We start from the raw sequence: 288,358 nt of genomic DNA, 5'->3' as shown, positions 1-288,358 counted from the left end.
TTTATATTTCGTTGTTATTTCGTAACCAGCATAGCAACGCATAAGATCCATGTTAATTTTTTCAAATTTTTAAACTCATTTTTTGTGCTTATCTTTGAGCCTATTTAAATTTATAAAGGGATTCTGCACACCTACAGGAAAATAGCTTTCCAACGGTATGCGTAGATTTTCCCTACGATTCACACGAGCTGAGAAAAAAGGTTTTAAAGAAACATGCTTGCCTATTAATATATAGATAGATAGATATAGATAGATGTGACTGTGGACCCAATTTTGTACTAAACACACGCTGTTGTTTGATCTCGAGTAGCCGACCCAGTGTTAGCATCAAGAGGCCAAAAACTAGGAACGTAGCGCCAGCCACGTCCCTTTCACTTTCAGCAATTTTACAACCCTCGCCAACCCTACACATCCAAAGACAGAGAGAGAGAGAGAGAGAGGGAGAGAGACAGTAAAACAGCTGTCGAAGTCGATCGGGTCGACCTAGCCTCGGTCGTCAACTCACTTTCTTTTTCTTCGCCTACAAGCGTTTGAATAGGGGCGCGGGAAAACTACTTGTGTGATGCGGCACGCGTAATACCGGAAAAGGCCTTCGGGTAGTTCTAGAGCGCCGCCAGAATTGGGTCGCTGGAGTCGCGTTTTAGTTGCCACTTTACTATTGAAGACTCTTAAGTGGAAAAAGAGTTTATGACGAAATATACCCCCACCGCAACAAACCTGCAGACTAAGCAAATTTCTATTTGCCTGATTGGATTTACACTAAAATGACTTCTTGAAAATATCACAGTTATTCCATATTTAAATAGAATAAGTTTAACAAGTACTTAGGTTTGCTGCAACAGGGAGGGTAAAAGTGTGTTTTTTTGTGTAAAATAATAACATTTTATAAATAAATAAATGATTTTTTTCTAATTTGATGCAAATATTTTCATAAACAAGAAAACTACTACAGTTTACTTATTCCCTGGTGTGAGTGAGGGTATACATTCAACTCTAGAAAATACGCTGGTCAACGAACGACAAAGAGCCGCCGATGTCTAGAGTTTCCTTGGATGGGTGGCTGACCGACCGGTGGTCATAGGGTGACGACACAAAGGGGGTGGTAGGCGGGTATCCGTGTCGGCCAGTGAGTCAGTGTTACCGGTGTTACTTCAAAGATGAATTAATGCCCTCGGGGAATCCCGAGGTAGGCGCGGCGCCGCCAGCTCGACACTTGTTTCGGTCACTGGTCTTGGTTGATGGTTTCGTTTTCGTTTTACTATCTTTTGATACTTTTACATAAACGATATAGCCATGATATATTACTAATGAAAATTCAATAAGTACATTGCACACTAGGATAGTTCATGTAAACAGTTGTTACTTAAATAGTTTGGAACTCTGGCCACGTCTATATTCTTCATTAGAGTGAACTTAACTGCAGGCTATTCAATAGACTGTGAAAAAAAACTGTGAATGATTTTATGTACTTGGGGTTTGATATTTTTTTTTATTATTATAGCAAAAACTACCAATCTTTGTCATCCGCGTCATAATTCTTGAGCTAACTACTTCTGCAATGATATACCTTACGTCACAAAACTGTATTAACCCTAGATCCAGTACCTCTGCTCCAACTAGTATTATAACATTGCCGTCCAGGAATCTTTGAACATATAGTTGAACATGGATAGTACAGCCGTTTCAACAAGGATTTATTTACTATATGTTCTTAAAACTGAAATTAATTAGAAAACTATTAAAATAAATTAAATTAATTAATTTGATGTGAATTTAGCTTTAGTTAACAACACTCATACAAGTTCATAAACATAAACCAAATATTTTTTTTACTAGAAACGATTTGCAGGGTCGTCCAGATGAACTTGGAAATAGTACCATAGATAAAAGGAGTAGACATACTCTGTCATACATACATGTCTATACTCCTTTTATCCTTATATTAGTTCATTAGAAAATCTGAATATACAGTAGTGCCGTGCGTTTGAAGTACTTACTCAGAACACAGACTTACTTGAGGACAGTTACACAATAAAACGCAAAGATCTACGGAAGTAAAGACTACATTATTTAGTAAAAAAAAGAACAAGGATGCGTCAGTTAGGGCCAGTTAGACAATTGAAGTACACAGAATTGAATCACCATAGTATTGTCCATGCAACAACGTGAGAGGATAAAACATGTACTTCTTCAATTATAATTACATGTTTCTGTGTAAAACCGAAGACGTCTACAGACTTTACTAAGAAAAACTTCTCCCCGGTAACACAGGCAATGGGAATTCCTTCTAGACAAGGTTTTCAATAGGCCTACAACAAAATCATAAAACAAAAGATGTTTCTCAGGCTAAGTAGCACACTGTGCACTTCAGCAAATAAATAGTTTACCGAGATAACTATTGCTTACCAAGACAGCAGTGTCATTTAAGGAGAAATAGTACAAACTAATGTCACCAAAAGTCTAAATTCATTCTTTATTTTATTTTTTTAAGAGAGGGAAAAATAGACAACAAAGCTTTAAATAACCGGTATTATCAATTTGTATTTATCTCTCAATTGAATAAATGTAACGGTAGTTACCTCACCACTGTTCACAATATTTGACCCTCCTATTACATAAATATGTTAGTTAATTTAATATACAAACTCGTGTACATGTTGCTCAGATTCGAGCAATTTCAAAGTATTACAGAATTTATTTCAAAACGAAAAAAAGTAATATTCAATGAGTTTAAAAGAGTCAACTCAAAGATCACCAGTGTGTAACTGCTGGAGATACTCACGATGTATATACAGTAATCAACATTTCCTGTAAATATTTTATCATATTTCATAAATTGGTATTGCATTTTAATGTTTCTACAAATGTTTCCTGACTTATAGCTGCATAAGGTTGTCCATGTTTATCTTATTTATTGATAAACCTATGCATGGCACCACCCTTGTCGCCAGCAGTAAGTTTACAAATTTCAGTAATTTTTTAATAAAGATAAACACTTTTTTGATCATATTAAGGACTTCCTGTTGTCTGTAACAATTTTATTTGTTCAATCGGCGTATTTTTATTTATTTAGTTAAATAAAACATTTATTTCATTGAAGTAAACTAATATAGGCCTATTTATATTCACTGCACTGTGTATAACAAAATATCGATTGAGAAACAAACAATTACACGTAATAAAAACCTCACTAGTCCGCTGCATTGTGATAGCTGAAAATCGTCGGAATGAAAACCGCCGCTACAAGATACAGAAGTTGGTACGCCTGCAGGGCCCTCCACAGCTGCGCGCGCCGCTGGCACTGCCGCTCAACACATCCCCACCTAAAAGACGAGCAAGTGGTAAGTCGGTCGGGAGGATTGACGACAAGTTGGTTTCTCGTGTATAATAATTTAGATTTACAGGCCGGTCAACTGGACTGACGATGAAATAACTTGTCGACGTACTGGTTTTCAGTAATTATCTATTTAATTAAAAAAGACGGTCTAGTGGCAAGACGACCAAGTATCTTGTCGGTCAACTGGTGGCCCCCCGTAAAAACGCTCTTACTCTAGGAGGATTAAACATTAGGGTGGGTCACGCTCGAGTTTCGTTGAAGCCAGCCAGCCGGCCGCGCGCCGTAGCTTGGCGGGAGGGGGTATTGTGTTCAGAAACATAACATAATAATAACATTTAACCGAACCAGCTATACTCAGAGTTTATTTGATATTTCTCAACATAAACCCTCAAAATATGGCTTGATATGATATTAAAAAATCTAAAATTCAATGGACAAGAAAATGTTTTACTTTTTATATTCGTAATTTAATTTGAACGGCTGTGAGTGTAATAAAAGCGAAGCACTTTGAATTTGTTCTTGACTTCGGCTATTTCAAATTACTTGCCTAGCACAAAAATGCCTTAAAACTAGCATAAAATGGGATTAAAATTTTAAGAAAATAATTAGGAATGCTAATTTAATGTTTATTTCACAATTAAAATTGCATTTTTATTTAAAACCCAAACTTAATAAACTTGTTGAAAAGCTGTAAAAATGAAAAAAAGTTAATACGTTTCTTAGTTTTAATACTCCGATTAAATATTGGTAAATATATTATTTTTATTTCGAGAAACTCTTTGGGAACACGAATAAATTGATTATTTGTAAAGATACATTATATTTATTTCAAAATCGTAATTTAAGTAATCACTAGTGGCTTGTAGGGACATAAGTCCCTAAAAAGCTCAATAATATAAAACAAATTATTCTAATATTCAAACAAACTAAGAAATATATTATCTATGTGTCAGAATAGATATCCTTGTACGCCACATCTTTTGTGTAAAAAACAGTTTGTTGTTTGTCTTGTTTGTCTTTGTTGATGTTATTTTCAGTAAATCATTTGAATCACTACATATAGGTATAACTCTGCTAAAGTCAGCAAACATATAATTGTTTGTGAAATAAATACTGGTTTACTAAGGTAGATTTGGTCTTGTGGTTAATGGTAATAAAAAGAAACTTCCCTGATTGGAATTTTGGAAATTGTCTTTGTCAAATATGAAAAGGCAAATAAAGGTGTATTGAGGTAAGCATAGTTCTTGGACAAACCCGCTAGCATTCCTACCCAGTTAATATTTCTAAGTTTATACTACTTTTGTTAAGGTTTAACAACATTAGTGTAAAGTAAAGGCATCCCATTGACCAAACTTAACTTTAGATTTTTTTTCAACAAAAAAACTATAGTGTAAGTTTATGTTGTGGTATTCCTCTTAAAGGTGCGATTGATGTTACATATTCTACCAAATTAGTCCTAATCAGCGGCTGATTCTTAACTCTTTGCGAGCAACAGACAGTATCTGTTTAAAATCTCCAAACAATATTGTTTTTCCTCCCATTGGAACTTTGTCTTGAACTTTTGATTAACAAATATAGATGAAATGTAGAATAAATCTAGAACATATGTTTTGAAATAAAAACAAAGCAGAAGTCTCCATTTAATCTTGAATCGTTATTAAATTTAGTCAATGTAGTGTAGTTAATGTGGTTATTTCATGTTACAGTAAACGTTAAAAATACACAAATTTAAAAAGTTTCACGGTATAATAATTCATTTCCACGTTCTATAACGTAAGTAACTAAATATTCTCAATTATTATAGGTAACGTTATCCTGGTTTTATATAGTACTTTGCATAATTGACTGGCAAATAAGTAATCCAAGTGTTAACATTGCGTACTGGCTTGATGTTAATATCACGATCAGCTGTATTGAAGTAAACGAAAATTAGCTGTAAATGGCTTCTAATGCTATTCTTATGGAGAACATTTTACGTTATATCTCATTTTCTGGTAACTTTATGGGAATTCTGCTATTTTTCCCGAGTCCCTGGGGTCAAGACCTTTAATTTAAGACCCCTCCCACTTTTCTGCGACTTACCAGACGTCCAAAGTTTTCTGGTAAAAATTTTGTCTTACAGAATTATATATAAGGATATGTTCAAAGTCAAAGACAATTAATTCAACTTTGATCTTCAATAGTAAATAATAAATAATACTCTTCATAGGAATGATTCACACCATTCGATAGGAAATCTAATTTACTTTAAGAATGCCATTGCTGAATAACACAAGTGTTTTAGTTTAGCAGCAATTTTAATTCGAAACAGCACACGTCACGTTTTTTCCAATCTCTCCCATGTTATAGCTACGGCTTTTTGCCACTCTAGTGTTCTGCTAAAGCTGGCTTCACCGCAACACGTATATTCATATTCGCGTGCCGTGCTCTCTCCTTAATGTTTAATCCTCCTAGCTCTTACTACACTTGTAATGTAAATAGCAATTACGCCTTTAAAGAGTAAATACAAGAGTATGCTACCCAAGCAACATTAGGATTAAGGAATTTTTCATCTATATGATATGACTAATTTCATAAGAGAGAAATTGTTGCTTTTTAAAATCCAAATCATGGCAATAACTTATTTTATTGATGTGGTCTTACAGTAGTACAATTCAGACTTCAATAATCCAGCTTGATCCCATCCCTCAAAAACATCTTAGTTGAAAGTAAACCTACGAAGCCAGTTCTTTATTGTACTTTACACGTATGAAACTACATGTATTACCGTACTTGATATAGGATTTTCTTGAAAGCGTTCTGAATAAATATAAAAAAGTTTTCAAGAATAAATTGTACATTTGCATGTTTTCAGTGTTCCTATTGTATTGGTTGGGAACAAAACAGATTTGCACATGGAGAGAATGATCAGCAGTGAAGAAGGTAAACGATTAGCAGAATCATGGAAAGCGGCTTTCATTGAGGCTTCAGCTAAGCAAAATGAGGTATGGCAATATCATTTTTCTTTGATCCTTATAAATGACAAGATTTTGGTCTTAAATCAAGTAAAAATAAGTATAACTGATTTCAGACACTGATAAGAGTACTGGCTGAGAGGTTATCAGAAAAATCGGGCAAGCCTTACAGTCTGGTTGTTAATTGGATTAGAGTGAGATTGACTTGCCCGTTTTTAAGAGCGACGAGCATGTGCTTATGAATGTCGAGAAAAACATGGAGATCTGCTCGTGAATTTGAAGATAGAGCAACAATATCATCTCCCGCAATAACGTCTTAATTGTAATAATCTCTTGCGGTCACGGACACTATCATAATCTCATCTCCTGTTAAGCTGCAAAACGTGTAGGGAGGTTGTTCTTTGGTTTGGCAAACTTTCTCCAAAATAGGTTTTGAAAAGTAAATATTAATACCTTGAATGGTTACTCAGTTTTTTTTCTGATTGGAATAAAGTTCACTTGGGAGTTCCTCAAGGTTCAAAGGTAGGGCCATTATAGTTATTAGTTAATGTTTCAAATGTAAATTCAGATTTCATTTTATTTGCAGACGACACAACAGCAACAGTAAAAGGTAAAGACAAAAATGAATAGGCGCTTGGTTTCTCTTCATCTGTCCAAAACATCAGTTTCTGGTTGAGCAAGAATGGTCTTAACTAAAATCATGTTAAGACTTTTATTAGCATTTTCTGCTTCATCAAACCGGCCCTAAAAAATTAAATTTTACAATTCCGAACTCCAACATTGACCTTACTGTCTGTAAATCAGTAGATTTTCTGATGCTTATTAAAATTTAAGATAATTTTAAATGGAATAACCATTGTAACCATTTATATGATAAATTGGATAAAGGTATATTTAATCTCCGAATTCTTCTAATAATTTGTGATGACCAAACAGTGATATTAGTATACCATGGTTATTTCTTAAATATTATGTCATGCATTTTGTTAAAAATGTCTGGTGGGAATTCTTATGTACTGATGGGAAAATATGAGAATTGTACAATATTAATTTGTAAGAGTAATTTTTTTTGGAAGATTCCACCTCTTTTATAATAATAGTGTCGATAACAATTACTTCAGATATAGTTAATTTGATTGTTTTTATTTCAGTCTGTTGCTGATATTTTCCACACCTTGCTTCTAGAGATTGAGAAAGCTAATGGGAACATGCAAGAAAGTTCAAAATGCTCCATTTCTTGAATTGGTGCCAATATCACAACTTTGTACCATTCATTTCGGAAATGCCTCTGAGTTAGTGCAAAAAGCCTGTTTCGGAATAAATTCAATCTAAAACTTCTGTGTAACATTGGTGTTAATTATCATAGGTTAAAATTGTTGTACAGTCATGTAATTATTGTTGATTTGTGTTGAAAATATTGTACTCTTTTAAATGTGAACAATATATAGGCTATTTTTGCTAGTTGTTGAATTAGTCTTTAGAATAGGTTAAGATTTTTTATGTACATTGTGTGTAATTTAAACACTTACATATTTGTAAATATATTAACAGGATGATCTTGTGTATATTTGGGTGCATTATTAATCATTTAATGTTATGCTTTAATCTAAAAAGGTATAAACATCGGGTTATCGTAACTGTTTTCAATATTTTTATTGTATTTCTTAATGAAGGCATGTTTTGAATTTCTTTTGTATTATAATTCTAAAATAAACTTAATAGCACAGATGGAGAGTTGTAATTTAAACCCTAAAGTCTAACATAAAACCCCACAGTCTACATAAAACTGTTGTTAATTTAATTTTTTTTTACTGTAAAAGGTTTTTTGACCAGAGAGTTTTTAACTTTTTGCTACAGTAAAATAGTAGATAAACTAAAATACTGATCCACTTTACCTTTATCGTCACATCGGCAGATCCAGTCAGTTGAAAGTAAGTGGGATAGGACAGTTTAGTGTTTTGAGATAATTTCTTGAGTATAGGATCCTGCTGGGGAAATTGTTTACACACCTGTAAACATGCCTTTTAATGCAATCTGGAGGCATAAAAACCATCAGACAAGATTATTCAGTGTTGCAGATTGGGTGTAATAAATATACAAAGGCTACTTACAGTCTTTGCAATTCTGATTATATGAGCACTTCGGCCGTTTCGGAGATAACTTTATCGTCAGGTGCATAGTCATACACTAAACTGAACTATTTACATTTTTTACCATGTTTCATTTCCATTGCGTCAAAGTTTAATAAAATAATACATGCAACTCAAGACACGGACACAACACAAAAACATTAAGGCACGTGCACAGACTGATCAAACCTTATCACTGCAAAGGTTGGGTGGACGACTGGAACAACTGGTTACTTGTGTACCAACATAGCTGCTCAAATTAAACCTTGCCCTGTTTGATTTGTATGATTTTCTCAAAATTTGGATTGGCTGAATTAGTCTGGGAATTACTAATTAAGTTGGGTTCTTTAGCTGTGTAGATGTAGAAATTTTCAATAAAGTTAAGTTTGTCACCTTAGCTGCCAATATGGAGTATTTCTAAACTAATGATTTCAGAATAGTCGAAGCAATACTGTTGAATATGTTCTGCATAATTTGGTTTCTTTATAACGCTTATGTGTTCTTTATACCTGGCTTTAAACATCTACCAGTCTGTCCGAGATAGTAGGAATTGCATGCTCCACACTTAAGCTTATACACACCTGACTTCTCTAGTATAGGCGATTCCTTTGTCGTGAAGCTGACAGCTCACGTTGGAGGTTGTTGCTAGTTCTGTATGCAACTGAATAGTTGTGCCTACTAAAAGAACGATTTGCTAGACGTTGGTTGAGTTTACATAACTTATGTCACGTATTTGTATCAGTTTTATCTTTGGCGATTTTATTATTAGTTTCCCTCTTAATTCTACTGTGCAGTTTATCAATCATTGTCAGAGCTGTAACCGTTATTCAAGGCAATGTGTTTTATTGTGTTTATTTCATCTCTATAATTTTCTTCACTTAGAGGTATATTAATCAATCAGTAGAGAAAGTCATTGTGGAACTATTTTGACCGGTTGCAAAACTGAACGATTTGGGTCTTTTGAGCGTTCAAGATTCATTTTCTTCACACCACTGACGAAGAGAGTTTAATTCCAGAAAGGTGACAAGTTCCAGTTCCTCCGTACTAGGTCTAGACACAGGGAAGTGTTGTCCCGGAATAGGCATACATTTTCCTCATTTATGCTAGATGGTAGTTCATTAATGAACAAAAGGAAGAGGATCGGTCCTGGACGGACCCCTGTGACACACCCCTCCTCACCACAGCCTCAGAAGAGACCGTAATTGTCCTGAGTAATCAACTGCAGGTATGGTTACTGGCTGACTGCTTTACCTTCAAGATAGGAAAAAACCAGTCGAGAGCTGTTCTTCTAATGCCCATGTTCCCCCATAATTTTTATCGAATTTGGAAAATACATTCATTTCTTACTAAACTATTAACATAAAAAACCACCTTTTTACCATCCCTGTTGCAGCAAACCTAAGTACTCGTTAAACTAATTATATTTAAATAGGGAATAAAATAAATGTAATATTTTAAAGGAGGCATTATAAATCCTATCAGGCTAATGGAAATTCGCTTAGTCTGCAGGTTTGCTGCGTCGGGGGTATATTTCCTCGTTAATGTTTTTGATCCAACTGCGAAATACATTAATTTTGGTGCCTATAACTACAGTACTACTTTTTCTTCTAGTTTTCTTGGAGTGCTTCTTCTATGACTAGGTTGAATAAAATTGGTGATAGCCCATCCCCTTCTCTTAGTCCCGTAGTTGTTTTAAATTCACCGCTATATTCGTTTTCCATTTCCACTTTATTCTTGTATCTGTACAACATAATTTAATTAGTTGGATAACTTATTGAGTATTCCTAACTTTTGTAAAGACATTGTTAACGCCTTTCTTTCTTTCAACTATTTAATATTTCAATATAAAATGTTTATACTCTTCTTAAATAGTTACCAACCACAATGAAAAGATGGAGTGAAATTAAGACACTCTGTGGACAGGCCTTTTATAAGGCTTATGCAGTTCAATGTTTTTTTTTCTTAAGTCGCTAGGCACGAGCCCCAAATTGTTTTTGACATTACTTCAGGCTAGACCTAGGGTTTGCTGGATTTTTTACTTAGATAAATCCTTTGGTGAATTGGCGGGATTTAAACACGGGACCTCAGGGACCGAAGTCCTGCGCTCTACCACTAGACAAGCTCACTCCTCCATGCAGCTAAGTGTTATATTAATACTTTTCAATGAAATAGCGACGATACAAAGTAGGTATTTTAAGCCAAGTATGAATGGAGATGAGTGTAGGGTGAGTGGCACGATCTTGTACTCCTTAGACACAGCTGTTAATTAATAGCCAATACAGCTAATGACAACTAAGGGACCTACAGTTTGTAATGGAATTTGAACCACATTTTTGCCTTGGTATTAACGAATTAGTCTAATTGTCAGGATAGTACTGCAGATAGTCGTAGTACTCACTAGTGCGGACGTTAATCCCAACGATCACATAAGACCAATAGATGGAGCACGCCTATCTAACTAACATTAAAGCAGGTCATTCAAAGCAGGCATTGAAGCCAGGTCTGCCATCTTACTTTAGTTTAGAAGCGCTAGATGTCAATGAAAACTGCACCAAAACTCAATGTTCCGCTTCAAAATAACTCAAAATTTAGCCTACTTGGACTAAAGTTATATGGTTGAAACTTCGTATGAGTGAAGTCAATAAGTCTATGACACTATTGGTTCTAATAAAAAGCTTAAGAGTTAATATTTTCTATTTTAAATCTCCAAATAAAGTCGGTACTTTTAAATGAGTGTTTTTATATGTGAGTGTTACGGTACATTTTAAATATGACATGATGTATTCACCGACAAGTTCGTCGGCTCCTACTTTTGTTATTACTTTTAGTTATTGGTCAGGAAAGTTAAAAAACAGTGGATTTTGTAGCTAGAGTTGAATTTTTTTGATCATATTTTTTTAATTTTCTAGCTTGTGTAGTTTGGTTGTAATTTAAATTGTACTATAGGGGCTACCCACCGCGCTGCGTTACGTCATGTGGGCAGATTCTGCCTGCAACCTCACTTACAATACAGTTTAGATACTCAAGTTTGGAGCTATACAGAAAAGTTACTAAACTTAAACTAATTAGAAAAACACGGATTACATATAAATATTCTCGCTTGGTGAAACTGCAAGGATCGTGTCAGGATGCTTAAAACCAACCCCAGTAGACAGTATATACCCTCTCATTGGGGTAGCTCCACCATATACAGTATAAGGAGAAACGTGGCAGCCGCAGTAGAACGACAGAAGCAAGTGACCGACCACCGTCATCCACTATATGGGCATCAACAGCAGCCCTTTAGACTCCGGTCAAGAAAGAGTTTTCTCAAAACCACTGAGATACATTCAGTAACACCGGAAGTATTAAGGCTTCGGCTATGGAGGCAGGAGGCTCAACAGCCACCAGTACAACTCAGAGAGGAACTCCCTGCAGGCTGTCACCTGCCCTACCCCACATGGAGGACCCTAAATAGATTGCGAAGTGGGGTCTCGAGGTGCAAAGTAAACCTCATGAGGTGGGGGTACTATGAAGGAGAACCAAACTGCACATGTGGGGCCCCTCAGGACCATGAACATCTACTAGTTTGTCCAGATATGGACAGAACATGCTCCTGGCTCGATCTTAAGGAGGCAAATGACGAAGCCATATATGTGGCAGATTATTGGAAAAATAATATCTAACTGAGCTGGTGTTTTTTTTTTCCGGACACGGAAAGTAAAGTAGGTAAGTATATAAATATTCCTCGTTTTATTCTTTGTATTCATCTAAAAATTAATATTTTTTAGCTCTTTCATTAGAATTAATATGACAGTCAGAATATAAAGGAGAGTTGTATAAAGAGTTTCAGAAACTATCTTGTGACTTAGAAAATTCATACATTGTAAACCATACATCAGAACTTTCTTTATCAAATTTTAATGCAATGTAGATACATATAAATATATTTGTAGCTTTTCAGAATTTTCCTTTTACCCAAAAAGTTTTTGTTGTTAATTATGTATTGTAAACTAACTTTTTCTAAGAAATGGTAAACGCTAGAAAAAATCAAAAGCGTATTTTGAAGGTCATTGTGTTAGTAACAGAAATTTTTGTATTACAAAGGCGTTTGTCACAACATTTAATTAGTTGCGCACGCTATTAGGGCTCATCACAGCCGGCAGCCGCCATCTTAGTTAAGATTAGTGAAAAATACTGGCTTCACGTCGCGGCCAACATGCTCCATCTATTGGTCTTATGGGATCTTTGGTTAATCCTCACCAGATAGTATTCCATCCACAGTGCATGCCTATAAATATCCACAATTCATGACCTCCTAGTAGCTGGATTACAGGACGACACCACCGTCCCAGTCATAATATAACATTCATAATAATGACCAGATCACAACAACTCTCTAGCCAATTGAGGAACAAATATGGGGAAAATAAAACACAGAATTGAATGTTAACATTACCCACCTATATTGAAATGCTTAGTACAGAAAGGTCACTTTATATAACAAAACAAGTCTGTGTAAACAATCAGCAAATTATTAACTTATTGATTGCACCTTTATTAGCAAGATTAAGTAATTAATATTCACTTATTTAAAATCAATCAACACCGATACATCGATACAGCTAAATTATGTTATGTAGTATGAAAACAAACAGGAAACTTATTTCGGGTATATTTACTTCAATATTGCTTGTATCTCAATTGAACTACAAAAAATCTAAATTACATAAACTTTGTTAACATAAAATATCTTTTACCTCATAAATATAACAATAAATCCATTTGAGCATAACATAATTAGATCTGTTGAACATGAGCTAACCACAAATACAGTACACAAAGGATAAGTTGACCACATCGATGACGTCAACACACTGGGTAAAAAGAGGAACTGTCTAAAACCTCTGTCACAGTATTACACTCATGAAACAAAAAGAGATACAACATTTACATTATTGGTCCAAGATAAAGTTACAAGGTATTCTGGCCAACAAATTAGCGTATCAAAATACTCGTTGCATACACTGATATGTGAGTTGTGCTGAATGGATCGATTGTCAAAGGTAATGCATATATCTGTCCTCCTCACTCACTTTGTACTATACACTATCGTAGGAAAACTTATTTTACAACTAATGTTGAATCAAAGGCACAGAATATACTAGGTACAAAGAATTAATAAAATATATTATATTAAATTTTACCAAAATTAGTATCACTTTGGATAAAAGAAATTTATAAAATGTTGTAGGCTAATAAATCTGACAATGTGAAAAATATACTACTTTTCGATGTAATGAATCATATTCTAATAGCTTTGGTTTGTTTTAGATATAAAAAATGCTACTAATAATTTAAATTAAGTAGTTTTGATTTGTAATAAAGTTATTTGTTTTCTAAATTTTATTTTAATTGAGCCAACAAATAAAATGGCAATATTTATTTAAAGAGGGCTAATGAAGTACTTAGAACTTAGGCACATTGAAAAAATGTATTGAGAACCAACAGACACAATTTACTAGGTTAAGTATATTACAAACCTTTGTAGTGTTTAAGAAAAATTCTTCCTACCATATATATATATATAAATATAAAAAAACAAACATAAAAAAACGTTCGTCCTTTGGAGGTCAACATGCCTACTACTTTTCACCAAATCCCTCAAGCCCCCTAGTTAACATTATTATAGAATGCTGATCCGTTTGACCATAAACAAGTTGCACACGTTAATCGTCACTGTGGGATTAAATAGCTTCATTTTGACTTGTTTAGGCAATCACAAAATGATTAGGTATATAAAGTAAACATTTTCAACAATACTTCAGTCAATATAAAACAAGATTGTAATGCAAATTCAAATGGTTTTCCTGGTTGAAATGGCAGAATAAGAACCCTCATAATTTCAATTTTGTATAACTCTTGTCAGGCCAGCCAGTTACAAAAATGTAATTTTCCAGGGCCTAGGTGTGCATTATACGATTTAATATTTAAAATTATAGGCTACTTTAAATCAACATTAAAATACTATTTCTCTCTTGCATCTTATAGAAAACCCTTTGAATAGTGTCTCACTAATCTCAAGCACATTGTATAAATACTTTTAATTTACGGCGTGTATTAGGTAATGTGGAAGAAATATGGTCCGTCTGAATTTATCTAAAGATTATGATTGTGCCTGCGTCTAAGAATTTTCGGGTGTATTTATATACTGGGAGTTGACAGATGAGCCGAGGAGAGATTTATATAGATTGTATGTGTATTAAGCAGATGTGTGTTCTGTGATGTCCTAGTGTATGTCTCAATATGAGTAAATCACAGTGTATAGATGTGTCAGTGACAAAACTTGTCATCCCCATATCTACAGGTTATGTTATAAGCCAACAAAAGTCTAACAATGAAGTCGAGTCTTATACCTTGCACCTCACACTTTACCTGAGAGTAAAAAACAAGGCCACACATTTAGGGCAGATATATGCATTTGCAGATACATAAGCACAACTATTAAACAAATACACGTTAACATTTGGGATGTTAATTCCGTGCGGACACAATTCCAAAATACTTCTTAGATAAATACATAATTAACACTTTAGAGGTTAATGAAAACTTACTCAAAAGTGTTTTCCAATGACTGTTTAATTAGGTTTGATTCAAATACTGTTTCCACCACAGACCACAACCATTGTTTTATGTAGTATCAAAACTCCTGTATTGTTAACTAACTTTTTGTACATTTTGAGCAAAATAATTTCTTTTAGCAACTTATCAAATAATTGACATCATAAAAAATATAAAATATATAGAATTAATATGATAATTAATAACTTTGAGTGGAGAGTTAAGTATAAGTAGTTTTACTTTTAACAAAACCTCCATTGAACTATTCTGACAAAAAATTGGTAACATTCACAATTTGTTTATAGTCCACACTTTGTTTTATTTTTCAAATTATTCTTAAAATTGTATTAACTAAAAAAAACATTTCACCACTCACTATGCTGATACTATTAGAAATGTAGAATATATAGGTTTAATTCAATGTCTTAAGTTTATTCAGTTAAATAATTCATGATCCATTAAAATATATTGAAAGATTTGCTTAGCTTAAAAAAAGAGTAAAAAAATACGTGTAGCAGTGTCACAATATTACATACTAACAGTTCATTTTAAAGATAAAGAAAATAGCCCTAGATTCTCAAATAGTATACATGAAGATTACTAACTAATGAACAAATGTTTGCCAAATTAAATATTTAATAACAAGAACCAAAGCAAATTTGTTAAAAATAAAGTTTCTATACCTAAATGTCCTCCCATCATTTGATAAGCCTAGTTGTTCTGATCAAGATTTTGTTCTTTGTCTTTACATAAACTAAACATTTAAGCTTAAACTTGGACATGTTCTTAGTAACTCTAAATCAGAATAGTACTACAGAAATAATTAAAGAAATCCTTTAAGTTTTTTCAGATATAATTTTTGTTAGCGAGTCAATATGGAAAGCAAGAAAGTATACAGAAATAACCGTATCAGGTTTTTTAAACATTGAATAAGAGTACCAAAACATATTAGCCCTAGTTAAAATTAAATTGAACTTTTATAATAAAACAACTATAACAGACTCTAGTTAAACCAAACCATAGTTCAAAAACTTCAAGTATTGTTTAAAAAACTCTTATTAAAAGCTAAGTTGAAATATCTATTTGAATAGAAGAAAAAGTATTATATTAATATATAGAAATATAGTTGGAGGAATCTAAAATTTAAGGAAACCCGTCTAATCTAGAACGTATGACAAGTGATTGATTGCCTTGAAATGGTGTTAAAACAGTGGCAAGAGATCAGTGAGCTAGTCTACGAAACTTAAGGAAGATCATCACAGAGACTTGGTGTTACGCTAGCAGTCCGCACATTTAACATCCCAACTCAAAAATACAAACTCTTATACAAATTTGATTCAAGGATAAGCTCTTATGTAAACCTAAACAGTAAACACACTGGAGACTACATGCGAGAGTGCTGTAGTCTGGCAGGATGACGTGAGCGTACTTCAACAGTATATGGTCCGATGGCACTACACTACACTATCGAGTACATATTATCACCCACAATTAAATATTAAAATTCTACCACAGCCCGATCAAATAGTAATTGGTATTTTCGTACACATCCTTTGTAAATAAATAAGATTGTGCGAGTGCAAAATATGATACAGACGGATTTAGAAATATCATTGCAGTTTGTCGGGAAACGTGTGTCTGTAGTAGCCATTGATATTGTAGCGAAAAGGGGTACACAAACCATGTCTAAAACACGTAAACAGTCACACAAGTATCGATTATACAATAATCCAAAAATACATTCAGGCTTTTCTTAGCATACTGCTTCATTCTCAATATTAAAACAAGTCTATTGAACTGCAATGAATTTTCAAAAAGCTTAGATTACGTTTAGTTAAACAAAAGCACACCTTTAATAATGAAAATATATATCCCTAATACTAAACCAACTAAGAAAGAGATTTAACATAAATAAAAGTTTAACACATAACAAAATTAATGTTAAATTCGAAACACATAACAATAAATTAGGACTATATGGTGAAAAGCTACCGAGTACCCGATGACTAAAAACTTTTAACCTCCATTATGATATGCATAAAATATAAAATATGTACAGTAAAGAAAAGAAATTCTCCGTTACAAATATTCCATAGAAGTATAGTTTTGATTATTAACAGAATATTTTCCACTGTCTACATTGAAACATTTTGTAATTCTTGCATTATTAAATTAAAATGTTAGAAGGTACGGTAATGTAAAGATTGTAGTTGACATTTTGAACTTGCTGTCAAATTCAACTCAATTTAAATTAAATGTACGGTATAAAATTTTAAAATTTCCCTGCCAAAAAAGTGATCAAGGGAAAACAATCTGGGTTAAACAAAAAAAGCTAAATTGTTGTAGATTTTAATTTTTTCAAACCTTTGCAATTTTGTTTTAATTTTAATCCTGCAAACTTGCACTAAGGTTGAAGTAAAACACCGAGAAGAAAATTCAAAGGCCCGACACACACTAGATATAGACACAAAACAATCTCAAACAAAAACCATGATTAAAATAATATACGAGATTCAAACATAAAATCACTAGTATAGGAATTTCTCCATGAAATGTTAAAAATTTAAAGTTTTAAAATGTTCACATCAAAATGTTTCAAACACAGATAATTGTCTTAAGTACAACATTATTTTGTGATAACCATATATACTAATAAACTAGACAATACTAAACTCTCATGACGAGACAGTACAATAATGCATTTGAAATTGCATTCTATACCCAACACAGAGGCACGACACTTTGGCAGTTGAATAAAAAACAAAGAGAAAAGCCTCAAAGCTGGGCTACGGTAACTACATTCTAACAGATAAATAATACAACTCGCATGTTTTAGAATAATTTTAACACCACCAGTCTAAGAGATATCTAAATGTCTCACTATTTGGTATTTAAAAGATGCCAGTGGAAGCATTGCACATGTACTTAATACTACAATAGGACAACAATATAACAATCAAGCTAGTGTTCAACAAACAGTTAACAACCAGCGGACGTTCATTCTCGACATCTCTGGGTAACGAGAGATAGTGAAGGTTCGATGCTCTAGAATAGTCAAACATGGCTAAGAAAAGGAAAACTAATACTGTATACCGATATTCATTAACAGACACTTTCATTATTATTTCATAATTATAGATGAAATCAGATTTTTTTAAAACTTTTTATGTTTTATTTCAGATGGACAATCACACAAATGATAAATAGATATCAGCTGTAGGCTACAAATAGTTACAAGACTGGAAAGGTTTCATTAAAAAAGATGGGAAAATATGACAAGTTTGAATCTTTTATGTATAAAAAACAGTAAGAATAATAACGTTATTTTAGTTGATTAAAACAAAACACAATCAAAATAGTACTATCATTGCCTTGGTCCAGAGGATTCAAATCAGAATGAATGAATATAACATTTGTTATGATAACATAAAAATATGGATATAAAATTTTACAATAATGCGGACACCCACTTTTTTCTAAGAATTGATTTCACTCAGATTGATGGGAGACTGTTGAGCAAATGTCGGAGCGAGATGTCGAGAACTAGGCCCGAGTCTAAACACACAACAAAGAGAGCCTTGTGCTAGAGAGTCAGTACTCGGACTCCACAATTAGAATATTACATCAGGACCATTCTGGACCTCACTAATATCACATGCATATTTAAAATAGGATTGTCTAACAGCTAGCGATACGATATACTGTAAAAATCGATGTTAAAGAAGTAGTACGTGAATCTATCACAATGTTACTATACATCTACTATTGCAATGCGAACATCATAGGCCTACACTGTATATTTCTAGAAGCCACAAAGTACACTAAATCAGTCATTTGGTTTTATTATAAAGGATTAAGTTTTGGTACCATTCCACAACACAGATAAAATAGCTGGCGACCGCACCAAGTCAACATATAACGCAGATTGGGATTCACAACATCAACAACGGAAAGATATTACGATTATGGACGAGTGATTAATCATTAACACTTATACTATTATTATAATTTTTCTAAACTAAATTGTAATTATATTTAGTTTTTTATAATGTTCATAGGTAAGTGATAACATTGTTAACAGTTTTAGTCAGTGTTATAGTCTCAAATAAACTATTTTATTAAAAAAGAGTATTATTAAGTATTAATTATTACCGTATAGTCCCAACTTATCTGAGATTTAAATTTATTTTTAGATTTTTTCTAGCACATACATTTTTATTATTAAAAATCATATCAAGAATAATAATTCACGGATGATATTTATTTTTCCAAATTCCTCTCCTTAAACAGTTTATTTTTAATGCCGAACAAAATCACTCCATGAAAATGTGTACCGGACATTTAAGTTGATTTCATCAGAGTTGACATTAAAAAGCAATATGAAATGAGACAGTTAATTATACTAAACATGTATACAAACATTGAATATTCTCTAAATTGACCTTTGTCTTTGTTAAGTTGTGCAATAAAAGCTCAGTTTTATACAAAACGTAAACTTGATACAAATGTGTTTTGAAGTTTTAATCATTTTATACTGTCAAGATGTTGAATTATTTGTAACAAGTATGTTGTTGAAGAACCTAGAAACAACCATTATGCTTATGGGTACAAATGTAGCAATATTATTGTAATAGACATATACAGATTTGCTCTTTCAAGAACAAAAGTACAAGTAGGGAATGATAGAGGTTTATTTTACTTAATTAACTAAATAAATTGGGTTTAGAGTGTCACTTCAATAATTAAATTACTTATGAAAATACTGAATTATATTTAAAATAGCTTAATGCAATGTTTTTGGTTGGGCGCTTTAGCAACTTTAAGTTGAAATATGTACCTACAATAAAAATGCAAAGCCTGGTTAATTAAATAGGTTACAGTGAAGTAAACTGTCTTTATGCGGATTGTGTTGCTAAATGAGTGATGTTGACTTGGGGCCACAGCAAAAAAGAAAAGGTAGAATGTTGAGCATTACGTTTATACCCAGTGGGGCGAGCAATAATAATACCCCAAGAGGTATTTGATTTGAAAATATTACTAAGAATAAAATAAATACTTCAACCTATAAAATAATCAGTGATTTACAACCAACAGAGATTCTCAATTGCTAAAATTAAATAAAAGCATTTAAAGCGATGAAAACCAAATCTAGTAGTTCTTCCTACTATAACAAAAAACTAAACAATACAACTACTCACATCAGATAGCTTTGTGAAAAATAAAAACTACAGTGGAACTAAAATTAAAAACGAATACTGCACTTTACGAGAATAAATAAATACTTTTATAACAACTATAAAACTATTAATAGAGAGGAAAATGCATCAGTCATAAAAATATAAGTAAGGACTTCTCTAAACTCGTTTTCAAACAACCCTGATAATAGGACCATTGGCCGAAAACCGACCGGTGAATAGAAACATTTAGCGGACAAGTACACATCATTATTGCTTACACTCATCATGAGTTCGATGCCAACAAATGAAAAACTAATCTAATCTATGAACATCGTACTATCTATCAAAGACTATTCTACCCACTGAAAAATTGTCATTTACTCGAGGGCATGATTGCATATTAAAATATGAAAATACAAAAAACAAAACAATACAAGGATATTTTGTGAATAAGATTATAGAAAGGAATTAATTGTTAGTTGGTGAGCAATGTTTACTTGGAGGTTCTAGCGGCTGAATTAGTGGAGATGTCGTCAGGCAGGGTCATATTGAGGGCTGCGTACATGCCTGAGCGAGCCTTGCGTGTCTTGCAAATAAGTTCCTTGATGCTTGCAGCTAGTGCGGCCATGTCTGCAACCGGCAACCAGACACAATTATTACCAGATCTGGCTACGAGGTAATTACAAAGTGTGGCTATAAAATAATGAAATCTTCCAAGAGACAAACTGCATGAGCCTCCAGGCTAAATGTCAAATTACCAAGTCACCTTTTATGCTACCTTCACATTTCGGCCTGTTCGAGGACACAATGTCTCTTAGTTCGACCATAGTCTAGATTTGTGTCCGCTGTGTATTTACCAGTCTTTGGAAAACTGATGATGTCATTTCAGCAACTTGCATGCTAGTTTTTGTTTTTAACCTACATTAAACCCTTAGATATACATTTTTTTATTTTATTTAAATTATGTACCTTTCTCATCTGGAGGAAGAGCTCGTGATGGTGGATACGGGTGATGGTTGCGCCTGTTGCCGCTGTTGAGGATCTCCTCTCTGCGACAAGCCTGCACCCTACGAATAGCGTCCAGCCAGTTCTGCATGTTGATACTTATATTGTTCGGTAATCGGTCTCCTCGTAAGTTCTCCATCTTTGCGACCAGTGTTATCACCCTGGCGTGTTCTCGTAACATGTCAACAATCAGACGATCCACCCTGGTAGGGTTCATCGGTAAGCGAGGCACCGGGATGTTATTTGCAGAGGATACCTTTTTCCCAGGATTGTTACGGGCTAAATCTGCTTCAGTCTTCTTGCGTTCTTTTTCCAACCGTTTGAACTCATCGTAGCAGAGCTCAAGGAATCCATGGAGCTCACTTGCAGGACCACTCCGTCTACAAAAAGATAATATATTTTTAAGAACTTGTATACACCAAATTAGAGATGTAATGCTGTGGGTTGTATCAAAGAAAAATGTTATAGTCCTTAAAAGACAATTAACAAATATTTGGTCTGTTTATAGAATTTCCTCTTATTGAGAGGCAAGATATTAATTAGGGGTGTGGGATGCATCAAAATTCTGATTCAATTCAGTGGTGGTCAAACAACGATTTGATTCATGTGGGAATCAGTATCCATATACGAAAAACGCCTGCAGAAAATCAATGCAATACCTGCAATACAAGAGCGTGTTTCCTTTTTTGAAGGCGTTCTTATTTAATTAACTCTTCGCATGTAAATATTGCTTTAATTGTTTTAATTTTTTAAATAACTTCTTGATCAGCATTGTACGTGTTATTAAATTTATGGAAAGTAAATAAAAGAAACGTCTTATAACACTTAAAATAACTATATTTTAAGTGTTGACGTTTCTTTTATTTACTTTCCGTTTAATTTTTTGTTTTGACATTGCAAATGATTAGAAGTTTTGTTAAGTGTAAGCAGTGTGAGACATGTTTTACTACTGTAAACATAGCCAAAACAAGTCACTCCAAAATCAATCTAAAATCAACACAAGTCTGAAAAATTGTTAGGCCTACTTGATACTTAACTAGTAATACTGGCGTTTTATACTGATAAATTAGGTATTTTTGTAGGTCCAAAGCTATATATATTGTATACCTTGTAGTATGTAGGTCTGATTCTATCCTCTCATTTTATCAATGTAAACCAATTGAATGTTTCAGTATAAATCTTACAAATGTTTTTTTTATTTATCTTTATTTGTAAAATAAATATTATAAAATAGGTAACATGCTTAACAATATATGATTCTGCAAGTAAAAAATATGAAATAGGCAAGTGAAGCAGCTCACTGACATTTGGAGCAATACAGGTTCTTCTTCAGGGTGTCCACAAAAAAATTGTCATTAATTTCCATGACTTTCCATGACTACCCATGACCATTTACCATTGATTTCCATGACTCACGAACTTTACATGCAAATTATAATATAACATACACACACAAATAATACTGCCTGGACATGTTATTTTGCAGAAAATAATGAAATATGTAATAACAGATAACAATGGAGTACAATAGGTACAACAATGAACTAAAACAAACCGAAAACTCATAAAATAATACAACTGTAATAAATTGAATTGTCGAACATTTGTGAAAAATCCTGAAAAATGGTACAACAGTCGGGGTTGCGGCCAACTACAGCATTGAATGGTCCCCTCAAATCCATCCATAATTGGAAATTTCCATGACTTTCCATGACTTCTTGCCTATTTCCCTGACTTTCAATGACCAAATTTTTTTTCCATGACTTTCCATGACTATCCCTGACTTTCCAGAATGTGGACACCCTGTTCTTAAATATAATTGAAATTAAATATCTTTCACAATACATATATGTCATTTATGTATAGATAGGCTTAATACCTCATCAACAAAAATTTGCATTACACAAATGTGGTAAATTTAATTATTGTTATTTCACTTTATTGACAAGTATGGATAGAAAAATGCCGTATTGCTTTCAATTGAGTTGCATCGATTCAAATTGAAAATCTTTTGAATCAAATCGAAAAAATTTTTCTGCTTCGCACACCCACTTACTGCCAAAGTCAACAGATTTTCTAGAACCATGATATTTTTAGGCCTATATAAAAATATCCAAATCTACAAATATTGTAGACCTTAGACCTCAAAACATAATATAAAGTAGTTTAATTAGTCATTTACTTGCGGAAAGCCATTGGAGCGACAGAGTCATAAAGCTGGAAGAGGTCTGGATTGTTTGGTCGAAAATGCATCAGCATGGCAGGGTCTAACATCTGTGCAACTGAGGGGAAACTGAAGCACATCTTGTCCAAGTTGTTGTCTGCTACTAGAGGGTTGTTGTTGTTGAAGCCCATCTCCATAACGTTCATCATTTCTCGTTGGGACATCATTCCATTTGGCGATTGCTACAAAAACAAAATATAATCATAACCAAATAATACAGGCATATGATTGGTTTGGCAAAATATTAAGCTAGGAACACAGGATTCATCCTTAACTAATCTATCACCCTTCTTCTGTTATTTTTCTTCTGTCTGACTTATTTTGAAATTTTTTCTAATTTCAAATTTCAAATTTAAAATATTTTGGTTAGTTAGTCCCAAAATGGTGGTAGTTACAGACCCCGAAATTCTACAAACCAAGCAATGTTTTTATTTGAAAGTCATGAGGGCAATTCAGACAGTAGGGAACATTTTTGGAGCACGCATTAACGAGTACAGACGTGTTTGCCTTTTCAGTAACTATCACGTGAAATGGTCTTTAATACAGGGTTGGGCAGGGAAATATCCCTACTTTAAAGATTGCACTGTGAGTAGTGGGAATGTGCTGGAGTATTAGTCTCAAATTATTCTGTTGCTTAGGGATTTTTTAGAAATATTACTTTCAGTACAGTAGTAGACATGGTTTTTAGAGTGAGCAATGTGCTTTTGCACTCGAGATGTATTTTTTTGAAAAATCTGTCTATTGTTGCTGTGCAGCAGCTAGCATGCGCTGCGAACTTGTTATCGGATGGCCTGCCGCAAAGCTGTTACATTTTTGTGTGGGTGAAGGACCTCCGTGTATGTGGTGGTGTATTGCGAAGGATATTTGGAGCTCAAAGAACCAAATATCCTTGTTCTTTGATTGGATTCTCTTATTGTGTAAAACAAATTGCTAAGAAGTGATAAAATATAAATCTCGCAATAATGCAATTGGGGTGTTTGTAGCAAATATTTTTAGGCTTACAATATTATTAATAAAATAATACTTCAATCACTGATTGTCATGTCATTTTTTCACTATCACACTGTAACTTATGTTCCTTTCTTAACATTAAAAAAACAGAAAATTTCCAAGTAAACTAAAATATTGGTTTTGTAATACTGTTATTCACAAGATTAAGTGACGCTAATCCTGGGATTTAATGGAATAAAAAAACAGATGGGATCCCAGTATTGAGACTTCTCATTACCGGCCAGATTTTAATCTAGCAGACTCGCCATTCAGGTGGCAGAAGATGGTGCCTACCGTAATACAGATGTATAATAGTTTAAACAACATAATGACTCAGTTGGGATTGTGCATACCTGTACAGGAAGGATTTTATTCCTTGGAAAACCTATTGGTGAATATTTTCCTGGTGGCGGAGTAAACAAGTCTATTTTTGGTGACTTCAGCATGCCATCACTCATCATCTCCAAGCCTTTCACATTTTTGTCTGGCATCATTGCTTTGTTGAAAATGTCTGTCATGTTTTTGTTGGTCCTGTTATCTTGCAACATTTTCACAAAATTATTGTCAATTCCTTCGATTCTTGTGAAAGCGTTATCTGGTGGTTTTGAGAAGCCGTTATCCATGATTGGTAGTTTAATAAAATGGTTTTCGTACCCATTTTCAATCAAACCAACAGAAGGGGGTTGCTCATCTACCTGTAACCAAGTCATACCTAAATTACTAGATAGCGAGAAACATAGGAGCAACATGTTTAATTTTTAAGTAAACCTTAAAAGGCTACATGTTCAACTAATTTATTCAAACAAAATATTCAAAAGTTTTAAAAATCAACCTTGTAAGTGATTAGATTTGTAGGGTGAGCACTGAATATGTGAGGTGTTTAGTCAAACAAATAGAAATTTGAAGAATAAGCCAGCATTGCAATCTGCTTCCCTCTATTGTCTTTGTATCAGCTCATGTCTTTGTTTGTATCATTTGTCATGTATTAGAATATATTATACTCTACAAATATAGAACAAATTACACTTAATTCTTATCGATACAATGATAGGCAGTAAATAAATTACTCCAGGAGAAAGATATAAATTAGACTATAGGTGTGCAAGCCAAACCTAGGCTTAAAGCTTGATGTTATCTATCCCATGTGGACAGGCGAATTTTAGGTTAAAAGAGACCAGAAACATATTTAAACTAAAAATAATGACAATAACTTAAGTACAAGTGTGTGTTTTAGATACCTTGTTGAGCACAGGAACTGAGTCATTTAGAAGAGATTCCAGGTTGACACTTTGCTTATTCTGAATATAGTTGTACATTTGTTGCTCATTTGGTAGATCGTTACCAAAGAGAGAGGTCACTGAAACAGTAATGTATAATGATATATACCCTAACTACTGAATTGGCTAATAAAAAAAAAATGCCAGGAACACTTTTTATTCAACGTATAAAATTACCTATCAAACAACTAAGTTCAAACGGATTGATGATTAAAACGCTGGAAAATCATGATTTTGATATATACAGGCGAGGAAAAATTAGGCATACTCTGACAGCTTGGCCTTATTTTGCATGGCCTATTCAACTAAAAAAACAATTTTTCAGCTACACATAAGATCTACCACTTACTTGCACAATAGATATACGAGGCGTGTTTTTAAGTAAGTACTGTTGTTACATTAAGAAAAACAGTGCTAAGATATCTCATAGTTTAGTTTTACATGAAAGCCAGTACACCTTAATCTACTTTCTGTGATGTGTAGCTCAATTTAATGTTGCAAATTTATCAATGTGAATCATATGACGATCTCTATGTAACACATAAATTCTGTCAATACTGAAGCACTTGCATAATGTTGTACCAGTTTTTGGAGACCCTCCTTATAGAAGTATACTGCTTGACTTGAAACCAAAGCATCACAACATTTTGACTTCGCCATCGTCTTGAAGACGCTGACTGCCCAAGCGATCCTTCAAGTGTAGGAACGTAGTCACTGGGTGCCAGATCAGGGCTGTATGGAGGATGATCTAGAGTTTCCCATCAAAAAGATGTGATGAGATCATTGGTCTGATTCGCCACTAGCAGACCGGTAATGTCAAGCAGCAAAACGATGCCATCGCTCAACTTGCCACGTCTTTTGTTCTGGATTGAGCAGCACAGATTGTGGAATGTCTCACAGTAAGCTGCTGCATTGCGTCTCATTAGGAGGCAGAAATTCCACAAGCAATAATCCGTTTCTGTCCAAAAAACTGTGCACATGATTATCCAGGCTGAAATTGTTTGCAAACTGAACATGTATCTGAGTGAATGTGAATGCCGCCATTCCATGGACTGTTGCTTTGATTCTGGTGTGACATAGGCCACCCATATCATCACCGTTGTTGTGGTACTGCTCTACGCAAGTCAATGCACTGCCCAAACATGTGATTCGTGCACATCCCTCAACATTTTCGGTACCCAATGTGTGCACAATTTTCGGTAATTTAAGTGCTCAGTCACAGAACACTTTACGAGAAACATTAGGAATATCATCCTGTAAGGAGGAAATTGTAAAGCATCGGTTTTCTCTCATCTTATAGTCCACTTCCTGCACTAAATTTCAATAACCTATGGACGTCCACTTGCTTGGCCCTTTAAATGCTCTCACCCACTTTCTTACTGTTCCATTACTTATAATGTTTTCTCCGTAAACTGTACAGATCTCACAATGAATATCGATCATAGACATTTTATAACAGCCAGTAAATCACAGTCGGCAGGACTCACACTCAGTACATAACGTAATCAAGGAAGAATCAGACCTACTGCGCATGCAAGTACGTGGACTGCAACGGCAGGGTGAAAAACAGTACCGGTAGGCTACTTACTTAAAAAACACACCCTGTAGGTCACAATTTTTTTTGTATTGAGAAGCTTTTAATGATGTGGTAAATTAACTAATATAATAGTCTGTAATACCTGGGTCCAAATCAGGGGAGTTGGTGGTGAACAGACTTTCACTGTGTACCTTCAGATCTTCTCCCATATGGAAGCCCTGTAGTAAACATTGAGATTAGTGAGAGTGGAAACTATAGTTCGGCAGCTTAGAAAGCGACCTCCTCCAGCATTGGTTTAGCATTAGCGCGCAGGTCGTTTTCTAAGCGGCCGACCTATAGTGTTAATATAACAGTATGACATAACAACAATAGAAATCAGCGACTGCCTTCAAGAAAAGTAACTAGAGGCCTGCTTGTTAGTTGTACCAATTTAGTCAAATACCCTATTGCCTGAATAATACCATAGACAAGGCAACACAAGTAGACTCCTCATCCCATTGTAAATTTTGAAGCTTGTTTTTTGTGTCTAGTTCATGTACGTCCACACTGATCGCTAGTGTAGACAACATTTTGTTTCTATTATTTTAGGGTTATTTTCATGATTTGTGCTTTACTATTTGGTTATATAGCTAGGAGACCAGTTATTGTTTATGATTATATCGTTTTATTAGGTTAAACGAGGTTTTAAATGACTGCAATAACAAGAAACAAATTGTAAACAAAACATAACCTCTATAGTTGGACGTACAGAACTAACAATAAAATTGGCTTCAGCTGTTCCATTAGGGCCCGGTTTCCCCAAAATGGTGTAAACTACGTTTATAATAAACTAGTTTATTTTTAAACTCCGTTTAAAATGTGTGTTCGGTTTCTCCAACATTTTACTGGCTTCGTTTAAGATAAACGGCAATTCAAGCGGTTGGCAATCCTGAATGTGTATTTGTAAGGAATTTTCGGTGGGCTTTGGGCTAGTGTTTCCTACAACCACCACAACGCTACGCTACAACTCAGTAGAGCAGACAGAGACAGCAAAATGCGAATGCAGCTAGAATAACATCACTGTTTAGGGTTATGTTATCAAGTTATTATAAGTTGTTGCTAAATTCAGATTCATTCCATTTATTGAAATGGTAAATTCTGTCCCTTATTTTAGTAGGCTCTCTTGTTCTAGGTACTAAAGTGTCATAATCTTTATCTTCTACTGCTTCTAAAATGTCTATTAACTCTTCCGCTTGAGTTAAGGGGCAAGTACTGCAATCAAAGTAGCCTAACTTGAAATAAAATCAAATGTAAAAAAAGAACTTAATAAAAACAATAAATTACAATATAAATAAAACTTAACTTATACGCTAGCCCTAAACCAAGCATATTTTCGTCCAAAAGAATTTGTAGTTGCTTCAATTACAGTATTATTGTTTTAACCCCTACGTTTTGTTTTGATTTGAGGTTATGTTACTGTTGTAATTTACTAATTTGAACTCAGTTTATTTTATCCCCGGTAGTTAAACCAAGTCGAGAGGTGGTTTAGTTTGAACTTAGATTAGTACCTAGTTTAAATTTGGGGAAACACAAATAAAAGTTAAACTAAGTTTAAATCGCCGTTTAACTTAAAACTAAGTTTAAATGAGTTGGGGAAACCGGGCCTTAGATGACTAATCTACTAAGGGAGTATGTATTATCTATGATAATACGTTTTTATTCCTGCAGTGATTTTAAGCTAGGATTACAGTTTTCAATCATAACAAACAATACATTAAGGGTGTGCTCTACCTCAGCTCGTAAATCTCACTTCAGTTGCTATGTTGCACCATTGGACAGCGCCGCGAGAAGCGCTTGCAGAGGTTTCCAAGAGATTCCTGTTTATGAATTAACCAATAATGATAGCTACGCGGCTTATAGGTCTAAACGGCTTATAGTAGTTTAAAGACCAATCTATAGTTCTGCGTTTTTCAAATAACGTTTTTTAATAAGTTAGGGCTAGTTGAAAAGACCTTTTTCTGGTCCTACATAACAAATTTAGAAGGTGTGTATTAAAAATAATTGAAATAATGAAACGCAGAACTATAGAAAATGTGATCCTCTTTAATATGAGACCTTAACTTTGATTCTACCTTCAATGTAGCAGGTGAAAACAGATATCTTGCAAACCCTTGCATTCGGTGGCGTGTCAGGGGTAAAGCGCGCCCTTAAAACGTGAAGTAGACTAAGAAATTTATGAGAAGTAGTATGTGCTTGAGCTCATAATTTAATATTTAATTTACAACAATGTTAAATCAGAATATAACTTACATTTGCATGGGCAGGAGGGTGATTGTCTCCAATGTTCAGTAAGCTCATACCATAATCAAGCTGAAACAATATTCTTCCATTAGACATAAAGTAATTGATCTCTTGTCAATATTTGATTATCTGGGCAGTATTATTTTTGCATGCAATTTGTCATGTAGTCCTACGCCCTTTTTAAAAATTTGGCGGTACAAACAGTGAGTGTTAGTTAGCCTACACAAAATTAATGCCCCTTACTGGTCCTATGTTTGTGTGGTGCCTTGATTAAAGGTAGCAAGTTGAGAAATCGTGGAACCTCAATTTAACAAATTTAAAGAAATTAAGAAATATATGTACTTACTTTATATAGAGGTATATTCTTAAAAAAAAAGGTTCATTAAAATAAGGTTGAATTTGGCTGAAATTTGTAAAGCTTTGTATGGTAATGTATAAAGCAATATAAAGTTACTAAACCTTAAAGCACTTAATCCGATTTGTTGTAATTCTCCGACCTCTATTTAAAGAACTATCTAGGTAGGGTTCTAGGCCCATACATAGCCCATATGTTGTACTGGTACGATGCTATAGTTTTGTATACAATCCTTATTTATGGAAGATAACAATACAGTAATAGAATAGTATTGAAGCTACAGGCAGCACAAGAGGTTTAGCCATGAAACTAAAATAGTAGTATTAAAAGGTGTGATCAACAACACAAATTATGTATAAAAAAAAATGTGTATATATCGCAAATAGAAGCTACTGTTACATGATATAATATGAACACTGTGATAGATGTGCATCAACTGATACTGCGCATGGGAATTGAGTAACTGAAAACTTCCCTGTCACGACAGCTTAAATATGTAATACAGGGCTCGGGAGGATAGAAATCCGTTATATGGAGGTTTGTTATATAAGGGTTTTGTAATTTAGATATTCGTTTAACAGGGGTAGGTAAATTACTGATGAAACTACTAAATAAATATTCATTATACGAGGGTTGTTTTTTTTTCAACCTCCGATAGGCTATGAACAAAAGACAAGTTCATTTAAAACATTAAATTTATTACCAAAAGTTTGGTCCATTTATGGTTACTTTTTGACATAATCACCAAAGAGATTGAGACATTTGCTATATATGTGCACCAGCTTTTTAATACCCTCTTCAAGAAAAGTGGCCGCCAGTACATTCAAAAAACAAAAAAAATTAAAAAAAACAAAACATGTCAAAAAAATTAAAAAATGTAGAAAAAATAAAAAAAGGACTTTAAAATTTCTAGAAATTCAGTAAACAAAGCAATAATGGTGAATCTGTGATTTATTTAACCATCCTGTCAAACTGTTGAACCAAGTCATCTGAAACGACAGTAATGAGCTGGTTCAACAAGTTGGCAGAATGGTTAAATAAACCACAGATTCACCATTATTGATTTGTTTACTGAATTTCTAGACATTTTAAAGTCCTTTTTTTATTTTTTATTGATTTTTTAATTTTTTTGACATTTTTTTGTTTTTTGAATTTTTTTTAATGTACTGGCGGCCACTTTTCTTGAAGAGGGTATTAAAAAGCTGGTGCACAGATATAGCAAATGTCTCAATCTCTTTGGTGATTATGTCAAAAAGTAACCATAAATGGACCAAACTTTTGGTAATAAATTTAATGTTTTATATGAACTTGTCTTTTGTTCATAGCCTATCGGAGGTTGAAAAAAAAAAACAACCCTTGTACAATATAGAGTTTTATACTTATTTTGTTCACTATAAAGGGTGATCAACTGAGGAGGCCACCATTGGGATATCGGAAACAATAAGAATTAGAGAAAACTTTAAATGGGGAACATTCGTTTATTTTTTTGGCAGATTAAAATATTAATTTAGTTTTTCAACATTCAGCCGCCATTTTCCAATATGGTGGCCAACTTTGAAATTTCTTATGGAACACTCTATATTTTATCTTGTTTTCAGATAGAAAATGTAATTTAGGCCTAAAAACATTTTCATTTTTTCTTAGGCTGTAACTCCTAAACGAGTAGCTTTAGAGAAAAAAATGTCAAGATTAAAAACGTTTTTAGGCCTACATTGCATTTTCTATTTGAATTAGTGATGGGCGGATCCAAGAAAATGTCGGTACCGGATCCGGATCCGGATCTTGAAAAATTCGGGTCCGGATCTTCGGATCTTCGGATCCGGATCCAGATACACACTGTCATAAGGGCGGGTTAAAAAAAAACGTAATTAACAGAATGCCAATTTAAATCATACTGTTTAAAAATAAATCGGTAATGTTTAAAGGTTAATATATCTTATACACTGAGACATGGCCTTGCCATATAAGTTATTTGCATCGAGAGAAACACTGAGTCATGGCCTTGCCATTTAAGTTATTTGCATCTAAAAACATCGAGACATGGCCTAGCCATATAAGTTATTTGCATCTAGAGACAAACATCGAGACATGGCCTAGCCATATAAGTTATTTGCATCTAGAGACAAACATCGAGACATGGCCTAGCCATATAAGTTATTTGCATCTGAGACAAACATCGAGACATGGCCTAGCCATATAAGTTATTTGCATCTAGAGACAAACATCGAGACATGGCCTAGCCATATAAGTTATTTGCATCTGAGACAAACATCGAGACATGGCCTAGCCATATAAGTTATTTGCATCTAGAGACAAACATCGAGACATGGCCTAGCTATATAAGTTATTTGCATCTGAGACAAACATCGAGACATGGCCTAGCCATAAAAGTTATTTGCATCTAGAGACAAACATCGAGACATGGCCTAGCCATATAAGTTATTTGCATCTGAGACAAACATCGAGACATGGCCTAGCCATATAAGTTATTTGCATCTGAGACAAACATCGAGACATGGCCTAGCCATATAAGTTATTTGCATCTAGAGACAAACATCGAGACATGGCCTAGCCATATAAGTTATTTGCATCTAGAGACAAACATCGAGACATGGCCTAGCCATATAAGTTATTTGCATCTGAGACAAACATCGAGACATGGCCTAGCCATATAAGTTATTTGCATCTAGAGACAAACATCGAGACATGGCCTAGCCATATAAGTTATTTGCATCTGAGACAAAAATTGAGACATGGCCTAGCCATATAAGTTATTTGCATCTAGAGACAAACATCGAGACATGGCCTAGCCATATAAGTTATTTGCATCTAGAGACAAACATTGAGACATGGCCTAGCCATATAAGTTGTTTGCATCAAGAGACAAACACTCGGGGGAAAAACGGTCTTGTACATGGATACAGACAGCTTTGTGTTAGTAAACAAATCGGGGTTGTACAGTGATACAGACTGCTTTGTGTTGGTAAAAAAATCGGTGTTGTACAGTGATACAAACTGCTTTGTGTTGGTAAAAAAATCGGGGTTGTACAGAGATACAAACTGCTTTGTGTTAGTAAACAAATCGGGGGAAAATCGGTCTCTTACATGGATACAGATAGCTTTATTTTAGTAAACAAATCGGAGCTGTACAGGGATACAGCAGCTTTATTTTAGTAAACAAATCGGGGTTGTACAGTGATACAGACAGCTTTATTTTAGTAAACAAATCGGGTTTGTACAGTGATACAGACAACTTTATGTTAGTAAAAAAATCGGGGTTGTACAGTGATACAGATAGCTTTATGTTAGTAAACAAATCGGGGTTGTACAGTGATACAGACAGCTTTGTGTTAGTAAAATAATCGGGGTTGTACAGTGATACAGACTGCTTTGTGTTGGTAAAAAAATCGGGGCTGTACAGTGATACAGACAGCTTTGTGTTAGGATAAAAATCGGGAAAATTTTTTAAAAAATCGGATCCATCAAAACCGGATCCAGCCCAAGATCCGGAATTTTTTGGATCCGGTCCGGTGCCGGTTCTAGCTTGGATCCGGCGGATCCGGTAGTCCGATATCCGGGATCCGACCATCACTAATTTGAATACATGTTTAAATATCGGGTGCTCCATAAGAAATTTCAAATTTGGCCACCATATTGGAAAATGGCTTAAAAAACTGAATTCATATTTTTTACTGCCTCAAAAAATAAAGGAATGTTCCCCATTTAAAATTTTCTTTAATTCTTACCTTTTCCGATATCCCAATGGTAGCCTCCTTGAGTTGATCATAGGGGACACATTATCTATTGAGTGATGTGGCGTTTGCAGGCGTATTGCAAAATACATTGCTATATAGAGTAATTTGTTACATGGAGGTTTGAGGTTCTACTGTATTACCAGTTGTAAACAATATTTTTTTTTTTAATGTTGGGTTGGTAAAGTTAAAGAAATAAACTTGCAAACATTAGGCCTACTTGATATTGTAACAATCAATATTGTTCTAAAATGTCAGAGGACTTAATATTTACACGCACCAAAATGACAGAATGTACAGACTGACAGTTACTAAAACTTACATAAGCAGATGACCGAGGCAGGGGAGGTGGGGGTTTGTTGATTGGAGGAGGGACCCAACTGCTCATGTTATGTAGAGGGGAGAAGCCATCTTCCACACTATGATGTCTGGAAAACAAGTTACAGATGAAAAATAATTGACACACTTTACGTTCAGTCAATGAACCAAATTTGGTTAATCTACATTAACATATGTATTTTTACTAACACATTTTAAATACTGAATTCCAGCCTAACCAGTTTAAGAATAGAAATGGATGTAGAATAGTTCAATTGAGCCACCGACATCGCTGATGTAAATTACTGATTTATGTTGAATATATCAACTTTATAAACAAGTCAAACTGATAGGACGACTTATAAATTGTAAGCTAAAGCATATTTTACGTCACATCAACTATCTTAGTACGAAAAACTAAGTGAAAAAATAATAGAACAAAGCACCATGATAGCACACTAACATGGTGAATGGTAAATGAAAAAAATAAAATAAAAACATTAATAGAAAATATATTAACTTTAATTCCAGAAAAATTATAACAAGGCTAAGGGGCTTACGAACATTATAAAATTGTTTACCGAGTGGTTAGTTAACACGATAAAGAACTAGAAAATTAAATTATTAGCAAATTCTGCAAAAGACATGCACTGTTATTATTTTGTAAGCGGTTACTAGATAAAACTCATAAAAATATTCTATTATTTATAAATGATTTAGGCTAAATGAATTCTAATAACTAATTTATTTCCAAACAATAAAAATCCACAAAATAGCACAAAATTATTGATATGTACAATAACCTTTCTACTGGTAAATGTTGTTGGACTTTAAAAACTAATTGAAAGGTTCAGTAAGAAACTTACTTATTTGGTAAACTACAATCGTCTTCCAGAAGTTTGGAAACATAATCGTTCATCACTGAGGCTTGAGCAATAGACTCGGAGCTCTCCCCATTTGACTGCTCGTTCAGCTAAAAGTGAAAACATGTTTTGTTAATGCTACCTATATTTAGGATGATTAGCCTACAACTACAATAGCCTACACAGCATTGATAGGGGAACGTTCTTACAACAATGAAAATTTGGACCAGTGATTTCTGTCTACTTAAATGGATGTTGGCACTTTCATAAAGATAATTCAGTTGGCCTAAATTTGGACATAATTCTATTCAAGTAGGTTTATTCTTTACCCACTAAATTTAACATAGATAGGCCTAACGAACTCAGTTTAGTTCACTCAGTATTAGTTTGACTGCCATCGGAAACCAAGTGTTACTGTAGGCCTCTTACTTAATGTCTTTCCCAAACATTATTATGCTAATTTCTAATTTAGGACATTAAACTGATGCTGGAATATATTTTTTTATTTCACTAGCCTATAATAATTTTGTCTAGATCCTTTTATGTCTTTTATCATACAAAACCAACATAAAAGCAACATACTCCTGCCGCAGCAAACCTGCAGACTAAGAAAATTTCCATTCACCTGATTGGATTTACACTAAAATGTTTACTTAAAAATATCACATTTATTCCCTATTTAAATAGAATTAGTTTAACAAGTACTTAGGTTTGCTGCAACAGGGAGGGTAAAGTTTAGTACAGTAAACCCCCTCTTAACCGACCTCGTATTAACCGATAATCGGATTATCCGCCTTTGATCGTAAAATAATACAGTTTGTTTTAACCGACCTTGATTTGAGAGCAGCTCGGTTTAACCGCCGCTTTCTAGGAATCTCGGCATTTCCGCTCCCACGCTGGGCGATGAGAACTGAACCATACGCTTATCTCCACAGGATATGACTAACAATAAGTTATTTTGTGATGATCACAAAAAATATAGCATAGCCTATTGTCAGTTTGTCATCATCGTTCGTAGCTCGAGCACATCTGATCTGATTTGTTATCTGTGTGGCAAATTTATAACATCATAAAGTGCGTTACGATTTTGAGAACTGATTATCTTATCGCTGGAGTAAACAAACAACGCAACTTGTAGGGAGGGCAGGGAAGGGGTGTTAACAACTCCAAGGTCAAGATAGTTTTTGTGCCTCGAGCCTCCAGTGAGAGGCTATAAATAAACGTCCTGTCTTGTAACAAAATGGTCGCTTGTATCTTTAATGACGACAAAAGGTTCTTTACTGTATTACGATGTATTTGGAAAGCATTAATTAATACATTACAGTAGTAAAGTTATTACAATAGGAATTTTATTGACTCTTGCCTAGTATTATAATATATTCATTGAAAGTAGGCCTATTTGACTTAACCGTGTTTTGTGTTTATTTGTGACATTTCTATCAATATGAAAAAGGAGATAAGAGTAGTTTATTTTATAAATAATGCAAGTATGACTTCAAAATAATGATTATATAATTCCAAATGAATAGCACTTTATTATGTTATGATTTTAGGGATTGCCCGTTTTATCCGACCTTTTGAATCATCCGACCTAGGTCCGGTCCCATTAGGGTCGGTTAAGAGGGGGTCTACTGTAGTAAATAAATGCATCTTCCAAATTTGATCAAAATATGTTCATAAACAAGCAAACTATAACAGTAATTTTAAATTAAAATTTTTTAGAATTTTCTCCGTAACTATTAGGCACATAATAACGCTTCAATATACTAAATTATTAGTTTTCTTAAGCTTTACAAAATGGTTTGAAAGAAATTGCTAAATTTTATGTTTTTTTGGTCAAAAATGGGTAATAGCCTAACCAATTTTTACCCCATAAAACACCCCATAAATCCCGGGTTCCCATAATCCAATCATGCTGGTTCGCAAACTCATTCGAATAAATGTAGGTTTACACGTTTATACCAAATTTTGTCAAAATCAGATCATTTTTGCTTGAGTTATCGTTCCAACGGACACACACACACATATATATATAATATGTGACTTTGACTTTGAATATACTAGGTGTACAATGCAGTTGTCTACTTGCAATATTGAGCGGAGCCAGCATATTAATTCAATGTCAATGATATATTTGGTTCGCATTTTAAATAGCATGCATATTTGCAGTAGGTATCCGAAGTCAATCATAAGTCCCAGGATTAAGTGAATGAATTATCTATTTGCAGGAACCATATTCTATGTTTCATCTGGTTCTCATAAATTAAATGTCTACTTGCAGTATCCAATGCCAATTATATATTTGGTTTGCATAAATGGAATGCCTATTTATAGATTCTAAAGTCAATGGTACGTCTGGTTCTCGTAGACGGATTGTTTACTTGTAGTATCCAAACTCAATGGTAGAGTACATGTAAATGAATAGTCTACTTGCAGTATCCTAAATCAATGGTCCATTTATTTTGTTCACATAAATAATATGCCTAGTTAGTAATTGCAGTATCCGAAGTTAATGGTAGGCTTAGGCCTACTTGCTTCACTTATATGGGATGTCTATGTGCAGTATTCAAAGGCAATGATACGTCGGGTTCACGTCAAGGAATTGTCTAATTGCAGTATCGAAACTATGAGTGTTATATTTGGTTCACATTAATGTAGTAGACTGCAAATAGGAATTGCAGTGCAGATTCAAAGTCTACATTAATAGTCCAGGCAAATTAGATCAAATATAGGGTGTGCTCCCCAAAAAATCGTCTAAAGCTGGAAAGTGTTTTAATACCTTTTGGGGGTCCCGAATAAGACTCCTGTGAGTTTGCGACGGATTCTGACGTCTGCTTAAGTTTTGGGAGTCGAAAAACTATGAAAATTTTGCACTTTTTTCAGTTTTTCGCTTATAACTCCTAAATAACGAATCCTAAGGAAGATGTTGTTCAAAGGTGTCTTTTAGTGCATTGAATTCCGCGTCGATTGATGTTAAATACGTCAAAATCGGCCGAGCCGTTTAGCCGCTGTAGCTTTTCAAAGTTGGGATATTTTCATCAACATGGCTAAAAGGTTGATTATTTGACCAGTTTTCGGCTTAAAACTCCTAAACGACGCATGCTATACAAAAATGCACCTGTAGTTAGTTTGGAAAACACAAAATTCTGCGTATAATGTTTTTTTATTAATCAATAACGGCAATTGATTGTTACTTACTTTGTATGGACGCCATTTCACTGAAAAAAAGTATTAAGGTTAAAGTTGAGAAATTTTGATAAAATTGGTAACAACATAGATCCTGTCCTTAAATGGATTATGAATTATTAGATAGTGGTTTATTCCATGATGGTCATCTAGAGGTTTATCTAATAAGGTGTGACGAGAGTAACACCCCCTATGTAATTTTAAGTCTAATATTGTTGTCTGAGGTTCCGAAAATTCTAGGATTCATCCCAACCACCCATTATATACGATCTATCCCTGTATTCATCTTTCAGTTTTTGGCTTACATCTTCTAACACATGCTATAGAAAAAATGTTCCTGTAGTTAGTTTGAAGAGCATAAACGTCTGCGTAGAATGTTTTCCAATTCATTAAGATCGGCTTCACCATTTAACCGCTATTGATTGTTAACACTAGATCAGATGCTTGTCAAGTTTAAAATCTTACCATTGAAATCTGGCAAACAACCGGCCTAATTACAAAAAAACATAGGAGATATGGCAGTGAATCTATCCACTAGTGTGACGTCATGGATCGTGCAGCATGGCCAATGAACAAGTAAGTGCAAGTAAGTGCTCATGAGAGCAACATCTTACTGTGGAGAGCTTTTTCCGAGATAGGGGAATCAATGATGTGGATCTAGCCCGATGGTTCGCTGGCAGGCCCATCGCAGTGAATGCTACCCATCAAGTTAAGGTATATTGTGGGATCACCTCTTCAACATATTATCAGCAAGTTGACAATATAAACTCCACGGATACGGTGGGATCAAAAAGAAATTCATCAAATAGTTCCAGTGTCATGACCCATTTACTGAAAATTGTTCGCTCATGTCAATCAGCTCAGCAGTTATCCCATACGATAGCATCAACGCGAGATATGTATAAAGCATAATGGAAAGGCGCAGCTTGCAAGAAAATCGTAAATAGGCAAGCCTATAATGACCATAAACTGTGCAGAATAAAAGGAAGTGGTGACATTAATCGCGAGCTGTGATGGCAACAGCAAAGGTTAAAGAAGAATCTGCCCCCTCAGTCAACACGTGATATTCCACATTAAATCCAAGCCTCAATTTGAATCATACTTTGGATTAAAAATAGGTCCGTACCCACTAGCGCAGTTTGATGAAGAAAGCGTGATGTAGAAGAGTCGAAAATCTAACTATTCATGTAGCCTAAAACTACTCATGCTGTATACTTCAATCAATGTGGATCTCACTGTGTTCTGACGGGTTACAACGCTTGGCGAAGTTGCAGAAGCAGGTTGGCCCTATACATGGTTGGGAGCAGATAATATCCAAATCAAGTGAGGGTTGGTCTCTTCTAGAGGACACTTTCAACTAATTTTGACTTTGATTCTAACAAAAGGGGCTGCTCATCCACCAATCCCTTAGAGCAAATTTAAAATTGTACTTCAGAGAGATAGGTATGGAAAATTAACGGCAATGGGTTAACTCCCGTCACTACGGCTAATCCACCGGTTCGACAAGAACTTCTCAACTCCGTCTACCTATCTCGACCATCGTGTACATGTTAAAAAGGTTTACATTTTCTCGCTCCATATGAAATGCAGACATATAATGCATTACTGTACTTGCAAGGGGCACGAATTCGATATCTGACGAAAAATATGGTACCGAATGTCACCATTTGTGGCAAGACCAATAAGAGCAAAGAATGAATCCGTATTCTTAAGATTCCAATGATGAGAAGTAGAAAAGTTATATGGTAAAATCTACGAAAATCCCAATCTTTTTTTAATAGGCTAAATACATAGTAAAACTATGTACATCCGTCCCATTATCATCTTTCGTTTATTAAGCTAAAAAATAACATTTTTGCTATATTTAATAAAATCTTTCTCGTTGTAATGTCTTATTATATATTAGAATCGCTTAACATCATTCGGGAGTGTCCAGAGATGGGATCGTATAAATGGGAGCTTAGGACGAATCCTAGAATTTTTGTAACCCCCTCAACAATATTAGATTTAAAATTGCATAGGGGGTCTTGCTACCCTTCCCTTCACTTATTCTTGGATAAACCTCTGGATGATAACCATGAAATAAACCACTATCTAGTCATTCATAATCATAATTCTACGCCGAATTTTGTGTTTTCCAAACTAACTACAGGCGCATTTTTGTATAGCATGCGTCGTTTAGGAGTTGTAAGCCGAAAACTGGTCAAATGATCAACCTTTTGGCCATGTTGATGAAAATATCCCAACTTTGAAAAGCTACAGCGGCTAGACGGCTGGGCCGATTTTGACGTATTTAACATCAATCGACGCGGCATTTAATGCATTAAAAGACACCTTTGAACAACATTTTCCTTAGGATTCGTTATTTAGGAGTTATAAGTGAAAAACTGAAAAAAGTGCAAAACTTTCATAGTTTTTCGACTCCCAAAACTTAAGCAGATGTCAGAATCCGTCGCAAACTCACAGGAGTCTTATTTGGGACCCCCAAAAGGTATTAAAACACTTTCCAGCTTTAGACGATTTTTTGGGGAGCATATGTCTAATTTGCCTGGGCTATAATGGCATTGATTCCAAATGCATGTAATTTGTCAAAAGGAAAATAAATATTCTTATTCGCTCCGCTCAATAATTTCTATTTACCTACTGCAAATGAATCATGGTAGGCATATGCGATACAGTAGACTCTTGATAATTCGAAATTGGTGGGCCAAGCATATACATTTGAATTATCAAAAGATTTGAATTATCAAGAGTTCGATTTATTGGGAGAAAAATAAACCATTCAAATTACAGAGAGTTCATTTGTTTAATACATACAAAGGTACAGCACGTTACAATAAAACATCATACAGTATTTTAGTACACTTTTAAACAATCACCGGCTTATTTTTCAGTTACTGTAATTGCAAAGAAATCTGTTATTTAGCGCTATATATTTCGCCAAATAGCTGAACTATCAGCTGTCGACAACTACGTTTGTGCTCAAGGAGATGTCGCGCAATCTAGTGATCGGATTGCCAACTTAGAAAAACAAGTCAGCGAACTAACTCAGACCATAGATAAAACATACTAACATACTCCCTTAGTAGATTTCTCATCCTTATGGAACAGCTGAAGACAATTTTATTGTTAGTTCTGTACGGTTTATGTAAGAGGTCGTGTTTTGTTTACAATTTGTTTCCCGTTATTACAGCCATTTAAAACCTCGTTTAACCAAATAATACAATCTAATCATAAACAATAACTTGTTCCCTAGTTATATAACCAAACAGTAAAGCACAAATCAAGAAATTAACCCTAAAATAATAGAAACAAAGTTTCGTCGACACTAGCGCCTTTGTGTCACGTACATGAACTAGACACGAAAAACGTGCTTCAAAATTTACAATGGGATGAGAAGTCTACTTGTGTTGGTTAGTCTATGCTCAGACTACTGCTCTAACTAAACAAACATCAAAACGTCCAACACTAGCCTACCATGGGAACAGGATGTACTGTACTGTATAGTTTCCTGTTATAACAGGAAGAGATCACTTTGAACTATAGAGTGTTTTGCCGACTAAACTTCGAATTACTGCGTGACTTTGATTTACAGAGTGTTTTTTCAACAAAACTTCGAATTACAGCATGACTTCGAATTGTAGAGTGTTAACCGACGAAACTTCGAATTACTGAGTTACTTCAAATTATAGAGTGTTTTTCCGACGAAACTTCGAATTACTGCGTGTTGCAAATTGACCTGCCCTCTATTTGGACTTTGAAATACCGAGTGTATCAAAATGCATGGTAAAAATTTGAAATATTGAGAGATTCTCTAGGGACTGAGCCTTAATTTTGAATTATCGAAAGTTTTGAATTATCAAGTGTTTGAATTACCAAGAGTGGACTGTACTTGTATTATTAAAAGGCAATAACGATTTATTATTATATTATTATTACCTCTTGTATATAGAATTTGCTTTGCTCTATTTTTCTTCAATGTCTTCTTTCTTTATTATTAAAAAAAAGAATCATTTGTACAAAGACTTATTTGCATTGAACATTCATAAAACTCACCAATTCAATTAATTCAATAACTGTTTACCAGAATTATTGTTGTGAGGGGTTATGGTTAGCCACTGGGATCGTGGAAATATTTTAACATATGTTTAAAAGCATTTTTGGCTACCGCACCAGTTACTGGGATTGCGGAACAGAAATATCGTGACGACGCCGTTGATTAAACATCGTTGGTGATGTAGTGGCTATAGTAGACGACTGACGATCGTGAGATCCCAGGTTCGAATCTCCTCGGCGGCCTTAACCTTTTGCTTCTGATTTTGTTAGAATATGATTTTCTCTTAACTTCACTAATTAGTTTTTTTTTTATCTGAGCCATTTATAATTTAATTTTGTGATAAGAATGCATTTTTTATAAATACATTTACTTTTTGTTTGTAATCATTATTCCTAACAGCGAATAATTGAGATAGGCTAATCGATTCGGCGGTGTGATTTTTGTTGGTATAATTATGTTGTAGTTCTTTTTTTAATGACCTCGTTTTATCTTCTCCTTCTCCACGCAACATAGGCTTAGGCCTAATAAGTTGCCTATTCATTGTTGTTAAAAAGAACATAACGATTATACAATTAAATATGAACGGCATGATTTTAATCACTCAATATAGAACTGATTCACTGATTGTTAATCAATTCGTATTATATGCAATAGACTAATATGCTCTTTAGTATTCATCCGATTTTTTCTTTTGTATGTACTGTATGTATAATGATTTGTTGACTAACATATGTCGAGGCTCTTGTTTACTTTTTAGTGTTAACTCGCAAATAATGTCATGGCGACCAATTAACCCATAAGGCCCATGTTAAATTTCTAAAAGTTTGCATTGATGTAGGGAAAAGTCCTATGGTCCGATTTGTACCATTTCAGATTTATACCTTCCCATGGTTGGGTACTATGACTGTGTTAAATTTCGTGCAGATCGCTTCAACCGTTCAGGAGGAGTATTTGTAAAACAAAAGCAGGAGTGTAGTATAAGAGCTTCGCTCGCTCCGCTAAATAAAATTGTTTGGATAAGGGGCTACTAATTATAAATATTAAAGAAATCATACTAACTCAGTACTGGTACCCTGAAATATTTTTTTATTATTTTAAACTCTGAGTAAAAAAAAAATCAGGGTACTGAGTTAGTATGCTTTCTTTAATAAGCCTATATCTATATAAATAAAATTAGAGTTTTGTCTGTACATTGCTCAGAATCATAAAGTTTTAGGTTATTTTTACGTTTTATACATTAAAGAAGCCGAAACAAGTCTCATCTAAATTTCTGTCTGTCTGTCTGTCTTTCTGTAACACTCAAGATGGCATTTTACGCAATCTTCTCCAGGAAAACAAGAGTACCTATCACGATCCAAGTCATTTTAATATATTCACTGGATTGGCGAGAGTGTCTTTAGCCATTAAAATATGGCCTCACTACTTTGTAAATAAAATTACGGACATTCAAAAATGCAGTTTTGTGCGATTTTTGTCAAGTTTTCGTCCAATTTTTATCACATAATCATCTATGAAATAACGAACAGCTGTTCGGACCAAGATTATTTTTGCTAGCTGTCACTGATATGTTTACAAATGTTGTTTACAAATACCACAACCATTTCCGATCACATTTTGAAGGCAAATCCTAACCAAGTGAGATTAAAAACGTTTTTCTTACATAACGGATTTAATTAATCGCAAGTGGAATAATATAGTGTAACCGTAAATGAAATTAAATAACTAGGCGTCATCCAGGTCAGGAACCAGATATTCTTTGTGTATAAAATTGTTCTTGAGGTTAGATAACCAGAAAGAAGACCTTGAATCAGTGTTGTATAGGGCTGGGAAACTTAAATTTATTAATGATCGTCGCCAATAGCTACAAACAAGGTTTCCACTCATTGACGGCGCTTCAATGGTGGTTGTGTAAAGTGTAAAGTAAACAACTGCAGTGGGTGATTAACAGAGGTTTATGGTTTATGGATGATGCTAAACTCGCTTTTCCAATGTGTCACTTTCTGTTCCTACTTACCGTGTGATGCAATCGCTGGACCATACAGCCAATAGGCCCATAGCCCATCTCTTGGGTACTTACGCCTACCCAATTATTCATTACAACCTTTTTGACGACGATCCTTGATACCGGTACTTTTCCCTAGAATACACAGCCTCCCTACTTAAGAAATAAAATCACAAACGTCCAAAAACCCAGCATTGTGTGATTTTTGTCACATTTCTTTCTAATGTTAATAAATATACCAATCATTGTTTAGAGAATACGTAATCTATTAAATAACAAAAAATTGTTTGTATAAGGTTGTTTTTTTTCAAACTGACACCAATAAGTTTAGGCCTACATTAAAAGTTGTTTACGAATAAAGCAATTAATGGGAAATAACTTTGATTGCCGATAACTTTTTATGAGAAAATTCAAAACCAAGAAATCAATAACTTTGGGACTTGATTAACACATTTAATTGGTCGAATGTACTTTAGTTGCTAACTGTAAACGTTGGTTTTTGGTACTGGTTCTCTTCCTTAGAACCATTGGTAGCAGCAAGAATCATTTTTACGTACCAACACATCACTGTAATTTACAAATTAGTTATCGTTGGTATTGCACCTTATTTATACAGTCGTATTCAGTTTAATTGATGTCTTAACTGTATAAGTTTTGCTTTTTCTGTCTGGATTCCAAAATGTTAGTTTATGCTATGAAAATGATAACTCATTTAAGTAAAACATTTGTTTAGCAAACCATCGTGAATTGTTTATGATTTACGTTGTTTATGTATTAATAGTTCGTGGCCTATTTTGGTAATTTGTATTATAAATTACGGTACCAATCTAAATCGTCTATAGTACTTAATTTCATAGAGTAATCAGTCATTTCGACAGCATTTCGCGTCATCTTCGGTCCAAGCAAATATAAATTGTTATGATAAAATTTGATGACATTGACAAATATTTCAAATATTAATTTTATATGTACTTTGTTATGCTTAAAACGTAACAAATTCCCTAATTAAGTTCTGTAACTTATTTTTGTGTGTATGTCTGTTGGTAACGCATTAATGTCCTTATTTCTTAGTGTCACGAAAAGGACAAGTTGAGCACCTTTGATAATGAAAATGTCAACCCGAATAAAGTGTTAAATGGTGAGGTTGAGGTAGTACTTTAAATACTTTTAACCATTGTGGAAAGTAACTTTCAACTATAGGCCTACCTTAGGGCTATGACTCATAGATCTATTTCTCATAGTAGGCCTATAAAGCTTTTTTAGTTTAATCATTGGATTTAACATATGGACTAACATATGGGGTGACATGACATTTAATTGCGAAGCGTTTGTTTTGGCTTGAAACTGTCAGATACTGTATTTGCGAAGATGTATATATAATAGTTTTGCCAGCATATCTGAAAATATGCAAACCAACTGCTGTTCTTAATATAAGAAGGTTTCAACTGACTACTATAAGATCCCCGTGCGTAGAACGGGCACACAGCTAGTATATATATATATTTATATATATATATATATATACAGGGTGTCCTGTAAGTAAACAGCCAAACTCCGGGAAATGGTTCTATGGGTCAAAATAAAGAGAAAATCTGGAATAACATTTTTTCCAAAGTCGCTTTGTTTTACAACCAGATACCCTATCCGCCATTTTTAATTTTTCTCATAAACATTTTTATTTTTGGATTTTTTCAACCGATCTATATAAAACTTGGTGGGTAGGTTAAGGTAGAAGGGACCTGTGTTAGAAAAAAAAAGTTCATATTGATCAAACTAAAAATTTTAAAATGGCGGTGATTTTAATTCTTTAATCTTAAATAACTCAAAAACGGATAATTTTATGAAAAAATGCCAAGAACACTTTTATTTAGCATTTCGAATTCCCTTTCAAAAAAAGATCAAAAAGATCGAATAAGAAATGGCTGAAATATTACGATTTTTTGTTGTAAAATGGGGCAAACCTGACTAGCTCCTGCCTTATTCTACCCCATTTTACAACTAAAAATGTAATATTTCAGCCATTTCTTATTCGATCTTATTGAACATGACATTGTTTGAAAGAGAATTAAAAATGCTAAATAAAAGTTTAGTGTCTTTGGCATTTTTTCATCAAATCAGCTGTTTTTGAGTAGTTAGAAATTTAAGTTTAAAAAATTAAAATGGCCGCCATTTTGAAATTTTAAGTTGAATCAAGATGACTTTTTTTCTCACATGGATCCCCTCTACTTTAACATACATACCAATTTTTATAAATATTGGTTGAAAAAGTACACAAATAAAAATGTTGTATGTAAAAAATACAAAATGGCAGATATCTGGTTAACAAAGTGATTTTGGAAAAAAATGTTGTTCTTGATTTTCTCTTTATTTTGACCCATAGAACCACTTCCCGGAGTTTGGCTGTTTACTTTCAGGACATCCTGTATAAATATATGAATTTGAACGGATGGTGTTTTTTTCCTCTAGGGACCTCAAAACGAAAAGGTAAATCGGTCCAGGTCTTACCATGAGTACTACGGTAATAGCTTATTCCCTAATGAGAAATTAGCTAAATGGAAAAATCTGTGTACTCCTCAATACTATTATGAAAAAAGTCAAACAGTTTTTGTGTGCAAACCTTATTACACTCACTAATATCGTCAACTTCCACCCAAGCCGGACACCAGGCATTTAAGACCCTCCAAACCTTATGGCTAGCCACACATTAGTTAGCCTTCTATAGATTGCACATGACAGGATTTGAGCTTATGCATGTTGAAAGACCTAAACTCTACAGTTGTGAGTGCAACACCTAAGCCAACTGAGCTACCATGTCACCATTGCCCAAACTCGATGAGTGCCACTATTAGCACTTATTGACACAAGCAGTCGCAGGTAACATTTGACGAACTATCTAAGCGCAAGAGGGTTTAGGATATATCGTTGTTTTAAAAAATCTCTAAGGGATATAGAGAGGAAGGTTATTTACAAAAAGTAGCAAAACGGCCATTGGTGACCTGCATGTTCATAGGATACACTAACAACCACTTAGCTAAAAGATTCGCCCAATCCGATGATTTCGAGGTGTATGTCTAAACCAAGGATTATGAGCACCTCACTATGCCCCAGTGGTTGTAGTACAACAAACACAAACACACAGGTCACCAATTATTTGCCACACAGGACGGGAATCGAACCCGAGCAGACAAATGCCACTGGCCAAGTGACACACGCCCTAGCCTTCTCGGCTATCCGTGCTTGAAGACTGAAGAGTCAAAAACCGGTATTTAAGCTGACACCACCGATTGCGAACAGATAGCGCTACAGATGGTTGTTCAATGCGTTACTAGGTAGCAGCACTAGTTAGTCACGGACTATTTAGATGATAGCCTATTTTTCAGTTAAAACACAACAGTGATCATAAATGTGTTCCTGAGACTTTGCTGCAAAACATTATTTTCCTTAAAATGGCTATATAACGATAACCTCGTCCAACTAAATCAAAGTTCAATTCAATATTACATTGTAAACTATATGTCTTTTGATTTTGTGAGATTTTGGTTACAAACAATGCTATCAGAACATAAAATTGTATAGGAAAATCGGAAAATTACAACAAAAACTAAGTTTTATTTAATGTTTACTACAAATACCGGGATTTATCTTTGTTATTTATTTTCTTACTGTCTTATTATTCAAAATTAGCCTAATTAATAAAATAGTGACAACATTATACAGTTAAAATTCAACAACAGGTAATGGAATTGAAAGGCAAACAAAAAAGTCTTACGAAATACAAATTATTGGCCTAGCACTGAAAGGGTTAAGACTAGTCCAATCTAGATAAGAAGAGACTTATTGAAAATCTTAAACTCGATGGATTTTTTGTATGGATTTTAATTGTACTTACCCTGAAAATGTCAAAATTAGGAAACTGATGCGACCAAGGTGAATAGCTGTCCATTGTTTGCTTTCCTTGCTCATGGCCAGCCTAAAACACAATAAATGTAGCTTTTTATAAATTACATCTAATGGCAGAAAATACAAAAATGAACTAAGTTTTGGAAAAGAGCATTACCATACTCAAACTAACAGGTAAAGAAGAGTTTAAGTATCTTGATGTGGACTTGTAAAAGTAGGCCTAGACAGTTCTAGTTTTTTTTTAAAGTGTTTTTAAGTTTTTTTTTTTTAGAAACTGGTTAACAGTCAACTGTAAGTTACAGGTCAATGACATCACATGACTTCAAGGATTGTTTCAGTAGTTAGGCAGTACCGGTAATAACAATATTACAAACAAAAATTCAACACCAAAATTCAACAAAGAGTATGAGGAAGACGTATATTCAAAGCCAATGGGGCAAAGGCTGCAAATTATTTAGTAAAACCACTCAATGGATCAAAGTATGTGTAGTGAATAAAATACAACTAAACTTACCTTAGATGATTTTTAATTGTTTAATATGTTCATTGTCATTTGCTATTAGTAAATACTCAGCTTTGTTTATATTCCATCATAATGCAATTCCTTGTTCATAGTTCAGTTTTAAGATTAATAAAACCCTTTATTCTGTGTGTAATTAATCTGGGGTTTTACTTTCATAACAGTATGCCATCCTGTTACTTATTTAGGACCCAGAACCTAGCTTAAACGTTCTAAAATCACTTTGAAACTATTCTAGAAGGATGTTGTAGTATATTTAATGATTTTATGTATTCAATATTATAGTTGTAAAACAGCGTTTCTTGTAGGAAACCAGATTTGTATAAAATGTAACTGTGTGTTAGTGTGTGTGTACATCACGCCACGTCTGTGACGTCATATCAGGTGATTTTTAATAAATTCCCATTGGCTGCCGCGACCACGCTATACCCGTGCATCTAACCACCAAGTCAGTCCGTCCTAGTCCTGCAACCGTACACCTTTATCCCGGTCCGTGCAGCCCGTGGTATTATCTAATTATGTAGTTCTTATTTCTCACTAGTCCCGTCTCCCGTCAAGTTAAGACGTCGTCACACCGGCGACGTCACACTGGCGACGAGGAAGTTACAGTGATAACGATGGCGTTATTAAGAACCTAACTATTCGTGTGTGCGGTGTAACTGTTCGACCGTATTTTTATAAGTATTAGGGTTAATGTCCGATTACGACAACCCAGTGTTAATTTTATCTCGTGTCTTCTTTGAACAAGATACAATGTCTGGAATCATCGGCGGAATCGGCGACTTTGACGGGAGTGAAGAATCTTGGACCTCGTACGTTGAAAGGTTTGAGTTATTTGTCGAGTGTAACGGGATTAGTGATGCCAAAAAAGTGAGTACTTTATTGACAGTAGTCGGGAAGAAAACATACAATCTGTTACGCGATTTGTGCACGCCCGATAAACCTAACGCAAAATCTTTTAAAGATATAGTAAAGTTAATTCAGGATCATTTACATCCTAAACCATCATTCATCGCGGAACGTTACAAGTTTAGTAAACGCAACCAATTAGAGGGGGAAGGAGTTGCCGAATACGTAGCAAATTTGAAGATGTCCACGCACTGTGAGTTTGGCGCATCGTTGAACGACTTTCTTCGAGATCGTCTAGTTAGTGGAATAAGAAGCGACACTATCAAACAGAAACTGTTATCAGAGTCCAGTTTAACGTTTGATCAAGCTGTGAAAATCGTCTCATCAGCGGAAGCGGCGGAGAAGAATGCAGCGGCGTTGACGGTCGGCAGCAGCGGCGGCAAGGTGTTGCGAGTGGCAGCGGCACAACGACGACGAGATTCAGGGAGCAGCGGCGGCGCCCAGCAGCACAATCAAACGTCAAAGTCAACACCTCGACCTCAACACAAATCAGTGCAGTGTTTTTGTTGTGGTGGCTTCGGTCACATGAGAAATGAGTGCAGATTATTGGGTGTTGTGGTATGTCATTTTTGTGGAAAAAAGAATCATTTAGCTAAAGTGTGCAGATCAAAGCTGTTAGGTAAGTCAAACAAAACTTATACTTTTAGTTTTAAGAATGATAAGAACAATTTGAAAACTGAAAGGACTAATGGACAGTTTAGTAAAAACAACAAAATGCATAACTTTGTTTCTGACAGGAAATCTCAGATAAATTCTAATGATAGTTGTGATGAGTATGTTTACGATATTGCTACACTATTTCAAATTGAGGACGAAATTGAGGTAGCTAATAATAGTAATGTCAACGTTAAAGTAGCTCCACTTAAAATTGATGCTATTGTAGAAGGTAAACAAGTCACGTTTGAAGTTGACACTGGAGCTAGTGTCAGTGTTTGTAGTGAGGATTTTTACAACAAAAATCTGTCATTTTGTAAATTACAGCCTAATGATCTATCCTTAAGTTCGTATACTAACGAACCTATTGTCCCTATTGGTAAAATAAAAGTGAATGTTAGTTACCAGGATTTCAAGGATAACCTAGATCTGTATGTGATTAAAAAAGGCGCACATCCATTAATGGAGCGTAATTGGCTTCAAGCATTAGGGGTAAATATATCGTTCAAAACCAATTTGTTGAGTGACAAAAATTTTAAGTTGTTATCACACAATGAGCAGTTTGACAAAATCGTAGTTGAGTTGCAAAAAGAGTTTCCAAAAGTTTTCAGTGACAAGTTAGGTCAGTACAAGGGAGATCCTGTAGAGCTTAAATTAAAAGAGAATGCTACTCCCAAGTATTTCAAACCTAGACCGATACCTTTTTCGTTGAAAAGTAAAGTAGAGGCAGAGTTAGAAAGATTACAAACTGAGGAAGTTTTAGTACCTGTAAGTAGCTCATCTTGGGGGACGCCTATCGTCCCAGTTTTAAAGAAAAGTGGGGAAATTAGAATCTGTGGGGATTTTAAAGTAACTTTAAATCCATTCCTAGAAGTGGAAAAATATCCTCTACCTAGAATCGAGGAGCTTTTTGCTAATTTACAAGGTGGACAAACCTTTAGTAAAATTGATCTCAGTCAAGCTTACATGCAACTTAAATTAAATGACGAGTCAAAGAAATTATGCACTATCAGTACTCATAAAGGGCTATTTTCCTATCAGAGAATGCCATATGGCATCTCATCAGCTCCTGGCATTTTTCAAAAGGTCATTGAACAGACACTCCAAGGGTTGGAAGGTGTGGCAGTATTCTTGGATGATATTTTGATTACAGCTAAAGATACTAACACTCATTTGAGTAGATTACGGGAAGTTCTCACACGGCTAAATGATAAGGGGTTTACCATCAAAAAGAGTAAATGCAAGTTCTTTTCAGACAAATTAGAGTATTTGGGATTTTGTATCGACAAGGAAGGTCTCCACACCTCCCAAGCCAAGGTTGAAGCAATAGTAAAAGCACCTGTACCTAAGAACGTAACTGAAGTAAAAGCTTTTATTGGTTTAGTAAACTACTACGGAAAATTCATTCCTAACATGTCTACCATTCTGAGTCCTGTATATAATTTGCTTAAGAAAGATGTTCCATTTAATTTCAATGCTGAATGTATGCAATCTTTCAACAAGGTTAAAGAATTATTGACAAATGCCCCTATTCTTGCTCATTATGACTCGAGTTTGCCTGTAATATTAGCAACTGACGCAAGTTCAACAGGGCTAGGTTGTGTGTTAAGTATCAAAACAAGTGAAGGAGTAGAGAAACCTGTTGCGTATTTTTCACGTACTTTGTCACCCACTGAAGTTAAGTATAGTCAGGTAGAAAAAGAAGCTCTGGCCATTGTTTTCGGTGTTAAAAAGTGTAACCAGTACTTGTATGGCAGAAGGTTTACCTTATGTACAGATCATAAACCATTAATAAGTATTTTTGGCCCTAAGAAGGGGTTGCCAGTTTTTGCAGCTAGTAGGCTACAAAGATATGCTTTGTTTTTGTCAGGCTACATTTTTGACATCAAATACGTTAAGTCAGCAAGTCATGGTAACGCAGACGCTCTGTCACGATTACCACTACAAGTTCCACATCCGATGGAAAGTAATGATTTCCAATGGCAAGGCACATATTTAAATTGTATTTTTGAAAGCTCAGTGCCACTAACCTTTGAACACGTTAAAGTCGAAACGCAAAAAGACCCTATTTTACACAAAGTGTGTAGCTATGTCCTGCATGGATGGTCTAGTTTTTTGCCGGAAGAGAGAGGTGATATGTTACCTTATTTCCAAAGGAAGGAAGAATTGACTGTAGAAATGGGCATTTTAATGTGGGGTTACAAAGTCGTGGTTCCTAATTCTATGAGGGATTATGTTTTAAAAGAGTTACATTGTAGTCATATGGGAATCGTAAAAATGAAGTCAGTGGCAAGGTCGTATATTTGGTGGCCAAATATAGACCAAAACATAGAAGCCTTAGCAAACAGCTGTTCTTCCTGCCTTATGGAACGTTCTAACCCAACTAAAAGTTTCTTGCATAATTGGCACTATCCATCTAAGCCTTGGGAAAGAGTACATCTGGACTATTTTGGACCAATAAGAGGCAAAATGTTTCTAATTGTAGTTGATGCTCATACCAAGTGGCTGGAGGCTTTTGAAGTAGGTTCCACCTCAGCCAAACAAGCAATTGTACATTTAAGAGATTTGTTTGCTAGATTTGGTTTGCCAGTAACTTGTCACAGTGACAATGGTCCACCATTCACATCACTTGAGTTTAAACAGTTCCTAAAGTCAAATGGAGTAATACAAACTTTCTCACCTCCCTATCATGCCCAATCAAACGGCCAAGCCGAGAACTCAGTAAGATATGCTAAAACTAAGCTTAAATGTGCACTAAATGACAACACTGATTTTAATGTTGCTCTAAGTCGTATATTGTTTGACTATAGAAACTCCGTGCATGCTGTTACCAATGAAACTCCAGCTATGCTGATGTTTAAACGTCCCCTAAGGACCAGGTTAGATTTGTTAAAACCTAACTTACCAAGTCATGTTGAGTGTAAACAAAACAAACAAAGAGAGTATTTTGGTGGCAGTAAAACCAGAGTTCTGTACCCAAATCAGTCTGTATTAATTAGAGACTACCGCTCAAAAGATAAATGGGTAGAAGGTACTGTACGTAAAAGATTGAGTAATGTTTTGTATGAAGTTAGACTAAGTTCAGGTGTTGTTTGGAAGAGACATATTGATCAATTGGTAGGTTTGCAGGGAAGTAGTAACAATGACAGGAATACGCATTCTGAAACCGTATGTGAGCCGGCAGTGGTACCATCAGCTGATCCCCCCAAAACTCCGTTACAGCAATCCCACTCCCAGTCTAAAAATAGACACAGCATATCCAACCGATCACCTGATCATAGTACTCCAGCTACACGTCATACTTCCTTCCCCTCATCACCTAGCACTCCCATGGTCCGTTCTCCACAACAATCGCCCATTGAACATCCCCAAACACCTGTTACTACAACAGCACGTAGATATCCCAGTAGAATAATAAAACCAGTCGAACGCCTTGATTTGTAAAAATTGTATGTGTGATTTTTGAAGTTTGTTTTTGAAATTAATAGTTTTGTTTTACTTGTTTTAAACTTTTATATTTGCTGAGATGTGTATAAAAATTACACGGGAGGGATGTAGTATATTTAATGATTTTATGTATTCAATATTATAGTTGTAAAACAGCGTTTCTTGTAGGAAACCAGATTTGTATAAAATGTAACTGTGTGTTAGTGTGTGTGTACATCACGCCACGTCTGTGACGTCATATCAGGTGATTTTTAATAAATTCCCATTGGCTGCCGCGACCACGCTATACCCGTGCATCTAACCACCAAGTCAGTCCGTCCTAGTCCTGCAACCGTACACCTTTATCCCGGTCCGTGCAGCCCGTGGTATTATCTAATTATGTAGTTCTTATTTCTCACTAGTCCCGTCTCCCGTCAAGTTAAGACGTCGTCACACCGGCGACGTCACAGATGTCAATTGTACGTATTGTGAGAGGGGTGGACTCATGGTCCTAGCACGTCAACCGAAGCTTATTGGGCATCCCACTTGCCGCTAAGTGGGTAAGCCTATGCCTGTGTCTTTCACTAGGTGCAGGAGCTTTTGTCCAATGTTAGCGTCTGGTTCATCATCTGCCTACTTTAGACCAAACAGAGCCATTCTCCTAGCCCCAAGTCCACCGCAATTCAGAATAATCAGTTTTGCAGTCTCATCGGACTGGTTGCTAAGTCGACACTCCTGATTGCCATTGACAATTCCTAGTGTGTCGAGGTGTTTCCTGAAATGGCCGTGTCCAGTGATAAGAGCAAGATGTACCTGCTTGATCTGCCCTCTCATGAGCATGTTTAGCGGTAGCTTTGCTGATGCCACAGAATGGCATGCTTGCACATACTCTCGTTGCCGCCTGTGCCTAAATGGACTGGAACCCAGCCGAGAGTTACAGAGTTGTGTGTGGAAAGTTTGCAGAGGGGGTTGTCACTTCCAAACTAGCTTTGAGGTGACTTCATTGGATTCAGATTTTAAGAGCATTAAATTAAGGACTTTAAGAGCAGCTTGACAATAAGACAAAATTACTATAGGCTATTCTTGTTTTGGTAGCATCAGTCTAGTCCTAGGTTGGCACAAGCCAAGATAATAAAGATTTCTGCTTGGAAGATGGTACAGTATCGTTTCAGACTGGTAGAAAGTTCTGTACTGGGCGATCGACTGTACTCTGAGGCCAGATTTCCCATCGATTAGGGAGCCGTCTGTGTACCAGACGAAGCTCTCCGTTTCTTGGAGGTGCCCTTCCTGGTGTTTCCACTCATCCCTGGATTTTTCCCTTAGAGATTTTAGTAAGCAACTATATATCGTTCCATCCACACAAAGGGTTAATCGATCATATGTTAAAACTCTTTTGTTTAACTTGTCTTGCAAATACAGCCATGGCGACTAATAAACCCATAAGGCCCATGATGTTAAATTTCTTAAAAAATTAATTCATGTAGAGGAAAGCACCTTGGTTTGATGTGTCCCATTTCAGATTTAAGTTATACCTTCCCATAGTTGGTTACTCAGGGTTGGTACTAAATTTGGAAAACAAAACTCCCTGAATTTTTTTCAGGTTTTCCGGACTGATATAATAGGTACTTTTTCAAGGTATACCGCAAGTTGATATCGACCAATCAAAATCAAGAAATATTTAAAAAAATGTAAATATTTAACTTATTTAATCACTCCGAAACACAAAACTTGTTTTAAACTATGTACCGATAAATAACTATATAAAAATGTGCATTACAGTAGTGCTTATAATGTCGTTCTTTTTGCCATTAGTCATCACCCTGATAAAAACATGTTTCGGTGCAGAATGTACCGTAGCCCCATCTGTAAAAAAGTAGTCTTACGGGAGAAATTCCAGCATTTTTTCAAAATGTCCTGACTTTTCCAGGTTTTCCCTGACCGTACCAACACTGTACTAGAATTGTGTAAAATGTTATGTGGGTCGCTTCAACTGTCCAGCAGGAGTAGCCTAAGTTATAAGACAAAAGCAGGAGTGTAGTACGTTATAAGAGCTTCACTAAAAAATGAGCCTATTAAGTTAATCACCTGGGTTCAAAGAATTGCATTTATCGGACCGCGGCGCTTTTGCGAAAATCGGACATCTGCTTAATGTTTGTTTACTGGCCACCTCTACGCCCAAAAGCCACAAATAAAACACCAATTGAACAACATAGTCTGGGCTTCATGTAGCAAGGGCTTTGACTGCCTTTATTTGTGTTTTTTTCTCGTGGTGGACGAGATTTCTCAAAATGGCGTCGCCTGATGTTTGTTAACAGTGATCAGGTGTTTGTAGATTGCTTCTTGAGACTTATTTGCGTGAAGACACAATATTTCATAACTTGACAGAGATTAGTGTGCAATTGGTGAGTTGAGTGATGATTTCATAAGTTCTCTCGGCCTATTTGTAGATAATTTCTTTATGTCCATACCTTTGGCAGATTATCTGTAGGAAAGGATGACTTACATTACAGGCAATATGAGGAAAAGCAGGAAAGGTATATATCTGATGCTGATGCTCTAAAAAGAAATTTGAAGTAGGCCAAAAAGTTTACAACCGTAAAGACCACAAATTTATGGTTGCGTACACAATGAAAAAGTTTCCCAAAAAAACCCAGTGCTTCTTCTGTCAACTGTATTGCAAAATCAGTATAGTAAGAAATAATGAGGTAATAGAAAAATCAGAGATAATAGATTTGTACAACTCCTCCATGGAGGTATTGACCATTCAGACAAGATGTTAACTTGACGGACTGTTCAGTATTAGAAAAAGGTTGTATAGCCTAACACATTTTTTCAAGAATGATTTTGAACGTGTAGCTTATATATAAGGAAATCCATTCCGTAGTGGAAAAGACATGAATGGGTTTCAGTTCACATTATCTATAATTGACAGTAAGGTACCTATGTCAAAAGAGTGGCTTGACCATAGGCTAAGTATCAGTTAGCCGGAGGAATCAATTTGCGGATGGCAGGAGTAGACATTTAGTGGCAAAATGACCAGTTTGGAATGGAAACCTTACCAGATAAAAAAAGAGAGAAACTGCTGTGTGTAGCCCTATCAGTAGGCTATTGCAGCAGTGGAAAAAGAAAGAAATCCTAAACCATATGCACCAAAGTGCCAGAAAGGTTTAGGTATACACTGCGTGTTTTGGCCAACGTAAATGCTAGACGATGTTAACTTAGACCATTTCACTTTTTTAGGCTAAGTGTATATATATAGTTTTATGTTGTAACTATATTTTAGTTGGGGGTCATTCCATATGAAATCAACCAATAAAAAATTATTTTCAACCTGACCATCTTAGATTTTGATGAAATTTTGCATACTTGTAGTATTTTGAGTCCTGAATCCAAATATGCTTTTTAAAAAAATCTATCTTTTATAGTTTTTATGATATAAATATTTGAAATTGGTAAAAATTGGCGTTTTTTACCGTGCGCGCAAATCTAAAATGTTGTCTAGGATGAGTTCTATTGGTCCTATCAAGTTGTACAATGGCTCATTTTAAAGAGGATTCAAATGCCTTTAATCTGATACCAAACTCAACCTACTTTGGTGAAAATTAATTTTTTTTTTGAAAATTTCAAAATATGTTTTGAAAAAAAATTTAAGATAGCGTTTTTTGAAAAATTTGAAAATTAGATATGTTAAAGAATGTAATCTAGTAAGTACATTATAAAAATTTCAAAATGGGATGATAATGGGATCAGCAGTTATGATAAAAATACTTGACTATGGTTCACTGTTTCCAAGCATTTTGGCGCATACAGCGTGCAAGTAGGCCTAATAACCTAAATGTATCATTAAATAAGAGTCTATTAATTATATGATTAAAATTAAAAATATCTGCCTATATTTGAATTATGTATGTCATATTTTGCTATATATAAACTAAATCTAGCAAGTAAACAACATTATTCAAGTTAACAGAGTTTCCGTCAACCTTTGAACAAACATGGACCAATGGGTTTTGGTTCAGGTTCCTCAGTCTTTTCCAGTTAGTTGTGTTGCAACGATTTACTGTAATCAATCTTTAAGTCTGCCTTTTCACTAGGCTGGAGACACTAGTCAGCCACTAGATCTGTGCAAAATCACATTGTGAAGCACTTTACGTTTACACCATCAGGTCGCAGCGACCCACCTCGGCTGTAGCGACTCGGTCTTGAGACAAGAGGAAAGACTGACAAACATAAGTTAGACCTGTGTACCTGTCAAACAAATTACAACTTCTCAAGACCGGGTCGCTAATGCCAAGGTGGGTCGCTGCGACCTGATAGTGTAAACGTAAAGTGCTTCACAATGTGATTTTGCACAGATCTAGTGGCTGACTAGTGTCTCCAGCCTAGTGAAAAGGCAGACTTAAAGATTAATTACAGTAAATCGTTGCAACACAACTGGAAAATACTGAGGAACCTGAGTCAAAACCCATAGGTCCATGTTTGTCTGTCTTTCCTCTCGTGACAAGAGAGAAAGACAAACAAGCATTGATAATTTTGTCACACAATATACTGTGATCAATCTATTTAAATCCTGTAGTAACCTTATTATTGATACATAGATAATATTCCATGATATCCTAATTACTTATTTTTAGGGAAATGTCTGCTCATAAGTATAAATAATGTATTCTTACTTTAACAATTAAAATTTTTTTAGTGAAAACTGATTTGTGGATTTAAATACCACAAACCACATACCACATTTCTGTATAACTTTTATTTTGATATGTCAAAAATTAAAAAAGTTACGGAGAATTTTCAAAATGTCCGTCCGGTTATTTTTTAACTTTGCAAGGGTATTTTTTTAATATCATAGCAGTCAAATAAAGGAATTGGATTATAGCTGCTAATAATAACTAAAGCTCAAAACATCTGTTTTCATTAGAAAAATTATTTTAAAAAATAACACTTAAAACCCAAGTATTTTTTTTCATGTCCGGGAAATTTTGCTCCAGAACTTAGGGTCGTGACGCCATAAGTAAGATGGGTCAGCAAATTGGGTAATTTTTTCTTTCTTTTTTTTAAAGTTATTACTGCTTATAAAGTAATCAAAGCAGGTATTTTCTTAATCCCAGATAAATGGGCTATTCAATTATGGTTTTAAGTCATAAATCATAAACTTACTGGGTTTGCTGTAGACATGGAAGTTTGGACGACTTTATTTACTAAAATTTAAAAATTCCAGTGAAAAATAAGTATTTTTAATTTTTTGTAGAACCATAGTATGCACTATTAAATATTTTTTTAAGTAGAGTATTTATCTGGGAATAGAAAATTATAATAAACATTATCATTTAAAGATAAAATTAATATGAAAAAAAAAATAAAATATGAAAAGTGGAAAGTTTGTTCAAAGTAGCCCCCATGTTCAAAGGTTGACGGAAACTCTGTTAACTTGAATAATGTTGTTTATTTGCTAGATTTAGTTTATATTATAGCAAAATATGACATACATAGTTCAAATATAGGCAGATATTTTTAATTTTAATCATATAATTAATAGACTCTTATTAAATGATACATTTAGGTTAATACGTACATGCTGTATGCGCCAAAACGCTTGGAAACAGTGAACCATAGTCAAGTATTTTTATCATAACTGCTGATCCCATCATCATCCCATTTTGAAATTTTTATAATGTACTTACTAGATTACATTCTTTAACATATGTAATTTTCAAATTTTTCAAAAAACACTATCTTAAATTTTTTTTTAAAACCATATTTTGAAATTTTCAAAAAAAAATAATTTTTACCAAAGTAGGTTGAGTTTGGTATCAGATTAAAGGCATTTGAATCCTCTTTAAAATGAGCCATTGTACAACTTGATAGGACCAATAGAACTCATCCTAGACAACATTTTAGATTTGCGCGCACGGTAAAAAACGCCAATTTTTACCATTTTCAAATATTTATATCATAAAAACTATAAAAGATAGATTTTTTTAAAAAGCATATTTGGATTCAGGACTCAAAATACTACAAGTATGCAAAATTTCATCAAAATCCAAGATGGTCAGGTTGAGAGCATTGTTGATTTGATATGGAATGACCCTTGGTGTTATCTTTGTTTTTTATTTTGCATTAAGAAAAACTGTAGGCCTAGACTTCTTTCCTTTTCTTGTGCATAATATGGCATTAGCGTTAACTTATATAGCGCATTTGAGTGACGCGAAGACATCAAAACGCTCTGAAGACAATTTATTTCAACACTAAAAAGAAGCTTGTTTTTCAAGGTAGGATTTTCGGTACTTTCCTGTTAAAGGGAACATTCATTATTATCGATCTGATTTCTTTCGATATATCAATATTTTTGTTTTCCTTTATGATCCATACCTTCTGTTTTAATATTTTCAAACACATTTAAATTACAAATTGACACTTTAGGCAAAACATAAATGAAGTAAAACTGTTCTAAACTAACCTAACATAACCAACCAAACTTGCTGGGTTTGCTGTATCATTTCAAAATTTCGTTTGATAACAGAATAGACATGTGAGTAATATGAAACGGAATTTGGAAATTTTACAGCAAGTTTGGTTGGTTAGGTAGGGTTAGTTTAGGACATTTTCATTTCAATATAATATTTTTAAATTGTTTGTTGATACCGAACAATATTTACTTATCGTAGTTGTCAGCTGACATCTCGTTCATTATCGGATCAAAAATAGAATATCGATGTATCGGAAAGAAATCATCGATAATAATGAATGTTCCCTTTAACAGGAAAGTACCGGATTTTCAAATTTTGCATGCTTAAGTTAGGTAGGTACCTACTAAACAAATGTGTGTAATAAAAATAAACATTATTGATAAAATATTTTTTATTCATATGCTAAGTTAGTTAAGGGTGTTTGGTCACAAATTTTCATGTCTGATTTTTTGTTATTGTTTAATTGTACTAAAAATTAGAGATACAAATATCTAAGAAAAAATTTTTATTTTGAATATTAAGCGAGATATGGAGCTTGAAAGTAGTAAATTTTTAATCTTTGGTACCAGTTCACAGGGAGAATGGGTAATGCGATTCTCACCAAAATTTGCATTCAGGTGTGGAAAAATAAGATAATAATCACTAGCTATTTAAAATTAAAAATTTTGTAAACAAATTTTTTTTTTTTTTTTTTAATTTTTTAAAAAATTAAAAAAAAAATTTAAAAAAAATTTAAAAATAGCTGTTTGTTTTTGGGAAAAATGTATCTGTATGTTGGAATGAAAAAAAATGTGATATGTTAACTCGTTTGGGCTGTGAATTCGTACCTTTGATGCCTTGCGCTGTCGGAGCACTACTCATTGAGAGTTTGTACACTAACACCGGGGCTTTAGAATACTTTAACATAACGTAATTATTAACATCCTTTAACATTGAAAGAATACGTTTATCGTTGTAAGGTTAGGATTACGAATCTAAGGATAATTGAGCGGTACTGAAGGTAATGGTAATATGGCGTGGTCTGGACGGGTCCGTACTGAGTGAAGAGTGAGGAGTGAGGACTGAGTGAGAAGAGCAAACAACTGTTTATACTTGATCTAATGCGGAATTAAATCAAATCAATTCGTTTTGAAACCAAATAATCAGTTCTTATTTAGGCATGTGAGGAAGGTAGGTCGGGTTTTATGCGGATTCGTGACTGTATTATTGCATGGCAACGCTGGAGGCGCTGCCTACGGATTGACAGGCAAAGCTCTCTCAAACCGCTTAATGATTTTTACCATGCGGTTGGCATTCTGGGTTATAGTAGTACGTTTTCTGTGATTAAGTGTTTTGAAGTGAGGTTAGATTAGGAAGGTAAAGGTTAGGTTATAATAAACCAACTCATTAATTTATGCAACTTCCAGACTGTTTTTGCATAAATTAATGAGTCGGTTCATTATGACCTAACCTTTAACTTACCTAATCTAACCTCACTTCAACGGACTTAATATAGTCACGAATCCGCATAAAACCCGACCTATCTTCCTCACATGCCTTTATTGACATAAAATGTGATTTAAACATTAGGTTGGATTAGATTAGATTATGTAACATCATTTATTAGTTGCTGATACATTAAATTATGCACTGTGGCACGTTTTCACTTTTAGACACAATGGGATTATGTAGCCTACTATGGGATTATGCACTATGGCACGTTCATTACCAGACGTTGAGGCATTAGTCAATGGTTGAGGATTGGAATGAGGACGATGATCATGTCGGCAGTGGTCTAGCTTCTATTACTGATATTTTACGTGAATAAATTCTATTTTTTTTTTTTAATTTATGTTCATGTGATTAATACCTAGTTTATGTATGGTAGTTGATTTATTGTATTTTATAAACAGCGCCAAAGTCCATTTTTTTTTTTTTTTAATCTAGTTAAGTTATTGCATATTGTAACTCTGATTTTGCTCTCTTGGGGTCGTCTGTGGTTTTGTCTGTTTAGTATAGAATGTAAACAACTGACAGCTGTTTCCACTCCACAAACCTTCCACCCCTTTTAGTGTTAGTCGCCACTAGAACTTGGACTCGTCCATACCACAAATATGTTAATAAATCAACAAAACTGAAGCTTAATATTAATTATATAACTGTACTTAGGAATCTCTCCGACCAAAACTGATTGCATTTTTGGATTCAGCGTTAAAAATACTGTAAGTAGACATATCAAAATTACATCAAATCCCAGTGCAAATAGGGTAAATATGTGTAAGTTTACACGTTTGGACCAAATAATAGCCTATGACTAAAGTTTATAAATAGGTTAGGTAGGCCTTAAGCCTAACCTAGTTTTTAAGTCAACAATGAATTCGAAGTTAGCCTAATAAAATGACAGTAGGAGATTAATTAGGCCTATGGTAAACTTCAAAGAGAATTCGAGGCAGGCACGTTGGTTTAGGTAGCCTACCAGATGTTTCCTTCAATTCCCTTCACTTAGCCTAATTACGCCTTGGGTTGCAAGCTATCTTAGGCTTATACGATACCTATATGACTATTGAAAATTCACAGACCAATGGGAAACTATTGATTTGTTTAGGCCTAGGCCTACCTACAATGCAGCCTCAAGAGATGGGCTTAAAGTGTGCATATAATATTGCCTACTGTAAGGGGTTGACCTCAAAAGCTGAAAAGAGCAAATCATAGTTCAAGCTGTCTTCTGGGTTATTTTACGTTATTCAACATACTCCCAGGCTAATTAGGCTAACACTTATTAATATGGACTCACTGACCCCACCTTAACTTTGTATTGCAGACCCTACCCTGTATAAGCATAGACTTTTAACACATCTTTTAATGACTCTTTAAGTAGTCTAATTAATAAAGTAAATTGCTTACGTTTCACTCTTTCAAAATCAGTTGAAAAAATTGAAAATTAATAAATAGAGATGTATCTAAATAACTGGACAAACTGCCACCTCAAGACCTCAAATTTAGGTCCCAAAAAGGTGTCATTGATTATGATGGAAATTTGTTTTAATCATACAAAATTTGACTCAAACACGCAAGATGTCCTTTATAGTACAAATTTCCTGACACTAAGAAAAGTGTAGTAGTAATAATAATAAATATAATTACCGTTTTGAAAGGAGGATTGGAACTCCTCAGCAAACTGTCAACGCTGTAAATTTCGGAAAGCGCCATTTAATTTAACATTGAGCCTGACTGAGCCGAATCAGTGACACCACCGCACCACGAACGAATCCACCACAACCACCACTACCCACTGAGCTATAATTCTAACTGGAGGTAGCACTGAATGTCAAAGATGCGTGTCACCAGCCGCCATGTTTGCGTGAGGTGTGAGTTATAAGAAGCCATATTATTGCTATGGCTATTATTATACTTGGCTTAAAATACCTACTTTGTATGGTCGCCATTTCAAAGAAAATTATTAAAGTATTAAAAGTATTCAAGTATGACAAAAATACTCACTGCTATACCAACCTAGTTATAAGAAGCCATGTTATTGCTATGGTAAAAAAGCTTACTGCTATACCAACCTAACAAAATCAGCGACTCGCTTTTGACAGACTTCTGCCATGGCAGTGCTACCTCCAGTTATAATTTTAGCTCAGTGCCACTACCACACCACCGGTCCCAAAAAGTAAAGACTGAAAGAGAATTTCGCTAGTCAACGAGGTTCTTTCAGCTCCCAAATGAAAGCATTGAGTAAATAAATTCTTATGAAACAGTTAGCCAAAGTTTCTTCAGTCAATAAATAAATCAATGACTTGAGGAAAGGCTAGATGTAAAAGTTGGTATTGACATATAATAGATATATGATATATATAATCCTTTTAGATTCGACTTTTAGAATATCATTGACTATCCTAAAGTTAAACCGTGTCATAGTGTCTAATAAATGCTTTCTTTATACAAAAAAGGTTCATGGGGATAACAAATATGAAACAGAATAAAATTCGTATTTATTTTGGCACTGTGCAAACTCATGATTATGGGGGTAGCGGGTTTTTATCCTCCTGGAATTTTACCCACTGGGCAAACGTGACGTCCCAAACCAGGGGGTAAAATTCCGGCCGCGAACTTTTGAGTTTCGTGACAACAGTTCGATGGATAAAACGTATATTTTCACGGTTGTGAATTTAATAAGAACATATCAAACTATAAATACCCCCACCGCAGCAAACCTGCAGACAAAGCGAATTTCCATTTGCCTGATTGGATTTACACTAAAATGTCTCCTTAAAAATATCTCAATTTATTCCCTATTTAAATAACATTAGTTTAACGAGTACTTAGGTTTGCTGCAACAGGGAGGGTAAAAAGGTGTTTTTTGTAAAATGTTAATAGCTTAGTATCAAATGAATGCATTTTCCAAATTTGATCAAAATATGTTCATAAGCAAGCAAACTACAACAGTTTACTTATTCTCCATAAGAATAACATGGGAATTTTAAATTTAAAGTTTTTTGGAATTTTCCCCGTAACCATTAGGCGCATTATAACACTTCAATATACTAAATTATTTGTTTTTTAAGCTATACAAAATGGTTTGGAAAGAAATGACTAAATTTTAAGTTTTTAGTGTCAAGAATGGGAAAAACCAATTTTTACCCCATAAAACCCCCCACATAAGGTAAACGCACCAGTAGCTGACAGTATAAGAAACTATACGCACTTAATAATCCGTGGTTTTGAATAAATAGGAACTAAAGAGATATTACGGATTTTATGTGATTCTAAATTTAGTGTAGTTTTCAAATTTGTCATACAAAAACGGGTTTTTAAATATATTTTATAACATTTTTAAACTTAATTCAACCTTTGTACATGTTCCAGTGGCTGACAGTGAAAAAAGTGCTTGTACCAGTAGCTGACAGTCAGTTGTCCCAGTAGCTGACACTGGAACTATACAATGTACTAGCTGCTAAACCTAAGGGTTTTATAATTTATAAGACAAATAAAATCTAACCTAATAATTAAATTATAAAATCATGTAAAACGTTATTAAGAAAATTTATTTTACATATTTTAAAATAAAAAATATTTACATTAAAAATATATATATATATTTTTTATTTATATTAAAAACATATATACATTTTTTTAGATAATTTGGCTTATTAATTAAAAAATTAAAATCATTTTATAAAAATTTGTGATCACATAAATTATAAATAGCATGCAAATTTCGATGGGTAAAACCAATTTAATATTGTGCAAGTAGCAAATATCCCCTGTCAGCTATTGGAACTTGTATGGCTTTTGTGTACCAAAGCCTGACATTGATATAATTTTTAATCCAAAACCCCTAACACCCCAATTTTATCATGAAATTGTCAACAAAGGTATAATTGATAAAAATAATGAGCCTAATCATTAATACTATTTAAGAAATTTAGCGAAATGACTAAAAACCAAACTTACCTTCTTAACAATTTCATTAAGGGAATCGACTAAATGTGATGTGTACAGACAGGGTCGCTTTCAAACCACCACCATTCAGCGAGTATGGGCTAAATTTCACTGATTTTTTTGTAAACAAATCAAGAATAAACATATGTTCTTCTAACAATGCAATCATGTGTAAATATTTTTAAGAGACCACATTATAATGTAAAGAAACTCAAACTGTCAGCTTCTGGAGCACTGTCAGCTACTGGTGCATTTACCTTACCCCTGTTCCCATAGTCCGATCATGCTGGTTTGCGAACTCGTTCGAATAAACGTAGGTTTAAACGTTTGTACTAAATTTCATCAAAATCGGATGATTTTTGCTCGAGTTATCGCGCTAACGGACATATATATATATGTGTATTTGAACGGATGTTGTTTTCGGTCTCTAGGGACCTCAAAACGAAAATGCAAATTGGTCCTGGATCCAGGTTTTACCATGAGTACTACGGTAAATAGCTTATTCCCTTTATGGGAAATTCGCTAAAACCTAGAGTGTACGGGCCAGAATTTTACCCCCGGACTTTTACCGTTATAGTTAATGTTTTCTTTGTTTTATATCATGCATATTTGACAATGTCACCTGTTCCTCTAGCTGCGCTAGAAATTTGGAATGTATTCCTGTGTATGTGACAATAAAGTAATATTTATTTATTTATTTGCCCCCTTCATGAGGTCAGCTCAAAATGTACGGCCCGGTTTTTTACTACCGGATTTTTACCCCCGGATTTTTACCCCCGGAATTTTACCCCCTGGTCAGATGTATAAATTAGTGATAATGGTTAATTCTCTTCATTCAGTTTTAATTTAATAGTTAACCAGTTTAGACATTTTATTGTTAATTTATTTGTAACATCAACTAATCGAATAGGTTTTAAATTTTAATTTTGAGATACGAGTATCAGGATTCGATCATTGAAGCCAACTGTTGGTTAATATGATCAAAATTAAACAGCGAATTCTGTTTACTCAGTTGAGATTACAAAATAAATAAATAAAGATAGGCTATACTTAATAATTAAACGTTTACAATTAAATAAAAATGGAAATAAGAAAATCAATAGTTTTTAATAATTTCTATATCCAACCAAGGGGTAAAATTTCGGGGGGTAAAATCCCGGGGGGTAAAAATTCGGGGGTAGAAATCCCGGGGGGGAAATCCGGCCCGTACATCTTCAGTTGTCTAAAAACGCTAGTTATATGGACAGGGGGTAAAATTCAGGTTTTTATATCTAATCAAATTAATCACACTCTCACTCTGTCTATTTTCATTAGACTTCCAAATCCGCGGGGGTAAAATTCCGCCCGCGAACAAACTTTTGAGCGCTCAGGTTGTTACTACGTCATAGTGACGTCAGCTTTGCCTTGGGGATGATAGAATTCCGGCGACCCTGATTAGGTACTGGGGGATTATGCGCTTTGAGACACACGAGAGATTTGGCTGTTCTCATGTTTCCGAGCTTTTTTGTCTGCAATCTGCGGCCAGCCAACAAAAAAAAACCCAAACCAAACCTCAATCAATCAGTCATTCAGTCAACAATCTCCATCTCGAGTATCTATCTAGCATTAGCATTCATTAGGCAACAAAATGGCAATCCCTTCCCTAGGAATCGGAATTCTAGGTTAATTTTGTAGGTTGTTGAAGTGAATATAAACACATAAAAATAACTTGATAACAGACTAGGTAATCATTCTTCTGTAATTTTTAAAGAAGTATGCCTGTTATCTTTAAAGTATATGTGACTACTTTAAGTGGCTATTCAAAGGTGTGAAGCAACTAGGCCCTAACCTAGCCGGAGTAGGCCTATTAACTTTGAAAACAGAACTGATGTTTTAGAAAATCTTCCAACAACAGACCTGAATTAATTGTAGGTAGCCTTAATTAATTTTTCTATCTGGAAAATGGTGTACTAGCCTACTTTAGGTATCCTATTGGTTGTATAGGTAATATGATTGACATAACTTAGGCCTAAGTAAGTTAAATTTTCATGGCTATGTTTACACTGGACTATTCAAATCTACAGTGGTGACAGGCAGCCTTGGTGAAAAGTATTGGGCCTGTGTCCTAAGCCAGTTACTTCTACTGTTGCTCGTCTGAGTTTACAAGAAAGGGCGCTTGGGGACCTAAGTTACACTTCCGTACTTATCTATTGTCAAAAACAACAGAATTAAGAACTATTTGATATATCGTTTGGTTGTTTAGGTTAGGTTAACCTAACTAACCAAACGATATAGCCTATTGAATGAAATAATCGATATAACGATCGATATTTTCATTCGGTTGTTTTTGACAACAGGAAGTCTACCCGGGCACTTATCCTAGGCCTAGGTCTAACTCAAGGAGCCCGTTTCTATGTAGGCCTAACTTAGACCTAATACAGTAGAATAACAAGACCCAACAAGTCACCCTTGATTATAAGGGTCATTTTTAAATCCCCTTGAAATTATTGTACCCCTCTACATGTTATTGCAAACCTCGATAAGAAGTCATCCTTGATAACAAGTCTTATTTAAATTCATTGTTAAGCCCCTGAGCTGTGGATATTATTGTAAGAATATATTACTTACGTCAATCAGCTCATTAAGTCGTGAGTTTCACCTCAGTTATCTATTATCTAATGTAAACTGAGGTGAAACTCACGACTTAATGAGCTGATTGACGTAAGTAATATATTCTTACAACAAGTCTTATTTTATAATTCCTATAAGAGTCTTGTTATCAAGGTTCTACTAGTTGCGAGTTCACATTAACTCAGTTGGTTAACTAAATTTAAACAAGCAAACTACAACAAGTTTACTTATTCATCATAAGTTTTAAACAACATGGGAATTTTATATTTTCATTTTTTTTTTTATTTTACCGTAGCTATTAGCGGTAGAAAAACACTTCAATATAGGCTGATAAAATATTTGTTTGTATAAGCTCTTCAAAATGGTTTAGAGAGGAATTGGGAAATTTTATTTAGGCCTAAGTTATTGCAGGGTTGCTTCAGCGGGGATATTAATTGTTTGTAAAAACAACAATGTGTTCGCAACAGTGCGAGATGCTCTTAATTTCATCATGATTGTGGGATACCTATGGTAACCATGTCTTCACAACCACGAGAGACAGTCATGATATGCCGCGATTACGTGAGGCGATGATGAAGTCTCTGTGACCATGGGAGAATGCCAACAAATTGCCTTGATCACAGGAGACACTAACGATTTCTTAGTGGTCATAGGGAGTGGTGGATTAATTTTTTGCGATCCCGGGAGGTGTTAAACATTTCTCGCGATGTCTGGGGATGATCTTGATAGGGCCACGATCACAGATTATTGTCATGATGATATGATATCTTGTCTTAATTCATTGAATTATTTTGTGACTAAAGACTTCTTAACGGCAGTTGGCTATTTTTTTAATTTATTTTTTTACTTAGACTAAGTAAGTTAGGTACGGTGTAGGCCTACCTAAATCCTTGAAATTTTGTTTTCAGTGTGGGAAGGGGCAGATGGCTAAGTTATGGGGGAGGTTAAGAATGGGGCAGCATGAAATAGGGGAGATTTGCGCTCCTGACCTAGGGAAATTTTAAGCACCTGTGGTCCTGGAATCTAGTGGCTTAGGAAATTTTCTTGAATAGGCCTAAATATAATAGTAGGCTATGTCGTTATGTTCTATCTTCAACATAGACTAGCCTATGTATTAAGTTCATCTAGAGATATTTTTAATTTTACAGGTAAAAATGACTTCAATAATTAAAGTTCATGTCCTATCCGGTGCTATGGATGAATCACCACCGTGTTACATTTTGCAAGTAGATGAATTTAGAATATTACTAGATTGTGGATGGGACGAAAATTTTGACCAGGATTTCATCAAAGAGTTAAAAAAGTAAGTTACACTAGTTAAAGAAAAAAAAAAATAGTAGTTTAGAAACATTGAATAAACAGTTCAATTTAGCCTAAGTTAATTTCCTCAAATTAGCTAATTTTGAAATGCATATTCGTTGCTGTCTTATGATCTCTTATGGACCATTCGCTAATATGAAATATCTTTCACAAGCCTTACACCACAGGAAAACTTGTCATCGAAATGATGATGATGCAGTGCTGCAAGCCTTATCAGGGATGCTGCTGTGCAGGGATGTTGCAGGGGGAACTGTGTATAAATGTGAGGTTCTGACCTTGCTATAAGCTCTAATGTTCTCTCATTTTTCTGTTATTGGGTTCTCTATAAGTTAACAGGATTTTTGACCAAAGCAAGGCCGGTGACTTAAAACCTACTGCATGCATTTTGTTTGAATAGACACTGACATGATGATAGGTGGATTCTAGAACAAGGTAACTTATAGTGACTAATAAAAAAAAGGCATTCCGTTCACTAGTCTTAAATATTTGAAGTCTGTTAAGGGCATTAAAACATACTATTTATAGCGGTTTAAGTTAATTACCATTTATTTTAGTCCCAGCTCAAAATAGTTCCATAGAATCTATAAACATGGGTTCAACGCCAGTTGGATCATGGTCAATAAAAGGTTAAATTACCTGTGTCCGCCGGTCGATCCTAATGTATCCTATTACAGGAGATGCATTTCGGCAAAATTAAATCATTATCATTGACATCATCAGTACTAATATAAGGTCTTGAGATTCCCCATTTAATTTTGCCGAAATGCATCTCCTGTAATAGGATACATTAGGATCAACCGGCGGACACAGGTAATTTATCCTTTTATTGATTGTCATACCGATACGGAACGACAACAAACAACATAAAATGAAGGAGGTCATGTCAAGAAATATCACATTGATGTAATAGTCGATCGCATTGACATTGTTAAACTCACATAAACACAAACACTGGAACTTGTACATAGTCCCAGTGTGTTTGTGTTTGAGATTGACGACGTCCAAACAACCTACTATGACAACAATGTGATACTTCTCTACGATCATGATCCAACTTTCGTTGAAACCGTGTTTGTAGATTCTATTCAACTATTTTGAGCTGGGATGAAAATAAAAAGGTAATTTAACCACTATAAATAATAAATATTTGTCTTAGGGCCTACCAGCTCAGGGGTAAACTATTACAATGAGTACATTGGAAAATAGCATAAAACAGTATTCACTTTACTTCCTGATAACTTTAAAATGCTGTTTGTGGTGGAAGAGCTTAAAGTTGGTAATATCTTGCATTTTTGTAAATGTTGAATGATTAAAATTTAAAATAAAGTGGAATTTTTCAGGCATGTGAACCAAATAGATGCCGTTTTGTTGTCCTATCCAGATCCCCTACATTTAGGGGCACTTCCTTACATAGTCGGCAAATGTGGACTCAGCTGTCCCATCTATGCAACAATTCCTGTTTATAAGATGGGACAAATGTTTATGTACGACTTGTATCAGGTATGTATTCAAATGTTTCCTTTGAAATGATCTTATATCAATTCAAGTAAAATGATAAGTAGGCCTATCATCCTTTGAAATTGTCTTTAGTTTTTTGTTGAAAATTTTGTAGACAGACTTATTCTTTCACTATCTACAACGAAATTATCCTCAGTTATCAGTCTCTTTATCAGTTATCTTCATCAAACTTTAACAATCTAAAAGACCATACGTTAGTGAAGTAGTGTAGTCCTGATAGATCATTTTTAATGTGTCTGAACAATGCTCAAGTGTAGGCTAATATGCAAATTGAGGATAGGCTGATAAGCTTTCGCACTCTTCAAAGTCTAAGATATGGTTGCATAATAACAACTGATCTTGAAATAATTCATTGCTAGTTTTGGTGTTGTTTCAGTCTCGACATGACATGGAAGAGTTTGATATGTTTACTTTGGATGATGTAGATGCAGCTTTTGACAAAATCGTCCAATTGAAATATAATCAGAGCGTAAATATGAAAGGTAAAAATTAAATATTTATATAAATATTTTTTTATCTGATCTACCAAATTTGTTACCTGCAAGTTCAGTTCAGCTTAGCATTTTGGTGTCACTTTACTTCTCCCAGTTAAAGTGTTAAAAATGTAAATAAATTTAAATCATCTCCAAAGATGTCTGAAATGAGATAAACTGGTTATTGCATGGCCTACAAAAGTATTATACCTTTAGCACAATAAATGGATGACAGAGATATATCTGCATAATGATTTTAGATTCTACAGACGGGAAGCAAAGAGCGGATAGAATTGGTACAGTGACAGGCTGGTTTGTGCTACTATATCGCTACTTTCCCGTGATATGCAAAAGTTTTTTGACCTTAAAATTGACACATCGCGCTTCCTGCGCTTAACACGTGAATTTATTTAACTGATTTTGTTTTTAAAACATAAGTAGGCCTATTGTTGAGATTTACAAACCTATGTAGGCCTAGATAGAAATGTTGTACAAAAAGCTCTAGAATTGAAGGTTGATTATTATTTAGTATATATTTTTTTTATTTCTGTGACATCAGTTACTACAGTTAAAAGGAAATCCTCCCTCTTATCAATGGTTTCTTTGCTCGTGCTTTTGAGCACTTTTGTATCTTATTGTTCTTTTTATTACTCATGAACCATGAAGGAAGTGCTTCACTGCTAATGTTTAAGATATGTTTTGTGATTATGGGTTTCAGTGGAAGGACATTTTAAACTATAATCCGTTTTCAAAATTCAGGGAATTTTAGTGGAAGGAATTTATCCGTTCCATGTCTTGATCCTACCTATTAAAACATAGCTCAACAACTGAGATTTGTCAAAAAGTCAATCAGCTGCAACATACATCAAGGAGAAAATACCCCCGCCGCAGCAAACCTGCAGACTAAGCGAATTTCCATTTGCCTGATTGGATTACACTAAAATGTCTCCTTAAAAATATCACATTTATTCCCTATTTAAATAACATTAGTTTAATAAGTACTTAGGTTTGCTGCAACAGGGAGGGTAAAAAGGGGTGTTTTTTTTGTAAAATGTTGATGGTTTAGTATAAAATGAATGCATTTTCCAAAGTTGATCAAAATATGTTCATAAACAAGCAAACTACAACAGTTTACTAGTTTACTTATTCTCCATTAGAATAACATGGGAATTTTAAATTTACAGTTTTTTGGAATTTTTTCCGTAATTTTTAGGCGCATAACCACGCTTCAATATACCAAATTATTTGGTTTTTTATTTTAAGCTCTACAAAATAGTTTGGAAAGAAAATGCTAAATTTCAAGTTTTTAGGATCAAAAATGGGAAAAACCAATTTTTACCCCATAAAACTCTCCATAAACCCCTGTTCCCATAGTCCAATCATGCTGGTTCACGAACTCGTTTGAATAAACGTAGGTTTACACGTTTGTACCAAATTTCATCAAAATAAAATGATTTTTGCTCGAGTTATCGCGCTAACAGACACGTATATAAATATATATATATATATATATATGAATTTGAACGGATGGTGTTTTTGGCCTCTAGGGACCTCAAAACGAAAAAGTAAATCGGTCCCGGATCCAGGTTTTACCATGAGTACTACGGTAATAGCTTATTCCCTATAGGAAAATTCGCTAAAAGTGGTAAGGGAACTTCCCCTCAATCTGCCAAAATTTTGTGAACAGATTATAGTCCAAGGTTTGCATTGTTTGGAACAACTTGTTGATAAATTTAGCCTGGGTATTTAAAATAGTTGGATAAGTTAAATTTGTTCTCTTTACCATTTATTTGTACGTGAAGTAAGTGAAGTGTATACTTCTGAAACTAAATGAGCTATTTTATCTTCTGCTAAAATTTTACTTTTAGTACCGGGAGACCGAGCCTTGCTTGTTTTGAACAGACACATTTGATCATTTACAAAAATAGTTTTAATACAAGCCAAACACATTTAATCGCTGAAATAATATCAACTGTGTCATGTGTGTCTAATTACACCTGTTCGATAGATCATAGCATTTAGATTAATTTGCAGTAGGCTAATGACTTGAGTAATAACATTTCGTTTTTAATACTAAACCACTGACATAACTGTATACTTATTTAAACTGAAATCTCATAGTTTTTGACGTTTTGAATAATGGGCAGTAATAATGAAATGCTATGGAATAGTGTGTTTAAGGCTGCCTGTAGGTTATGGGGAGTATAGGTCTATCCCCCTCACCTCGTGGATCAAACTGGATATTTCTTGCAACCCCATTTTCTACCTGCCTGATTTATGGATCAGTTTGGATGTTAAAGAACTACCCTCTGACCGTGGATCAGTTCGGACACGCGTCGTGTGCATTAATGCCACGTCAAACGTAAACAACGTGACAATAAAGTAATTTTTGTTTACACGGAAATCAAAATTATGACAGTAAAAATAATCTATATCAGCTGTTTTTCTTAACTTTAGACAAAAAGTTATTGACGATAACATGTGCCCCTTTCAAGGGCTGTAGGACAAAAACTGGTTTTTTCCCGGCCTTGTGACCAACTCAAATCGATTTATCGTGGCCAAATACCCCATATTAAAGAAAAAATCAAAAACCCATGGACAGAAAAAAAGTGTGCCCGTACATGCACTTGTTTTAGATTAATACTAGGGGACCGAGCATTGCTTGAGGTGTTTGATTTGTTCTAGAGGTAAAAAAATAAAACCTATAAGTTAAGCCTACAAGTATTTTCAGTTTTGCTACGATTAATTAAGTTGAAAAGTCAATTTGTTTTTAGTAGACATCCACTCATTCATAACTTACCTAACAAACTTTTTCATGTGGACAATCAATCTATAAAATTTCTATAATAAACTTCAATATAAAAACTCATGATACATAACATCTGTTGATCGTTGTTGCGTTAGTCACTGGGATCGCCGAACATCACAACTATTATCACGGGATTGTGGAATAACACATCTATCCGTCGGAAACTACAAACCACCTTGGCCTTTCCTTTACACTTTAGTTCAATATTAATGTATAATGTTTTGCAGTAAAACCCTTGACGTTTTTGAACAGTCATAATTATCCCTTTGGTTAGTAATACATCATACAATCCAAATGTATTATATAATCAATGCTCAATTGCATTTATAGAAATGTACCTACTAGGGATGGACGGGATTGAATTTTTAGTTCGGGACGGGATTTTCATTTCCTTCCCAATTTTCGGGACGGGACGGGACGGGATTTTTTCTGTGCATAAAAAGAAAGTCTTGAGTATTGCAGTTACCAAAAAAATACATACAAAATCAATTTTTACCGTTTGTGGTACTGATCTATAAAAACCAAAGAATGGGTAACAATATACAGGTACCTATAGAAACTTGTGACTCGCGGTCACGGTGCGATCGTCAAAATGACCGCGGTCACGGGGTAATCGTCGGTATGACTCGCGGTCACGGGATGATCGTCGGTATGACTCGCGGTCACGGCGCGATCGTCGGCATGACTCCGCGGCCACGGCGCGATCGTCGGTAGGACTCCGCGGTCACAGCGTGATCGTCGGTAGGACTCCGCGGTCACGGTGCGTCGAAATGACTTCGTCTCCTGCGTTCGCGGACCTATCGCTCGCAATAGCGGCGTCATCGGCACTCGCGAAGTGGCAAAATCGCCGACGATCGGACCAAATCCCGTCCCGAAAAATTCCCGAATCAAATGTAATCCCGTCCCGATAATCGGGAATATTTTTTTCCCGAAATGTTCCCGAAATTTCGGGACCCGTCCATCCCTAGTACCTACTTTTCCTTTGTATGGTACTGTATTTTGTAATTTGCTACTGTACTATGGATTATTTGTTACAAGCATGCATATGTTACAATCCATGTGTTTACATTTTCATAAAACTGTCATAGCTACTTGACAGTCCATAAGACTAATGTTAAAAATATTAAAATTTCATTTTAAATTTTTAATGAAAAGCAAATTTTTATCAGAACAGAGCCTGGCATGAATATTGTTTTAGCCATAAAACTGGGATATTTCTAACAATTTCGAGGAAATCATAGGAGTCGTTTTTAAATCATTGTGCGTAAGGCAAACTTTACTCATATTATAGTATAGATAGATAGGATAGGATAGGATTATTAGTTGTTTTTTTAGCTTGTCTGAAGTAATTCAATGGTTGAAAGACATGAGTTACTTATTGGCTAGCTGTATTTTCCTTCTCTTATTTGTGCACTTAAATATGTACATAACAGCTAATTAGGGTGTCAAATTCCTAAAACTCATGCAATATTTCAAATGAAAACCCTTTGTTAATAATTTGTTGATTTTTCAGGAAAAGGTTACGGTATAACAATAACACCATTACCAGCTGGTCACATGATAGGAGGTACAATGTGGAAAATAGTCAAAGTAGGAGAAGAGGACATTATCTATGCTGTTGATTTCAATCACAAAAAAGAACGACACTTAAATGGATGTGAACTGGAACGTCTTCAAAGGCCGTCCTTGCTCATTACAGATGCATTCAACGCCACTTACCAGCAAGCTCGTCGGAGGGCTAGGGATGAGAAACTTATGAGTGCGTTCACCAACTTAACATAATTACATGTTTTAGCATTTTATTTTAAAGTTAATTATTTTACTTTGTTTGGACATGTTTTTCTGTTTTTTCCATAACTATCACATTTTTGCCGAATCTTTACATTTATTTTAATTTTAACTGTACTTAGGGTTGAATTTGAAAATGGCAGACTGATGCTTTTCAAGATTTGAAGTGAAAAGGCTGTCATGTCTGTTGAGAGCTCTGATTCGCACGAGGAAATGTAGATAATTTCAGATTAATGTGGCAACCTATTATTTGTACAGGCCTGCATTATAATTATATTGAAACAAAATCAAGTTAATAGGGGCTGCAGTTAGCGGAACAAAATGTTGGTTGCTTTTAATGCTGTAGCTTGAAGTAAAAATATTATTTATATACATACAGAGTCAAATTATTTTGTTAAGAACTCTTAATCATGATTTATTGAGAAGACCTTAATATGGATTAGTTAGTCATCGACGTATTTGATAACTAATGGTAAAACAAATTGTCGGCAAACTTGTATCAGTTGGTGTTTTGTTGCAGCCAACATTCTGCAGACTCTGCGTAACAACGGGAATGTACTTGTCGCTGTGGACACAGCTGGTAGAGTGTTGGAGCTCGCACACATGCTGGACCAGCTGTGGCGCAACAAGGAGTCTGGTCTACTAGCTTACTCCCTAGCACTGCTCAACAATGTCAGCTACAATGTTGTCGAGTTTGCCAAGTCCCAGGTAAAATCAACAACAGAATTTTTAAGGTTATTTTATGCATCTGTTATTTAAAAACTTGTCAGCTTTGTAAAAGAGGCAAGCAAGAAGTACTTTCACTGAGTTATAAAACTCTCCTATTGTATCTTGTTGTTTTGCCTGATACAAAATAGTAGGTATAGTTAACATTGTTCAATGGTAATTTTTAGGCTTAATTGCATTGTCTGCCATCTCATATAAGCTTCATACATATTTTGTGAAATTTTGTAAAATTATGTATATAATATATATTGTAAATACCCCCGCCGCAGCAAACCTGCAGACTAAGCGAATTTCCATTTGCCTGATTGGATTTACACTAAAATCTCTCCTTAAAAATATCACATTTATTCCCTATTTAAATAGAATCAGTTTAACACATACTTAGGTTTGCTGCAACAGGGAGGGTAAAAGTGTTTTTTATGTAAAATGTTAATAGTTAGTAAGAAATAAAAACATTTTCCAAATTTGGGCAAAATATGTTAATAAACAAGCAAACTACAACAGTTTACTTATTCTCCGTAAGATTAACATGGGAATTTTAAATTAAAAATTTTTTGGAATTTTCTCCGTAACCATTAGGCGCATTATAACGCTTCAATATACTAAATTATTTGTTTTTTTAAGCTCTACAAAATAGTTTGGAAAGAAATTGCAAAATTTTATGTTTTATTGGTCAAAAATTGGAAAAACCCATTTTTACCCCATAAAAGCCCCCATAAACCCCCGTTCCCATGGTTCGATCATGCTGGTTCGCGAACTCGTTCGAATAAACGTAGGTTTACACGTTTGTACCAAATTTCATCAAAATCGGATCATTTTTGCTCGAGTTATCGCGCTAACGGACACATATATATATATATAAATATATATATAAATATATATATATATATATATATATGAATTTGAACGGATGGTGTTTTTGGCCTCTAGGGACCTCAAAACGAAAAAAAAAATTGGTCCTGGGTCCAGGTCTTACCATGAGTACTACGGTAATAGCTTATTCCCTATATGGGAAATTCGCTAAAAGGTGTTGTCCGTTGAAATGAATAAATATCAAATACTATAGGACATGATTTTTATTTCACATGAGCTAATAAATAAAAGATCATTCATTCGCCATGAATCAGAGGATAAAAATGATGAGAGTACATAATCAGTTTATTTAAACTTAAACATATTTTGTGATTTTGCACATTTTTTATAAAAAAGAAATACTTTAGGTACATGAATCAGGTCCTACACAACCAAACAATTTTTATTTTAAAATTTAAAGGTACACAACTCACAGTCAAATAAATCAGCTCTCTAAAACCTCTCAAAGTAGTGTTTGAAAGTTGGCCATGATTCTAGAGTGATGTGAGAGAAAGAGACGTAGGAATTGGCTAACTCAGGAACTCGCTAACTCGGTCGTGTGTCGGAACTGGCTAACTCTGGAACTGGCTAACCGTCTCAGTCAGGAATTGGCTAACTCCGGAACCCGCTAACTCGATTTTGTCTCCCGGCGGAATTCGCTAACTCTGGAAGTCGCTAACCCGGCCGCGCCCACTGCACGTAGCGTTGCCAACCTTGTACCTCAAAATAATCGTACACTGCCGTATTTCAAAATGTCAGTGTCAATGAAGATACAGTAAATGTTATTGTTTTTTGTTATCAATTCCACTTTTAACAGATAACTAGCCCAAAGTAATTCAAATACAATAAAAAATCAAGAAAAAGTGTTTTTCTTTATTTAACTGTACAATGGCCAGTTAAATGTTTATGATTTCGATCTTAAGTATAAATGCCATCAAGAAAATAATAGAATTTGAAAAATATTGAAAATTCAGTTTAATTGGTACTCAATAATTAAACCTCTACGAAATTAAGCTAAAATACACGTAAGTTCTCAAACACGGAAAACAGATTTAATCGTAATGGCGTAATAAACCAAAACCATTAATTAATACAGTCATCAACCATCGTAACTTTCATAACTAGTTCATAGATTTTAAATTAAATGTTCGTCGTTGAACCGTCCAACTTACGTGTACAAATATGATGACATAGACTAAGTTTTTATCCAGGCCTAATAGTTTTAACCAAAGCATTGTTTGCCTACTAGTAAATAGTTGCCTAATTCTAAAATGTGTTGAATTTTTTTAGCAATAATGTTACATGTTTCAACCCCGTTTTTAGATTTTACACCTAAGCACCACTAGTAAAAATAGGAGAAGATATAATATTCATATAATAAAACGTGACAGGGTTATTTTAATTCACGATTCTTAATAAACGAATTGACGGATTTTCTCGATTTGAGTGTTGGGTTTCCTTTATATTGCTTTCACAATCGATATAAACTACAGTATACCAAGCCATTGCTCGGTTCACCGTTACCCGGTACTGAGCTTCACAATAGACAATAGCTTTGTTTTGGATAAGATCAAATATTTTAACTATAGCCACCATTCATAAGAATTGTAACAAACAAGAACGCCTGGGTCCATTTAGAACCAGCCTGGAGAAAAACTCCAGACTTTAAAAAAGTATAGGCCTACTGAAACTGAAAGACGTAAAATTAATATTAACTAGTGTACATGTTGCTCGAAATCGAGCAATTGCAAAGAAGTACAGGAGTTATTTATAAACAAATAACTTGTTTCAAAACTAATAACAGTCATAATTTCCGATGATTTTAAAAGAGTCAACTAAAAGGTTATTAACTAATGGAAATACTCACAATTTACATGACAGTCCTGTTCCAGTTTAAAGGGTTAATTTTTAACAATCAAACTGCCCATGGACGGGAAAAGGTAAGCTTACAATTTAAGTCAACGTAAAAAGGCTGTCAGCTTTTATAAAGTACCGTACCTAAGTTATTTAGCCAATTTGTAGACAATAAGGTGTAGGCTACTTTAAACTCTACAGGACAGAGTTAGGCCAAAACTGGCAGAACTCAGAAATGGTGTTATTTATCATAGGCTTACTCATATGCCAAATCCTTAAAATAAAAAATTCAATAACTAATAACTTATATAATTCACAAACCAACATTCAAGAATATACACATTTTTAATACAACATAGATATTACACATTGACTGTTTACAATTAACATGTTCTTCTTCCCACTATTAATTTTTGCTTCGTGGCGGAAAAATCTGTTTCATAATGATCGAAATAGATTTATAATAATTAATCCATCATAAAGTTTAAGATTAAATAAACCTACCACATAGTTGTAAATTTGTTTTGGATCAGCTGTCTGAAATTGTAAAATAGGCATTTTTGCTAGTTCTGGTTGTTTACATTTAAATGTCAAAGAAAATGTAAACATTTGAATTTTCTCATGCTTCCATAGAGACCAATTATTAATGTTTAATTTCAGACAACAGCTGGAGTTTCTAAACAATGTTTGTTTCCCATGTTAATCTTATGGTGTAGGCTACTTTAAACTCTACAGGACAGAGTTAGGCCAAAACTGGCAGAACTCAGAAATGGTGTTATTTATCATAGGCTTACTCATATGCCAAATCCTTAAAATAAAAAATTCAATAACTAATAACTTATATAATTCACAAACCAACATTCAAGAATATACACATTTTTAATACAACATAGATATTACACATTGACTGTTTACAATTAACATGTTCTTCTTCCCACTATTAATTTTTGCTTCGTGGCGGAAAAATCTGTTTCATAATGATCGAAATAGATTTATAATAATTAATCCATCATAAAGTTTAAGATTAAATAAACCTACCACATAGTTGTAAATTTGTTTTGGATCAGCTGTCTGAAATTGTAAAATAGGCATTTTTGCTAGTTCTGGTTGTTTACATTTAAATGTCAGAGAAAATGTAAACATTTGAATTTTCTCATGCTTCCATAGAGACCAATTATTAATGTTTAATTTCAGACAACAGCTGGAGTTTCTAAACAATGTTTGTTTCCCATGTTAATCTTATGGAGAAATACGAAACTTTAAAGGGCCCCAGGGCCTCACTCTCTAATTATTTCCATAAAAAGAAAGTTTCCTGCACAACTTCACGTTACGCTCTTTCCAATGACACCAAAAACATGTCAATCGGTTCAGTAGCTTCGGAGGAGTAGTTGTCACAAAAATCCTGCTTGCGTATTAAATAAGTAATAGATTCAAAACAATTAAGAGGATGACCCCGGGTCTACACTAATAGCCTACGATAAAAGAAATTTACAAGTTGTATTTATGCATGGACTAATTTTTAATGCAATCCATGAATACATTACCACTTTATAATGTATCGATACATTTTATTTAAATTCAATAGCTCTATTTAAAAATACATTACCACTACAATGTAATTCTGTTATGACGTTTAGCGTGTAAATTGTACTAGGAGTACAATGCAGTTGTCTGCTTGCAATATTGAGCGGAGCAAGCACATTAATCAATAATTTTGAAAAATGTAACGACAAATTTATTGTTTACGTCATAACTAGTTTTAATTTAATATATTAAGTTTTAATAATTATTAGTTACTAAAAAATTGTCTAAACAGTACAAAAAAGCATTTATTTACATAATACAAGTTAAGAAAACATTCACACAGTTAAAAATACATGAACTCAAATCAAATCAAATCAATTTATAGGAATTTTGCAGAGTAATAAGTAATAATGAAATAATAAGAATAATAGTAGTGTTCATTGCTGTATAAGTGAACGCAGACGTGCCAGTTCTCTACGTTTAGTTTCCCAACCCGCATTATTGTTGATACACTTGAGAAGGCGGTCTTGAGAAAAGCCTGGTTCAATTATAAGTCCTTCGATGGACCGAACCCGTGACATTGCAACATACGTAAGACCCAGGGCAAACTCTGTCGTACCAATGTCAACTACTGCTTTGTCAACTGTCATTCCCTGAGCCTTATGGACAGTAATACCATAGGCAACTTGCAAGGGAAACTGTCTTCTTGTACAGGACACGTTGTTTTTTCGGTATCCAACAGTGAGTGGTAATATCGGAAGAGAGCCATTAAAAGTTGGACCTTCGTATCCATCAAAATGGACCAAAATACAAATTGGAAAGTCGTACATCGATCTATTCGGTCCATAGACAATATCAACAACATTCCCCAGACTGCCGTTGCACAAGCCTTGGGAGGTCCAGATGTTTTGGCGTAGTATTACGCGACAACCTTGAGATAGCTGCAGAGTTGCTTGTAGTCCTTGGGCTTCATCCTCTGATGCACCACATGCTGTTAAGTTGTTATGTTTTGCTTTTATTAAAGCAACAGGCTTGTTTGAAGACCGTAACATGAGTTGATTGTATTGATGTACGGCGTCTTTCCTTGCTTTTATTCGAATTGCGCTTGTGAAACTTTTTACTGTAGCAACGTTGTTTGATGAAAATCGTGTTTTAAGCAATTCATAGTCAGATAGAGTTAATTGGCCTAGAGCCATACGCTTTAAAGTTTCTCTGAAACAGTTCTGATCATCTCCAATTTGACGCATCACCTGCTTCAACTCAAATACTGTTTTGAACTGCTCAAAAAGAAATCTTCCTTCAATTGAAGAAACGTTTCTTGGGTCTGCTGGAGCTAGTAATGTGCGATCCAGAACTGGTGGCAACTGGTTGAAATCACCAAAAAAGTAGACAATACAACCACCAAAAGGTAATTCTTGACGATTAGTGAATGCTTGACGCAGACGTTTGTCTATCATGGAGAGCATTCGAGTGCCAACCATTGACATCTCATCGCAAATAATTACTTTGACAGTACGGAAATCTTCCTGTAATTGGCGCTCCGCCTTACCTGTAAGATCGGAAACAGTACCACCTCGTGTTTGGACTATATGTAGTGCGTTGTGTATTGTTTGTCCGTTTATATTATTGGCAGCCACACCTGTTGGCGCCATCAAAATAACACTTGAGCTACCATGCAGGGATTCAATCATATGTACCATTTTATTTATAATAAATGACTTTCTGGTTCCAGCCCCCCCTTGCACGAGTGTAAGCTTTTCACTTGATTCATTCGCTAGTTGCTGTGCTAGGTGGTCCAGTATTTTCTGTTGACCCTCATTAGGCGATAACACATTATTAGAATGATCGTTTGTAATATTTACTTGTATTTCTTTCTGTTTCTGTATGAAATCTAAGTTCTCTTCTAGTCCAGGATATTTGTCATAAGTGCCAAACCCATTGTACTCTCGATCCATATCACGGTAACCTAGTATCACATCCTGAGGTGCTTGGTTGGGAAGTGTTCTTGCCAACTCCTGCCAGTCATGGTGGTCTTCTTCTGGTAGTACTACGTGGTCAGTATCGATGTCTTCAATTTCTGGTAGTTCCCACAATGAAAGGTTCCGTGAAGTAAAGGATTCTTTCCATGTTGTGTGTGTCTTTAAAGCTTCGCAGTTTCGCCATGCAATGTGCATCAGTAATTTTTGCTTGTAGTAAATTTCATCATTTTCTTCATTTATTCCAGGTTTTACTACCGGACGGAGCTGAAGGACACGTGATTTTCTGTGGTTGATAAGCCTACCACGAACAATCTTGTGCTTTGTGGCAAACTCGCATAACGTCATTGGCTCAAGTGTTGCTGATCTCATAGCATAGTGATCCATGATAGAAGTTTGTATAAACTCATCTGTATCTGTACTTGTATTTGCCACAGCAACATAGTCATCAGTAGAAATGTATAGCTTTACAAACTGCCTACTGGAATGGTACAGAGGATCGCCCGTGAGGAGATGCATGACTTCGCATGCTGAAATATCTCGTTGACCTATCACTTTAGTTAACATTTTGGTGAATGCCTTTTTTGCGTGATCATTGGGTGTACAGCTAGTCATGATTTCTTTGAAAAGTGTTTGAAAATCTTGTGACTGGGGTTCTCCTTTTGTCGCATATTTCGATATATAGTTTACAATAGCGTGTTCAGATGCTATGATCTTGCAATCAGTGTTTGCTCGCCACAGTTGGGACACAAAGGGGTTGTGGTCATTCAAGAGTTCATCATTACACTTTGATTTATATTGCCAAACTCCTTGTTCGTCTCTTGACAATAGAGTCCAACAATTTTGGTTTTGGAAATTTAAAGCGACATTCTTGTGGATGTGAGGGATCTTTTAGACAGTAAACACTGTGTTGAGTGTGTCGCTGTACTCTGTTCAATAGTTGTGCAAAATGTATTGGATCTCCCAGAACTATATCAGTTGCCCAAACACTTGAAGGATGCTTTTCAGCTCTTGGTGCGTCTATTCCAGGGTTGTAAGCTGACACGATAGTGTCATAATACGCCTTATGAACTGCAAAATCATCAATTGATGCAGTATCGAATGTACGGACATCAGGCGCATTTTCAAGCCAAAGAACAGCATGAACGTGAGGACTACCGCGGTGTTGGTATTCAAAACGCCACCAAAAATCTGTTATCTTTAACTTTTCCTTCAATATGTCCATAAAAATGCAAACACGCTTTGAAAAGTACTCGTCTGCAATAAGTGGGTTTTCACTAAGTTTTTCTTGCATAACTTGGCTTGCTTGCTTCTCGGTAAGTAAATTTAATTCTTCAACAGATATACCAAAATGCCTCGCCAGACAACTCCACCAAAGGTCTGCTGCACTTAACGTAAGAAACAATGTTGGTACGCCCAGCTGATTAACCATTGACTGAAGCTCTAAACGTCGTTGGTACCAAAATGATGAAGTGCCACGGATTTTGGAACCCCATGTCAGCAAACGTTTTATTATTGACGGGTTTCTAGCTACTTCCACTTCTAACTGTGCTATATTACCACAAAAGTCATTTTTTTTTTAGCGAATATAGCACTCTGTCGACAGGCATCGTGTCTTTGCATTGTATTCAAGCAGAAAAATCGGAATCGAGGATCTTCAGAAAATCATTTGTCTTCATATCTCATAAGAAACTCACACCACTCTCGAAATGAAACCTTGATGTTCCTAGTTAGGTCAAGGAAATCTGCAGCACCGTTTGGGAACAAATGGGGGAATGCTTGTGGAATATAACCGGAGTGTGTAAATTCATTGATGGGAATAGGTGGCCATTTTATTAGGTTTATTATAACGGATTCTTGACTTTGTCTCGGAATTAGTGGAACTGCTGTTTCTTCAATATGATCTTTGTCAAATGATTCATTAGATAAACCACCTTCGTCAATATATCTTAATTCATCAGCGACACTGTCATCCAATGGCAAAGACTCAATAACGTCCATATCTATATGAACATCAGCATAATATTGATTATGTGTTTGTAGCCAATGAAGTGCTTGTAGGACCTTTTGCTTCCTCACACGGAAATAGGAATAACCTGTTACTCCTGCGCGGCGTACAATCACAATCCCAAGGCGTGAAGGGGCGATTGGCAGCGATGTAGCGATATCAGTTATATCTTGTTCAACATTTATTACATGTCCTTTGTAATGATATTGACCTAATGATCTGCACGCTTTAAACTGGTATACCCGCATGACAGGGTGGATTCGAGCTATTAACATTTGTTCAATCATTGAAAGATTTTGGAGTTCTGCAGGAACGATTGATGGTTGCATGTTGTTTGCCGAAGAGAATTTTTCGGGATTTTTGATGCATGATGTACAAATGTAGTTATCATTGCTAACTATGTCCAAGCGTTTACAGATTGAGCATGGTTGATACGAAAGTTCATCCAAATTCTGCTTAAACCTCTGAGCATACTCTTCATCAGTTGTAGTCGCCCGCCAAACATGACGGGATGCGTTAACGGTGCGTCGCCCAAGATTGGCCCCACCTCTCCGTAAACGTGGCATTTGCCTGAGAAAACATACACATTTTGATAGTTAACTTGAAAACAACCCTCATAATTAAGCTAAATGAATCAAAATAGTAAAGAAAATCAAAATATTAATTTCAAACAGTGTTTAGTAACAGTCAATCAGATATAATAATTGACAATTGGATACAGAAGTAGACATCCTACATTCCACCTATATGGACCAGCTTTTGCCAAAATATATTTTTTTTTTAAACGTAGTCGTGTGAGCCAGTCACAGAATGCGCTAGTATCTAAAATCCTATTTTCTAAATATTTTTTTATGAAATAGTTTATGAGTCATAACAGTTGTTGCTATAGCTCATATTGAGTCAATCCACCAGTTTGACAATCAAACAGGACTAATTTGCCAAAAACATTGTGTATTAGACAGAAATTATGTAGTAATTTAGATCAGCGCATAATTCAAGACAAACTTGATTAAAACAGGCAAAAACTTCTAACATGGTGATGTTTAATGGTCTACTTGTACCAATAGTTAAGGGTATAATAATTATAAGCTGTATAATAAGAATCAACATACAGAATAAAAGAAAAATTTAACAATCCTTCATTAAAAAGTACACTTGGAGACAATAGCTTGTGTCTTGGCTCGATAAAACCATTTGCATAGACTCGAAGCTGTTTAATAGTAATCAATCGCTCTTTCTTTGATAATGTAAACTGTTAAAGTAATGTATAGCTGGCTTATAAACTTGACAAAATTATATGCTATTCTTGTAACCAAAATGTCGCACAGCTTAGTGGCCAATGTTAATATTACTATTTACATTTAAAAGTAAAACTTTCACGATTTCATAGTTAGGAAAAAAATTTAAATGGGCTTGAGGATTGGACTTTTGAATGAGAGAAAACACTAAGATAGGTGACACATTTTAAGTAGCCATAAACATACTTTATTAGTGGTATAAACCAGAATTCAGTTTCAGCAATATACCAATAGGCTTTGCCAAAAATATAGATATTAAGTTAATACCTATATGCTGTTATTTGTATGCTGTATCATTGTACACTAACTTGCATTAAGTTACATATATATATAATTTCTATTAAGTGGTATAAACCAGAATTCAGTTTCAGCAATATACCAATAGGCTTTGCCAAAAATATAGATATTAAGTTAATACCTATGCTGTTATTTATGCTGTATCATTGTAGGTACACTAAATTGCATTAAGTTACATATATATATAATTTCTATACTGCAAATGAATCATGGTAGGCCTATGTGAGACCTGTATTATTAAAAGGTAATAACGATTATTATTATATTACTAGCTGACCCGGCGAACTTCGTATCGCCTAAGTTATAGGTTTCCCCTAAGACAGACCGATGGAAAGAAAGTACCGTTACGTTTAATTTTCAAGATGATCTCGTTCGCATCGCTCAATCACGTCCTGGTTGAAGTTCGTTCGCTACGCTCACTCACCTTTGGGTTGGAGCTCGTTCGCTACGCTCACTCACCTTTAGGTTGGAGCTCGTTCGCTGCGCTCACTTGCCTTCAGGTTAGCTCGTTCGCTACGCTAACTCGCCTCCAGGTTGAAGTTCGTTCGCTACGCTCACTCACCTTTGGGTTGGAGCTCGTTCGCTACGCTCACTCACCTTTAGGTTGGAGCTCGTTCGCTGCGCTCACTTGCCATCAGGTTAGCTCGTTCGCTACGCTAACTCGCCTCCAGGTTGAAGTTCGTTCGCTACGCTCACTCACCTTTTGGTTGGAAATTAGCTGTTGTCATAAATTAAAAAAAAAAATAGTGCTGCACCCTGTTGGTAATCCTTGTAACTTTAATGCTATTGAACATCATAGAACAGAACCAACTTGTTTAATTGAAACAGCTGTTAAGATTCATTAATTCCATTTCTCATAAGGTTCACATGGGAAACTCCAGAGCCACTGGGGCGGAGCCCTTTTAAGAATTTCGAAACGGGAAATAGTTTACGTCCGATTCGCATACCTACAGAATTTACACACCAAATTTCATAACGATCGGTGAAGTCGTTCCGGAGGAGTTTGCAGACAAACACTGTGACACAAGAATTTTATATACAGGGTGATTTGTACAGTGTGACAAAAATTTTTAGGTGTAAGTACAAAGTAAATTAAGTGTGATGATGCATATCAAATGTTCCAAGTATCACAATTAGCTTCCCAAAAAATTATTTTATGTTTTTAAAAAATAACCATGTTTTTAAACTTAATACAGCGATTTCTCAATTACCTGTATATGGATTTGATCAGATAATGTCATTTTCGTGTTCTACATTAAATTTTGAACAAGAATAATATAAAATGACGGAGGATCAGTTGTAAAAACTCCATTGTAAATAGATTCAAAGATAAAAATTAAGATGTTTGATAAAAATTTTAAAAACAATTGTCTATTACATTTTTCACACCCTGTATACAAGAAAGTGTCGGAATATGTTAAAAACTGCGCCATTTTATAAGCTTTCCAACCATATGCTACACTATTGAGGTTTAGATATTTTTTTTGTTTGTTTTAGTGGTTTGAATACCAGAAAACAGGGAACTTTTTTACTGTTTTTACTGTTCAAGCTGAAACAAAAATACAACTTTTGCTTAATACCTGCCGACTTTCTATGTTTTAAATGTTAAAGACGCCATGCTTTGTAGTCTTCAAACCATTAAAGCGTACATACATAAGCAGACATAAACTTTAATAGTGTAGCATATGGTTGGAAAGCTTATAAAATGGCGCAGTTTTTAACATATTCCGACACTTTCTTGTATACAGGGTGTGAAAAATGTAATAGAGACAATTGTTTTTAAAAATTTTATCAAATATCTTAATTTTTATCTTTGAATCTATTTACAATGGAGTTTTTACAACTGATCCTCCGTCATTTTATATTATTCTTGTTCAAAATTTAATGTAGAACACGAAAATGACATTATCTACTCAAATCCATACACAGGTAATTGAGAAATCGCTGTATTAAGTTTAAAAGCATGGTTATTTTTGAAAAACATAAAATATTTTTTTGGGACGCTAATTTTGAGACTTGGAACATTTGATATGCATCATCACACTTCATTTACTTTGTACTTACATCAAAAAAATTTTGTCACACTGAGTACAAATCACCCTGTATTAGATTATTACCTCTTGTATGTAGAATTTCCTTTCCTCTATTTTTCTTCAATGTCTTCTTGGTATTAAAACAAAATCAAACTCACCAATTCAATAACTGTACCTCAATTTAACTGTTAACATTGTTGTGAGGGGTTGGGGTTAGCCACAGGGATCGTGGAAATAGTTTTAACATATGTTTAAAAGCATTGTTGGTTGCCGCGCCAGTTACTGGGATTGCGGAACAGAAATGTCCTGTCGACACCGTTGATTAAACAACGTTGGTGGTGTAGTCGTTAAATTACTCGACTGACGATCGTGAGATCCCGGGTTCGAAACTCGTCGGCGGTCATAACTTTTTGCTTCCGATTTTGTTAGAATATAATTTTCCCTTAACTTCACTAATTAGTTTTTTTTTATCTGAACCATTTATAATTTAATTTGGGGATTAGAATGCATTTTTTATAAATACAATAACTTTATGTTTGTAATCATTTCCTAACAGCAAATAATTGATATAGGCTAATCGAGATAGCTGAAATTATAAAGAAAATTTGTATTAAGCCTAGTGCTGGTATTGACGGCATACCCTGCCATGTTTTAAAATCATCTGTGACAGTTGTGGCTAAACCACTATCGCTTATAATAAATAAATCCTTCAATGAAGGCAAGTTCCCAGATAGGATAAAAACATCGAAAATAGTCCCCATCCACAAAAAAAAATGAGAAAGATGTAGTGGGTAACTATCGACCCATAGCCGTACAATCTGTGTTCTCAAAAATTTTTGAGGTAGCTTTCCTACGCAGGCTGATCCCATATTTAGAACAACATGACATCCTATCAAATAGTCAATTTGGCTTTCAAAAAAAGAAGTCAACCACAGATGCTGTTTTTGCCCTGCTAACTGCAGTATATAATGGAATCGACTGCTCAGAAGTGGTTTTCAGCCTATTCTATGACATGACAAAGGCTTTTGACTGTTTGCACCACGAGACCTTAGAAACAAAGCTGATCAATCTAGGCATAATAGACGAGCCCCTAAAATGGATTATGTCCTACCTGAAAGACAGATCTCAAGTTGTTACAGTGAAACACATGGGTGATGATGGAGTATTGAGGCACTATAAATCTAAGATTCAACACAACATTAATACCGGAGTTCCCCAAGGCTCGAATCTCGGACCGATCCTCTTTCTCTTATTTGTCAACGACCTACCTGAATCTATACATGAAGGCAGAATATGGATGTTTGCTGATGACGTTTGTCACTTAATCACTGATGTAAATGTTAAAAATGCCATTGAAAGAACACAATCTGGCATAAATGAAATGAGTAATTGGTGCTCTGAAAATATGTTAGTATTAAATCAGGGAAAGACTAACCTACTCCAATTCTACAATACAAAGATCCCAGACTTCAGTCCATTACTTAAAATCACTGATCAGAATATACAACCAAGCAATAGCGTAAAATACCTCGGTATCCATATTAGCAGCAACTTAAGGTGGTTTGACCATATCAACAAAATTGCCAGTAGACTAACAGTTGTGTGTTGCCTGATAAGAAGACTGATAAACATAGTTGAAAGAGACGTCCTATTGAAAGTTTACTATGGCTGCTTCCACAGTGTACTTTGCTATGGAATTGCATTCTGGGGAAACTGTAGTGAAGCAAATAGAATCTTTCTACTACAAAAACGTGTTTTAAGAATTATCTGTAAAACCCACTTCATTGAGCACTGCGAACCTTTATTCAAGGATCTTCAAATACTTACCCTGCCATCAGCATATATATTGGAATCGGCCCTAAATGTTCTTAAATTTCCCGATTTTTTCCCAAGAAATAATGAAGTACATAGATACAGCACAAGACAAAAAAATAGTATCCATATCAACCATCGCAGAACTACACTAGCACAGACTAGCCCTCAATATTCAGGAAGCAAAATTTTCAATAAATTACCACAAGAAATAAGATTCTGTGAAGATCAAGCTAAATTCAAGAAAATGCTGAAGATGTTTCTATTAAGTAAAGCCTATTATTCAGTAGAAGAATTCCTTGATGAGTGAAGGCTGACAACTACCAATGACGACCACGGCTGAAAAGCTTCCAGTGGGATAAATACAAGTATGCAAGTAAGTAAGTATCAATTATTTAAATTATCAATTCGTTTAAGTATAGGCCTATAACTTAGGTCTAGTTTTATTTTAGCAGTTAAAAGTAAGAAATATATCGTCGACCACTTTCAAAATTTCCCTTTTGTGCAATAAAATGTAGGCCTATCAATACGACTATGAAGTAGACTAAAAATAATAAGTGAAAACTTTAGGAATTGGTTTACGTTACATTACATTTGTAATAAAACATCAAAATAAGCAGTTTGCTTAACCCTAAACCTTATTTTTCCTAGTATCTGGTACCTATATATTTTTCAACTTAAATTTAGACTACTATGGCAATGTTTAAAAACTATTTTGTTAATTAGTATCGCAGGGTAAAGCGAGGTGGTAGAAAATAGGTCTACCGGTTGGCCTATTTTGGTTAAACGACGATGTTAAATATCTTGTCATGAATTTGACAGAGGAGCAAAGTAGGCCTAATTCAATTGGTGATTAATTTTTGTCGAAGTGCACACGGCAATATTAGTTAATCCTTTGGGATTTTATTGTCTAAGTTACACCATTTAGTTTTAAATCTTACCGGTAAACCAAGTGGTTGTGATTTCATTTCGCAAAATGATTTTGTATTTTTAGCAACATTACATTTTTTATAAATTTACTTGCAAATCAAGGGTGGTGTGATATTTGTTATTACATAATTATATGTTGTAGTGTTTTTTAATAACCTCGTTTTATATTCTCCTTCTCCACACAACATAGGCTTAGGCCTAATTAGTTGACTATTCATTGTTGTTAAAAAGAACAGAACGATTATAAAATTAAATAAAAACGGCATGAATTTAATCACTCAATATAGAACTGATTGTTAATAAATTTCGTATTACATGCAATAGACTAATATGCACTTTAGTATTTATCCGACTTTTTCCTTTGTACTGTATTTACAATGTGTTAGATTTGTTTACTAACATATGTCGAGGCTCTTGTTTACTTTTTAGTGTTGACTCGCAAATAATGTCATGGCAACCAATTAACCCATAAGGCCCATGTTAAATTTCTAAAAGTTTGCATTCATGTAGGGAAAATTCCTATGGTCCGATTTGTACCATTTCAGATTTATACCTTCCCATGGTTGGCTACTATGACTGTGTTAAATTTCGTGAAGATCGCTTCAGCCGTTCAGGAGAAGTATTTGTAAAACAAAAGCAGGAGTGTAGTATAAGAGCTTCGCTCGCTTCGCTCGCTCCTCTCAAAGATCATACTAATGAAACCGCTGATCTTAGTCAGTAACAAAGCTACACAGGTCATCACACACCATTCTACACTCATATTTGGGTTAAAATACGCTCGCTCCGCTCAATTATGATTTATGATTCAAGGTTACAAGCCCAGTATATAAAATACGAACTTAATAATTTTATTTGCAGAAGTTCACAAAATAGTATTTATTCGAATAATAGAAACAAATGGCGGACTACGAAAATAGACATTTCATAACATGTAATAGATCCATATTAAATGTGCATTTTTATCTTTTTGCATACCAATAAGCTACAATCATGTTTTATCTATGCTACAATTTAAGTAAGAAACCCACGTATAAAACATACTCCCTTATATCAGTACATTTTTCATCCTTATGGATCAGCTGAAGACAGTTTTATTGTTAGTTCTGTCCGGTGCACTGTCTTTAGAGGTCGTGTTTTGTTTACAATTGTTTCTTGTTTTCAGTAATTTAAAACCTCGTTTAACCAAATAAAACGTTCTAATCACAACTAATAACACGTCCCCTAGTTATATAACCAAACAGTAAAGAACAAATCATGAAGTTAACTATAAAATAAAAGAAACACAATTGAAAGCAGTGGATGTAAACTAGGAAATAGAAATTGTAAGGTGGAAAAATAGGAAAATGAGTAAAATTAAGATACCTCACATGTTTGGGTTGACTTCTCTGTAGATGGCCATCTTGCTGCTGATTTTTCCTTCACTACTTCTTCTTCTTGTAGTAGGGATAGGCGGGAAATTTAAATGTTTAAATGAAACCTGAATGAGGGTGGTTATGGTTGGTGATGTTGCAACAGGAATGAAAAAAGGATAAATTAAAATGTCTCTGGGATTTCAGAAATTAAATTAAATTAAATTAAGTCTGGCTCTAACATTTCCGCCCACCAAAAAGAGCTAGTCCTTAGTCCTTTTTCACAAATTAAAACGTAAAATTGTTCAAAATAGGAAAACGCAGTTAAGTAATAGTTCAAAATTGAAAATTAAAGATGTTTGTTTCTTCTAAAAACACAAAATAAAATATCTTCTCAATCTTCTTGAACAACGTAAGTTATTCTAGCGGTAGAGGACACAGTTGAACTACTGGCCTCTGAAGCTGTCCGGTTGGAGTTTTGAGGGAGACGACCCGGACGATGCCGTCTTTACCAGGATGCGTTGCAATGACTCGAGCAGCGGTCCATTTCAAAGGAGGCAAATTTTTGTCTTTAATTAAGACGAGATCGTCAATCTTCAGGTTAGGTTGTTTTAGATTCCACTTGTACCTCTGCTGGAGTTGGTGCAAGTATTCTCGACTCCAGGTATTCCAAAATGATTGTTGAGCTTGTTGGATCAATTGCCATCTGGATAGCCGATTAGAAGGAGTGGTGGAGAAGTCTGCCTGTGGTAGAGCAACTAGCGGCTCGCCTATAAGAAAGTGGCCTGGAGTGAGGATTTGAAATTCATTTGGATCTGGTGAGAGACTGCATAGTGGCCTTGAGTTGAGAATCGCTTCGATTTTGGTTAGAAGTGTTGAAAACTCTTCGAAAGTATAAATTTGATTTCCAATAACCCTCTTAAGATGGTACTTGGTGGATTTGATTCCGCTTTCCCATAAGCCACCAAAGTGAGGGGCTGCGGGTGGATTAAAGTGCCAACTAATGCCAAGGTTAGCAACCTTTGACTGAATCACGTCAGATGAGGGAGGCTTGTAGAGTAAGTTACAAAGATCTTGAAGTTCCCTGTCGGCTCCAACGAAGTTTGTTCCTTGGTCCGAGTAGATGTTTGCACAGAGACCTCTACGTGACACAAATCTATCTAGACATGCCAAAAAGGCTTCAGTGGAGAGTGATGATACCAGCTCAAGGTGAATAGCTTTCGTGCTGAAGCAGACGAACAAACAGACGTAACTCTTCAATATTTGAGGTTTGCGTAGCCTATCTGTTTTTGTCATGAATGGCCCACCAAAGTCCACGCCTACATCAAGAAAAGGCCGTATTGGTTTGAGTCGTGATTCCGGCAAATTGCCCATGTACGGATGAGGTGAATTAGCCTTAAACTTAGTACAAACAAGGCACTTAGATATGCGATGCCTGATTACATGTCGGGCAGAAATTATCCAAAACTGTCTGGAGAGAAGGGATTGGAGAGTCCTTGGACCAATATGCAGATACTTTACATGAAAGTAATCAATGAGGAGATGCGTCAAAGGTGAGTTTTTCGGAAGCAGCATGGGATGTTTAGCATCATAGCCTAGCTGAGCATTCTTCAAACGACCACCTACTCTTAGAATTCCATTAGAATCAAGAAATGGATCTAGCCGCTGAAACATAGGACTAGTTTGTTGTGAATAAATCTTCTTGATTTGATCTTGAAAGTGATGAGACTGCGTGGTTTTCACTAGTGAATTAAGAGAGGCTGTGCGTTCTGCTGCTGAAAGATAGGTTAGGAAAGTTTTTTCTTTACTCTTCTGACAATTATTTATAAATCGTAAAACCCATCCAAAGCATGACTGTAGCTTTCTAAAATCAGAGCTATTTTCGATCAATTCAATAATATGATTTGTAGGTTGTTTAGCAGCGACAAATACAGATGACGTATTAGGTCGAAACTCGAGTAAAGATTCTTCTGAAGATAATGCAGGTAACGGTTGAGTAGGCCATGAAGATTGGTCTTCTTGTAGCCAGTCCGGTCCTTGCCACCATAAGGAAGTGTCCAAAATCTCATTAGGAAGCAGTCCTCTTGAAGCGTAGTCCGCAGGATTTGAAGATGTTGTAGTATGTCGCCACTTCGCAGGTACGATGAGGGACTGGATTTCTGCTACACGATTAGCTACAAATGTCTTTAACTGATGTGGAGGAGAGCGAATCCAATGAAGAACTACAACTGAATCAGTCCAGGCAAATGAAGGAATTATTCCAAGTTTAGAGTTGAATATGTCGTGACAGTATATCATAGTTTTGCTTAATAAAGCTGCACCGCACAGTTCTAAGCGGGGAATTGATAATTTCTTTAAAGGCGCAACCTTAGATTTAGCCATTATCAAGTTTGAATGAACTTGGCCATTACTGTCAACGATGCGAAGGTAGACGGCACAGCCGTAGCCTACTTCTGAGGCATCACAGAATCCGTGGAGTTGAGCTTCGTTATTTCCTGGCGACAGAACTGGTCGGGGAATATTGAGTCGGCTGAGCTGTGGGAGGTTTTCAAAGTACTTGACAGATTGATTAATAATATCAGTTGGAAGTGTCTGGTCCCAATCTAGGCCTAATGTCCAAATCTTCTGAATTAAACATTTAGCCCATAATACCACAGGAGTGATTAGACCAAGAGGATCATAAACTTTTGATACTTGAGATAGCAGACTTCGCTTCGTTGTGGGTAACTGTTCTACATGTACCTCGTAGGAAAACACATCAGAAATAGGATTCCATTTTAGGCCTAACACCTTTATAGAGGGGTTTTCCAACTTGTCATCACGAAAAATCAGTTCCTGGTGATGGGATGGAACATCCTGCAAAAGTTCCTGAGAGTTACTGGACCATTTCCGCAATTGGAACCCGCCTGATTCTAAAAGGCTAATAAGTTCAGTTTTAACCTTTTTTGTTTTCTCTAGGGAGTCCCCTCCAGTGAGAATATCATCTACGAACGTGGAGTTCAGGACGACATCACTTGCCAATGGGTATTGTTCAGAACGTTCAGAGGCAAGCTGACGTAGCGTGCGTAGCGCTAAAAAAGGACTACTACAGACTCCATAACTTACAGTGTTGAGAAGATAGGTCGAGATTTCGTTTTCAGGATTATCTCGCCATAAGATTGCTTGATAGGTTCTGTGCTCTGGATTTACAAGGATCTGACGATACATTTTTTCAATGTCTGTAGTGAAGACATAAGAATGAAGACGGAATAAAGACAAGATTTTACAAATATCAGTTTGTAGCTTAGGGCCTATTAGTAATTCATCATTTAGTGACTTGCCCGATGTAGTCGGAGCTGATGCGTTAAATACAACACGCAACTTAGAGGCAGATGCATTTTTCTTGAAGATGCCATGGTGCGGGATGTAGTAGGCCTCTTTCATAGGATTTGTAACTTTAGTCATATGGCCTAGAGTTTCATACTCTGTTATAAATGCAGAATAGGCTGACTGAAATTCAGGGTTTCGCTTGAATTTCCCTTCTAAGGACAACAAGCAGTTTTTTGCTCGGTTATAAGAGTTGCCAAGGTCTGGTGAATCATTTTTGAATGGCAGATTGACAATGAAACGACCAGATGAGTCTCGTTCAGTTGTTGAAGTAAATATCGATTCACATTGATCATCCTCAGGACTAACCAGACACTTAGTCATTGGGGGTTCTTCTACTTCCCAGAACCTTTTTAAATTGAATTCCAGTGATTCATGATCTAAGAGTGCTAAGTTAGCAGAGACAGTTTGAAACTGGGAAACTGGGACAGAAGTTTCTCCAATAAGTAACCATCCGAAAATGGTATGGAATGCTGTTGGGATTCCGTGAGGAGAATCAAGCCGCCCACCATCAAAGAGTTGTGGGAATAGATCTGCACCTATAAGGAAGTCAATCTTGCTTGGTAGATAAAATTCAGGATCAGCCAAGTCCCAGCCCTGGTAAAACAATCTTACTTTCTCATGAAGTGTGGTTGAAGGAAGTTGAGAAGTAATACGATTTAATACTATAGCATTAGCTTCAAGAATGGGGGTGTCTTGGTGTGAAGGCTTCAGAACACATAAAACTATGCCTTTGTTACTCAATACTGAAGTTTCAGATAGGCCTAAAATAGGTTGAATGTGCCGGCGTCGCGGCAGTCCAAGTCGCTGTGCACATGCCTCAGTGATGAATGAACTTTGGCTTCCTGCGTCAACAAGAGCTCTGGCCGATTGAAAATTGCCTGTGGAATCCTGAAGGCGAATAACTGCAGTGCCTAAAAGAACTGTTGTAGAATCAAAGCAATCCTTTTTGGAATTAGAAGCGATATTAGGCCTAGTACATGTTAGCGCGGAAGTAGGCTGTGGCAGAGATGACATTTCCTTAATATCTTCATTACGATCAGATGATGGAGTGTTGTCAGGCTTTGCAGCTGAAGGATTGTTTTCACCTGGATTAACATGAAGTGTAGTGTGGTGATGCCGTTTACACTTAAAGCATGTACGATTGGATCTGCATTTACTTAACATATGAGAATCAGTAAGACAGTTAAAGCAAGCTTCTTTAGATTTAATAAACTCCCATCGTTTGGTCGGAGACAACTGCAAATAAGATGGACAAGAATATACTTTGTGTTCTTTATTACAATATAGGCAGCTTGGTGGAAGCTTGTCTTGATTGTTCGTACTGACATGAAACGATCGTTTGCTTGAAACAACAGTAGTTGGTGATTTGACAGTGTACGGTTTTGAAGTTGATTTGGGTAGGCCAAACTTGGAATTAGAGCGGGAATCCCCAGCGGCTTCCAAGGATTTGCAATGATCTTTCAGAAAATCAATAAAATCAGTGAATGAAGGGTACTCTTTGTTGGAATGTTTTCGTTCAAACAGTTGTCTTGTATGTTTGTCGAGGCTCTTTAAAGCAATGTGCAATATGATAAACTCTCCCATATTCCCAGGTATTTGCATGTTTTTTAAGGCTAAAGTATTTTCATTGAGTGTGTCAAGTAAGTTGCGCAAAGGTTTCAGAGACTCAACATGAATTGGGCTTATGCTTAGAATTTCCTCGATGTAATGTGAGGCTAGTAACCTTTTGTTGTCATACCTTTCATTAAGCTGACCCCAAACTAGAGCATAGTTGGTTGAACACAACGGCAAACTTTTCACCAACGTATTAGGCTCTCCTTTGGTACTATTTAGAAGAAAGTGGAATTTTTCTATGTCTGATAGACTACTGTTGTTATGGACTAGAGCTAGATATATGTCTTTAAAATGTGGCCATTCTTTTAAAGTGCCATCGAAGCTAGGCAGGTTAATTTTTGGGAGCTTAGCTGTTGCAGAACCAAGAGGTTTGGCTTCATTTGCTGGATTTTCATTGGTTGCTGAGGTGGAAAACAATTTTTCTTTCACCGATAAAATGTAGAAATATTTATGATCTGTGGCCTTATTAAGTTCCATCAAGGTTGGCAACTCACTAGTTTCTTTCAGTTGGACATAAGATTTAGCTATGTCAGTTTGGTAACGTTCGAAGCTGTCATGATGAGCCTGTAGCCTTTCACAGCGAACTTTAAATTCTGACACGTCATCTGGTTCTGCATTGATTGTAAGAGCATTAGCTTTAGAATAAAGGTATTCAATCTTTTGGACAATATTGTCCCTTTTATATTTAAGCACTTCGATATCCTTCTTTACTTTGGCATCAGCCATGGTTATAGTGAACCTAGGCTAAGTGTGTAGGTACAAAATATATCAATGAAATATATAATTATTCCAATAAAATCAATAATATTTCCACAATGACAGTTTCGGCTATATATTGTTTAGCCAAAGAGCAAATTGATTGTAATAGGCTAAGTAATTGAGTTTAGGCCTATTAGGTGAACAGGCCTAGACCTTATTTTTGTTTGATCACTTGTTGGAATAGATAGGCCTAATAAGTCACAAATAGCAATAAATCAATGGTGTTCACTTATTTTTAAGTGAAAAGCTTCATTTGTAATTATTTTATTCACAAGAGGAATGAAAAAGGCATAAAAACCTGGTGCAGGGATAAAAAGATAGTTTTTATCCCAGAATGAGGGATTTATCCCGGAACGAGGGATTTATCCCGGAACGAGGGATTTATCCCGGAACGAGGGATTTATCCCGCCGTAGGGAAATGTTGATGATTCCTATCCCATAAATGAGGGATTTATCCCTCCAGCCTGTAGCAGGGAAATGTTTGCTTGAAAAATCGGTTTGATTTGATAAATACAAATTAACACTTCTTTAAATCTTGATAAAAATCCATAAAATGCTTTAAAAAGTTGATTGAACTTGATCTTGATGTTAAATAAATGTTCAGAAGCTTTATTTGCAATAATAACCTAGAACACTAGCCAGACTTAACATGAAAGGATAGGAACATGTTGAAAGAATAGGAGCAAGTTGAAAATTGATTATTATTAGAAAAATATGATAGGATTTTTGAAAATTAATTGATCAGGTTCGAAGGACCAATGAAAGCAGTGGATGTAAACTAGGAAATAGAAATTGTAAGGTGGAAAAATAGGAAAATGAGTAAAATTAAGATACCTCACATGTTTGGGTTGACTTCTCTGTAGATGGCCATCTTGCTGCTGATTTTTCCTTCACTACTTCTTCTTCTTGTAGTAGGGATAGGCGGGAAATTTAAATGTTTAAATGAAACCTGAATGAGGGTGGTTATGGTTGGTGATGTTGCAACAGGAATGAAAAAAGGATAAATTAAAATGTCTCTGGGATTTCAGAAATTAAATTAAATTAAATTAAGTCTGGCTCTAACAACAATTTTGTTGACACTAGCGATCAGTGTCACCGGACATGAACTAGACACGAAAAACGAGCTTCAAAGTTTACAATGGGATATAAAGTTTACTTGTGTTGGTTAGTCTATGGTAAGACTATAATGCATTTTCCACCCTAATAATCATAAGAACAATGTTAAACATACTTATAAATATATTGATTTTATCGTCTACGTTGCTCTTACTCCTAATTAATCGTAGGATACGACATTATGGTACCGATACGATATAGGTACTACACTTTCGGCAACACTGGCCAAAAATATTCGTGCTTGGCTCCCATTGGACGGCCCGCGAGGCTTCTGATTGGGAGTTAGCGAGTTCCGCCGAGGGACCGAGTTAGCGACTTCCGTACGAGGACGGAATTCGCTAACCCGGCTCTAGAGCGGGTTAGCGGTTTCCGGAGTTAGCCAATTCCGAAACCGAACAAGTTAGCGAGTTCCTCTCATCGACCAAATTTGAAGATAGGGCGTTTAACATGGGGTTAGCGAGTTCCAGAGTTAGCCAATTCCGCGGACCCGAGAGAAACATCGTGATGACAGTCACTGCTGACATAAAAATAATTTTTTGTATGACCCACTTTTACATCCTGTTTACATTACTGTTTTACACGTTACTTCAGGCTTGCCCCAGAGGGTCACAGCATTATCACATAGATAAAAATCCATTTGTGATTTGTGGAATTTTAATCCGGAACCTTGGGCTACAAAGGCCCGCACTCTACCACTAGATCAGCTCGCTGCCCATTTTTTTCACATTACTGGCAATAATTATCGTCAACCGGATCCATGTTCATTACTGTACTATAAAGTTTAAAGTAACATTTACACTTAAAAGTAAAAGACTAACCTACAAATAGGGTAATTAGGTTTTGATTGAAAAGCTGGCTTTCCTTTTTACAGGATTAGCATCACTAGGTTCACAGATACATGTAACCTAATAGTAACACTCAAAGTGTGTATTATTTTCAGATTGAGTGGATGAGTGACAAGTTGATGAGGAGTTTTGAAGGTGCTCGAAACAACCCATTCCAGTTCAAACATGTTCAGATGTGTCACAGCATGTCTGAGCTCAGCAGGGTCCCCAGTCCCAAGGTAAGTAGATGCTTTATTTGTTTTTGCTTATACATTTTTTTTTAATGCAGAGGTCTGCCAGCTTATATTTTGAGCCAAGCCGAGCACAGCCTAAGGCTGTGGTTTCCTAGACGCGTAATAGATGCGCTGCGTGTGCGCATCTAAGACGCAGCACACTTGTCTTATGGAGTTTCGTGTAAGCGGTTTCCAAGGCTGCGTATCTAATGCGCACGCATCTAATACGCGCGCACCAATAGCTGCGTATTTGGTCGACTGCTTTCAGAGCAGTCAAATCTGAGTTACGCTGCGTTTTAGACGTGTCTTGTGCAATGAATTCGGAAGTAAATGTAAACAACGACGGAAAATTGATTGAATTTGTCTCTTCTAATGACATATTATGGAAGTACTTTGTTCATACAATTAAAATGTTATAGTATTATATTTCATATCATTCGTTATGTAGTGTTAATTTCCCCATAATGTGTAATTTTAATATTAAATTCCTTTGTTACATGTTCCCTACAATTAATTAATTTATCCTCACGTATTTTCTTATTGTTGTTATTAGTAAATAAACCTAATGTTGACAAATATTCTTTTCAAGTCAGCACAACACCAACTCCCAAATATAAGAGCCCCCATAATTATTTTAGGAACTCCTGAACATCTTAGTAATAAGCCTATACTGTATTAATTACTAGCATTGTACCCAAACTTCTTACGGGGTTGGCGTATAAGTATAAAATGCGTATTGCCGTTATAAAAAAAGGTATAAAGGTATTTTCATCGATTCGGTAAATCCCGAATAGGTAAATATAATAACAGTAAAAGCAAAGTTGGACAGCGTAAATTAAGATTTATTGTTTACATTTTAAATTGACATGTTTGCTTTTTTAACAGTACAGTTAAAAGATCCACGAGGGCCACGCACAGTTCCTAATCATGTACTTTTTACTGCTTACGCTTCTTCAAAGCTTTTAATACCAAAATATCCATTTCATTATCTAAATCATCGTATAACATCATAGTAGCCACTAGTTACCTCTCCCGTGAAGTTATGTTACGCAACAACCGTGTGTATTGTACGCAGTCTAGGAAACCACTCACGGCAGCTGCGTTTTGGGACCTGGATAAAAGACGCAGCGCATCTAAACCGCTGCGCATCTATTACGCGTCTAGGAAACCACAGCCTAAATGTTGAAGTGATTCAGCTCCATGTCAGAGAATTGGGCCGCATAAACCTTTTTTTCTCACAATATGATTGCAGAAAGCCTCTTCAAAGTTTGCTCCATACAAAATTTACAATTTTTGCTTGTTGGGTTTGTTTGTTGAGGTTTTTGCTGAAGCTATCTCGACACCTAGAAGCATCGGTCCACCCAATAAGGCCAAGGTTTTTGGAGAATCAGAATATAATAAATTCTCTGTTTTTGGGATTCTGGAGATGGTCAAGATAGGGCCGTGATCATGGGTTATAATTATTAAGGATGTGTCAATTCTCTATACCACCATATTCTTGGGCATTGGTATCAGTATCAAGGATCAATTATCATAAGTCACTGCTGATACTGATACCCAACACAAAGATCACACGATCAAAAAGTTACCAGTTTTGCCACGATCACGCTTGATGATATGACATGTCAACAAGAGACATTGACTATGTCTACACGACCGTGTGAAAAGACAGAATTTAGCCACGATTGCAAGAGACAATGATCATGTCTACATGACCGGGGAAGACAATAATGATGTCTAAAGTAGGGCCTACCGCAAGAAATGATCAGAATATTTCTGTGATCGCGGGAGACGTTGATGATGTCTAAATAGCCGCAGAAGACGATAATGATAACTACACGGCTGCAGTGATGATCGGAACTTTGCTTTGATCACAGAAGACAATGATAATGTCTACACGACAGCGGGATATGGTTATGATTTTGCATGCGAAGACGAGGATGATGTTGTGTGACCGTGGGAGTGGAATATTTTTACAAATACCGTGTTGATTTTTGTTGTTGTTATTATTGCAATTTGCAAGAATAACACTCATTATTTTTAAAACAAACCTTTCTTGCACATAACAAATCTTGTCAAAAAATCAGGAAGATAAGAAAAGTCTCATCCTTTCCCAAACTAAAGATCATTCCCGTCCATCCCTATTTATTGTATTACCAGTTTGACTTTGTGCAGGTGGTGCTAGCAAGTTCTCCAGACATGGAATGTGGATTTTCAAGAGAACTCTTCCTACAGTGGTGCACAAAACCTAATAACAGTATTATAATCACCAATAGGTAAACTTAATTTGTTAAAACCGCTTATTTTTAGGGATGGACGAGATTGGATTTTTAGTTCGAGACGAGACGAGACGAGATTTTTTATTTCTCATAAAATTTCGAGACGAGATCGAGACGGGATTTCCCTTCTCATACACAACGGGAAATGCACGTTCAAAATTTTTACCTGATTTTGTAACATTGTTAGATGACTGTTTAAATACAAAAATAATGATAAAAGGCAAGATACAATCTTTTATTAAAAAACATCAGCATAACATTTTTTTATTAATCACGCCTAACTTATTAAAAATGCCTACGATTAGGAAACATAGTATCAGTTAGGATAGAGTTCAACTTATCCTAAAATAAAATAAAAGCAATATTAATTTTTATAAAATAGTTACTTGTTTTGACTTTTTATAGTAATAAAACATTCCTCACACTGCTTACACTTAACAAAACTTCTCAAATGTTATTAAAGTAATATTATTAAAATAATTAAAGTAATATTTACATTTAAAGAATTAATTAAATAAGAACGCCTTCGCAAAGGAAACGCAACTACAACACGCTCCTGTATTGCGGGTATTGCATTGACTTTCTGCAGGCGTTTTTAATTTTTTTTTTTATTTTTTTTTATTCTTGTCTCGATAAAAATCTCGGCCAAAAAGAAATCTCGTCTCGTGTAACGAGATTTAAAATTTCCCGAAATTTCGAGACTTGACCATCCCTACTTATTTTAATAGTTTAATGTCATGCTGTAACCTAATCAGGATCAGACCCGCTCTCTTACAAAAGAAACAACAAATGCCACCTGGCAATAATTGTTGTCATATGCTCACAACAAATTTTTTAAATCCAGTAGACTCCCTCTTACCCGGACTCCTTGGGACCGAGGCCAGTCTGGATAGTGGGTTTTCCGGTTAAACCGACGTCCCCAAAAAACTTGTAAAAACAGACCGTTTAAATGTGTATTTGACTTAAATTTATGAGAGCATTGTATTTAGACACGTGATCACTAATCTCAAATCTTTCGAATTGTGGATATTTATAGGGATGCACTGTGGATGCGATGCTCCCTGGTGTGGATTAACGTCCGCACTAGTGAGTACTACGACTATCCGCAGTACTATCCTGATAATTAGACCAATTCGTAAATTACAAGGAAAAATGTGGTTCGGATTCCACTATAAACTGTAGGTCCCTTAGTTGCCATTAGCTGTATGGGCGATTAATTAACAGCTGTGTCTATGGAACATGTCGGCCTTAGTAGCTAACAAGACTACAAGATTGCGCCACTCATCCTACACTCATATTTGGGTTAAAATATGCACATAGTGGCGTCCCCATCTTAAATATATGATATGATATGATATTTCCCACGAGAACGGTTGTTTCAGTACCACCCACTTCCTGCCGATCTAGTCCGGTTAAGCTGATGTGCTGATACAAATTGTCCAGTTAAAGAGATGTAATTTCCGCTGAGTGTAGTCCAGTTAAACCGATGTCTGGTTAAAAGGTATCCGGATAAGAGGGAGTCTACTGTAATGTTTATTGATTGAAGTGTTTTTAAAATAAGTTAGAAAACAAGTTATAAAATACATTTGTATTAATTGCAACTATAATTGATTCATTATTATTAATAATGGATTAAACATGAATAATGTGAATATTTATTTATTCAATTATTTACTAGCATGCCAATGATCAGGGATCATAGTTTAGGCAAGGGTGCATATTTTAAGGCCAAAGTAAGTGAAAAATTTGTGTTGAATGAATAAGATGATTGTCTTGTCTCTAAGATCAGATGGTTCATAGGCAGGACCAATTATTAAAAGCTAAATCATCAGTTTTCAAACCATAAAAAGACACTGAATTTTTTATGATCAAAACTGCACTTTTTTCTTTATTAACTAAAAATTTACCCTCAGTAAGTAAGCACAGGTGCCCAGCTAATTAACTTATTATTGTGATAGAAAACTAACCATTTAAGCTGGATTTCCGATCTAATACAGTGAATCATGCTTATTATTATATTTTAAAAATGCTTATTATTATAATTTTTAACTGTAGTATGAGGCCCGGGTTTTTTATTACATTTTGGTTTACTTGTTGTAAATCATAAAATTTTATGCCTTTTACTAATCTCAAACTTTGCACCGATTTTTAGAACATCGCCAGGTACTTTAGCAAGAGAATTAATTGATTTAGGAGGCAACAGGACTATTACACTTCAAGTTAAAAAAAGAGTTCGATTAGAAGGAGCAGAGCTAGAAGAATTTCTACAAAAAGAACGAGAAAAAGAAAAGGAAAAAGAGAAAAGGTAATGGTTTTAATGTGAGATAAATTAATTTGAAGAAGTTAAGGCTTATTAAAAGACATTATGGATGATCATATTTTTTAATTGTTACTTAGGCCCATTTTATTTTAAAATTTAAGTCAATAGGCCTAAAGGATATTTTTACTTAAATAACTTGAAAATATACAGCATTAAAAAATAGTTTTAAGATGAAATGTGTAAAAAATAGGTGACTTTCTGTTGCTTGCTGTGATAATCTTTGAACCTTTATCCTCTAAATTGCCATGTATAAAATTTAATCAAAGAAGTGAGAAACATACAGTAGGCGAAATACTGATAATAGTTTTAAATTTTTGGTGATATCATGTTAAATAATCTGTATATTTTTTAAAAATGTTTTTAAGCAATCGTGAAAAAATAAAAAAAAATCAGGGAAATGAGTATACATTCAGTAGTGTTGGGGCATGTTGCTTGGTCATGCTGAGCTTGTGTTAGGCTAAGTCAAATGTTTTTTGTGTAAATACAGATAAAAACATGGGTTTTTGTTGTTTCGTTGCTAGTGAGTACGATGTGTACCTAAGTTCAGACTCGGAAGATGAACAAGAATTGGCAGCCATTAAAGGGAAACACGATCTGCTTGTGGTTAAGAGTGAGATCAAATCTCAAGCAGGAGCAGGCGGAGTTGGTGTTGGAGGAGCAGGGTTCTTCAAAAGTAGCAAAAAACAACATCCCATGTTTCCATTTTATGAAGAAAAAGTCAAATTTGATGAATATGGAGAAATAATAAGGTGAGTTTGTATTTTCTGTACTTTATTCAACTTTTTAAATGCATTTTGTTTTTTTATTACACGTAAAACTGAGTTAAAAAAGCATTTTGTTTTCAGATAACCTGTATTGAGACAAAAGATTATTCTTACAATTGATAAGTGATGCATTTATTCTAGTAATGGTTGAAACCAGAAATTTTTGCGGCATTTTCATAGAACCATCAATGTCTTTTTTGCATACTGTTGCAAAGCATGGGTATATATTTTTTTTTTTTTTAGGGAGAGGAGGGAAAATGCATGGGTATAGTGGCTAGTTATTTTATATAATAATTAATAATTCATTGTATATTTTAATTTCATTCCAGGCCTGAAGATTATAAGTTAGCAGACGCTTCAATGGAAGTGGAAGAGAATAAAGAAAATGTTGATCAGAAGGATGAAGATTTAACAAGTAAGAGTTTAGTAATTTATTTTATTCATTGATGACAAATGTCTATATTATTTCAAATAATTACAGACAGCGTTACAATCCACTCCCAGTTAGAGAGTTAGCATAAATCACTACAGTAGAACTCCGATATCCGATATCCAGCTGCCTTTGATCATTGATCAAATAAATCAAATCTGGGTAAAGAACCAACTGATCATAGTCCGTAACAAACCATTCATCTCATTAATTAATTATTCATCTTTCCCTTGAAATATTGACCCTGGTGTGTTACGCTTTATAATTTAGAACCAATTAATAAGATACTGTACGTAACACAATTAAATCATTGCTTCTAAGTTTGTAATGTACTGTCTCTAGTGGTTTTGCTTAAAACTTGTCTTTGAAGTAGTCCTATATTAGTGTTGTTTTGTGACCTTTTATTATGTGTATGTATTAGCCCCTGGGCTCTCTTGTACTGAAGTGTGTGTGTGTGTGTGTGTGTACAGTGGACATCACAGAGGAGCCTACTAAGTGTGTCAAGTACACCAGGCAGGTGACTGTGGCAGCGCAAGTGCAGTTTATTGACTTTGAAGGCCGCTCGGACGGAGAGAGTATACAGAAGATCCTAGCAGGGCTGAAGCCTCGACGGCTGGTGTTGGTGAGAGGCAGCCCGGAGAGTACTCTAGCACTAGAGGCTCACACCAAGCAGAGGTGTGGAGACGCACGAATATTCGCTCCTTCACGAGGCGAGGTGGTGGATGCCACCACTGAGACCTACATCTATCAGGTCAGCTCAATGTAGTAGCTATACATTGGATATCAAGTAAATAGGGCGTTAACACATTGCATATCTAAGATGCTGCATTTGCACTCAAAATTTGTGCAACATTGCACTCTGTATTTGTCTTCCAACATTTTTTTATATCCCTACATGCTGTTAAAATTTATAAGACAGTAAGTGTAATATGTGATGGCGATCACAGTTAAAATGGTCTCATCTGGTCAAGTTGTAGAATTTAAGATAACTTTGTAATTTACACTATATATAAAAATGGTAGATGGATCAATTTAATTATGCTTTTCACTTTTGTAAAATAATAAAATGAAAACTAATATGAATGGTTTTGCCACCAGCAAACTGTATCCAATTAAAATAGCAATCACTGTGTATATGACATATTTAACTGAACTGAACTTGCCAAACAGTTCAGTTTGGCAATCCACTCATACCAAACCGTTAAATGTTATGTGTAAAGTACGAGGGTCTAATTTTGCCCATTTTTACAATTCAAATAACATGTTTTATTGTTTATTTATTTTGATGATTGATTGAATGTTAATATATCTTAGGGGTGTGCATATATTCAAATTTCGACTTTTTTTAAATCGAATATCGGGATACCTATGCGATTAGATTTGAAATCTATAAATAGGTTCGAAGTTCGAATCGAATATTTATATGACCGACCTACCATTTAAAAGTAGGTTATAATCAAGTATTATTCCAAATTAAATAATTAGCCTACTAGGTGAAACCCGTCGAAACCGACGGTTACTCTTGAGGTTTTACGTAAATGAAGGGAGCATAAACATAATTATGCGTATGACAATTGTGTACCTTAAAAAACGTTGTTGATGAATTTTTTTAATACAATATTTTCTGTCTTTTCAATTAGGGCTTTTGGTTGCCCAAAAGGGTTTTTAGGAGTCTTACAATTGTTTCTTGTTCATGAGTTTTGATCATGTTAAAGCCTGTTTCACTATATGGGGAAAGGAGTTCTTATAATTAGTATGTAATCTTACGGAAAGAGTCAATATTACTAATAACTGGTTCCATCTGCTTAAGGAACATCAGTCAGATCGTATTTGGATTGCATAAGTGAATCACCATCTTTGGTCATAAAAATACAGAATTTTATCAGCGGAAGGCCTTAAATTAGTTTTTTTTTTGTATTTGATAAAAAAATATCTGATTCTCCAGACAGAAAGCAGCAACATTCTTACGTCGATGAGGATCTAACCAATTTTGATTTCTTCTCTAGCCACATCGACCAATGTATTTAATCATCCTGTACTTATTTGCTAATTGATTAACTTCTGGTGGTTATGTGGAATCGTGCCATGAGGTTGCTGTCAAACTTGAACTTTATTGATATGCGAGGGTTAAATGCCTTGGCCTCATCGATCACATAAAGTTGTGCATGTATTTTGTGTATGAGATTTACCAATTATGTACTGAACTTGGCCACAAATCTTGAACATTTGCGGAGCCACATCTATAACCTAGTCCGGTCTTGTTGGCAACAAATTATGCAAATGAGATGAGATGTGATGGCAATGTTGTATTTGCAAATGTTTGTAGTGAGGTTCAGAAGTGTTATTCAACCTACCTAGATGTGCACATCAAAGTATAAACCCTGTAGGCCTACAACTTTTTTAAATACACAAATTCACCTACTTCACCAAAACCATAGATGAAACATACTCCGTGGTTAGTCTATGCCAAAACTTAAATACTGCTCACAATCTCAACGTACTCCTTTACACTTGCATGGCTTTTATTGTATGACACAATTTTCACACAATTATCGAAAACTTTTATGTTAATAATCTCACGAACCTCTGACGTTCTTTCTTGAATGTAATAATAAATTATTATTGAAAGTAGACAAAAAAGGCAAGTGGCAACCCCTACAATAAACATAAGCTAACCCGATAATGAAATAATTACCTGTTCCTTTGAAGTTGATATGTCCCACTGATATCATAATGTAATATTTTCTAAATGCATTAAAGCATAGATTTTTGAACAAAAAAATCAAAAACCTATCATAAATTCATCATTTTGTTCAAACTATAAAAAAACTTGTTTTGCAGTAAAAAATCAATTTTATAATCATAAATAATAATGTAAACATTTCATTTTAGTAGATTCAGTAAATGGCTCATAACACTTAACCTTTGAAATACAATTTTAATATTAACTGCTGGATCATTAAAAGTAGTGTAAAGTTACCATATGGTCATAATGTAAACAAATCTGCTGAGGGAACTTTAAAGGCCTCTCGGGCAGAGCCCCGAGGATATGTACCTAGTTTCTCTTTTGATGGCTCATCTACAGACCAAGTCCTTTCTTTAGACACCCCTACCAAGTTTCTACGCCCAGCCGTTCTCTAAAATTAGCTGTGACAAAAAACCCGTCTTTCTTCCATAATAATAACATGGGGTGGGAATTTAAAGACCACTGGGGCAGAGCCCCAAAGTAATTTACCACTTTTCTCTTTTGATGGCTCATATAGAGACCAAGACCTTTCTTTAAACACCTCTACTAAATTTCTACTCCCAGCCGTTCTCTCAAATTAGCTGTGAAAGTCCAACTTTGTGTTTACTGTCAAGAATAGGTAAGATCGGCAGAATAAAATAAAAAAAACTGACACGACACGGGCGCGGCAGCTCAGATGAGTCGAATACGAATTCCAAATCTTAAATCCACCGAATCCTAACAAAAGATTTGAATTTGAGAGATTCGATTAACGATATTTGAGAATCGATTAACGATATTTGAGAATCGAATCTCGGGTCCGCTACACAGAATACACCGACTCACTGCCAGCGCCAGCTCTATAGTAACGTGTAGCAGCAGTAGAGCAGTGTCGATCTACGCATAGCTGGAACAAAGCCAAACTCGGTCTCAAAACTCAAGGCCATGGCTGGAATTACGTCCTAGTCGAATATCAATTGTATTTTGATAGGGACAGGCTGATAACAGAATTTCTCGATTCAATACCAGTTCTGAAATATTACTCATGATTCTCGATACCGATTCCATATAAAAACTCACATTTTTATGGAAGCTGGTCAATGTTTTGTTGTTCGTTTGAATTCTGAATCAGACAACCGGCTTAGTTCATGGGGGCCCAAAACTCAGTTAAATATTGTATCCAAGTCTGATTAGTAAACAGAATCAGGGAACCGCTCTTGCTTTTTTAGAAATGAAATAGTAGTAGACAGAAAACATCCAAATGGAGGTATCACTGGCACGGCAACTCTGTTAGAAAATCGAGACCCTATAAAATGTTGTTATGTTGGTACCACTAGAAGAATCAACCAGCTCATTGGCTGTTGGCAATTGCAATCCCCTAGTTCCAATACTCCCTAGTTAGTACATATGGCGGCCAACGTCTCTCAATTATTCTCGCATTCAGTGCTACCTTTGGTTGTAGCTCTAGTTCAGTGCGAGTAACTATTGCCACCATTGCTGGTATCGACTTAGTCTTGACCGCAATAAGTATTTGTCTGCAATCGTGTGTACTGTGTAGACACTAGACAGACGGCACGACAATTTAGACAGTACGATTCCCAATCGACGCTCGACTGTGGATTGAATTGATGTTTATTATCTAATGTTATATAAATTTGAAATAAAAACTTCACCAATATTTTTAGAATTTTTAATTTCATGGCAAAAGGCCTCCAATTTATAGAAAGAACGTCTATGTCTGACACTTCCGGGCAATAAGCTCAGTTTTATTCTGCAAAATTTAATCTAGCCTTTCGCCATGAAAGATTCTAAAAATATTGGTGAAGGTTTTATTTCAAATTTATATTAATTCCAATATTACCAGTTCTTCTTGAAGATCTAATATATTATTTAACATTTTATTAACAGAGTACACTATCGATCTATGAATTTAAAATTAAGAAGTGTAAGTTACCTACAACAACCATGAACTAGACATGTAAAACGAGCTTCATAATTTACAATGGGATGAGAAGGCTACTTGTGTTGTTTAGTCTATGGTTCAACCAGCTTACTTAGAAAATAAAACAACCGAGTAAAACCTTATTTCGTTTGCTTTAAATAACATTTTACTTAAAAAAGAGGCATAGCATATGTTTTTCTCATGGTAAAAAGTAGGCCTGTTGATACCAGCATCGGTACTTTCGTCTTCAGCTTACTCCAACTTTACAGTAGCTAGATTTCAACATCAAAATAACATACCATTTCTTAACGCACATTTTTGGACTTGGACGACTTTGTTTTGGCGATGGAATGGCGCAATAGGTGCCTATTACCTAACATATAAAATGATGGTTGAGGAAGTAAGGTTAAAATAAATAAACTTAAAAATAATGTACAAAAAATGTATTAGATGGTTAGATGCAGTCATGGTGACTCGCAGCAAAGCTGTGGCCAAGCGTCTCACTAAGATGATTACATGTTGTAGGTGAGGCTGACAGATGCATTGGTGTCTTCTATGGAGTTCAAGAGGGCCAAAGACGCAGAGCTGGCCTGGTTGGATGCAGTCATGGTGACTCGCAGCAAGGCTGTGGCCAAGCGTCTCACTAAGATGATTACATGTTGTAGGTGAGGCTGACAGATGCATTGGTGTCTTCTATGGAGTTCAAGAGGGCCAAAGACGCAGAGCTGGCCTGGTTGGATGCAGTCATGGTGACTCGCAGCAAGGCTGTGGCCAAGCGTCTCACTAAGATGATTACATGTTGTAGGTGAGGCTGACAGATGCATTGGTGTCTTCTATGGAGTTCAAGAGGGCCAAAGACGCAGAGCTGGCCTGGTTGGATGCAGTCATGGTGACTCGCAGCAAGGCTGTGGCCAAGCGTCTCACTAAGATGATTACATGTTGTAGGTGAGGCTGACAGATGCATTGGTGTCTTCTATGGAGTTCAAGAGGGCCAAAGACGCAGAGCTGGCCTGGTTGGATGCAGTCATGGTGACTCGCAGCAAGGCTGTGGCCAAGCGTCTCACTAAGATGATTACATGTTGTAGGTGAGGCTGACAGATGCATTGGTGTCTTCTATGGAGTTCAAGAGGGCCAAAGACGCAGAGCTGGCCTGGTTGGATGCAGTCATGGTGACTCGCAGCAAGGCTGTGGCCAAGCGTCTCACTAAGATGATTACATGTTGTAGGTGAGGCTGACAGATGCATTGGTGTCTTCTATGGAGTTCAAGAGGGCCAAAGACGCAGAGCTGGCCTGGTTGGATGCAGTCATGGTGACTCCCAGCAAGGCTGTGGCCAAGCGTCTCACTAAGATGATTACATGTTGTAGGTGAGGCTGACAGATGCGTTGGTGTCTTCTATGGAGTTCAAGAGGGCCAAAGACGCAGAGCTGGCCTGGTTGGATGCAGTCATGGTGACTCGCAGCAAGGCTGTGGCCAAACCTCTCTCTGAGAACACTACATCTGAGCGAGAGGCTCTACAAGACAATGATGGTAAACACTCTACTAAAGTATACATCCAATCCATATGGATCAACTATAGCTAATATTATTATTAAAATAGAACATAACTAGAGCTCACCCTGTGGTCGAAAACTTAACCAAAAGTATGTACTGTATTGTGCAAACTTCTCTATTGCACGCTGTAAATAAAACATGTGATTGGAATTTCTTCCATTTGTTTTGATTTTATGTTTAGATTTTGTTGTTATTTCATCACCAACATGGCAACCAATTTTCTCTTGTACTTTTTAATACTTTGATACAGATATTTTATGCTATTGTACAACCCCTGGACTTACTTGGTCATTGGGACATCTCGTTGTCTCTCGTGATCGTAGCAAAATCTTAGATTTCTATGGCGGTCATGTAGACATCATTATCGTCTCTTCATCATCGGCAAACCCAATTGTGGCAAAAGTGTGAAATTTTGTATAGCTCAATCATCGCAAACGTGTGCTACATATTCTTGATTTCATAACTTGGTGTTAGATCTCTTAAGCTTTTAGGCTAGGCTTGGCTCGGCTTGATAATCTAGCAGCTCGTAAACCTCTAAACAACTCATTCTTTTGTTGGTTCAATTCAACTATGTTCATTATTTCTATTATGAAACTGGCTACAACTTTAACATGGGAATATAATGTCTACTATCAATATTTAGTCAAATATATATTTGTGTTGCTAAGAAAACCCAAAATAAATCCAAAAACCTTTTGAGATTCTGCTAAAAACGTAAATTTCAGGTTTAATATTTATAAATTTATTCAATTCAAGCATGTACAATTTACTCTCATTAATCTGACATATGATAGTCTGACACACTCAGAAATACGAGTAATGGTTTCCAGTTAAGCTACACAGTCCTTACTATGAGAATGTATAATCATTGGGTAAAAAGTACTTTACTGTGCTTTGTTTAGTTTCTACTCAATTTAACTTAATTACCTGAATGTTTAGCCTTTGTATAAATTTGTTGTATTTAATCTTTGCAATAGTTATAATTGCATTGTATCATTCAGCTCTGTAATCAAAACTTACTAGTAGTTGTTTTTGCAGTACAGTAGTTATGTTACAACGACAGTATTTCTGCAATATGCTACCTTTCAGGAGGGTAGCAGGGCACAGTACTTTGGTCCCTGAGGTCCTTTGTTCAAAATCTAACAAGACTACAAGATCGCGCCACTCATCCTACACTCATCTCCATTCATACTTGGCTTAAAATACCTACTTTGTATGGTCGCCATTTAATAAGAAAGTATAAAGAAAGTATCCCACCAAATCACCAATGGATATTATCTAAGTGATAATGCCGCAACCCCTAGGTCTAGCCTGATGTAATGTGAAAAACAATCGTGGGCTCGTGCCTTGCATCCTAGGACAAAAGAAATATGCTATCTTTAACCAATTATATTCATCCCTTTATTTTTCATCCATTAGCCAAGCACAAGTGAAACCACTTGTACTGTAATTATTATAATTATTGTTGCAAGTAAAATCACATTTATTGCCTTTGTAGACTATTAATATATAGTTTTCTTTTTCGTTTTTAGACACTAAAGAAGACACCAAAGATGAAATATACACTTTGGAACCCTTAGCACCAAATGAGGTAAATATTTATTTTAACATATTTGGAACATTAAAATATGTATCCACTATAACCATAGGTGGACGTACGCCACTCGTGGCCACGACTTGTACTTCGTAAAATAGTGTATAACAAAGTTTGAATGACGTCTGCTTGAAAAGCAAATATTAAAGATTTATAACCTATCAGACGACTAGCTTAGCTAGTTGATGATTGGGCCGCTGGAGCCTGAAAAACACAGTGGCGATGCATGTTACCCAAGTGTTTTGTTATGTTTAGTGTTTTGTAAACCTAATTTTGTATTTAATTTGAATGAATTTTAGTTAGTTCTTTAAAATATTTATAACTAGTTTATGCTGAAATGAATATGAGCGTTTTATTGCATAACTTTGTGTTATAAACAATAGTATTGAAACCCAAATTTAATTCACGTACCACCTGTGGTAATGGTTCATGTGCCTTCAAAATAGACAAATACATAGTAAAACCACTCACAGAAACCCTGAAACATGTAGTGTACAATCACGATACACAGTGCCAACCTGTGGTACACGTAGTAAAAAAAAAAATTAAAAACAGGGAAAATTTTGTTGGAGCATACATGTTAATATGTTTATTTCATAATCAGTGTCAAATAATATTTCACTATAACCTACTGAATAACTTTAGAATCCCGTCAATCATTTTCACCTGTATCGAGAAATGCTTATTCTGAAAAGATGTACATATCGGCAGGATTATAAATGACTTTGGTTGTGGTTTCAGATCTCTGGGCACCAGCCATCGTTTATCAATGAGCTGAAGCTGTCAGATTTCAAACAAGTGTTGACCAAGTACAACATCCCATCAGAGTTCTCAGGAGGAGTTCTGTGGTGTTGTGACAACACTGTGGCCATCAGACGGGTAAGTAACACTAGGGACCATTATAATCAGATAAGTTAGGGTTGAAGGATTCAGAATGCGCTACAAGAGAGGTGTAAGCAGTGGAAGAAGGGGGAAAAGAGGAGTGTAGAAATCTTGGCCTCTGGGTTTATCGAACTGGTACCTAGAACTGCCTAACGGCAGTGTGTTATTGTTAAATGGCGGTTTAAACATTTTTTTTCAAACGAGTATTACGCAATAAAAATGATCCAGAAGGGTTATAATTATGATACCGTTGAAAAGAAGAGATTCTAACTTTAATTTTCATATCGAAACGAACTTCGTAGCAATAACAGATCAATATAACTGCTATTTTAACCCTCCGAGTGTTATTTGTCGATGCGTCGACACATAACACACTTTGTGTAGTGTTTTGTGTCGATTTTTCGACTCACAAACACTGTTTACGGGGAAGGCTCTATGACTGACAAAATCGGATTGAACTGGATCGAGTTAGGTATCGTTTTATCTGGCAGTTTCTAAGCTTTCTCCTGAGGTCTGTCTCTAAGCGCTTTTTTTCTCGAGCCGATCATAATTGTAGCAGACAGCTGACGTGCGTATTTGTAAACAGCTTGGTTAACCTCGCACCGATGACTGACGTGTTTTATTACGTTTATCATTGTTTTAGTGTTAAAAATCAAAAGTAGTGATATACGTGGTAAATTATAAGAAGATTTAAGTGATTTTGAAGGGCTGGTTGATGATCCTGAAGAAGTAGGTAGTGATATTGATGTAAATTATCAGCCAGATTCCTAGCTATGGTTAGGCTATGCATTCTTAGCTAAACGCTATGTACCGAAATCTGTTTTTTGCCTATAACTTATTTATTTGCAAATCTACTTCCTTATATTATTATATATTTGTAACCCTCATAAAATTTAGAACAAAGTGGCTATTTTCAAATATTTATAGGCCTATAATTTATACAATTTCATTAAGCGCAAACTTATTTTTTTTTTGAAAATTTTCTTAATATTTTTTTTACCTAAAAAATTTTTTTGAAACAAATGTTCCTTATGGTTTTTGTATAATATTGAAACCCATGATTTTCCAAACAAAATGGTATATAGAACATTATAATTAACATTGTTTTCAAGCTTCTCAGATCCGTTTTAATAAAACCTTGCAAATGAGCAAAAAATAGGCAGACATTAAGGCCAAAACAAGGGACACTCGGAGGGATAAATTCAACTTAATTTAGCGTGCAAAACATTATCGTACTGCGATCGGCAAAATCTCGTAAAACATGTGTTCTTGAAAAAAATCGTGAAGTCTTTATTTTTGCCCAAACAGAAAGCGGTTTGTAACATTGGAAAGATCATGATTTTTTCTTTATTTTCGTAAAGAGAACTTTGTCATAAGATGTTTGGAAGTCTGAGAAATAAATTTTTGAAATCAGCTGTTTTGTCAACTAGCCATTTTGCCCAAAGCGCCGTTTCAACGGCAGTTTCCAAATCACTAATAAAAATATTGATAATTGACATAGCGTGATGTCAGTCAAACTTATTTGAAGCTGAGAAAACGTTCTATCTCAATGTTTTGGTACCTTTCACAGGGTGTCCACATTCTGGAAAGTCAGGTATAGTCATGGAAAGTCTTGGAAAAAAATTCTGGTCATTGACAGTAATGGAAATAGGCAAAAAGTCTTGGAAATCCCCAATGGTTGGTGGTGAGTTGATGGCTCATTTTGGTAGCGTCGCGGACTTTGGGCCCAAGGCAGTGGTTGTCGGTTAGGATCCTGGTCACTGCCTAAAACATATTATCAGTACAGTTCACCTTCGTACTGTATCGGCTCACCCCTTGCTTTGCGTTAGTTCTATGTGGACAGGAAAATACAAGATTTAAAGAGGCTGACAACCTCTAAAAAAAAAAAATTATGGATGGATTTGTGGGGACCATTCAGTGCTCTATTGTAGCATTTTTTCGGGATTTTTCACAATTGTGAATTGGTATTTATCCCAATAATTCCATTAATTCCTAGCAACTACCCGTTTGAGTTCAAGCGGCTACAGTTCTCCGTCACAGTTTGCTTCGCCATGAGGATTAATGAATCACAAAACCAGACGTTGTCCACAGCCGGGATGGACCTGAGCGGATCAGCATGTTTCTCTCACGGACAGTTGTAAGTTGCGTGTTCCAGAGTGAGATCCAGAGACATTTAAAAGCCTCTTCATTCATGCTCCGGGCGGCCAGACTGCAAACGTAGTGTATGAGGAGGCACTCAAATAAACCACACACATTTTCTTTATCAACAAAAGAAACCTTGGGTGAAAGAAGGTGAAGATCTTCTAAATACCATAATTTAAACCACTTCTTATTTAAATGTTTTATTATATTTTTTGTAATAAATGCCATATTATTATCATTGTGTTTAATAGTTTAACTGTCATTATTTGCACATAGTATTTCTTTTTAATACACTGTACTTACTATTGTGTTAGTTATAACTCTTACTTTTTATTATTACTGTAAATTAAAAGATAGAATTTATACTTGACGTAATAAGATTCCTCATTGTATTGTTCGTGCTGAATATTTTATTCAACCCGAACGTAGAACTGGTGGGTGCATAGCTAGTTTCCTGTAAATACTGTAAATATATTTATCATACTATAGTAAAAAAATGAAACAAAAATTAAATCTAACTTTGAATAACTAATTTTTGTTTTCGGCAAAAATAAAAAATTGTTTTTTTAAGTCATATAAAGTCATAAAAAGTTATTACTTTGTACAATATGACATTATTCTGAATAAAGGTATTGTTACCTTTATAAATATAAAATTTCTGTATATAAATTGTATACTTCTGATTTTACTTTTATTTTTCACATGTACAGTGCAATTTTGTTGATTTTCTCCAATTTCCGTATATTTACCCGTAACTAGTAAAAAAAATTGTTGATGCAAATCAATCACACTTATTATTATTGATTATTTGGGAAATAAATTGCCTACATTTTGTATATCTTAGATTGTCTGTAAAAAATTGTTGTTAAAAGCCTAGGCCTCTACTTTTGAAAATTATTCCAAAAATTTTAATAAAATTTCACATTTTGCAAAAGATTCACAGACAGGATTTTCTCTTATTTTATGTTATTCTAAATTTCCTTCTTTTTCTGAACAAAACAAGTATCAATATGACTAGGTTATCAACAGTGGTTTAGGCCCTGAGAATTGTTAAAAACAACTCGGTAAAATGGCCAAAATTGCCAGGGCACCAAGCAATTTGGCTTAAATCAGGTCAAGGCAGTCCTAGGGTTGAAATTGTCAAGGCAAGTGGAAATGACTACTTGGCAGAGTTTTTTCTCACTGACAGTACCAGACCAGGGTGTCTACCAATCGGGAATTCCGAGAAATTCGGGAAACAGTCGGGAATTTTGAAAGGTCGGGAAAAAGTAGTGAAAAAGTAATGAATTTCGGCCGAAGATCGTTTTTCGAATGTTTTCTTCAAAAGATTCGGATAATTGGCAATTCAGATGGTTGGAATTCAGATAGGTAGTTAGAGTTCTTCTGTAATCAATGATGGATGTGTAACTATTTCATACGGCAGATCTGAAGGAAATTTTTGTCTTCTGCGACTTCTTTCGATTGCGAAGGACGAGTATATCGGCAGTGTATTGTACACTGTGTCACAACACAAATAAGGACTGGGACGGGTCATGCGTACACAAGATTTTGTCTCCTATCCTAGATAATCAAAGTCCAGTGAGATAACCATTGGAAATGTAATCACTAAATTGAAATTGGTACTAAGAAACTAAAGTGGAGTTTCTGATATGGATACTATCAGGCAGGAATAGACAGTGGGGGTCCCAGGGGGGGATTGGAGGGATCGAAATATTTTATATTTTATTAGCTAACATAATACTATTAGCTTGATCATATTTTATAGCTGAAATACGTATAAAAATAAGTTTTTAGGTTTTGAATTCCACATTTTATTCAGGGGAGGGCCGAAGCCCCCCCTTTTTTCTGGGGGATAAACCATACACCCCCGGTGGTCATTCCCCCTGAAATGAAATCATGGGACCCCGCCACTGGGAAAAGATCATCTGCAGGATTGTTTAGTTTGTTTATAGGTGAGTCGGTGGCTCAGTTGGTAACATCATGGACTTTGGGACAAAGGTAGCAATGTCGTGGGTTCGGATCCTGGTCCCCGCCACCAACATTTTATCAGTTCACCTTTGTACTGTACTGGCTCACCCCTTGCTTTGCTGGATACATTCCACACACAGATCTGTAGTCTATGTGGACGGGCAAATGCAAGGTTAAAAGAGGCTGCCAACCTCTTAACAAAAAAAAAAAACTAATAAATAAAAAATTGGTAAGGCTCTCATTGTCAAAGGACCTTGCACTTTACCTAGCAGCTAAACCATCTATAACCAAACAACCTAATTTAAGTCCAGTTTTTCAAATGTTCTTCCATGCTTACCTGTACTGCGATTGTTTCAGCATGAAGCCGGGAAAGTCACCCTAGAAGGTTGTTTATCTGAAGATTATTATAGAGTCAGAGAACTTCTATATGAACAATATGCTATTGTTTAAAAATTGTAAATTTCTATTGTAATATTGATGTAATCCATTTATCATTATATAATATTTTGTATGCTAATGCTAAGATCATAAATAAAATAATTTTATTTATAAAATTAATGGTTGTGTTACATACCCCCTCACTTTTATTTGTTGAATGTAGATTCTATTTTATGGTTATACTAATTTATTAAATGGTTAATCTATATATTAATAGGCAAGCATCTTTCTTTAAAACCTTTTTTCTCAGCTCGTGTACATCACAGGGAAAATCTACGCATACCGTTAGAAAGATATTTTCCTGTAGATGTGCAGAATCCCTTTAAAAAGTAAAATAGGTTCAAGTAAAAGCACAAAAAATTCAATTTGAAATTTAAAAAAAATTAACATGGGCTTTATGGGTTGCCCATTGATGTATAATAACTCCCTGGATTGCGCGCTCAGGTTGAAGTGAAGGCTCGAAAAATGGGCCGTCGATACCTCGCTCTGTCCGCCAGGAGTGGGGATAAAGGCATGACTCACCCTAGTGCCGAGCGTCGCGCCCGCTCTCGCCGTGTATTGCTATGTTAGTTTTGTGGAAATATTCCTGGGATAATTGATTGTAACAAACTTAAGGAGGTTTTATAAGCAGATATAATTAATCTACGACGTACTTGCTCACACTTTACAGACTACGTATGTGTCAAAAGTAAATCTCATAAGAAATTTAGTGATGTTATGAAAAAGTTAGATTTATTTATATTTGAACATTGGTCAGAACAAAATATATCACAATAATTATTTGATAACATAAGCATAAGCATGTAATCATTTGCTGCTGTGAGGCCCAATTATTAATGAGAGACTTTGCAACATTTAAGTACAGTATAAGAATATATATTTTGTTTATATTATAGCATGTTTCTTTGTCATACTGTGATTAACATGTTTTTAAAACATATTATATGTTGTTAAATAAAATGAGTGTATAATATTTTATGCCTATATCTCAAATTTATTGGTTATTCTCACTGAAGTAAAATAATAACAAAATATTTTCTCACGTATTAAATACTACTTTGGAATCCAACATTTATTCTTTGATTCAAAGAATTTTGTTAACTATAGACTACCGGTAAGCATTAAAATGCATAAACATACGCTTGTAAATAAGTTTAGTATTTTTCCTACCATTCTTTGTAATGTAATGACATATTTGATGTAATATAATGATAATTAAATGCCAGAAACTCAGTATCTATATCCCGCAAACTGATGCTGAGCCGGCCGAGCTCCTAGCGCCAATGCCGCGCCAAGCAATTTTATGCCTATTTTTAATCGCTTAAAAATTATACAAGCGGACTCCGTATCAAAAAAAGCTTCAAATAAAAAATAAAATTCATACTATGATCTAAAACTTTGCCGCAGGAATTTTTTTCCTGACCAAAAAATAAAAAAGTTCCTTACTACATTTTTCATGTTTTTAATTGTGTTAAAAAACAATCATCAGTTTTAACTTGCCTAAATAAATTATAAAAAATACGTTAAGGTAAAAACTAACTACATAGTAATAATCACTGGTTTTTTCAGAAAAATAAAATATCAATTTGAAATTTTTGTGTTAATAAGTAAATGTAGCAGAGCAGGTTGAGTGAATGTATGTTTGTGTAAAACAGAGAGGTTCATTCGGCCCGTCCGCCTCAGTATCCCACCAATTCGACTGGTGGGCACGGACCGTTTTTCCACCACACAGCGCGCTATCCAGTAGAGTTATTATACATCGATGGGGTTGCCATGCTGGTGACAAAATAACAATGAAATATAAACAGAAAATACAGTGCAATTAAATGTTGATAAAAAGCCTGCCACTGGTTGATCAATAAATTATTTAATTACTAGGTGAAACCCGTCAAAATCGACGGTTGCTTTAAAGGCTTACGATAATTTTTTTAACTGTGACTGAGTGAAATCATAAAAAACGTGAGCATTTAGCATTGTTTAATGAGTAATAAATAAGTGTAGAAACAATAATGACTATTGCGTTAGTTACAAAATATGGTTTATCATTCAATGAATAACATATTTCTTATACCGTCTGTTAAAGGACGTGTTATTGTGTTTGGATGTGTTGGATGTGTAGCCAGATTAATAAATGTCTCAATCCAAGCGCATTAAAATAGCCCTTAATATAGCCCCTAGTTTTATCACGACCTTCAAAATTAGGGGTCACTCGATGTTGCTTAATATTTACAATTTTTTAGTTTCCCCCAAAATCCCCGTTTTGGGTTTGGGAACCAAATAGCAATTAGGATCAAAAAGTACTTCATAACATGCCATAAAGGTGTGTAGAGTTTAGTTTTCCTAGTGTGGGCCAGACTGGAAAGCTGTAAGTTAAGTTTAACTTCTGAGGATTTCAACTGGCTGCCAATTTTTACTAGATTGAGATAGACACCTCTAGTTAGCGTTGTTGGTTTTCTTTTACCAGGACCTTCAAAATGAGGCGTCACTCAATGGGTCTTACCGTTTGAATCATTTTGAGTTTCCCCCAAAATCCCCCATTTTGGGGATGTACACCAAGTAGTGGTTATGCCCAAAAAGTACTTCGTAACATACCATCAAGGTGTGCAAGTTCAGTTTTTCTAGTATGGGCCGTTAAAATATTAACAGGGGGTCTCCAGACATTTTACTAACCACGTATAAAAATCATACTAAACTGGTTTGTTTGTATATCAAAGGAAGTATTTTCTTGTATTTTATGTTTATTTCAGAATGAATGCATTATGAAAATAATACACACAAATGTTCAATATGGATTTGAAAATAATTTATTTTGATATTATGATATGGAAAAGAAGCTAGTTTAATGATATTAAAACATTGCTTTTCCAAGTTAAAAACATTTAAATGCATTATAATTTTTTTAAGAAACTCGTTAATACTACTACAGTATAAGGTTATCATGTATTATCTTATAAAAACGTTATGATGGTATCTGCCCCGATGATGGGTTACAGTAATAAAATACACCCAACGCATAACAATGAAAAACATGCAGATTAACACCTTTAGTTATAGATAATCACGTACATTGTGGTCATCATCTTTAAATCTTGAGTATGTGGTGTCAAAATCATCAAAGAGCCGTGCCGACTTAAAATACGTGAGTTTGACTATTACAAAAGTTTACTTTATTGAAATTATTTCATACTTTTTAGAGCGTTTCCAGATAGTGTATATTACCAAGGGATTAGGCTACTTCCTATTACTAGAGGGGAATTAATAATGAAATAATTTATTAATTTATTGATCAACCAGTGGCAGGCTTTTTATCAACATTTGATTGCACTGTATTCTTACCCTTACCTCTAGTAATCAGAAAATAGCCTCTTTCAATGATATGTATTAAATTTCACGATCTGCGATCGTGCATGCGCCATTAGCTGTTACTGTGTGTGAAAGTTGGCCAAACATTAATTTAAATCACTGTCTAGAAATAAATCAAATGCTTAAGGGCCAAACTTGTGAAGCCCTTTATCAAAATATCGTTTTAATTACCACTTTGCGTTGTGCTAGATCTTAAGATTTAAAATTACACCTCGATCATAAAAATCGGTGAAGTAGTTCGGGTTAAAAAGGGCTGTTACAGCCTATTTCATTAGAAGATAGATAATGTTAAACAAGACAATGACATATCATATGCGTAATACTAGATATTAGAGGGCAATTATTAACCGAAGATCTGTTGATTTACATAAAACAGTCAATAAAATCAATTACAACAATGAATATTGGCCGATACGTGACAGAGCTGACAACGGGGGGTAGATGTCCGGGGGTAGATTTCCGGGGGTAGATGTCCGGGGGTAGATGTCCGGGGGTAGATGTCCGGGGGTAGATTTCCAGTCGCGGGCTGTTTCTCAACCGTGTATAGGCCCCGCCCCTCGTGACGTCAAAATGACGTAGGCGTTTTTTCATGGGGGTAAATATCCGGGGGTAGAAATCCGGCGACCCGTTTTATTTACAGCGAGGGCCGAGGGGTGAAAATATAGAGAAGCCTGTACCTTTGAATTACAACTACTGTAGACATTCCATCCCAATGTTTTAATTAAATTTGTCGTAGTTGATGTGAGCCACCAATAGATTGCACTGGTTTCTGTGAATACACAAGGTTTTTTACCAAGTCAAACTTATGGAATGACTTATTATAAGCTATAGCAAAGCAACTGTTATGACCCATCAACTTTGTCAACAACAAAATATTAGGTAGAAAATATAATTTTAGATACCGGGTACGCATTCTGTGACTGGCTCACACAACTACACGTTTTTTAATTAAAAAATAGCAACAGCTGATCCATATAGATGGGATGTCTACTTCAGTATCTAATAATCAATACATTACATATTTTTGGTCGAGTTTTCGACCACTGGACGACCTCTAGTCTATATTTAATAGGCAAGCTTGTTTCTTTAAAACCTTTTTTCTCAGCTCGTGTGCATCACAGGGAAAGTCTACGCATACTATAAGAAAGATATTTTCCTGTAGATGTGGTAGATGTGCAGAATAGGCTTAATAAGCACAAAAAAATGAGTTTTAAAATTGAAAAACTAACATGGACCTTATGGGTTGCCCCCATATGGGGTGACAAAATAACAACAAATTATAAACAGAAAATCAAAACAAATTAAAGAAATTCCTATCACATGTTTTATTCACAGTGTGGGGTGAAAATTCGACCACGGCCTCTATTTTTTTTTATTTTTTTTTAAGTACCTAAATGGCTTAATTTGTTAACAATTCTGTCAGTCTTATGATACAGTCATTTTAGCGAATTCCTCAATCCTCATATAGGGAATAAGCTATTACCGTAGGTCTCAATGGTAAGACTTGGACCCGGGACCGATTTACTTTTTCATTTTGATGTCCCTAGAAGCCAAAAACACCATCCGTTCAAATTCATATATGTGTGTGTGTCCGTTAGTACGATATAACTCAAGCAAAACTGATCTGATTTGGATGAAAATTGGTACAAACGTGTTAACCTACGTTCATTCAACGAGTTCGTGAACCAGTATCATCGGACCATGGAAACGGGGTTTTATAGGGGGATTTATGAGGTAAAAATTGGTTTTTCTCGTTTTTGACCCACAAAACATAAAATTTCCCACATTTTCCCTAGACCATTTTGTAGAGCTTAAAAAATAATTTATTTATCTATTTATTTTTTTTTAATATTTTACAAAAAAAAAACCCACTTTATTACCCTCCTGTAGGCAGCAAACTTAGGTACTCGTTAAACCTAATGTTATTTGAATAGATTTAATTGAAATCAAATCAGGCAAATGGAAATTTGCTTAGTCTGCAGGTTTGCTGCGGCGGGGGTATTTTAAACTTAAGTGGTTTTGTATCTAAATCCAAGTTTTTCAAAGAAATATTAGGTTCTGAATTCTGACTGAAAGAAAATATTAGCTAAGCCCAAATTCTTTCATGACAAATTTGGTATTATATGCAACAATATAGTTTTTTTTTTTTTTAAATAACATTTCAGATTTTAACTGTGAACTTGTAAACTCAAGAGTTTTTGGGCAACAATTTTGTTGTTAATCACAGGAGCAAAAATAACCACAAGTACAGTAAAAACATATACAGTTGTATTGTTAAAACTAGGGAGCACAGAATGTAAATGGATAGTGTTTGGGCTTGATACAACCATCAATCAGTTTAAAATGAGTTTTAAGGCATATTGTGTTTTTTTTATGTTTAACACATTAGCATGTGAAAATTCCAAATGTTTTGAAATTATACGTTCTTGGGTACAAGACCGAGATATAATATTGATATTGTAATATTGATGTACATACCATTACATACCTAAAAAAATTAATGTTTATTGCATGTTTAAAATTAATGAAATTAATGTTTTTTTTTTGCTATAAAAAATATCAGCAATCTGACATATACTTTCTATATTACTTGTTAACAACATAACAACAACCCTTATCATGAACAACTGTATGGTATTACATATATGAGTAAAATAAAAAATATGCAATAACATTGGAACTGCACTTTTTACAGTATTGGGGGGGTTTATACCATTTATTGGAGTTAAAAGGAACATAGCATACTAAATGTTTAATTAAAATTAGTCTAGCCTTTTTGAAGATTTGGTTATTTGTTTTTTTAAAGGGTTTTTTTGGGAGAATCACAAAAGTTGCAATAACTTTTGAATTGTAATATTCACAGCAATGAGTTGTTACCAATTAATTTGTTTAGAGCTGAAAAGACCATAATACACTTATAGCGGTGCCAAATAATATGTCACAAGAAAAATGTAGCCTACAACCTTTTATTTAAGTAACTAGGTAAAAACTGAAATATAAACAACAAATAATAAATTAAATTAAAAATATTAAACCAGCCGTCACTACAACACTAAATGTTAGTTAAAATTGTTCAGGCTGTCTTTGTGTAAATCTGATGTTAGCGTTATTTTATGACAAATAACCATTAAAAATAAAGATTAAAACACCCGGAGATACCATGGATTAGTAACCACATATTTAATCAAAATCAAACCATAGGCCAGGTGTGATCTGTAGCTCTCATCCCATCCACACATAAATACCTAGACATACAGACACAGACATCACTTCAAAAACTACTTTTTGAGTTTTAAGGGGAATGAAAACCGATATATAAACCCAAAAATCAAACTCAAAAAATTTTTACAAAAACTACTTTACTCAAAATATACTACGTATAGAATAGGAGAAAGTAAAAAGTATATTTCTTCAAATAATAATAGGTCTATAATAAAAAAAGCCATCAAAAATATATTAAAACTCGTGAATCTCAAATTACCGGTACTCAGGGATTACTGTAAGGGGCCTACCCAAGGATTTTGACCCCCCCCCTCTCATGGGGAAAGATGAAGGAGTTCAGGGTAGTCCACTCTACATTTTAATTTCAGATTCAGAATGTACACTTTTATAATTTTTAGTCTCATTTTAACCTACTCACTTATTAGTAATACTTAAATTTGTTGCCTTAAAGCCAAAGTCTTAGAAAATTGCTCCAAAGGGTATACTGTAATTCCAAAAGACTGCTCTAAACTAATGTATACAGGCACAGCTCCAAAAGGTATAACTCTGAGAAGCACTGCTGATGGGAGTACAATGCTGAGGCCTGATCCAAAAGAATTTATACAGTTAGCTAAATTTTCAAATGAAAAAAACTATTTAACAAAATAATCATTTTTAAGCTTATACATCTGTCCTAATTATAAATTCTTTCCAGGTAATAAAATATTTTATAGTCGTCTCCTACAAAGTGGTTTCTAAGAGCTCTGAAAAAAATGAGTAAACTAGTTTTCTACCTAGCAAAATTAGGAGCTTTGGAAAACCACCTGTCTTATCCTAAATAGAACAGTACTAATCCTTAGTATAGGATTAGTATCCTTAATATAGGAGCAATGCAAGCTTTTCTGCTAAATTATAATGCATTAATAAACTGTAAATGTAAAGTAGCTTGAGAGTACCAAAAAGACACTTTCGCTCCGTATGAACAACTATTTTCACCATACTATGGAAATAACCTTCTAATCCTTACAAAATTAGACCACATAATTTGAGGTTACTAAGTTGCAATTTGCAATCAATGTTTACATTTCTGTTGCTACAAACATAACTCAAAATATTGTGTGATTGTGGAAACCAGCAACAGAACACTTTTAAATACTCCTTCATTCATTCCTACGTTAAAGAAAGACAACCTAACATGTGAGAATGATACCCAGAAGTGTAAGTTGTTGGCAGATTTTTATGAAGCTACTTTACACCCCACTGATCTTGCTGGTTATAGTGACAATGAGATGGTAAACGAGACTTTGAATGGAACATTTTTATCTGCTGAACTACCAATAAAGTTTGCATGCCAATCTGAAGTTAAGGCAGCAATTAAAAAACTTCCACTATGTAAATCACCTGGTGGTTATTACAAATATTATTTTTTGAATGAGGGATTAGGAGGCCCCAAGGGTTTCCATGGGGTCTCCTAATCCGTCAGGTGCCACGGCTGTTTCAACGGAGTATAGTCAGCTGTTTCAACTAAAAAAGTTGGTTCTATGATATGGGAATAGTTAAAAAGTTATAAGATTTACCAACAGGGTGCAGCACTATATTTTTTTGCATTTATGAAAACAGCTAATTTGAACTAAGCAGCAACAAAAAACTGTGATTCGCAATGAGAACTGTCAAAGTAGGATTGTTTACAGTTATGTTTATGTTTTTCATTTCATGAATAATTTGTGATATTTTGCGAATTGTTGATAATTTATTTTTTCTAAATCATACTTCCCTTCTATTTGAGAAATATCAGTAATTCACAAGCCCAACAAACCAAAATCTTCTCCATCAAGTTACCATATCCAATCAGCTTACTGTCTACACTTTCTAAAGTCTTTAAAAAATCATCCTAAAACGAATTGGCTAGCAAATAGATGTTGCAATATAATTCCTCCTCATCAATTTGGATTTCGGCCGAAAAATTCGCCTATACATAAAATCTTGCGTAGGTATCTATGAAACAATAGTCAAAGGGTTTGAGAGGAAACAGCACACTGTAGGGACATTTCTTGACATATCCCAGGCATTCGACAAGGTATGGCATGACAGTCTTGTGTATAAATTGATTGTTTTTGGATGTCCAAAGTAGTTAAGTCTTTTCTTTGTCAGAGGACTTTCTCTGTTAAAATATGTTCGATGAAATCATCCATGCACAACGAATTAGGGAACTAAAACGGCTGTTTTCCGCACAGTATGATGAAAAGGCCATTTAGCCTTAGCGAAGTCTTCAGTCGGATTATCTTAGCTTAAAGGACTCTATTATAGTAGTAATAAAACAAAAAAAACAATATCGGGCGTAGGCACCGGGTAACAGCTAGTTTATTATAAAATTAGGTTTGTTTAAGATTTTTAATTTTAATTTTTTTATATAAATTTAATTATTATTTACAATGTCGGGAAACCCTACACAAAATCCTACAGGTGCCTACAGGATCATACAGGTGGACAAATAGCCCGATCTACGTTATTTGAGACCCTTAAATGTGGTTGTTGGTGCTGCCTTTTAATGACGTAAAACCCTAAGCACCATCTGGCTGTGAGAGCCAAAATTGACCACCGTGCAGAGTTGGACATGGGCCGTGAGGGATCCGAAGTGACCAACGCGCGGAGTTGGACAGTCGGTTTTGACAGATTTCTGACCACCACGCGGAGTTACCGTAACAACGTCGTCATCATGGTTGCCCTGACAGTAAACTAACAGTAACACTATAGAGGATGCCAATGGGTGTAGGTAGCGTGGAACCCACGTGTTCAGTGTTCTGCAAATAGATGTCACATTAAAGACTCTTACATTATTTATTTCAGACGCGATGTTCTAAATTATTTATGGACAACAGGTTGGAAGTTTTTCAGGTTACAGTCAACTAAAAAGGTCCATCAGCAACAAACAACACGCAGGAGTTCAATAGGGTGTATCTTAACAGAGAGAGGTGCGTATATTAGTTTTTTCCACCGACAGAAGGGGTTTTACAGCAGAAGGATGCGTAGCGGGTGCCGTTATATTACTGTACAAAGATGCGTCTGTCAACCCTTTGGGGTCGGAAACAATAATGTGCCGCGGCGAGTGACAGGTGTTTCCGCCGGAAATATGAATCCGGGGATCCTGCGATGTATCCAAGTAGCCGTGCTACTCGTGCTCCCAATGATAAATCTGTTATAATCCCTCCTGTATTAGTAGGTGGTGCGTTCATCGATGTATGTGCGTTTGGAACATAACTATGCCTGCTAATACTATGTATAATCTAAATGAATTTTGTCTGTGCATTGCGTAGAATCATAAGTATTTCAGTTATTTTTTCATTTCATACGATAGGAAAGCCGAAAAGCGTGTTATATTAATGTCTGTCTGTCTGTCTGTCTGCCTGTCTGTAACACTCATGATGGTGTTTTACGCTCTCTTCTCCGGGAACACGTCAAAACAGATTATGGTGAATATTTCGATGTATTCTCTACATGCATGAGAAGGTTTTTAATTACTTGAAACGTGTCTACATCCATTGGTAATAAAATAACGAACACTCAAATACCCAGTTTTGCGCGGTATTAGACTCTTTGTTTTACGTTTTACCATACAGGTCAAGTGATCTATTGTAAATTTAATAATATCGGCTGTTCCTGGAATATTTCACACCTTACACAAAACTGTGGAAATCTTGATCTGTGATAATATTTGACATGTTTTAAAACAATAATATATACAATTTTACATTTTATACCACCATAATAGATTTACGTCCTTAGGAAGTTGCTATTCTCAGTAAAGACAGTAAATGGTATTTGAGTTATTTCTAACAGAAAATATACTGTGGTATTTGACAATTTGAAGAGAATAAGCACAACGCTACTTAAATATAAATTAAATTCAAATAATACCATTGATTATACATATAACGGGTGAAGTATGAAACAGATTTTCGACTCTTTGTGATTTTTTTTATACAAACATTGATGAAACTGCTGTTGTGTGTTTAAATTCGGTTTATGTTTATGTTAAATAAGTAGTGACATTAATTTTACAAATCAAATATTGATGAAAGGTCGTCGTCTTGATATCGTCAATATACGTGATTCAATTGATTTGATATCACGGACGATTAAACATTAAAAAAAATGACAAAATAAGTGTTAACAAAAACCATCTTCTTTATTACATTAAAACAACAACTAAAAACTCTTATTTGTTTTTAACCAAAAACAATTTAAAAACATCTGACTATATAATATTTTATCTATATAAGAAAACAGTCTTTTGGCAAAGAAATAAGAATATTATATTGAGGTGTTTTCTTTGTAAATGATTTATCATCGTACGTCAATCATCCCCCCCAAAACCCTCAATATATTTTAAATCTTCCTCTTTCTAGACCTTAAGTTATACACAGGTGATGCATTGTTATGGTCTTCTGCTTCTTGTTCATCATCTTCGGCTTGAGTTGCTTCACGGAGAGTTTGCGGAAGTAATTTCAACTCCGACAAGTGTACCTTAATTGGTGGATCAGACCTCAAGAGGTACACTCCCTTCCCTAGCTTGTATTCCACTTCAAAAGGTCCAAGCCATTTCCGTGCCATCCCTGCATGCACATTTTTAAGCTTACTACTCAAGGGATGGTTTCGCCGAAGAACCAACGTACCCGGTTTCAGGTCCTGCTCTTCAGGTACATCGTTTCTCTCAGCTTCCCTCCTCGAACTTTCTTCAGCTTGTCGATTCATATGTTTGATTTGTTTCACGTTTTCTTCATGCCATGCAGTCAAATTCATAGTTTCAGGAGAGTTTTCATGCATGAAGTTCCAATCCCCAGTTCTTTTTATTTCCCGACCAAGAAAAAGTTCTGCTGGGGAGAAGCCTGTGACGCGATTCACTCGCTGTCTGATGGCAAGGAGAGACTCATGCAAGTGTTGATCCCATTTGGTATGTTCTTTGTCAAACAAATGAATCCTAAACAGCTTCTTAAGCTCCTGATTTCTCCTTTCAGTAGGATTTGCCTGAGGGTGGTAGATTGGCGTTGTCCAGTGTTCAATAGCCCATTCATTTAGATTCCGTAACCATTGTTTTGACGTGAACGGACTGCCATTATCTGTGAGAAGACATCGTGGATAACCATAACGACTAAAGACCTCTGTTCGTAGGATCTGTAGAATTCTTCCCGACGTAGCTTCAGGAACGGCAAATGCTTCGACCCACCTGGTAAAAAGGTCTGTCACCACCAAAATTCCAGTCTTCCCTCGAGATGTTCTGGGATATGGTCCCATAAGATCTAGAGCAACAACCTCCCACGGCTGGTGTGGCCGACGTCCTCTCATGCTTGTACTAGCTTTTTGGTTGTTAGCCTTGGTACAGGCACAACGTTGTTTTCTAATTCTGTTCCCAAATCGAAGTGTTTGTCCTCTAACCATCCCAATCTAACTCTATTTTTAATGCCAAAAAATATTTCATTTGCTGTGTAATCTATCAACACACCGTATTTAACAAGGAAATCATGCCCTAGTATGATTTCCGGGATTAAATCCTTAATCACTTTTACCGGAATGTGAATAGATTCTTGAGAACATTTGGCTTCAAGAAAAGTAAATCCTTCGATTTTGTAATTTATATCTTGTACTGCACCTTTGACAGCAGTTACACCGTCTGGACAAACAGGTTTTAACAATTTAGCCACCGTCATGCCAATAAACGAATGTGATGCTTGAGTATCAAGGGCTGCAGTATAATATTTGTCACCAATCTGTATACAAATTGCCGGACGGGGATTACCCACACTCTCACTAGAAATTTGACCAATATAAGTTTTTTCTGACTGGTAGTTTTGGGACTTAGAAACTCTTCTAGAACCATTCTCGCCCCTATTAGAACGGTTCTGGTCTAGTTTTCCGGACAACGGGCCTTCACATGCCCAGTTTGCCCAAATTGATAACATTTAAAGGAGTTATCAGGGTTCGAAGTTCTGGTTTTTGAGGGATAAAAGCTTACCTCTTCGTCTAGCTTTGCTACTATACTCCTGAGTTCGTCAAATGATTTTGGTTGAGCTACCTTAACTAGAGACCTAATCTTATCATGTAAAAGTTCCATAATATAAGTAACACTCTCGTCAATACTCCCACCATCATTCATTCTCTTAAACAACTGTAACTTTTGAATAACAAATGCCCCAGCTCTCATGCCACTAGGTTGAACATCCGTCAAGAATTTCTTAGTGATTAATGCTTTGACAGCCTCTGAATTAAATCTCTGCATAAACTCATGTTTGAATGTGTCCCATTCTAGACTTAGACCCTTAATGTTTTGCCACCAAGTACCTGCCGAACCTCTCAACTGTTGGCTCACAATCTGCAGATATATTTCTGACGGTATACACGTCCGTTTTAACAAAGACTCGCTAGTAGCTAAAAACGCTGTGGGACATTCCTCTAACCTGCCGTGAAATTCCGGTAAGCTGTCTTTTATAATTTTGGGATCCACAGCAGGCATGAATGATGGTTGGTACTCTGGATTATTCCAAGTAATTGTCTTTTCCTGTGAGGATATCTGTGTTCCGATAGCTTGAATTTTATTGTGAAATTTAGTTTTTATGTAATCAATTTTAGTTTCCAATTCATTTAATTTATCAGAGTTACCATCGAAATTTGTTTCTAATTTTGTAATTTTATCAATGGTCACGACAACATCTGACTCCAATGATTCAATTCTTTTGTCTAATTTTGAATAGGGGTGAGAAATTTGTTCCATAAATGATGACATTTTACTATTAATATCTGCCGACTGTGTGTCAAGTTTCTCAGTAATATCTGCCGACTGTGTGTCAAGTTTCTCAGTAATATCTGCCGACTGTGTGTCAAGTTTCTCAGTAATATCGGTAATATCTGCCGACTGTGTGTCAAGTTTCTCAGATTGGATATCTAGTTTCTCTGAAATTTTGGACAGTAGAGTACTCACCGGGTCAGGTTGTGATATTTGTTCTACCAACTGGGTATTTCGTCCTACCCGTGGTCGAAGCTCGTAGGCTTTGCTTCCTGTCTCCTTCTCCTCACTTTCTTCCAGGCCTTTCTCTAGCATTTCAGTTGTCAAATCTTCAACTCCTAATTTTGTCATTTCTTAATTAAAAATCCTGTCACGGTCGCCAATTGATATCGTCAATATACGTGATTCAATTGATTTGATATCACGGACGATTAAACATTAAAGAAAATGACAAAATAAGTGTTAACAAAAACCATCTTCTTTATTACATTAAAACAACAACTAAAAACTCTTATTTGTTTTTAACCAAAAACAATTTAAAAACATCTGACTATATAATATTTTATCTATATAAGAAAACAGTCTTTTGGCAAAGAAATAAGAATATTATATTGAGGTGTTTTCTTTGTAAATGATTTATCATCGTACGTCAGTCTGTGGGTGTGGAACCAATTATGCTGGCGGCTTTTCCTTTCTGTATGACCATGGCAATTCGTTGTATTAGGTGGCTTCTTGCTTTATGGTCGCCTGTTTTTTCTATTAGCTTGCGGCCTATTTGATTTACCCAGTTCTTGCCTTCCTTGCACCATGGCCCAGCAGTTTCCACACCCAGGACGATTAATTGGTATCCTTTTGACGTAATATTAGAGTATTTTGTATGTTTTCTCTGGGTGGCCATTTCAGCTGCTGCTCCGGATTGCTTTTTTGTTTGATTTATATAACTTACTGCGTAAGTATCAGAGCAAGTGAAATCCCAGATTAGACATTGGCCCTTGCTCCAGGGGATGATTGTGGCTCCATCTGGCCGCTTCCCATCATTTCGGTAATAGCTAATAGAAAAAACAGGCGACCATAAAGCAAGAAGCTACCTAATACAACGAATTGCCATGGCCATACAGAAAGGAAATGCCGCCAGCATAATTGGTTCCACACCCACAGACGACGACCTTTCATCAATATTTTATTTGTAAAATTAATGTAAGAATTAAATTTTGTCTATTTGTTTAAAAAAATAAAATAAAAAAGTAGTGACAGTTTTGATTTATTTTTCATACTATTGAATGTACATGATAACAAACCATAAGAAAAATAAATGGTGTAAAAATGGTGTTACCGTTGAAAGAATAAATGAAATGAAATGAAGAAAAGAGGCCTGAGTAATGTTTTTACGAGAAATGTGAAACATATAGTTGATGTTGTAGTTTCAATACTTATGAATTTATATTGATGCTATTTGATAAAGGTAGTAACAACCTTCTATTTCAAAGAACTAACCAATGGCTAGAGTGCTCCCTAATTGTATGGAACGAATGCACCATGGTTCACAAAGTCGCCATCAAAGCATTTGACGGGACATTGAAAGATATTAGAAACAGCCCAACCACCATGGGGGAGTAACTGTGAGGTTTTCTGGTGACTTTAGAGATACTCTGCCTGTTGTGGTGCGGAAAGGAGAGCTGACGAGATCAATGCATCTCTGAAGCGATCCACGTTGTGGCCAACCATTCCTCTCACATATGAGAGCTGTTTGCGTTGACCAACGTGGAGGCGAGGAATTCCCAGAGATTCTAATGTAGGTTGAGACCAGAGAGCACAAAATCTGTGCTCTCTGGTTGAGACGGAACATTAGAAAATATAAACAGGATAATAACCGCATCTCCGTCACTTGGTGTTGTCATATCACAAGAAAAACTGATAACCAGTGTCTTTCCTATACGCCGATAGTCGTCCGTCTCCCCAAAAAAGACGAATGGCAATTTTTTAACGGTCAAGGGTAAAATTGTTCCACAGATCCAGCTGAACATGGATTTTAGACATTGTTAACCAGTTAAACTTTAAAAAATCTAAGATTTTCCAGTAAGCTGAATTAGCTAACTCGCTACGCATGAAATGATCAAACGAGATTGGAGGGACGTGGGATTTGGATGGTGACCAAAACTAATCTAATAAAATACGGAAATATGAGATACGAGAGAATATGCGAGGTAAGGAAGTAGTAGCTGTAGCAGCGTCTTGAAATAGCTGACCGGAAGCTGTGGGCAGTGGGCAGTTGGGACCAGGCCACCAAACATCACACCTCCAGTAATGAATGAGATGCGAAGCGACCAGGGCCCAAATAGTCGGCACTAATGGTTTGCTTCCTCTCCCCGATGACAGGATCGCGTAAATAACAGAAGACTATTTCGGTAATCAGGTTGAAACTTTGTAAGTCGAATATCGAAATATCGGTTCGGTAACGTGGATTCTGGTAGGTGAAATGCTGGACAGGGGATAGAATTTGTACAAAACACACTATATCCTTCGCGATTAAAAATTATTTAGCCTCTCTCTAATCCTACCATACTTTTGTACGTCTATACATTTCAAACTTTTAAAATTACCCAACTAACAAAGTTTGTTTAATTATAAGATAGGTCGAGTAGAACCTTTGTAGAACTTTTGATGTTGGTAGTATTTTAGGAATACAGTATCAATACAATATCTTAAAAACGTATCACCATTTCTTCTACTGTGAATATAACATAATGAATGTAATGTTTATTTTAGAACTATTACATAATTGACGAAACACCAACCTAGGGATACCTGGTATTGATGAAATATAGCAAGAGGTTTTATTTACCACTCAGCTTTCAATGGAAATTTCACAAGTATAATAACTTTCAGAGGTTCCATTACTTTGAAATACAATTTTGTTAACTAACGTTAAACTAACCAACATTTATTCTTCAATTAAACACACTCTTTACCAGTTAGTGTGATGAAAGATTAGTGTTGACTTGAAGGAGCATTAGAGTGGGCCAAAATACAACTATATAATTACTGAGAAGTTCAAACAATAATACGTCTGTGTCGGTGCATAGCTTTCAGGACTTTCAGTAACCTACATGTTGCTTCACCAGGGTTATAACACAATAAGCACCTCTCCCCTCAGTTTATTAGTTTAACCCTGTCCAGGTAGTTGAGCCCCTGCAGAGATGATGATCCTGGAAGGGCTGAGGTGTCGCGACAGTGTTGACAGACCTTCAATGGGCCAATTCCACAACCCTTGAGTGGGCCTCAAAGGACCATTCTTCGTCTACAAGTAAATAGTAGGTGGGCTTACATCGGGCCGTTCCGATCGAGTTACTCTGATCCGCGGTTTCTTTGAGATCCTCATAAAAGGTCCTTTGGGAGCCCCTTGACAGTTTTATTCTTCGCAGCAGTTAACCTTCTCGTTAGACCGTATTTATGCACGTGTTTTGCTGCATGGCAAAAATATCTACGCTTCTATATAGAATTTGAGTTCAAACGAAGTTCGAATATAATTAAAACTGTTTGTATCAAAAGGTGGATTTCATGGTGATTATTTCTCTTTACACTGATAGTGATAGCTAAGCAATTGAACTGTTTTGTCAGGCCGGTACGCAAACAGCTTTATCTTGTCTGTTAAGGGGAGGAACCTCCACAGTAGAAGTGGTTGTCTCTGTGTTTACAACCAGCCTCATGAGGCCTTGCCGATCATCTCATTGTCTATTCTATTGATCAATGACTGTGCGATAGAGAAGAAAGACGCTTGGCTAACAAGAGTGAGCGAGAGAGAGAAGATGTTGTACTCAAGTCACGACCTGACGCCATCTTGCTTCCGTTGCTTAAGTAACTGTTTGTGACTTGGAGTCTCAAGATGATCCCAGGACAGTAGCTGCATGCAACAGTCGTCGCTACACATCGCCAAGCAGTGCGAGGGATGTTGGAAACACTTCAAAATACCTGGTCTTTAGGTGATTTGTAATGATAAATTACAAAACGTTTGATTCTAATAGTTGCAATAACCATTTTTTTTTTACTATTATTGATGAAGCTGTAAAAAGTGTTAGAAGTCATTTTGCACAGCTCTAAAGAAGACGAATTTGTTTTTTTTAATGCTTATGAATTTGAAACAACGGAAAGAGAATACACAAAAGTATATTTCAATCAAACTCAAATAGTTCACTTTGTCCATTAAAATACATCGTTACCGATTTGAGGAGGCTATTCTTATTGGATATCTACATAATAACAGTTATTTTTGGCGTATTAAGTTGTAATTTGAAAGTAGTAAGTTCATTTGTGTAGGAAAAGTTTTAAGCAGAAAATTAAGGTTCATGACCAGGACCAACTGTTCTTAAGCACATTATTCTATTTTGAAAACCAGATAAAAGAGTGGTTATTTCATTTTTCTTTCAGTCTTACACCTTCTTCAATTCTTAGGTGTGTCATTGGAAAATGAATGAAATGAAAACATTACTAAACAAATTATAAAACTCGTACACAGTAACTTAGACAGTAGACTTCCAATTTTATTCCTATCCGACAATGTTGATTAAAGCAACCAATAATATTCCTTTATTCCATGCAGGTTCCCATGGTTTTAGCAAGAAAGGTGTTTATTATCTACTGTAAGCCCACTCTACGTATCAAAAGTACTCTGGTTTATTATTACATTTTTAATCACAAGGTTGTACGTTCTGGCACTTGCCTTAGTTTTTTATATCATGCAAAATGGTCTGTTTCACAAAGTTTTGTTTCAATTTCTTATATATGTTTCTGTAAAATTGTAACTTTAGTTTACAAGAGCTGCATTACCATATTCAATGATGCAGAAATGTACGCAGTTTCTCAGTGTCTGTAGTGAGTTGTAGCCACTTTAATGTTGTTAAGAGTTTATACACGTTGCAAGTTTAGCAAAGTGCAAACCAACATGTTGTCAACGTAGCCGTAGATCAGCAAACGCTTACTTATTTTGCCTTGAGATGGTGGAGGCTATTACTGGGTGTTTATAGTGAGAACAGATCAAGTCGACCTGCGTTTGGTAAATAAGAGAACACGACGCAGTAAGTTGGGACTGGCGAGGCAAGCCCTTTAACTGATTGAAACTGGATAAGGGTAAGGGATGGTTTTCTAATTTATGAAAAAATATAATAAATCACAAAAGGCTTTTTTAGAATCGAATTTGGTTCTGAGTGCAACTAAAGGTGTATGATGATGAATAATATGTAGATTTAAATGCTGTATATTGTGTTGTGTTAAAAAAAAACTCGTGTCGTAACACTTCGGCCCAAGTAACACTTCGGCCCAGTAACATTTCGGCCCGAAACCCTCAGATGTGGCCTACGGTCTAACTCTCTACCTGCCCACTAGTAACACTTCGTCCCAACAAAATATTTGACAGGTTAGGTTAGGTTAGGTTAGGTAAGATTCCACCGATTCTCCGTCATGTCAGAGGATGCAAGGGGTGACGGTTGGGCGACATTCCACCAGAGGGTGGTTGCAAAGTATACAGGTCATGTACCTCTTACTACCTGAACTGCGTTCCTCAACCCTTGTCAATTTTTCGTCGGGCCGAAATGTTACTCCATTAGCTTATTTAATCATCTGTAAAAGCGAGTGGGACGAAGTGATAATGTTTTTCTAAGAAATTTGAGTTTGGCCGAAATGTTACTACATAAAAAAACTGTGTTGTTTTGTTCTATAAAATAAAACAAACTGTTTTCCGACTTTTAGAAAACTTACAGACCAAATTGAATGGAAACCAATGAATTTTGTTTTTCACTGAAATATTTAGTGGCAAACTTTTTGTCCGATTTACAATTCATTAGGTGCAAATGTCTTACTTTACTAACGCGAGTTTAAACTACCCTTCTAACTTCTTCATATAACCACGTAATCTTATATTATGGGGTATTCCATTTTAACACAAATTTCTATAATGAGTTTTATAAGTTTAATACATTTAAGAGTTTGTCCATTAAGTTCCGTAATACGCTCATTTGATCATTTTATTTTTTTTTATCCTAAGCAGGCCTAAATTACTTTGTAGTGCATGTGAACAAACTTGTTTAGCTAATCTTTCATTCGTCTTATCCACAAAAACGCACCCACGCACCTTGGTGTGGTTCATAACTTTTTTTCATTTAAAAAGGTTTCCATTGTTACTTTAAGGTAAAATGTTGTTATAATTATTAACGTCATCATTATAATTACTAGGATTGCTTTCATAGCAGTGAAAGCCATAGTTGTGCGGAGCGATCACACGTTTCATGGTTTTTAATAAAGCAATAAATAAAAAAATGTTTATACTATATATAACACAAAATACAATTTTATCAATTTAACTTATCAGTTTCGCTCAGAACTATCTACTTAACAAGTTTCATAAATAAAGATATGGACATTACATACATATCCTTTGTATCGGTATTTTTATTTTTCCTGCGTTCGATTGCTAATGCCATCTGCAGAACCCACAGTTCTAGTTGAACCCGACCTTGAACCTAAAGTTATTGAAATTTTCTCAATCTTTGCTAGATTTTACAATTAAATTCATGAAGCAATAACCCTGCATGTTTCCATACGATTAGCAGATGCAACTTTTTAAAGACTTCCCTGATTTGAAAATTACACAAATAGTTGTCACTATACCTCATGAGGATTGTTTTGTTAAATTTGGTACATTTAACATAATTATGAAAAGCATTGTTTTCAAGCAAGTATTCTACATTCAAATACATCAAAACATTGCCAGAAGTAGTTGTCCGTGCGTTTTGTGAGTTTATTGCTCGACTTCGTTTTTTACAAATATCAGACAGTTTTTGAAAATGCATTCTGAAATTTTCCTTAATATGACACTCTATGCGAACTAGGTATTTTATTGTAAAACAAAATTCCTTGGGCAATTATATACCCCAAGTCGTTGCCAACATAATAATCAATACAACAAGTGTGTTGCCAAAAATATTTTAAAGTAGCCTAATAATAAGAAAGCATGTTCTTAATAGCCTATTTAAATAAAAATTTTGATTTGAGAATACCTAGTTATTTAAAACTGCAGAATCATGTAATTGTTTTGATTCCCAATCACATAAGAAAATTGTTATTTGTTATAACGTTATTTAGCTACATGAATTAAATCTGTAAAATACTGTACCTAATCGATCAGTGGTCGTTTGCAAACTGCGACTTAAATGTCAACTTATGTTTTCTCTGTATTATTTGATCAGTGGTCATCATCCGATTTTTTCCTTTACACTGTGTTTAGGTCGTTTCTTGATTTTAACATAATGCTATGATTCTTTGTTTTGTTTACATTTACGTTGTTATTTTGTAACCATCATGGCAACACATAAGGCCAATGTTAAAATTTAAAAACGTTGAGTTACCTGTAAGCTATATAGGCATTATCAAAATTTTGAAATTTGTTTCATTTAAGCTTTCAAAACATTTGTCAAAACAACCTTTGCAAGTTTGGATAAAATATGTTCAGCAGTTATTGAGTTAATGTGTTAGAAAGTTTGCATTGAAGTCGATCCCAAATATCATCGCTTCACTCCACTTAATTATAATATAATTTTGATTATTTTGTGTGTGAAATAAACAGGTCATGTACTTACTAATATAAGTATGACAAGGTTTATTTCCTTAGGCATATAAAAAAGTGTGCTCTTGAAACACGTGTAAGCGCCGTCGTTAATATCGTAAAAATAGCAAAAAAGCTAACTGCAGCTATATTATTGTGGCTCTGGAGCACTCCTAAAAACTTAAAATTAACCTAAATGAGCGAGCATTAGGCAAACTTCTCTTTCGCGACATCATTGAAATGAATACAAACATTATTAGTGATTGAGATGGGGCATACGTACTTTTCTTACTCCTGTTCCTGTATATCAACGTCATTTAGCCGAGGAGTAGGGATAGATCCCCTCTCCCAAGTGAAAGAGGACAGTGTGATAGCTAATGTTTCTTGATATGTTCTTGGTTCAATGCTATATCAAAGGAACAATCCAGTTATTCAAGTTTATGACAGTGGATAATGCAAAAGTAGTTATTGGTAACGGATGACAATGTTATGACAGGTGTTGGTAAAGACAACGTAGAAAAACTGCAAAGTAATTTTGGGAAACACATTTTGAATATTGAATGACTTAATATTAATTTAAATACCTACAAAGTATCAACAATTTTAGAATAATGATATGATCAAGATTCGTGATTTTAGACAGAGTGATATCAAGGATGGAATAGAGGATTATTTTTGTTAACTATGTCCAGTGTCAGACTGATAAACAAAAACTTTCAGAAACATCAAAATATAGTATATTAAAAAAAATTCTAGCCTATAGATCTATAACTAGAGGTTGCCTCGTGGTTGAAAAATTGACCAAAGTATGTATTACTTATCTTTTTTCACCCCACGCTAAAAATAAAACATAATAGTTGGAATTGCTTGAAGTTATTATACGTTATTCACTTCAAGACAGTAAAGTATAACGTTTATACAGACTTAAATATGTTTCTATGGTTACTTTAGTTTTAAAATTAGGGAATTTCCACAAAACAGTCAAAACGGATAATTCTGTGCTAACATATTGAAGAAAAAGAACTCCAGTGTTTTATGTGGAATGCATCACACATTTATAAAGACGATTCATCATTACACCAATGACAATCATCACAGATTAACGAGAGTAGCAAGAGAGTACAGTAGAATAGTTAAGAGAGTAGGTCTACTCTCTCTCTGTGGTAGCACTGACCTCAGATAAGTCAGGAGACGTCCATGTCACTGGCCCGGCCATGACGGAATTAGTACATAAGAATTATGCTAATATTTAGTACCTATTTCGTACTATTTAGTACCAACAAACAAAAAATTAGTACCCCACTCGGTACCGGATAACTAATTAATTTAGGATTCCGGGCCAGTGACATGCTGGCCCGGCCATTTTCGAATTTGATCCTAATATGTATACCATCATTTAGTACCTATTTCGTACTATTTTGTACCTCCATTAATATAATTTGTACCTCAAAGAAAACCAAGCTACGGGCCCATTAACTGTACAGGTCAACGACCCCTCAGCCCGGCCATGTCGTAACCTATGGTTATAAGCTATACTACTATTTAGTACTTATTTCGTACTATTTTGTACCTCCATTAATATAATTTGTACCTCAAAGAAAACCAAGCTACGGGTCCGTTAACTGTACAGGTCAATGACCCCTCAGCCCGGCCATATCGGAACCTATCGTTATAAGCTATACTACTATTTAGTACTTATTTCGTACTATTTTGTACCTCCATTCATATAATTTGTACTTCAAAGATAACCAAGCTACGGGTCCGTTAACTGTACAGGTCAATGACCCCTCAGCCCGGCCATATCGGAACCTATGGTTATAAGCTATAATACTATTTAGTACTTATTTCGTACTATTTTGTACCTCCATTCATATAATTTGTACTTCAAAGATAACCAAGCTACGGGCCCGTTAACTGTACAGGTCAATGACCCCTCAGCCCGGCCATGTCGTAACCTATGGTTATAAGCTATACTACTATTTAGTACTTATTTCGTACTATTTTGTACCTCCATTCATATAATTTGTACTTCAAAGATAACCAAGCTACGGGCCCGTTAACTGTACAGGTCAATGACTCCTCAGCCCGGCCATATCGGAACCTGTAGTTTTAAGCTATGCTACTATTTAGTACCCTGTTCGTACTTTTTACATATTATATGTGTAATCATGTTATTGTTAGTGGTTAATTACCCCTCAGCCCGGCCATGTCACAGTTTCTAGTTATAAGGTATGCTATTATTTAGTACTCAATAATTAACAAGTGATGCAGTTATTTGGTGGTTATCTCCAACTATTTAGTTCTTCATATTAAACAATATGCAACACAGTACAACAATGCAACAATATGCAATATCATACAACCCAAGTAATCAATGTGTCGAGTTTTAGGCTATTTTGGTGCGAGGGGACTGTGGTGATTTTTTTATACCATTCAACATTAATTAATAACATAAATTAATCGCTGTTGGCCCGTCCTACGTACGGGAATTTAGTAGTCAACTATAACTCATAATATAATATTATCAATATATTATTGTTATATATTGTTTTATATTATTGTTATTATATAGTAATATCAATATTTCTAGAATGTAGAATGTTAGCGTCGGCTGCTAGACTTTTTACAATTTTAAACTTATCTTTTAAAAAACTGAAACCCTAAACTAAAATTATGGCTTCAACAATTCCCTAGTTTTCAAAATTATCTGTCTTTCAACACAAAAATCTTGAAAATCCGTCAAGGGGTTGATTCAGAATCGTGAAATAAAAAAACCCTGCCACGTTTTAATATTTATGATGATCAGCAAAAGTTTTAAACATTTGTATTATGTAGTAAATATTATTGCATAAATCATTCATTCATTTATTCATTCATTCATGTAACTGCTGTTTTGCTGCTAGCTTTGTGATTGTGAGTGTGACTAGAGTGAGCCGTAAGAGGGAAGGCCGGAAACGGTGGTCGTGGGAGAGGAGGTGAGGAGCGATAGTTCCCTCCCTTCCTTTTCAAGGTCAGCCGCCCGACCTTGCTTACTACCAGTGATACCACCTCTTCCTCCTACTCCGAGCAAAATATCCCTAGATCCATTATTATATTTTTGCCTGGAAATATCAAGATGTCGTAAAATGTCCCAAATATGTCCCAAGACTTACACTTGTGGAATTAAGCTCCAAACATGAGTTTTTAGAATCAATTGTACAAGTTTTTGGTTATTGATGATGAATGTCAACGCCAAGCAAACCAATTCACACACTATTTACACTTTTCTTAACTGTATTCAAAAAAGGTTATTATGTTGGTATAGTTGTTATGCTCGGTTATTCTTTCATTCTTCGCCAAAATAGGTACTACAATAATAATTAAGTTCAATTCCAATATGTACTGGTGGGTTTGTTTATAAAACAGCTACATGGGCTATATGTATTTATTTATTTAGGGGTCATAATTTATGAAGTTTTCAGTGAAATAAATTAAATATAAAGTCAAATAAAAATCCCTATAAATGATTTTGTCCCTAAAACGGTCCTTGCGTTTTAAAAAGTCCCTGGATTCGGGACAAATCCCTATGAGTGGCAACACTGCTCAATGGCACAGCCGAATGGCGAATGCTCGCGCCCATCCTTTTGCACGTGAGTGCCATGAGATATACTTCTTGTGTTGCGATCTGTGTGTAACTCTCGTCACAAAGTGGTACGAAATAGGTACTAAATGGTAGCATAGCTTATAACCACAGGTTACGACATGGCCGGGCTGAGGGGTCGTTGACCTGTACAGTTCACGGGCCCGTAGCTTGGTTTTCTTTGAAGTACAAATTATATTAATGGGAGGTACAAAATAGTACGAAATAAGTACTAAATAGTAGTATAGCTTATAACCATAGGTTACGATATGGCCGGGCTGAGGGGTCGTTGAACTGTACAGTTCACGGGCCCGTAGCTTGGTTTTCTTTGAAGTACAAATTATATTAATGGAAGTACAAAATAGTACAAAATAAGTACTAAATAGTAGTATAGTTTATAACCATAGGTTACGATATGGCCGGGCTGAGGGGTCGTTGACCTGTACAGTTAACGGGCCCGTAGCTTGGTTATCTTTGAAGTACAAATTATATGAATGGAGGTACAAAATAGTACGAAATAAGTACTAAATAGTAGTATAGCTTATAACCATAGGTTACGACATGGCCGGGCTGAGGGGTCATTGACCTGTACAGTTAACGGGCCCGTAGCTTGGTTATCTTTGAAGTACAAATTATATTAATGGAGGTACAAAATAGTACGAAATAAGTACTAAATAGTAGTATAGCTTAAAACCATAGGTTACGATATGGCCGGGCTGAGGGGTCGTTGACCTGTACAGTTAACGGGCCCGTAGCTTGGTTTTCTTTGAGGTACAAATTATATTAATGGAGGTACAAAATAGTACGAAATAGGTACTAAATGATGGTATAAATATTAGGATCAAATTCGAAAATGGCCGGGCCAGCATGTCACTGGCCCGGAATCCTAAATTAATTAGTTATCCGGTACCGAGTGGGGTACTAATTTTTTGTTTGTTGGTACTAAATAGTACGAAATAGGTACTAAATATTAGCATAATTCTTATGTACTAATTCCGTCATGGCCGGGCCAGTGACATGGACGTAGTCAGGAGTCTTGCCCTACGTCAGGGACAGTTTACGATTTTTTGTAAGAACGCGGTTCACACCCTGGACTTGGTAGTTTATAACGGCAACCTGTCGCTGTCGTCAGAAAGCATCGTTAGTGACAAATGGAAACTGGGTCCGGAAACGACCCTTCTCCTTCTCAGCATAAACCAGCAAACTCTCAGTTTTTAAGTCGAGTACAGCCATTTGGCTACTTTAATCATGGATACAACTAAAGAGAACTATGGGTATTTAGTTAATTCTAGGTTAGAGTAGAATTTTAAAAGTCCAAGAAACAAAAATATTAATGAAACAGATCCTGAAAAGGTTCCAAGAGTAGAGCAGGTAGGTAAGTACACGCTAGCAACACAATAGAATTGACTTTAGAGCTACTGTTGTCTTACTTGTACTTTCAAGCTTTTTCCAGGTGACTGTTTAACCGTTTCCTAATTTTTTAGTAGCTCTGAATGGTTTGAACGATGACCAGTCCGTGAACACAATAACTGAAACAATTTTGATCAGATTTGATCAGAAATTGGCATGGACGTGTGGGACTGTATCCACTTGAATGAGTTTGTCTACCAACGGTCGTAAAAAAGGACGGGCTGATATGAGGTTTGGAATTTTTCAAAAATGTTTTTAGTTTCTATCCCTAAAACATAGAATTGTATATTTTTCATGGAAGCCATTGTATAGAGCGAAAAACAAATAACTTTCTACGTTGAGGCGTTGTTTTTGATTACAGGTTACGAAGAATATAAAAAAAACTGCACAAGTGAAATTACCATATTATTTTTATAGAGAAAATGTAAACTGTTGTAATTTGCTTGTTTATATATTTTGATCAAATTTGGCAAACTTATTTTTTAATAATAAAATTTAAAAAAACACACTTTTCCCTTGAATTTGTAGTAGCAAACCTGAGTACTCGTCAAATTTGTTGTTATTCAGGGAACAAATCTCACAAGTTTTAAGGAAATCTTTAGTAAAATCCAATAAGACGAAAGGAAATTTACTTAGTTTGAGGGTTTGCTGCCCTGGATTTATTGAATGTTGCAAATTAATTCTTCTTTGAAGTAGTGATGAAACGTCCTTAATTGGTTACGTTTTTGTGTATTCCAATATTCTTTCTTCACGGCCACTAAAGAGAGGGCGGTCTTTTAAAAGAATGTCTTTCAAAGCATCATCAGCTGGAATTAGAAACAATTGTTCATGGATGTCGGAAGCGGAGTGTTTTGGGTGAAGTGACAGGATTTTGAAGGATGATCGCCGGAAGTGCAGGCGCGCGTCTCGTCACCCACTTCCGGTAGCGACGGCGCAAGCGCATCTGACACCTGCGGTGATATCTGCTCAAGATGCCACCATTGAGTGAAACATCTCATTGAAATCTCGGAGAGGAAAACATTAAAACTAGTATTATAATTATATTGAATTTCATCCGTGACCTCAGGAACCTTTGGTCCTGGGCTCTAAATTTAGGTTTAGTCTGGTAAAGAAAAATATAGAGAGAGGTCCACTACCAATCTATATGAATTAGTATTAAACAAAAACTACATGACATTTTGAGGAATGTTTTAGGGTACTTTATTTGGTGTAAAAGTATGGATTTTTTAACGCAAGTTTCTGAAGAGCCAGAAAGGAGATTAACCCCCACCATTTTTAACACAATTTACCTAAACAGGTTTAAACTGCAGCTCATTAAATTAAATTAATATCTAAAAATCTAGTGAATTATAAATGTGTTCTTCCAGTTTAATTGCTTTTGTGGGACCAAGATATTTTAGTTAGTGGAAAGCTGTATTAAAAAACCTTTTTAACGTTTTTACTTATAACGTGTGAACAAGTGGTTTTTACTCTGCGGGAGAAAATATTATGCAGCTCTGGATTTGTTTGAGTGTTCATCCCTTGGAGTATGCTTAGTCTATGGTTCATCTACGTTTCGCAGTTATAACATGAAATTGTGCCAGCAAATCTTCGTTTTCGACCATAGAGATATAAAGTTTACTACTGTTTTATAACAAACGGTAAAATCACCTAACGCTTTTTAAATAGCAGTTTCTGTGTAATTAGCATGTTAACATGTTTAATTGATATCTTTGGACTGTTTATTGTATAGTATATGTACACCAAAGCAGTTATTTTCGACGGAAAAAATAGCCAAGACTTTATACGTGACGATTCCTTGAAAGGAATAATTGACCACGAAGCCTATTTTTCGGCTGTCCAACAACTGTGAAAAACTGAACTTTGTACTTCCCAGATAAATTAGATTCCTGAAAAATGCCGTAAAAAGACTTCTTTTATGGTTGGGAGGTATGTTAGTGAGATACTTGTATTTGTCCTTAAAGACAAGTAAATTAATTGAGTGAGACTGACAGTTTTGTAGATACTGTATAGATAAAATGAGATCATGAACTGATAAAAATGCCTTTTATTACTTTTAACCTTTTATTACTTTTAAGAAGCATAACAAATTTACTGTAGCCAAACAAAAAAATTCTATTTTCAATTCAAAACCACATTATATTGTTGGCACGTAAACACAAGCCTGTTTAAAATCACCTTTTATTTGAGAAATTCGAACACACTGAAAATAATTGGTAGTCGTGTTCTCAGGGACGACAAATTATTTTTGGCCAAATTATAAATATAAATTGTAAACTGTGACGATTTACAACTGTGATGTTGAATGGTGCGAGATGTGAATATTGTGAATGGCTCAGAGGGAGGTGCCAAAAAAAAACTAAAATAACTGAAGCGTGGAGAATCGCTTCCACACATCGTTCTCTCATTCACGACGGGGAAACAATCTAACTAAAACAACTACGAGAAAGGTAAATGATTATAGTTTACCTACACGTATGTATTAAGGGAATGGTAATCATCAACGATCTGATATCAAACACAATAGGTGCACATTTACCATGTAAAGCAATGCCACTGACTCTGTATGCTGCAATGGAGGATGGAGGTCGTGTTAAAGAGATGCTAGTTGAATTATCCTCTTTAAGTAAGCAACTAATTAGTTTTACTTTATCTTTTAGCTTTACATACTATGATGGCTTAAATGGAAGTAACAGAATTTTTATGGTTTAGAACAATCCACCCATTCAGGTTAACATGATTTATAATGTTTGTGTAAAACAAAGACAACGGGTTTTCGGATGCATTGCACGACGTCCAAGTGCCACGGAATTTGATTTAATTTGATTTAAGTCAGAAGTACAAATTTATTTCTTAAAGTAAACTTATGAAATAGACTGTCCGTTTCACTTTGGAACTTGTGATCGTATGTCGGGTCGGAATTTCCAAAACGCTACTAGTCAGATCGGAAGATCCAAAATGCTAGAACTGTTGCGTCTCTCAGGTTGAAGGCGATGAACGCCGTAACCGTTTTGATTTTGGATCTTCCGACCCGCTAAATAACCTTTGGAATTTCCGATTTTGGAACATCCGATAGGCAATATAAACGTTGGATCTTACGATTTTGGAACTTCCGATCGGCAATATATTCTTTGGATCTTCCGATTTTGGAACTTTTGAAATACTCCCAGTGTCAGCGTCATGACGTCCAATATATAATTTTTGAGCGGTTTCACAACGTCCAAAAAAAATGGATTCAACTGAAGGAACAGCTGACAAATTTAAAATTTGTATAAAGCAAGTTGATCTGCAAAACCAGATCTTTGAAAATGGACTATCTACTTCATGGAGAAATTACAATGTATAGACACAGACAATGGAGAAAACCATTAAAGTATTATATTGTCTGTGGTATAGATGTTTTGTATGAATTTGGAGTCAACTTTTTATAAATTCGAACATGTGTTGAATTCACTTAACCTAACTTGCACTTCACATTGTGTTTTGTGTATGCTTGAATTAATGTAAAGAATGTCATAGATAACCATTGTACGCTGTAGATTTTTGTGTTGTAAAATTTGTGTATTCTGCTTTAGGCAAGTATGTGTAAATATATATAATTTTAAATGGTAATACAAAATACTCTTATTTTATCTAGCAGTTCACATATTTTATTTGATAAATTTATTATTCGTGTTTTGCCACACCACTGATTAAATTAAACCAAGGAAAATATCATAAAACAAAGCAGTACACAGGGTTATTTTGTTTCTAAAATCAATGAAATATCCGTTACCATGTTTACTAAAATAATTAATAAATGCTAAATTAATAATTTACAGATTTGTATAGTATACAGGGTGATTGATATAAGTGTGCCAGCCGTTTTATTCGAAAACCATAAGAGATATCAAAAAAAGTTAAATGGTAAGTGCCTTGGATTTTTTATTTAAAAAATTATGGTCAAGTCAAAAAAAAATATTTTAGCCGCCATTTTTCCAATATGGCCGCCAACTTTGATTTTTCTTATGGAACACCCTGTATTTCATGATGTATTCTGGTAGAAAATGTAATTTTAAGACGATTTTATTCTTTTTCATAAACCTAACCGTTTCAAAGATAATAATGGTTTAAGTTGTGAAATTTTGAATGGTTTTCGAATAAAACAGCTGGCATGCTTGCTTAGGCTTTTATCGAAACTCTTTCTCATGCAGAAAATAAAAAATCCAAGGCACTTACCATTTAACTTTTTTTGATATCTCTTATAGTTTTCGAATAAAACGGCTCGCACACTTATATAAATCACCCTGTAGATGTGGTTTCTTTAATATTTCAAAATACTATTGATAAGGCACAACAATATTTCTAAAGTTTATAACAGCTGATGTTAGTTTTGCTAATGATTTATTGTAAGTGAAGAAGGCTTTGTGATTTAATTTGAAGAAGATTGACCTAAAAATTTGTTCATTTAAATTGAATAATTAGTCGTTTTTCAACTTCATGATTGTAATTTAAAATGACAAAAACAAAGAAAAAATATGTAACTAGATAACGGTAAAACATGTATGTGAAAATGTTATTTAAAAATTTGGTAAGTTTTTCTCATATCAACATACACAAGACTTAAAATTAACCAAAACCAAAATCAAAACCAGTTTCCACTACTTACCAGATTTAAAAGTCATAACTTAAATGTTTCTATTAAGGCCATAAATGTTGAATTTTGTTCCTAAAAGCGTTGGCGGATGTGTAACTATTTTATGTAACAGATGTAAAGATCAAACTGTTTCTATTTTCTGTCTTCTTCCCGTTGCAAAGCACGGGTACAACAGCTAGTCTAGAAATAAATTAAACGCAAATGGGAAAAGCCTTAAAAGGAATTACCTTTTTGATTACCACAGGTGCGCTAGATCATAAGCTTTAAAATGACACCTCAATCGAAAATATCTATTAAGTAGGACGACTGAAAAAAGTATGTAACAGGAAAATCCCTTATTGTATTAAGTATAGATATGGATTCAGCAATCTTGAAAAGGCTTTGCAGTCAAGTCAATTTTAACTACAACAAAACATTCTTCATGATTCATAATTGAAATTTGGAAGTAAGAGGTTTATTGTAGACCTCGTAATTTTACCATAAGCATATTCTTTGTAATATTGGTTTGTAAAGTAATTAAGAATAAACTATGCGATTTGTTCATATTTTATAACCACAAAACCCTAACTATGTTACTATAAAAACTAATTATCAGCTAGAAATATTATATACCATTCCCAATTGCAATACGATATAACAAAGTTTACCTCAGTTTTATTTTACTCCGTGTAACCTAACCAGGTAACGTCACATTGCAAACATTCACAGGTGTTTGGGTTTGATATATTTTACGAATACTCATAAACATACACCATCAATTGGTGCTGCTGAGAAGTTTAATTGATTTAGATAACCAAAATCAACGAATTGTTTAGTAAGTAAAATTCATAAATTACTTTCAACAGATCCATTTGTACGAGGATGCACCAATATTAACTTCCTCATATGTAACTATTATAAGTATCCAGACTTTGCATAGTAATTTTAATACTGTATTTTAAAGCATAGGCGTAAGCAATGCAACGAGAACTGTTGATACTCTAGACGACTTTATGTATATTATATAAAACTATCACAACAGTTCACGTAAGTTACATAAATACAATGCCATTTTTATATTAAATCTAAGAGACTCGTATAATAATTTCCATATCAATGAAGGTAGGTGTTATTAAAATTGTTACAATGAGGTAACAGTTTTTATTTATTAGATAACAACATTATTTTATGAGAAAGAAAGCAAGACATAGTACTGAATTTATTACTTGAGGTACAGACAGTGTATTTTATTTAATTAAGGCAAGTTTATTAACGTTTACACTAAAATGTCTGTTGAAAGACCTATGCACCAGCCTAATGAAGTCAACAACTAACTGGGGAAGTTACAAGATAAAAAAACAAAAAAACTAAAATAGTTAAAATATAAATTTATAAAACACATTTATTTACACGTTAAGTAAACAGCAAGAATCACAGTGGTTGAAAAAGTTGATCACATCGTACATGAGTGGCAATAGCGGAATCCCTCGCACTAAAAGATCACAACCCTTACTTTTAAGTGAGGACAGTTGTTTGATAATAATAACTATTCAAAACTTGAACTAGTGATACTAAGCAATATACTATCTACTGGTAGGCCTACCATCACTTTCAATACTCTGTTTCGTCAGTTGTTTAGTAAGTATCTTTTCAGATTGTAAATTTTGTATTTCAATTATTTCCTCTTTGGGTGGTTTCTGGTCCTTTTGAACACTGGTTGTTCTCGTTTTGGTTCTCGTTTTGGCTATGTCCTGTTTATTAAAGGTGGACTCTTTAAAAGCGTTAACTACTCTTATTTGAGTTCGGATTCGCTTGACGCTCCGTAGCCACAATATCTTGGCGTGTGTTCCATTTTTGAGGTCAGACAGCGACACGACGTTGAAGTCATTGTCCGTCAGAGAGGCTCGTTTGCTGTTGCCTTTGCAGGGAGGAATACAACACAGGATCTGTCCCCAGACCAGAGTGCCTACACCGAACGCGATACACCACAGCCATTGCTCTCGGTCCAGCTCCGTCACTGACAGAGCTTCACCGCCGAAGTTGATGATGCACACTTGGGCGATCAAAGTCGTCAACCAGATAAAACAGAACACCGGGTTCGTCAACAAACCGCTGAAAATGTTCCTTTCGCCGTGAATCTTTCTCGCGTTAATCTCGTTGAATAGTGTCATCATTACAAAAGCGTTGAAAATGAATGTAAAGTGCTGGCTGATCGCTCTTATGGAATGTTTTTCAATTGGAATGTTAAAAAATTTGTCTCCGAGGAACAAAAGGTTGAATATGATCGTTAACTGGTACAGCGAATGCCCGACGATGTTCTTCATCATTATTTTAGATATCAGAGGTTTGGTTCTTCCGTACGGATCGCGATTCAACAGATCCGCTGTCGGTTTCTCTGTGGCCAAAGCTAAAGACGCCAGCGTGTCCATTATGAGGTTGATCCATAGCATCTGTACCGCCTTGAGCGGGCTGTCCCCCACAGTGCACGCGCCAACAAAGGCTACTATGATGGCGACTAGGTTGACGGTCAGTTGAAATTGAATAAACTTTGTGATGCTGTCGTAGACATTTCGGCCCCACATGACAGCTTTCACGATGCTGATGAAGTTATCATCTGTGAGGATGATATCAGAAGCCTCTTTCGCGACGTCTGTACCGGCGATCCCCATGGCGAAGCCCACATCAGCCACCTTCAAAGCCGGCCCGTCATTGGTACCGTCTCCAGTTACTGCTACCACTTCTCTTCCTTTTCTTAACTTACTTTCTTTAATTCCTTTGACGAGATTATATTTATCAGTAGGAGATGACCTTGCGAGTACTCTGAGTCTTGGCCAAATCTGATCTATCAGATGTTGTTGAATATCACCTTTCTCGTCACGGATCATCTTGTTAAACTCCTTTCCCTCCAGGATGAGATAGCCGGGCTTGTAAATGCCACACTTGATAGCTATGGATTTGGCGGTGTTAACGTTATCTCCGGTGACCATCTTTACAGTTATCCCCGCTCTTTGGCAAGTTTTGATAGCTTCGGGAACCTCTGGTCTTACGGGGTCTTCTATTCCAAAAATGCAGAGCAGAGTCAACCCCTTTACGATTTTATGCTCTTGTTCCCAATCGGGATCGCTGTATGATATCCTGGTGTCGTTTGTCGACGCACCATTCCTGACAAAGTCGCGATAACCGACAGCGATGGTTCGAAGTCCGTCTGCAGCCATCTTCTCTATAACATTGCGAATTATCTGATTCTTTTTATTTAAAGTGAAAGACACTATCTCTCCGTTAGAGCCCAGAATATAATCACACAGACCGAGAACAATTTCACTCGCACCTTTAGTAAATAGTCTGAAACCGCCCCTCCAAGGTATGACTGTAGACATTGACTTTCTCACAGAATTGAAGGTATAGACTCGAGTAAAGCTTTCTTCTTGGACATCTTTTCTCAGCGCCATATAATCTCTCCCCAATTCACCGACAAACCCTAACAAGGCGCATTCCGTTTTATTCCCTATCTGTTCAGGCAAGACAGCGGGGTTTTGATTCAGTATTATTCGAGAGCTGTAGTTAGAGTTTATGGTAACCGCTTGCGCTATCATATCAGCGACGTTCGACTGAATGTTCGATAGGTTTTCTCTGTTAATAACCTTTTTATATTCGTCGTACAAATATATTTGTACGACAGTCATACGATTCGTAGTCAAAGTTCCTGTTTTGTCAGAACAAATAATCGTAGCGTTACCCATAGTTTCACACGCATCCAAATGCCTTACCAAATTATTATCTTTCATCATTTTTTTTACAGAGTAAGCCAACGAAATGGTCACTGCCAGAGGCAATCCTTCTGGTATCGCCACTACCAATACAGTCACTCCGATTATGAAAAAGTGGACAAAATAGTTATAGTAGTAGCCGTGCCAGTATTTCCCACTAATTAAAAATTCTTTGACACAAAACTGAACTACTAATACAACTACAGTGAGAATAGCTATCGCCGATCCGATGTAACCGATTTCAGCGGCTAGCTTTGTGAGTTTCAATTGAAGAATGGATTTACCTTTTTCATGTGAAATATTCGTTTCTTCTGCGGCATCATTTTCATTGACAATATTATTCTTTACGTCACCATCCGATTTCTCTTTTTTCTTTGCTACCGCTCCGAGGAGTGTAAATATGATTCCCGCTTGTGAGTTGACGCCGACTGCCGTTACTAACATTTTACCACTCCCTTCCATTACATTCGTACCAGAAAGCAATAACGGGTCCACCTTAACTCCCTTCTTCACGTAGTCCGACTCTCCTGTCAGTGAGGATTCGTCTAACTTCAGATCGTTGCTCTGTACGACTACTCCATCTGCGGGAACGACGTCGCCGTACTTGATCTGGCAGATGTCGCCCACCACGATCTCTGTGATGGGGACGTTATGTGTCGCTCCGTCGCGAATCACCGGGAACACGAGCTCAGAGTCGATACGGTCCTGCAGACTGCGGAACTGACGCTCTTTGGTGTAGTCGTTGAAGGCCGTGACCAGGACTACGACCACTACAGACACCAGGATGGCCGTGCCTTCTATCCAGCCGTGGCTGTCGTCCTCCTCACCCTCCTCCACGGGCTTGACGTAGTTGAGTACCAGCGAGATGAGAGCGGCGCACACGAGGATGATCAGAGTGCTGTCGAGAAGCGCCTCCCACAACAGGTGGATGAACGACTTGGGAGCGACTTTAGGTATTCTGTTCTCACCGAACACGTCTCGTCGAGTCTTGAGTTCCTTGGGACTGACTTGGATGCCCGCGGTGATGGATGTCTTGAGACGCTCGGCGAGTTTGTTGATGCCTCCAATGTCGGTCAGCTGTGAGATCGCCTCTGCACCTCGCAGTACCATCAACTCTCGTAGCTCTCGCAACGTCACGTCAAACATCTGTGCTGCGCGGAACGACCTCTTGGCTCCCAGAGGGCTCGGCATCATTCTGCTGGGTCTACAACACAATGACATCAAAGATGAATAGATTGGACAACCATGTACGGATTGTTGTATATTTTACGTATTATTAATGACTGTAGAGGGTAATACAATCGTTAGTAAAATAATTGAATATCTTTCCTAACAAATATGATAAAACTGGTATCTTCTTGCCTAAGCAACAACGATATTGCACACATTTTTATTTTGGCTTACTCATTCTGTGGTTAGTTGATATTTGCATTGTTTACCTACCAAACTCAATAATAATTGCAAATATCCCAGTAATTTCCTTCCATGCAGTTACATAATTCAAAATGTATCGTAACTTAAGATAGTGAAGGCATGTATACCAAGTAATTAGCATACTAGCAGAGTACCCGTCCTTCGTACGGGGTTGGAATATAAGTATAAAATGCTTATTGCAGTTATACTCAAGCTTTGCGTTTGCAATAAGGGAGGACACAGTTTAAAAAAATTTGCTTTTTTAAATTTACAGTATTCTATAGTATTACACATCTACCACAGCCATAATGTTCTACCACTTCACCTAAACAATAGAAACCAATAAATTATCAACAATTCGCAAAATATCACAAATTATTCATGAAATGAAAACATAAACATAACTGTAATAGCTATTTACATTACAAGTGTAGTAAGAGCGTTTTTACATCACGCAGGTGAATGTTGTGCAACGAGCGAAGGCGAGTTGCATAATTCACCGAAGTGATGTAAACACGCTCTTGCGTAACGTGTAACGTACAAGATTTTACCTGACCCGACAATATTCAGGAGGTTACGAGCAATATGCTTCATTATCAATTTCACTCATCTTCTAACAGTAACGTTCATTTACAAACAAAAGCTAGGTTAGGAAAATTCTTCAAAGCATAACAATAAAGTTCAAACACACAGCTGATTTCTAGCGTTGAACGTCGTTGGCTCCATAGAGGTATATTTTTTAAGTTATCCACTCAATGTTATTTAAATGGGTTTCATTACATCACCGAGTGAGTTTTTTTCAACTTTACATCACTCGAGAAGTAAGGAAGTTGTATACATCACGCTTGGGATAAGGAAGTTTAACATGGCGGGTTAGGTAAACAATCCTACTTTGACAGTTCTCATTGCGTATCACAGCTTTTTGTTGCTGCTTAGTTCAAATTAGCTGTTTTCATAAATGCAAACAAAAATATAGTGCTGCACCCTGTTGGTAAATCTTATAACTTTTTAATGCTTTTCCATATCATAGAACCATAGAACCAACTTTTTTAGTTGAAACAGCTGACTAAATTCTTTAATTCCCTTTAAATATGAATACTCATAAGGTTAACATGGGGAATTACAGAGCAACTGGGGCAGAGCCCGAAAGGATTTTGGAGATAAGAATATGCCTATATGTTAATCGGGAATGTAAGCTATCATAATGCCAAATTTCAGCCCAATCCGTCCAGTGGTTTATGCGTGATTGAACTTCAAACACACAAACAAACAAACAAACAAACAAACACACAAACACACAAACTTTCACATTTATAATATTAGTAAGATATAATACGCTAAGCCGATTTTTGTGAACAGAACTCCTCCCTCTTTTTGGACAGATTTTGATGATTAAAGTGTCTAATAAATAATGGCCCTAATCTGTAGTTTTGCAAAGTGTTTTTTTATTTTTTTTAACTTTATTAGTTCGGGCTGCATCTTTCATCAAAGTTGGATTTTCTCCCATAAGATTAACATGGGGGAATCTAAATATTTAATTGGAAACTTTGTCTCCACTAATTAAAGAGAACGACTGGGCGTAGAAACTTTGTAGAGGTGTCCAAAGAAAGGTCTTGGTCTGTAGATGAGTTATCAAAAGAAAACCGAAGTAAATTCCCTCAGGGCTCTGCCCCAGAAGCCTTTAAAAGATCCCTCCACAGTCGTTTACATTTTGGCCATGTGGATAATACTTTTTAATGAAACAGCTGTTAATTTTTAAATTGCATTTCAAACAACACTCATTTATTGAGAGTTACTGAATTGTCCAAAGGAAGTATTTGCAACGTTATTTTCTTGAACTCTTAGAGAGCCTTTGAATGTTGAAAAAAAGTTGTGCATGTTTACTAGCACTACTCAGCAATAAAAACAATTTAATTTATCTCTAAAAAATATATTCTTAAAGTGCACTGAGCAGCAGCCTAAAAAATACTATGTAACTTCCTCATATAGTTACAAAATGCTCAAACTTACATTGTGACATGTATGATTCGGCTTATATTTCTCCAACAGTTATTTATCTGCAGAAGAAGTTCAGTGTGATCTTATTGTGTCTAATAACATCCAAACACAAAAACCTTGCCTAAAATGGTACCTATCTTGACAAATTATTTGCAGTGGCCTATATTACCGACCATGGCCCACTGGGTTGGTAACATTATTGAAAGTAACACGATATTTTGCCTGTAAGAGTAAATACTATTTAAGCAACTACTGTCATGACAGTAAGGTCATATTCCTTTTAAACTAGATCACATTATCCTTTATAAGATACGTTGATTAACAATGCATGTAAACGTCAATATCTAGGCAACTGCCAATTTACAGTATGTTTTAATCTTTGGATATGCCACATTGCTATTTCATTTGGATTATTTGTTGTCAATGAAGCCACACAACCATATAAACGAGGAGGCCCCTAAGACCCGCCGATTTCGACGGGTTTCACCTAGTACAAATAAATAGCCATCCTTAAAACAATTATTCATATTCAGAAATCCAAGGTAAAGAAATTAACTAATGTACGTGAGAATTTTGCACGATTAATAGGCTATTATTTTCTATTTGATATTATCATCACATATTCTAAATCACACACAACTAAATTCACAATTTCTAAATTCTATCGGATACTAGACGGATGATAGTAGCTAATAGATAGATAATAATAACTAGTGGCTTGTAGCATAGATAAAAGGAAAGACATGTCTACTTCTTTTAATCTATGCTTGTAGGGACACAAGTCCCTAAAAAGCTCAATAATATAAAACAAATTATTCTAATATTTAAACAAACTGAGAATTGTATTATCTATGTGTCAAAATAGATATCCCTATACGCCATATCTTTTGTGTAAAAAACAGTTTGTTGTTGTTGTGGTTATTCCACTTTATACAAAATATTGATTAATCACTACAATAAATCTGAAATTTAAAATAAAGAAAGTGTAGACTAAATCTAGAACATAATATGTTTTGAAATAAAAACAAAGCAGAAGTTTTACATTTAATGTTGAATTGTTAATTATTTAGTCAATGCGGTCATCTCATGTTAAACGTTTGAAATACACAAATTTGAAAAGTTTCACAGTAAAATAATTTATTTCTACATTCTATAACGTAACTAAAAATTCTGAATCATCATAGGTAACCTTAACCCAGGGATAGGTTTTATATAGTACATTGCAGAATTGACTGGCAAATACGTAATCCAAATGTTAACATTGTGTACTGGCTTAATGATAAATCACGATCAGCTGTATTGAAGTAAACCAAAATCAACAGTAAATGGCTTCCAATGCTATTTTTTTAATGGAGAACATTTTACGTTATATCTCGTTTTCTGGTATTTTTATGGGAATTCTGCAATTTTTCAAGACCTTTAATTTAAGACCCCTCCCACTTTTCTGCAATTTACCAGACGTCCACAATTTTCAGGTAAAAATTTGGTCTTACAGAATTATATATAAGGATAATTGCCTATTTGATCGTAGAATTCCCAGGTACATTCAACAATTTCCATACCTTAGATTTCTGACTATAAATAATTGTTTTAAGGATGTCTTTATATTTGTAAGCTAAGTACTTGTTATACACTGGCCCATGTTTAATACCTCCAACGCAGCAAACCTGCAGACTAAGCAAATTTCCATCTTTCTGATTATGTTTTAACCCAAATATTTTTTTAAACTTGTTAGATTTATTCTCTATTTAAATAACATTACATGAGTATTTAGGTTTGCTGCTACGGGGAAGGAAAACGTGTTTTTTCTGAAAAATGATAATAGTATATTATGAAATAAATACATTTGCCAAGTTTGATCAAAATATACCCAGCAAATTACAATACAGTAGTTAACTTTTTTCAGTAAGAAAAACATTGGAATTTCAAATGCACAGTTTTTTTTAATATTGTGCGTAACCTTTAATCCTAAAATAAAGCTTTAACATTCAAAATGATTTGTTTTGTTAAGCTCTACACGATGGTTTTAATGAAATTTTAATGAAAACCCAATTTTGAAAAGTTTTGAAACCTCTTAACACCCTGTTCCCATGAACCTGATCTTCCAGCTGGCTCGTGAACTTATTCAAGTGTCACCCCTATAGGTGTATGCCAAATTTAATCAAAATCGCACCAAAGTAACTCGAGTCATCGTGTTCATGGACATGTGTATACATATATATCTTTACCGAGCCAAAGCGGCCTATAACCTGAAACATGATTTAGAAAACGTAACATCTCGTTTTGGTCTTGTAACATTGCCAATAATGTAAGTTAAAATCTGACAAAGAATGAACAATGTGATTTTTATTTTTTTACTTTAGAAGACTAAGCCAACTTTTCGCTGGTTGGATAAAATACTCTTGCTCATGATAAAGGGACTAAAACGAGTATTTTAGACAATAGACGATAAAACAATATTCTGTATAATCATATTCGTTGAGAATAATACAGCGTCATATTTACAGGTGGGTTACAGAAATATTTTCTTATATAGGCTTACAAAATTGTGTTCTATTTCAACTAATGTAGTTCAAAGCTTACATGTTTCGTTGCAATGCAACATCGTCGGAGCTTTTTGTCAAAAACATCAAATAATTTAAACATATAACAAAACGCGGAACACGAAACATTTAAACACGAAATAACACGATAGCGCTATCATGACACGGCGGACACGGCACGGCAGCGGTTGTAGGTAGACTGGCTTCTCTGTTATCAGCTCGGTGGTCAGCTGTTCCAGATAACCATAAGCAAGGCCACTTTAGTGTGGCCTTGCCATAAGGAAGAATGTTGACAGTTTCGATTATAGCATCTACAGGAAACCAACTACTTCTGCACAAACAATCCACAACACCTCATACCACCCATATTCTCAAAAAATGTCTGCATTTAATTCATTGGTCCATAGGATGTTAACAGTTCCATTAAATGCAGTAAATTATGAAATTGAATACAAAATCATAAAACATATAGCTACAGTCAATGGTTATAAAAGCGGTTTGGTAGATAAGCTCATCAAAAAACATAAAAATAAACAAGGTGTGAAGATTGACAGCTCAGAGAAGAAAAAATATGTCTGCGTGGAATATAGTCACACTATCCAACACGCATTAAAGAAAGAACTCGCTAAACAAGGCATTGAACTAGCCTTCAGAACTACAAACCGTACCAGAAACGTGTTGGCAAATAAAGTTGAGATAGGTGACAAATTGGATAAAACCGGCGTGTATAGGATATCTTGTCCGGATTGCCCAAGCAAATACATTGGGCAAACAGCTCGTGCCTTTCAAACACGATATAAAGAACACCGACCAGATCCTAAACACCATAAACAAAAATCTGCGTTTGCTCAACATCTTGTAGATTGTAATCACTCAATGAGTGATATTAAGAACGGCTTGGAAGTTCTACATTTTTGCGGGAAAGGTAATAAGTTGGACACGCTTGAGGAGTATGAGATATATAAAATGAACGTAAACGAAGAACACAAGGAATACATCCTCAATGATAAACTACAATTCAAGTCCCACTCCCTCTTCAACACTGTTATCTCATCTGGAACAGCTGACCACCGAGCTGATAACAGAGAAGGACGGGACGAAGTTACTTAACCCGTGTCCAGTCTACCTACAACCGCTGCCGTGCCGTGTCATGATTGCGCTATCGTGTTATTTCGTGTTTAAATGTTTCGTGTTCCGTGTTTTGTTATATGTTTAAATTATTTGATGTTTTTGACAAAAAGCTCCGACGATGTTGCATTGCAACGAAACATGTAAGCTTTGAACTACATTAGTTGAAATAGAACACAATTTTGGACTACTGACGGAGGTAAGCCTATATAAGTCATTATTCGTAGTCCAGGGGCTATCAGAATGAATAATAGAAATATTTTGTTTTGGGATGAATTATTTTTCGTTGTAGAATGGATTCTTCAGCAGCCAGTATGTGAGCTTTGTCTCAAAATCGGTATTTAGCTCCTTTTTAGGATGGGATTCTTTCGGTAAGTGATAGCTTGTGGATTGGAAGGGTGAAATCTAAGGCATGTCTGGTGTTGTGATGGTGTAGGTCCCTATGTCTGGCTATTTCATGTAGGATGGTTTGAGGGATGAGGAGTGACACCCAGAGTGACACCACAGTAAGTATTTTTAGGATGGGATTCTTTCAGTAAGTGATAGCTTGTGGATTGGAAGGGTGAAATCTAAGGCATGTCTGGTGTTATGATGGTGTAGGTCCCTATGTCTGGCTATTTCATGTAGGATGGTTTGAGGGATGAGGAGTGACACCCAGAGTGACACCACATTAAGTATTTTTAGGATGGGATTCTTTCAGTAAGTGATAGCTTGTGGATTGGAAGGGTGAAATCTAAGGCATGTCTGGTGTTATGATGGTGTAGGTCCCTATGTCTGGCTATTTCATGTAGGATGGTTTGAGGGATGAGGAGTGACACCCAGAGTGACACCACAGTAAGTATTTTTTTTTTATAATGTGCATAAAAACTAATTTACAAAGATATCGTAACCAGTAAAAGTAAGAAGGTTGAGTAGTCTAAACTCAGCTGTGTACATGTTGTGTAAAACACAGTTAAAAATTGCAGATTAAAGTGTTAAAAATCATTAATGTATGTCGCCTTAAGAAACCGAGGATCCTTGTAAAACTGCATTTAAAAAACATTGCAAAACTATATCAGTGTTTTACTAACGGAATATTATTCTAATATAAGATAGTATTCAAAATTAAGAATTTGTTTACAGACCCTTAACACTATACTTTTCTTTATCATAGTATTGCTCCACAATTCATCGATTCTAGCAGGTCTTTCGACAGCTATTGAACAATCGTTAAACATGACCCGATAAACGTGGATCTAACTAAGTAAACACGGAATGACAAACGAGCGACAGGATGTAACCCACAACACAGCAACCACCGGTCTGAGACGTTTGTTGGGTTGTAAAAGTTTCCAAAATAAATCGGAACGCTCCCCTCCTCATAAAGCGACCTGATTTAAACCTTTGTCGCCGCTAAAAAACGAGCGTTGGGTCCGTGAGCCATCTGCGTCGATGGCAGCCGAGTTGACGGGATCCTCCGTGGACCGTGACGGCCAAGACCATACTGCTACAGGGTAGAGTTCTGCACCTCGTCCTCATTGCTTTCATTTAAATGGTCAAAAGGGTTTCCCCAAAAAGACATGTATGCCTTAAAATGTTTTTGCGAATTTCCTATATAGCTAATAAGCTATTACCATAGGACATGGTAAGACCTAGACCTGGAACAGATTTAATTGTTCATATTGATGTCTGCAGAGGATAAAAACACATTCCGTTCAAATGCATACCTACTTAACATGACTCTATAAGTATAGTATATATAGTGTAATATATTATAGTAAAAAACATCCGATTTCAAGGAATTTTTAAATCGTGTAAACCTACGTTTATTTAAACGAGTTTGTGAACCAGCATGGACGGACGGACTGCGGCAATGGTGTTTTATGGGTTGAAAATGGGATTTATTATAGTTTTTGATCCTCAAAACATAGAATTTCCCTGTTTGTCTCTAAACCATTTTGAAAAACTTGACAAATTTATTATCTTTAAGTCTGTTTGTATGTTTATTGGTTACGGAAAAAAAATAAAAAGTATGATTTTAAAATTCCCACGTTATTCTTATGGATAATACATCAACTGAGATACTATATTTTGATAAAACTTAATTATTTATTTTATACTAAGCTATGAACATTAAAAAAAACTTTATTATCCTCCTAGTAACAGCAAACATAAGTACCAATCCTAATGTTAATTAAGTAGATTATGAATCTGGCCTGTTAAAAGAATTATTTTAGTGAAAATCCACTCAGCCAAATGGAAAGTGGCTTGGTCTGCATATTTGCTGCGGAGGGTATTATTATTGAGAGTTTATTCAATGGTAGTCTGAATAAAAATCTTCAAGTTCCTAATTGGAAACCACATACTTTTGTACTCTGGGTACAAGAATACCAAACAATAGTTACTGCGTGTGTGTACAGAGTCTGTGTATTTATATGAACCGTAAGGAGAAATTTGCACCCCTATATTTGGATCTTGGCAATAAGTAAATCTTAAACGTGATATAAGAAATAAGCGTTCGAGAAACAGAATGCAATGCAACTTTAAAGTCTAACTTATTTCATAAAAGCTGGGTCATGTTACAAATTAAAAAATGTGAAATCTTTTAAAACATACGCTATTGATAAAGATATATAAATATGTATATATGTTTTTAAATCCACCAAGGTTCCCATTTCCAACTTCTTTGTCCTAGCCGAGCAGGATGGTTTTGCCTGATGAGTTTGCGTAGAAAACCAGATGATCTTAGCCGAACTAAGCTATCATTTCATGCGTTCTACGTCCAGTTTTCAGCAATCTTCGTCTTAAAATAGGCATTATTGAGTGCGAGAGAATTATCTAGCTTGATCCAATATAAAGGAGCTATCCTGAAAAGCAATTCTAATGGAAGTGACCTCGATTACAACTCTTTTTAACAAATATCAAACCTACCCATACAAAGAGAATATTAAATCTCTAATTAACGAAATAAATGTGCTAACATTTGGCAGTAATTCTTTGCAAAAGTTCATTACCGTTGTATTATGTATTCGAACCTCGTCCTCCTGAGATGCAGCCTCCCAGCGGATATACCTCTGTAGACTTGGAATGATCAGTAGATATTGTTGTCGATTCGCTTGTTGTGTTGAAGCTCATAAAGACGATTTACATTCAGCGTCGCGGGTGTCGAGAGAGACATCAGTATGGACACGAGGACAACGCCGGACAATGGCCAGTCGCACGTGGAGCTGCCTTGTGCCAAACATTGGGAGACGATAAGCGACAGCATGGCAAGTGACCCATGTGTAAGGTGTGAATACACAAGCATACACAACATGGCCTCTTGCCGGTGTGCATTATTGTATACCAAACCTAAACTTCCTAAACTATACGAAACCGTCTTTTGGAAAACATAGCCTACTCGTACACAAACTATCACACGTGTAGTACTTTCAATTCCTCCCCCACTGTTACAAAAGTGCGTTTACTTGATCCTCAATTGAAGTTGTCATATACCTTCTAATCTGCTGGTTATTAGGGTCCTATATCACCAGCAGATATCTGCCTGGGTTATCTACAAACACGATGTAAGGTCCTCTATCTAGACACACTAGAGCTACAGAGTATGTTCCATGGTGATCATCTCACATTATCACATGCATCTTCCTCCCTAGATGAAGGTGTTACACATACACTAGCAGATACCTCCCTGGGTTACAAACACGATGTCAGGTCCTATATCTAGACACACTAGAGCTACAGAGTATGTTCCATGGTGATCATCTCACATTATCACATGTATCTTCCTCCCAAGGAGAAGGTGTTACCCATGCCACTAGCAGAAACCTCCCTGGGTTATCTACAAACACGATGTAAGGTCCTCTATCTAGACAGACAGCTACAGAGTATGTGCCATGGTGATCATCTCATATTCTCGTATATATCTTCCTCCCAAGGAGAAGGTGTTACACATACCACTAGCAGATACCTCCCTGGGTTATCTACAAACACGATGTAAGGTCCTCTATCTAGACAGACAGCTACAGAGTATGTGCCATGGTGATCATCTCATATTCTCGTATATATCTTCCTCCCAAGGAGAAGGTGTTACACATACCACTAGCGGATACCTCCCTGGGTTATCTACAAACACGATGTAAGGTCCTCTATCTAGACAGACAGCTACAGAGTATGTGCCATGGTGATCATCTCATCTTATCACATGTATCTTCCTCCCCAGATGAAGGTGTTATACATACCACTAGCAGATACCTCCCTGGGTTATCTACAAACACGATGTAAGGTCCTCTATCTAGACAGACTACAGCTACAGAGTATGTTCCATGGTGATCATCTCATATTCTCGTATATATCTTCCTCCCAAGGAGAAGGTGTTACACATACCACTAGCGGATACCTCCCTGGGTTATCTACAAACACGATGTAAGGTCCTCTATCTAGACAGACAGCTACAGAGTATGTTCCATGGTGATCATCTCATCTTATCACATGTATCTTCCTCCCTAGATGAAGGTGTTACACGTACCACTAGCGGATACCTCCCTGGGTTATCTACAAACACGATGTAAGGTCCTCTATCTAGACAGACTACAGCTACAGAGTATGTTCCATGGTGATCATCTCACCTTATCACATGTATCTTCCTCCCCAGATGAAGGTGTTACACATACAACTACCAGATACCTCCCTGGGTTATCTACAAACACGATGTAAAGTCCTCTATCTAGACAGACTACAGCTACAGGGCGGACCGTGCGTCTATCTCTTTTTTATTAATGACTAGCTACCGCTACTCCCCGCACATTCTTGTAAACTCCCCTCGTCTACTCGTTTTATCTCTTTCATTTTTTAACCATGTAGGAAGTGAGGTGTGACATGACTCGCTCAGTGTCGCGTGCTTGTTCAGGATATCCTCCAACTTAATATAGAATTTTAGAAAACTTCTTCGTTGTCAATGTTTTTTTCTCTTATTATTTCAGTTGTTAGCATTATTTCAATAACCCTTGACAATTTAAATTGTGTATATGTGTTAAAAATTTTCTATAACATTTAGAAATTACGTTATGATATACTAAAATCTGGCAAGTCTCGTATTATTTCCCACTTGAATCAGGCCTATCCTATTAGTTTTGACGTGTTACTCTAAGAATGTTGTTTGTTAGTACAGTACATGTCATATTTGTTAAATCTTAAGACGTAATTGTATCAAACGGTAATCTTATATTTGGCCTACAGAGCTATGTAACTAATTGATGGCTTAAGCCCTTGTTTAAAATGTGATTGTATACACAACTTTAGATAATAATTTAACTTGTTCTTACGTGTATCGTCATCGTCCCAACCTAGATCTAGTCGTGGTCTATTTTTACGTTAACAACGCGAGTGTGGTGCTTAGCTAGAGAGTCGACATCAAGATTAGCTGTTGACAAAACACAAACATGGGAGTAGATCGCAGTGAAACGGTCATCGGCCAAACAAATATTGGATATTTACCGTAGACACACGCTCGGCCGGGCCCGGCTCGTGCGGTACTCACAAAACAACATAGCTGTAACAACTACGTACTATTTTTATTTTGTATTCGCTGCTATGTGCTATGCCCGTACTTCGTAACGGGGAAGTGTGTGAAAGAAAATAATGATATTCTTTAGATATGATGTATGAAATAGTTAAACATTAAATAATTTACATTGAAACTTATGAGAAACAACTTGTGAGAAACAAAACACTCTTATTTTACCAGTATACTGTAGGCCAGTAAAATTATGTTTTTTAAATTCAGATAAGAAGTTCAAATTCTCTAGAAGATCAAACACAATACACAAGTGGCTCTGATTTTTTTAATTTCAGTCATGCCTTTTTACCTGTTAAGCTTTAGCTTTTAACACAAATGAAAAAAGAAATATGAGCAAAATTCCAAAATAAATTCATTACATTTCTTAAACCAACCATAACTTTCTTCCTGAATAACGAACACATTTACACGATTTAAATAAAGAACCAACAAAACGCCTTTCAAGTAAATAAACAAACCGCTGTTAATTGCATCGGTTATTTTTCATTTAGGTTAATTGAAAACTTTGAAAGCATGTAAAACGTAGTCCTTTGAAAATCAACTTGTGGGTAAGAACCATTAGAGAATTTGTTTATATCCAAAATTTTGGCAAATCTGTCCCAAATGTGTATGCTATTTTGTCAATTTAAGTTTCATGATGCAGTAAACTTTTGTTTGGATACTAAGCCATGTCAAAATAGTGTAAAATGAAGGGTTTTAAATTATCAGATCTAACGCATTTCTACATTTATTCAGTGATATAAGCTACATTAAAACAAATAAGGCAAAGCATGTCCAAGAAAACAATGTATTAAAATAGCATTCCTGCGATCGCCTCGTCCAAACTACTACGTCACTAGAGTGCATTAATGAATAGTTGAGGTTCCGAGAAGCACGCGACACAAAAACTTGCCAGTGTGCGTCATATGGTGACGAGTACAGCTGTGACTGTGAGCTGGTCTCATGTAGGGCTACCGTTCATTCAAGGATTAATAGTTTAGAGGCCGTGCATATCTGAAATAATCGAATTATTAAATCACCAAGGATATCTGTGTTTTAATGAACGATCAGCTGGACTGCATTGTTGAATGACGTTGAGAGAGGTCGTGCAAGGTGTGGTGGGGGGGGGGGAGGGGGGGATGCTGTGACAAATGAAGATGTCCAGAGACAGTTCAACAATGGGAGTGAACAATGGTAGACAAATAGCCGAGATGCGCCGCGGCACGCCACCAGACCTACACAGATAGACGACGAGAAGATAGCAACGCACACGGCCTGCAATATCACAATTGCGGATAAACGAATCTCTACCATTATTTGCAACTACCAGTGTACCAGCGCCAACTGCCTAGCACATGTACATTGTACAATCACGGAAACAAAGGCATAATTTCCTCAACTTTTATTGTGTTGTAAGTAGAGGAGTTTATTTATTTTATTTATTTATTATCAATCATAACACCTTTACGATATGTACAACCATAGACTAACCTGTTTTTTCTATGGTACAACTTTGGGAATTGTCAATTCAGAAAACTATTCTGAAAATCACAATAAACCATAATTTTAACACTTAAAATTACAACGGCATAGCGAAATATAAGTATTCTTACGATAATTTCCAATTATCTCCACAGTACCCTTCATGTGTTTGGTGTCGTACATTTCGACTTGTTGCAACAGTCAAAAACTTAACAGTGCTGTAGAAACTGTATGCAAAAAGGAACTGAAGAGATGATTTTTCGAAAGATTATCCTATTTTGACTACTTTTTATTTAATTTGGAAGATTATTGAATAATGCGATGCAACTACTAATGGGGGTTAAAAAAGATGTTTTATGATTTGGATATTGAAGAGGAGGAGCGTTTCTTGTAAAATAAGTATGCTGGTTTCTACAAAATGAGTGAGTTGGAAAAAAACCTAACACAATGAAGTGCAAAATATACAAGGAAGGAAGGTAGCGAATCATCAACTTTTAAAAAGTTTAAAACATTAAAACGCCGTAAACAATACACAATAATTTCAGACTATTTAAAAAAAATTATAAAGATATTATGCTCTTGGATTACTTACTTGATACTACTGTACAATCTTTTCAACACACCAAGATCGCCAACATCTTATAGTTTTACCAATGCCACCAACAACCGATAGTTAATTATCAAATAAACTTCATTTTAAACACTCACTTTTGTCACAGAAGGTGTGTGTGACTGGATTCACTGTGGACCACTCATGGAAACTCTTCTACATGTCTCTAATCTGCAAAACAAAAAAACCTTAGCTGTAACATAAATATACCTCCAAACACATGCTCTTAAAAGTCAAAAAGCTAAGACGTCTTGACGCGTATGAGCGGATATGACGACGAGGCTTAGGAAGTGATTATCTGTGACAAGAAGCAACGCAGAGACGCGAGCCCTTAGCTTCCGGCGGATAATTGTAACGTAATATGGCTCAGACAAATCCATCTCTCTGGTTGCTGGGATACAAATACAATACATAGACATAGAATGTCACGAATTGTGGATAATTGTAACGTAATATGGCTCAGACAAATCCATCTCTCTGGTTGCTGGGATACAAATACAATACATAGACATAGAAGGTCACGAATTGTGGATAATTGTAACGTAATATGACTCAGACAAATCCATCTCTCTGGTTGCTGGGATACAAATACAATACATAGATATAGCAGGGTCACGAATTGTGGATAATTCTAACGTAATATGGCTCAGACAAATCCATCTCTCTGGTTGCTGGGATACAAATACAATACATAGATATAGCAGGGTCACGAATTGTGGATAATTCTAACGTAATATGGCTCAGACAAACCCATCTCTCTGGTTGCTGGGATACAAATACAATACATAGATATTGTAGGAAGGTCACGAATTGTGGATATTTATAGACATGCACTGTGGGTGCGATACTCCTTGTGGATAACCATCCGCAATAGTGAGTACTTCGACTGTGCAGTGCTATCTTGATAATTCGACCAATTCGTTAACTACAAGGCAAAAATTTGGTTCGAATTCCACTATAGGTGGGTTCCTTAGTTGCCATTGGCTGTATGGGCTAGTAATTTACAGTTGTGTCTAAGGATCATGTCGGCCTTAGTTACTAACAAGACTACAAGATCGCGCCACTCGTCCTTCACTCATCCTTCACTCATATTTGGGTAAAAGTACGCACCTATGGCGTCCCCATCTGGAATAATTGATTTATTGATAGTCTCAATACTGTGTTAGTTCTGGTGCGGGTGTGTGTTGCGGTAGGTTAGTCAATCACATATAACACACAATGTCGGACAACCAAACGAGTCGAATAAACGTCAAATGAAAATATGATGAGGCCAATAATCGGATCAAGTACCATGACGAGCTTCGCCGGATCAGAACCTAGTCAGTCATCAGTATCATCGGCCCACTGGTTTATTAGAGAACACATAAGACAAAATGATGTTCACTAATAAATAGTTTATATTTGAAATTGGACGGTTATTTCTCTAGTTTTCATTTTGTGTGTTATTTGAGGTTCAACAGTGAGCGATTGTCAACTTTTATTCCTGCAACGCCGAGAGCTCTTCATCGGGGCTTACAACAAAAAAGGTTAGTTTAGAAATGTTAAATATTTTCGTTGGTGACTGATTTTGAACACAATACTTTAACAGTTTGATGTGGTGGTCAACAATGCATAAATCCTTGGAAGGTCCTTGGAAGCTAGGTCAAATGTTTTGTTCCGAATAGTTTTTGAGTTTCATCATTACGTCTTTCGTGCTTTACGAATCAATTTAAATAAAAGTAAACTAAACTTCATTATAAATTAGATTTACGATATTCTGATTTTTTTTAAAATTTGACGCTCAGTAATTTGAAATCGGATTGTGAGTAAAACTAAATCTTGATTGCAATACTACTGAAGTAGTATAAGTATTGTAGTAAAAATGGTATCTTACTAATGAAGTGGCACGTAACACTACGTAACACTAATTTGTATCCAATAGAATATAGAACATAGCTTAACCAAGATACTTAACCTCTAAACAAGTATTGTAGAATTTGACTATAACCTCAAATTATAATGAATACTGTAATTATGTAAATTTGTAATTATGATTCAAACGTAAGTACTGTAGTATAACTTGTTAAAGAACCTCATTTTAACATTTTGATTATCATTCATAGAGTAACAAGCAACTGAATATGTAACAAACGAAATATTATAACGTGTAAATCAATAAACATAAATTTTATATGTATGAGTGATTAACAGTATTCAATAGAGATCACATTATAGCAAATAAATAAGTGTGAAAAACATTATGTAGTAGTTTGTAACCATTGTTACTACTGTGCCAGTCAATTACAGTCACCTGTAGTGCAGTAGAGACACTCCCTGTCGCGGGCAGACTGTAATGATGTAGCATTTTAAAATATCCCATTATAACACATCGGGAACCATTGTAACACATACACCTACTATAATTGTAACTCGTAGCATGTTATAACATAGGGTTTTATTGTCCATTGTAACCTTAAAAAATTGATACAAAATTAGTAAAGAAAAATAAATTGATACCACTTCCAAATACAAATGCGCCTTGGATTTTGTTTTGAACAGACCATTGTCATTTTTTACAATACAACTAACCAAGAAAATATAAAGTTGTACTTTACATTGTATTTATTAAATCACTACGAACATATCGCAATAATCACATGTTAGATAATTATTTAACATTTAAATACAGTATTTGTTTTAGCACTAATATCAGGAAAATATACAATTTCTCAAAAAAATTGTTTACAGTAGGTATATATTAAATGCTATCTAATGATTAAATTTGTTACTGTGTTCATGAACTACTATTTCTGACTTTTTGCCTTTGATATTTTACAAATTTTTATTACTTTTAACATTTCCCCCTGTTTTATTGATTAGTCATTAACAAGATCTTAAGAATAAAGCATTTACGTAATACTTATAAATGAATTAGTTTACAAATATATGAAATATACTTTGGTTTCACAGTTTATAGTTTATGTAGTTCTTCTGATTAGTAAGTCGTTGCATTTAAACATGTTTAAAATCCAACTAGTGATGTGGGCCGGTAAATACCCAGTGGGTAGGTAAATATAAATTGGGTTTTTACCCGGGTATTCACCCCAGGCTCGGGTAAATACCCAAAAACTGGATATTTATAATATTTATTAAAGTTAGAGAAGATTGAGATGTTTTTTTGCAATTATTACCCTGGAAGAATAGTAAAATGATGATAAAATGTGTTAAACAAAATTTCATATGGTCACTTCTAGCATTTTACTTCTGGTTATAATCGCCATAAATACCCAGGTCTCAGCATAAAGCATAATCGGCATAAATACCCTGGTCGCATGGTTGCACTGGTCCTAACTACTTATGATTTTTCTACTTATGAATTTCTATGATAGATAGATGAATTTATTTTATTGAAAGTGAAGAAAAATAATTTGTAAAGTAATAATTATTATTTAGAAAGACAGGAAAATTTAACCTAGTAGTGGCCTACGGGTAAACAACTTAAGAAAATAAGGGTACACTTCCATATCTGTTGGCACAAACAACCGAATGAGTAATATTGATTATTCGACTATTAAATTCGATATATCGATCAATATTTTCATTCCGTTGTTTGTGCCAACAGATATAAAAGTGTACCCGAAATAATTAAAATTAAATCTGTAGGATGGCAGGATTTAATAATATTTTTGTTCTAGATATTTTGTTGGTATCAATGGTATCAACATTAAAAAAAAAATAATTTCATAAACTTGTGATACAAAACATTTGAATCTATAGCACAATAAATCTTTTGAAATGATATTGAGTTCGACGAAAAAAGAAGAGATACATTCTTTTTGTAGGTTTGTCCAAATATATTATTGTTTCCAACTAAGCGGTAACACAGAAAAGTTTAATTACTTTTAGTATTCTGCCATTCTGCCTATGTCAATCAAGCCTTAGGTCTGTCTAGCCTTCCAAGCCATTTAATACAATAAAAATTTTTACTATCATAATTTAATAACATTTGGATATTTATAAATTAAAATAATTTTGTTTAATACTATTTAATTGAAAAAAAATTCATGAAAAAATTGAATTTATTGAAAAAATTATGAAATGATAAAAATTGAAATAGCCACAACCTTTTTTAATATACTATTTTTAGTAAGTTAAATTTAACTGATGTTACTCGATTTAAGACACAAAACCCCATGCCTTTTGGAAACTTTATGTATTTTTTTTTTAAGTGCTTCAGTAAATCATTAAATAAAAGGTACTAGCAAAGCTTCAAGTTGGCTGTAAAAGGTGTTATAGACTATCCTAATTTATCATGTAATATGATAACAATAACATATTTAGGGGTAAATATAAATGAATTTCAATCGATTTAATAAATACCCAAAATACCCGGGTATTTATGGATTTTGGGTATTTACCCGGGTAATTACCCAGGGTATTTACCCCGAGTTTTAAATACCCGGGTATTTTACATCACTAAATCCAACCGAACCATTTTTGTCGTCCCATAGCTGACAAATAGTACAATCGAGCTAAATAGTTGAGTGGAATGGACTTGCAACATTTTTACTACAGTAAAATTATTCGATCTCCGAACTTGAGTCATGTTTTAAGTACCGGTGTTCAGTAATACGAGTAGTGTAACACAAAACCCATCTGAGTGACTCAATGTGTGGTTATAGATTTAATAACTGCCTAACGCATTACTTGATGGAAAGACACAGACTCATTAGGTATTCACTTCATTTCTTAAAAAAAACCTGCAATCAAACATAACCTAAGGTCTACTCAGATAACAGAGAGGCCAAAATTCAAAGTATTACCTGAGATAAATTGTGGAAGTTGCACTATAGCACAGATCAGGATGCACAAAACGCGTTGCCATGTTATACAATACAGGAGCAACAAGTGACGTGGGATGACGTCAGCGCCGCGTGACGTCACTGGTGACTCGCGCAGGCAGAGGGCAACAGTAACGATCCGCAACGACAAGGCGAGCAATGTTGCTCTCTGTACCCGACAACATTAATTAACATGTTCATACGTTAAAATATATGTAGCCTACACCCCAATAACACTTGTAGCCGACAACATTAACATGTTCATACGTTAAAATATATGTAGCCGGCAACAAAAACCTTCATACGTTATAACATAGCCAACACCCCAACAATAATAGGTTCATACGTTATACTTATATAACATTTGTACCTGACAACATTAACATGTTCATACGTTATAACATATGTAGTCTACACCAAAACAATAATAGGTTCATACGTTATACTTATATAACATTTGTACCTGACAACATTAACATGTTCATACGTTATAACATATGTAGCCTACACCAAAACAATGATAGGTTCTTACGTTATACTTATATAACATTTGTAGCCGACAACATAAACATGTTCATGCGTTATAACATAATATGTAGCCTACACCCCAACAATAATAGGTTCATACGTTATGCTTGTATAACATTTGTAGCCGACAACATTAACATGTGCCTAAACCCCAACAATAATAGGTTCATACGTTATGCTTGTATAAAATTTGTAGCCGACAACATTAACATGTGCCTACACCCCAACAATAATAGGTTCATACGTTATGCCTATACAACATTTGTGGCCGACAACATTAACATGTTTATACGTTATAAAATATCCACCGGATAACATTAAAACGTTCATAATATGGTATAACATTATACGTTATACTGATATAAGTAACATGTGTAGCAGACAACATTAACATGTTCATACATTAAAACATATGTAGCCACATAACATAGCTATAAGGTTATAACATTTATATGTTATAAAACATGTCCACCAGACAATATTAACACGTGCGTATGTTTATATACTATTTATAGCGATGTTAACATATTCACCCGATAACAGAAACACGCTCAAACGTTATAATATATGTACAACACAACATTAATATGATCATACGTTATACTGACAATATAAACACGTTAATAATATGGGTACAATTAACATACCTATGAATACATCACATTATTAGCTCGTACATACGACTAGTATAACGTTTATTTTATTATTATAATTAACCCAACAACGTTGTAACTCTATCCAAGAACAGCTCAATGATATACAAACCTCCATAGCCGGCAAAAAATAACGTGTGTCAAACATGTTATATTGTATGCTATCTTACCATAGTAACTACAACATTAACCCCTTTATACTCTCTAGGATTATCAATGTAACATCAGTAGCCAACAACTCTCATGCTTATGTTATGTATTGGCCTCTAAGTAGTCATACTTCTAAGTTAATGTCTGTGGAGTTTTCTAGTTGATAAAAGTAATTTATTGAACGCACAATTTGTCTTTGAAAAAATGTCCTCACAGTTTTGTTATTTTATACCTAAACAAAAACAAGATCGAAAGATGCATTCATGTATCTGTAATTGACTAACATGTTTTGAACAAACGCATCACATTAATTGTACATATGCACAGCATTACAATTCTAAATCAAATAAGAGGTACATTTATAAAATAACTATAAAAATCAAAATAATTAGATATACCAGGTTTTATACATTAAAATTTGTGGGATTGTGCCTTAAGTTTATGAATTGGACTAAATTCAGACGGTCTAGGATGTATAGTACCTGTAAATTAGAATCTCATTGATTATTATACACAATGAAGATGTTACACTCAAGCACCTAAAACCTAGTTTCTTTTGTGTCTCAATACCTCATTGTCAAAGTTCTATACAAGTTAACAGATAATTAAGTTTCATACCTGTGAGTGGTGAATAGTTTAAGGTTATGAGTATGTTACTGTCAATGTTTAGAGCCGGCAGGTTGATAATATTAGATATCTGACGATTTACGAAACGTATAATTTATCCAGAGCTATTTTTCAAATTATTATATTATTTCATATTCATTGTGAGGCTGATTTGTACAAGGCATGGAGGAAGATATTCTACTAGTTATCAACACAACGTTTATGTTTCAAGGTCTTCTTTGTTTGTTCCCTTGGCGATGCAGATTGTATGTATGGTAGTTATTGATCTGAGTGGAACATTGCCTTTAAAATATTTAAAGTATTGATTAATTTTTATGGACATTTTACATCTGTTTTATTTTATTACCATAATAGTCGTGGGTTACTATATGATACAAGTAGGCCTAATAAAAATCACATAAAACATGATAAAATTATTTAAATGATATTAATCAAACGAGATATAAATATAGCTTAAGAAAACGTTGTCCACTATTCCATTTAATTGCTTAATTGATTTTCTCGTGAGGTAGTTTTATAGCGTGTTGTATAAGTTAAAAATTTTAATTATTTATTTAATATAATCAAGTTAATTGTTATATGACTCTTTGTGAAGGGACGTTTAAAATACAGAAATAGTTCACTCTCTCCGTTGAAACATAAATATTTTTTATGCCTAATAAGTCATTAAACACCCTAGGTTATGCAATCTAGGCCTAACCTCGTACTTTCTTATATCTTAATGTATTATATCTTATTATATCTTAAATCTTAATGTATTTTCTTATATCTTAAAAATCGTTTTGATAAACTAGTCACAATACATTAGAATTTGTTCTAGAATTAGTGCAACAATTATTTCCAGAAAGAAGGAACTGCATTATTTGACCTAACAACATAACTCACGAACGAACAATAATTTTAAAAGCGCAATTAATGTGCACAATACATATTTTAAACCATATGGTGGTATACAAAGTATCTTTAACTCCAACTTACGACAGCGGAAGATAATTATTATTCTTTACAGTTGCGTCATGCCTAGAGATATGTAAACTTGATAATAAACTACAGTATTTTAAATAACACCACATATTTAAAAGAAAGTGTTAGTGAGTAGGGATGTAATTTGAATCGTAAACTATTTATTATATTTCGCTACAAGTTAATGTTAAATACTTATTGTGTAATTAAACACACCATGGCAAAGAACACATTATTAATTATGTTAGTTATGCTGGTCTTGGTTAGCAAAAATGCAGTTGTTAAACAAAAAACTTTGGTATAAAATGGTTTATGGGTAATCATTATATATTTTAAACTACACTGTGTAGTATTACTTCAAATGAGCTGAACATAGGTACCGACTACTTTAAAATGTAACAAACCCAATACATTCGAACCTCAACCTGTAGTTATAGTATAGTAGTATAGTAAAGTATAGTAGCATTAGTATAGTATAGTATAGTACTGTAGTATCCACACGCATGTATCATCTAAATACAATACATATTTAAAAGTTAACCCACATAATGGGTACATTTTATCCTAATAGTCTACATAACTCACCGTTCACTTAGGTAGATCACACTCATTGCTACAATACTTTAAATGAGAATAAAGTAAACACCTTATCATCATCCATTAATTAGTCTTCATTTTAGAGTGCTGATATGTTTATCTACATCTACACACTCTGAACAATCCGGAATGACGTCTTGTGTGTACGTCAATGGGAATCTTCAAGTCTTAATAGAAGCCTACTTCACTGATAATACTAACATACAAGCCTTAGTCACAAACACACCGTACTATGTTTCACAGATTCACTATAACACTCACACACAAGCGACAGACGCACTACACACACTATTATAATGATTTACCTGGTTGGAAGACGAGGGTTTTGCAGCCAGTCCCTGTACCATCGTGTTCACCTATCTCTCGCAACAGAATCAATGGGTCTGCAAACAAACAGAGATAACGCTAGTTACGTAAACGTTCAAGGTGTCGTGCAAATTGTGGTGTCATAGGGGAAAGTATCTCCCCGTATTGCGAACAGTTGCGAACCAGGTGACGCCTTGGTCAACTTGCAATGTAGATGAGGTCTATCGTGTTTTATGTTTTTAGTAGTGAGTTGGTATAGGTATAGTCTTTGACTATTGATACAACAATGAATACTTCAGTAGGTATCCAATAGTCAGTGGTATAGCTTATAGACCAAAAATTTAGTGTTCTTATCATACACAGCTGTATGATAAAATATTAGTATTTAAACTTGAGTACAACCTCATGGCAGTGAGGTGATAAGAAAAAAAAGTATTCATTACTAGCAGAGTACCCGTCCTTCGTACGGGGTTAGCATAATATATAAGTATAAAATGCTTATTACAGTTATGGAAGAGGAGACGGTTTAAGAAAATTTGGTCTTTTAATTTATAAGGTATCTTATAGTGTAGCACACATCTACCATAGCCCTAATGTTCTATCACTGCACCTAAACCATGGAAAAAAGTAAAGTTCTCATTGTGCACCACAACTTTTTGGCCCAACAGACGTTGTCCTGTCCTAATGTGGTTTTATGTCAATGCTCGTTCATTTACAAGATGAGCTCGTTCGCATCGTTCAATCACGTCCTGGTTTAAGTTCGTTTGTTACGCTTCACATTTAGGTTGGAGCTCGTTCGCTGCGCTCACTGGCCTTCAGGTTTAGCTCGTTCGCTACGCTAACTCGCCTCCAGGTTGAAGTTCGTTCGCTACGCTCACTCACCTTTTGGTTGCAAATTAGCTGTAGTCATAAATTAAAAAAAATAATAGTGCTACACCCTGTTGGTAAACCTATTAACTTTTTAATGCTATTGAACATCACAGAATCAAATTGTTTAGTTGAACCAACTGTTAAGATTCTTTTCCATTTAAATATAAGTAGTAATAAGGTTAACATGGGGAACTACAGAAAAGAGCCACTTGGGTAAAGCCCGAAAGGATTTTTGAGATGAGAATATGCCTAAATGTTAATCGGGAATGTAAGCTATCATCATGCCAAATTTCAGCCTAATCCGTGCCGTAGTTTATGCGTGATTGAGCAACACACAAATGCACAAACTCACAAACTTTCAGATTTATAATATTAGTAAGAAGGTCTATGGGACTATTTTCAAAATGGAAGTATACTCAACTATCAGATTAGTTGACAAAAAGAACGTAATTTCTTCTTATCTATTAAATAAAAAGATTGTTTTGCCAAATTTACCATAGTATATATTATAAAATATTGACATTACCGTGCAACGAGCTGAGAATAGACCTGCAGCTAAACTTAAAATAACACATTGGAGTGTAGAAATGTCTAAAACACATCATAAATACAATAATACAATCCAATCAACCATTAATAGTCCAGTCGATATAATGAAAAATAGTGGGGGTAGCTGGAAAGTATTCAGAAATTGATGAAGTTTTTGACCTCTCCTTAAGTTAGCACAGGGTGCTAGAGGTTGAAAACTCAGTATATATATCCTAGAGTACCCCCAGTTAAGATGTAAAAATTCCACCAAGTTCTGAATACTTTCCAGGTAAAAAGTGTATATCTACTGGACTATAAGTACAGCTGTAGTAATGCCGTATCCATACGGTGTCTGGACAGTTGCGGACACGGACATTTGGGGACACGTCTTAAAAGCGGACAATTGCGGACACTAGGGATTAATGCTACATGACACGGATTTGACAGGTCTCTAAAAATATTTCACTGCCGGGCAACTGCGGACACATGTTCTGGAAAGAGTCTGATTTCCACCTAAAGAACAGATACATACATGATATATGATTTTAAGACTGATTTCCATCACACTTTACACACTAACCTTAGGTTAGGTTTGTAGACCTGTCAAACCCTTGTCAGGTAGCATTAATCCCTAGTGTCCGCAATTGTCCACTTTTAAGACGTGTCCTCAATTGTCCGTGTCCGCAACTGTCCGGTATTCATCCATACAGTACAGTATATTTTTCTGAATGAGATAGGCTAGTTATCAATATAATAATCGATATACTGGGTGCCCAACACATCTTGTGCATGCGGGGAAACTGGCGTTTAGATTAGAAGGATATCGAAATTCCATAAATGAGCCAATACTTTTGCACGCATGTGAGTTACATATTTTCAGATTGTGATGCGCTCAGGCTGTACTAGCGGCGCGTGACGCTAGGCGGCTGCAGGTGCGGGTAGCAGGTAGCAGGTACCAGGGGTTGGTCTCCGGGGTAGATTATCTCCCGTGTTTGTGTTCGATACACGCGTGATAACCGTGTTTGTGTCTCATGATAACATCACAAGCCTGCCTTTGACGACATCATCTGCTCTCACCTTGCATGGTACAACTAAACTATATAACGTTAACAAGTTGAAACTGGTGTCACACCGAGTCATATACACATGGATGTGTGCTGGCACGAGCAATACAGTAAACAACTAGCAAACTGAGTGAAAAGGTCCCTAATGAATGGAAGAGGTTAATAAGATAGAAAACTTGACTAGATTCCACAAAGATTCAGTTTTACCTAGACACTCCATCCCCATGTTAAATTTGTAGCCAGATTTGTTATCAAAATCGTCGTAGTTGATGTGAGCCACCTACAGATTGCGCTGATCTAAATTACTAAATTCTGCCAAATACACAATTTTTTAACAAGTCAAACATAGGGAATGACTTATGGTGAGTTATAGCAGCTAACTGTTATGACCTCTCAACCTGGTCAGCAACAAAAGATAAGGTATAGAATTTTAGACACTAGCACATTCTGTGACTGGCTCACACAACTACGTTTTTTCAAATAAAAAATTGCTACAGCTGGTTCATATAGATGGGAAGTCTAATGGTTTTACCTTATCTATACTTATAAAAGGCAAAGCCCTCACTGACTCACTGACTCACTGACACACTCACTCACTCATCACTAATTCTCCCACTTCCCATTTACCTAGGAGGCTGAAATTTGGTACATTGATTCTTTAGGCATTAAATAGGAAAACTAAGGTGTTTTTATTCTGATCGGACTCTCGGACTCCGCCCCAGTGGCTCTGGAGTTTCCCATGTTAGCCTTATGATTTTTCATATTTAAAAGGAATTAATGAATCTTAACAGCTGTTTCAATTAAACAAGTTGGTTCTGTTCTATGATGTTCAATAGCATTAAAGTTACAAGGATTACCAACAGGGTGCAGCACTATTATTTATTTTAATTTATGACAACAGCTAATTTGCAACCAAAAGGTGAGTGAGCGCAGCGAACGAACTTCAACCTGGAGGCGAGTTAGCGTAGCGAACGAGCTAACCTGAAGGCAAGTGAGCGCAGCGAACGAGCTCCTACCTAAAGGTGAGTGAGCGTAGCGAACGAACTTCAACCAGGACGTGATTGAGCCATGCGAAGGAGATCATCTTGAAAATTAAGAAGTTAAACGGGGCAAAGCCCGCGGGTACAGCTAGTACAGTATATAACTATCGCAAACTTCTGAGGTTTGAAGGAAAACTTGGATAGCTAAAGTTCCTATAAAAGTGAAGATATAATTAATGTAAAAGCTCTTCCTTTGCAATGGCAATGATGAAAAGGCAAGGTAAATAGTTAGAAAGGTTAAACAAAATGTAGTCAAAAAACCAAACTGTATTTTAAATTGATACAGTATAATATTGAGCTACACGAGTCACTGACGTAGTGATGGTGCAACATTAGCTGTAAAATACAAGTGGAATGCGACATGTTTATATGTCCCCGACGTGAAACTCACTCCTCTGACGTCAATGAAAGCTACAAGATGTCCCTGCTACTCCTTGAATATCAAGTGCGAAACGCGAAGTGATTGGTGTTCAGTAGATTGCATTAGCTCAATAGTTAAATAGATGCGTGGATATAGAGGATATATTAAGCAAATAAACATACCAGTGTACAAAACTACAGTCCGCCACAATTAATTTGTGCCCTACTTTCGCCTCAAAAAATTTTTTTTATGTATAGCTGCAACATAATTTACACACTTGTATAGCACAGCACCACTACACATTTCAACGTGCAATTCAAAGGCACAGACAGTGAAGAAATCAATCGCGCTATCAATCAATGGGATCTTGTGTTATAGAATGGTTAATAGCCATGTACAGTATAACCAAATGCAATTTACTTATCTCTATTAAAAATTTGATTGCTTAAAAAAATAGATTAAAACAGTGCATATATTTATTTGAGGAAACATATTTAACTAAATTATATTATTTTTTAGTGAACTATAAATTACAGTAAATGAAATGCTAAGATAATGAATGTGAACAGAATTATTAAATGATGCCAATATACCAAGATTTGTAAAATAGTTCCTGGATTGAACCTAGGCTAGTATGAAACTTGCCAAGCTCCTGCTGCTTTTCAACGGTTTGACCTTCCTACCTTAACAAAATTAATATCTTTAGCAAAACGACCGGTCTCGAGTCAAATACCGTTACACAGAAAAATTGTAAGTTCTCAGAAACGATCGCTAAATATAATATACGATATTATTGATTATTTAGTTAGGAAGTTTTTAGTTTAGTGAATATTCAAAAATATTCACCTAACATTGAAGATACCGGTACCGTTAAGGTATCTTAAATTCAGACTATTTACTTGGACAAGACCTACATACACAGTACTGTATATAACGCGTATAGTTGAACGTCGATAAATGTCCCTCGTGAAGATTATTAAATTAATAAGACTTGTTATCGAGGTTTGCAATAACATGTGATTAGATGTAATATTAAATCAAATGAAGGATATTTGAAAATGGCAATTGTAATCAAATGTGACTTGTTATCGAGGATATTATCAAGGTTTCTGTTTCACTGCTGTATTTGTGATTTCAAAAGATATACATTGTGTAAATTAAGTATTAAAACAAATTTGTATTTTTTAAACCGAAATAGATAGAAATATTCTGTTTTGGCATTGATTTTTAACAAGGGATCCACAATTTTCCCCAACAGGGTAGGGAGTAGGGGATGATTTTTTTTTCCAAATGGCTTCGAAGGGTTAGTCAAAAGAAACATAATGGGGCAAATCCGTGGTGGATACCTCACCCCTAGCCAAAATGGCAGGTATTCCAAAGTTTGATTTATACGAAAAAGTACCAATTCCATAAATATGGAAACACATCTGTATTTTTTTTTTCTCTCCAATATAGATAGAATTATTCGGTTTTTGTCATTAATTGTTAACAAAGGTTCCTTAATTTTTTACATCAAACATATTGTTCAACCCTCTAACAGGGTAGGGGGTCGGTGTGACTTATAAAAAAAAACCCAATTGAGTGACCCCTCATTATAAAGGGGTTGTCAAGAGATAAGCAATGGTGCAAACCCGTAGTCGATATGCCATCCCTAGCAAAAACGGCAGGTATTTAAACATTTGATTGGGTGAAATGGGTGCTTTTTCACCCAATCAATTTTTTAATACCTGCCATTTTGGCTGGGGTGACAAATCGACTTCAGGTTTGCACCATTGCTTATGCCTTGACAAACCCTTCAAAATAAGGGATCACTCAATGGGGGTTGTTATTTGAAAAAATAAGTCATCCTCTACCCCCTACCCTGTTAGGGAAGCTACAAAATATTGTAAATGTAAAAAATTGCGGATCCTTTGTTAATAATTAATGCCACAAATAGATTATTTCTATCTTTTTCGATTTTAAAAATACTAATTTGTTTAAATACTTAATTTACATAATGTACATACAGTTTACAGACCGCATATAAATAAAGGGTTTAATAGAAATGCTAAAATGCTAATAGAACCAATCAAAAAGATAAATTGTAACCACCCCCTACGAACATACAACGTTATTACCCCTAAACAGTCTTTATAGATCCATCGTGAAGATTTTTAGAAAAAAAAAATACTATACCCCCTTAAGGCTATATATTAGATTATCTTTTCAATGAAAATAAACATAGGGAAGCAAAACAAACCAATTAATCAGCATTGCATAGTATAATTTTGCCTTGTTTTACAAAGTTATATTGGATGACTATATAGTCAATGCTAAAACCAAAACTATAAACTACCTAATTAAAAGGTGTCTTAAGAATTCAGACTGAACAGTTTGACCGTGACACAAATACTAGATATCCATGTAAATTTAAATCTCCTTTCCATTCAGCACGACAGTGTAATAAAAGGACGGAAAGTTAAAAAAAAACCGTCGACAGTGAGTTTGGCTGCGTGTTGTAGTGCAAGTGTTGGTGAGGGGTGGGGGAGGGTGGCTGGTGGATCATCAGCGCATGCGCAACAACCCTCTGTCAGCCAATCGGCGAGGAGCGCGCCACAGCCGAGCCACAGCCACAGTCAGTTCGTCGCCAGCCGTGTAAAGTATAGTGTGTGTCCGTACGTGCTAGTGCCTTCTGGATTATTGTCAACAGTATCTACAGGTAAACAAAAAAATCATGTATATACAGTATTACATACTTCCTAAATAAACTATTTGTAATTGTTGCCATTTTGATTTAAGGTATTTAAAAAGTAGCTACACAAATTCAAAATTCTACCAAGCTAAACTTTGAAATATATTTTTTTTTATAATAATATTTGCGCATTAGTTACGAATGTGACCTTTTTTACTGTAATATTTAGGCATTTATAAACCTTTAGGCTCTGTAACAATAACAAATACAGTTTTCTAAATGTATTCCTTTATAGAATATAATCAACAAATACAGTTTTCGAGTTTTCTAAATGTATTTGTTTATAGAATATAATCATCCTCGCACATTTGTGGGAATTTTTTACCAATGAAGGATTTATAATATTACCGGTAATTTAAGTATGGTATACTCAAAGTGACTTTCTTTAGTTCATTTTTTATTTTGGTTGTCATCCCAAAATGATCACTTTTTAAATGAGTAAAACTATCTGTTTGAAAACTATTTGTCGTCTTTTGTTATAATAACCTAATCGTTAAGTACACGTTTAAAATGTATCCTGAAATGGGATAACGTAAGCGTACCATAGACAAAAAATTTGCCCAATCTTTTACAATTGAACAATAGTATGACCTTTCCACTTGCACGATCCAAAGTATTTTGACCAACAATGGCAACAATAAGTACTGTACATTGTATTAAATTTATCCTGGTGTCTTTTTGTGCCAGCAGTGCGTTTTATGTCATTTTGCAGCAATAAAATATGTTATCAGTAATAGCCAGTGGAAACGCATTTATATCGGCAACAATTTGTGTTGATTCGTTACGGCACTGATAAGAACAAAATGGTTTCCCCGAAATCACCACACTGTCTGCACCAAATGGTTTGACATTTCCCACGTCTTGCAATTCCAAGTATTATATTTTGAGTTTGCGTTCGAGTGTAAGGTTATTTTTGCTTGACGAGCGGCGTGTGTCTATTAATACTCGAGTGGCGGGTCATCATACGCTACCATTAATGAAAACACTGTTTATTTATCCACGGTGTGCTATAAACTGAACAATAAATTGATAAGAATCGTTTTCTTCCTATAGTAATAAATAAACATTTAGCTATCTCAGGGATAGGATCAGTTAGCAGCTGCAACGATTGGTTTATTTGTAACCTTACTATACAGAGCAACTTTCTGTCAATACTACTCGTTATGCTTGTTGTTCAAATTATATTTTGGTACTCCTATCTAACTTTACATAATTATACTCCCATTTCATGTAACCAGAACCACAAATTGGTAAAATTTATTTGGGTGGCTAGTGTTTTTTATCATATTCATTAATTATAGTATTATAAACCATTGTGTTATACGGTACTGTTCAGTGGTACTACTTTTCTTGTCAGTTAATTGATCTACTACTTATTTAATACGCAAGCAGATTTTTTGTAACAATTACTCGAAACTACCGAACCGATTAACATGTTATTGGTGTCATTGGAATGAGTGTAACGTAACGTTAAGTTGTGCAGGAAACTTTCTTTTTAGGGTAATAACTAGTGTACCTGTTGCTCGAATTCGAGCAATTGCAAAGCATTACAGGCGTTATTTTAAAACGAATGACGGTCATGATTTCCGATGATTTTATAAAATTCGACTCAAAGATTGTGGAAATACTCACGATGTACACAACAGTTAGATATACTGTAATCAAAATTGTTGCTAATTTAAAAGTTTTGCTACAAACCTAACCTATACAGTTTGCTAAAAGGTCAGTAAATACTGACTAGGTTGAAATGAAATATTTACTATTTGAATTTGGGTTGGCGTAAATATTACAATGGAAAAACATGAGATCCTGGATTTAATGTGAAATACTAAAAAGAAAACCGAATTAACACTGTGCTGCATTTCTTATAATCATTGAAAGAGCCGAATTGCAAACTATGGAAGTTGTACAGTACCACCAAGGAGAAGAAATAGAAATAATGATTTTTTTCATTTAGGCCTATACTCGTTATTATGGACAACCTAATGCGGCTATGAGTAAGGCTATTTGTAGAAAACACTTAAAACAAGATCAGTTTTTGAAAAATGATAAGGTATTTACAAGAAATGTTGATTATATCGATCTGTTATGTACATCTTGATTATTTCCATAATCTTTGAGTCGAATCTTTTAAAGGTATCATAAATTATGACTGTTATTCGTTTTAAAATAACTACAGTACTCAGTATAACTGATACAATATATCAGACTACGCAGTGCTAGGTAGGGAGCGTTATCACCACATTAGACGGCTCGTGGCGACTAATTGAAGTGATAACCTCCGACCTCGCTACAGCTACTGCGCTCCTCTCATCCTTATATAAATATACAGTACTCAGTATAACTGATCACTGATACAATATATCAGACTACGCAGTGCTAGGTAGGGAGCGTTATCACCACATTAGACGGCTCGTGGCGACTAATTGAAGTGATAACCTCCGACCTCGCTACAGCTACTGCGCTCCTCTCATCCTTATATAAATATACAGTACTCAGTATAACTGATCACTGATACAATATATCAGACTACGCAGTGCTAGGTAGGGAGCGTTATCACCACATTAGACGGCTCGTGGCGACTAATTGAAGTGATAACCTCCGACCTCGCTACAGCTACTGAGCTCCTCTCATCCTTATATAAATATACAGTACTCAGTATAACTGATCACTGATACAATATATCAGACTACGCAGTGCTAGGTAGGGAGCGTTATCACCACATTAGACGGCTCGTGGCGACTAATTGAAGTGATAACCTCCGACCTCGCTACAGCTACTGAGCTCCTCTCATCCTTATATAAATATACAGTACTCAGTATAACTGATACAATATATCAGACTACGCAGTGCTAGGTAGGGAGCGTTATCACCACATTAGACGGCTCGTGGCGACTAATTGAAGTGATAACCTCCGACCTCGCTACAGCTACTGCGCTCCTCTCATCCTTATATAAATATACAGTACTCAGTATAACTGATACAATATATCAGACTACGCAGTGCTAGGTAGGGAGCGTTATCACCACATTAGACGGCTCGTGGCGACTAATTGAAGTGATAACCTCCGACCTCGCTACAGCTACTGCGCTCCTCTCATCCTTATATAAATATACAGTACTCAGTATAACTGATCACTGATACAATATATCAGACTACGCAGTGCTAGGTAGGGAGCGTTATCACCACATTAGACGGCTCGTGGCGACTAATTGAAGTGATAACCTCCGACCTCGCTACAGTTACTGCGCTCCTCTCATCCTTATATAAATATACAGTACTCAGTATAACTGATCACTGATACAATAGATCAGACTACGCAGTGCTAGGTAGGGAGCGTTATCACCACATTAGACGGCTCGTGGCGACTAATTGAAGTGATAACCTCCGACCTCGCTACAGCTACTGCGCTCCTCTCATCCTTATATAAATATACAGTACTCAGTATAACTGATCACTGATACAATATATCAGACTACGCAGTGCTAGGTAGGGAGCGTTATCACCACATTAGACGGCTCGTGGCGACTAATTGAAGTGATAACCTCCGACCTCGCTACAGCTACTGCGCTCCTCTCATCCTTATATAAATATACAGTACTCAGTATAACTGATACAATATATCAGACTACGCAGTGCTAGGTAGGGAGCGTTATCACCACATTAGACGGCTCGTGGCGACTAATTGAAGTGATAACCTCCGACCTCGCTACAGCTACTGCGCTCCTCTCATCCTTATATAAATATACAGTACTCAGTATAACTGATACAATATATCAGACTACGCAGTGCTAGGTAGGGAGCGTTATCACCACATTAGACGGCTCGTGGCGACTAATTGAAGTGATAACCTCCGACCTCGCTACAGCTACTGCGCTCCTCTCATCCTTATATAAATATACAGTACTCAGTATAACTGATCACTGATACAATATATCAGACTACGCAGTGCTAGGTAGGGAGCGTTATCACCACATTAGACGGCTCGTGGCGACTAATTGAAGTGATAACCTCCGACCTCGCCTCGCTTCGCTACAGATTCTGGTTCCCCTTTCTTTGTATAGTGTCTATTTTAATCTTAGGATTTAAAGTCTATTTAATATTCCGCCTGTGCTATTTGTTAATCGAGTTATTAATTTTTTATAATTTGTTAATCGAGTTGTTAATAATTTTATAGCCAACGGTTAGGAGGCAGGCGTAAAAGCGTTTTGTAAACCATGCAAGTGGTGTTTAAATAATGCAGCTTTTGCGTGTTATATCTATATACGGTTGTCAAGGCTGACTTGTAATATTTGAAAAAGTCCTATTAATTCAAAAATCGGCCTCTAGTTAGTATAATTCCTGAGATTTATTCGTAGTTTCATTGTGCTCTGTACTCCTCGCCAACCTCTGGGTGTTGCGAAGCTCAGCACCCTCCCTAGCCCCAGTAGACCCCGTTGTCTAATGAGCAAAGCTAAGGTTTCTCTGAGATTGCCGATAGTTAGCCGATATTCCCACAGCATGGGTCACCCGAGACTTGTGCAGTTTTTGCTGCGCTCCTGACAATACTGCGCCTAGCCCGCCCCGCCCTGCGCCTTGCCTGTGTCTCACGCTTTGCGCAGCTTATAATCTCCATTCAGCCGAGTCATCGATTCCCGCCTCCAAGATTATCTTGTTTCCGTCATCATTGGTGCTTTTGTCAAGCGTTTTGCTTGTGATGTTGAAAACGGGGCTCATCTGCGATATTTCCTGCTTTGACGTTTCAAAAGTAGATTGCAATCTACACTCGAAAAAAAGTGATCGATCGAAAGCGAACCTGTCTTACGGTAATCTCGTACATTTTGCTTATACGGAGTTACCAGCACAAGACAATTCTGACAGTAGGGGAGTGCCTGTGTTTGGATATAACCCAGACCCCGCTGTCGCACTGGTCTGGTCTTCACACCCATCACATCTGCCTAGTCGGTAGAAGTAAATTATTGTGGAGAATATGTAGTAAAATGTGCAATAGCCAGTAAGAAGTAGGGTCCAACGTTAAGCATTAACACTCACACACGACGTAACCAATTTTAGTTAAGGGTCTATACAGAGGGACTTTCACCAATTTATATGTTTATCTAACAGTTATCTACTGGATTAATCGGATAAAGGAATTTAACAAGTTTACCATTCAGACTAACTCGCTATTGTTTAGCCGGAATTGTTAACAGTTCCTCGATATTAATGCGCTATTGTGTTATGCAAAGTTTGTTCCAACAATTCATCATCATCTCGAACAATGTAAACTTCGCGTCACCTGGCAACGGCACTCCCGCGTATCAGTGTGTATGTGTGTATGTGTGTTAGATCAGCTGATTATTCCACCAGGATCAAGAGGTAAACAAACTCTGAACAATGTGCACATACTACTTTGATGGATATTACATCTTGTATGAACGCAAAACACCATATAAGTTCCAAAATTTGAGATTGACAGTTATTTTAGATTTTCAACTTGAAGTACCTGTTCTATAAGAGTTTTTGTGTAGTATGAAAGACAAAATACACCTCACAGATAATTCCTGCGAAATGTGAAACAGCCTATAATTAATTACAATGAGGTTTGTGTATAGGCAATCTCTTCCTTTATTTCAAGTTGTATTAATTAATTAACATTTTCAATTCCCTACATATGAGCATATATTCACACATCTGAATGAAACATATATTTTTAGAGTGATGATTGGAATTAACAAAGCACTCTTTACACGGTGCGGTGTTGAACGCGTTGTACAGTAGTAGTTTCAACAGTTCGATTTTTTATCAGTTTGTGTACTGTCAAGTAAATACAAATGATATTGCACTAAGTATCAATTAAGCCTAGTTGAAAACGCTACATACAATTAATTAAGATTACACCAACTACGACGTGGATGCTTCAGAGTGCGTTTTGTTGAAAGCCAACAAGAGTAAATAAGAATGCATGTCAAATTAATTAAGATGATAGTTGTGTCACCGACTTAAATTAGCTGGTCCCAGTACCATTCATTAAATCCCAATGATGACAAAGACTCCTCTGCATGATGGGTATTGCACGTTGCGGTCTCAGGTCCTTCATTATAATACATCGCCGATACCATGCGGTCGTGGGTCGCACCTCGCACCGTTGTAGTGTGTGGGCGACACGAGACACGACCATCGCGATCGTGATACTCGGGATAATATACTGTACTATATTATAGCACGTGACTCACCTCATGTGGTCTGATCATTGATCAATCACCCTGAGCTATGGCAGGAACAGTTACCATAGCTCAAGTTACAAGAGTTTCCTAGAGCAGATGTAAGGTTGAGGTTGGTTATGTTTCAATGATAAACTTGAATGGATTTCAAGATGACGTCGACTTTTGAAGATACAATATTATCGGTGTTTCGATTTTTTGCGGTCCAAACTGCTGTTCTTTTCTAAAGCTTACATCTATCTAGTGTATTAGAGACATTGATTTGTTTATTAACGATGGATATAGCACACTTAGGAGATGTGTGGCTCCAAAAAGCATTGTGTACCTGAAAGTATATTCCGGGGTAATTTCTTCCTTAACCAGGGAGATTTTGAAGTGGAACCCTACCTCACCGTCTTGAAAAAAACGAAGAATTGTTTGTTTTGTAAAATATTTTGTAGAAAATAAAGTAACTCAAAATCTACGCATCTTTTTTCCTACAATGAAATTAAAAATCAACATCCCAGTCAACGAGTCAACACATGGAGCTATGCACACGGGGATGGTTAGTAAACTCAAACGGACTACTGACAAAAGACAAGATATCTGATAAATTATTGGATTTACTTACTATAATATAATAATACAATCACCTCGTCACAGCTCTGAAGTTTCCGTTACGGCCGTTTCGGCATCAAAATGCCATCATCAAAATATACATCCATATACATATATATACATCCACCAGATTTGGCGTCGTCAAACTTTAACACGATAAAAAACATTTAAAATATATAAAACAAGAGACAGGCCTGTCGCGCACATGATAACCGATACGAGTGCGGAAGCTGACTGGCATGGCAAGTAACTGACCGTACTCGTATCGGTTATGCGGAAGCTGACTGGCAAGTAACTGACCGTACTCGTATCGGTTATGCGGAAGCTGACTGGCAAGTAACTGACCGTACTCGTATCGGTTATCATGTGCGCGACAGGCCTGTCTCTTGTTTTATATATTTTAAATGTTTTTTATCGTGTTAAAGTTTGACGACGCCAAATCTGGTGGATGTATATATATCTGATGATGGCATTTTGATGCCAAAACGGCCGTAATATACGGAAACTTCAGAGGTGTGACGAGGTGATTGTATTATTATATTATAGTAACCAATTCAGCTCAGCGGCTAAATCATGTCTATGGATTTACTTAGTTCAACAATACGACACTCTCGACTTTACAAGTACAGTACTGTACTATAATTAGTGAGTTGGTGCTTGACGATTTCAATTGGGACAAATTAATCGCTCTTTATTTGGACGCGGCTTCTAGAGCTCAGGTCATTGATTTACTGCACACACTTCATTGCTAGTAGCGTTGTTTATTCTGGCCAGACGTTATATATGTATTACAAACTTAATCGTGTACTTCTCCTTGATCCTCGGCATGCCATAAAGCAGTTTCTAATACTTCTAATTAGGATATTTTATTAATCGATTCTAAACTCTTAACGATTACACCCATGAAATACTCCCAGTTTTAAGTGCCGTTACGCACTGTCATTCTTTTAACGATGTAATTAAAAGAAATTCATTGATCAATAAACCAACAGAGAAACCGATAAAAAACAACGGATGTCCCCAGTTTTCCGATGTTTGGATCCGTTGGACCCCCAAACAGACCTCAAGAGCGCCAATTTTAGACGTTTGCGGCGATAGACCGTCTTTCAAATTGCCAGTTGTATCACTGTTTAATGGAAACCGAGCCCGACGTAAATCCGAGAATAGAGAATGTAAATCACTCAACGGTTGTTATATGGGTACATGTTATTGGCTGCCAACAACACATTTCTATTGTGTTCTAGCTGTGAGCGCTGTGAGTCGGTCTTTCTCTGTACACGCGCATCCTAATGCAGTTTGTTACTCTATGCCTCATATCTATCTTGTGGATTTAATATGAAGTTCCCATTCACCCTTTCTTACCCTACCCTTAGCTTAAATTTTTAAATTGCAAGGTACCCCTTTTGACACATCAATGTTGCAAACTAGAGATCTCTACGTCAATCCTATCAAACTTTATGGATTATAAATTTGAATTTTTCGCTCCCTTTAAGAAAAATACGTTTTTTTAAACAGCTGTAGCTCGAAGAGAGAGCTCGGTAAGAGCTAGCAAAGTTTTGGAAGAATTATCATGGTCAGGCACTCCGAAAATCGCACTCCTTCACCTTTAAAAATCGCCCTACTTCTAAAATTTGTATAATTTTTCGAATCTTTTAACGGGTTTTTACTGAACAAGTATTTTTCAAAGGTGTGACTAGCTGGCATGCTTGTTAAATAAAAAACCGTAAAAAATCCGATAAATTTACCCATTTTAGAAGTAGGGCGATTTTTTAAGGTGAAGGAACGTGATTTTCGGAAAACGCTTGAGAGCGTTTTGTAGAAAATTTTATTCATCTCCATGAACGTTCTTTCAAATCTTTGCTATCTCTTACCGCTACAGCCGTTAAAAAAAAACGTGTTTTTCTAAAAAAAGGGGGACAAAAATCAGATTTTGAAGTGCCACAACGTTTTATAGCATTGACGTAGAGATCTCTAGTTTGCGCCATTCTTTTTCTTTTTTCATGACCTCACATTTAATCTGTCAAAAGGGGTACCTTGCAATTTAAAAATTTTAAGTTAAGGGTAGGGGGAGAAGGGGTTGAATGGGAACATTGGTAACTTTGACTGACATACTATTATAGCATTTGTAGCAATCTAGACGACGTTTTGACAGACAATGGACAAGGACTGGCTTATTATTGTCAACAATCGTGGTATTGTTCGAGGAGTGATTATTATAGGACAAGGCGGGTCTGGCTAGGTGTAGACACGCAGCGTCTATCAGTGAGGTAGGAAGATATGTTGGGGGAGACGAGGTATCAATTTTTCATCTCTTGTCAAAGGGGATTGTAGTCGCTCAGTAACCATTACCTCAGTTATGTGCCTTTCTGTCAACCATTACTGTAGAAGTTTAACGTTTACGTGTTTGGCATGATATTCCTAAAACAGCATCGCCCAAGTACCGTAGTACTTCTTTAAAAGAAGAACAACAATGGGTTGCTTTAGACCTAAAAAATCGATTGTAAGCCTTATTTTGTTGATAGGTAATTTAATCTGCCTTGTTTATCAGTTTAGGAAAAGAAAAAAGTGAGAAATTCATATAATTTCCCACGCGTTTCCACTAAAACGATAAAGAACTTCCATTATCATACTGTTGGAACTTTACGGTTGGGAATCATTTCGACATACAAGTTAAAGTGGCTTGTGACTACCTTAGAAATAGAAAATGACCCTAGGATCTTGTAACAATTCACTGGTTGAATTGTCTTGGTGATGTTTTTGTGTACAATGAGTGAACTCCAACTCTGGCCATTTAGCTTTCGTCGAAAGCGAATAAACTTGGGTTTCACGTCCTCAATACACAACAAACATTATATTTCGTCTGAATGTTTTAGACAGTTGTATAATGAAACTTTTCACCCCCGAGTTGTGGTAATTATTACTGTCACATGGCACGTGAGCCACGCGACTGTGTGAGAGAGACAGATACAGCAGGTGTGCCGTGTCTCTCTCAGGCTACATTACACTGATTGTATATACTCCCTCACCGCTCACCGCTCACTGTTATACACTGTTTGTTTATTGTTACGTCAACGTCGTCAACTCGCTGTGACTTATGCACTTGTGTCTAAATGCAGTGGTCGACTTGTGATTCGTGTCATACACAGCACTGAATGCATTTGTCATTGAGCTTATTCTTTTGCGTAGTGTTAAACAATGTGTCGGGTCGATTTAACTTTTTGTTTAAAATCCACATATTCTCACTCGGAAAACTTTAGTCTGGTTTTGGGAGTTACCTAACTATGGCTGCATAGATGAATTCTAATCTTTGTTAAAGGAAACGAACAGCAGTTCATAGTGTATTTGTAGCTTTGTAGCATAACTATGTACGACACGTCTCTCTGGTTTAGTTAATCAAATGCGTTTGAAGATTAGTCTTGTGAGTGAAAGAGTGTGTAATGGCGCATTGGCGAGTGTGTAATCGCCAATGACTTGCGACACAAGACATCCACCGTAGCCCCAAGCCACCGAATTGCGACACAAGACATCTTCCGTAGCCCCAAGCCAATGACTTCCGACACAAGACATCCACCGTAGCCCCAAGCCACCGAATTGCGACACAAAACATTTACCGAAGCCCCAAGCCACCGAATTGCGACACAAGACATTTACCGAAGCCCCAAGCCACCGAATTGCGATACAAGACATTCACCCTAGCCCTAAGCCACCGACTTGCACCACAAGACATTTACCGAAGACCCAAGCCACCGAATTGCGACACAAGACATTTACCGAAGCCCCAAGCCACCGAATTGCGATACAAGACATTCACCCTAGCCCTAAGCCACCGACTTGCACCACAAGACATTTACCGAAGACCCAAACCACCGAATTGCGACACAAGACATCTTCCATAGCCCCAAGCCAATGACTTGCGACACAAGACATCCACCGTATCCCCAAGCCACCGACTTGCGACACAAGACATCCACCGTAGCCCCAAGCCACCGACTTGCGACACAAGACATCCACCGTAGCCCCAAGCCACTGACTTGCGACACAAGACATCTACCGTAGCCCCAAGCCCACCGACCAGCGGAGGCCGAATCAATGCTGCAGGCGCAGGGCCACAATTGAGTAATGAGCGCCCATCTAATCCTATTACCGAGATTCTTCACGTGATGGCCCTCACCCTCTCTCCCTCGACCGATAAATTAAGACCACTTTAATGGCATTTTTGTTAAGACTCGGTTGCGTGTGGCGACCATTTAGGACGGAGTAAAACCCTCCTTCCGTAAAACCCGAGGTTTATATGAGTACCGTAATGTTCGTTAATGACAGAGAATGACCCTCAAATGAAATCACCCGCATAAGGAAGCTTTTAGTTTGTTAAGTTCAATCTTCTGTCGAATTAGATTCACGTAAACACAATTTTATCATTTTATTTCATTTTAATCGTTTCGTAAGTGCAGGGTGTTGCACGGTTAGGTTATCGTCAGCGATTGACAAATTGGGCAAAACAGTTTTAAAACAGGTGACACTACTGTACACAATTTTTAGATAACGCAGGTACTAGTAATATCCCCATTTAATTGTGTTTGCGCAATTAAGACGTTTCCAGGTATAAGTGAGTTCGCACCATTAGTGCCAGAAGAGAGCGGCCAAAACGAATTCGTGAACAGGTGAGCGATCTAGGTGGCCTGTCAGGCACAGTTTATCTGAATGATGACAGCTAATTAAATACACGGATGAAATGGTTTACCTTCAAAAATAAGTGTATACACATAACGGGCTAACATCGGTTTTGTATTTTGGGTACACTCAGTGGTAGTGTCTTATTTTATCTTATTATAAATATCGCAATCCCGACTCTGAATTGCAGCTCGTCTAAAGTCTTAAAGCTTCTGTTGGAGACTGATGAAACTCGTTAAAACCATTAGGGATAGTTGTCGCTAATATCCAGCGGGTGGGGACTGAGGACGGCAGCTGGAGGGATGTTGAGGGGCGACATGTCATAAATAGTGAGGAGAGAGAGCTGAGCTAGGAGCTAGGAGCCACCACGTGTGCTACAGATGGGGAGACCATCAGGTACAGGGCTACGGTCATCCTGGGCCCCTGACACAATGCAGCTGTATATACCCTCTCCACAGAAGATATTCACTGTATTGCCTTGGAGCATCTTAGCTTTCGCAAGATCAGGCACGTTTCCCTCATGAAACTAATCCCTCATGAAACTAATAAAATCGCCCTAAAATTCACTAACTAATTTTGACCGATTACGGTCCTTGAGACCTGGCAAAAGCCAGTGGGACTTTGTAGACACTATTCAAATAAAATTTTAAACAGCTTATTTTATATTAGCCAACTAAACTTCCATTATTTTTTCTGTAGAAGATTCCGAAGTTATACTGTATATGCATCCGAGTAATAACTGTTTGAACGATTCAAACACACTTATGGAACGGAGGAAAGCGCACTGCGCAGCCAAACACTGTTTTGTTACACTTCTGTAGTGGGAAAAGTATTCTTTTCTTCAAACTTTTCGCTTTTGAGAAAGTGACACGAACACCAGTCCAGGTAGCAGCTACCGGATTTAGGAAAAGGGCAACGAAATTACTCTCACCACGTCCTCTCTGTGATTGTTGTATTATTTTTTAGCCTTTTCATCATTTCAACATTATTCTAAATACCGCGGCGTATCCTCTACAGCAGACTACGGCTCCAGAGGTGTCGTAACCCCACGGCAGATGAGGGACAATGTTGTCCAGATGTGTCGTGCGACGTACGCCGCCACTTCCGGGCCAACTGTGAAGAGACTCGTCCGTGGCTTCCGTCATCCTCATCTAACTTACATTCATCGTCTTCTCTCAGGTGCCGGCGGACATCCGCCAACCTCGGCGCATTTGGGTGTCCCGAGGTCGAGCCAACATCAACTGTCAACATGGACATCGCAGCTTATAACAGCTGATCAGTCAGTAACAAAGCTACATAGATCATCCTTACACCCTACACTCATCAGTCATATTTCACATATTTGGGTTGAAATGCGCACCTAGGTAGCGTCCCTTGCCACTTTGGGACGTTGTGAGTATTTCCATTACTTACATATCTTTGTAATAAGACAGGTAGATCTTATTGTCTACCTATCGCGCCAATATCAACTATCAACATCGATACTGCAGCTTCTTATAACAGACTCTACACTGTTGTTTTGGAAGATTGGTTTATCGTTTATCGTGTAGGATGACAAATGTTTGACTGATTGTTCCCTATCTGCTGGTCACTGAATGAGCATCAAGCCATTCTTCAATAACTTCGCATTGAGATGATCCACCTCTCGCTTATATCAAATATCAACATCGATACTGCAGCTTCTTATAACACAGTCTACACTGTTGTGTTGCACGATTGGTTTATCGTTTATCGTGTAGGATGACGAATGTTTGACTGATTGTTCCCTATCTGTCCACTGACTGCCCATCAATCCATTCTTCAATAGCTTCGCATTGGTATGATCTACCTATCGCGCCAATATCAAATATCAACATCAATACTGCAGCTTTTTATAACAGACTCTACACTGTTGTGTTGGAAGATTGGTTTATCGTTTATCGTGCAGGATGACGAATGTTTGACTGATTGTTCCCTATCTGCTGGTCACTGACTGCGCATCAAGCCATTCTTCAATAGCTTCGCATTGGTATGATCTACCTATCGCGCCAATATCAAATATCAACATCAATACTGCAGCTTTTTATAACAGACTCTACACTGTTGTGTTGGAAGATTGGTTTATCGTTTATCGTGCAGGATGACGAATGTTTGACTGATTGTTCCCTATCTGCTGGTCACTGACTGCGCATCAAGCCATTCTTCAATAGCTTCGCATTGGTATGATCTACCTATCGCGCCAATATCAAATATCAACATCAATACTGCAGCTTTTTATAACAGACTCTACACTGTTGTGTTGGAAGATTGGTTTATCGTTTATCGTGCAGGATGACGAATGTTTGACTGATTGTTCCCTATCTGCTGGTCACTGACTGCGCATCAAGCCATTCTTCAATAGCTTCGCATTGGTATGATCTACCTATCGCGCCAATATCAAATATCAACATCAATACTGCAGCTTTTTATAACAGACTCTACACTGTTGTGTTGGAAGATTGGTTTATCGTTTATCGTGCAGGATGACGAATGTTTGACTGATTGTTCCCAGATAGCCTATCTGTCTACTGACCACGCGGCCACATACAGATTGGCCAATGGTTTAAGGGTCTTTTCTAACATACAGATTGACCAAAGGTCCTAATGAGCAGGGGCAAAAAATGGGGGAGGAGCTTACAGCAGCGATGTCCCGTGGGGGAGGAGCTTGTCTATTCAATCAAGTGTTTGTTAACTTTTTCTAATCTTACCAGTCACAGAGGTGGCCAAACTCAAGAGACGAATTTTACTTTTTAAAACACTAAGTTTTATGTAAACTGTTAATCAGAATTCATTGTCCTACTTCTGGATATTGCTTTATATTAATTAAATTGTTTTTTTGCCTTACAATATCCTTATTAGTGTTGGTATCCTTTTTTATGTTGGTCGCCGCCGGCCCGACCAAACGCGTGCACGCACCGTGATGGTACCAAAATAAATGTAATGAGTTTTTTTACGTGTGTTCTGTGTTTTATGTTTTAAATTGATGACGAATCTGAGAAGAGGAGATGGACCGGAGGACGTGGCAGTCGCCACGAAACATGTAGTTATGTACCAACACTAAAACGGATATTGTAAAAGTAACAAAACAATTTAATTAAACTGTTAAGTAAACAAATAAGGTTTTTACATTCAACTGTAGCTTAAACAAAACAGTGCGGTTTTCTAATACAAATAATCTAAAATCCAATCGTATGTTCGTTTGTCCTTTATGGACTCCGAAACCGCTCGACAGATTGCAATGAAACTTTCAGGTATTATTAAGCATTATTCAAGGATGGTTTGTGTGAAGTTTGGTGCAGATCCGTCAAAAGGGCTCCGCCCCAGTGGCTCTGGAGTTTCCCAATGTTAACCTTATGAGTACTCATATTTAAATGGAATTAAATAATCTCAACAGCTGGTTCAACTAAACAATTTGATTCTGTGATGTTCAATAGCATTAAAAAGTAAATAGGTTAACCAACAGGGTGCAGCACTATTTATTTTTTTTTAATTTATGACAACAGCTAATTTGCAACCATAAGGTGAGTGAGCGTAGCGAACGAACTTCAATCTGGAGGCGAGTTAGCGTAGCGAACGAACTTCAATCTGGAGGCGAGTTAGCGTAGCGAACGAGCTAACCTGAAGGCAAGTGAGCGCAGCGAACGAGCTCCAACCTAAAGGTGAGTGAGCGTAGCGAACGAATTTCAACCAGGACGTGATTGAGCCATGCGAACGAGCTCATCTTGAAAATGAACGAGCATTTGACACAAAACCACATTAGGACAGGACGACGTCTGTCGGGCCAGCTAGTAGGCTATAAAATCTAACTAATTGCTAATAAACTCACTATTAATTTTCTTTTCAAGTACACAAAGTATATATTTTTTGGGAGGTCGAGTTGGCTACGAAATTGTTAGTTTGTTTGACCTAGTTATAGCAATAAGGATAATGTTACCATTTAAAAGTCCTGAAGTGTTCTTTCAAGATCCAAAGTATAAGCATTCTCGTTTTTATGTGTATACACATTGTTTGAAAATTACCTTGAATATCCACCCTTCTTAGTATTTCGCACACGATGTTCATTTTTAAGTTCACAAAACCAATCTAGCAATATTCATTATAGGAGTAGTATTTTAACAAAAGTTAAAAAAGGGAAAAATATATTCCATTGGAAGTGAAATAACCCGAATTTAATGTTCTACCACAGAATATAAAAATCTACTCACTTATTCAACATTTACGAAAACCAAAAATTTAAATTCTAAACTTCAAATAATTCTTAACATTTTGCCTTAAAATCCTGAAATAAATAATAATTTGTTATTAATATTCAGTCAGCTACATTTTCAGTTGCCGCTAAAAGAAAATAATAACTCCAAATTGGAGGTATTATTCCGTTTGTATGATATCCCGTGAAAGCATATAACCTCGTCATATTAGCTTTTAAAATTGCATAGTTTGTGCTGAATTCTGTTGTCAATAATATGAACTTTTTCAAGTTTACAATGAATTTTTGTTTACATCAAAACATATGTCCATGGTACAATTTTGTTTACATCCATACGAAAATTGGGTTATCTGTAAGTCGGTGATGTTTAAGTTAAATAAAGAAAATGTTGTATTTTTTGTATAAAATGTAAAGAAGAAAATGGTTTACGTTAGATTTTGTGTTTTCATAGTATGTGTCATTAGTATTATTAATCTTTCTAAGTTGCCTTGAAGAGATCGCGCACGCAATGAAAATAATAGAGATATGATGAGACATCATGTTATCACCCTTAAAAACTACAATATATCGTAGTACTAATATTGTGAAATTTTGTGAATTTGTTCATTTGTTTGATATCCAATCACGCATTAACTACTGGTCGGATCGGGTTGAAATTTGGTATGAAGATAGCTCACATTCCCGATTAACATATCTAGACATATTCTTATCCCAAAAATCATTTCGGGCTCTGCCCCAATGGCTCCATAGTTTCCCATGTTAACCTTATGAGTATTCATATTTAAAATTAATTAAAAAATGTTGTCAGCTTTTTCAACTACACAAGTTGGTTCTACGATATTCAATAGCATTAAAGAGACCACCTCTGTATCTGGTAAGATTAGAAAACGTCAACAAACAGTTTACTTGAATAGACTAGCTCCTCCCCCACACACATCGCTGCTGTAAGCTCCTCCCCCATTTTTTGCCCCTGCTCATTAGGACCTTTGGTCAATCTGTATGTTAGAAAAGACCCTCGAACCGTTGGCCAATCTGTACGCGCGCGACCACGCCTCGATCTACTCTTTTATAGCTTCTCATTGGTAGGCCTATGATAGTTTTTTACATTCAATTCATCGATATCTCGCTAATCTCATACGTTGGATCCGAATGAGAGATTATTCATCTGTTACAAAGATGCGTTAAATGAGACATTTTTTACTTAATCTTGAAATGATCAGAAAGACTTTTGTTGTGCAATAAATTAGATCACATTTTAGACGGTTGTGAACATAATGGGGTACTGTACATTTCAGGTTTTATCTGCAATGAGTCGGTTTGGTCAAATAAAAATCAACATCACCACAAGTCAGTTGCGTCAACCATGATTTCCAAAGAAACGTAAAGAATGCCTAGTATTTACAATTTAAGGTCTCACGTTGAATAAAACTAAGTAGGATTGTCAGTTACGAGGTGATTAGGTGTTTGTTATAATGGAACATTTCCCTATGTTGGTAGTTAAAATATGGAGTAAACAAAGGAGGAATTTGCCTACTTCTTCTATGTGGCAACTTATAATCGCTCAATACAATGTAATGTTCTGCAATAGTGTTTAAAAAGTGATGTAAACAATGTTATTTATAGGTTGGTTCAGTAAACCACGGGTTATTGCTATTTATCCACGTCTGCACAGGTCCACGTTGCGCCATATCCTGTAACACCTCAGTCTGTTTGATCTTCGTTGGCCTACTCGGCTCGGTCGAAATAACAAAACGTCTCGTATTTGGCTCTGGCATTTGGCCTCATATTTTAAATAAAACTAAATGTTTCAAATACCGCATTTTTGTAGGTGTGCAGGAAAGTATTTTTTTTAAATTAAGTAAAAAATGATAAGGACACTTTGTGATTTTATAAGTTATATAGTTTAACTTATAACTTGAAGAACACTAGACAACCGTACAGGATTGTACAAGCATAGACTCTTGAAATGAGGACTGAAAGAAACTTTAGTTTTTCCAACTGATTTAACAAACAAAACCTTTGACTGATTCAAATCGCTACCCAGCCAACTGATTTTGTACCTGTAATTTCTGAATGATTTTATGTATCGCCTAAATACTATCCCCCATTGCATTTTGATTCGTAGACTGAGTTTAAGTCATGTCCAATGTACATTATGACTATCTAGTTATACATCAATGTTCGACGAATCAGACTCAGAGTATTACACTAATGTAAGTATCGACAAAGTGGCAGTAACAGTTTCCTTAGCCGCTTACCACTTTTCGTAGCCTACAGAAATCCTGTGACCGGCTCCGTCAAATAATTGAAATTATGATCTGCCGTCGTCAGTGTGGATTTTTTAAAGTCTATTGAACTAAAAACGATATCCAAGTGTAAATTTAACGAATATTCATTAAACACTACCCCGCACCACCACGACGTGTGCCAGCCCCCCCTCTCATCATCAGTGCTGCGAGGAGACACGGCTATTTGGAGTTCACGCAGCTAAATGAGATGGTTTTCACCATTTGACGAAAACATATTATATCCGGTCTAAAATTGTAAAAACTCAATTTGTGGGGAATGCTAGCTCTCCTCAATTAATGCAAAGTGTACAGAAATAATTGAGCTCTCCATTTCCTTTCGTTAACCTAAAACCTACAACATAATCATAGCATAGACTCCAAAATCAATTGGCTGACTGTTGTTAGTTGTTCACTAATTTTTCTGAACTCCTGGTAAAAAGTCCCGATTGACTTTGACTTTATTTTGGTTTATGGGCTGGAGAAAGTAACATGTTTTAAAAGGTTGTGTTTTAAACATCGATTTTTTTTGGCAAAAATATTTTCTTTAGTGGTTTGATTATAATAAATTGTGGTCTTTTTCCATATAAATACTGTGTATAACCGGTTGAACCGAGTTAGGGCTTAGCTCGAAACTTAAATACCCTTAAATGTATTGGATTCCAATAAAAAAAAACTCTAAAAATTGTATATGTTTCATTTAATTGTTCTCTGACCATTACACTGTACCACAGGAAGTTTGCACATTTGAACTTGAAACTACAACATCATTAAAGCAACAAACCAACCAGTGGGAGGTCCACTGAGTTGTAGATGCATTTTAATTATCTAATTGCTCCAGATTGGGCTGTTAAACAATTAGCTCAATTAGTCGACGTTACGTACTCAAGAGGTTGTTTGTGCTCATAGAACACTTATTTAAACTTGCTCTAAAACAACGTTAACGTATTATAATATGGAAGTTTCAACAAAGCATTAAATTGTGTCACAGCTTCCTGCAATTATTAAAACGTATACTGTAACGTCTAGATTTTGTGTTGCAAATGTCCAATGATCCCGCCGTGTAAAGTAACTCATAAGGAGGGACATCTCTCTCGGTCGCTTGTAAAACCTAAAGAACTATGCAACTAGAAGGGAGATACTGTAGTTAGTTTGTATTGTATGGAATGAAATAACGAATGGTCAGGTGATCTAAAGTAAAAGATTATCTTTTTCTTTAGGGCATGTTTTATCAAGCGGAAGCTCTTTTTCTGTCCAGATCCTATCAAAACTTTGCTAAGAAGTGGAAGTTAATATTCTGTCCCTTTTTTAACAGGTTTTGGCTTCGTTTTTTTAAACGTTTACAGACTCCTCCAAGAAATGTAAATAATCTTTAATTACGTTTTGATTTCGTCCATATACCAGCACGAAGTGGAATCGTTAATTTTGCACGAGTTTCCAGAATTAGCCAGGTAGTAGTTCTACAAGCTCTGTCACCCGTTGCATTGTCGAAGCATCGCAGTTTAGTCAGAGAGATAAATATTTGTGTGTTTTGGATGCATGACAGACAGCGTCGGAGCAGATGCCCGCCCAGTAAACAAACATTGCACCAGACCCAGCCTCCGCTCCGCTCACCTTCCCAAAAAGCAGTTTAACTTGTGCCGTTCCTTTTTTGAAGTGCACACACAGTTTAACTCTCCTACTACTACTACAAATAGGATAACTACTAATCCGCCTATTTAGTAGGTTGAAGTGAATATTCGCAGACTTCATTGCTCAATTTCAGTCAGAAAACAAATTTATACAAGAGTCGGTCATATTAAAAATACTCTACACATCAATGGTCATACGAGTTACATCAATCAAACTAAAAAATTACCAATTTCTCCTTGGTATTTCTTAAATTTTAATTGATTTAGACGCAACGTCATGTCAAATATAAAACGAATGTTAATTTCCTATTTTTAAGAGCGAAATTTTCCCAATCGATTCCAAATAAATATACTTGTTTATAAGAACAATATAATTATTCATACAGGAAAGGTTTTTCTCGCACGTGGTTAGTGAAGGCCAAGTAAGATATTATACATTTGTACAAAATTAGCCCACAGCGTTGAAAGGGAAGGCCGCAATTAACTCGGCAAGGATGATTTATTAAGCACTTCCCAACTTCCAAGATATACAGCTGAGTGCAGAGCCGTCGCGCGTCGTGCGTCGCACACTCACATCTGTTGAAAGCACACATTGTCAGTCAACCCGGCTGTTTTCCCGTTACGTTTCCAGAATCCATTTGTAGGTTTAGTCAGCAGCTTGCTTTGAACTCTCAGTTTGTACACATATTTCGCGTCGAACATCACCTGAATGAATGTTCTTTGTTGCTCGAGAATAACCTCTACGACTCCATGGACCACCATCCTCGCGAATGTAGTAAGGGTTGACGAGGTGTTGAGGGTTTAGGGTGAGAGAGGGTGTGAACAGAAACATGTATCCGCCTTCTTCAGCCCATCACCATCTCCGTCGCGAGGGGCTGACAAAGTAGACGACCCAAACCCAGTTTTATAATTATCATTTTTGGTTAAACATGTTACTCGTTGGTTACACGGTACCGTTTCTTCCTAAGGCAAAAACTTGCACAAATACATCAATCCATGTATGTACCTTTTATCAGTTCCAAACTCTACTAAATTGAGGACTTGACCCTGCAGTGTCTTGTCAACTTTGTCAAGTAATAGTGTCATCAATCTATATTGATGTGAAACAACACGATCTGAAATATATTTTTGCCTCTTACTCTAGTGTTACTTTATATGGTTACATCCATTACCTAGAAAGTGTAATAAGTTCTTTGGCATCTTATACTAACAACGAGTCTATTTGCCGCTATTTATAGCTATACTACATCAGCTACCTACGGTACGGAAGTGTGCATATGTTCATTCGGGAGCCCCCAATAAACGAGCATGTACCAGCACTACAGTCATAGCTACACATGGTACAAGTTGGCATCATGTTCCCTTGTTAGCCCCAACACATGTCTGTCTGGTTGTAGCACGTCGAATTGATTCTGAGACACCTCACATCTGTCGCGCTCGTCATCGTCGACCTCAGTAATGGACAGAATTACCCCCTGTCAAATTATACGCCCTGTCACGCCATTCATGGGGTGCCTGTTTAAAACAAAACAATATTTGAATGGGTAGATCTAAAATTGGGGCTTCCGTCGTAGCTATTTTTACCTAGCTATACAAAATATGTTTGAGGTTCCGAATCACAATCAATTCTAAGCTTTAGGGTACTGTATTCGAATCTGGACGAAGCTATAGGTTTTTCATGACCGTTACAATCGCATATACAAGTTATTTACTGGTCTAACCACTGTTAGCTACTGAGTTAGCTACTGACATAACCACCCTACAAACCCCTAAGTTATCTGATGTTGCATTTACATTGTGCAACTAGTTACCGGGTAAAGAGGTTTGTAAGTTAAAAATTCATGACATCGAGTGACTTGTGAAATCTAGATGAAATTGTTATTGTTAACCTAAGTTTCCAGAAATGGTAACGACATCTTCCAATTATTAGCGTTTAGGTGGTTTTTGTCACACAATGATCCCACTACGTGTCACACCTTGTCAAATCTGAGCCTATGTAGGCTCAACAGCTGACGTCAGTGCTCTCTCCACTGCCACAGCTATGTAAAGTTGATATTAGTGGCCAGATATACCTCGTCTCGCAGCTGCCTCGTAGTCGTATGACAGATGAGACGCACCTGTCGAGAGTCGCGGCCGAACTGATCAACTCATATTTAACCCTCCCCTTACCACCATCGCCAAACATATATTTGTGCTGCGTTCTAATGTCAAACGGAATGGCTTCCACATTTGTTTCTCTCCCTTCGTTTCTTCAGTTAATAGCACTGTTGATGAGACCGAGCTCATAATGTTCTGACTACCACAATAGTTACGTAGGGTGGCTACAGGGGTTGATATTTGAGCTGAGCGTAACCCTATGCATCAATTGTAGGTGTACATGATGTGTACTCAATCTGATTGTTGGAGGGATTAGTTTTCGATACTCCACAATTACTTCTGTAGTTAATATCCCCTTTTCACGTCCCCCTAGCTCTTTTACATTCAATTTTGACCCATAAAGATTATGATGTTCAATAATTGTTTATTTGTTTGCCTGGACGGCACATGCTGTTGGCCGGGATGACGTCTGGCGCATGGCCAGTAGAGTCAAGAGGCTCGTCCTCTTCAGGGCGCCGACTGTAGGGTGTAGAACACTCGACACTCGACACAATACCTGGCTAGGCCTCCGCCCCACCCTCGCCACTTGAGTGGCTATCCAGTCTCCTCCTGGAGTGATTAGGGTCAAGATAGCTGGGATTAGAATGGTCAAACTCGAATGCTCTTAAAAGAAATGGGGAAAGGTACAGTTTGAAATAACACAACTAGTCGTTAGTTGTGGTTGTAGGCCTACGTTTAACTCTCAGTAACACAATTCCAGAAAATTTGGGTAGAAAGAGATAATGAACACATCCAAAACCTCACCCAACTCATTCTTTCATCCGTCCTAATGCACATCGAGCACGCTATAGGTTAAAACAGCGGTGTTAGTTGAAAGTGATATGTAACACAGTTCAGCTGTCGCGTTAAGACTAAAGACTCGCAATTATCAGTTTAGGTAAAGAATATAGGTTGAGTACAGCGTATTTGATCCTAAGCATGAAACAAAGTAGTATTCGATGAAATAGTCTAAACGAATCACCAACCTACATACACACGAATCCCTAACTAGCATTGTTTTCAGATTAAATGTTGAATCGTTGTTGGAACCTGTGATTTTATATGAACTTAGGTATTTATTTTAACACATGAAATCTTCAATCTCCAGTCTACATTTCTCAAGCTGTAAAGCATCTAACGTGATAGAAACTACTTACTCCGTGTAAGTATGCGATGGCTCGAGTTGACCGGTAGGGCTATAACAGTAGACTCACGTAGACATTGTGCGGCACTCATACCAATGTTACTCGTCACCATACTTAAAGCTGCTGGTGTCTATTGGCTACCATAATATCTAATCGAACCTGTTACGTAACAACTGAAGTTCTATAATATTTTAAAGCGAAAACAAAAACGCAGTGACTCTTCATAACTATTTCAATTTATCTAACTGTGCTCCTATTCACTTCATTTCTCCTCCCGGGCAGCGACTTTACTCTTGGAGCTCTAAATAATCTATTCTTTTCCGACCTAATTTTCTGACTAGGATCAGTATGAAGAGTGTTGGCGTCGCCCATCCACACGGACTATCTCCCCGTCACGTCAAGGGCAGCTCCGGCCCTGCTCTAGGCCAGCCAGATAGAGATCTTGAGGTATAGGCTGTAGCCGTCACATTAGGCCAGATTGTACACTCGCCTGTCAAAGTTACTTTATAAGCCCGCGAGATTGCGCCTAAAACACCTGTCACAACTGTACAACCTTGTGTTCGGGACAGAACCCTCAATAATATCGCGTAGACAATAATAGGCTAATACAAAAAAAGATCTAGATTATGAGAACTTGTTGTGGTTTGCCATGTACAGTATTTCACAACGTTTATTTACAATTTCAATATAGCCTACTTTGTACCATTATTCCAATTAATGATTATCAACTTGTGTGTTATACGAAGTATTTGTTCTGTATCCTCCTTTGTTTTACTGTTTTATTAATCACATAAGACAATCCAAACAGATACGTTACACAATTTCGCATGTTATATTCCTTGAGTAAACAAAATCGGCTATACAAATCTAACCACAATCCCTACAATACAAATACGACAGTGCAACTCCCTCGCCTATTTAAGCTTTACTAAATAAATTCTTTCACGCATCATTTCTAAAAATAATGTCAGATAGCGTAGTGATCATATGCAGTAAAAAGATTGAGGTTAGTTACAAACAATTAGTTTTACCACATCTTACATGAAAACAATCACGCTTGTTGAATTATTGGGAGCAATTATAGTTTGCAATTTCCATATTATAGTAAGAACTAGTAATACAAGTAGCTTTAATCAATATATCATAAGAGTACTGTTATAACACCTATATCACGAATACTTCAAGTATTCGTGGTTACTAATAATAAGTATGTAGTGGTTAAGTAATGAAATTCTCCAACTCACCAAAAGTGCATACAATAAGAACAAACCGGTCAAGTCGTCCCAACGTCACAAATAGCCTATTACCGCACTGAGTTAAAGACACTATGCACAAAGAATTAAAACACATAAACCTAAGAAAGTATCAAAACTAAGTGTTTACAAAATAAGTAAATAAATATGTTGTATTTATACAGCTGTTAAAGATATGTCATACATTTTCTCAACACATTATCTAAGCTACAATATATTATCATATGACGAAAAAGCCAATGATAAAATAACACCTATACATGTTGTATAAAACTATATAAATCATATCAACGAGCCACGGTATTGATGTTTGATGAGACAACAAGTTTTCAATTTATGGCATTTTCAAAAAAGAAAATTTTACAATATTATAATTTGGTGCACACGAAAAAAATGAGTAATTTACACCAGCACAGTCTGTCGGAGCTATGCTAACTTCAACAACATCCTTTTAGCGAATTTCCCATATAGGGAATAAGCTATTACCGTAGTACTCATGGTAAGACCTGGACGCGGGACCGATTTTTTTTTCGTTTTGAGGTCCCTAGAGGCCAAAAACACCATCCGTTCAAATTCATATATATATATATATATATACAGGGTGATTGATATAAGTGTGCCAGCCGTTTTATTCGAAAACTATAAGAGATATCAAAAAAAGTTAAATGGTAAGTGCATTGGATTTTTTATTAAAAAAATTATAGTCGAGTCAAAAAAATTATTTTAGCCGCCATTTTTCCAATATGGCCGCCAACTTTGATTTTTCTTATGGAACACCCTGTATTTTATGATGTATTCTGGTAGAAAAAGTAATTTAAAGACGATTTTATTCCTGTGATTTTTTTCTTAAACCTAACCGTTTCAAAGATAATAATGGTTTAAGTTGTGAAATTTTGAATGGTTTTCGAGCAAAACAGCTGGCATGCTTGCTTAGGCCTTTATCGAAACTCTTTCTCATGCAGAAATTTCAAAACTTTAACCATTATTATCTTTAAAACGGTAAGGTTTATGAAAAAAATCACAAGAATAAAATCGTCTTAAAATTACTTTTTCTACCAGAATAAATCATAAAATACAGGGTGTTCCGTAAGAAAAACCAAAGTTAGCGGCCATATTGGAAAAATGGCGGCTAAAATATTTTTTTTTGTTTTTTAAATAAAAAATCCAAGGCACTTACCATTTAACTTTTTTTGATATCTCTTATAGTTTTCGAATAAAACGGCTGGCACACTTATATCAATCACCCTGTATATATATATATATATATATATATATATATATATATTAATAAATAATATGTAAAATAACATGAGTACCCTTTTTTTATATTCTTTTTTATTTAATAAATCACAACATGTTTCGTCTCTAAGGACATTTTCAAGTGTGTTAACCTAATTTCAAACAAAAATATTATGTTATGAATAAATACAGCTGTTAATTTTGTTAGTACCTATGTGAATGAATGTTTAGTTGTTGGTTTTTCTAACACTTATAATTTTGTTAAATATAGGATTAGTGGTTTGTGTGTGTACTATATTTAAAATGTTGTTTCTGTCTTCTTTGTAGTGTTTATATATGTGAAAATTTTCTTTTATGTTCATTTTGGTTCCTTTGTTAATAATGTCTAGTATGGTAATGTTTTCGTTATAATTTTTGTATGTATGGTCTGTAGAAAGTATGTGTTCTGCAAATGTAGATTTTTGTGTAGTTCTGTTGTTTGATTTAATTGCTTGAATATGTTCTTTGTATCTACTTTGAAAATTTCGTCCTGTTTGGCCAATATAGAATTTTGAGCAGGAACTGCAGTTTAATTTGTATATGCCTGATTTGTCTTTTATGTCTGATACGTTGTTGTTTGACTGTGAAAATTTGTTAATTAAATCAAATGAATTGTTTCTTGTTCTGTATGATAACTTATAATTTTGGTTGTTAAATGTTTTCCTATATGCTTTGTTAAATGTAGTTGAGTAAGGTAGGCATAAAAATTCATGTTTTCTTTCTTCTTTCTTGACATGTTGGTTTTTCATGCCTGCTTTTTTCTTTATCATTTTTTCTACGGTTTTGCTGCTGTATCCATGACTCTTTGCTAATTTTGTGATATGTTCCTTTTCTTCAATAAAGTCTTCGTTACTCATGGGAATGTTGATAAGTCTATCAATATACGAATGGAATGTTGCCATTTTGTGTTGCCAGGGATGATTTGAATTTGCTGGGATGATGAGATTGTTTTCAGTAGGCTTTCTAAAAATTTTAAATTTATGTAAGTTGTTAGTAAGTATAATATATATATATATGTGTCCGTCAGCACGATAACTCGAGCAAAAATGATCCGATTTTGATGAAATTTGGTACAAACGTGTAAACGTACGTTTATTCGAACGAGTTCGCGATCCAGCATGATCGGACCATGGGAACGGGTGTTTACGGGGGGTTTTATGGGGTAAAAATAGGTTTTTCCCATTTTTGACCCAAAAAACATAAAATTTAGCAATTTATTTCCAAACCATTTTGTAGAGCTTCAAAAAACAAATAATTTAGTATATTGAAGCGTTATTATGCGCCTAATGGTTACGGAGAAAATTCCAAAAAATTGTAAATTTAAAATTCCCATGTTATTCTTATGGAGAATGAGTAAACTGTTGTAGTTTGCTTGTTTATGAACATATTTTGATAAAATTTGGAAAATGTTTTATTTCTTACTAACTATTAACATTTTACAAAAAAAAAAAAACAGTTTTACCCTCCCTGATGCAGCAAACCTAAGTACTTGTTAAACTAATTCTATTTAAATCGGGAATAAATGTTATATTTTTAAGTAGACATTTCAGTGTAAATCCAATCAGTCAAATGGAAATTCGCTTAGTCTGCAGGTTTGCTGCGGCGGGGGTATTTTATCCTAAACTTAGTTACGGCTTTAAAATGGGAACAGGATGGTTCTTTTATTAATAACCATAAAAATACATCTCAGACTCAGACAACCCTTTCTATTTGAATGTTAAAATTTTCTCTATTTACGTACTGCATAATCTGTAAAAACAGGATTCAGAGCACATTGACAAGCGGAGCAAGTGAATCAATAGACGCGGTAATCCTGACTTGGAAGATGCTTGGAGAGGTTCCAAAGTCCAGCGGAAGTGTTGAGGAACACTGCCACTTGGACACGGTTACTCGGACAGATATAGAGCACAATACTGTCACACCATACATAGATTACTAAAGCTTTGGTTCTTGAACACTGTTCTGTGAAGAAGATGTAGTCATACAAGTAGTCATGATGAACACTGCCACTTGGACACGGTTACTCGGACAGATATAGAGCACAATACTGTCACACCATAGACACAGATTACGAAAGCTTTGGTTCTTGAACACTGTTCTGTGAAGACGATGAATTCATACAAGTACTAGTCATGAGGAACACTGCAACTTGGAAACGGTTTCTCGTACAGATATAGATCATAATACTGTCACACCATAGACACAGATTACGAAAGCTTTGGTTCTTGTACACTGTTCTGTGAAGACGATGTAATCATACAAGTATATTATATATGTATATATTATATATAGTATTATATATAGTAGTCATGAGGAACACTGCCACTTGGGCACGGTTTCACGGACAGATATAGAGCACAATACTGTCACACCATAGACAGAGATTACGAAAGCTTTGGTTCTTGAACACTGTTCTGTGGTGAAGACGATGTAATGATACAAGTAGTCATGAGGAACACTGTCACTTGGACACGGTTACTCGGACGGATATAGAGCACAATAATGTCACACCATAGACACAGATTACGAAAGCTTTGGTTCTTGAACACTGTTCTGTAAAGACGATTTAATCATACAAGTAGTCATGAGGAACACTGCCACTTGGACACGGTTACTCAGACGGATATAGAGCACAATAATGTCACACCATAGACACAGATTACGAAAACTTTGGTTCTTGAACACTGTTCTGTAAAGACGATTTAATCATACAAGTAGTCATGAGGAACGCTGCCACTTGGACACGGTTACTCGGACAGATATAGAGCACAATACTGTCACACCATAGACACAGATTACGAAAGCTTTGGTTCTTGAGCACTGTTCTGTGAAGACGATGTAATCATACAAGTAGTCATGAGGAACGCTGCCACTTGGACACGGTTACTCGGACAGATATAGAGCACAATACTGTCACACCATAGACACAGATTTAAAGCTTTGGTTCTTGAACACTGTTCTGTAACAAATACACAGTATGCGATCATAGAAGACCAGCCATGAGCTAATGACACTCCACCAGTTCTTGGTCTTTATCTTTGCTTTTAACTACAATTTTTAAGTACAGTTATTCGTATAATCATGTTAAAAGGTACAGATTGTAAATTCCTAAAGTGGACATAAATGTATCAACAACAAAAGATTTATCATACGACTTGGTGTACGTATCTAAATGCGTCATTCTGTCATTAGGCAATAGATGTTGATAAAGTATCCCCTGTTGTAACAAAGATTACCCACACGCTGTGAGTATTGAGTTCTGAGTAAGTGAGTAGCACTGGTAGTAGGGGCAAGAGACTGCAGTAGCACAGGTCACATACTACGTTGACGGAAGTGTACGGTACGTTGAACCGTAATGTGTGCTACGTATGTTTCCGCTTGTGTATAGCGAATCAAGCTTATCTTTGAGTTCAACCAGTCACTAGCTGGAGTTCTTTTGTAAACCTCACAGAAATCTAAATATCCGCAAACTAACCATGGTTTTCTTCTGTTTGTTGTGATAAAATAATAATTAATTGTTACTTGTAACTGATCGACTCCCTTTGCCATTTTCCTAACGTAAGTCTATCGTGTCTTGCTTCAAGAGGATCGAGACGAGGTGAAAATACGACTCTATTCTACACTATTGTAGTCTTCGCCTGTTAATTTGTAGATCGTAAAAAAAATTGTGGAGTCGATAAAATGTTAAAATGGTATACAGTACATTATATTATATTATTATATTATTTGTGTCATGTTGCTCTATCGTTGTTGTTGTGTGCAGGATGGGGACGAGGAGTTGGAGCGTCTGCTCCTATTGGCTCCTGTACTCCGCAGTATGTGTACTCGCTCGTCCGTCCAGGGACCTTTTACTGTCAGGTAGGTTTCTAATGCTTTTTTATAGGTATACATTTTTGTCTACTAAAACATACATGCACATGGTAATTCTTATTCTATTTGCAACGAAAACTATAATAAAATAACTTTTAGTGAATAAACTACCAACGCCAAAGCGTAATTTAATAAAAAATAATTGTACTCATCCAATTATTAACTTATGATTCTCGAGAGTATTTAGTACTAGCAGAGTACCCGTCCTTCGTACGGGGTTGGAATATACGTATAAAATGCTTATTGCAGTTATACTCAAGCTTTGCGTTTGCAATAAGGAAGGACACAGTTTGATAAAATTTGCTTTTTTTAAATTTACAGTATTCTATAGTATTACACTTCTACCATAGCCATAATGTACTACCACTTCACCTAAACAATAGAGAAAAATAGATTATCAACAATTCGCAAAATATCACAAATTATTCATGAAATGAAAAACATTAACATCACTGTAAACAATCCTACTTTGACAGTTTTCATTGCGAATCACAATTTTTTGTTGCTGCTTAGTTCAAATTAGCTGTTTTCATAAATGCAAAAAAAAAATATAGTGCTGCACCCTGTTGGCAAATCTTATAACTTTTTAATGCTTTTCCATATCATTGAACCAACTTTTTTAGTTGAAACCGCTGACTAAATTCTTTAATTCCCTTTAAATATGAATACTCATAAGGTTAACATGGGGAATTACAGAGCCACTGGGGCGGAGCCCGAAAGGATTTTTGAGATACGAATATGCCTATATGTTAATCGGGAATGTAAGCTATCATCATGCCAAATTTCAGCCCAATCCGTCCAGTGGTTTATGCGTGATTGAACTTCAAACAAACAAACAAACAAACAAACAAACAAACAAACAAACAAACAAACTTTCACATTTATAATATTAGTAAGATTATCTACACAACTAACTGTATGGATTCTGAGTCGGCTAATAGCCAATCTTATGCTTAAGTGATATGATTGTTTTAAGACAACCGTAGTGCCCGTAGTTGGCTAGACGAGACAACTGTGTCATTGACATTTGTAGAGTCGTAAGTGTTGATAGTGAGGTTTGATGTGTTATGTGGTCTGGACGGATTGTGAATGCAAGGAAGTGCTCCATGGAGGGAGGATGCGACGACGTGGGTCGCATATCAGCCTCCGCGTTCGTGACAGCGACACTACCATGTATGCGAACGTTGAGTAGATGCTGCAGACGCGTTACCAACTGATATCTACTGGCTACTGAAGATGTATCTCAACTGTGTTGATACAATATCACCAACCACTAACTGTAAATATCACCAAGTGTCATTGTTCTTTTGATGTGTTTGGTTGTCAGTGTTGTTGAATGATTGATTAGAGAAAAGTTATCCACTAGCTATACTGGAGGTATCTCTCAGAGTTATTAATTGACCATTGACCGAAGATATAACTTAGTGGCTTTTTGATATTGGTAGAACTATTGTTAAGAAAATTAAATTAAATTAATATTCAACAATTAACATAAAGGTGGGATTTCTTCGCTATATTCAACCACATAGAAATTTTTGTAAAAACGCCTATGAGAGTTAGAAAGTATCCATAAATTCCTAACACTAACATACATTTATTACGAGTAGGAGAAACGTAGTAATTACAAAATATTTGTATACTTGTGTAATTAAGGCATTTTGTACAGGCGATGTTGCAGTAGTGTTTCTTAGGTCCGCAGTGAAATATCTATGTTAGTTGTGATAGAAAGCAGAATTCCTTTCTGTTGGCTTATTGTTTTAGTTTTGAAATTCCAAACGGTTTTTGAAACTAAAGCTTTCTACCAGATGTGAGGTCCCGCCTTGCGTTTGTGCCCTGGGGCTGACCCCGGCAACAAAAACTCGGCTTTGTAACCCATTTGTAGGTCGTTACAATCACTTAGGCCACGGAAGCGACTCGTTCCCGATAACGTGAACGCTTCTGACACTCCATAACTCCTAATCATTACGACATGAGGTCTTATTGGTTGTGAGGTTTTACATTACTTTATAAATTTAATTTTTTAACCTGAAACAATTTAAACGATATTTTAAAACTTTAATTGAAGGATTTATCTTGTTTGGTTGCCATCTAGTCACGACATGGATGTACACATGTTAAAAGGGTTAAATTAATTTAAATACAAGAATTTGGAAATATGGGCTTTAACATTCGTGTTTTAGCGAATTTCCCATACGGGGAATAAGCTATTACCGTAGGTCTCATGGGAAGACCTAGACCCGGGACCGATTTACTTTTTCGTTTTGAAGTCCCTAGAGGCCAAAAATGCCATCCGTTCAAATTCATATCGAGTTATCAAAGCGATAACTCGAGCAAAAAATATCCGATTTTAATGAAATTTGGTACATAGCCTACGTGTAAATCTACGTTTATTCGAACAAGTTCGCGGACCAGCATAATCAGACTATGGGGACGGGGGTTTATGGGGTGTTTTATGGGATAAAAATTCATGTTTCCCATTTTTGACCCTAAAAACGCAAATTTCATGATTTATCTTCAAACTATTCTGTAGAGCTTAAAAAAGATTTGTACGACCAGAAAAATAAAAGCTGCCACTTGATATGTTGTTCTGTATTATTAAAACAAAGTATTTTAATGAAATAATCTCATGTGCACACATTTTACCATAAACTATTAGACAATTAGCAAACCTCATCAAAACGTAGCTGCATATCTTGATGAAAGTAATGTATATTTAAAATGCAGGTAAAAAATACGAAATAAGTTTACACAATCCATAGATGACCTTCGTTTCTCGATCCCATCAGTTTTTATCTGCGAGGGACGGCCTTGACTTTTGACTTATGGATTTGGGGGCTTGACGAATTTGGTATTTAAATGTGACCCGCCCAGCGGAAACAATAGCCCCCGGGCCCAAAACGATCTTTAGGCTATAACAATATAAGCCTTTCCTAAACTCAAAAAAGGGTTGTCATAAGTTATTGTTGTTTTTATATTCTTTCAAAACTGAGAGTCATGGGTCAGGCTTTGAGGTTTAGAGAAACGTGCTGTTTAATACTATAACGCAATGCTTGTGAGTTGTATGGTAGAATAGTGTAGGCTACCAAGTAAATGTTGTTTATTTACTTCAAACATTAACTAAATCAAATACTTTACTCTTCTAGGATCTGAAGCATAATGAATATTTTTATAATGGTTTTTGTCGTCAGAAAATTGAATCAGACAGTTACAGAGTATTACTAATTGTGGGGAGTTAGCAAGACCAATATCGGAGTGCGGGGCTTCGGTCTCCGAGGTCTAGGGTTCAAAAAATCTCGGGAATTATACTGATCGCTTTTAGCTATGTTCTGCAGCTATGAAATTTTGTCACGCATTATTTTTAAGGTACCAAAGGTTTAATGGTCTTAAGTATAGTAAAGATGCCCTGATTAAAGTGAAATAAAATCGGCTTTGTTAAAAATCTAAGTCTTCGCTCATTAAACAACCAGCCTACTCAACATTACGGAATGTTTTTCTCGAGATCACATATAATGCCTTCTAGTAGGATTTTAATGGACTGCTGTAAGCTCTAATCATTCTATTTACATCACAAGCTATATATATAATATCATAAGCTACTATATAGTATATATATATATATATATATTATATATATATACTACGAGTTAATATATAATGCTATATATAGCTACCACAGAGTTTATAATAGGTTATGTTCCTCCGTCCTACTGCTCAATATACCATTTTTCCAGCTGTGATAATTCGTTATCACAAAATTTAATAAAACTGAACATGTTTAAATCGCATATAGCCATCGCAGGCGCAGTCAGGCAGTCGGGGCCGATGAGTGACGGATGGCTCTATTTATACAGTGATTCGCGACCACATGGCCCGGCGAGGCTATTCCGAGCGATCAAAAATCGCAAATCTTCTCTCCTCTCTCTTGCACCTCTGGTCTTTATACCACGGGTCCATGACCAGTCTTTCTTTGTGAACATCCAAAATCGGTTCTTTCAATGGTTCTGTGCGATTCATCAACCTCCAATATTTATTCATACCAATATTTGTAGTTTCAAACTTTGTGGTCAGATGTTCGACGGGACGACTTACAAGTAAACAAAAGTGACAAAATAAAACGTCGTTTCTGTATTGAAATAGTCTACAATACAGTTAATTACAATTTAATTCCTATTCCATAATTTCTTTGCTTTGTATGTTTAATTTTTCATTGCATGTGTGTGTTTGCAAGTACGTAGTAAGGTTGTAGCATATTATGATTGTGCCAGACAGAGCCTTCATTCGCACAACGCAATATTGCTACAGGCTGGCAGTGTAGCTCGACAACTCGGTAGCTATATTGCGTGATACGACAAACAGGCGCATGACTCTGCGTTCTCGCGGAAATGGAGTACTACTAATCTTTTATATTGATTGTCTTGAGTAGTAAGGGAAAATCACATTTGTAGTCATAATTCAATTGCAGTTTAACTACGTCGTATTTATTGTAAACAGATAACTAGTATTTAATCGTTCTCAGTGTTGTTTGGTTTGCTTTTCATTCCCATATCGTGATTAACACAGTCTTTGGGCGGTGAATGTCCTCTAAATTGAAACCTTAACCCTCGATAACAAGGTTCCTTTATAAAAAGTGTCATTTTCGAATCCCTTAGAATTTGTCTTACCCATAATTTATTTTGTTGCAAACCTCAATACGATGAGAACCGTGATAACAATAATCCCCATAAGTCTTATCATAGACGTCCCACTGTATTAATTTGTTTACAAGAATACTATTAGCTGTATTATAATTCACAGTTTGAGTTGGATTTTGGATTGGTATAGCAATTTTTTTATTTTATTTTTTTTTCTAGGACGCTAGGCGCATGCCCAGAATTTTTTTTTAACATTACCGGTACTTCAGGGGTTGCGGCATTATCAAATAGATAGAATCCATTGGTCATTTGGCGGGATTTGAACCCAGGACCTCTGGAACCGAAGTCCCGCGCTCTAAGCACTAGACCAGCTCACTCCCCCATGTATTGGTCTAGCAATACGTCAAGTCAATATTATTCTACAACAAATTCGTACTCATATATGTAGAGAATCGAGATACCTTTAGGTACGGTATGCGAACGAACATATAGTATAGTCGTTACTTTACTATATAGACCTTTTTACTATATAGTACCGTCCAAATTGACAATTCAATCTCAATCTGGGTCGTTTCTTGGCCCAAATGCCGTTTGCCATTGGTCCATCAATTAGTGCTATCGAACCGGTCGACGTTAGAAAAGAACAAGACCTCGGTTTGGACGTGCACTTAGAAAAAACGAAACGGCAATAGAGTCTAAAAACAGAAGTAAAAGAGATTATGAGGTCCGGCTGTAGGAAGCGGCAGCCAAGTTGGATTGTCTCTCAACAGAGACAGTTTCACAGCCAGTGAGGTCACGTGACCCGACAACTGACGGGTCGCTAGATGTGGACGTCAGCTAAATATAATGACGTGGAGACCTAATGAGTCCCAGATACCTACTGTATGTCCTGCGTGTGCGTGTGTGTGTGTGTGCGTGTGTGTGCGTCAGTGCAAGGTAATGAATGTCATCCCCCCATTGATCGCCAGACACAAGGCCCATTGTTTCCCTGGTTAATGGTTTCACTATTATATTCTCAGTTTGGCTCCCAACACAAGAACTGATTCCAACTCATTAAACTTCTAAACTGGAGACATACGAGCGACAAATGCAAGGCGTGATAATATTGAAAACATTTATTTTTCAAACGTGTAACGAACTGTATGAATACTTTAATGAACTATTGTTTGTTAAAGGCTGTGAGGGTTTCCATGTTTTCTCCATGACACTTCGTTATTTTGCCTATTTTATTGTTTTGGTCAACCATCTTAAATACAAAGCATTTGTTTGTGTATAACAAATGTTAACTCTTGGATTGCAATGGTTAATGGTTCTATGCTAAAGAGCTGATCAATGTATATTTCCCCCTTTCATCATTTACACTGCTTGCCAAAAAGTACAACCTAATATTAGAAAGTTAACTAGTAAGCCTTAAAACATTACTCTTAAAAACAAACATATCTCTTCGCATACCGTAATGTTGGATATGTATCCAAGCAAAGGGATCTGTTGAATCTCTTTCTGCAGCAATTATCATCATATCATTATCAATTAAGATGGGGACATCAATGATATTAGCGGGGACGTATACGTGATATGTATATGTATGCAATATGATTATAAATAAAGTTTAGGGGACCTTTCTCAGCAAAAGCCTTTTAAGGACCTCTATTAACTAAATGGCAATACACCATAATCACCTTTTAATCTAAGTAAACTTTACCTATGTAAAAACTAAATAAAATTTTACGATTGTTTAAAGGAATACCGTTGGTAATACATTTCGGCTGCTGGTAGATTGTGCTGCTCCTTGTAATGACTTGTTTGTTTTCTTCAGAAGGAGTGACCAGCCACACAGCAGAGGTAGGACAGCATCTGCTGGTAGATTGTGCTGCACCTTCAAATGACCTGTTTGTTTTCTATAGAAGGAATAACCAGCCACACAGCAGATGTAGGAAGGCGGCTGCTGGTAGATTGTGCTGCTCCTTCTAATGACCTGTTTGTTTTCTACAGAAGGAGTGACCAGCCACACAGCAGATGTAGGAAGGCGGCTGCTGGTAGATTGTGCTGCTCCTTCTAATGACCTGTTTGTTTTCTACAGAAGGAGTGACCAGCCACACAGCAGATGTAGGACGGCGGCTGCTGGTAGATTGTGCTGCTCCTTCTAATGGCGCTGTCACATGGTTCAAGGATGGAAATGTCTTGGATGCATCACCAAGAATTAGTGTGTCACTAGGAAAACTGAGGTAAGTAATTAAGTCTTCTTACATTCTCCTTACGTCTGACTGACTCTGATGTTATTGTGTAGATTCTCTGATTTTAAAAGTAATCGAATAACCTACTACTTACAAATTTTTTAATTAAATGATTACACTTGGTGTAAGTACCATGGTAAGTACCTTACCAATAATGTTTTATTTTAGTTTATGTATTTAAAAATAAACACAAACTATAATAAAATACTATATGCACTATTATTATGAATATTCTGTTTTAGGGGTTATTAGATAAGATAATAATGCTTAAAATTAAATATTTAAAATACTAACCATATTGTTTCTATACCGGTATTTTTCGACTATGATAAAATCACTAAAATATCTGTAGATGGATATTGAAACAACCTTTTCCTACAGTCTACAGTCACCCGACAACGTTGGCTTCCTTGTACTGTTTATAGTACAGAAAGCTGCTAATTGCTGCATATTTATACTTTGCCGTACGGTTTATACTTTGCCGCACATCAGGATTCCAACGAAACAACACAAAACAGCGTGGTTCCATTATGCACGTAATCCGTGTACGCTTGGAAATAGGTTGGCAACACTTAAAGATAATTATACTATGAGCAGCTGATTGACTATTATAACTACGATTTAACCTGTCATTTCGTGTTTATAGTTTCGGTATTTCTGAACTTTCTGGACTTTTCTTTTAAACGTTTTAAAACCTTCCTACGATCTTAATAAACAAGAAAATACCTTTTAAGCATTTCTTTTAGGCGCGGAAACCACTTCAAATTACAAAAACATACGGAACTATATTCTCAAAACGCGGAGCACATTTCTTGCCGAGGAAAAATAGCGGAGTGATATGGACCGCGGGTACTACTTTCTCTAGGGCACCATTTGTGTTGCCAGCTGAACCTAAAAACGTGTTGCATAGTGTTTGAAAGACTAATTATTTATATGCTTTATAGTGACTGTAGGAAAAATATAATGTGTAACACGAGTGAAAAAGGCCTTTGCTGCACTCGAGATCATTCCACACTCGCCTGCGGCTCGTGCGTAAACATTGCTCTCGTGTGCAGCAAAGTGCCACTTTCACCACTAGTTACACAAATAACTATTCTTTAAACTCAATGATATTTTCATTTATCAATATAACTAACAGGTCTGTCTACAAGGTGTGAATTAATTTGTTGTCCACTCCTTTAATCTAGGCTATGATGAGGGGTGGTTGTAACATAGATAAAAAATGAGATAGTCAGATTAGCTTTGGATTTGGAGGCGATGTAATTTTGATTACCAAATAATAAGAGTTTTATAGATGGGTGTCACAATAAAAATCTTTTTTAAGATAATACACTAAATCCTTATATAATACATGAAGGTTATTTCTACAAAACACTCCTTCGTTAATAATGGACAGATTTTTACAAACAATGTGTGAAAATTAAGTATTTTTTGTGTAGACGCCCCCTTACACCAATTCCTGTAATAAAAGTCCTCGGACTTTGCCCCTCAGGTCATCAAAATCCCAATGTATTTCTTATGAAGAAAAGATTTTGTTTACATAATCAGACGAGTATTTTGTATTAATTACAGCTGTTCATAGTAAACACATGATACACACAAGAGCCTTCGTTTTTAGAGTGAGTTCGTTTTCAGTTTTGATAACTGGAGTAGAGTGATTCATTTCATTATCTTTAAGTTTACTCTTTTAAGTCATCGGAAATTATGACTGTTATTCGTTTTGAAATTGTAATGCTTTGCAATTGCTAGAATTTGAGCAACAAGTGCACTAGTGCGTTATTATTACTTTAGCATAGGTAAAAACTTCTGTTAGTTTTCTATAGTTAGTGTGATATTTCAATGGAGCAGCAAGACCTGTGGTAGACAGTAGACAGTTGGTATGTTGAGACTAATTGCTGGAGGGACATTTTGTTATAAATGGCTCAGTTCCTTCAGCTTGCCACTACAGTAATTGGTGTGAGGCCTGTGCCATACTTCAACTTGCAGCCTGTTTGTCTTCCCTTCCTAAACAATTGTGGGAAATAAACAATATTTGTAAACACAAATAACTTCTAATAACATTTGAGTTTCAGGCAGTCACTTGTTGACTTGTTGAGACAATTTGTTTGGAAAGAAGTTGGAAAGAAGTTTGTGGCCTTTTTTTAACTTTGTACTTCCCGTCCATATATAGACCTCAGGCCAGTGCGTAGACCATCTAGCAAAGCAAAGGATGAGCCAGGACAGTACAAGAGTAAACTGTACTGATAAACAGTGGTGGCATGTACTTGTACTAGAACTAGGATCTTAACCCAAGACATCCAAGTGCCTTAGGTCCAAAGTATGTGTCGCTTCCCAGTTAAAGGCTCACCAGTTGAATCCTCTCCTATAATGTGCACCTTCAAGGAAGATGGTCTCTATAGATTACAGAAAATTCCCTCCTACAGATAAAGCTGCTTTATAGCTGTTATCTTGATTAGTCATCCATTTTTATAGCTAAACACTTTCAAATTATAAGAAAATATAAGAGGGGAAATGGTATTTTGTTTAGATTTTGCTAGCTGGAGACGGTTTCCCTAGGGAGTAAAAAGCCTTTTGAGTCCTAAGGGAGAAATGTCAGCTATTGTAATATTTGATTGTAGGCCTAAGCAATAACATGTATCAAAATTATAATTTGATTGATTGATTTAATTGGTTGTAGCTTGATGTTACATTTCTTGACAATAGTTAATCATATCGATAGTATGTAGAATATACAATCGTAATAGACGAAATGTTCGAATCACTTACTAAACAGCTGCTTATTTGCATTAGCAAAATTAAAAACAAGCTGGAAGTTGTTTTGAGAGCCTATCTTTACTTTAAAAGTATTTTCGTTTCCTACCTTATTAGTTTTGTTCAATGATATAGCAATATGACAAAAAATATAGTTCATCACGGACAAAAAGTTAGTGTCTTTTCAACCCTCGCTCATTTTCCGACTGAGGCTTGGCTTCACCTCAGTCGTGAAACATGAGCTCGGATCAAAAAGAGACACTTTTACACCCTAAAATAGGTACTTTTGAAATACTTTTGATGAAATATACTTTTGTGCATTTTATTTTTATGACATACATCAGTGGCTTCACTTTTATAATATAAAATATCCTTTGACAAGAACAACTAATTGTCTCTATTGGTAATCTACCTTCACTTAAACCCACCAGACAATTAATTTTACATGCTGATAAGAACTTTATAGGTGCCATTGAATGAATATTTACCTGTAATTACTATTTATATATTCAGCAATCCCAAGGTACCCATATAATTTAGTGTCAGGTACACTTTAAAACTTTATAATGATACTGATATGACGTGCTGCTGCAGAGTAGTTGAAGATGAGCAGAATTAGCACCTGCTTGCTGGTCCCAGACCTTTGATCTATTCTGGTCAGAACCAGACAAATGCCTTGTGTTCCCTGCTAACCAAACAATAACACTGTCTAGCTTCACTATCTACTCTAATTCTCTCAGTTATTTTGATTTTCAATCATAATATTTGCCCTTTATCACCCAATGTTTCGAAAATCTCACCAACTCACAGTGGTGTAAGGTTTTGTGAATATCTTTCATAGGAGGCTCATTTATTTGATAAGGAGTTTTGAAAATTACAATTAGATCTTTAAAAAAGGAAGCTAATCGTTAACTAAATGAAATGTAAAATATTCCTCTCAAGATATTTGTGTTTTGATGACCTAAAAAAATACTCCCACTCTATGTGTCCATTTAATCCTTTTAAAATCTATTTATGTACAATGTTATATAAAAAGTGCAAATAATACCAGTACGACACTAGGCAGCAGTGACCGAGAAATTAGATGATTCCGGCTAATATAATAGCTTGTCTTATTCAGTAACAAAACAAGCACCTATGTGGTGTCCTCAGCCTCATCCCATCTCATTTGATAGTGATAATTATAATGATAATAATAATGATAATAGCAGCAGCCGCTTATCATCAAAGAATTGGCTTTGCCCATTTCCCAACTTTCTTGCCCACAAACAACCTCTGAGTCGATAGGGGGTGTGGTAGTCAAAATAGTTCCTGGGGACAGAATAAGTAAATTAATCACTGTATGTGGTCAGTGTCTTCTGAGAAGTGTTGGGTGGAGTACAAACAAACAAAAATAAATATGTACATACGTTTCAATAATGAACTGATTATAACCTTTGACTACAACTAACATTTTTGTCATAATCTTTTACTCTACTACTTACAACTAAAATAAAAATTTGTTCATTTCAATAAAAAACTAAAAAAAACTGTTTTAAGCAAATTGTTTAAGTTTTTAATGACAATTTTTTTCTCTCTAAAACTCTGCCTTATGTTCTATGGACTCTCTGTATTTCTGGTACCGGTACAATCTTAGATTCACACGTTCAGTTTCTCTACATGTCATCTAAGGTATCTCTGTTGTGTAGGCTGAAGATCCGCAACGTATCTCCCAAGGACCGAGGAGAGTACAGCTGTCAGTACCGAGACCCTGGTGGTGAGATGCGCTGGTATAACATGAGTCTGTCCGTGGTGCAGCATGAGGAGGGGGAGGATGAAGGAGCCAAGCAACCTCTGCCGATCCTCAGCAGCAAGCGGGACTTTGACGACGACGGTCTCAACCAGCTGAGCCTCGGAGACGACAGTGGCCGAGCCCCTAGCTTCACAAACCAGGCTGCTATGCACAACATGGTCGCCACCTTGCTAGGACAGAACTACACCCTGACTTGCGCCTCTGATGGTATGAATTGTTAAAAGTAATGTAGGCTATTTCCAATCCAATACCCATTGAACCTAAAGGTTTTTAGGTGTAGTAATAAAAAAAAAACAATTTTTGGGGTTTGTAATTATTGTAGGAATGAGGGTAAAACCATTTTAGTAAATTCATATCTTTACAATACAAATACATTTTAATTACAACACCTACCCATCTTCAACAAGCTCTCTTCATCTTAAGGAAAAATGAGGAGAGCTTGTTGAAGATGGTACCAAGGGGAGATCCGAGGGGAAGGAGACCAGTAGGAAGACGAAAGGTCAGGGGGTGGGATCAAGTTCAGAAAGATACAATGAGACTAGTAGAGGAAGATTCGAAGGACCGAGAAAACTGGTGACAACGTGTTGGCGAGGCCAAGTAACAGCTTGGATACAAATTGTCCATGGCAGTAAGTATATAATTACAATTCATTTTAAGAAATAAAACAAAACTGTAATCCATTTGGATTGATCAAGAAGTAAGTAAATGCAATAACTTATAACTCAATTCCTGCTATAAATTTCACATCATACATTCAGTGAGTTTAGAGTAGAAGTAATTTACAGCATTGTTAGTTTTTGATGTGAATAGAGGAGCTTTCTATGACTGTTCTTTGCAATATTTGTTTAAGTGATGGTGTAACATGTAGCAGCAGTGTTGACGTTAAGTAAACACATGTGCTTACAGGTACGCCTGAACCAGATACAGTGTGGTTCAAGAACGGACGTCAGTTGCCAGTCACTTCTTGGGACATGACAGTACATGTAATGGAGTCAGCCAACTACACATGTATCGTCAGTAACCCCCTCGGAACTATCAGCCACACCGTGCAGCTACAGGCCTACAGTCAGTAAACATTCTCAATCTCAAGTAGTATAGAATACGGTACCCTATTGTTTTAGATAGGGTCTATAAAAACTTTTCAGTAATACGAAAAATATTTTATACAATTAAATCAAAGAATATTGCTTCTTCCTAATATGAAGAAACCATAATTGTAGAAGAGGTTTTGAGATAGTCAATATAACTGACTACCCCTTATATATAATATATGAAGGAGATTTCTAGGAAACACTACTCCTCCGTTAATAATGGACAGATTTTTACAAACGATGTGTCAAAATTAAGTATTTTTTGTGTAGATACCCCCTTTCATCCATTCCTGTAATAAAAGTCCTCAGGCTTTGACCCACAGGGCATCAAAATCCTTATGTATTTCTTATGAAGAAAAGATTTGTTTACTAAAACAGACGAATTATTTGTGTTAATCACAGCTGATCAGATAGTAAACACATGATACACACAAGAGCTTTCGTGTTTAGAGTGAGTTCGTTTCCAGTTTCGATAAGCACACGACAGTTTCGATAAGGAGTAGTGTTTCGAGTGGAGCAAGGGGTTACATAATCTTTGAGTTGACTCTTTTAAGTCATCGGAAATTGCGAGAGTTATTGATTTTGAACGCCCGTAATACTTTGCAATTGCTCAAATTCGAGCAACAGTTGCACTAGTATAACTCTATTCTAATAAAAAAACTTGTTCAGTACTATTAAAGTTAAATAATAATTATTGTGATGAGGGTTAAGCACAGTTTATAGTAAGGATATTCCTCATTTTTGTTTAGGAGACAAGAAAGATATGCCAATCATCGTGGAGACACCAAGCAACATAACAATGAGTGTGGGAGAGTCTACTTGGCTGATCTGTAAAGTGTCCAACATGGAGGAGAGTAAGATAGTGTGGCTCAAACATGACAACACTCACCCTTCCAGGCTCAACACTAGTGATCCCAACCTCAGATATATTGTAAGTAGTTGTGTAATGTACCTGGAGATGTAACAATCAGTTAGTGTGGCTCAAACATGACAACACTCACACTTCCAGGCTCAACACTAGTGATCCCAACCTCAGATATATTGAAAGTAGTTGTGTAATGTACCTGGAGATGTAACAATCAGTTAGTGTGGCTCAAACATGACAACACTCACACTTCCAGGCTCAACACTAGTGATCCCAACCTCAGATATATTGAAAGTAGTTGTGTAATGTACCTGGAGATGTAACAATCAGTTAGTGTGACTCAAACATGACAACACTCACACTTCAAGGCTCAACACTAGTGATCCCAACCTCAGATATATTGAAAGTAGTTGTGTAATGTACCTGGAGATGTAACAATCAGTTAGTGTGGCTCAAACATGACAACACTCACACTTCCAGGCTCAACACTAGTGATCCCAACCTCAGATATATTGAAAGTAGTTGTGTAATGTACCTGGAGATGTAACAATCAGTTAGTGTGGCTCAAACATGACAACACTCACACTTCCAGGCTCAACACTAGTGATCCCAACCTCAGATATATTGTAAGTAGTTGTGTAATGTACCTGGAGATGTAACAATCAGTTAGTGTGGCTCAAACATGACAACACTCACACTTCCAGGCTCAACACTAGTGATCCCAACCTCAGATATATTGAAAGTAGTTGTGTAATGTACCTGGAGATGTAACAATCAGTTAGTGTGGCTCAAACATGACAACACTCACACTTCCAGGCTCAACACTAGTGATCCCAACCTCAGATATATTGAAAGTAGTTGTGTAATGTACCTGGAGATGTAACAATCAGTTAGTGTGGCTCAAACATGACAACACTCACACTTCCAGGCTCAACACTAGTGATCCCAACCTCAGATATATTGAAAGTAGTTGTGTAATGAACCTGGAGATGTAACAATCAGTTAGTGTGGCTCAAACATGACAACACTCACACTTCCAGGCTCAACACTAGTGATCCCAACCTCAGATATTGAAAGTAGCTGTGTAATGTACCTGGAGATGTAACAATCAGTTAGTGTGACTCAAAAATGATAACACTCGCCCTTCCAGGCTCAACACTAGTGATCTCAACATCAGATATATTGTAAGTAGTTGTGTAATGTACCTGGAGATGTAACAATCAGTTAGTGTGGCTCAAACATGACAACACTCACACTTCCAGGCTCAACACTAGTGATCTCAACATCAGATATATTGTAAGTAGTTGTGTAATGTACCTGGAGATGTAACAATCAGTTAGTGTGGCTCAAACATGACAACACTCACACTTCCAGGCTCAACACTAGTGATCCCAACCTCAGATATATTGAAAGTAGTTGTGTAATGTACCTGGAGATGTAACAATCAGTTAGTGTGACTCAAAAATGATAACACTCGCCCTTCCAGGCTCAACACTAGTGATCTCAACATCAGATATATTGTAAGTAGTTGTGTAATGTACCTGGAGATGTAACAATCAGTTAGTGTGGCTCAAACATGACAACACTCACACTTCCAGGCTCAACACTAGTGATCTCAACATCAGATATATTGTAAGTAGTTGTGTAATGTACCTGGAGATGTAACAATCAGTTAGTGTGGCTCAAACATGACAACACTCACACTTCCAGGCTCAACACTAGTGATCCCAACCTCAGATATATTGAAAGTAGTTGTGTAATGTACCTGGAGATGTAACAATTATTAATTATCTGGCAAACCGCAGGCAACAAGTTTGTTTTAAAAACAGTCTCTCAGAGGTAACGGTAGTCAAAAGTGGTGTACCCCAGGGATCGGTTCTGGGCCCTTTTCTGTTCCTTGTTTTAATTAATGACCTTCCTGTAAATATTAGTTGTAACAAAGTCATATTTGCTGATGACACTACCTTTTTCTGTTCAGGTAACAATATTGCTGAGCTCTGTAATATTATGTCTGATGTGATGGCAGATGGCACAATCTGGTTTGAAGCAAATGGCCTCCTTTTGAATACCAATAAAACTCAACAAATATGTTTTTCCTTGTGCCAGTTTGATGTTCAATCTGATGTAGTTGTAGATTCTGTCGTTAAGCTTTTAGGTATTACTGTTGACACCAAACTTACATGGGATTCTCACATACAGAATGTTTGTACCAGACTATCTAGAGTGATTTCTCTTTTGTGGCATTTAAAGAAGCTGATCCCTAAAGTGTACCTGAAAAATGTGTATTATGCTTTGTTTAATGGAATAATTTCTTATGGCCTTCGTCTGTGGGGGAATGGCCACAGTATTGATAAAGTCTTGCGCTTACAAAAAAAGGCGATGCGTATAATCACACACTCAGCTTTTAAAGCACACTGTAAACCACTCTTTGTCAGCGAAGGAATTTTGACAGTGATTAACCAGTATATTTATGTTTGCCTGTTGCATGTTAAGCAACATCTGCATGAGTATCCACTCAGAAGTAGTGTGCATGGTTATTGCACTAGAAGCATGTCCTCACTCAATCAGCCTTATGTTCGTTTGAGTAAATCACAATCCCAGCATCGCACTATGTATATTAATCTATTTAATAAGTTGCCTGTTTCTGCACATAATGTATCTTTCACTAAGTTTAAGTTGTCTGTTTACAATTGGTTGGTTGCAAGGCCATTTTACAAGCTCGATGAATTCTTTGTATTGCCTGTTGATATTCAATTTTAAATTCTGTCTGTCTGTGATATAGCCAAGGGCTGAGTTGTTTTATAAGTTATTTATCTGTCTGTTTGTTAGTAAATTTTATACTGTTTTCTTGCCCCTGCTATGTTTTTTTCTAACTTATTTTAAACACACTGCATGTATTGTATACACATTGCACCTGTTTTCATGTTTGCTCTAGTCTTTGCATACCTATGTTTTTTATAAACTTCAGTATTTTATTTTTAAGATGACTGTGATACTTTTTGCATGTACTCTGCACTTGTTTATATTTTATTGTCTATATTTATTTAGCCTTATTGCCTGTAAACTTTAGGCTACTATTATGACGTTCATCCATTGCATGTGTTGTACATAGCGTTAACGATGAATACAAATTCTTGATTCTTGAACAATCAGTTAGTGTGACTCAAACATGATAACACTCGCCCTTCCAAGCTCAACACTAGTGATCCCAACATCAGATATATCGTAAGTAGCTGTGTAATGTACCTGGAGATGTAAAAATCAGTTAGTGTGACTCAAACATGATAACACTCGCCCTTCCAGGCTCGACACTAGTGATCCCAACCTCAGATATATCATAAGTAGTTGTGTAATTTACCTGGAGATGTAACAATCAGTTAGTGTGGCTCAAACATGACAACAGTCACCCTTCCAGGCTCAACACTAGTGATCCCAACCTCAGATATATTGAAAGTAGTTGTGTAATGTACCTGGAGATGTAACAATCAGTTAGTGTGACTCAAACATGATAACACTCGCCCTTCCAAGCTCAACACTAGTGATCCCAACATCAGATATATCGTAAGTAGCTGTGTAATGTACCTGGAGATGTAACAATCAGTTAGTGTGACTCAAACATGATAACACTCGCCCTTCCAGGCTCGACACTAGTGATCCCAACCTCAGATATATCATAAGTAGTTGTGTAATTTACCTGGAGATGTAACAATCAGTTAGTGTGGCTCAAACATGACAACAGTCACCCTTCCAGGCTCAACACTAGTGATCCCAACCTCAGATATATTGAAAGTAGTTGTGTAATGTACCTGGAGATGTAACAATCAGTTAGTGTGACTCAAACATGATAACACTCGCCCTTCCAAGCTCAACACTAGTGATCCCAACATCAGATATATCGTAAGTAGCTGTGTAATGTAGCTGGAGATGTAACAATCAGTTAGTGTGACTCAAACATGATAACACTCGCCCTTCCAGGCTCGACACTAGTGATCCCAACATCAGATATATCGTAAGTAGCTGTGTAATGTACCTGGAGATGTAACAATCAGTTAGTGTGACTCAAACATGATAACACTCGCCCTTCCAGGCTCAACACTAGTGATCCCAACATCAGATATATCGTGAGTAGCTTTGTAATGTATCTGGAGATGTAACAATCAGTTAGTGTGACTCAAACATGACAATACTCGCCCTTCCAGGCTCGACACTAGTGATCCCAACCATATATCATAAGTAGTTGTGTAATTTACCTGGAGATGTAACAATCAGTTAGTGTGGCTCAAACATGACAACAGTCACCCTTCCAGGCTCAACACTAGTGATCCCAACATCAGATAGATTTAAGTAGTTGTGTAATGTATCTGGAGATGTAACAATCAGTTAGTGTGACTCAAACATGATAACACTCGCCCTTCCAAGTTCAACACTAGTGATCCCAACATCAGATATATCGTAAGTAGCTGTGTAATGTAGCTGGAGATGTAACAATCAGTTAGTGTGACTCAAACATGATAACACTCGCCCTTCCAGGCTCGACACTAGTGATCCCAACCTCAGATATATCATAAGTAGTTGTGTAATTTACCTGGAGATGTAACAATCAGTTAGTGTGGCTCAAACATGACAACAGTCACCCTTCCAGGCTCAACACTAGTGATCCGAACCTCAGATATATTGAAAGTAGTTGTGTAATGTACCTGGAGATGTAACAATCAGTTAGTGTGACTCAAACATGATAACACTCGCCCTTCCAAGCTCAACACTAGTGATCCCAACATCAGATATATCGTAAGTAGTTGTGTAATGTACCTGGAGATGTAACAATCAGTTAGTGTGACTCAAACATGATAACACTCGCCCTTCCAGGCTCGACACTAGTGATCCCAACCTCAGATATATCATAAGTAGTTGTGTAATTTACCTGGAGATGTAACAATCAGTTAGTGTGGCTCAAACATGACAACAGCCACCCTTCCAGGCTCAACACTAGTGATCTCAACATCAGATATATTGTAAGTAGTTGTGTAATGTACCTGGAGATGTAACAATCAGTTAGTGTGGCTCAAACTTGACAATACTCACACTTCCAGGCTCAACACTAGTGATCCCAACATCAGATATATTGTAAGTAGTTGTGTAATGTATCTGGAGATGTAACAATCTGTTAGTGTAGCTTAAACATTACAACACTCGCCCTTCCAGGCTCAACACTAAGTGATCCCAACCTCAGATATATCGCAAGTAGCTGTGTAGTGTGTAATGTATCTGGAGATGTAACATTTAGTTAGTGTGGCTCAAACATGACAACACAACAGTCACCCTTCCAGGCTCAACACTAGTGATCCCAACCTCAGATAGATTGTAAGTAGTTGTGTAATGTATCTGGAGATGTAAAAATCTGAGTATGACTCAAACGTGACCAGTTCCCCTTGAGCAGGTCCCCTCGTGACATTGATTTTATTCTTGAATAAATTTTTTACTCATAACATGTAATTTCAAATTAAGTTATTGAGCAATTTGTTATATTTTTCAGAACAAAGCTGATATGTATGATCCTCAGCGGTTGATGTTGGAGAATCTACGAGAGTCAGACAACGGTTGGTACACTTGTATGGTGACCACTCCTCGAGGCAAAGACTACAGCAGTGTCTGGCTTCAGGTTGCCGAAGGTATAAGCTTTGTAAACTAAATATTTGTATAATAAAGTAAAATTTGCTGTTTACAATTTTAGAAGATGATTAAACCTGTATTATTGTGTAGTAGGCCTATATAAATTTATCTATAGTATAGCTCAACGCTAATCCAAGGAGTACCTATGTTATTAATCTCATTATTATACAAATTTTCTCAAACATAATTTTTACTGTTTTGTCTCCGTTGAACAACAAAACTAAATGAATTGAATATTAGTGTTTTAAAGTTTAAGTATACAATCACAATGTATGATTTCCAATGTACTCTTGCAGGCGCTGGGAAAAGCACTAGTCACAGTGTTGCCCCTGCAATGGCATTGGTTGATACTGACACCGATGACATCGAAGTGTCAGACAAGGTGGTGATGGCAGGCGCCCACAACTTAACAGGTCAGGACTCGCCGCCTCGCTTCACTAAGATGGACAAGATGCATCGCATTGTAGCCAAGCCTGCTGGCAACATGATGCGGCTCAAGTGTCCTGCAGAAGGTAGGTGTTCTGAGATATAAACATTTTGTGGCATGTCCAAATAAGCAGACTACTCTATCACTCTATTTTTATGGCTGTACAATATTGTAAGTAACTTTTGAGTTTTAGATTAACGAGATGAAATTTTGTACGTCCCATTGCTTACGATTGACTACTAAGACCAGCTGATTCCTTAGCCAAAAACATTAAAAACCCACAGTGACAGCGATAAGAACCCACGGGTCCCTCAAGTTTGTCCACCCCCCTCTCCCAATCATCTTTAAAAACGAATCACAGCTATTTTCTCCTAAGCTCGCACTTGGGTTTGGCACGGTATCTTCCGAGGCACTGAAGTGTCATCATCGTCTTCTTTGATCTCGACAAAATTGTGAATACTTTCTATAGTCATGGAAACAACATGGAAACGATGTTGTAGGCTAGACAACGTTGTTGTCACCCAAGATCGCTACTAGATCTCTAATATCTCCCATGGTGACAGAAACATCTATTTATGCAATCGAGGCAAAATCCTAAATATATCCCACGGAAAAAGATATATGCTACACTATCGTCTTCTGCAATAGCGTCAAAAACTCTTGCACGGTCATGAAAACATCAATATTGCCTTCCACTTCGCAGCCATATCCTGATCGTCTCCAGCGATTGTCTGGAAATCATTATTGTCTCTCGCAATGGCAGCAAAATATTGAACACATCCTTCGGGCGCGGTGACAATGTCAACCACAGGGGAATGTTTTTGTTGACATCTGCGACCACGGCAAAAACATGAAACTTTCAATTGCGTGGACGTGATCCTGTGGACGTGATCCTCGCAGACTGCGGTTGCGATGTTGTCGTGGTCGTAAAAGCTTCGCTTGAGCTCAATTTTTAGATTTGAGCTAGATCTCTCAAGCTTGTAGGCTAGGCTCGTCTCTGCTAAAAAATCGATATTCTCCATTTAAAATCAACACTTAAAGCGAACATATTTTGAACAAAATCGATTTTGGCCTGAGACCCGAATGTAACATTTTTAACCTCACCCAAAGTGAACCAATCTAGTCCGCAGTCCCCTCATAGGATTAGTGAATGAATGGAAATATTTATTAGCTAGTGTTCCAGACTCCTAGGTTTATTCACATATTTGATCGTAACAAAATGGTTGAGTTGATTCAGTTGAAACAGCAGAGGGGCCTCTCTGGTGTGACCCACCGAGGACCCCATCTAAATACAGCCCCATTTAAATACAGCCCTGTTAAAGCACCCTCACGCAGGACAAGAGGGCAGTTGAAGCAACCCGTATGGCTACAGAACATTTTTTGATCTAGGCAGCCTCGGTTAGTTGAGAATTTCTGTCGATCGGTCAAGTAGTGTCAGTTTAGCTGTTGTGAACTACTTGTCCTAGCGCTCATCTTACTAATTTTAACAAATTTTCATCATAAAAAAACGTGTGGTAATATTCTTATAGATATTGTTATGATGTGTTGGGATTTATGTTATATGTTGTGCAGGTCCAGGTTCTGGTAAAATTTACCCAAAAATCCCGTTCAAGGCCCCCTTGCACCACGGGCCCTGAGCGCCGCTGAAGACCCAATGTATTCAGATCAGTTCACAGCTACAACTCCTAATAATACCAATTTATGGCATGCTTTACAATTTTTAACAACTGTTAGCATTGAAGATTTTAGGAATATATACTCTTTTCAATGTTGTTAAGTGCTTAAAGTGCTCGCCTAACTATCAAAAGGTCGCTGGTTCTATCCAGAGAAAAGTCTGTAGTTTTTTGATGGTTTGAAACTGGACCTAGCTGTCCCTTTTCATTGATGGTCCTGACTAATGAAACAGCTGATCTTAGTCAGTAACTAAGCTACACAGGGCATCTCACACCATTCTACACTGATCCTTCACTCATTTAAGTCCAAATACTCACCTAGGTGGCGTCCCCATTCCCCATATAAATTAATTGATAATATTGAAATACTGGCAGCATTAAGTATAAGTGATACTCTAAAGCATTAATGATGTTTTCAGGAAAACTTATTTAGACACAATGCAACATATCCTTCATTCTTATGTTCTTACGATTTCCCTCAAGTCTGTTTAAACACTGTTAACTAAATGTTAACACATTTCTGTAATATCAATTTATAAATTACCTGCCATGTATTTTGCAGGAAACCCGACACCGAATGTCACGTGGTACAAGAATGGCGAGATCCCAGAGAGGAAGCTGGGTCAGGTGAGATATGGACCTTGGTCTATGATTCTGGAGGACTTGGTAGAGTCAGACACAGGCAACTACACCTGCGTCGTCTGCAATGTGTTCGGCTGCGTCAACTTCACTTTCAAAGCAGAGATACACGGTATGCTCTTAACATCAATAGGCCCTAATACAGTTCTAGTGAAGTAAAGTCAAATCAGCAAGTGTTTTAAATGTGATCGTGATTAAAGATGGTATCTGAGCCCATTCTTAAACCTAGAAATCAAATCACCAGAATATGTTATGAAGTACAAATACATGCATATTAATAATTGGTTTTGATACACATTGATATTAACTATGTAAACAAATTTATTTCTTAAACTATAAGGTATGGTATGATGTCAACATAATTAATTCGAAATAACAATCATATACTGTATATTTGTACTGCTATACTACAACTACTGATGTATACTTTCTGGACAGGCCCCGTATGGAAATGTTTATGTTGATTAGTATCTATTCATTACTTTGCTATTTTACAAAATTGTTAACCATTTTCAAGTTGTAGGATAAATATTACAGGTAAGTCAGCATGTAATGTCAGTCGAATGAACTGTTTGCCTGTTTTTTGTTGTATTTTTTAAATTTGAGAATTCCTCACTCATCTTTAAAATCCAAAAGTAGTAATTTCTAATCGTATTGGGCTCGAGACTAAAACATAATTAACATTTAAGATTTTTGTAGAATTCATATTGTTTGTAGATTGTATTGGGACTTAACCTTGATTATGAGTAACCATACTTGGAGTTGAAATTTTGCCAAATTAACAGAACATTTTTGCATAAACGGACTATTTAGAGACGAACAAGCTGAAGAGGCATTGGTTCATATAGGTATAGATAACTAAAATATTTTACATAAAACTGTATTACACAGAAAACTACCAATATTGAAATTGTGCAAAGTACGTCATTGCCGCTTGAGAACTAAAGCTTTGTTCGGCCATACATTTTGAGTGTGCAATCACTGTTTGTACTCGTTATAAACACAAGATTGTTCCTACCACTATAATTAACTTATCATCAGGGCCGATTTACCGAATAGGCACGGTAGGCACTATGCCTAAGGCGCGAGGCAATCGGCTTTTTTAGGGGAAAATATTTTTTTCAAAGATTTGGAAAATAAAAAAAATTGGTAGTTGTATTTGTATGCGATCACGGTAAACTTCTGATAATCCCTCGCGGCCGTGTAGACATCATAATCGTCTCCCGCGTTTGCGGCAAGATTCTTACTATTTTCCGCTGTTGGGTCATTTAGATATAATTTTCGTCTTCCATGATCGAGGCAATATATGAGCATATCCCGCGATCGTGAGGAGATTATCATCTTCTACCGCGAATGAGGCATAATTCTGATCTTTTCCCGTGGTCGTGAGGATATTATCCTCGTCTTGCGCGATCGCGGACAAATTCTGACCACCCCTCGCGGCCGTGAAGACATTATTATAGCGTCCCTCGCGGTTGTGTGGACATAGTAATCACCTCCCGCGATTGTGGCAAAATGGTAATCATCTCCCTCGGTCTTGTGGAGATCATCATCCTCTTCCAGGAAATTAGGCAAAATACCTTTTCCCGCGATTGTGTAGCCATTATCATTGTCTTCCGTGATCGCGGCAATATTCTGATCATCCTTCGCGGCCGTGTAGAAATCATTATTACATCTCCCGCGGTCCTGTAGACATCTTAATCGTCTGTCTTTGTCGTCTAGACATCGTAATCGTCTCCCGCAATTGCGGACAAAAGGTAATCATCCCCTGCAAACATATGGAGATCATCGTCTTCCGCGAATGACGCAAAATTCTGATCTTTTCTTGTGGTCATGTGGCCATTATCATCGTCTTGCACGATGGTGGCATAATTCAATCATACCTCGCAGCCGTGTAGAAATCATTATTGTATCTCCTGCGGTCAAGAATACATGGTACGGCAATCGTCTCCCGCAATTGCTTCAAAATGTTAATTATGCCCCCGTAGTTTTGTTTAGATCATCATCGTCTTACGCAATCGTGGCAAAATTCTTGGTGTTTCTGGCGGTCGTGTGCACGTTATCATCGTCTTCCGTGATCGTGGCAATATTCTGATCATCCCTTGTGGGCGTGTGTAAATATACTATCTTTTCCCGCGGTCACAGACACGTCACTGTTGTCGTGAGCGATCACGGTAAATTGAAAACTCCAGGTAGGAATACAAAATTCACACATAATTCCCGGTTCAAAAAACTCCCGCATGATTCCCGGATTTCGCGGTCGGTGGACACCCTGTTATATATATTGCAAAGGGGCGCTACTATTAGTTGTGCCTAGAGCGCTGAGAGGGTCAAAAACGGGCCTGCTTATCATAATACACAGATTATATTTTTAGCTGTATACAAAATGTCATTTAGGTTATGTTTGCTTTTTCTGTTTGAAATAAGTATAAACTAGATCATCACTATTAGAGCGTTTTGTTTTTTTTTACGCTGCAGTGAAATCAGCTGATTTAATAAGCAGAAACGAATAAAGCATAAATGAGCTATTGTGTACTTTCCCCAGTCATGGCAATGTGAATGTGATCTTTTTGTACAGTGGTAAGAAAAAATATATCATGTTAAATTAAAAATTACAATTTAGAAAACTTGTATGGGGAGTTAAATAATCACTACAGTAATAACTTATTTGCATGAACTAGAGGGGCACTAATAATTTGCCAATATACAAATTAGATACCAACATGTAGAGATGTATTAGAGAGTTTTATATTTATTCCTTTCACAACTTATTTTTTTATAACTTTGCCTGTTAACCTGTCCCTCCCAAAATGACACTAGAGTTTGGTTCATGATTTACAAACAACTTTTGGAGACATAACCTATTATTATTTGGTTACAATTTGTAACCATTGAGATATAGATTATAACTGGAGTCACTACTCTCTGGTTAAACGTTAGAGAAAAACGTGCCACTGTTTTGGCTGGTTTGTTTTTGGTGTATCGTGTTGTTAGGTTGGCCGTGTGATCGGTTGGTGGGATGCTGTCAAATAATTACAATTCATTCTAACCTCACATACTATTTATTTGGGGTTATGTTATCCGTTATTTCAAGGACTTGTATCAAAAACTTATTTAAGTTATTGCACGTTAAAACCTCAGTATTTAAAGTTATTTTGAAACATTATAAATTGTTTTTGTTTGATAGTAAATAAATACTAACTTATTTACCTCTTTTCAAGCTATGTGGTGAAAATAGGCTAGTCAAGTTTCCTGGTTTGGAGATATTGGTTTAGGCCAATAGCCCTGTGGCATTTGATTAAATAACGACCATCGGTTTATGATCTTGTTAAAATGGGTTGCTCTTGCTCGTAAAATAAATAAATAAACTTATATTGCAATCATAATGTTAAGTTGGCAGATATTTGTTTACTATCATCATCAACAAAACAGGATGACGCCATCTTGATTTTGCCTCTAATTTGACAAGTCCCACCAACCCGATCACCCGGCCAACCTAACAAAACGAAACTCTGAAACAAAACCAGCAAAAACAGTGGTACGTTTTTAAAACACAGAGTGGTTACTCCAGTTATTATTATAGCTCAGTGTTTGTAACTTATTAATTTCCATTCTTAGATCCGTAGTAGCAATATTCAATAATTTAAATTGATGGAATTTTGAAAATACCCACTCATAGCAGGTATTTCATGGGATTTATTTAAACAAATTCTATTTGATCCTTCATATGCACTAACTGAAAAATAAAACCTATCGTATTCAATATTTACAAGTCAATGTTTATTGGAACAATTATCTTATACTTTTGAGCAGAAAAAAACATTAGTAGTAGTTGACTATTAGTTGGAAGGGATTTTCACCAGATGTCAGACTGAGACACATGTTGCACTGGTGTATCAACTACCAATACCAGTACAATCTGATATTCAGTACTGTCAGTTTAGCTGGTACAACATCAATTAATTCCCTAATTATGTTGACTCAAATAAAAAAAGCCCATGCATATACAAGCTTGATGGCATGTAGCATAAGCAAAAGAGCAATAAAAACACTTTGTTGTTCTGAGTTGTGTAGTTTGCAAGCATTTGCATGAGTAGAATGTGGTTTGTCTAGAGCGTTTCCCTCACAAGCCCTACATCAAGGAAGGGTTTCCTCTGAACGTAACTGCTCTGGTAAACTCGTCTGTGTCGTTCCACTGTCCGACCTTGTCAGATTTGGAGCCCCACGTTCAGTGGATTAAGGCCGATTACATCCCAGATGATAAAGAGAGTTTGCCAACTGGCACAATAATCTACGAGGTAAGCCTAGGCTAAGAATGATGCTGCCGAAATGCTTCATTAAAACATGTGCTTTATTGTTTCCAGCTGGTCAAACTTTATGTATTAACATTCTACATAATTTTTGTTCATAATCATTTATCATACGAGATATGATTTTGATAAAGCACATGTTTTCATTGAATAGTTATTAACCATAAACTAAGAGCACATGTATTGAGCAATGTCTGTGTTATGTAGAACGCCTTCATCACCGCCCAATCCTGACTGAAGCTCCACAGAACCTAACTCTATTGGTTGGTACTTCGGGCTCATTCACTTGCAAAGTCTTGTCTGATCTGCACCCTCACGTGGGCTGGGCGAGAGGTGTTCTCAACGGTTCTAACCTCACAGACTTTAGTAACTCAGATTTGGTGAAGGTATTACATTGCATGCTGCTTGGGGTGCATCGCTTGTTTCCAGTCTTGAATATTTTTCTCACATCAGCAAAAATTAACAACAACAACAAAAAAATTGCATGCCTGTTTGTTTGCACATTGGTTTTGTTAATTTATACTTATTTATTAATTAACTTGCCTTTGTATAGTTAATTACTAATCTAGTGCTAATACATTCCTCGATGTATTTGTAAAAATTTATTCAAATCAAAAACATTGGTCAATGATCCTCACTAACGATATTTTTGTCTGCAACTCATAATACAAGCTAACAAAGTCAGGGAAATTTACTAAAAACTTTTATAGATCACGTTAATGTTTTGGATGATTCGTTATTTTGAAATTAATGAGATATTTGCTGCAGAGATTACAAAAGCTATGAAAAATCTGCGGTCTATTTGATACTTTGTATGGTCGCCATTTCATTGAAAAGTATTAAAAGTATTTTTACAAATAAGGAGTAAGGGCGGCTTTGGGGATGGATTCACAAAACGTGAAAGTTTGTGTGTTTGTTAGTTAGTTAGTTTGTTTGTTTGAAGTTCAATCACACATTAACTACTGGTCAGATTGGGCTGGAATTTGGCATGATGATAGCTCACATTCCCAATTTTAGACACCCAAGAACATAGACATATTCTTATCTCAAAAATCCTTTCAGGCTCCGCCCCAGTGGCTCTGGAGTTTCCCATATTAACCTTATAGGTATTCACATTTAAAAGGAGTTTAGTATTTTTTCCTACAGTTACCTAACAATGTACATTATCTCTCACTGACTTGAGAAAGCAAAGTAGCCAATTGCTTAACAAGTGAGACAATGTTAACATTGTCAATAATTCAATTTTTTTTTTTGGGTGTAGTAATAGTTCATTATACTATGGTAGATGTGTTATAAGCATGCGGTAAACTAAAAGAATCAAATTTTCTCAAACCGTGTCCTCTCCCAATGCAAACGCAAAGCACGAGAATAACTGCAATAAGCATTTTGTACATATACCCTAACCTCGTATGAAGGTCGGGTATTCTGCTAGTCACCATATACACTATCTTGCCACTTTAAACATTTGGTAAAACATATTTGATCCATCTTACATGTATCTGTTATTTAATACTTTGTAGAATAGTAAAGCCTGTTTTTATTGGTGAAGTGTTTTAACTCTTGGGGTTCTGTATTTCAATTTTTGCCAGTTTTACTTTTGATTTCTTCAGTGCATTCATTGGTAATTTTGTATCTAGCTTTAAATGCTTTAAAATTTCTGGATTTGAATTTTTATAGCTTCCCCTCTCTTATTTCCCCCTGTGCATCAGTGTAAATAAGATTTTTCACCACAAAGGATACCAGGTAAAATATCTTTGTTCAGGGATACTCCCAAATTGCTGAGGGTATAAATACTTGGTTTTACTGATAGTACAGGGTGTTTATGATTAATCAGGTTTTAAAACTGTTTATTTACTGTAATATTGACTAACTCCTGACAAAAACTACATCAATAAAAAGCAAATTTCTTAAATTTTTCTTTCTACAAATTTATTTCTACAAGAGCTCAATATGCCGTCCATCAGCCATGGAACAAGTTTCTTATTGATGTTGTAAATTGGCCAAAACACTGGCTAGCATCGGGATCGGCTGAATGAATCTCCAGTGATGCAAATGCGTTCACCCAGCTCTTGAAGGTTTTGAGGCATTGGTGGTTTATACATTTTGTCCTTAACAGAGTGCAAGAGAAAGAAAATTGCTGCACGTGTATCAAAAACAAACTTGATTCATAATTAAATACACAAACAATTTTCTGTAAACCCCAACTCTCTTTGGCTATGCTGACATTTGTCTGTTGTGAAACAACACCTGGAAGCTATCACTGATTGTGTTTGATTCTCCGCAGCAACACTCTGAAGATGCGGAGGTGTTGGAGATATACAACGTGACTCACGAGGACGAGGGTTGGTACACCTGTATTGCCTCCAACAGTCTCGGAAGGACCGTCGCCAGCGCGTACTTGCGGGTCGTGGATGGTGAGTTCTCATAATTAAGAGTGTTATTGTAGAGGAAATGCAGTATAAGCTAAAGGTCCGCTCAAAATGAAATAGAAAGTTAAACTCTCAACTACACAGGGCAAGTTTACGATGTTCTCCTAGTAAGCTTTTTTTATGAATAGCTTGTAAACTAGCCCAGTATACTTGTGACACTCACTTGTTAGCTGCTATTAAGAAAATCTTAGGAAAAAAATAATATCTCTGTTGATACCACTCACTGGATTTTGCGTGAACTAGATCGTAAACTAGACAAGTATACTTGCAGTTCTTGTCCTTGAGCAACAAGTAAGACTAGACTTGGTAGTCAAAGGAAGTTTCAGGATTTACATGTCATACTCGCTGACAAGCCTGCTTTTTTACTCGCTCGCCAGTAGTTTGTGTACTTGCCTTGTGTAATCGAGCCCTCACTAAGATAGTTGACGAGACATAAAAGATATCATAGTTTGGCCTTTCAGTTTGACTTGTTAAAAAGTCTTGTATCCACCAGAGAATAGTAATTGACATCAGCTCACCTGTTTTGTCAGTGACTCAATTCAAGTACTATTACAAATTTTATTCTAAAATGAGCCACATCTTTAACATGGGAATGGGATGTCCATACTTCTATCAATATTCAACTAGTGTACATGTTGCTCGAAATTGAGCAATCGAAAAGAAGTAAAGTAGTTATTTAAAAAACTTATTTAAAGTGAATAAAAGTCATAGTTTCCGATGAGTTTAAAAGACTCAACTAATTGATTACGTATCTAACAGTTCCATATAATCATCATTATTGTAAATATTTTATCGTTTATAAAAAACTGATCTGGGTTTTTTAGTGTATTCTGCAAATGTTTCCCACTTATAGCCGCATTAGGTTGTCCATGTTGATCTTCGTCAATGTCTCCATGGTAGCCCCCATTGTCGCCAGTACGTTTACAAATTTCAGTCATTTTTTATAGCGATAACATTTGTTTACATTACTTAAGAACTACCTGATGTTCTGAATAACCTCTCTGTCACAATTTTATTTGCTTCAATTGGCATTAATTTGGCTGGTTAATGTCTTCAATGCAAGTTTTATTAAGCTTTCTTGGATGTAGTAATCTTCTTTTAAAATCACTTGACTGTTATGAAAAAATATTAATATCCTTGCCGTACCAGTTTAATTCAGCCTTAGAGGGGTTTCCTTTACCAATCATCATGAAGTTAAGTCCAAAATGGTGGCGTTCTATGACTTTCCTATGTTTCCATGCCTAAAAACCCGGTTTTTTCAATGATTGCTCAAGAAATACAGTACTATGTCAATTCATTTTTCCTATTTGCTAAACATATCAGATTGTCCAGGCTTTCCCGATTTTTACATTTGTACATATATTTACATTGTACATGTCAGCTGTAATTTAATTGCTGTCATCTATATGACAGCAATTAAATTACAGCTGATCAAAATGTAAACAATTATGTTCTTCATAAGGATAACATGGGAACTTCAAAAGCCACTGGGGCAGAGACCAAGGGTCTTTTTCAAAAATGTAAGACCAGTTTGCAAATCTACGCAACCCGCTCTTTCCAATGAGACGTCAATGGATAAAATCGGTTAAGAAATGGAAGAGGAGTTCAACCGACAAAGTTTGATGTAGCGTATTAATTTATTTAGATAGGTAGTCAAACGTTTTATTTGTAAACTCTTGTTGGGTTTTACTGCTGAGTGACCTGTACCTTGAGATGTGTTTGAATAAAAATAAGCTAGTATGTGGCCGAGGATCTGTCTCAGACACATCCTGCAAAAAAATGTGCCTGGAACAAGTTTAAAGGAAGCATACCTTAAGACTGTTCACGTTTTGACATCTATTCCATATTTTTGTCATGGGTGTTTAAGTTAAGAAAAGGAAACATTTTTACAATGTCCTATAGACTCGGTACACTTTGGGTAGTGCCAGGTTATCGAAAATACCAGTATGTCTGGGTAGCCGGGTGGTTATAGTGCTCGCCTTCAAATCTGAAGGTTGCTGGTTTGATTCCATGGGAGATCGTTTCCAGACCCAGATCTCATTTGGCATTGGGGCACTGAGGATCACATTTGTCTGTTTTACTCTTATCTCTTAAACTAATGTTATGCCACTGCAGTTACACTACTAAAATAAGCTTACACTCTCCGATCTTTTAAAATTTAGCATAAAAATTTGTTGGATTTTCAGAACTAGAAGAGCCGCCTATGAGAGTAGTACAGACAAGCCAGCCAACTGCTGTGGTAATCCTAGCTGGAGTACTATGTACCATGTTCCTGCTGGCAATGTGTATCATGGTCAATGTCTTCCGCCGACTCAAGAGGTTTGTAAACTATGGTTATCTTCATTTGGACTGTCTTACTATTGAATATACTAGCGTAGATTATCAAATTGTTGTTCTCTTTGAATCATCTGAAGATGATATAAGGTCTGTTTCTAGTACACTCTAGTACGTTTTGGGGTTCTGTTTATTTCTTGTTACCAACCACCTTAGAGATATTCAAACCTATTTGAAGCTATCAAAACTATTTAAAGCTAAACAATAAAATTCAATCATTGTAGTATCTGGTGAGTCCGAACCTCAGTTGTTAGGACAACAGAATACAAATCTAAGGCAGTGATGACATGGTTTAGCGTCCTAGAGCCAGCCATTACATTCTAACAGTTCACTCTTATACTAGGTAATAGCTCACCCCTTGCTTTGATTGATGAGATCAGCACAAATGCTCGAGGTCTGATGTGGACAGGCAAAAATGTAATAGATGTTGGTCGCACAGGATGATAAATATGTTTTCAGATCAAATAGAATAAATCAATGAGGTATAATAAGAAGCTATTTTTCATATTTACCAGCAGTACTAGTAGTTTTCCTTTTACACTTTTTATACTCCAACACAATAGTTTCTAAGGGTGACGAGCACCAAATCAGTAAAATATACTACATTAGTAAGTGAAACTTCTGTAGTTAAAACACAAGAAGTATTCAACTACAGAAGTATTTTACTACTGGAGATTTGTTTGGAGAGCTCAAGTACAGGATGCTTCTTTAGTTGAAACTTCTGTAGTTTCTGTGAATACTCTGTTAGTTGTGCAGTCCCGCGCAGTACTTAACCTCAAAATATAGGAATACCGCAATATTTATTAGTGTTTTTTGCAAATTAGTATTAAGCTTCAAGAGTTTTGTGTTGAAAATTGTTTTTTATTGTTAAAACCTCCGTGTTCAAATAGTTAATTTGTTTAATTATTTCATTTTCATTTAATTTTATCTTTTTATATTTATTTTTATAATAATTAATTTTGATTATAAAATTAATATTTAAATATTAATTTATAAATACATTATGCGGAGAGAATAAATCCTTGTAAGGTCTAAAACAAAAACGTGGGGCACATGCAATATCTAATTTACGATTATCTTCACAGATTGAATTATTATTAGCTATTTTTAACATCAATTAGGAAATATAGTTGTAAATCATACAGACACGATGTACCTACTGTGTTAATTTATTTGTTTCAAATCGACATCTACCCCCTCTTTATCTATTACATGCGCCGCAGTTTTTTCGTTTTAAATCTTACAAGTATTATTTATTCTCTACATATATTTAAAAATATTTTCTACTTTTTAGGGCGTTTAAAAACGTGGTATTTTAAAAATGTTTTTCATGTATAAATTAGCTTTTACTTTTTTGTTTATTTTGTTTTACTAATTAAACAATAATAATTAATATTTCAATGGTGTCTCTCCTATCACGAACCGTACTGCATTTGGTGCATTCAATAAATAGTCTATGTAGGCCTATTCAGCATAATCCATGGTTAACATAAAAATATAATCTACTGAAATCAATATACATGGTTAACCCTATTTAAAACTAAATACTCCATAACTTACACCTACCAGGGGGTAGGAGTATATTTTAGCACAAATTTATCATTAACTTACTAGTTTAGTACACAACTATACACTGGTGCACACCAACCTTAAATTTTCTCTGAAGAGTAATCTACAATACTCCTGGGGTAAAACACTCCTGAAGTTAGAATACTAAAATAGTGTATGTAGCAAATGAAGTCACTATTTTCCTACTAATTTAGTTATATACTATATTAGTTTGACTTTCTCCTGTTTGGTGCTCGTCACCCTAAGATTGTAGTTTTTAGTTTTATATGTGTTGCATTTGATGGTAATACCTATGTTGTCTGTCATTTCAGAGAAAAGTTAAAGAAAATTTTGGCTATTGAAACTGCAAGGGCTGCAGTTATTACGCAATGGACTAAAAAGGTTATTGTGGAAAAACAAACTTTGGCCAATGACCAAGACCCATCTTTGGTAAGCTTTTTTGGAACGTCTTTAATTTATCATTCAATGAAGTAGATTTATTGAAGTATATTTTTGTTGATACTGAGTTGGTAACCAAAGACCCGTAGTTGCCAGATCAGTCATTACCTATACCCAAGTTTCAGACATAATTGGTTTTTAAATATCTTCTTTAATCAGACTGTATGCCTATTTTGATAGGACAAGGCAGATTAACCAGACTGGCAGTCAGAACATTATTTATTTTGTTAGAGGTGTGCGAGTAGTAAATTTATTAGTCGACTCAAGTTTACAAAGAAGCCACAAGCTTTGAGCTCTTTTTAACTCAAGTTTTCCATAGTAAAGTGAGTGACATGTGTGATTGATTCTAGAATGTCTAGATATATTGCCGAGATCATGGGAGGGGATGCTGATATTTTTGCCACTACATGGGAATGTCAATATAGGCCTACTGCCCCAATCTCAGGAGGCAATGATGATGTCTTCGCAACCGCGGGGGAATGTAGATATATTACGTTGATCATGGGCAATGATGATGATGTGTTCATGGTCGTAAAAGATGCTCTCAATTTTTCCACCCTCACGGGAGAGGTTACAAATTTTGTTGTGATAACGGACTATGATCTTGGTAGGGCCGAGATTACCTATTATTGTCATGATGACATTATGATGCAGGCAGACGTTAGGGGAAGGGGGTGAGTGAAGAAAGAGACCGTATAAAATGAGGGTATTTGCTCTCCTGACCTTGGTAGAGAGGGCACCTCTGTAAGTAGTGATCTAAAGATAGTGATGTACCATATATTACAGTAATATTACAGTATAAAGTCAAACGAGTTTGCCAGAAGTGGCTGCAGCGTTGTTGTGTGAAGATAGTATTTGTCCAGTCTTGAACCAGTCGAGCTTATAGAAATTACCTTTTTAGACAATAAATTCCAAGATTACTATCAAACTGTAAGAAACGCTCACTCTATAAGTTAAAATAACATGTTTCAACTAACTTCTTAGTATCTTCAACTCCCTCTAAATTAATTTATGTATTTTTAGTTGATGCCAGTAGTGAAAATAGAGAAGCAAAAGTCAAGGCCAGGGAAGCTGGACTCTATGGTGTCCGAATACGAGCTCCCTCTGGACTCTGACTGGGAGTTCCCCAGGGATCAGCTGACCATGGGAAAGAGTCTGGGAGAGGGAGCCTTTGGTAAGGTGGTCAAAGCGGAGGCTCAGAGCATCTTGCAACAGGGAATCTCTACGATTGTAGCAGTCAAAATGTTGAAAGGTAATGAAACTGATGAATCCCATGTTAAATGGTTGTCCATCAATGTTTTCCTAATTTTGTAGTTAATTCCTTAAGTTTACAATTGCTGTTTTTTCTAATTTTCAAATCTTTGAATTTGTTAACTCTTCAAGTTGTTGTATTTTATCAACTCTTCAAACTGTTGTTTTGAACCATCCTTTACAATTTTGATTACTCTGTGATATTAGTTTTATGCCTGTTCACTTACAATGCAATTTTTTATAGACCTCAAACGCTCAAACAATTATTGTAACATCTTTTTCAATTTGATAACTGCTCTGATAGCAAAATGTTGACTCATTCAATAAATTGTAAAAGTTGTACCTACTGGAAATAAATCTTGATTCTTGGTTCGACTGAACAACTAATTGCATTCAATGATTAGTGTGTGACTGAAGACCTCGAAGGTCTCTCAGCGTATTTGTGTAAGCTAAGTCTTATTGCCCTGGGGTAAAAATTCAATCAGCGTTGCCGTTTTAAAATATTTCACAAATATAATCTTAATCTGTTACCTTGAGGCATCAACCCAGGCCACACTAAATAAACAGGCCGTAATGCTCCTCTGGCGTGACGTCATCATAGGCGACGGCAATGACGTAAATTTTGATGTTTGTTACGAGCTGCTTGTTTTAATCTTTTATTGGAAAACAAAAATATAACTAAAAAAATAACATTACGTCATTGCCGTCGCCTATGATGACGTCATGCGTAAGGAGCATTGCGGCCTGTTTATTTAGTGTGGCCTTGTATCAACTAAGCTCTTATTGGACCAAGGAAGCTGTCAGAGATACACTCTCAGTTGTTTTAGTCATCGAGTTGAAGACAAAAGCTCGCATTCAGCCTTTGCTATAGGTATAAATAATTCCTCTCGTAACTGAAATATGGGAGTAAAAGTTTGGATGGGCCACATTTCTGTTAAAAACAAAATTTTTTGACTTATGTTTAAAATGACTAATCTGATATTTAATTATTCAATATTTTTCAGAGGGCCATACTGACACAGAAATGATGGACTTGGTATCTGAAATGGAAATGATGAAAATGATTGGTAAACATCGCAACATAATAAACTTGCTTGGATGCTGCACCCAAGATGGACCTCTCTTTGTCATTGTTGAGTTTGCTCCTCATGGAAACTTGAGAGACTTTTTGCGACAGCATCGACCATCATCAGGCTACGAACCTGCTATTGGAGCCAATGAGAAGGACAGAAACACTTTAACTCAAAAAGATCTAGTTTCCTTTGCATATCAAGTAGCAAGAGGCATGGAGTACCTGGCTTCAAGGAGGGTAAGTACTGCTAAGTATTTTTTAGTCTGTTTTGTTTTATTTAGTTCAATCATGCTACTTTGACTGTAAATTTGTTAAGTAATTAAACATGTTCAGGGTAAATTAAAAAGACAATTTCAGGGGGACCAAAAACGGATATATCCAACCAAAACTCAAACTCAAAATCAAAATGATAGAACAATCAAAATACTAAATGTTGTATTAAATTTTACAATTTACTTTCAGTGTATTCACCGAGATTTAGCAGCCAGAAACGTCCTAGTGAGTGACAACTATATTTTGAAAATAGCAGACTTTGGACTGGCGAGAGATGTGCACAGTCATGACTACTACAGGAAGACAACAGACGGAAGGTTGCCAGTCAAGTGGATGGCTCCTGAAGCCTTGTTCCACCGTGTATATACTACGCAGTCAGATGTGTGAGTAGCCATTGTCATTGTGTGAATACTTATAGTATGTTAGTACATAGGAAATAGTTTTTGGCGATTGTTTTTACTTTTGTTAAATTTAGCCTAGAGTGACGTGCTATTGTGATGTTAAACACAATATCATACTTTGATTCTCAAGTGTTAAATTGATAAATTGAGAGAGTTATTTTATATACTTATTTACTTAGTAGTTATAGACGTATACTTACTAGGATACTTGGAGTATTCCCGCTGGTCATCAGCACTGTGGTCATCAGGTTGTTTTTTCCTTGCTATTCCTTTTCTCAGTACAGAAGACTCCCTCTTATCCGGACACCTTTTAACCGGACATCGGTTTAACAGGACTACACTCGGCGGAAATGACATCTCTTTAACCGGACAATTTTTATCAGCACATTTGTTTAACCGGACTATAGAACGGCAGGAAGTGGGCAGTACTGAAACGACTGTTCTCGTGGGAAAGATTTGAGACCAGTGATCACGTGTCTTAATACAATGCTCTCCTAAATTTAAGTCGAATATCACAGTAAACAGTCTGTTTTAACGAGTTTTTGGGGACGTCGGTTTAACCGGAAAACCCATTATCGAGACTGGCCTCGGTCCCGAGGAGTCCGGATAAGAGGGAGAGTCTACTGTACTTATTTCATTTCCTACTTAGGCATACGTCTAGTCTAGAGATATATTTCTTCAATAGTGTAGTAGGTCACTAGATATAAATATACTTGAACGTATTCTTGAAGTCATTAATAAATACTGCCGGAAACATTTTATCAGTACAGATCCTTTGTACTGTACCGGCTCACTCCTTGCTTTGCTGTATACCGGTACGGTCCACACACGGGCGGTTAGTGTATGTGGAAGAGCAAACACAAGGTTAAATACCCCCGTCGCAGCAAACCTGACAACTAAGCGAATTTCCATTTGTCTGAATTGATTTTCAATTAAATATATTTAAATAACATTATAGGTTGAGTACCTAGGTTTGTTGCTACAAGGAAACTAATAAAGTGTGTTTTTTAGTAAAATATTAATAGCTTAGTACAAAATAAATAAGTTTGCCAAGTTTGATCAAAATGTATCCATAAACAACCAAACTACAACATTTTACAATATTCTCCATAAGAATAACATGGGAATTTTAAATTTACATTTTTTTTTATTTTCTCCGTTACCAATAACCGTACTAAAATACTTTTATATACTAAATTATTTGTTTTTTTAAGCTCTTTAAAAAGGTTTAAAGAGAAATTGGGGATCAAAATATATCCATAAACAACCAAACTACAACATTTTACAATATTCTCCATAAGAATAACATGGGAATTTTAAATTTACATTTTTTTTATTTTCTCCGTTACCAATAACCGTACTAAAATACTTTTATATACTAAATTATTTGTTTTTTTAAGCTCTTTAAAAAGGTTTAAAGAGAAATTGGGGATCAAAATATATCCATAAACAACCAAACTACAACATTTTACAATATTCTCCATAAGAATAACATGGGAATTTTAAATTTACATTTTTTTTATTTTCTCCGTTACCAATAACCGTACTAAAATACTTTTATATACTAAATTATTTGTTTTTTTAAGCTCTTTAAAAAGGTTTAAAGAGAAATTGGGAAACTTTGTGTTTTGAGGGTCAAAAGTGAGAAAAACCAATTTTTACCCCATAAAACCCCCCATAAAGCCCTGTTCCCATGGTCCGATCATGCTGGTTCGCGAACTCATTCAAGTTTATCCCCCTTTACACCTTTAAACCAAATTTCATCAAAATCGGACAAAAATTACTCAAGTTATCGCGTTCACGGACACATATATATATAAATCTATATATATATATATATATATACACGGCCGCGCCCGGGAAGCCGGTCACATAAAATATACACTGGAAGTCAGTCAGTTGCACCCCCCAATATATTTCAAGACTATGATATATATATAATATATATTGGTAAATATCATAAGCCTAGACACTTCTGAACGTATATATCCCGTTTTTTCTTAAAAATACTAAAATATAATTACGTAAAAACTGCTATGCTAATGCAGTCACCACCGCATTTGCATGGGAAAGCCAGTCACGTAAAATTTGTGCTGCTAAGCCAGTCACTATATATTTTACAGCATACCACTGGAATCCAGTCACTGAAAATCCGCCGGGTATCCCGTCACTTCAGCCAATTTCACCCCTGTCCTTCTACTTTGTAATATTTATTTGTTATACAAGCTTGAAAATCCGCACCTCAAACAAACGGATTATGCTTCAAGCTATGGGCATTCTCCTAACCAATCTTTCGCACTTCATTTTAATTAGTTGTCTTCCAGATTACTTAACAATTACTATTCTACAGATTAAATACCTAAATGCCAATGTAATCTTTGGTCGACTTAATGGCGATCGTCCTGCCAACTGTGTATACAAATATGTACCGAGCTAATTCGCAAGCGCAAGGTTGGAAGTTATTGCTTTATAGTCGCACAAGTAGGCCTATTGTTGAGTCCTTGGAGGCAAGCGGCCATCTTGGATAGTTTCAAACAGTTGCAAAATTTATCGTCCAAAAATATTTTTTCAAACACAAACATGTTTATAATTTAAATATCTAGTATACCGTGGGATTAGAAATGTTCTTTGTAGTTTTGAATTATTCTCCAATGGAGTCGATAAAAAAGCTAACGGTCACGGTCATCTTGGAAAAAGGCCAACTAATACGAAAACAATATCCTGTGTTGAGCGGGCCGTAACACACAGATAGTTTTCACGCCTCAAACAATCGAAGGTGGGTGGAACAAGGCAAAATTCTTGACTGTCTTGTGGCGAGAGGCAGGGGCGAGACTAACGGGTTCCATTGATGGGCTACCCGGCTACCGACCGACCTGGGGTAGCGACTAGCGAGCCACTGGAAGGTTCGGCCGGTTATTTCCAACTTATTGCTGGTTCTCGAGCTTACTGAGCTCGTTGTACAGTGAAATCTCACTTCCCTATTTTATATAGCCACAATCAAAGCGATTTTTACAAGAAAGAATGAAGATATAGACTCAGTGATGTGTGGTTACACAATCAAGTCATGTTCGTTGATTGTTTATCTTTTTATAAGAGCCAATAATCAATCAACTTATTTACTTTATTTTTGGATTTATTATCTATATTAATTCAAGAGGTAGCCCTGTACCTGGTTAACACATATACCGATTACTTTAAAAGTGTTTTCTTTGAGTTACGCCCTATAGGATTCTAAAGTTTCACAATGTTTACATTTTTGAAGAATGTAGATAACAGAATTATAACGAAGTCAGCTGTAAATGCAGTTCTTTGGTTTTATGGTCCAAAAGGTACAGTAGAAACTATTCGAATTGTGAAACTTTTAATTTTTGCAACGAGCCTGTTAATTATTGGAGATTGTGGTGTGACTTTCTAAATTTAAGGAAGTAAACGTATTAACATGACGTGTTTGGAGTGGGATTTGAAATATGTGACGTGTATCAAACTTTTTCTCTTCAGATTCCTCTCCGATGCAAAACACGGGTACGGCAGCTAGGTTTATTAGAATTCAAAAGTTTTTTATGATTAAAATTGTCCTCCAATGTTTACAAATTATTTTCTGATCAAGTTGTTAAATAAATAAATAATTGTTTTGCCTAATTATGTTTCGAAACCAGGAACTAAAAATAGATTAGGAAATAGATATTTTAGTCCAGAAAACAATGCCAATCAAATAGGCCTACGTACTTTTTAAATAAAAATACTGGTCGGATGGTTTGTAACTTTGTTGTTTATTTACTTCAATAAATTTATTATAAAAATCACCACAGGTACAAATCTATATTAATAAAATTAGAGTTTTGTATGTACATTGCTCAGAATTATCAATTTTTAGGTTATTTTTACGTTTTATACATTCAAGAATCCCAAAAAAGTCTCATCTCAATTTCTGTCCGTCTGCCTGTCTGTCTACCGTCTGTCACGGACCAAAAGCCATTTTACGTGGCCTCCTAAAAAACGAGAGTAGGCCTACCTATCAAGATCCGAATCATTTTAATGTATTCACTGGATTGGCAAAAGTGGCTTTAGCTATTAAAATATGACCTCACTACTTTGTAAAAAACTTACGGACGTTTAAAAACCCAATTTTATGCAATTTTTGACAAGTTTTCTCACAATGTTTATCACATAACCATCTATGAAATAGCGAACAGCTGTTCGGATCAAGATTATTTTTCTCTAGCTGTCACTGATATGTTTACATTGAATTTTGTTTACAAATACCGCAATAATTTCCGATTACGTTTCAAAATTAAACCCAAACCAAGTTGGATTAAAACCGTTTTTCCTTACATGACAGATTTAATTAATCGCAAGTACAATGTAACCGTAAATGAAAATAGAGCTTCTTTGTGTATAAAATTTGTACTGAGTTTTGATAACCGGGGAAAAGACCTTGAATCAGTGTTTTATATGACTGGGAAACTTACATTTTTTACATAAGCGTTACCAATAGCTTACATAAAAGGTTTCAACTCATTGACGGCACTTCAATGGTGGTTGTGTAAAGTGTAAAGTGACAACTGCAGTGGGTGATTGTAACAGAGGTTTACGGATTATGCTCAAATCGCTTTTCCAATGTGTCTTCTCAACGCTATTTGCTCTCGCTGGACCATACAGCCAATAGACCAATTGCCCATCTCTTGGGTTCGTAGGCCTAAATGCCAAAAAACCATATGTTAAAACAATACTTTAAACTGTCCGTGCGGTACTCAGTGTTCCGTACGGACAGGACAAGAGCACCCTTGATAGTGAAATTTCCAACCTGAATGTTTAATGGCGAGGTTGAGGTATAGTATTTTAACTCAATAATAACTCAATAACTCAATAACTCAATAACTCATTTATTTAGCAAGATTAACATTACAAATGCATTAGCCAAGTCAAATTTACTAAAAATAACTATTAACTAACTTTTAAAATAATTAAAATTAAAATTCATTAGGACTGTCCGTCAGCGAGAAAGGCGCGGACACTGTAGTAGCCTTTACCCACGAGAAATGACCTCAAGTGCCTTTTGAAGCATCCCGGATCTGATGTGGACTTGATTTGAAGTGGGAGAGCATTGAACATTGCATTATAGTTTAGATGTCTTTCAAAGAATGTGGTTGAATGGGCTGGAATTCTCAGATTGAAAGTATTGCGAAGCAGATACGAGTGGGTGGATGTGGTGTGGAAATGAGAATAATTTGACTTCAGAAAAGTGAGGACTTCTAGAATGTAAATACAGGGAAAAGTTAGAATTGCGGATGATTTAAACACAGCTCTACAAGTTTGTTTGTAGGGAAGGCCGTGAATTATTCTGATAGCTCTCCTTTGAAGGCGAAAAAGGAACTATACATCGTTAACTATACATCGTTTGGTTTGGTTAGTTAGGTAAGGTTAACTAACAAACGATATACTGTATCGAATTAAACAATCGAATAATCAATATTACTCATTTGGTTGTTTGTGCCAAAAGATATGGAAGTGTACCCCACATAGATCTATTACGCATGTTTTTTTTTACTTGAAACTGTCAGATACTGTATTTGTTTATAATAGTTTGGCAGGCATATCTGAAAATATCCAAACCAACTGCTGTTCTTTATATATAGGAAGGTTTCAACTGACCACTATAAGATCCCCGTGCGTAGAACGGGCACACAGCTAGTAATCAATATTAATTAATACATCTAATCCTATACTCTAATACTAGCAATATTTGCTTGTATGTATATATGCTTGCAGAAAGATCTCGAAAACGGCTCCGACGGTTTTCTTCAAATCTTGTAAATAGTTTATTTCTGGCCTAAAAACGAGTTTACTGCAGTTAGTACTTCCAACAAAAATCTAATTACGTAGAAAAATAAAACTGAAAGTCAAATTTTTTAGCATTAGTCTTGCAGCATGGGTTGCAAAGTAACCATATTTTTTTTATAACAAGTATTTATTTACAATCTATTCTATGCTAGAATAATAAGCAAATTTAATAACCATTTTAACATGGGTTAGTTACACTCCATCAAGTACACTAACATACAAAAACTTTTAAAAAGTTTAACTAAAAACGATTTGGAAGGTCTATTGGATTAACTCTTTTGAGGTAGCTTCACTATTGTCGAGGAGGTTAACAGCCAGGAAATTTGGATGGGTTTCTAATTTTCTTTGGTATTTTTCACTTCGTTTCTTTATTTCTTCTTTAACATAGGGTAATTTTGTATCTTGATGAATTACTTTATTTGTGACGAACCAAGGTGCTTGTAAAATATTTCTCAGTGTTTTCGATTGAAACCTTTGAACTATTTCTATGTTTGAGTTGGAAGCGGTTCCCCAGAGTTGAATACCGTAGGTCCAAATAGGTTTCAATATAATTTTGTATAAAAGTAATTTATTTTCAACAGATAATTTTGAATTTCGACCAATGAGCCAATTTAGTTTGTTTGTTTTTAAATTTAAATGAAGTCGTTTGTTCCAAATGTGTGAATGCCATGTAAGCCGTCTGTCGAGATGCATACCAAAGTACTTAACTTCGTTGGATTGTGGAAGCATGACATTATTCAATGTTACTGGGGGACAAGTTCTTGTAGACATAGTAAATGTAACTTGAACGGATTTTGTTTCATTTACTTTAATTTTCCAATTCTGTAGCCACTGAGACAAATCGTCTAATGCAGCCTGAAGGTTTGATGATGCCAGAATAGGATCCTGATTTGATGATAAAAAAGCAGTGTCGTCTGCAAATGTTGCAACCGTAATACCCTGAGTACTTGAAGGTCATAAGTGAACAAAATATACAAAATAGGTCCAAGAACATTGCCTTGTGGTAAACCTGATTCAATTTCATGCACATCTGTAACTATATCTTGATATTTAATTTGAAAAAGCGTTTGGACAAATACGATTTCAACACTCCATATTATGTATGGGGCAGCAAAGTTTTAATTTTGAACAATAATCCTGTGAGCCAGACTTTATCAAACGCCTGGGCTACGTCCAAAAAGGCAGATGAACAAAAACGTTTGTTTTCAAGATCTTCCTTTATTACATGCACTATTCTATGCACTTGCTCAATGGTGGAATGCCTTCGGCGGAATCCAAACTGATGGGAAGGCAACAATTCTTTTTCATCAATTATAATTTGGAGTCTTTTTAAGAAAAGTTTTTCAAAAACTTTAGAAACCACAGGAAGAAGAGATATAGGCCGATACGAGGATGCTTGATTTAAAGGTTTACCAGGTTTCGGAATAACAACAATTTGTGAAACCTTCCACCGTATTGGGAAGTATTAAAGGCGTAAAACTGCATTGAAACTGTAAGGAAAACTATTCCTTTTATAGGAAGCTCTTTCAACACTTTACCTGTTATCAGATCATAGCCGGGGGCTTTTTTGCCGTTTAAATCGTCTTTTATTACTTTAGCTACTTCAGATGGTGTGAACAATTTTATTGGTAAATCAAGTTGATTTGGAGAATCGAGGAATTCCAAAATTTCTTGCTCAACATTTGAATTAATATTATATGGCTTGAACACTTCCTTGAAATAGGAAGCAAATACATCTGCTTTCTCGATGTTGTCTTTGGCCCAAGAACCGTCTTCTTTTAGAATAGGTGGAATGCAAATTTGTGGATGTTTTAAGTTTTTTGTAACTTTCCAAAGGGAGTAGTCACTAGCTTCAGATGGAGAAAGGTTTGATGTGAAATCTTGAAATCTGTCATTGTTTAATTTAAACAGTAACCTTTTTAGTTGTTGAGTGGCCCTGTTTGGATTTCTTTTATCCGTCTGGTCTCTAGAGTTTTGCCATATTCTACGGAGTCGGCGAAGCAACCATCTTGGCTGAATTAAATAACAAGGAAAAGTAAACAAAATACTTGTAAGTTGTCTATCCACAGTATACTAGCAAAACGAAATACAGTACACAAGGAAAAACATCAATTGTTTCTATTGAGCAAAGAGTATACTGAAGATTACTCGATACATTGTAGCATTGACTTTATATCTTACGGTATCTGGAATCATTAAATAACAGGCCCGCGATGTAGGAAGTGGTAAAGAAATAGTCAAGGCAAGCTGTACGGAGTGCGGGAACTGTTTATGACGATTAGATTAAGGTATCTGCAATCTTAAAATGGGAAGAGAAGGAAACACGCCCACGACGTAGAAAGTGGTGAAGGAAGTAGTAAAGGCGAGCGTTGCGGTGTTTGGGAATGGATTAATGTGTCTGCAATACTAAGACTGCTTCCATAGTAAACTAATGATTTTATCCGAGCAAAACTCGGTCCCCAGGTACTAGCATTAATAAATATATCATAAATAAATCAATACGCCGATGCTTGATGTGAAATCTCTGCGTGCATAACTTCAACACACGACAAGCTGGTCGGAGTCTGACGACATTCAATCACTGCAAGGGATGCGCCCAGAGGTAGACGAACATTCAGATGACTTCAACTTCAATTTCAACTTTCTCATTTTGCAATGTGCCGTTATAGCCTTACTTGGAAGAGGGGGATTTTCGGACCACGAATGAATTTGTATTTGATTAGTTTTAAATACATCCGACCTGAATATATAATAGCAATTGCAAGTCCGCAGTTTGCGTTTTTGATCAGTAACGTAATTCAAATTTACCAAAATACAGTTAAGTTTCTAAATCTAGTGCAACAAACCTAAATATTGACTACTGGTTTTTATAAACGTCAATTAGTAATACTTAACGTTATTTAAGCCTATTGTATGTTTGATAACTAACCTCCTGACTTTTATTTCAGTTACTAAGTACAATATTATTGTAAAACAATGCAATCATGTTATTTCATAAAATTTGTAACTGAGAAATCTAAAAAATGGAAAATGCATTTCTCTTAAGTGTAAGAAAATCTTAAAATGATACGATTTGTAATGATACGACCTCCAAACGAGCCATTCGGTATTCTTATTCAAAACACCAAACACCCGCCACTGGATCAAAATATGCCCGCACGGCGCAACCCGGCACGGCGGGTAGCCCCTCTCGTACAATTTAAATTACGTACATAAGCTAAAAATTAGAAAAAAGATATAGAACATTTCACTCTTTAAATACAGAATCCACTGTTTTTAAACTTACCTTACCAAAAAATAAAATAAAGTAGTAGCCGACAAAAAAAGTTCCGTGAAAATTTTTCATGTCACATTTCAAAAAACAAATCTACTTTATTTGAATATTTAAAATGAAAATTGCCGGGGGACCGAGCCGTGGTTCGGTATGTTTATTTCGATTATAAAAGCAATATAAAGGAAACTCGCGTTTTCTTTATAACTAATTTTGGCTTTTATTGTTTAAGTTTCAGTGGAATTTTACTTTACTATGATGTAACTTCAAATGGACAATGCAACTAATTAATTTGTTTTAATCTTACACATTTCTGTTATTGTAAATAAATCATACAAATGTTAAAAAATAAAAGAAGTTTTTTTTTAAAATATGTTCCTATTGTAGGAATTGATATGCGATCACAGGTTAATACAGTAGCAATCAGCTACAAAGCATTAAAACAGCACAGTACAGTGTATGTAAGGGGTGTGATTTATTTCTCGGTACTATAAGTAAAACTTCAGCATGGACATACTCTCTAACGTACTATCATATGATGGATTAGCTGAAGGCAGATTGACAGATAAGTCCGATTCAAGCTTATATTGCTTACTATAAAGATTGTCGTAATACAACTAACTTTAACTAGTGGTCGTCCAGTGGTCGAAAACTCGACCAAAAATATGTAATGTACAAGTTTCAAATGAGTTAGGCCTAAAAAGATTTTAGCTGTGTGGGTAACTAAGAAATTCTGGAAAATTTTTATGTGATATTTAGATATGTGCTTACTCAGGAACAATTCCGTTCCGGGACACACTTTATAAATGGAAGGTTAACGTGATTATACATTTGCATTTTACATTGTCAAAATACAATAGGTACTGCGCAACCGTGATATGTTAAGTCATTAACCTTGGTTCTGTAATAAAACTACACCGTGTCCTTACTCAACCCAAAACAAAACTTGCTTACTGTACAGCAATAAATCACGTAAAGAACAAAACAAAAGTAAATCTAGACAAATAGACTACTGATAGGTACCGTAGTCATCATAGGCTACTACTACATGATGTTTCAGAACAGAAGTATGGGAATGAAAATATTAAATAACTCATAAAACACCATAAAATCATAGTAATGTACTTAAGTCTTTTTGGTAATAACAACAATGATAAAAATAAGATAAAGATAACAATGATGTAAAACACCTCTTATTATTTATCTTTGTTCTATCCTCTCTTTGGTTTATCTCCAACCACAAGTGGTCATGGTTACTAATCACCCGACGACCCAACCACAAAATGTTGTAGTGTTGTGACAGGAGACAGGAGCAGACGATTGTCAGTATGTCAGTGTCAGTGTAAGATTGTCAGTCTGTAGGTGCGAGCGTATAGCTTGACCTTGAAGCTACTGATCGATATTTCTCCGTTTTGCTACCATCTTATTTTGTCGAATGAACTTTAATGTTTCAATAATTGGGAGCCTAATGCACATAAAAATTACCGTAAATAGTTAAATATATAGTTCATATCGAAATATTAGACTGAAAAACACAATTCATGAAACTTTTTCTTGGGATTTGTGAGGTTACATAGTCATCATGTTGGTCCGACCCCAGTTAAGCGAGGTTCTACTGTATTTGCAAGTTTAAGTTACAAATAGAAACCCCCATCACATTATGGTTGGTATTCAATGACCGATGTATTATAAAAAATTAATTCATAACTTGTTCGCGAATTTCCCTATAGAGTAGTAGCTATTTGATATTAATCAGAAGCATTCATTACAGCTTGCAGCACTTATTGGTATGTATAAATATCCAAGTTACTATTACTTTAAAAAAATAAAACACGAAATTGTGTGGCCATTCAATTTTAATAAACACAGTGTTAAACGTTTTACCCTGCAGAATACCGGATGGTGATGGTAAAGAGTGTTTGGCTTCAATAAAAAAAATAGTTTAACCAGCTTTACTATTTTGAAAGGAAACCTTAAATAGTAAAGTCCACAAACTGTACATTGTTATAGAGAGAGAGAGAGAGAGAGAGGGAGAGTGAGAGAGAGAGAGAGAGCGAGAGAGGGGGACTGTGAGGGAGAGAGGGTGAGAGAGAGAGAGAGGGAGAGAGAGAGATTTGATCAGGAATCTGAAAAGTAAACAAATAATCGTTTCTGGCGTTTGTCATATTGTAACCCCCCCCCCATCCGCATTTGCACTCGTGACCACTTTTTGTTGCTTCCTTATCTTTCATCCGTCCCAAAATAGAATTCCTGTAAATTTTGTAAAATTAAAATTACTGTATTATACAAATATTTTATCTATCGAGTGTAGTTTCGTGGTTATTCTTATCAGATAGAATAATATCGTTGCCATATGTTAGTTCCTCCTTCGGACAACAGTTCCCATATCTCGGACAAGATTCACGTATATTTTCCGAGATAAAGAAAATCCGTATGATTCCCGATCTTCCCGGTCCGTGGACACACTGTAAATATTGTACGTCATACAGGAGAAATTGACTAAAATTTCTACTGAAGGTGAACAAAAATTATCAAAACTTAAATATGAGATGATGAACGGGTAGTATCAAGATTCAACCGTTTATGATTAATTAATATTCGACATTCCTTATTAGAGGTGCATCATAGTTATTTGGAATATGAACATGCTTAAACATTAACACGTAGTTAATCACTATCCCAACATAAATAGTAAAAAGGAGTCAACGAAGGTTGCAGACCGCTGAGTGTTACCGCTACAAAGTAGGCGAGGAGGGTGCCGTACTTGGCTACGCTACTCCACGATAGAACTCACGGTGACAGTGACGGTCTCCGCATTGGTATTGCAGTTACGCTTATCGACACAGGCAGCAGCACCGGTTAGCTGTTTTCATACGTATAAAATGCACGGCAAGCCATACCTGACTGGCTTTTGGGAGAGCTGACTGGCTTTCGGGCGAGTGACTGCCACACCGAGTAAATTACCAGCGCAGTGACTGCCAATCCGGGTGGGTACAAAAGTATATATATATATATATATATATATACATATATAAAAATTTGAACGAATGGTGTTTTTGGCCTCTGGGGACATCAAAATGAAAAAGTAAATCGCTCCCGGGCTTAGGTCTTACCATGCCACCTACGGTAATAGCTACTTCTCTATAGGGAAATTCGCTAATACTTCTCTATAGGGAAATTCGCTAAAAGAGGTCGCCAACCTCTTAAAAAAAAAAGTTCTTCTTGTGTGATATTAGGAGGAAATTTTAAATTTATAATACATTTTAATGATATTGAAATATGGGCCCTGCTTGCCAAGGTAGAACTGATTTGAGTTACATGTGGATTGATTTCTTTTTTTGTATTTTAATTATGAATTGGATTATTAGTTATACAAATTTTGGGATTCTTCTTTACAAGTTATGCGGATTCCATTATAAAGAGAGGCATAAGTGTGAGGATGTTCAGTTCTTGGAACAGAGGTTTACAATGTGTCCGTCTGTGGACTCCACATATTCTCCTAATGGTGCACTTTTGAAGAAGGAGGATTTGTTTTGCCTCACTACAACCACCCCGAATGCACTCAGCTTAAGAGGAATAGCATACCCATCTTCAACCAAATACCTCGTGATATGAGTGATTGCAATTGTTGCAGGTGGTCATATGGTGTGTTGCTATGGGAGATCATGACGCTAGGAGGGACTCCCTACCCATCTGTACCCAGCATGGAGAAACTCTTCCAGTTACTGAGGAGTGGCCATCGTATGGAGAAACCCCCCTGCTGCTCTCTCGAGATGTAAGAAACTTTAATTAAATTACAATTCTTTAAAATTTAGTTTTTCCCCCCCAGAACTCTTTATTAAACAGTTCTATATAGGTACCAATCGTTCTTGCCAGGTACCTTACTAATAAGATGTTGACTTTTTGTTGAACCAGCTAGTTTTCCCAGACTTTAATACAAGGGAATTATTATATATACAATAATAGGCAAGGATATTTCTTTAAAACCTTTTTTCTCAGCTTGTGCATCACAGGGAAAATCCTACGCTTACTGTTAGAAAGATATTTTCCTGTAGATGTGCAAAATCCCTTTAGAAATTAAAATAGGCTAAAAAATAAGCACAAAAATTAATTTAAAATTTGAAGAAAATTAACATGGTTGGAAAGGGTTGACGAAAGGTGACGAAAAAAAAATATAAACAGAAAATCAAAACAAATGGAAGAAATTCAAATCACATGTTTTATTTACAGTGTGGACTGTGGAGTGAAAATAGAGAAGTCTGCACATTACATATTTTTGGTCGAGTTTTCGAACACTGGTCGACCTCTAATATTATATTATTATATACTCAGGAGAAACTATTATTATTATATACTCAGGATATTATAAAGAGGAGAAACTAATTAATTAAATTAGAAGTAATGCTAATTAAAACTGAGGGTTGACAAAATGTACGTATCCAACCCACCAGCATAAGAACAAGTCAAGTAAGATTAAACATGGTCCAAAATACATGGTGGAAAAGTTGTCATTAAATTACAAAGCAATCTTTTTTATAAAGAACTCTAAGGAGCTCTCAAATTTGTACACAAACCTCCCTTAAAAAGTCATGTTAATTTTTTACAAGGGGTAAACTCTTGGAGTTCTTTAACAAAAGACTGCTGTATGTAATTTATTGAAAACTTTTACTGTCATGCATTTTGGACAAAATAGTGATAAATCTTACTTGACTTTTACTTGGGATGGTAGGTTGGACATTACCTTTCGCTACCATTACTCATAGTAATGAGACATTTTTAGTGATAAAAATATTTCCTGTTAAGAAAAAACATTTAACGGGACCCAGAGTCTTCACATTTTTAGTATTGATGCAACGCCTATTTAATTTTATTTAAGACAGGAACAGTTAGGATAAAATGGACAACAACATTGTACTATTAAGACATTCCAGCAATTGCAGAGGGATTTGATAGACAACTAACAACCGCATTTGTTGACAGTTACATGCTGATGAGGGACTGCTGGAGCTATCAGCCCAATGAGAGGCCGATGTTTAGTGAACTGGTGGAGGACCTGGACAGAATACTTACCATCACAGCCAACGAGGTAGGCAACCAATGCTAACCTGTAGATCTTTGTTTTGAGATAGTTAAAATTATAACTATAGTAGAGAGTTGATTATCAAAAACAATTGGGAATAGGGTGTTCTGATAACAGATTTTTTCCAATATTCGGTAAAACAGTAAAATGAGATTGGTACATTATTTTAACTTTGATTGGTAACATTTAAATACAATGTTTTTTACTGGTTTTCATTATGTCCTGCGGTTGTACCATATCTGGTGAGCATATATTTGCAGTTTTGTCATTCCCGCTGATCGTCTCTCATAATTGCAGCAACATTGGTGACTGGCCTTTTGGGTAACCTACATTTCGGATGAATTTGCTTTGCATATCAGCGTTCTACTGTAAACATTTTCCACAATAACTTTTAAAGCCCTTTTGACCATAATTTTTACTAGAGGTAATTGTATTTTGTCCCAATTTTCATGGGTAGCGATTGATAAAACATCGAGGATGCCAAATTTTAGAAATAAACTCTTTGATAATTAATTTTTCACCACACTATGATGTTTTTAGATGTATTACATACGTTAATTGGTGGCTGAAAGTTACGTTTTGCTGGCCATGCCAGCTGTCATTGTAATTTGGGGACCGAGCAGGTTTTTACAGCCCGGGGCCGCAAAATCAGCTGTCCGCTTGCATTTTAAATACACAGTCAAAATCCATAGCATTGCAGTAGAATTGTGTTATTGTCACCGTTGCCTAGCAACTATTTATTTTTATTTTCGCTGATTCCTCAAATTATTTCTTCACATAACCTTAAGTTTTGTAGTTGTGTTGACTATCAGTGTGCATTATTATAGCGGTAATAGGGTATAGTGTGGTGAAAAATAGCGTTCGTACCACGGACCGAAATGGTTTTGCAGCTCTCGATCGATTTAAGTTCTCGACTTCGTCTCAAACTTAAAAACTATCTCGAGCCGGCAAAACTCATTTTCGGCCCTAGGTACGAAATATACTATTAATAAAACATTTTTTATCTTTTGAAAACATTATTAACTAGTTAGGGTTTTTAAAATCTTATAAGGTAGCATCTCACACGGTACGAGAGTGACAGGATCAATCCTTTGCATATCTACAAAATAATTGAGAGGTTAGACCACTTTCTCTAAAAAAGTGTTCAAAAAGCGTTTGTGGTTCTTTCACAAATAATTTTTGGTATAAAAGATTCAAACAACTATGAACAAAAGGTTGTTACAACTATTAGATCAGTACCTTCTAAAGCGTGGATTAGATATTAACCTTCTTCAGATGACTTTGATTCGAAAATCCCGGTTTTCAACCAAGTTACTTTTGCAACCACCAACACACAAAAAACTAATAATTTTGTACTAAAATACAAACGCCAAGAGGAAATCTTCGCAAAGTCACTTATGAAGGGTTAATCTGTTGGTTGTATACTGTTGTAACACACATTTATAGTTTGTGTGACGCTACGCATGTGTAGTAATGTCCTAATATTGCACCATGAGATCATAATAGGCTAAAAATACTCTTTTTAGAACTGTCCACAACATGTGGAATTCGCTGAGCACCAAATATTTGAATAGTGGCTAACTACTTACATTGTTATGAGCCGATTTCCGAGAAGAGGTGCTTTCACATTTTCCAATTTCCGAGCAGTCTGTTTGATGTCTTGATGTGTAGAAAGGATTGATATAGAGTGGGAAACGCTTGCTGAATGACGGGAAGACCAAAACTCATCCACACTAGGCATAGGTTTTATGAGTAGATGCTTGGCACTCACGTGCGGACCCGCCTTAAGAAGAAGGATTACAAGAATTGGTCACATTTGCTTAATACAAAAATTTCCATAATACACCCTTATAATGCAAATTGGATCAGCATCTACAATACAGCTTTTATCAGTACAGTTCACTTTTGTACTGTACCGGCTGACTCCTTGCTTTGCTGTTAACGATCCACGCACGGGCGCTTAGTCTATGTGGACGGGCAAATGCAAGGTTAAAAGAGGCCGCCAACCTCTTTTTAAAAAAAAAAAAGTTAATGCCATTTAGAAGCTACCTTTTCTATACTTGCCTACCTCTTATGAACGCTATCCATACCGCCCTTGTTTTGTTGATTATGTTTATTCCTAAGATAACCTAACTATTGCAGGAGTACCTGGACTTGGGACTGCCGCAGTTGGACACTCCTCCTTCCAGTGAAGAGTCTAGTGTAGGGGATGAACAGTTCCCATATCTGCTGTAGGCTGTAGGCAACAAACATCACAGGTGTACCACAACACCAGTGAGGACAGCCAGAGTGTACAGACTGATTCTTATGTGCCTTTGTGATCGGTTGTGTGTGAGTGTGTGTGTGTGTATACACATGTTTGGTAAGGAATTTCATAAGAGTTCAATCTCTCTCTACAATCTTAATTTGAATTGTAAATGTATATATGATGGCTTTATTACATTAAAAAAGCATTTATTTATTGAATACTCAGTTAAGCGTTTGTCGAGTGAATAAACTTTTCTGATAACAATCAAACACCAAAGGGATGTAGCTTGTGTAGATGGATATTTTTTATTAAATTAAGATTTTTAAATATTAGAATATTTGTTTTATATGTAATATATTGGGTTGTAAATATATTATTTTATTGATCGAGTAAAAATATGAATGTACAAAAGATTTATGTTTACGTTGTTAATAATTAGAGAAGATATTTTTGATTTGAACTCCCATGACATTATTTTTGTTATTACTGTCTATTATGTATTTATCTTAGTTAGTAATTTTAAACCCAGTATTACTGAATGTATTTGAGTTGGATGTAAACATCTGTAACTGTAACTGTGCCTTAGACGATTACGTACTTAGCCAGAACTTGTGATCTCAAAAATTCATATTTCAACAATCCATTAAGACAACTCAAAATTATTTTATCATAGTATGGAAGAAAAGAAACAATTGAATTTTTCAAATCAGATAAAAACCTACTTCCACATTGCCTAACACATTGTAACATTGTCTAGTGTTTGTATACTTATCTTAAATCTTTATCTGCAATTGTAAATTTTAACAAGTGCCTTAGGTTTGCCACCTTTTTCATTGCTCTTGATGAAAACATTATGAGAAACATTTTTGTTAGTTGTTTGCTAAGGCTAAGACTGGGATGCAACTATATACTTATTCTGTAAACTAACTATGATTACAGTGCCTCTATTTCTTTTATCTAGACTATAGGATAAAGCAACATTTAATTATTTATGGCTTGGTTGGTTTTAAGCTAAAAGAATGATATAGATTTTTTGTCAATTGATTGACTAATTTAACTTTTTCTAAAGTAAAAAAAGAAATCATTGCATTAATAAAAAAATGCTGATATAAACAATTTTATTCATTTTGTAAAAAAATATTGTTTAGAAAACCAAAATGATAATGCCGTAATGCAACATAACTAAGATTTTTGTCACTAGTTACTGTTATAAAATTATTTCAATAAATAAACATGTACAGTTAAACATGAACTAACACAGAAAAAATCACATCTTGGGTATTGAGATTGAACTCGATTGCTTTTATGCTAGTATGCATTGATAACATTAATTACTTTTTAAACTAAATAAATTATATAACTCTCCAATATAGGCTACTGGATAAAATAATTTATTTTCTGACATTAATCACAGTATCATTGTTATAGTTTATTATCTTATTGTAATTTTTATCTACAGTATTCTATTTTTTAATGTGTTTGTATTCAGAGTTTGTTTATTTGAAACGGTTGTTTGATTTTCTTTTCCATTATTTGTACAAATATTTAAGTAAAGAAAAAACACTTGGAATTGTTTCTGTTAACCATAACTTTTAAGGTTGTAAATCCATATAGGTAAGTTTTATTCATTAGTAACATTAATTGATTACATTTGAATCTGGCTAAAGGTTAAGTTACTATGAACGCGAGAAGTATTGTATGTGTTAACTAGTCACTAGTATTGTATATTGTCACATATATTAACTATACAAGTTTTGTAAAATAATTAAAGTTAATTTCTATTTATTCTTCGTGTTATCTATACCTTTAATTCTAAGAAGATATAAGTTGATATAACTACTGTCCATAAAAAATGAGGTGTCTCACCAGTCCCCACTGATACAGAAGAGGCTACATTCTTTTGAGAGCTTGACAATTAATTCAGTCTTGTAATAAGTTAAGTGAACAAGATATTTCTGGAATGGATCAAACTTTTAATAATTTAAAAATAATATAACTAATATAGATATATTGTCAAAAAATACATTAGATTCAGTAAATGTAGCTTAACCCTTTGTAGTAGAATGGTTAATAGGTCACCGCTCACCATTTTCCCGACTGCTCAAAAATGGAGACCTATACTCACTGAAAAAAAATCTAAAATCAAATAAAGTTTATCTTTGCGGTCAAATGTCGAGTATAAATCATTGGGTGCCATTTTCCCGACTGCTCAGATGGCGACCTATACTTGCCGAAAAATGAAAAAAATATGACCTCAAAGGGTTCCACATGGCATGATTCAATTCAATGCCAGTAACAAAACCTAATGACTCATTAGTTACTTAAACAATAACTATTATAATAAATATATAAACTTCCATTCAAATGCTATTTTCTTATAATTTTAAGTAATAGTGTGATCTGGATACTGTATATTTCTTATTTACATGTTGACGCTATTTTAATATAGCAAAAAATCAATTGTACGATGACGAGCCCTTTTTTTTTTAAATTATTATCAAATTAATAAGAACTGTACAACTGGCAAACTGACAAGAGGATTTCTTTCATTAACAACACTCATAAACTTATGAAGACATCAAGGTTATTGGTTTACATTACTGTGATGTTCCAGATTGCTTAAACCCTCTCAAAACCACTTGTTTGCTCTTAAATACTATTAAAAAGTTGTTTTAACTTCCTGACTGAAAAAAACCCATTAATTTTAACCTTTATTTAAACTAGCTGTACCCGCGGGCTTTGCCCCGTTTAACTTCATAAGTGAGCTCGTTCGCATGGCTCAATCACGTTCTGGTTGAAGTTTGTTCGCTACGCTCACTCACTTTTAAGTTAGAGCTCGTTCGCTGCGCTCACTCTTACCTTCAGGTTAGCTCGTTCGCTACACTAACTCGCCTCCAGGTTGAAGTTCGTTCGCTACGCTCACTCACCTTTTGGCTGCAAATTAGCTGTTGTCATAAATGTAATCGAAATAATAGTGCTGCACCCTGTTGGTAATCCTTGTAACTTTAATGCTATTGAACATCATAGAACAGAACCAACTTGTTTAATTGAAACAGCTGTTATAAGATTCATTAATTCCATTTAAATATGAGTACTCATAAGGTTAACATGGGAAACTCCAGAGCCACTGGGGTGGAGTCCAGAGGTCGGAGGGTAAAATCCTTTCTTAGTGAGCGTCTACTACCCAAAAGGAAGATGCCTGCCAAGTTTCAGGTTCCTAGGTCTTATGATTTCTGAGATTTTGTGACGAGTGAGTGAATGAGTCAGTGGTATTTGAGCTTTATATATATAGATGAAAAAAAATAATAGTGCTGCACCCTGTTGGTAAATCTTATAACTTTTTAATGCTTTTGCATATCATAGAACCAGCTCTTTTAGTTGAAACAGCTGGCTAAGTTTCTTTAATTTCCTTTAAATATGAATACTCATAAGGTTAACATGGGAAACTGCAGAGCCACTGGGGCGGAGCCCGAAAGAATTTTTGAAATAAGAATATGCCTATATGTTAATCGGGAATGTGAGCTATCATCATGCCAAATTTCAACCCAATCCGACCACTATTTTTCGCGTTTACTTGTCACAAACATACATCCATACATCCACTTTCTCACTTATAATATTAGTAGGAGTAGGATTATAGTTCGGCCGCTTAGAAAACGTCCTGCGCGCTAATGGTAAACCAATGCTGGAGGAGGTTGCTTTCTAAGCGGCCGAACTATAGTAGGATGCTACAAAAATACATTGTTAAATGTTAACATCTTAATCCATACATCCAAACTTTCTCATTTATAATATTAGTAGGATGCTACAAAATATACAGGGTGGAACGAAGTTAGTGTTAAAAAATTTTATCTGTTAAACTACTAAGTATTGGTGACAAAATGGCACCAATTTAAGTTTCCATACCCTCACTGGTAAGGAATAACGGACAATTTTAATTTTTTTCAAAATATTTGTATTTGCTTACATAATAAAAAATATAATGGCCATAAGTGCACTAACATTGTTTTTATTCCAAATTAATTGTCATTTTTAGAATCCTCGTTAAATTTACAATATTAATAGTACAAATTCATTGGGATAAAACATCTGTATAAGCCTTTATTTGGCAATGGAAGTTTCAATTTGTGGTTTTTTAGAAAAAAGTTATAACTTTTTCCAAAGTTTTTCTATGCTACACTGGGCTCTAGAGAGTGTCAATTATTAATAAAAACTTTGGCAGTTAATAACCTTTAAAATGATGTATAAACATCTACTGTTCGTTTGATTTGTCGTTCTCAAATTTAAGAGTTTTTCTTGAAAAACACGGAACGGCTAATGTTTCATTTCCTGTAAAAAAACATGTATTGGCTTCAATGATATGGCAGCAGCTGCTTTAAAAATCATGTTAAAATGGGTATTATTGCAATTTTCAGAATCCTTGTAAAATTCCTAATATATTGAGGTATTGTTAGGATTAACGCCTTATGAACCTATGTTTTGGGATGTATCTTCATTTAGGGTTTTTTCTTTTTTATTGGCATAACTTAAATATCGTTTACGGTGTTAGTTCTATGGTAGGCCTACATTCAACTTATGTTTGAGATTGACTTAATGCAAAATACAAAACTTGAACAATGATAACAATGATAAAGATGGGTCATATGGTGTGATTTGCTGGCATGCCAGGTCGCCAGACATTAAGTCCACTGGACTTGTTTTGTGTGGCTATGTGGAGTACTTGGTCTCCTCATCTTTAGTGGAAGATAATAAGGAAATTTAAAACTGGATAATGAATGCAGATGTGCTAGTCAGAGGAACGTTGTATTTTTACTGTTGGTGCCACTTGCTAATAAACTTGGCTGTATATCAGGGAAAATAAAGGAGATAAAAAAAAAATAAAACTCAAGTAGTTGGCATCAAATAGAAGGCAAATAATAAAACGTTAAGGTAGTAAGGAACAGTTATTTAAGTTTTGAATATTGTGTGTTTTAGAATTAACTTTAATTTTTTGTGTAAATAAGTTAAACTAAGTAATTCTGGGTTTTAAAAATAACTTTAGTAAAGAAATAAATCACTTGGCTTATTTTCATTAGCATGTGTCTAAGCACTACAATCTAATTGCTATACTTTACTTAGATTAATTTTGGGTTTTCGGTGAACATATTGACAACATTGTAAAGTGTAGTATCTACATAATTTTAGAGGTTACTCCATTTATTTGCTTATGCTTAGAAAATAATCTTAAGTTAAATGTACAATGTGTAACTTTAAACAATATTCAATGTATTCAAACAATTAAAATAAATAAAAGTTTAACATGTTTTCACAAAACATACGTTATATGGATGTTAATCCTAATAGATCTTTAATATTCTTATAATAAATCTCACAAGGATTCTACAAATTACAATAAAACCAATTCAAATATAATTGTAATTGCAGCTATTGTCGTATTATTTAAGCAAATATATGTTATTTTAAAGGGAGGCGATTTTGGCCATTCCGTGTTTTTTAAGAAAAACTCTTAAATTTGAGAACGACAAATCAAACGAACAGTAGATGTTTATACATCATTTTAAAGGTTATTAACTGCAGAAGTTTTTAGGAATATTTGACACTCTCTAGAGTCCAGTGTAGTACAGAAAAACTTTGGAAAAAGTTATAAGTTTTTTCTAAAAAATCACAAATTCAAACTTCTATTGCCAAAAAAGGGCTTATGCCGATGTTTCATCTCAATGAATTTGTACTATTAATATTGGAAATTTAACACGGATTCTAAAAATGACAATGAATTTGGAATAAAAACAATGTTTAGTGCACTTATGGACATTTTATGTAAGCAAATACAAATATTTTGAAAAAATCTTAAATTGTCCGTTATTCCCTACCTGTGAGGGTATGGAAACTTAAATTGGTGCCATTTTGTCACCAATACTTAGTAGTTAAACACATAAAAAATTTTAACACTAACTTCGTTCCACCCTGTATTGTTAACATCTTAACATGTCATTTATAGTTTGTTCCACTGATTCAAATATGTAGCAACGATTATTTGTTTTGTAAGCTCTATATGATGGCTATAATAAAAATCGGGAAATACCCCCGCCCCAGCAAACCTGCAGACTACGCGACTTTCCATTTGCTAGAATTTATTTTCAATTAAATCTATTTCAATACTGTAACATTAGGTTTAACGAGTATCTAGGTTTGCTGCTTTTAGGGAGTGTGAATAATAATTTTTTTTTTTGTAAATGTTAATGGTTTAGTAAGAAATAAATGCATTATCCGAATTTGATCAAAATGTGTTCATAAACAAGCAAACTACAACAGTTTACTTATACTCCATAAGAATAACATAGGAATTTTAAATTTACTTTTCTAAAAAATTTTCTCCATAACCATTAGGCACATAATAACGCTTCAAGATACTAAATTATTTGTTTTTTTAAGCTCTACAAATTCAAGGCTTGGTGGTGTTTTTGGCCTCTCGGGATATCAAAACGAAAAAGTAAATCGGTCCTGGGTTCAGGTCTTACAATGAGACCTACAGTAATAGCTTATTCCCTATATGGGAAATTTGCTAAAAACTGAAAAAATAAAACTCACCTACACGTTTATATGCCAAATTTGGTGAAAATCATAAAGTTAGAATACTAATGATAAAGTTGCTTGAGTTATCATCTTCACAGACACAGACACACATAGCCTACACATATATAAATAATTTAAACAAATATTGTATAGACCTCTAGGGACATAGAAATAAAAAAAAGTTAATTGGTTTCGGGTTTAGTCCTTCCGTGCCACCACGGTAATAGCCTCTTCCCTATAAGGAAACTAAAAGCACCAACTTGTACCAGAAATGCACTATTGCACAGCAATAGATTTAGTTTTTAAATGCTAGGTCGGTGTGTTGAAGAAATTACTCTATGTCCTTTTAGACAAAGGAAATAAAACAAAATTTAAGACTGCCAATTTACTCACAGATCAGAGTGATAAAATAGCCAGTTGAGCCAAGTGACCTGATTTTCGCAGGGAGGGGAATGGAACACCCCACACAAGGCAACTAATGAAATCTCACCTTAGAAACTAGGATTAGGTTCGGTTCCTATACTGTGTAGATAATCTAACAAGATACCTAAGAAAATATTTTTTGACAAACACAACTACAAAAAAATGTTAATGTTTCATATAGTTTAAAAGCTTGGATCTAACACTGACCTAACACTTACCAATTGCCATCAATGGACGGTTATACTTGTCATAATTTTTAGGGAGCTAGCCAAGTTTAGGTACATTTATTAGGTATTGCTTTATTTGGTAACCTGGAATAACTGAGAGTTGTTTGGAAGTTATTTATACATTTCTAAATATTATTAAATTTAAATAAAAAATTACTTAAAAATTCAACCTCCCACACATTACGGTATAGTAATGGGTAGTTATTAGGATCTTACTTTTAATATTTATTTTAACTTTACAAAAAAACAAAAAAAAAACTTTAACTTAACACATAACCTCCAGGTTTGTTATGTTATGTAATTTTACGAACCTCGCAATTGGTTTGCACTACAATCATAACAATTTTAAATACTTTTTTCTAAATTTGAATGTTATTTATTAATTAAATATAATGTTACGTTTTAGACACTGTTTTGTAAGCTTTGCTACTTGAGGGATCAAATTTCCGAGTTAACCTCCACCGTTTGATTCGGGTCCCTCATGTGGAAAAGTGATTGGTTTTCTGTAGGTAGTTCCCTTGAGCAATTCAGAGCTTCCCAGCTCTCTCCTGGAAAACAATACAATTATCGGCTCACTCCCCGGGGATTGCACCGCTTCTTTAAGATCACAGTGAGAAGTGTTGGATCATAATCTTTTTCATGGTCACAATCAATGTGTAGTGTAGCTTATTAATAACATGTGGTGCTTTTTGTATATTTTTTGTGTACACCCAGAAGGTACAAGAAAGAGGATATTAAAATAGTCCCTGGAATATGTTACACCCATTCTGACATCATTTCATCTTGCATAATAATTCTATGAAGTCCTCAGTAATATAGTTGTAAACCCCCTAATATATGGTAAATAATAAATCTTTCAAAAATTCTTTACTTACAAAAAAATTTATGTTGTTGTAGACTTACACATTTTTTTCAAACAAACTATATTATCTTGGATTCCTCATCGCAGCCAACAAAATAAAAATAGTCAATCTGCTTCTTTTAGTGGCTGTAGACCTAAGTAATGTAACGTAAATTATGTAATTTTGATTTTTGTTATAAACCTGTATGTATAATAACTATATGGGATTTCCTTATTACATAGATTTGCTGTGAGAGCTTTTTTATTAAGTACCTCATAGTCCATTTCTTTACTAACAGTCCTTTATTTAAAAATTAAAAATTGGTAAAAATTATTTATGAAAGACTATGATGGCTGTGATACAAATATTAATTTTCAATTAAAAGTCATCAAAGAGAAAAATACAGTGCACTGTATTGTGTTGTGATGAATAAAAATATAATAATCCCATATCACTTCAATTGAGATTATATACACATACTTATAATCAAAATACCTTAGACAAATGGGGCTTATTTTGCTTAAAAAAAACAAAACAAAACATTAATTTACACCTTCTAATTTAACTAACAAAATATCAATTTGAAAAAGATAACCAAGGTGAAGGCTTTAATATTTTCCTAATACATTTATTTAGCCTGGGTTGAAATATTAGCAAAAGACGACACTTTGATTAAAACATAAACTCAAAGTATTACCACAAGTCCTGAGTATTTTCACATTTTGTAATGTTGGGCTTTATATGAAAAAAGTAACTTATCTGTTAACCTCTTCTAAAGAAAATGCAATTACTCTGAAACAACTTACATAAAAAGCTAATGACAAGATATAAAGTTTTGATCTGAAACTTGGTCGCTATCAGCGTCTAAATGAACATTCTCGACAACTAACTGTTCTCTCTTCACTTCACTTGGATTGTTGTTTGGTTCATGAGAACTAATAGACGATCCAAGATGTTACCAAGTGTGATGATAAATGTTTTAAATAATCTAATGTTCTATTAAAAAATACAAAAATAATAAATATTTCCAGTATTGTATTAAAAGAATATAAACATTTTAGTATATAATCTATGAATAGAACTAGAAATTTAATTCCTACATGGTAAAGTTAAAGTTAGCCAGTTTTAGACTCTGTTCATACAATTTAGGCTGTTTTAGGGGAAGAAATCCACCCCCTCACTTGCTCCTACCTTTAATAGCTCAATAGCCGAGGTTTACCAAAACGTCAACCATCATAAACAGTATATACAATAAGAAAAAAGAATAGTGGGGGAACTTCCCCTCAAACCGTCTACATTTTGTGAGCGGACTATATAAAAATTGACATACTGTAGTTGAATTGAACCACTGATGGAGTGCTCATGTAAATAACAGAATTTTGTCGAATGGGTCAATTATTTGGTCCAAGCCTAATAATAAGCTGGTAAACTTATTGCAAACCATAGCATATTTTATGTAACAACCCAACTGTCTCAGTAACAAAAACTAAGAGGAAAAATTAGAAAGACTATAGCACAATCTGCGAGTGGCTCATTCAATCATATTTTTTTTATGAAAAAAGTTACTCACAGGTGGTCTTTCTACTGTTGTAGATGGGAATAGCGTTGGTAATTTTATGGCTATGTTACATCCAGTATACTGCAAGTATTTTAAAGACTCTAGATATACTTACTGTTTAGGATTGAACAATTATACAAATCATTACTTTGACTTTTGTATGAAGTCGGCTATCTGTGGTAGCCATAATAAACAGTTGGAGATTAAATAACACATTACGTTTCATTTGCATAATGTACACACACTATTTATGTACTATAGCCTACATAGTTTGTACAACTTAGTTGGGCGAATAAGTTTAAACTGTGGTATATGCTTGTATTTTGAGCATCCATCTATTAAATTATGTAGATTTTGTAAGACTTGTTCAATACTATGTCAGAGCTTTGGATACAATCGTATAACCACGTACAAAGTGGCAACAACTTTTACAACCTCCAGGGAGCTATAATCTCGCACTCTGGGGTCGCTATAAAGACACACCCTATACACATTGTGGTAAAAGCCAAACGCAATAAAAAAAAGAAAACTAAGTAAATTTTCCTTGAAAAACATTGTTTTCTGAATGCTCGCAAACTTTACATAACGATAGTCATGTACACAAAATACCTTCTGAAAGATTGTACCCTTCTTTGTTGGTGCACTCCATAAGTCTGACCTGAAATTTTTCAAACGTAACTCCTAAAATAACTGTAAAACCGTATTTACTTTACGTATTGCGCGATTTCTTTATACGGTAATCTTTTTGTTTTTGCGTATGCCTCACCATAGGACCGCAGTTTACGACTGAGCAATTGTTGTATCTGCTTGCCGTCTTTGGAACGATCTCCCTTTAGCTATTAAATCCCTTGATAGTCGTTCCCGGTTTGTGGCAGCACTGAAAAATCTCTATTTTGAACGCATGGCCATGGTTAGTTTGTCCTAGGGGCTTGTGCGCATGGGCGATCGCTGACACGTATGTGTGTGTGTGCTGTAACTTTGATGAAAAAGTGCAATTTCTTATGTTGTAATTATGTGCCCAGTTTGGTTTTCCCACTGCAACGCGTTAAAAAATAACTGGGGGGTTGTGTGCATGCGTGTGTGTGAGTAAGGATTTGTAAAAATTGAAATTTACAGATTTTGTTAAAAGTTTCTGTCTTTATGATTTCTCTTTTGTTTTATTGTAAACTGATTTTGTTAAATATTTGTATCATATTTAAGTACCGGTACAGGTTAAGTGTAAGAAAGGGCCACTTTGCCTGGGTAATTAAACAATTTTTAATTTAATTTAATTTCATTTCATTTCCTAAACTGTTTGCTCCCTATGTTAGTGTCTTAATAATTACACTACATTTAAACATGGTAGGATTGGACATATTTCAAACTCAACCACTATTCAGTTTTGTCGCCAAGCAACAACAAATTTCAATTCACAAAGATAACACAACACATGAACATACATTATCTCCAACACACAATACATCATACAACTAAATAAATTAAATAAATAAAGTCCAAACAACGGTTGAAGTATGGATCCAACCAAGGCCGCACGAGTTCCACCAGCAGAAGCGACGATGTCACTGTTGTCAGCAGTGATGTTGGGTCACTACGAGGAGGCACTGAAACATGGTAAAGAATTGCTGCTGTCATATCCTGAACTGAATAATAAAGTGACTCATGTATTGCGACTAATGTTGCTGAAGAAAGAGGAAGGTGTGAACGTCAGCCACATAGAGGACGATAGTGATGGCAGCAGTGATGATAGTGACAGTAGCAGTGAAGATAGTGATAGTGAGGATGACAATTAATGATGGAAACTAGCACTGACAAGAACTTCTAGCACTGATGATAGCAATGCTGACAAAGAGTTATGTATACAACAAGAGAAACTATCCAGATAACAGCAGTAAATGGGTAATTAAGGAACCAATACAATAATACATTTTAATACATTTCATACTGCAGATACAGAACTTACTTTTTATTTTGACTCACACTGTTTCTCTTGTATTAATTGGTAGACTTAGAAACATTAGTTACATTATTAACACTAATTATTAACTACCCTGAACTTACAGTAGTTTGTCTTTACCTGTTATTGTAATAATTATCAGATTACAAAACTTTGTTTTTTAGTATGACACTAACAGGGTGTATTTAAACTGCCTTATTCTCCTCTAAAGAACTTGATAAAATCTGGTGGAAAACCAGGGTGCTAACATTTGGATGAACAAATTAAGATTTTAATTTGAAACACTAAAAACAATATCAGCTTATAAAACATGATAAAATATTTACAGGAAACTAGTGGCTTGTAGGGGCACTGGCCCCTATAATATTCTAGTAATTATTTTGTACAAATTATTAGTCTCATGGGTTACCCTAACTTGAATAATTGTTTAACATTTTTATATATTATAGCCTAATATGTATGATAGTTATTACATAGCTGCATTAAGCATTTTGATGTCTGCTCTGTTTAAAATAAAAATTCCAAAGGACTGTTTATGCGGTGTGTTTATAATTTAAACTTTCTAATCGTAATACAACTAAAGAACATTTTCAATATTAATCTTCATGACTATTAATTAAATACATATAAATTTTGTTGAATATAGACAAATTCACTTCGGAAAAACACATAGAGATCCTCCAAATTGTAAAATGCAAAAACTCTCTGTTTTACAGTATCCATATTAAAGTAGATTCCTTGGTCTTTATTTGGTAGTATTTTAACATCATCTGGCCGCTTTACCCGGCTAAAAGCAACATAAAGCTGGCCACTGGGTAAACATTGGTTTTTTTCCAAATAAATGCCAACTTTTGTGAAGGTTTGGCCTTGCGCTTTATATAGAATAGCGAGAGCTAATCACAATGGGAATTGAATCCTTGTAAACTTAAACGGCATATATTAGCATCTGTAGATATTAGTTTTATTTTGGCATCAAAAATATGTTCCCTTTGCCTACTCCAGTAATTGCTTCTAACTTTTTTCAGACATACTTAACACAACCAATCGTACTCCATTAACTAACTGATTCAGATCCTTAAAATTGTAAAAAAGTCTATTTCAGCTTTATAATACAGTAGTATACATATTACAGTACATATTACAAATTACCATATGCTTTAAATAAAGTTAAACCACATGTTTTAAAGTAAACAAAGCAGACATGACCTTGGATTCCCATGCTATTTAAATGAGAATTAATTTATTCCGTAATAACACTTTTGGTGCATAATTATGGAAAATGGCTAATTTTCCCCAAAATTTCATGCCCAGACCTTTAAAATGAGACCTCTCCCAGCTTTCTACGGCCTCCCGTTCACTCACAATTTCATTGTAAAATTTTGGGCTTACAGAATTAGATATATAGATGTTGATAACTGTTATATACATCAATAGTATCTTCATGAGTTACACACCGGTAATCTTTGAGTTGCCTCTTTTGAACTCGTTGTAAATAATATGACTGTTATTCGTTTTGAAATAACTTCTGTAATACTTTGCAATTGTTCTACCTTCTCCGCTACGTCAGTAGTGCCAACACCAGAAGGGGCAAGACTTTTGCCTAGGTTGTAGATTTCTCGTCTTCATTTGATACTATTGATAGAAATTACCTTATTTTTAAATAATCTTGTAGGTATTGAAGTTTCGAGTAAAGTGTTGGCAGTTCTCAAAAATATGAATTCTGGGACATAATCGAGTGTTTAGTGTAGGGAGGGTATAACAGCATCTTTTGATACTAACATGGGTTTGAGACAAGGATGTATTTTATCACTTCTTGCGTTTATTTGTCAACGACATGCCAGAATATGTAGGGGAGGGATCCATTGCGGGAAGAAAAAGATTAATACAGTATGTTAATGTACGCTGGGGATTTTGTGTTTTTTACGACAACCTGTCTTCAACTAATGATTTTGAATTTGGAAAAATATTTCGATTGCCGGAACTAAAAGTTAATTTAACAAAATCTAAAATTATTGTGTTCAGAAAAGGAGGAAAATTGGGACAAAATTGCAGATGGTCGTATAAGGGGAAAACAGTCGAAATTGTTAATCAATACTAATATTTAGGTGTTTTGTTCACCATATCCTTATCCTGGGAGGCACATAAAAAAAAAAATCAAGGACAGCTAAATTTGCAATTAATTCAGTTTGGTCTAAATTAATAAACTGCAGGACAGCTTTATTGAGTGCAAAGGTTACTTGTTTTAATACTGTTATAAGGTCAATCCTGTGTTATAGTGCTCGAGTATGGGGCTGTTATGAAAGCGAACAAGTGGAGGTGGTTCAAAAAATGTTAAAAAGTAAAATGTTAAAAATTGTTAAGATTGCCTTCAAATGCAGAAAACTATTTGTTATTTATTGAGACAAATGAAAAATGGCACCTTTTCACTTTAAGCCAACATATTAATTACATTGAGAAAATTATTTTTTCATTGGGTCCTGATCGTTTACCCAGGTTTCTACTAGGAGAAATTATTTCAAAAAACTTTGTTTGGTCACCCTAAGCAAACTTAGGCTCAAACTTTGTTTGATTTGGAAGTCCCTAAGCAAAAAAACACAGTGTGAAGATTAATTTAGATTTGTTTGATGTGGAGGGGGAGCGTGTATGGATGCGCAGCTGACGACGGTGGTTGAGCGAGAGAGACAGCGCTGGCGTTGGTGTGAGGGACAAGCTTTGACAGCGCAATTCAAGGACCACTAATAACGCAGACCTAGGGCTTGTGTAATGGATCATCAAAGCTAGAGCTCAGCTGATCGATTTGAACTACAAGCCATGGAGAAATGGGAATCATACTTGTTTTCTACGCAATTTAAATAAATGTAAAACTGTATTTCATTTTGTTGCCGAGTCGAGTGTCCAATCTTAAAAAGGGTTAGGTTCAGATGGTTTGGAAAATATTTTCTCGATCACGAAGAGTTCATCAATTATTTAAACGGGAGGGGTCGGAGTTATTTTGGGAAATTGTTGAGGAAGCATGGTTAGCTAGGATCTTTATTTGTTACCAGCTGTACCCGCGGGCTTTGCCCCGCTTAACTTCATAAGTATTCGCATGGCTCAATCACGTCCTGGTTGAAGTTCGATCGCTACGCTCACTCACCTTCAGGTTGGAAATCGTTCGCTGCGCTCACTTGTTTTCAGGTTAGCTCGTTCGCTACGCTTACTCGCCTCCAGGTTGATGTTCGTTCGCTACGCTCACTCACCTTTTGGTTGAAAATTAGCTGTTGTCATACATTTAAAAAAGTCATCCCTTTTATTGTTTATAATATAGTACTTTTATAAAGGTTTTTATGTTTTAATATTTAACATTGGAGAATTTAAACGTTGGTAAGTGCACAGGTGTGCTGCGATTGGGGTTTAATACATTTGGACTTATTCAAAAGTAAAATATTTTTCTGTGCTGCAATCTGTAGAAACACTGTGGCACTATTTCAAATCATGACTAATGCTAATACAGAATGTTGTAGTTATTCAAACGTACAAAACAGTTGGTGAAAGTAAACATCTGCTTTTAAATTATATTTATTTGTAAACATTCTAGATCAAAAAGTCTGACATTGGCCCACTTAAAACCCTCTGGGGCAGAGCCCTTTTGACGGATCTGCACCAAACTTCACTCGAACCATCCTTGAAAGATGCTTAATAATGCCTGAAAGTTTCATTACAATCTGTCGAGCGGTTTCGGAGTCCATAACGTATATACACATGTATATACATACATAGTTCCTCTTTTATAGATATAGATTTATGATTGTAAACCTTTTATTTTGTTCAATAAAGCACTTTTTAATTTCATTTAATTTAATTCACTTTGCAACATGTTAACATTAAAGCTACCTATATAAATTGTACCAGAGAAACATTTGATATATCTTACTGGTTTGGTTGATTGGCCAAATTAGATAGAAGTCTTTTTTTAAATATAAATTGTATAAACCAATATCTTAACTCAGCTTTAATCAATGGCAAATCTGATCAGAATCAAGGTTGATTGAGATTAATCTAGTTGTGTCCAGTAATTGGGTCAAATTCTATAAACTTATGATTAATTGTCAACACATGTGATTGAAGTTCTTCTGGTGGATTAAATTGGTAGTTTTAATTAACACTATCTGTCGGCCCGACCTACATACGGGAATCAAGTAGTCGATTCAAACTGAATACAATTCAGAACAGTTACTTTACACCCATAAAAGTTTTTGTTGGACGTTTTAATAGGAAAATCATCTTGTAAAAAAATATCACGTGACCACCTTGCTTTCATCCAATTATCGGCCTTTACGATTTGCATTTTAAATTCGATAATTTTACAATTAAACAGTGGTTGTGTTGATTTGAACATTCTTGAAGTGAGATTAGCGGTTGATTCACACACTCTGGTTACTGGTTAAAAAGACAGTAGCTACACCACCTTCCATTAGTTCCATCGCATACTATCACTTACATAGTACATTTTTAAGTTACCTCAGTGGTCACTGAGTGGTCTTTAAGAGGATTTTGGCCTCCTTTTATCTTCTATCCCTTGCATCTTCTATTGTTGATACCACTCTGGAGAAATCTTTCATTGCTTGGTCCTCCAAGTGGCCATCTACTCGTAGTACTCATTGGAATACATTTTTTTAAAGTTAATGTATCTTCTCTCCTCCACGTATAGTCTGTTCATCCAAGCCTTTTACTTCTGGAAAGCACCTATATAATATATGACTGTTAAAAATTCCTCTTAGCTCTCTGTTCATTACTATCTCAACCACCGTTATCTTGAAATGGTCCGCATATTTTTTCTCTGCACTCTATTGTCAGATCCAGCAATAAGGTTTTTCGGGTCTTTGGTCAGTCCGTTCTGATTGTTTAAATTTCTTAGCAGGTAGCAAAAGTTTAGATACATATATAAATTTGTATTACGTTTAATATTTAAATGTGTCTTATCTTAGTACGTTGTACCATTTTACTAACTTTACATAAATCCCACTATGTTAAATACTGAAACAAAATCTCACATCCATAGAATCAAATCTCAGAAAAAAATCAACAAGCTTATAAGTTGTTGCCTTTTTCTAGATGTCCTGTTCGGCTAGCCAAAATATTTTAAAGAATTCACTTTATCATATTCTAGATATCCATTACAAATAGGTACTGTATAATGTTCACTATTATTCTATGATAATACCCTGTCTACATACTTTTCTTACACAATATTGTGTAGTTTGACCATTGTCCAGTCAGTACTTAATGTTGTACCATTCCAGTTACTTAATTACTTTTTAGCGAATTTCCTTATAGGGAAGTAGCTATTACCGTAGGTGGCACGGTAAGACCTAGGCCCGGGACCGATTTACTTTTTCATTTTGATGTCCCCAGAGGCCAAAAACACTATTCGTTCAAATTTTTATATATGTATATATATATATATATATATATACGTCCGTGAACGCGATAAATTGAGTAATTTTTGTCCGATTTTGATGAAATTTGGTTTGAAGGTGTAAGGCGGTATAAACTTGAATGAGTTCGCGAACCAGCATGATCGGACCATGGGAACAGTGTTTTACGGGGACTTTTATAAGGGTAAAAAATGGTTTTTCTCATTTTTGACCCTCAAAACACAAAATTTCTCAATTTCTCTCTAGACCTTGTTAAAGAACTTAAAAAAGCAATTAATTTAGTATATCAAAGTAGTAGTTATAAAACACGGGTTCTGGCACAAAAGGGTTCCAAACAATATTAGGTATGACATACCCAACAATACTACCTATGTCATGCCTAGCATGGTAGACATAAGGAGCGGTGTATACCGCGGGAAGGACACCATGTAGTGTAACTCGGGAATGACTACACTACATAGTGTAACAATGCTAGGTGTGACGTACCCAACAATGCTAGGTGTGACATAGCCAACAATGCTAGGTATGACATGTCTAGCATGGTAGACATATGGAGTGGTGTACACCGCGAGAAGGACACCATGTAGTGTAACTCGGGAATGACACCATGTACTTTTGTCAAAAATGACACGGGTTCTGGCACAAAATCAATAATCAATAATCATTAATTGATAATCGATAATCAATCAATAATCTTTAATTGATAATCGATAATCAATCAATAATCTTTAATTGATAATCGATAATCAATCAATAATCTTTAATTGATAATCGATAATCAATCAATAGTTTTTTATATGATGAGCAAGTTTTGCTCAAAGAAATACCTTACCGTTATGTATGACACGTCTACTATAGTAAACCTATATGCAACATATGTCATATTAAACATGTTATATCACAGTATGCTTTGCTCCATCAATATGGACGTGAGTGCGAGAGAAATAATAAATATCTCAATGAAAAAGATATTTCAAAAAAATCGCAAGAAAATAGATCTACGCAAAATATTGTTAATTAGAATTGTTCTTGACCAAGCTAGAAAAACATTCTGTATCGAACAGTTTGGATGTACGATTTAAAGTGTAGTTTTAGTTTAGCACACAATACTGTGTGGTTAACAACATGATTCGGTTAAACATACCAAGACACGTTTTGCATTGGGACTCGAGCGAAGATGTTTATGTGTGTAGGAGTAGTATTTCAAGTGATACATTTATTTTACTGTTTCAATATATGGGCTGGTACGTGTATCAATATAAACATTATACAGGTGTAAGTCCTAATTTTACGTATGCGAATAAAATGATCAAAGATTTCATAGAAAACTTGGAAAAAATTCATTCGCCTACACCATTACTTCAAGGTTAAATCATTTAATCCCTATTGCGCAATCCTCTTAATTAATCCTGTCCGGTGATTAATTAATCTAGTATGACACAGCTTATACGAATAATCATTCATTACACAGCCGATCACCAACCTGTGCACATCTCAAGAATTCAGGTGGGTCTTTTAGTTTTATCATGGATTTTTTACTTAGTAAAACATTTGCAATTGATGATGAATTTAAAGTAGTGGTCAGTAGTTGGCAATTAAATTCATCAATATTTTTAGTAAATAAAGCCGATAAATTTGCCTATTTAGACGTTGATAAGTGGACAGAACTTAAAAAGAGCCTAAGCGATATAGATGATGAAGTTAATAAACGTGTTAACAGTCCATATCCCACGTTAGATTTATCAACAGGAAAAACATTGATTATTACTAATAATTTTAAAGCTGTTATCACTAACTGGAAATCAAATACCACCATATTCATGGTTAATAATAATGGAAAATACCATTCCGCTTTTATGACTGTAGATCATTGGAAGGAATTTAAAGAACTAGTTGAAGATATAGATACAGAGTTTAGGAAACGTTTTAAACCATCAGTTACCCGTGGTTTGAACATAGACTTTTTCCAGATGTCTTACATACTTGACTTCCAAGGATTTAAAAAATGTTCACAATGAGTTTGTGGTCAAGGAACTGGCAATCCTATCAACAGACGGTCAATTTTACGAGTTGCAACTGTTTCAACCACCGTGTGACTTTAACGAGCTACCTCAACACCTGCAGAAACAAGTGATGTGGCTTGAGAAACAATATCATGGACTTTATTGGGGTTCTGGTTGTAAGAATTATAGTAGCTTGAAAGATGTTCTTAGGGGTATAACTATAGATGGTGATATGTATGTAAAGGGGAGGGACAAACAAAAATTTATTTCAAAACTTCTTGAAGAATCTAGGGTTAATGTAGTGAATCTAGAAGACATGGGTTGTCCCAACTTGAACATACTAAAACAACAAAGTAATCTAAAAGTAATGAAACCTTGTTCGTTCAATCACAATGCCAAACATTGTGCATATGTTAACGTGCATGTGTTATTAGATTGGTGGAAATCAGAACAGGTATTTAAAAAAAGGTTTGAGCAAGTAAATCAAGCTATTGAGCAGTGTTTTTACAAAAATTACAGTCTCATGGACGAAACTTTGATGAACCACCTACCAAAATCATTTGTTGTCAATTACATTGACGATGTTGATGCAATTTTTGATAAATTGCCAGAATCCTTGAGAAACGATAAAGACGTATTAAACAATCTGAAATGTTTGGATCACTATTTTTGCATGTCTGGCAACTTCAATCCTAAACGGAAGGATTGTTACTTTTGTAAATGTAAAATTGATTGATACCATAATTGTTTTTTGTTTTGTGCAGGAATATGTCCTCATCTTCAGAGACAAACAGTGAAACTCCTTGCTGTAATGTATTTAACTTTACAAAAAAAGATTTACTAAGATCAGGGTTTTATCAAACCAAATTGTTCGATAGTGTTTTGTGTTGCGGTTGTGGTTGGCAATCAAGCAACACAAAACTAACCTTAAAACATATTAATTTTCTCCATAAAATTCAGAATCCTAATTGTAAAATGAGTAAACAGATAGATTTTGATGTAAACAATTTTGTTAAATACGTTATGTATGTAAAAGAGATCAAACAGATGTTGAGGGACACATTTGTTAATTGGCCCAAGGTCAAACCATCTGTTGACGAGCTAATTGAATCAGGGTTTTACTATGTAGGGGAACATGATGCCACGACTTGCATGTCGTGTGGTTTAACACTTGATGATTGGAATGATTCGGATGTGCCGAATGTTGAACATGAAAAAGGAAATCCTAATTGTGAACTTTTAAACATTTTAATAAATTATTGATTGTTATCTAAGTTTTTGTTATCCTTAAATAATCCTTATTCCTTTCACGATGAGCAAGACAAGAGCACTTATTGCTAGTGAGCTCCACAAACAGGGGCGTGTAAATTATCCAAGAAGGTATGTTGAGCTTAAAGGTGTTTCTGATTTATATCAAGCAGATTTGGTGGAAATGATTCCTTATTCAAAAGTGAATAAAGGATTCAAATATATAATGACTGTGATTAATTGCTTCACTAAGTTTGCAATTGCAGTTCCTTTGAAATCAAAAACTGCAGATGAGATTTTGAAAAATCTTGAACCAATATTGAAATCGTTTCCAATGAAACATCTTCAGACAGACCAGGGTAAGGAATGGTTTAATTATAAGGTAAAAGCTCTGTTCAATAAATTCAATATCAATCATTATTTTACATTTTCAATTAAAAAAGCTTCAATTATTGAAAGGTTTAACCGCACGTTAAAAAATAAAATGTGGAGGTTATTTAGCTTACAAGGTAACTACAAATGGTTGGATCTCCTCCCAACACTTACTAACAATTACAACAACACAGTACATAGGACAACCGGGCTAAAGCCTGTTGATGTTAATGAGTCAAATGAAAAACAAGTTTTATTAAAAATTATTAACGATCGGAAAAAATATAGACTTAAAGAGAAATACCAAGTAGGTGATCGTGTAAGAATCAGCAGGTTGCCTAAGGAGTTCACTAAAGGCTATCTGCCTAGGTGGAGTAATGAAATATTTACAGTATACAGAGTACAGCCAACAAATCCGGTGACTTATTTATTGCAAGACACAAACGGGGAAGTGTTGAAAGGTGGGTTTTACCAACAAGAGTTGAGCAAAACAAAAGTCAATGACACTTATTTAATAGAGAGGGTAATTAGGAAAAGTGGAAATAAGTTGTTGGTCCGTTGGTTGGGTTTTGATAAATCACATGATAGTTGGATCGATAAAAATCAGTTAGTATGAAATTCCTCAAACAAAATTCTAAATTGACAATTGTGAATTTAGACAAAATATTTAATAGTTCAAAAAAAGTGAAAAACAAACACAGCGATTTATTGCCAGATTCAATTCGATGTGTTATATGCGGTCCATCTGGCTGTGGTAAAACAAATTTGCTATTGAATCTTTTGTTTTCTCCAAGAGGATTATATTTTGAAAATATTTATATATTTTCTAAATCTCTATACCAAGATAAATACAAATTTCTTGGTTGTGTTCTAGAGAATGTAGCGGAAATAGGTTATTACCCTTTTTCAGACAATGATCAAATACCGTTTCCTAACGATATTAAGAATAATTCCGTTGTGATTTTTGATGACGTAGCCTGTGAATCACAGAGTAATATAAAAAACTACTTTTCAATGGGACGTCACAAGCATTTAGATGTGTTTTACATATGTCAAACATACAGTTTCGTTCCGAAACAACTTGTTAGGGACAATACAAATTTTTTAATTGTTTTCAAACAAGACGAACGAAATTTGTTTCACATATATAAGGATCATGTTGCATCTGACATGAGCTTTGAAAAATTTAAAGACATGTGCAAAAGAGTATGGGAACAGGGAAGGAGTAAGTTTATTGTTATTGACAAGGAAAGAGATGTGAATAGAGGTCGCTATCGGTTAGGTTTCGATGTTTTCATATCTTTGTAGATGGTGGGAGACATCCGGTTATTAAACGTATTAATTATCTGTGTGAGCTCATTTGACTATCATACTTCCTGCGATAAACATGGACAACGTCAAAGGTGACTGGCTTGACACAGAAAGTAAGGAAGACATCATTCGACAAATCAGTGAACTACGTAAAAATATCAAGAAAAAACATAGAGCGTTAAAACGAGACATAGTCGAAGGTGAAGAGTTATTAGAAAAGACTTTCAAACCCATAGCGGATCCGCTAAAGAAATTAGTTGAAGAAACAAGTATAGCCAATGATGAGTTTGTTGAAAATATTGAAAATAAACGAAAGAGGAAGTTAACGGATAGTCCAATTACTGGAGAATTGTCTACTCCAATTAAACGTAAGATACTCAACCCACCTCAAGGTGTTAAAAGGAAGAAAAAAGTAAATTTACGTCAACAACTCAGCTACAACAGCAATTCCGATAGTGATGATGGTTTGAATATTGAAAATCAGAGCAATAAGAGGTTGACCGTTCCAATAGAAGTGGAAAACGTAGAAATGACGGAATCTCAAGCCGAAGAGATAACTCCTGATGTCGAGATTTTTGAGTCACAACCGACTGGTGAAGAACTATTGAGAACTCCTGAAGGAAGAAATCTGTCTAAGCTCTACATCAATCGTCATTTTACGGGAAAGTTGGCAAAGGAATATTTCTCAAAATTAATAAGCAGTCTCAAGAGTGTTGATCACAATTATGGAGTGACGGTTCAAGGAAATGATTGGAAAATTGGTGATAAACAATTGGAAGTTGACCATGATGATTTAATTATCGGTGATAAACGGTACACTGGAACTAGAGGACTTTACGAATTAATATTTATGAACAACCCCGATGAATATATTTACAGTGAAGAGGATCTTGATAACTATGCAAAAATCATATTCGATACTAATGTGTATCGAGTAAATTTCTCACCAACGGGTAAGATCAGATCAAATAGAGGCCGTAAGTATAAGAATATTATATCTCAAATATTGGTTAAAGGACCGCCGCAAGACGCCATGGATACATATACAGATCAACTGTCGATTAACAATCCAACTGGAAG

General features: G+C 35.5%; 5 protein-coding genes across 8 annotated transcripts in view; 3 read left to right on the top strand and 2 right to left on the bottom strand.

Moving 5' to 3' along the window:
- LOC128987451 (GTP-binding protein Rheb homolog) overlaps positions 1-8,019 on the top strand; it is a 29,023-nt gene extending 21,004 nt beyond the window's left edge. Inside the window, exons 4-5 of the mRNA XM_054408301.1 lie at positions 6,192-6,321; positions 7,443-8,019. Coding sequence (XP_054264276.1) covers positions 6,192-6,321; positions 7,443-7,532 — 220 coding nt within the window. The 3' untranslated portion in view covers positions 7,533-8,019. The remainder of the gene's footprint in view (positions 1-6,191; positions 6,322-7,442) is intronic.
- Positions 8,020-12,841: 4,822 nt separating this feature from the next.
- Positions 12,842-63,179, bottom strand: LOC128987442 (uncharacterized). The gene is made up of 11 exons (XM_054408291.1): positions 63,049-63,179; positions 47,933-48,013; positions 34,802-34,908; positions 33,940-34,045; positions 29,520-29,579; positions 27,373-27,448; positions 25,655-25,773; positions 24,770-25,111; positions 23,385-23,608; positions 21,167-21,582; positions 12,842-20,827 (listed from the first exon to the last, which is right to left on the bottom strand). The coding sequence occupies exons 1-11, from the start codon at positions 63,112-63,114 to the stop codon at positions 20,691-20,693; spliced, it is 1,734 nt and encodes a 577-aa protein (XP_054264266.1). The 5' UTR covers positions 63,115-63,179; the 3' UTR covers positions 12,842-20,690.
- Positions 63,180-66,968: 3,789 nt separating this feature from the next.
- LOC128987427 (probable cleavage and polyadenylation specificity factor subunit 2) lies at positions 66,969-119,581 on the top strand. 2 transcript variants are annotated; one of them, XM_054408278.1, is made up of 16 exons: positions 66,969-67,072; positions 69,108-69,262; positions 70,620-70,779; positions 71,174-71,279; positions 75,593-75,838; positions 76,388-76,575; positions 100,325-100,447; positions 102,617-102,717; positions 104,873-105,025; positions 105,562-105,789; positions 106,134-106,219; positions 106,705-106,985; positions 112,267-112,429; positions 113,986-114,044; positions 114,789-114,926; positions 119,397-119,581. In XM_054408278.1, exons 2-16 carry the CDS (start codon positions 69,114-69,116, stop codon positions 119,487-119,489), a joined length of 2,274 nt encoding a protein of 757 aa, XP_054264253.1. In that variant the 5' UTR covers positions 66,969-67,072; positions 69,108-69,113; the 3' UTR covers positions 119,490-119,581. The 2 variants fall into 2 exon arrangements, with proteins under 2 accessions (XP_054264253.1, XP_054264245.1); XM_054408270.1 differs by having other exon boundaries at positions 66,975-67,256.
- A 31,852-nt stretch (positions 119,582-151,433) lies between these two features.
- LOC128987399 (plasma membrane calcium-transporting ATPase 3) lies at positions 151,434-177,253 on the bottom strand. Of its 2 annotated transcripts, none has more exons than XM_054408232.1 (3): positions 177,175-177,253; positions 168,630-168,702; positions 151,434-155,028 (listed from the first exon to the last, which is right to left on the bottom strand). In XM_054408232.1, the coding sequence occupies exon 3, from the start codon at positions 155,016-155,018 to the stop codon at positions 151,641-151,643; it is 3,378 nt and encodes a 1,125-aa protein (XP_054264207.1). In that variant the 5' UTR covers positions 155,019-155,028; positions 168,630-168,702; positions 177,175-177,253; the 3' UTR covers positions 151,434-151,640. The 2 variants fall into 2 exon arrangements, with proteins under 2 accessions (XP_054264207.1, XP_054264213.1); XM_054408238.1 differs by lacking the exon at positions 177,175-177,253 and adding an exon at positions 173,334-173,372.
- A 6,370-nt stretch (positions 177,254-183,623) lies between these two features.
- On the top strand, positions 183,624-267,121 carry LOC128987414 (fibroblast growth factor receptor homolog 1-like). Of its 2 annotated transcripts, none has more exons than XM_054408258.1 (19): positions 183,624-183,736; positions 212,954-213,048; positions 219,772-219,916; positions 224,365-224,675; positions 225,375-225,533; positions 226,309-226,490; positions 231,958-232,093; positions 232,391-232,606; positions 234,757-234,945; positions 239,351-239,529; positions 241,428-241,557; positions 243,759-243,891; positions 245,787-245,904; positions 246,937-247,165; positions 248,169-248,473; positions 248,699-248,892; positions 261,657-261,797; positions 263,003-263,108; positions 265,245-267,121. In XM_054408258.1, exons 2-19 carry the CDS (start codon positions 212,955-212,957, stop codon positions 265,335-265,337), a joined length of 3,060 nt encoding a protein of 1,019 aa, XP_054264233.1. In that variant the 5' UTR covers positions 183,624-183,736; position 212,954; the 3' UTR covers positions 265,338-267,121. The 2 variants fall into 2 exon arrangements, with proteins under 2 accessions (XP_054264233.1, XP_054264225.1); XM_054408250.1 differs by lacking the exon at positions 239,351-239,529 and adding an exon at positions 238,947-239,131.
- The last annotated feature ends 21,237 nt before the right edge of the window (positions 267,122-288,358 follow it).

Source organism: Macrosteles quadrilineatus, unplaced genomic scaffold (assembly GCF_028750875.1).
Source record: "Macrosteles quadrilineatus isolate MER2022 unplaced genomic scaffold, UCM_ALF_1.0 Scaffold_1__1_contigs__length_201487025, whole genome shotgun sequence".
NCBI lineage: Eukaryota > Metazoa > Arthropoda > Insecta > Hemiptera > Cicadellidae > Macrosteles > Macrosteles quadrilineatus.
This window is presented reverse-complemented; position numbering and strand designations above follow the sequence as displayed.

Bases quoted from the DNA above. Each gene is read 5' to 3' on its own strand.
- LOC128987442 (XM_054408291.1), bottom strand. From the start codon at position 63,114: ATGGCGCTTTCCGAAATTTACAGCGTTGACAGTTTGCTGAGGAGTTCC. The intron at 48,014-63,048 runs GTAATTATATTT...ATTGTGTTTTAG, and splicing joins CCAATCCTCCTTTCAAAACG to GCTGGCCATGAGCAAGGAAA. The intron at 25,774-27,372 runs GTATTACAGACT...TTACTGTTTCAG, and splicing joins CTCCCCTGATTTGGACCCAG to TGACCTCTCTCTTTGGTAAC.
- LOC128987427 (XM_054408278.1), top strand. From the start codon at position 69,114: ATGACTTCAATAATTAAAGTTCATGTCCTATCCGGTGCTATGGATGAA. The intron at 102,718-104,872 runs GTAAACTTAATT...ACCGATTTTTAG, and splicing joins AGTATTATAATCACCAATAG to AACATCGCCAGGTACTTTAG. The intron at 112,430-113,985 runs GTAAACACTCTA...TTTCGTTTTTAG, and splicing joins GGCTCTACAAGACAATGATG to ACACTAAAGAAGACACCAAA.
- LOC128987399 (XM_054408232.1), bottom strand. From the start codon at position 155,018: ATGATGCCGAGCCCTCTGGGAGCCAAGAGGTCGTTCCGCGCAGCACAG.
- LOC128987414 (XM_054408250.1), top strand. From the start codon at position 212,955: ATGGGGACGAGGAGTTGGAGCGTCTGCTCCTATTGGCTCCTGTACTCC. The intron at 213,049-219,771 runs GTAGGTTTCTAA...TGTTTTCTACAG, and splicing joins CAGGGACCTTTTACTGTCAG to AAGGAGTGACCAGCCACACA. The intron at 248,893-261,656 runs GTGAGTAGCCAT...CAATTGTTGCAG, and splicing joins TATACTACGCAGTCAGATGT to GTGGTCATATGGTGTGTTGC.